A 288358-nucleotide genomic window follows, 5' to 3' on the forward strand; every position below is an offset into this window, starting at 1 on the left:
CCGGCTTACCTCGGAGAGCTTCGTGCAGGGGGCGCAGGAGCTGGGCGATACGGGGCAGGAACCGATGGTAAAAGTTCACCATGCCCAGGAACTCCTGCAGCCCTCTGATCGTGCGGGGGTGCGGAAACCCCTTCACCGCCTCCACCTTGGCCGGCAGGGGGACGGCTCCGTGCCTGGTGACACGGTGCCCCAGAAAATCGATTACGGCGACGCCGAACCCGCACTTTGCGGGGTTCACAATCAGGCCATGCTGGCCCAGGCGTTGGAAGAGTGTGCGGAGGTGGCGTAGGTGCTCTTCACCGGACGCGCTGGCGACGAGGATATCGTCCAGGTAGACGTATACAAAATCCAAGTCGCGCAGGACGCTGTCCATCAGTCGCTGGAACACCTGAGCCGCATTCTTCAGACCGAAGGGCATCCGCAGGAACTCGAAGAGTCCGAATGGCGTGATGACCGCCATCTTCGGGACGTCCTCCGGCCTGACGGGGACCTGATGGTAGCCGCGTTTGAGGTCCACCTTTGAGAAGAAGGACATGCCCGCCAAACGGGCGGAAAAGTCCTGAATGTGGGGGACGGGTAGCGGTCGGGAGTGGTGGCGTCATTGAGACGGCGATAGTCCCCGCACGGTCGCCATCCCCCGCCGGGCTTCGGCACGATGTGCAGCGGCGACGCCCAAGCACTCTCCGAGCGCCGAACGATGCCGAGTCGCTCCAGGGTAGCGAACCCCGCTTTTGCCACCGCCAGCTTCGTCGGCTCGAGGCGGCGTGCCCGGGCGTAGACCGGTGGCCCGACGGTGGGGATGTGATGGGCCACCCCATGCTTGACGGCCCCCGCCGAGAAGGTGGGCCGCGTGAGGGCCGGGAAGCCGGCGAGGAGGCGGGTGAATGCGTCCGCCGCCGGAAGCGTACAGATCAACGTGGCCGGAACCGAACCGTTCGGCAAGCCGCTTGGCAAGCCGCTCGGCGAGCCGCTCGTTGAGCTGCTCGACGAGCTGGGCAGCGCACAAGCGAGCGAGCTGAACGTCTCGGCCTGGACAAGACATCTGCGCTTTACGTCAACCAGGAGCCCATTAGCGCACAGGAAGTCCGCGCCAAGCAGTGCCATGGGCACGTCGGCGGTGACGAACGTCCATCGGAAAACCTGCCCTCCGAACCGCAGAGAGAGGCAGCGTTTTCCATACGTACGGATGGGCGTCCCGTTCGCGGCAAGCAGCGCGGGGCCCCCGCCCGCGGCGTGCTTATCTGACGTACCGGCGGGAACGACACTCACCTGCCGTCCCGTGTCGCACAGGTAACAGCGCCCGGATAAGGTGTCCGTTATGAACAGCAGGCTGCTCGAACGGCCGGCGCTCATCGCCACTATTGAGCGCCGGCCCAGGCGTTTCCCGACCTGTTGAAGGAGCATGGCGGATGACATTGCCGAGCCTCGTGGCCGAACTTGGCATGGAACCAGCACCCGGTGGTGGAGCTGGAGGAGTGCGGCTGGCTCCGCCAGGCCGGTGGAGTTGGCGGTTTTCACCGCGGCGGTGGGCGGGGCGTGGCGGCGGTCATGAGGGGCGTATCAGCATGCTGCGTATGCTGTGTAAGCTGATGCTGTGGATCAGCATCATCAGCAGCATCAGCCTCGAGGTCCGTGACGGCCGCACCGACTCTCGCCCGCGTGTCCGAAGCCGCAAAGTACCTGTCCGCCATGGCGGCCAATGCTCGGGGATCCGTTAGCACGGTCCCGGCCAACGCGAGGCGAACCTGCGCTGGTAGTTGGCGACGGAAAAGCGCCCGGAATAGAGAACCGGGGGCTTCTTCGCCCAACAGTGACAGCATATGGTCCATTCGGACCGACCGGCGCGTGTCGCCGAGCTCGGGGAGATCCAGGAGGCGGTCGGCCCGTGCGTCGTCCGTGAGGCCGAACGTGGCTAGGAGTAGCCGCTTGAGTGCCTCGTACTTGTGGCCGTCCGGTGGGTGGCGAAGGACGGACACCACTCGAGCGGCCGTGCCGGGCCCGAGGGAGGCGACGACGTGGCAGTAGCGCGTGTCGTCGCCGGTGAGGCGCCGAAGCTGAAATTGGGCTTCAGCTTGGACGAACCAGACTTCGGCCTGGGCCTCCCAAAATTCGGGAAGTTTAATCGACATTGCGTTGTCGGCCATGGCAATGGCGTCGTGTGTGGAAGGATCGCTCCGGCAGATCCAACGTCGAGGGTCACCAGTAAAGCGCGGCGTTACGCGCGCTGCTTGCGAGCAAGGAGGAAGCGGACAAGCGGTAACTTATAAGCGTCTTTATTTCAGGAGCTCACTGTAACACTAGCGCGCTCCGGGCTGCGCGCCCCGTGTATATCCTCAGGCCACGCCTACCCCTCGGGCGTGGCCGCCGCCCACTTGGTGCGCGGAATGATGTCACCACGCCAGTGGGCTTTCGTGTCCGCCACAGTATATATATTTCTGCTACAATGCAGGCTTCTATAAACTTCCATCAAAATATATATATTTAAGCAACCCATAATTTGTTTTATTACATTTCACTTTGATGTTTCCCACTCAGACCTGCTGGATGAAAAGGTTACAAATCTCGTGCAGGAGAACGATAAACCGTGCTGGCATTTTGTGGAGCGTAGAGTGCTCCCAGACCAAGCGAACAATACGAATCAATCCAGAAATCAGCTGATGAAGTGATTCAAATTCCGCTCTCTCCATCAACTCCAGCCATCTCCGGAGAGGCTTCAAATGGAGGTGAATGTCTCTTGCTTCAATCAGGGCTGTAGTGAAACAGAACCACCATTTTAGAAAATGATTTGTATACATACTAACATATCATCATCATGGCCTGGTGGTATGCACATTCGCCTCTTCGCTGTCTAGCCTGGGTTTGATCCCGGTGTTTCATCAATGTGAAACTTTATTTCGTTTAACGTCCATCCGTCCGTTTAACGTCAATGACGTTTAACGTCCATCCGTCCGTTTAACGTCAATGACGTTTAACGTCCATCCGTCCCTCGGACGGACGTTAAACGGATGTCCTGTCTGCCGGCATTGGTTGGTGGACATTAAAGATCCCACGGTGCCCTTCGCAAACAGTCGGCACCATTTTTCAGGCACCCTGATGAAATTACAAATTCCTGCCAGAACCAGCAGGGGCCACTGCATCAGCGGTGCTGCCACACCCCCCAGCCAGTGGTGCCACCCCGCAGCATTGTGCTGCACACGATACACAGAGAGACCCATTATTCTTGATAACATCACCAACAACGCACAATCATGCCAAGAGGAACGGAAAAACGGGGAAAAAGAGGAATGAAAGAGAGGAGGTGAGCAGGGATTCTTATATCTCATTCGCTTACTATTTTATCCTTCCACGAATAATCTCTATTTTTTTATCAGTTCGAAATTCCCTTCTTCTTTCTGGTCCACCAATGGAATGAGTGTCCATTATTCAGCCACCTGGGATGGTGATTGGAATGTGCAGCATTTTTAGCTTATCTGGAATTTGAATTTCCAGATGAGGGGTAGTCATGGTGCACGGTCAGTCCGTCCGTCACCTATTTCGACTTTTCTGGCCAAATCGCTGGGCCGATCTGGCTGAAATTTGGCAGCAAGGTTCTGCTCCTGAATGGTAACGGGGCTTGCAAAGCTCGTTCCGGTCACGTGACCGGAAGTGTTTCAAAATGGCAGATTTAGTAAATTTGCCTTCAAAAATCTTTTTCTCCAGACCCACCAGTCAGAATGCCACCAGGTTTGGGTTACAACATTAGGACAGGGTAGGGATGTTAAATTACGTAGGTCATGCCAATCATGTGACCGGAAATGTGTCAAAATGGCAGACTTAATTTTTGGGAAAATCTTCTCCCAGACCCACCAGTCAGAATGCCACCAAGTTTGGGTTACAACATTAGGACAGGGTAGGGATGTTAAATTGCGTAGGTCATGCCAATCATGTGACCGGAAATGTGTCAAAATGGCAGACTTAATTTTTGGGAAAATCGTGTAAATTCTTTCAAAAAAATCCTCTTCTCCCAGACCCACCTGTCAGAATGCTACCAAGTTTGGGTTACAACATTAGGACAGGGTCCTGATATTAAATTGTGGAGGCCATGCTGATCACGTGACCAGAAGTGTGTCCAAATGGCGGATTTAATTTCTGGGAAAATCACGTAAATTCCTACAAAAAATCTTCTTATCCAGACCCACGAGTGAGAATGCTACCAAATTTGAGTTACAACATTAGGCCAGGACCCAGATAAGCTCCAGGTCCAGTGGTCCTATTTTTTTTATTTATCAATATTAGCTTAAATGTGGGGACTTTGTTTAAAGCTTACAAAACTATGTACAATATAGTATCATGCATAAACGAACCCAAGTTTTTACCGATATTGAAATCATTTTTCAACATTTGTCAAAAAAAAAAAAAATTACGTTCCCACTGTTGGATTCCTTTCCACACAATCTTTTTTCTGCATAAAAAGCCTTCATTCTTCCGACCCACCTGCAGAAACATCTTCACCCATTGCCTTGAATGCCATCAGGTATGAGCTGCCAGTTTTCTCTAAAAGCTCTTGCATGTGCTGCACACATGGTGCACTCAGCTGGCTGCAGACACCCTCAAAATCTTCACATCTGTCTGGGAAGAATATGTTCGTGAGACAAAAGAAATGTACTGAGCAGAGCAAGATGACAACTGCAACAACAATTTTGTGAACTTGTACAGAGGATATTCAAATATTTTGGTGGTTTGAGTTTAATGGGAAGTCAAAAAAATATTGCTTCACTAATAAACAATGGTTCGGCATGTTTTTTTTGTTTTTTTTATAAACAACGAAATTAGTTCCATATGCCTCTGATCATTGAATCCTAGTTCCTCAAATAACACTCCGGCAGTGAATTCAATACACCAAAATACTAAATACATTACTGTATAGTATCTATATCTCGTATATATATACTATACAGTGCATTCAGAAAGTATTCAGACCCCTTCACTTTTTTCACATTTTGTTATGTTGCAGCCTTATGCTGAAATCGTTTAAATTCATTTTTTCCCTCATCAATCTGCACTCAATACCCCATAATGACAGAGAGAAAACAGGATTTTAGAAAGTTTTGCAAATTTATTAAAAATAAAAAACTGAAATATCACATTGACATAAGTATTCATACCCTTTGCTATGACACTTGAAATTTAGCTCAGGTGCCTCCCATTTCTCTTGATCAGCTTTGAGATGTTTCTACACCTTGATTGGCGTCCACCTGTGGTAAATTATATTGATTGGACACGATTTGGAAAGGCACACACCTGTCTATATAAGGTCTCCCAGCTGACGATGCATATCAGAGCAAAAACCAAGCCATGACGTCGAAGGAACTGCCCGCGGAGCTCAGAGACAGGAATGTGTCGAGGCGCAGATCTGGGGAAGCCTACAAAAAAATCTCTGCTGCATTGAAGGTTCCCAAGAGCACAGTGGCCTCCATAATTCTTAAATGGAAGAAGTTTGGAACAACCAGGACTCTTCCTAGAGCTGGCCGCCCGGCCAAACTGAGCAATCGGGGGAGAAGGGCCTTGGTAAGAGAGGTGACCAAGAACCTGATGGTCACTCTGGGTGAGCTCCAGCGATCCTGTGTGGAGATGGGAGAAACTTCCAGAAGGACAACCATCACTGCAACACTCCACCGATCTGGGCTTTATGGCAGAGTGGCCAGACGGAAGCCAAACAGTTCAATCTTGGTTCCATCAGACCACAGAACCTTGTTTCTCACAGTCTGAGAGTCCTTTAGGTGCTTTTTTGCAAACTCCAAGCGGGCTTTCATGTGTCTTTCACTGAGGAGAGGCTTCCGTCTTCCTTCTGAATACTTTCTCAATGCACTGTATATGGTGTATATATATTGCAGACAGCATCTCAGGGTCAGTCTCTCAAAGACACAGAACAACCTACTGTATGAAGCAGTGTCAGCTGCTAATCTGTAAACCACAGCATCAGTCAGCGTACCTCTGCTATAGAAGGCTTTTATTGATAAATCACCAGTCTAACACTTGGAGAAAGTAATCATTCCATGGATGGGTTTCTGGTTCCCCATCAGTCATCAGCAGCAGTATATTCCCCCCAGGAGAGGAGCTGCTAGGGCATCATTGAAGTACATACTGATATATAATATTGCAGGGACGAGAATAGGGGTTAACGGGTGTAATATAGACCAGTTATGAGATTAGTACTCGTTTAGTGTAAGTGTTTTGTATCTGTTTGAAAATGATAGGTTGCATGTTGAGGATTTTGGTGGTCGATAAGTGACCTCTCCCTTCCATTTTGGCCTCAACTTGTTATTCCACCCACTTCTTAAACTCCCAAGTCATTGCCTTGTCATCTGTCTACGTGCTTCTGTTGAAAAACAAGCATTCTGAGTATTACGCTGCAATACATGTCCCCTACCAGCAGTCTGTCGTCCGGAAAACTGTTGGGGAAATTATCAAGGGTTATTTACCCACAGATTCTGAATCGTTCCCAATCGCTAATTACCTCAGGACGGGATCACCTGTGATTCCCACTCGGGACTTCGATTTATACACCTTGCAGACAGGTCAGCAGAAGCACGAGAAAATAAGTTGTTGATAAAGAACCTTCCGAGTCGCTAAATATCAGTAATTTATTATATTTTCCGGTTCACGATCAATGATCGATGTGTATATATATGTTGCTCGGCTTGGCTCCGCCCCTCCCGAAAGCGCGCGCTGTTGACGTTCGCGAGACGTGGTTGAGGACGCGCAGTGCGGCTTGAGGAGAACTAGAATAAACAAGAGATATCCATTTAAAAATAAAAAAAATTCGTTTAATTAACGACATCTGCCAAACCACGTGCCCTATCGCAAATTCCAAAAGGACATTTTAGTAGATTGACATGCTGAACAGATCTGTAAAGTTTCCCCTCGATTGGATCAGAAATGAGGGAGTGGCTCGGTTTTAAAGGTTCATGCTTAAAAACGTCATAACTCTGAAACCATGTGACGCATGACGTCATGCTCCATGACTTTTTTGTTCGTCATGGGTATGCGATGTTGCCTGCAAAGTTTGGCCTCGATCTGTAGAGCCGTTGCAGAGAAAAAGGGGTTTTTGTGTTTTCACGAAAAACAATATGGCGGCCGAACCACGTGACCTGTGACGTCATAATTACGATTAAAATATTCTACAGACCGAGTCCCCCCTACGGTGAAAATTTCATCTCAATCGGTCCAATTATTGCAGAGAAATTGTTTTTAAAGGAAATTAAAACTTAAAATGGCACTGAGTTAAGGATCAGAATTATCAGAATTACCAAAGTTCAAAGTGCCATAACTTTGTTAAAAATGATCGAAACGTGGTGAAGTTCGAACTTGATCTGTAACTTATCATGAGGAAACCATGTGCCAAGTTTGAAATCATTAGCTTTAAGCGTTTAGAAAAAAAGTCCGGAAAACTGTTCTTTGCGTGATGGACTGACGGACTGACGGACGGACGGACTGACGGACTGACGGACGGAGGGACGGCGTGCAAACCTATAGTCCCCTCCGGTGTACACCGGTAGGGGACGAATAACTGTATGTAGCCAGTTTCGAGTACCGAGGTGATCCCTTCCGAAGATGTGCACGATGCGCCTCATGACGGTCAACCGAGTACTGCCACAAAGGGATACCAGCCCCAATTTGGCTCTGTCAGATTTTTATCTCTTCCCCAAACCTAAGGTACATATTCGTGGAGAACATTTTAATTCTGACGATGATGTCATGACTGCTGTGACAAAAATAAATGATGAGAAATAAATATGTACCACAGTAGAATAAAGATTGATGTTCATATCTCTCTTTGTTTCATTTGAATATCTTTACCTGTTTCAGAGAAAAATTATAATAGGAGGCATTACTTTTCAGCATGCATTTGTATATCGTGTCGATGTATAACGCCACTCCTGGTGTGAGTGGGTATTACAAGTCAAACTAAAATACGCCAATTCTGGGAGAACTAACCCATCTGTAATTCAGGGGGAATTAACTCATCTGTAAGGACAGGTTCTTCGCTGGTGTATATAATTGACAATCTGAAAATATGATTACAGACTATTCCCTAGCATCGCCAACAACAAGTTTTTTTTCTTTAACCAATCTCACACTGTCCAATTGCTAGCATATATTCCCCTTCGCCATCTTCGAGCACCTGTCTTGCCAGAACTGCAGCTCTGCAAAAGGTGTTCGGTTGCATCCTTGTTTTAAATGCGGCGAAGAGTCCTTCTTGAGTATGGCGTGCACCTGGTGGCTCCAGTTCACGATTGTTGACTCAATAGTGTGAAGTACTGTTTGATCCACTTCAACATTCCTGCAACCAAGCAAAGTTACTGAAAGATTGTGCACTTAATTGTATCTCTACATCTTTGTCAATCTTTTTCACAGTACCTGGTTCTATTTATAAACTTAAAAAACAACAAAAATGTAATTAAACTTATCAAGCACATGCTGCATCCCTGCCCCAGCATTAGTGGTGGATGCAGGCACGCATTTGTATCAGAAGACTTTGTAGTTCCTCGGTTTCTGCCTCTACTTCTACCTCTATCATTACCTATTTCTCACTGTTTTCTTTTTTTTTTAATACAAGGTTCTTGGCTCATGGAGGTGCTAAACGACAAAGGGCAGAAAGTTTACAACCTACAAAAGGAGGAAAGATAGGACCGCGGGTCCTGAAGCTCACCTGGATCAGGAGCAACAGTCACTCGAACCCCACACAGACCACCTTAGACCTTGATATTTTTAATGCCCTGAACAGACTTTGGTACATCATGGGTGATGAAGGTTGTGGGCAAGTTTCATCAAAACGTGTTTGCAGTTTCAAAGTGAGCACATTTGGGGGTGGGGAGGGGGGGGGGGGAAAAAACACCCCCGTAGTTCCGCTTTAGTGAGCGCAGATTTTGATGCGGTCAATACATCATCATTATGCATCAGATATGAAGCTTGTGGCCAAGTCTAATCAACATTGCGTGTGTAGTTTCGGAGAAGAGAGCAAATACTTATTTTGGGGGGTAAAACCCAATGTGGTTTTTCAAGGAAAGATCATGGCAGATAGTGAGACCCAAAAGCTTGAGTGACAGAACTTCGAGAGGGTTGTTGAGAAAGTAGATGGAAGGGCTTCCCTGACAGTCTCTCTGGAGAGACATAGTGAATGAATGAATGAATTATCGTTTTAAGGCCATTTTCCCCCGCTAGAGCGGGGGTTAGCCTTGCGGGCCCCAGGACAATCATGGTTCCCTGTTTTGAGGCAATGTTTTTATGGCCGGATGCCCTTCCTGACGCCAACCGTTAGTCGCCTCTTACGATGCACAGGGATACGGTGTACCTATTCTAAATCGGGGAACACACCGGGATCATTCATCCCAGCAAGCTGGTACTCAATTTTCCGACCTTGGAAGGATGACAGGCTGAGTCAACCCCCCTGGCGTTAATTCAGCGATCGTCCGGGATTCAAACTCAGGATCCGAGGATCCCAAGCCAGCACCCTAACCGCTAGGCCAATACCAGGCTTCTGCAGAGACATAGTGAGAGTGTGAAAAGAATGAAATGAGGAGGATGAGTTAATGGACACAAGAGACTATTCCACTATTGGGAGAATAATTGGCTGAATAAATGCAAGTGGGTAACCTGTCTGGATTTTTGATTGGTGAGCAGATGAGGTTATCTTGAGGAATGTGTGTGACCTGGGGTGGCTTGGGGAGGGTCGAGGTCGGAGAGGGCAGGAGCAGGAAGGCCAGATGTAAGCTTGTGTAATGTAGAGAACCCACCAACTTAAAGCTGGTCTGAGTGAAAGTCTTTGGGAAACTGCCTCCAGTCTTGAAATTCCAATGGTGAGGAAGTCTGTTTTTGACTGCCTCAAGAGGAGCCATGTTGGAAGCAGGAGCAACAGGCCAAAATAGGCACTGGAGAGCCTTAGCTCTATGGAGATGGTGACTAGATGTTGATGCTCATTTGGTGACATGATCTTCCCATGAAAGGTTATGGTAGTTTCAGGGGGCTGCACCTCATCCAGTGGATGTTCAGATAAGGATAGGGTAATTGCCAATCCTTGTGGAGAGACAGTGTGAAACCGTGTGATTTGTCGGCCTTGAATGTTACATTCCAAGTAGCTGACCAGCTGCTCGTAACTTGTTCAAGTATCTGACCACTCTGCTAGAAATTCACCCTCATCTATGAACTACTAAATTTATGTATGATTGATTCACATCTCTCCTCACTTGGAACTTGAGGCTTTCCTATTTATTGATGAAGGCCACTAAGTTGTCAAAATGCTAGCAATTGTCCTTCTAAAAAATAAACCCCCAATTTGTGTAATACGGATTTTTTAATTATACACTCCTTTTTTTCCAGTAATAAATCTCAACCATACACTATTACATTGTATATTTATCGGTGTACACAGAATTACTACTTACTGCTGAAGTTTTCATTATTGATGTATTTCTCCCAAGTACATGGATTATTTAAAATGCACTTCGTTTTTTTGGTCAAGCGGAGATTGTTTAACATAAAAAGTTAAGTTTGCCATCACGCATTGTCTTGCATAATATCTACTTTTTGTCACAGATGGAAAAGTTTTTGCAGCCACTGTTGATGAATCCCTGCAGCTGCAACACCACTGTACTTGAGGATGATGTCTTCCACACAATAAGTATACGGATTTACATTGTATCGATTTGGCAATTGACTGTTTTACCCTCTTTCTGGAGTTTGTTTCGACACCTCGTGTGCCTACATTGGCTTGTGGTTTTAACACTTTTGCGGTTCATTAAAAAAAACATTTTAAAATATTTTCAAAGTAAAGGGCTGTGATCGGAGCTTGCTGATGTTCTGGTTTAGCCAGCTCTTACTATTAGCCAATTGGTAGCACTTGTAATTCTGCATTATAATGAAAATAAACGGTTTTTCTTTTTCAAAAACCGGGACACTACGACTAAAAACTCGTAATGCCTCCGTCAGTGAACTATAATAATTAAAAAGTTAAATAACGCAAAAATGAAATACGGGTAGTTAAAGAAATAAATAATGGAAAAATCAAAGTACAGTATTTGAAAACTGAAAAAATATTTTTAAAAAAACTACAAATTGGGAAAAATAAAAAAAGAAAAGAAAACTAAATATTTGAAAATTGGAAAATAAATAAATATTTCAAAATTGAAGAAATTGAAAAATAAAAAATAGAAAAAATAAATAAAAATATGAAAAAAAAAATCAAATTACACAAAATACCTCCCATATAATTAATAATTAATATTAATATTAAATAAATAATAAATTAAAAAATGTAAAAGAAATTCTTGAAAAGGTGCGACAGCGACACCAAGACAAAACACTTACTGCCTCCCTCCCGGAGCCATAACAGCACACATTTAGTAAAAGAAAGAGAGAAAGGAAAAAGTAAATAAAAGTTCAGAGAATAGAGACTGCATAAATATAACATTTAGTCAGGTTCACTATGTTAACAAATATAATTTCGTTCAAAATTTTGGGAGATTATCAAACCTGTACATTTTTGGAATCTTCAGAGCATGGAGAATCCGAAAATCAATGTTGGCATTTGCACAGACACCTGCATGGCCGCCATTTTGGATTTTCAAAATGGCTGCCATAAAATACATATTTTGCGCGATCTCGGCTTCGAGTCAACCTAGAAACTTAATTAAATATGCTAATCCTATGTTTTCTGGGTCAAGGAATCCAATAAAGGCCTCAAAATAGTGCTCAGGACTATAGAAAAGCAACAAACAAAGGTAATTGAAAACCATTGTCTTTATATTTGTGATATAACTGTATTACATAATACATGATATTGCAAGTCCTTTGAAGTTATAGGTTGTTATAGGAAGTTATAGGTAGTATCAGATTGAACTATAAGTCCTATACACAGGATCTACGAGGTCTATACTGTTCAGGAATATATGCTTTTACAGATCTTCATCACTGTCCTGAGTGTCATTTTCGCAAAGGTGTCTACGCAAATGTAAACATTAATTTTTTGATTCCTCATGCTCTGAATATTCCAAAAATGTATAGTTTTGCTAATCTCCAAAAATTTTGAACGAAAAAACATAGTGAACCTGACTAATTATGAAAGAAAAAGACTAGAAAGATGACAAGATATATTGAGACATAAAGTCCTTTCTTACCCATGCAGATAAGTCTCAAGATCATTAGGCAGTAATGGCACAGGGAGCAAAGTGCGCCCCTGAACCAAACCTGTAAGCATAAGAACACTTTCCCTCAGTGCAGAAACGTGCTTCAGGAGGTCTTTTGCCAAAGTGAGGGGCCAGCTTGATTCGTTCACGGTGTTTCTGAAAATGGGTACTAGGACCTAGAGGAAAAAAAAAAACAAATGAAAGGACGATCATGGCTGAATCACAGATCCACAGAAATATTCAGGCTAAACATACATTTTGAGACAATATACTGTATTCCTGTTGTGAAATGAAAGTAGGGGTGAGGGGGAGGGAAGAGGGTTTGGGAAAAAAACAAATTAGAAGGTCACTTGGTAGAGCGCATACCTCCACCAGGCTGAACAGTTTATGTTTTGTATCCCGCTGATAGGCCGGATCTGGATTCGGACCTGAACCAAAATCGAATCGGCTTGTTCTGGTCACTTAACCAACTCATCCACTGAGTTTTGTCACAAGTTAGCCACAACATTTAGAAATATCATGCTATATATCGTTTTTGGGCCTATCACTCAATGGTGAAGAATCACTTAAAAATTCTCTGATCCGGATTCGAATCTTCACCAAAATCTAATCTCTTCGTCCTTGTCAGACACCCAACCTCTCCACCAAATTTCGTCTGAATCCGTCCACAACCTTTTGAGATATCCTGTTCAGAAATAGACAGACAGACAGAGACAGACAGGTGTGAAAACATAACCTCCGCCCACCTCCGCGGATGCAATGAATAGAAAATGTGTCGGTGACTTGAAATTACACAACATATAAATAGATAATGTTAAGATATAATTACCCCATCCCTACACCGTTTAGAATCCCGTGCGGGCACGAGCAAAGCAACTTTCTAGTTGGACCATTATACACTGGTTTACGGTTTAGTGTTTTTCTAAATAAAAGCTTCTTAATTAATGGTACCAGCAAGGTAACTCCACATTACCATACCTGGTCTTGAGTGGTCTTGTCTGAGTTTGATTACTGAGGGAACAGGAGGTAAATGCAAACTCTGCTGGCTTCTGGTTCATTGGATTTGGTATCATAAAGTACGAATCATTTTTGTGTAACTGCCCCTGTCCCAACTGTAATTCATTCTCACTTGTTCATGTTGAAGTTCCAAAAAATGGATCTTGGTCAATTTGTCTTCTTGTGCCTCCTTTCTGATATTGCACCATCTCTGCTCTTTCTATGTTTGGTCGACCCCCCCCCCCCCCCCCCCCTCCTGGGTATCTGCAGGCACATGTGGTCCACCAGCAACCCCTGTCTAGTGAAACTCCCAAAATAAAATCCAGGATTACTGCTCACCTCCACTCATTCATTCCTCTTTTTTCCTGCCTGTTGAACAAACTTCCACACCCCATCGAAGACCATGATCTTTTCAACCCCCATTAACCTTCCCAAAGCACACCTCTTTCCAAGTTTCCAGTTTTTTCTTCCTGAGAGTTTGCTTCTGTATCCATCTTGTCCACACCGTTTGTCCTCCGTTACCCCCTCAATCTTCCCCAATTTGTTTATTTCTCCAAGTCTCTCTCTCTTTTGCCCCTCAACTCTGCTGTGAGTGAGTTTCCCCCGCTCTCTTTCTTTTTCCTCTGCTACGTCCTCATCCGTTCTATGTTCCAGCGCCTCCACGAGCCTCAACTTTGTAGACAAAAAAAAAAACAAGCTCCCAACAAGCCTCGTTTTTGTATTTGTATAAAATGGTTTTGCACAATTTTTCTTTATAAATGACGCTGAAAAAAATATTAACTCAAGTTTAAAAAGAGAATACACTACAATTCATAGTGAAATGTAACTTCTCATTACCGTCGTTTTAATCTCTTTTTCAGAAAAAGGTTTCCAGCTGATGTGCAAATGCTTTTGTTTTGCGGAAAATGTGAGAAAAAAGAAAATGTAGCTTATCTTGTCTTATTAAATAATTTGAGGTGGACTATGAAAAAGTGAAATTGTAAGTTCAAGCATCTACCATATAAAACACAATGTGTGTGTGTATTTGTGTGTGTCTGTCCCCTTCATAAAGGTAGGTTTTAAAGGCTTTGAGTAGTGCTTTAGGAGGGATTTGAGTGGGGGGCGGGGGAGGAGGGGGGAGTTTATTGGGCAATCTTTGAACAGGGTGGTGTGTCCACCGGATGAAAGACCTAAAAGATTCCAAGGACCCAAAATACCCCAAGGACCCAGGAGACCAAAACACCCAAAAGCCCCTGAAGACCCAGATGACCCCGATGACCCAAATACCCAGAAGACCCTTGAAGATCCAAAATACCCCAAATACCTTTAACGACCCCAAAAACCAAGAAGACCGAAAGGATCCCAAATACCCAAAATACCCCAAATATCGAAAAGACCACAAGACCCAAAATTCCACAAAGACTCTTAAAGACCCCGAATACAAAAAACGACCAAAAAGACCCCGAAGACCTAAAAGACCCCAAAAGACTGAAAAGACACAGAAGACGATTAAAGACCGTGAAGACCCGAAATATCCCAAAGACACCAAAGACACAAAATACCCCTAAGACCGTTAAAGACCCAAAAGACCTAAAATAGCCCGAAGACCCAATGGACCAAAAACACCCAAAAGACCACAAAAACCCAAAAGACCCCAAAGATCCAATATACCCCAAAGACCCTTAAGGACCCAAAAGACCTGGAGACCCTAAAAGACCTGAAAGATTAAAAATACCACAAAGATCCTTAAAGATACTAACACCCAAAATAATGAAAAGACCCCAAGATCTTTAAAGACAAAAAGTTCCGAAGACTGAAAAGACCCCAAGACCCAAAAGACCCAGAAGCCCCAAAATATCCAAAAGACCCCAAAGCCCGAAAAGACCCAAAATACACCAAACACTCAAAATACACCAAAGACGCAAAGACCAAAAACACCCAAAAACACCCGAAAACCAAAAAAACCCAGAAGAACCAAAGGACCCAGAGGACCCAAAAGACCCTGAAGACCCCAAAAAAACCCAAAGACCCTTAAAGACCCAAAAGATGCAAACAATTCAAAAGACCAAAAAGACACTGACGACACAAAAGACCCCAAGGACGCAAAAGACCCTAAGGATGCAAAAGATCCAAAAGAAGATTAATTACATCTCTTCAAATTGGAACTGTAGATGGTGGCTTGCAAATCGAGCCTCAAGGGCGGTGTAGTTAAGCGTTTTTTTTAAACTAGGGCATGCCCGTACTATATATATATCTAAAATTATATCCCCCCCCCCTCTATTTACATGAAATGGTTTGGTTCATGAAATGTTTTGGTCCATTCGCAACGCCAAAGCGAACGGCGAACGCTTTACATGAAATGGTTTGGTCCATGAAATGTTTTGGTCCATTCGCAACGCCAAAGCGAACGGCGAACGGCTTGCGAGTACAGTGACAATCCCCCCCCCCCCCCCCCTCTATTTACATGAAATGGTTTTAATTAGTTTTAAAACATAGTTTAACGCCAACATAGCGGCAACATAGTTTGCCAACGTGAAATAAATGAATACGCTCTCAAATGTGCCGTCCGAGGCAGAGTGTGTTCGCCACGTTCGGCACACGCGATAGCTCGCTGCTCTCTGATTGGTTGAATCGTTTTTTGGACATAGCTCGGTAAGTAATTGTCCGATTAATATGAAACCTTGAAAAGGCACATCCTCGGGTCCCCAGCAATATACCTGGCAAGTTTCAAGTATATCGGACCGGTAGTTGTCGAGAAACAGCGGTCGCATACACACACACAGACAGAGATTAGTGGAATTATAGATAGATAACAATAAATACATGGCACAGGGAGGGAAAATTTGCTGCACGTGATGTGCAACACGCGTAGAGTAAAACTAGTGTTCATTTATGTCCATACGATGTCGAATAAATAAAGAAGTTATAAGCACAGCTGACACTTGGCCGAGGTTTCAGACTTTGACATGCTCACGAGGCTGTACCATCAAATAAACTGTTACAACCCATCATTTTTGACGGGCTTTTTACTCGTAGATGCATAATTACACAGTACTGTCCCTCAGATAGAGGTTAAACTAGGCATCCAACGGTGGCGGACATTAAAGATCACACAGTATCCTTCACGAAGAGTAGGCGAGCTATCACCAGCATCATGAACAAATTCCAAATTCCTGCTCTAACCTACAGAGGGCTTTGCATCAGCATTACAGCCAATGATATCAGCCAACAGTCTTGTGCTGCATCCAAAATAATAATAATAATAATAATAATAATAATAATAATAATAATAATAATAATAATAATATCATTACCCAAGAAACGGATCATTAACATTTCTACTGAAACATAAAAATACAAGTTTCTACCTCATCTACGAGGATGGTGAATTGCTCCAAGGGTGAAGAGGAGATGTCCCCGCAGATAAGCGAGTTCTTCGAGACGTCTGCGGCTAAGGCCCCAGGAGACATTTTTGAAAACACCACGGTCTTGCCCCTAAACGAGGTGTTTGAGAAACCTAGAGAAGGAATGAGATGTCCACCCGGGCCAAGTTTGAAAACGAGAATGGATTCTCTTTCGCCTTCTTTTGACGCAAACTCCTTAAAGATCTCCCTGTTATTCGGAGCTTCCACGCAGCGTTGCCACGTGTCCGGGTTCAGCCCCAGAGAGTGGAGTGTCCTTTTTCGCAAGAAAGATAAGAGTTGCTCATCCAGCATCTCCTCGGACTCGCTCTTGTTTTCTTCTTCAATGTCTCGTGGGATATCCATCTTTCTCTCTATATCCCCGGGGTCTGTCTGTCAAACTGACGAGGTCCCTCGTTCTCATACGGATTAATCACTCTTTCGTCCCAGAATCTTTCTCTATAGCAACGATTACCTTGGTAACCTGTCGACATTTTAGCCTGGACGTGGATGTCGAGCTTGAATTAAGCCAACGTCCGTCCTGAAACAGACTTCGCAATCTTTAAGGTTAAACACAATTTCCTTTAAAAGGAGGTATAATGTTTAAATAGACAAAAAGTTTAATATTTGCGAATTAACTCAATAATTTTATAAGAAGTAAATTGCAACTTGTTGATGTGACTGCACGCACGCGCACACACACACACACACACACACACACACACACACACACACACACACACACACACACACACACACACACACACACACACACACACACACACACACACACACACACACACACACACACACACACCTTGTTTGCTTTCAATATACCAACAATGTATATATAGTTAACAGGCTCACAGAATGGCCAAGCGGTACGCATACTCACCTCTAAGCTGTGTAACCTGGATTTACATCCCGACTAAATGGGCGTCTGCCGGTCGGTTAGTCGGTGTATGTTAAACATCCCACGGTGTCCTTCCCGAAGAGTAGGCAAAAATTCCACCAAACTACTGCTGGGAGAGAAATGGCAAACCACCCAGTATAACCTTTGCCAATAAAATGCTTCAGCAGAACCGACATTTTTCAACACAGAGACACCTTTTCATGGTACATCAGCCTTTCCACTTTCTGAACCTGGCATCCAACGACACTCACACATACAAACACACATACAAACACACTTCTCAAATTATATAAATACTGGAGGCCCACCTGGCAGCTACCTGTCTGTGCAAAGCTGAATGGCATCATCTCTGATGATGATTCATTTGCTATACTCATGAATTGTCTGCTGTTCTCTCAAATACTATAATATTTAAACATTGAAACAGTACTTTTAAGCCAAATGAAAAACATACTGAACTAGAGATGAGATATATGTCGATGAAGGTAAAATTATCTCTAATCTACCATAATAATTAGAGCTTGCGTGGCTGAAGCTATGACGCCAATATTCAATCACCGATTGGTCACGGCACTGACCAATTGGGTGTGCCCACTTTTCCCTTCACTCATCGATTGGTTACAGCACTGACCAATTCTGTGTACCCGTTTTCCCCTTCACCCATTTCCCAGCATTGTTCTTCGCGTCTTTGGAGGTGGGCTTCGATGGGCACTCCGGCCTGGAGACAAACCATTAAAAATGAAAATAATTAAACATGATATATGATGAAATGCTTGATTAACATGATTTTGTTGCCATTGGTGCCGTTTGTGTCAACAGAAAACATCATCACAATGGACGTCACAAGAGTTTGTTGCAAGCATCAAATGCGATAATCGAATGGAGTATGATATGTTGTGATCAATAAAATTTGTTTCAAAAATGACAAAAAATAAAAAGCGCATTTCCAAGAATGCCCCGCAGCACATTGCCCACCGGAAGTGGGCCGAGAATGGGTGGGAATGCCTACTAGACGATATAATAATTTGTTTGTTCGTCCGTTCATGTGAAACGTTCCGTTCCACCGAATGGTTTGAGCTGGGAGGGGAGGTTGATGATTTGTGGGTATGTGCAGGGGGAGGGACGGCGTTTTAAAGGCTTGGAGTGGGTAGAGGATTGAAACCTTAAGGTTGGGAAGGGGAGGTTGAGGACTTGGGGTTTATGTCTGAAGCTCTTCTCATTTTCTCCCATTTTCTGCCACTCTTCTGATTCCTCTACTTTTTAGGTCATATCTCGATTCTCGAAGAGATGAACTCATAAAATGGGTCGTGATGTCTGTCTGTCCGGCTGTCCGTCCGTCCATTAACTTTTTGCTATTTTTGCTGCTCCTCCATTATCACCTCGCAGATTGTTCTAAAACTTGTCACAGGAATACAAGATCCAGACAGGGGTCCCCCAAAATTAGTACCGTAGTGGTCTGAACTACAACCTTAAGAGATTATAGTCAGCCAACTCGGGGCTATTTATTCAATATACGATATAGGCCTACTGGATTTGCAACAAGGTGAGGCCGAACGCAAATGAAACCTGAATTACTTTCGAATTAACCACATCATGGAGCATCACATGTTGCTAATCAATGTTAACTGCAAGTCAGTACTTAGACCAACTAGAATGAATGAATAAATAAATTAATAAATAAGTAAGTAAATAAATAAACAAACAAATAAACAAACAAACAAACTTCCGTGAAACAGACATACGTTATACTTATCGGCCTATGTAACGTTGCCAGGATGGTATTGATATGTCATAAATGATCTATACGTTTCCATGATTTATGTCTTTGTACGAGTTATGTCACCTACTACGAACTAGTTATGTCACCTACTAACTAGCTTACAATATGATTAAAGCTTAACACCTAAATGTACACACACGGTGACACGGGACGCCAAACTATACTTACCTGCCACAAAACCACCCGAAGTCGGTCGGTTTCCATCTCAGACGACGAATTTTATTTTCTCAAATTTATTTTCTTCCGGCATCTGAAAAGAATCGATACATTTTGAAACCCTTCTCTGATTGATTGGTGCATTCAATGATACAGCATTCTGTTATTTTTAAAAGAAAAATGAACGATCCAGTGTTCATTCAGTGAACCGTTGATGGAAACTGTAAAGTATCTCGACAAACTGCGATCAATTGTCGTACGCGTTTATTCACTGTGCCGATCAAGGCCCGATTCGCAGCAGCGCCATCCGAGCTCTGGCGTAGGGATACAACCCGGTCCCGGTGTAGGGATACAATGGTGAACATTTGCACTGCATACATGACATCCTCCCCTTTAAGTCCAAAATTACCAAGAGCAATACGTGCTAGATTTCCAGAATTGACATTTCAAAAGCAACATTTCCAAACCATGTGAAAATATGTGTGCAAACGGTTATGAGAATAATGAAAATACGTGAAAATAGAACATGTGTCAACGTGAAAAAAAACATCTTCAAAGATTCAACCGGTCGGGTGCTTTTCTCTCACGCATTGAGCGTCGCGGTGTACCAGTGGATACAGAGTCCGAGGTGATTCCTTTGGGTCGCAGTGTACCAGTGGATACAGAGTCCGAGGTGATTCCTTTGGTCTCCACGAAGGGTGTAGCGTTTGCAGAGGTTTTCGGGGCATCCGAGCCGGCTGGAGCGGCCACGACGATCTCCGACAGTGGCGGGTCGAACTGTTGTCCTGACTGTGACGATGCTACAGGCTCCATCGACTCACAGTGACGGTAGGTTATGTGGTCCTGATGTCGACGAATTTCGCGGCCGTCCTGCAGGCGAATCACACTGGACAGTGGACCTGGCTTCTCGATGATGTCTCCCGGTAGCCACGTCGCACCTGCACCAAAATTTCGGGCAAACACTGGATCTCCAATGTTGATACATCGACTGTTGGACGTCTTATCGTGCACCAACTTTTGATTAAGCTGGCTCTGATAAACATTTGATGATATGTCTGGTTTGAGATTGTCAAGTGTCGATCTCAAGTGTCGTTTCATCAATAACTCAGACGGAGCTGCACCGGTTGTTGATTGTGGCGTGATGCGGTATTTGAACAGGAGACGAGACAGCTTTGTTTCCAGGGTTCCCTCCTGAAGTTTCTGCAATCCGGATTTGATGATTCCCACGGATCGTTCGGCCAAGCCATTTGAAGCCTGGTGATGTGGGCTGACAAACTTATGTTTGATGCCGTTCCGACGTGTGAACTTGGCAAACTCGGTACTGGAAAAACACGAACCGTTATCACTCACGATCATCCTGGGCAGACCATGAGTGGCGAAACAGCGTCTGAGTCTTTCGATGACAATGGCTGACGTAGTACCACGCGTCACATAGGCATCAATCCATTTTGTGTGCGCGTCCGTAATTATTAGAATCATGCTGCCGTTAATAGGCCCGGCATAATCGAGATGTAGGCGATGCCACGGTTCGCTGGGCCATTCCCAGGGATGCAGTGGCGCTTTCGCAGGTGTATTCCGGGTGCTCTGGCAGGGGTAACAATGTCGAACATGATGTTCGATATCAGCATCAAGATTCGGCCACCACACATAGTTTCTGGCGAGTGACTTCATCTTCACAATCCCGGGGTGACAGTCATGGATTTCATCCATGACCCTGGAACGCAGATTTTTCGGGATCACGACACGACATCCCCAGAGTAGGCAACCATTTTCCACGCTGAGTTCGTTTTTACGTGCTTTAAAAGCCGCAAAATCTGGGTCACCCTCAGGTAGCAAATGCCATCCAAGCTGTACAGCCTGGACAGTTCTGGACAGAACGGGGTCTCGTCGAGTATGAGTGCGGATCTGGCCGGAATCGACAGCACAATCTTCCAGATGATCCATCAGTGCGATAATGGATCCTGGTGTAGGCGAATCATCAACGGATTCTGGAAGGGGTAACCGACTCATGGCATCTGCATTTGTGATAGACGAACCGGGCTTATAACATATGGTGTAGTCATAAGCAGCGAGAAACAGGGACCAGCGGGTGATCCTGGGCGGTAGTGTGTCAGATGTCGCCTTAGTTGGACCAAACAGACTGATCAGCGGCTTGTGATCAGTGCGAATCGTGAAATGATGTCCAAGAAGGTACTGGCGAAATTTGCCGACTCCGAAAACGATTCCCAATCCTTCCTTGTCAAGTTGGGAATAGTTTTTCTCTGCCGGGGACAACGTTCTGGATGCAAATGCAACCGGTCTTTCCGTACCATCAGGCATCACGTGCGATAATACACTCCCCACTCCATACCGACAGGCATCGCATGTCAGCACAAGATCCTTCTCTGGATCAAAATGAACGAGAACATTGGACGATTTGAGCAGATCCTTAGAGGTCTGGAATGCTGATTGTTCAGTAGACCCCCAGCTCCAGGAGACTCCTTTCCTCAAAAGCCGATAAAGGGGGCCCAAAACGTCGGTCACATTCGGGATGTAACGACCATAGAACTGAAGCAAACCGAGGTATGACTTCAATTCGGTCACATCTCGTGGAGAAGGAGCATCCTTGATAGCTCGGACTTTCTCATCTGTCGGGTGTAGACCCTCGGCATCAATCGTATGACCCAGGTACGTGACTGATGGCACCATAAACTTGCACTTGTCTCGACGCAAACGTAGGCCGGAGTCCGAAATCTTCTTCAGAACTCTCTCCAGGTTCTGTAGATGTTCCGCGTCCGTACGACCAGTAACCAGAATATCATCCTGGTAACAAACGACGTTGCGTTCGGCGGCAAACAAACTGTCCATGACACGCTGATAAATTCCAGGTGCAGATTTCACTCCAAAACTAAGTCGGTGGTACCTATACAACCCACGATGCGTGTTGATGGTAAGATACTGTTTCGAATTCTCGTCCAAGCAGAGCTGTAGATAGGCGGATTTGAGATCGAGTTTCGTAAAAGTCTTGCCTCCCGTGAGACGAGCATAGAGGTCTTCGATCCTCGGGATTGGATATTTATCCAATGAAGAACACCTGTTCAAGGTCATTTTATAATCTCCACATATGCGGATGGACTGGTCCGATTTAATGACCGGAACGATGGGCGCCGCCCATTCGGCATACTGGATTTGCTCGATGATCCCCAGATTTTCAAGATGATCCAGTTCCTTGTCAATCCGCTCACGCAGGGCGAAAGGGACTGGGTGAGCCCTGCAAAATATAGGATTGGCATCCCGGTCAACCCTGAGTTTAGCCGTATGTCCTTTCAAGGTTCCAAGCTCATCCTTGAAGACATCCGGGTACGTATCCAGCACATTTTTGAGTGTGTATGCTGCGGTAGGAGAAACGTTGGCTGCCCGGAGTTGATGAATGCTTTCCCACTTCAGTCGAATTATGCTCAACCAGTTCCTGCCGAGTAAGGAAGGGCCCTTTCCAGGAATGACGATCAGGGGTAGGTGAAACTCACGGTTATCGTAGCCCACCGTGACATCACATGTACCGCAGGGAACAATCTTCTCACCTGTATAGGTGGAGAGTCCATAGGTAGTAGGTTTCAGATGGGGTCGGTCAGCATCACTCCACAGGTTTGTGAAAACAGCATGGCTGATGAGCGAGACGGCCGCACCAGTGTCGACCTCCATTTGCAATGATCGATTGTTGACGACAACATTGGCAAGAAGAGGGTCCCACCTATGGTGAGAATCAATATGAAGCAGGTCATACGATTCTGAGTTGTCGGAAACAGAGTCAAGGTCAAGAATGCGACCTGGTCAAGCTCGGGTTCCTCCGAACCGATAAACTGATGAATCTTGTCAGCAGCTTTTCCTTTTCCCGATTTGCGAGTGATGCAAGCTGGAGCAATATGGCCAGTTTTCGAACAGAAATGGCAGGTGGCATCTTTGAACCGACACGTCTCCGGAGGGTGCTTTCCGTTGCACCGAAAACAGTTGTTGTGGGTTTGAGACTGCACTGGCTTCTGACGAGGAGCCTTGTTCCAACGTTGTGGCTGAACATGATCCAACCGATTCACAGCAGGGCTGGTACCAGACGAGCGAGTGGCACCGATGCTTGTAGCGTTGCGTTCAGCACTTTCCATGGAAATGGCGGTGTCTCTGGCATTTTGGAACGTCAGTCTTCTCTCAGCAAGCAGGCGTCTACGAGTGCGGTCATCGGACATGCCAACCACCAGCAAATCACGAAGCATGTCATCGATCGTGTCCCCAAACTCACACAGATGTGACAGTTTTTTGAGGTGTGCAATGAAGTCTGCGATCGACTGACCTTGCTGCTGTCTGTACATGTAAAAATTAAACCGACACAGGATGACTGAAGGAGATGGGTTGCAATGTTCCTTCAAAGCGGCCTTGAGCTCTGCATACGTGAGCTCCTGGATTGTCCGAGGCCGAATCAGGTTTTTAACGAGTGTGAACGTCTCACCTCCGCAAACGGACAGGAAGACGGCCTTCATCCGGCCTTCGGTCGCGATGCCGTTCGCCTCGAAGTAGAAAGACAACCGCTCAGAATACGTGTCAAAATCCCCCTCATGAGGGTCGAATTCATCGATATGGCCGAAAGATGTCATGGTCTAGATGTTTACCTTCGTCGCCATGTAAAGTATCTCGACAAACTGCGATCAATTGTCGTACGCGTTTATTCACTCTGCCGATCAAGGCCCGATTCGCAGCAGAGCCATCAGCCATCCCCATCCGGTCCCGGTGTAGGGATACAATGGTGAACATTTGCACTGCATACATGACAGAAACAAAATGGCGCCCGTGGCCCACGTGACCAGAAAGGTTTGGGCCGGGTCGTGTTGCTGCTCCTCGTGTACAGCTGCAGTATACTGTTGGAGGGTGACAGTGGAGATTTCATTTTATCGGTGGGTAGTATTGCCGCCTTCCTCCGGCAGGGGACAGTAAACAGCTATATACGTGCACAGGCGAAAATTGCAAATCGTCAACCCAACCACGCCAGGTGGAGGGGAGGGGGGAATAATTTTGTCCTGACCCAGCACGTATGCAAAATATAGCGATCAACCAAGCCGCTTTCGAATTGTCTATACAGCGAACAGACACTAAAAACACACACGCTGTATTTTCACCTTTTACCTTTATATTTTTCGCCCATGTTTTGTATTGTACGCTGAAGTTTAGAGTTTATGGTCCATAGAGTTTAAGAGCGGTGTATAAGTAAGAAGTGAATTATTGCAACTACTACATACAATTTAAGAAACGAACATAATATTTACTTTCACATATTTATAAGGACATGTCGGGTATTACTATTAGGATTTTAAAAATCGGTTTCATCCTGTCTGATGGAGATTTGTTGTGTTCGGCGGAAATTTGTATTTTACGTTGAATTTTAGGATTTATTGTCCATAGATCTAAGGAGCGGTGTATAGGTAAAGCATGCTTTATTGCAACGAATACATACAATTTAAGGAATGAGCATAATATTAATTTTTATTTATTTATATAGACTTACACTGTATTAAATTTAAACAAAATGGGTTTCATCCTGTCTGATAGAGGTTTCTTATGATTGGCGGAAATTTGTATTTTCCGTTGCAGTTTGGGGTTTATTGTCCATAGAGGTTCGGAGCGGTGTATAGTTAGGAAATTTTTTTTTGCAATTACTATACACAATTTAGGGTACTAACATAATATTTATTTTTATATATTTATATAGACTGACACGGTATTAAATCTAAACAAAATCAGTTTCATCCTGTCTGAATTCTGATGGAGGTTTGTTGTGATCGGTGGAAAGATGGCGGGTCTTTTGGATTACGAGACTCAGATATTCTTAGACCTGTTTCACAATGATGGGTTACTGCTCACGGCCAGAGGATTGGGCATTGATCGTATTCTCCTGGCCTTCCTGCGCCTGTACTCGGACCCAGCGAATCTTGTCCTTGTTCTCAACACCTCACAAGCGGAAGAGGTGAAACGCTTCCCTTGCCTTGCGTAGCGAGAACCTCCTTTTCCTTTCTTCTTCCTCTTTGAAACCTTCTCGAATCGCAAAATACGTTCACATTTAAAAGTCAATACAAAGTTGGACCAAAATACTTTTGTGCATATTTTCTATATGTGTGATGTAATTAACACTACACTAGTACCCGACTGCAAAGCCGCAATGAGCCGGCGACGCCAAAGCCTCTTGCCACTATTTTACCCATCACTGTGGCATCAGTAGGTTAGGTAGTTGGTAGTAGGTAGGTGTAGTAGGTAGGTGTAGTAGGTACCGTAGGTGTAGTAGGTGTAGTAGGTGTAGTAGGTGTAGTAGGTGTAATAGGTACCATTTGCATTCTGGATGAGATTAAAATTGATAAAATTTACTTCTTGATTAATTCGGTGAATTCCGTCTCAACTTCGGATATTTCCGGCCGTTAAAAACCATCCCCGACGGCCGCGAGCTTTCTAAAAAATAATTATTCGTCAATTTTAGAATATTTGACGCCGTTTTCACCCTCCGAAACGCGTAATAAGCTTTTTTGAAATATTTTTCAAATGCTCGAATCTCATTGGTTCCAGTGTTTGGTGACGATTTTCGTTGAAGATAACGAGGTTGGTCTTAACGTATTTTAATTACAAATTAGGCCAAGTAAAAAAGAAAAAAATGTTTCTCGTCCCCGCCTGCTTCCTTTTTGGTCGCCGCCTACTTTTATTTACTATTTAATACTATTTTTTTTTAATATATACTTGTTTTTTTAAAATCGTTTTGCGAAGAAACTCAGTCTAAAACTTGCCGTTTCCGGGCGTTTACTGATCGTATCTTGTGCATTGATGATCTGAACTATTATGGATCCCGCCCTCTGACGGAACTTCCTGGTTAATACATGCTACATGCATGCTACATGCATGCTACATGCTACATGCTGTTAATACATGTATGGTTAATACATGCTAGGCTTAACGCAGACACTTTGTGCCAAACACGGTCAATTCTCGCAGCGGTTGTGCACTGGGCAAGTGCAATTTACGTGTAAAAATCTTGCATTTCATACTTTTAATGGTACAAATTTGAGTAGGGAATATGACGATATTCGTGTGTGTAAGCATACGTTCGTCGACAAAAGTTTTGAAGTCTTGGTTCGCAAGATCAGTTGTAGATGACAAGCGAACGTTGAACGATCTCTTCGCTAAATTTGCCAGTGGAGAATTTGACGATGGAGATGACATTGGTGATGGATACCAAACAACGAAAGTAAGTTGGTTAGAATGTTTAAAATGGTTCTCACTTTATGGATGACATGTACAAGATTGACATAAGTCTCACTGGGATTTCTTACTTTAATATTTATGGAACAGACCATAAGATAGACCGAGTCCTATAGTCATTAGTTTCACTATGTGGGGGGGAGGGCAAACTGTTGATTAAACATATATTATTTCGTCCCACTTCTGGTTTTGTAAGAGGGAAGGATCAGCCTTCCAATGAAACTACAGTAGTTGTTTTTTAGGATTTCATCAATATTTTGGTCTGTTCTCTGAGTCGTCCCCAATATGAACAATTCTTGTACTATTAGTGTATTATTGTGTATTTATATTAAACAAGGACACATACCAAATTTAAACATTGTCATTGTTTCTTTTTTGTTTTATTCAAATATAGTTTGTCCGGTGTAACACATGACATGTTCCATTGATTGATTCTATTCATATGCCATTTCAGTTAAAACATATATTTATTTGCTAATTTGGAAATGAAATTGCAGGCCTTTCGGTAACAATCAACACTGGCATGTTTCACATTACATTGGACAAACTACAGAGTCTTTAAGTCAGCCACAGTGGTCATTCAATTCATGGCAGCCATCTTGGAAAAAAATAGCAAAAAAAATGAAAATAGTAAATAGTAAGGGCCTCCCTCCTCCTTTTTTCAAAAAAGTACGGACGAGAAACTTTTTTCTTTTTTTTTACTTGGCCTTAGACTTAGAGGTTCATTAGATTGTGAATCAAAGAAAGACGGGTGAAACAAACTCCTATTGAACTTTTTCGCAATTGTTTTATGCAAACTTCTGCATCGGTCGATGGCGGCCTCCATTGCGTGATTTGGTTTTGGAAATATTTTTTCAAATGCTCGAATCTCATTGGTTCCGGTGTTTGGTGACGCTTTTCGTTGAAGATAACCAGGCCTGTGCGGGCCGAGGTTGGTCTTAAAGTATTTTAATAAAAAATTGGAGGTGCATAAGATTGTGAATCAAACAATGACGGGTGAAAGAAACTCCTATTGAACGTTTTCAATTTGTTATGCATACTTCCGCATCCGCAAGATGGCGGCCTCCAATGCGCTTCGGAATTCTCAAGCCAAGGCATAATCTGGTTTTTGACAAAATACGTACGTGTTTATTGACAACACCGGCTTCGCCGGCTACTAGTACCGACTGCAAAGCCGCAATGAGCCGGCGAAGCCAAAGCCTCTTGCCACTATTTTACCCATCACCATGGCATCAGTAGGTTAGGTAGTTGGTAGTAGGTAGGTAGGTAGTTAGGTAGTTGGTAGTAGGTAGGTGTAGTAGGTACCGTACCTGGTAAGACTTGGTAAAAGAGAAGAGCAGACAGTCCTCCCAAATACCTGCATACAATAAATGTCACAAGAAGCTTAAGGAAGTAACTATACGATGTGCTAGCTTAAGGCCTATTTTAAGAAATTTTAACTGGGCTTGACATACGTTTTCACAGTATGTGTGTAGTCTTCTAACTTCAGTCGCTGTCAGGACTGGTTCTCTCCGGGCACTGCGGCTTCCTCCACCAGAAGAAGTTAGCTTGCAGTGATTAATTCGGTGAATTCCGTCTCAACTACGGATATTTCTGGCCGTGAAAAACTATCCGTATTTCTAAACTAAATATGTAAACCGCTTATACCGTATTTCTGGCCGTGAAAAACTATCCCCGACGGCCACGAGATTTCTAAAAAATAATTGTTCGTCAATTTTAGAATATTTGACGCCGTTTTCACCGTCCGAAACGCGTAATAAGCTTTAAAAATATATTTTTTCAAATGCTCGAATCTCATTGGTTCTGGTGTTTTTTTTTGTTTTTTTTTGTTGTTTTTTTGTATACAAGATCGAGGCTTGTGAAAGAGCGAACATTAATCACACAGAAAGACAAACCGACACATAAAACATATAACATCAGGAGCGGTAGACAAGATGGGGAGAGAGGGGGAAGGACACAAACACAACATTTGAGAGCAGGGACCGAGAGACATGGAGACATCGAGAGATCTGAGAGAGGGCGAGGGCTTTGGGGGGGGGGGGGCATGGGAAGGGGGCGGTGGGAGAGGTATAAAACATATGGACACTGCCAGGACTTCCAGGAAAGAAGTTGGAATTTCAAACAAGGTGGATCTGGGGTGAATTAGCGGGGGTAGAAAAGATCAAGGTTTTGGATGGGGGAAGATAAGAGATGGTGGTGAACAGCTGTTTTGAAGACCTGGAGGGAGGAGTGGGATTGAAGGGAGTGAGGGAGTTTGTTCCAGAGGCGGGAGAAAAGAGGAATGAAAGAGTGAAGGTGAGCAGAGAGCCGAGATTTCGGCAGTTTAACCATCAGAGGGTTGCTGGCAGATCTTGTGCGACCTGTCGGAATATTTGGGGGACAGAGCACAGAGAGAGCTGGGGGTGCAAGGCCGGAGAGGCTTGGTAGAAGACAGAAAGACCACCTACCTGCCTGCGGTGAGTGAGTGAAAGGCCCTCAGAGATAGCTTCATCGCGGGAGATTCCAATAATTCTGAAAGCTTTGGTTTCGACAGCGTGAAGCCGAGCTAGGTGTGAGGCAGGAGCACCGGCCCATAGGGGAGAACAGTATTCCATTGAGCTGCGGATGAAAGCCTTGTATGTGGTGAGGAGCTCAGGTGTGCCGAGGAAGGACTTCGCATGACGGAGGATGCCCAGTCGGCGACTGGCTTTGGAGGCCAGCTTGGAAATGTGGTTTTCCCAAGAAAGATCATGGCAGATAGTGAGACCCAAAATCTTGAGCGACAGAACTTCTTGGAGAGGATTGTTGAGAAAGTAGATGGGAGGGTTGTCCAGTCGATCTTTTCGGAGAGACATAGTAAGAGTGTGAGATTTGTCAGGATTGAAAGACATGTTCCACTTGTTTGACCAGTCTGTGATTTTGTCCAGGTCTTCAGAGAGTGAGGAGGCAGCAGACTGCCGATCTGAGGGAAGAGGAATGGAGCGGCAGAGAGTGGAGTCATCAGCAAAGAGATAGAGAGGATTTTCGAGAGAGTCAGAGAGATCATTGATGAAGACCAGAAAAAGCACGGGGCCCAGAACACTGCCTTGGGGAACTCCAGCCTGAACAGGAAGAGAAGATGAGAGAAACCCATTCAGGGCCACACGTTGACGATGACTAGAGAGGAAGTCCGCCAGCCATGCGTGGAGATTTCCATGGATACCAAAGGAGGAGAGTTTGGTGAGCAGAGCGGGGTGCCAGACCGTGTCGAAGGCACGTGATATGTCGAGGGAGACAGCTCTAATTTCCTGTTTGGCATTGAGGACCTCCATCCATTGTTGAGACAGCAGAAGCAGCATGTCCAGAGTAGAGTGACCTGGTCTGAAACCAAATTGATGATCAGAGATCAAGCCATTGGAGAAGAGGAAAGATTTCATATCCGAAGTAATGATGGATTCCATGACTTTGCTGATAATTGGGAGAAGGCTGATTGGTCTGTAGTTGCTAGGATCTGTTTTTGCACCTTTTTTGTGCAAAGCGGTGATGTTGGCTGATTTCCAAGCAGATGGCAGTTGACCTTGAGCAAAAGAGAGGGTGAAGAGAACAGAGAGAGGGTGAGATAGAGCAGCAGAGCAGGATTTTAGGACCCGTGGGCTGATGCCGTCGGGTTCAGTTGCAGAATCAGAGTCGAGGGTTGACAGAAACTTTTCCACCTTGTCAGGAGGAAAGGACACGGAGTCCAGGAGCAGCAGGGTACGACTGGGTATGGTGGATACAGAGAGGGATGGGTTTGGGACACAAGATTTAGAGGCAAACACAGAGTTGAGGCATTCAGCTTTTTCACGTGCGGAGTCAGCTGTGTAGCCGTTTGAGGTAAGGGAGGGGATGGAGGGGGAACAAACACCAGAAACGGATTTGACCAGACGCCACCAGGATTTGGAAGAGGGAGACAGATAAGAGAGTTCGATCTTGAGAACGGAGAGATATTGTTTCCTGGCTCTCCTGAGGGTGGACACACACTTGTTTCGGGCTTTGTGAAAGGAAATGAGATTTCCTTCCGTTGGATTTGCTTTCCAGGAGACGAAGGCAAGTTGTTTCTGGGCAACAGCCTCACCACAAGATTCCGTGTACCATGGACGGGAGGAAGGGTATGACAACTGAAGACGAGATGGGATAAATCTGTGCATGAGAGAGAGCAATTTACTTTGGAAGAATTCCCAGGATGAGTTGATGTCAGAGGTGGTAGAGATGGGAGACCAGTCCAGATGATTGATGGCTGCTTGAAGACCGTGCCAGTTGGCCTGAGTGAAATGCCAGACTCGTCGACGCTGAGCAGGCTCCCTGAGGATGGTCAGAGAGATGTCCACTTTAACAAGGACATGATCAGATGATCCGATCGGAGCAGAAGAAGAGCAGCAGACATTTTCAGGGAAGTTAGTCATAACCAAGTCCAGAAGAGAAGATGTTCCGTTGACTGAGATCCGGGTCGGGAAATTGACAGATTGTGTCAGTCCCAGTGAGTCGCAGAAGTCCTTTGCTGAGGAGCCATGGCTGGTGAGAGAGGTACCCACACCCAGCCAACTGGCATGATGACAGTTGAAATCACCACATATGAGGAAGAGAGAGTTGGGATGAGTAGATAGAAGTTGGTCCATATCATCAGACAGCGAGATGTGGATGGAGTCATCACTGTTTGGTGGACGGTACAACACACATATGAACAAGAGGTGGGAGCGAAGGGGAAGCCGTAGCCATAGGTATTCCTGGGGGTGAGGTGGAGAGAGTGCAGTGCAGGGCGAGTGAGGAAGAGAGTTTTTGATAAAGATAGCAACCCCGCCTCCAGGACGAGGCTCAGGTCTATCATACCGGAGGAGGGAGTAGCCCGGGAGAGATACTATGGAATCAGAGACATCATAAAGGAGGAAAGTTTCTGTTAAGCAGATCACGTCTGGTTTGACAGAAGCAACCTGTATGGAGAGATCAGTTAAGTTTGAACGAAGGCCCCGGATGTTTGAGGTCCATACCGTTAATGAAGAGGAAGGGGGAGCATCAGATACGGAACAGGGGGGAGGAGGGGTAGGGTAAGATGTGGAAGAGGTGGAAGAGGTAGGGAGAGCTGTTGAAGGTGTGTCAGAGATTTCAGAATAGCTCGGAGAAAGGGAAGGATGGGGCGGACAAAAGGTTTGATGGTGATTGGGTGAGCCACAATGAGGTGTTATTTGAGGAGGGGGAAGAGCGAGGCAGAAGGTTGGGGGAGATGGAGGTGAGAGTTTGAAGTGGGAAGAAGCGGGGAGGACGCTTTGAGGAGGGGGAGTGAGAGGGGGGAAATTGAGAAGCAATGAGGGTGGGGAGATTTGAAGGGGAGGGGTGAGGGGGGAGTTTGGGAGGGAAGGGACAAGGGGAGGGATTTGAAAGGGATGGGATATGGGGGAGATTTGGAGGGGAGGGGTGAGGCAGGAGTCTAGGAGGGGAGGGGCGAGGGGGCGTCTTGGCGGGGAGGGGTGAGGGGGTAGTTTAGGAGGGAGGGGGCAAGGGGGGAGATTTGAAAGGGATGGGTGATGGGGAAGATTTGGAGGGGAGGGGTGATGGGGAAGATTTGGAGGGGAGGGGTTATGGGGAAGATTTGGAGGGGAGGGGTGAGATTGGATTTTTGAAAGTGTACGATTTATGGGAAACGAACATTTATTGCAAAATGAGTTTCTTGTGACCTTCGAGTTAAAAATACGTTTAAGGACGCTGGATGGAGGATGGAGTGCAGGAGAGTTTAGGGAATGTAGAAAAAAGGCACTATAGGAGATGGATTTTTTTTGGGGATGAATTGATTTGGTGAGCAAGTCGAAAGCAGCCTTTTAAAGAAGAAGAAGAAAAAGGGGTTATAAAATATGACGGAATACATAACTTGAGGGGAAAGTGTAAACATTGAAGGTTAATGAGTGAAAAAACTATCTGGGGAAATGGGGGAGAAACACGTGGTCGAAGAACGAACGAACGAATAAGAATGAATAAACGAATGATTACAGAGAAGGAAATGTTTAGTTTTTTTTTTTTTTTTTTTTTTTTTTCGAGTTGAGATTTACACAAGGAAGTAGGCTATGGGTGAAAAGACTGGGAATACAGAGAACGAAAGTTATTGGATCACAAAACGACGGACCGCTGAGAGAAAAACAAAGCCTCAAGGTTGTACAGTGCACACTGTACAAGGCCTCAAGACACGACACGAATTAACACGATTTTCAATACAGGTATGAAAGATTTGCACCGAAAAATCTTCGTCGGGACACAATATACGTACAACACCATAAATAAATACAGTTTTAACGAAAATACAAATGGGAACAATCACTTAACTTCGATTTCAAATCGTTCGCGACGCGGCAAAGGCCTTGCTTGCGACACGGCAAACAGACGATCAATTTATGAAAGATAAACACCGAGAAACAACCAAAGTTGCACACAATAACTTCACACACCGAAAGATAAATACAGTTTCGACAAAATACAATTGTGAACAGACTTAACTTCGAAAAACGTGGAGACCGTGTGGAGCTTCGAAAATCCCTCCCACCGTCCGATGACGATTTTCGTTGAAGATAACGAGGTTGGTCTTAACGTATTTTAATTACAAATTAGAGGTTCATTAGATTGTGAATCAAAGAACGACGGGTGAAACAAACTCCTATTGAACTCTTTCACAATTGTTTTATGCAAACTTCCGCATCCGGTCGATGGCGGCCACCATTGAGTGATTTCATTCTAGAAATATTTTTGCAAATGCTCGACTCTCATTGGGTCCGGTGTTTGGTGACGCGTTTCGTTGAAGATAACCAGGCCCGTGCGGGCCGATGTTGGTCTTAAAGTATTTTTTGCCACTATTTTACCCATCACGATGGCATCAGTAGGTTAGGTAGTTGATAGTAGGTCGGTGTAGGTACCGTACCTGGTAAGACTTGGTAAAAGAGAAGAGCAGACAGTCCTCCCCAATACCTGCATACAATAAATGTCACAAGAAGCTTAAGGAAGTAACTATATGATGTGCTAGCTTAAGGCCTATTTTAAGAAATTTTAACTGGGCTCCGGGCACGGCGGCTTCCTCCACCAGAAGAAGTTAGCTTGCAGTAAGATCAATGCCGACAGATCAGCCGATAGCGCCGTTTCAACGGCAATGTGTGACTGTCGTTAATCAAACCGAGCTTTCTTTTTTTATGTAAACCGCTTATACCGTATTTCTGGCCGTGAAAAACTATCCCCTGCGGCCGCGATATTTCTAAAAAATAATTCTTCGTTAATTTTAGAATATTTGACGCCGTTTTCACCCTCCGAAACGCGTAATAAGTTTTTTTGAAATAATTTTTGAAATGCTCGAATCTCATTGGTTCTGGTGTTTGGTGACGATTTTCGTTGAAGATAACGAGGTTGGTCTTAACGTATTTTAATTACAAATTAAAGGTTCATTAGATTGTGAATCAAAGAAGGACAGGTGAAACAAACTCCTATTGAACTTTTTCGCAATTGTTTTATGCAAACTTCCGCATCCGGTCGATGGCGGCCTCCATTGCGTGATTTGGTTTTAGAAATATTTTTTCAAATGCTCGAATCTCATTGGTTCCGGTGTTTGGTGACGCTTTTCGTTGAAGATAACCAGGCCCGTGCGAGCCGAGGTTGGTCTTAAAGTATTTTAATAATACATTAGAGGTGCATAAGAATGTGAATCAAACAAAGACGGGTGAAAGAAACTCCTATTGAACGTTTTCAATTTGTTATGCATACTTCCGCATCCACAATATGGCGGCCTCCATTGCGCTTCGGAATTCTCAAGCCAAGTGTTACGTGGTCCCCTCGGTGAATACCTGGTCTCGGTGACCCCCGGACCGTGAGAGGAACTCCGCCAGCAAGCTGTATTATATATGCGCTTTCGCCACGCAATCCATATGAATTTCACCCAGGAGACAACTGAAGTTCAAGGATATATTTCCAATGGTAATGATACCATACAATTTCAATGACACAACCACGGAGATTTTCCCCGAGCAATCAACAATACACAATCATCACCAATTCCCAATTCACAATCAATTCCCTAGGATTAAGATGGCCATCTTATACATGTGTGTCCCGGTGAGTACTCACGACACCCTTTTGGTCTCGGTCCCGCACAATGTCTCTGGGCCCCTCCTGACCAAGATGATGGTCGCCGTCGCCGCACTCGGGCGGTTGAACGAACCCCGGGTGGACGTGTTTCCACCGGGCAGGTATCGTACCAGGCACCGTGGCTGCAGCCCCTCGTGGCCACGCGAAGCGGATACGGTAGAGCAAGCCAAACCCCACGCCGCTTGCAAGGCGCGTTAGGCCCCAACGTGCGACCCGCACGCGTCTGTTTGGACGGTGCCGCGAACGATGCCAGACGCGGGGTCGATGCACGGCCCCACGTCAACTTGACGTCTCCACCGGGCAGGTACACGTCCCGGTACTTCCTCTCGCCAGACAGGCTTCGGAACGCCGCTTTTTCACGCAGCGCAAGGTCGATCCCACCTTTTGTCGGAGCGGGGCGAGGAAGAATAATACTCGTCCTTTTTTCCTCGTGTCTTTTTCTCTTCCGTTTCCGGTCACTTCCGTTTCCGGCCACTTGTTCAGAAGGGCTCCTGACCCTCCAATCACAACAACCCTTAATATACTACACACGGATAAGCAAAGACCTGAATGGTAATTCACATACATTCACATAAATATGTAACACTCCCCCCCTTCAAGAAAGAAAGTTTGAACCCAGCGAAAACTTTCTTTGCCGGCCAATTTGGAGAAACAAACCAGATAACTCAACCCTCCCCCCCCCCCCCCCCCCCCCAGATTAACTCAATCTGGACAAAGCGTCCGCCACGACATTGTCCCGGCCCCGTACATGTTCAATTTCCAAGTTGAACCCCTGCAAAGCCAAACTCCATCTCATCAACCTCTGATTTTTATTTTTCATTCTTTGAATGAAGGTTAAGGGGTTGTGATCCGTAAAGACCTTTATGGGAAAGGACGTGATTCCTAAATACACCTCATAATGTTGAAGCCCTAGCAGGAGAGCCAGGGTCTCTTTCTCCACGGTGGCATAATTTGCTTGATGTTTATTGAACTTTTTGGAGTAGTAGCACACGGGGTGGTCCACCCCATCCTCATCTTCCTGTAACAAGACCGCTCCAGCCCCCACATCACTTGCATCTACGGCCAACTTGAAAGGTGCCTGAAAGTCCGGAGCGGTTAGGACCGGAGAGCTCATTAGTATCGCTTTGACATGGGCAAAGGCCGCCTGACATTTGCCATCCCAAACGAATGGGGTCTCCTTTCTCAACAAACTCGTTAAAGGGGCTACCACATCCGAAAAATTCTTACAGAACCGCCGGTACCACCCCGCCATACCTAAGAATCTCATCAGCTCTTTCTTCCCCTTTGGGACTTGGAAGCGATCGATAGCTTCTACCTTGGCGGTCACTGGTTGTACTTGACCCTGCCCTACTACATGGCCGAGGAACACTACCTGTGCTCTTACAAATTCACTCTTGGCTAAGTTGATGGTCAGACCTGCCTCGGACATCGTCTGAAAAAATGCATGGATTTGCTTAATGTGGTCTTCCATGGTCATGGTGTGGATGATTACATCATCCAGATATGCCTCCACCCCCTCCAGGTCTGCAATGAGCCTATTAATCAGTCGTTGAAATGTAGCCGGCCCGTTCTTCAACCCAAAAGGGAGGACCTTGTACTGATATAACCCATTCGGAGTGACCAAAGCTGAGATTTCTTTGGCTCTATCGGTAAGAGGGATCTGCCAATACCCTTTCAGCAAGTCAAATTTGGTAACAAATTTAGCTGGGCCTATTCGATCAATACAGTCGTCAATCCTCGGGAGCGGATAGGAGTCGGTCTTGGTCACTGCATTCACCCGTTTTAAATCTGTACAACACCGGAAGCTGCCATCGGGTTTCGGAACCAACACACATGGGGAGCTCCATTCACTGTTGCTTGGTTCGATGATGTCATTGTCCAACATATATTGCATCTCCTTCCGAAGGTACTCCATCTTCACCGGGTTCATCCGATAGGGGTGTTGTTTCACTGGAGTGGCCTCCCCCACCTCGATATCATGATATACTAAGTCCGTACGACCAGGTACATCTGTGAACAAATGTTTAAATTCGAACATTAGGCTGGACAGTTGTCCTTGCTGTTCCCTTGTTAAATGACCTAACTTCTCATCCAAATGATTCAACACTTCGGTGTTCGTCAATTTGGGGCAGGCCTGGTCATCCAAGTTATCAAACTTCACACCGGCGTTTCCGTCCATTGTCACCGGTACGACCGGTGAGACAGGAACTACGTCTTCCACCGGTTCCCTCTCATGATATTTCTTCAGTCGGTTGACATGACACAACTGTCGCTTTTTTCGTCGGTCGGGAGTGGTCACCACGTAGTCTGTCTCATTCACCCTCTCCTCCACTGCATAAGGACCGAAATATCTAGCCTGGAGGGGCTGACCTGGAACGGGCAGCAATACTAGCACCCGGTCCTGAGGACTGAAATTCCTTATCTGCGAGGTCTTGTCATGTCTCTCCTTCATTTTCCCCTGGGCCCTTCTCAAGTTCCGTCGTGCCACCTCACACGCCTTTGCCAATCGGTTTTTTACTGTGGACACATACTCCACCATCGGTGTCCGGGACTCCTGTAGTAACCACTGTTCTTTCACCAATTTCAACGGTCCCCGCACTGCGTGTCCAAACACCAGTTCAAACGGACTGAATCCCAAGGAATCCTGCACGGACTCCCTCGCCGCAAACAACAATAGGGGTATCCCTTCATCCCAATCCTTGGCACATTCAAAACAATACGTTCGGATCATATTCTTTAAAGTCTGGTGAAACCTTTCCAGGGCCCCTTGGCTCTCGGGATGGTAGGCGCTGGATCTTACTTGTTCCACCCCCAACAGGTGTACCACTTGCTGGAACAGTGTGGACATGAAATTGGACCCCTGATCCGATTGAATGATCTTAGGTAGACCAACTCAAGTGAAAAATTTAATCAAGGCCTTTGCAATAACTGCCGCCGTTATTTTCCTCAGAGGCACTGCCTCGGGGAACCTGGTGGACGCGCACATGATGGGCAGTAAGTATAGATGTCCGGCTTTGGTTTTGGGTAAAGGGCCCACACAGTCCACAATGACTCGGCTGAATGGCTCTTCAAAAGCTGGAATTGGCTTTAACGGGGCGGGTGGGATTTTTTGATTCGGCTTTCCCACCAGCTGACAAGAATGGCAGGACTTGCAGAACTCCGCCACATCCCGTCGCAGTCCCGGCCAGAAAAAATGTACTAATATCCTGTCACAGGTCTTGTTCACTCCCAGGTGCCCGGCCCAAGGGGTCTCATGTGCCAAACTCAAGATCTCCTTCCGGTACAGCGGTGGCACCACAATCTGATAGTGAACTTTCCACTCATCGTCTGCGGGCACCTCCGGGGGCCTCCATTTCCTCATTAGGGTTTCCCCCTTCATGAAATACCCCACAGGTATCTTCGTAGCCTCTTCTTCCGTAACGGCTTTCTCAATTAACCTCTGGATCTCCGAGTCTTCGTGTTGTTCTTCCACTAGTCTCCTTCGGACCAGCGCGGTTTGCTCCACTTCGTTCTCCGCGGTCTCCGACGGACACTCCACGTCCCCTTGCGTTCCAGACGCTACCATTTCTCGAAATTCCTGGGAATCCCTCCCCTGGTTATTTCCCTTTTCCGAGTTGTCTTCCCGTACCTCTAAGGGTTCCAACTCCCCCTCTCTTTCTTCCTCCTTCTCTTCCGCGTGCTTTCTACCCATAGCCCGAGTCACTGCACAGGATGGAAAGATACCCGGAATCTCCATCTCTAACCGAGTGGTGTTATTTTCCTTACTGGGCTTGTCCACCATTATTGGATTACCCGAAACTCGCCCCCCGGCCAAATCATTCCCGATAATAAAAGAGATTCCCTCCACAGGAAGGGTGGCTTGTAAGCCTACGGTGACCGGCCCGGATACCAACTCAGAACTCAACTGGATGACATGAAGCGGAGCTTTAACATAGCCCCCGACCCCCTGTAAAAGCACACTAACCCCAGTTGCCGTCTTCTCCGACAATGGCAAAATGCCCCCCAGCATCAACGATTGGTGGGCTCCTGTGTCCCTCAATACCCTAACTGGCTTCTGGTTACTCGGGTCGCCATCCAGCGACACGAACCCCTCTGAAATGAAATGTTTGTAGCCCTCCTGAACAAGGTTCTCCCGGGACGCCGTACCTTTGACAGGGGAATCTTCCCCCAGCTCTGCTCTCCAAGAATGATTTCTCACACTTGCCAGTGCATTCGGAGTCGCACTAGACTGATTCCGTTCCGGGTTCTCCCTTTTTCGGAGGTAACATTGGGACATCAAGTGTCCAGTTTTATGGCAAAAAGCACAAGTAGGCCCGGGGGAGAACCTCGGGGTCGGCCTGGAGCCCCCCGAAAAATAAGTTTGTCTTGGGCCCGTAGCCCTCGGATTTCTAACCGTTGGGGTATCATAGTTGTCCCCATAATCATCTCGAGGCCGCCGCCATGTAAGGTCGTTCTCCGCACCGGGTGTTCCATAACTCCCCTGCTGAAGTCTAGGCGAGGAGTTAGGTTTGTGGACGCCTATTCGGTGGGTTAAGGCATAATCATCTGCCATGGTGGCTGCGTCCCACAACTTTGGTACTTTCTTTTCCTGCAGGTACACTTTGATGTCCTCGTGGACACACTGCTGGAATTCCTCCACCAGGATCAAGTCCCGCAATGTTTCGAAGTCTTTCCCGACTCCTTTTGACTCACACCACCGATCAAACATGTTTTCTTTCACTCTGGCAAACTCCACATGGGTCTCACTCTCCCTCTTCCTGGCATTCCTGAATTTTTGCCTGTAAGCTTCCGGAACCAACTCATAGGCCTTGAGGATGTGCTTCTTCAGTACCTCATAATCTGCACATTGGTCCATTGGTAGCGCCGAATAAATTTCCTGAGCTTTCCCCACCAGCACACTTTGCACGAGTATGGTCCAGGCCTCCTCCGGCCAGTTTAATTGTCGAGCCACTTTCTCAAAGTGTGGGAAAAATTTCGCGACTTCCTTTTCACTGAACGGTGGAACCAGCCTCACATGTCTGCCCACATCCCAGGTTTTCTGGTTAGGTGTCGACCCCGTCAGCAAGGGTGGTGCCTCTCCCCGTTCTCTCATTAACTCCAGCTCCTTGAATTTGATTTCTTGCTGAAGCTCCATGTCACGTTCCTTTAATTCCCTTTCCGCTTTTCTCTCCTCTGCTTCGAGGTCCCTTGCAGCTCTCCTTTCCTCTGCTTGTTCCTTTTCTCTTCTTTCCTGGAGTTCTCTTTCCACTCTCCTTTCCTCGGTTCTTTCTTGTGCTGTTTTCTCTTCCAACCTTTCCTGGAGTTCTCGTTCCACTCTCCTTTCCTCTGCTTGTTTCTCTTCCCTCCTCTCTTCTGCTTTCCTTTCTTCTTCTGCTCTTTCCTTTTCTGCTTTCCTTTCTTCTTCTGCTCTTTCCTTTTCTGCTTTCCTTTCTTCTTCTGCTCTTTCCTTTTCTGCTTTCCTTTCTTCTTCTTTAATCCGTTCCTGGCTCCGTAATTGCAACTCCAGTTTCCGGAGCTCAACGTCTTCTGGTTCTTCGGGTAGCCACTCCCAGGCTAACTCGTCCCATGTTCCTAATCCCACCATAGATTGTATCACCGTGGCCTGCAACTCTGCCTTCCTCAAATTAGTTCGGACCTCCAAGTTAAAATGTTTGGCCAATTTCAAGAGGTCCGACTTTAGCAACGCTCGGAACTGTGCCTCACTCGGGGTTACCCCAAAGTTCTGTGCCACAAACGCCATGGTGCCTATCGTTAACACCTGTTAACCTTCACCCAAGACTTTACCCCAATTTCTCAAAAAAAAAATTACCAATTAATAATTAATTAATAAATTTTAATTAATAAAAAAATTATTATTTTATTATTTTATACAATTTTAAATCCCGGACGTAGACCCAATTGCGAAACCGCAAATCGTAATTTGGACGAGCCCCCAATTCTGTTACGTGGTCCCCTCGGTGAATACCTGGTCTCGGTGACCCCCGGACCGTGAGAGGAACTCCGCCAGCAAGCTGTATTATATATGCGCTTTCGCCACGCAATCCATATGAATTTCACCCAGGAGACAACTGAAGTTCAAGGATATATTTCCAATGGTAATGATACCATACAATTTCAATGACACAACCACGGAGATTTTCCCCGAGCAATCAACAATACACAATCATCACCAATTCCCAATTCACAATCAATTCCCTAGGATTAAGATGGCCATCTTATACATGTGTGTCCCGGTGAGTACTCACGACACCCTTTTGGTCTCGGTCCCGCACAATGTCTCTGGGCCCCTCCTGACCAAGATGATGGTCGCCGTCGCCGCACTCGGGCGGTTGAACGAACCCCGGGTGGACGTGTTTCCACCGGGCAGGTATCGTACCAGGCACCGTGGCTGCAGCCCCTCGTGGCCACGCGAAGCGGATACGGTAGAGCAAGCCAAACCCCACGCCGCTTGCAAGGCGCGTTAGGCCCCAACGTGCGACCCGCACGCGTCTGTTTGGACGGTGCCGCGAACGATGCCAGACGCGGGGTCGATGCACGGCCCCACGTCAACTTGACGTCTCCACCGGGCAGGTACACGTCCCGGTACTTCCTCTCGCCAGACAGGCTTCGGAACGCCGCTTTTTCACGCAGCGCAAGGTCGATCCCACCTTTTGTCGGAGCGGGGCGAGGAAGAATAATACTCGTCCTTTTTTCCTCGTGTCTTTTTCTCTTCCATTTCCGGTCACTTCCGTTTCCGGCCACTTGTTCAGAAGGGCTCCTGACCCTCCAATCACAACAACCGTTAATATACTACACACGGATAAGCAAAGACCTGAATGGTAATTCACATACATTCACATAAATATGTAACACAAGGCATAATCTGGTTTTCGACATAATACGTACGCGTTTATTGACAACACCGGCTTCGCCGGCTACTAGTACTGACTGCAAAGCCGCAATGAGCCGGCGAAGCCAAAGCCTCTTGCCACTATTTTACCCATCACTATGGCATCAGTAGGTTAGGTAGTTGGTAGTAGGTAGGTGTAGCAGGTACCGTACCTGGTAAGACTTGGTAAAAGAGAAGAGCAGACAGTCCTCCCCAATGGCAATACCTGCATACAATAAATGTCACAAGAAGCTTAAGGAAGTAACTATACGATGTGCTAGCTTAAGGCCTATTTTTAGAAATTTTAACTGGGCTGAACATACTTTTTCACAGTATGTGTGTAGTCTTCTAACTTCAGGTGCCAGGGCTGGTTCTCTGACTCTCCCTCCAGGCACTGCGGCTTCCTCCACCAGAAGAAGTTAGCTTGCAGTGATTAATTAGGTGAATTCCATCTCAACTTCGGATATTTCCGGTCGTGAAAAACTATCCGTATTTCTAAACTAAATATGTAAACCGCTTATACCATATTTCTGGCCGTGAAAAACTATCCCATACGGCCGCGAGATTTCTAAAAAATAATTCTTCGTCATGTTAGAATATTTGATGCCGTTTTCACCCTCCGAAATGCGTAATAATATTTTTTCAAATGCTCGAATCTCATTGGTTCTGGTGTTTGATGACGATTTTCGTTGAAGATAACGAGGTTGGTCTTAACGTATTTTAATTACTAATTAGAGGTTTCATTAGATTGTGAATCAAAGAACGACGGGTGAAACAAACTCCTACTGAACTTTTTCGCAATTGTTTTATGCAAACTTCCGCATCCGGTCGATGGCGGCCACCATTGAGTGATTTCATTTTAGAAATATTTTTGCAAATGCTCGACTCTCATTGGGTCCGGTGTTTGGTGACGCGTTTTGTTGAAGATAACCAGGCCCGTGCGACCCGAGGTTGGTCTTAAATTATTTTATTAATACATTGGAGGTGCATAAGATTGTGAATCAAACGATGACGGGTGAAAGAAACTCCTAATGAACGTTTTAAATTTGTTATGCATACTTCCGCATCCGCAAGATGGCTGCCTCCACTGCGCTTCGGATTCTCGAGCCAAGGCATAATCAGGTTTTCAACATAATACATACTCGTTCATTGACAACACCGGCTTCGCCGGCTATAAACTACTAGTACCCGACTGCAAAGCCGCAATGAGCCGGCAAAGCCAAAGCCTCTTGCCACTATTTTACCCATCACTATGGCATCAGTAGGTTAGGTAGTTGGTAGTAGGTAGGTGTAGTAGGTACCGTCGGTGTATTAGGTGTAGTAGGTGTTAAACTATAACGGGACTCGGTAGAGCGCACACCTCCACCAGGTTGAACGGTTTACGTTTTGTATCTCACTGGTGGGTCGGATCTGGATCCGGACCTGAACCAAAATCTAAACTACACGGTGTCCACAAAGTCGCGTGTATCGTCGTTTCCACGGCAAATAGGTCGCCCATGTTTGCCCTCCTCCCCTTAAGGTGGATGGAGGTTTTTTTCACCCCTGTGTGTTTACTTGGCAATTATTATTTTTTATTTATTTATTTATTTTTGCAAATATGTTTCTCACTTCGGTTTGTTTGTGTTGTGTTGTGACTTGTGTTGTGTTGTGACTTGTGTTGTGTTGTGACTTGTGTTGTGTTGTGACTTGTGTTGTGACTTGTGTTTTGTTTTGTATTGTTTTGTTTGTCTGTCCGCTCACTTATACTTGCCTCCAGGACAGAATATTAAACCGATCTTCGTGAAACTTTACCAAATGGTAAAGTTCGTGGTCCGAAAAAATCCTATATATTTTGGGGTCAAAAGGTCAAAAGGTCAACATATTACATAGGCCAGATGTCAATCACTTTTTTCAAATTTCTAAAATCCTCAATTTTCATCCGATTGACTTGAAATTTGAATAGGATTTGCATATTGGCTAACTGAATTCAACCACCAACTATTTTTGAGATTAGCTTAGGCCAAAAGGTAAACATAGGCCAAAGGTCAACCAATTTTTTCAAATTTCTAAAATCCTCAATTTTCATCCGATTGACTTGAAATTTGAAAAGGATTTTCATATCACCTTACTGAAAGCAATCACCATAGGCCAAAAGAGCAACATAGGGAAAAAGTCAACAACAATTTCAAATTCCTAAAATCCTCAATTTTCATACGATTCACTTGAAATTTGAATGGGATATACACAACAGTTAACTGAATTCAACCACCAACTATTTTTGAGATCAGCATAGGCCAAAAGGTCAACAACAATTTCAAATTCCTAAAATCCTCAATTTTCATCCGATTCACTTGAAATTTGAATGGGATTTTCCTATCAGCTAACTGAATTCAACCACCAACTATTTTTGAGATCAGCATCGGCCAAGAGGTCAATGTAGGCCAAAGGTCAACCACTTTTCTTTGAATTTCTAAAATCCTCAATTTTCATCCAATTGACTTGAAATTTGAAGACGATTTACATATCGGCGAACTGAATTCAACCAACTATTGATGAGATCAACATAGGCCAAAAGGTCCACATAGACCAAAGGTCAACAACAATTTCAAATTTATAAAATCCTCAATTTTCATCCGATTCACTTGAAATTTGAATGGGATTTACATATCAGCAAACTAAATTCAACCACCAACTATTTTTGGGATCACCATAGGTCAAAAGTCAACAACAATTTCAAATTTCTAAAATCCTCAATTTTCATTCGATTCACTTGAAATTTGATTGGGATTTACACATCAGTTAACTGAATTAAACCAACAACTATTTTTGAGATCAGCATAGGCCAAAAGGTCATAATAGGCGAAAGGTCAACCACTTTTTTCAAATTTCTAAATGCCTCAATTTTCATCCGATTGACTTGAAATTTGAATTGGATTTTCATGTCAGCTAACTGAATTCAACCACCAATTATATAAGAGGTCAAAAGGATGCTCTACTGAGTGCCATTCTGCTTTGTTCTCTTTTGCCAAGTGTCGCTCTATGAGTGATTTTTCATCTGTCTGTCTCTTTTTGTCTGTCTCTGTCTGTGAACAAGATAAATCAAAAAGTTGTGGACGGTTTCGGACGAAATTTGGCACAGACCTGCGGATTTCACGGAAACGATCGTTACCGGTAGCGTGTCGGTAGCGTGATAGCAAAAACACGGAACCGAAAGTACGTTTCCCATCGCAGAAAGGCAGTGTAAGGCAAAAAGTATTTACCTTCACATGTGATTTTCAGCTAACTATTTTAGAAGTTGAGTTTTATTTCCAACAAAATTAGGCCGGCAAAGCAGATTTTTTTTTTTTTTTTTTTTTTTGTATACAAGATCGAGGCTCGTGAAAGAGCTAACATTAATCACACAAAAGTCAAACCGACACAAAACACGAAAAACAAGGGGAGCGGCAGACAAGATGGGAAGAGAGGGGGAAGGACACAAACACAACATTTGAGAGCAGGGACATCGGGAGGACTTGGGGGGAGGTGGGAGAGGTATAAAACATATGAACACTGCAAGGACTCTGGGGTGAACTACCCACAGCATGTAGTTTCCCACATTCAGGTTCGCGATATGACTTCCGCTTTGACGGACATGCACATCGGTCTAAATCACAGACTTCGTTTTCAAAATGACATCCGTTGCTAAGCGAAAAAACCCCGAAAATGTCGCCTTAAAAACATTACGAAAATGGCCATTCAGCGACGATTTTGAAGCGGAATGAGATGGGGAAGGCTTGGTCACATTGTTTCGCTGCAAAGTATGTGCTACTCATTACACAGACATACGGAAGGAGGCATCGCACCGGGGCATAAGCGGTCCACCACTGACGGCGATTGTAAACTACGTGAACGGCGTGACCTATGTTCACAAGGTAAAGGGAGACACTGACAACCGAACCTACTGCAGTACATTTGTTCCAATCCAGAATTTATTTAACAAATACTTAGGCCTATATCAGTACTGGGTAGGCCTATATTACTTTGCTAAACGCAAATAATTTCAATATTAAAACATAAAGATTGATAACAGTTTACAACAACAATAGTCCATAAATAATAAATAAATCCAATATCATTGACATTTAAAAAATGAACGAAAATTTAATAACATTAATTTATTAATTTTAAAACAGGATAAGCCCATCAAATTGACAGAATTTGCTCTTCTCTGATAATAAACATCAACCTCGATAATGAACATGCGTTAATTACATTGCATACATGTAAATGACAGGATTTATTATTGGAGACTACATTTTTAATTTTGTATTACAAATGTTTTGCTTTACAAATTCTAAAGGGGAAAAAAAAATCGTTTCCCATTAGGTTTGGGCACGGAACCGGAATTTTGTTTCCCATCGGTTTCCATAAACTTAAATCACGGAACCGAAAAACGGTTACAGATGAGATCTGAAATCCCCAGGCCTGTGGCAGAGATGTAGCGCATGTAACAAGGACGAAATTATTAGATCTTTGTGAAGATTCGGATTCGGATCCGGCTACTAGAATATTTTAAGTGATTCTTCACCATTGGGAGATGGGGCCAAAAACGATACATAGCAGGATATCTCAAAAAGTTATGGATGGATTTGGCGAAACTTGTTGGACGGGTTGTGCATGTGACGAGGAAGAATCGATTCAATTTTGGTGAAGATCCGGAGCCGGATCCGGCTAGTAGAATTTTAAAGTGATTTTTCACCATTGAGTGATATGATCAACCAGGCGGAGGTATGCTTTCTACTGAGTGCCGTTCTAGTCTATTTGTCTATTTGTTTGTTTGTCTGTCTGTTTGTTTGTGAACAGGATATCTCAAAAAGTTGTGGATGGATTCGGACTCTGGTAGAAAAGACCATGGTTTAGGATTGTGGACCATCTGAGATGGTGGTGAACAGCAGCTGTCTTGAAGACCTGGAGGGAAGAATGATATTGAAGAGAATGTGGAAGTTGATTCCACAGGTTGGAAAAAGAGGAGGAAAATGAGTGGAGGTGAGCAGTGATCCTGGATTTGGGTAGTTTCACAGAAAGGAAGTTGATGGTGGACCATGTTTGCCCTATATACACCTGGAGAGATGTCGGAGAGACAAAGCACTAAAAGAGCAGAGGGTGCAAGACCAGAAAGGAGGCGGTAGAAGACAGAGACCACCGACATCTGCGATGGCAAAGTGATCGGTCTCAGCTTCATTGCAGGGGATTCCAATAATGTTAAAGCTCTTGTTTACACGCTGTCAAGCTGAGCATGATGTGAGGCAGGGTTGCCAGCTCAGAGGGGAGAGCAGTACTTCATCAAGCTGCAGATGAAGGCTTTGTGGGTGGATAGGAGCTCCGGTGTGCCAAGGAAGGTCTCTGTACGATGGAGGATGCCCAGTCAGCGGTTGGTATCAGATGAGACACCCAGTTTTAACGTCCGTCCGAAAGACTTTGCATTCTGTGATGCAACACACTACCTGTGAAGGGCCAATCCGACAGTTTATAGATTATAGTCCGGGTGGGAATTGAACTCAGATCACACATCTCACAGGCAAGTCACAATCTCTGCCTCTCCCTATCAGACATATTCATCTCATCCTTGCTACCTCAAGTCCCCACCCCTTGGGGCATGAACCGCGGTAAAATCTAAAAAGGATTGTCGCATATTTCATGCGCCCCCCAATGTTGATTGCATATACCATACAACGTTTCATTAAAATGATCCCACAATTGCATTTTTTCGGTATTTGACCACTCCCAGGGGGGCGGGGCCAAAATGGCACTGCTGCTGCAACTTCGTGCCATGTGGTGATCATAACTACCAAGCTTGGTGAATTTCCACACATCCGTTTCGGAGGACATAGCGTGATAGATGGACAGGCAGACAGATGGAGCTGATTACGTTTTTGTTTTTTTCAAAAACGTGGAGATAATTACTTATGTATCTGAAATGGAGAAAACGATGGAGAATTGATGACTGTGGATAATACTGATGCAGATGAATTTGCACAAACACGTACTTTCACTTCTGCACTGCAGGCACACTTTGTTGAGGAGCTCAGTCGTACTGGAGTTGAGTACCTCCCGAAGATCGTGACTACCGAGATCCCGGGCAGCGAACGGATGGATTTGTACAAGGAGGGCGGTGTTTTATTTGTCACCAGTCGTATACTGGTAGTGGATTTCCTCACTGACCGTGTTCCTGCCAATCTTGTCACCGGTATGCGTCATTGATACGAGATGAGGCGTCGGATGCAGTGGTTGCACAAATAATTCAGATTTATACTTCCACAACCGTAGAGCCAATTTCCTTAACACCTACATCGTGCATCACATTGACTATCGAGCGATGGTACCAACTTCTATCAAACTGGTAAATAAGAATGCAAGTCCAGCAAGGTAATGTTAGGTACGTAATAATATTTATCTGAGGTTGAGGTTTCTTATGTTATTTCTTTTGACCAGACTCTGGCGTAATGCTTAGATCGTCCGCTCTGAGTCTGGGAGGTCAGTGCTTCGAACACCGGCTGAGTCATACCACAGACTAAAAATGGGATTTGCTTCTTCTTTGCTTGATACTCAGCATTTACAGAGGATAGAACACGGACCAACAACCACAGTGCACAACCATTGCACAAGCTCTATAGGACTCCTGCATTTAAGTTCCTTCTGAAGGAAGTCGTATTTAAATCTCCACATCCATTACGAATCGCACATCAGTTCCTGCCTTTGACTGTGGCTTATTGCATTTAATATACTAGGGCATGCCCGTACTATATATATATCTAAAATTATATCCCCCCCCTCTATTTACATGAAATGGTTTGGTCCAAAGCGAACGGCTTGCGAGTACGGTGACAATCCCCCCCCTCTATTTACATGAAATGGTTTGGTCCAAAGCGAACGGCTTGCGAGTACGGTGACAATCCCCCCCCTCTATTTACATGAAATGGTTTGGTCCAAAGCGAACGGCTTGCGAGTACGGTGACAATCCCCCCCCTCTATTTACATGAAATGGTTTGGTCCAAAGCGAACGGCTTGCGGAGTTTGGTAAAGAAATCGCCATAGCTCGGTAACTACTTGTCCGATTAATATGAAACCTTGAAAAGGCACATCCTCAGGTCCCCAGCAATATACCTGGCAAGTTTCAAGTATATCGGACCCGTGGTTGTCGAGAAACAGCGGTCACAGACAAACATACAAACATACAAACATACAAACATACACACAGAGATTACTGGAATTATAGATAGATTACATTGAATGTAGAATGTTGTGGTATAGAGCTGGGGTCTAGTGATGTAATAGTGTGCAGGCCGCAAGCAGTAGCATATAGCCAGTGTCGCTTTCCATCATATGGCCTCACGATTATATTTTTAAACTTTTACGAGGGGGTTGCGTGACATGTTGCTTGTAAAATGTGCCCGATAAAGTTGGGGATAGGTGCGTTGTGGGGCTGCTGTAACACCCACTGGTCTAAAAGAGAGTTAAACACATCGCAGGCCTAAAGTAACATCCACCGATGGAGGTTGGTGCTCAGAATGCCTTTTCTACTTTTCAGGCATCCTGGTGTACAAGGCACACAAGATAATGGATTCCTGCCTGGAGGCATTCGTTTTGCGGCTTTATCGTCAGAAGAATAAGCAGGGCTTCATTAAGGCCTTCACAGATCAGCCAACTGCATTCACTGTGGGTTTCTGCAAAGTCGAGAGGGTCATGCGATGCTTGTTTGTGCGGAAACTGTACCTGTGGCCGAGGTACGTATGCATGCATTGAGGGCAAAGGCTCTATGCTTCAGACTGGGCCGCCTTTGTGGTCTATCATTCAATTTATCTAACATCAGTACATGTTAAAGTCCTTTAACCCTCCTTCCTTTGCCCCCTCCCTCTCAGTGTGGTTTTGTTCTTTTGGCTGGAATAATTTTTTGTTTTATCTGTTGTCTGAAATCCTAGATTCCACGCAACAGTTCAAGCATGTCTAGAGCAGCGGCAGGTGGATGTTGTAGAGATCGCTGTCGGTCTAAGCCCAGCAGCACAAGCCATTCAGAGTTGTATCCTCGAAGTTCTGGGTGCTTGTCTCCGTGAGCTTCATCGGCACAATCCCAGCCTTGACCTCGACTCGCTATCTCTTGAGAATGCCATTGGAAATGCATTTGATAAGGTGTGGCAGAAGATGAGAGGCATGACTCAAACTGTTGGTTGAGCAAACTTCCTTGGTATTTTCTGAAGTTAAAAGTTCTCAAATTAAGTATCAAACTCAATTACAGACTATGAAATGATTTGTACTTTGAAGAAAAATGGAGCATAAATGAAGAGTCAGAGGACATCTGAAGCTGGAAGCAATTACCGCTAATTACTTTTCCGGCCTTGCTCCCCCTGCTCTGTCCGTGCTCTGTCCCCCAAATATTCCTGCAGGACGCACAAGATCTGCCAGCAACCCTCTTCTGGTGAAACTGTCAAAATAAAGACTCTCTGCTCACCTTTCACTCTTTCATTCCTCTTTTTTTTCTGCCTCTGGAACAAACTCCCTCACTCTCTTCAATCCCACTCTTCCCTCCAGGTCTTTAAAACAGCTGTTCACCACCATCCCCCATCCAAAACCTTTATCTTTTCTACCCCCATTAAAACACCCCAAATCCACCTCTTTCAATCTCCAACTTCTTTGCTGAAATTCCTAGTAGTGTCCATTTGTTTTATACCTTGTACCCCCCCCAGCCCTCTCCCTTCCACAGATCTACCGACGTCCTTGTTCTCTAGTATTGTTGTGCTTGTGTGCTTTCCCCTCTCTCCCCTTCTTGTTTTCCGCTCCCTTCATTGGATATTTTATGTGTCCGTGCATGTTTTCGTGTTTAATGTGTTAGCTCTTGTACGAGCCTCGACTCTGTATACCAAAAAAAAAAAAACCTCTGCCACAGGAGGTAGACGGAGCTGATGTTTTCACTCCTGTTTGTCTGTGAGCAGGATATCTCAAAATTTTTATGCACGGATTTGGACTAAACGTGGTGGACATGTTGGGTATGTGACAAGGACTAATTTCTTCGATTTTGGTGAAGATTCGGATCTATCTGGAGTTTTTAAAGTGATTCTTCACCATTGAGAGATAGGGCCGAATAGGATATATAACATGATATTTCAAAACATTATGGACGAGTTGGTTTGGTGACAAGAACAAGCCGATTAGATTTCGGTTCAGGTCCGGATCCAGATCCGGCCCATCAGTGGGATACAAAACATAAACCGTTCAGCCTCGTAGAGGTATGTGAACCAAGTGCCGTTCAATTTTTTTTTTTTTTTTTTTTTGTGATTATTTCATTTGATCGACATAATTGAAATCCATATATCCAATTTATAATGTATTTCAGACAATAAGACTACAACTTGACCCAGTGTGGCACACATTGGGTGCGAAGAGCCGCTCATTGGTACAGGATCTGAGAGTCTTGCGGACTTTGCTCCTCTGCCTTACCCAGTACGATGCCGTCACTTTCCTGCAGTTGCTCGAGTCTCTGTGGTCCAGTCACAAGGCGTTTGGTCAAAACTCTGGTGTGGGTCATAATATAACACCGACATTTTAACAGTATTCTCTCTCTCTCTCTTGTGTGAACTATGCAAACATCTTACTGCATTATTAATTCAATTAGTTGTTGTTGTGGTAAATGTGCCTTGAGTAATTGAGTTTCTATCCTGTTCACTAATTGCAGGCTGGTTGTTCATGGATGCTGCAAACTCGATGTTTGTGCACACGCGTGCTCGTGTGTATGGATATTCGGTTAACAATGATTCAGGGAAGAAGACAGAGGGTAATTCAAACGTTTCATGTTGTTGGAAGATGGATTACCTGAAGTTGTAATGAGACTGCAGTTTAGTATTTTAAATACGGACCATCTATGTATTACATATGCAAAAGGGTGGAATTTTAATCACTGCTTCATTTTTTTCCTTCCGTCCCCTTTTTTCTGTCTTGCCTTGACCTCCTTTCCCTTCCATTCCCACTTCATCCGCATACACTCTCAAACCCTTTTCTCTTTTTATATTTTCAATTTAACCTGTCTTTCCCGTTTTCAGTGTGTACATAATAAATAGATTGCCCCATGCACATTGTGGGTAGAATCCATGACCCAGTTTCCTGAGCAAATTCTCTCTTGTTGCTCAAGTTACATGTTGTTCCTGATTTTGCCTATTATTGTTCACCGCTCCTTTTCTATGCCAGCTACACGCGCTGCATAACGTCATTGCCGGGCACCGAAGGGGGTTCGGCAATGACGCACGCTGAAAGGGAGTATTCAATTTTCACTCCGGTTGTTTGTTTGTTTTCTTGTTTTCTTGTTTCATTATTAATTTTCATTATTAATCATTTATTTATTTTCTTTCTCATCTGGGCAATATCACAGGCACCTTTTGAGCTAGGAAGCTAATGTTTGTACATGACAGTGACCAAGTGATGTGGCTACAAAGGATATTTTTGATTTATTGATTAATCAATTAATCGATTAATTATTTATTGGTTAATCAATTAAATTTTTTTTTTTTGATTAATGGCTTTTTAAATTAAATTTCAAAAAGTTACAGCTTCGGATTAGGTATGCTATTAGCCAATTGATTGAGATAATATTTTATGATCATTGTTTATTAATTTTAATTATGTAATTAATCAATTATTGTACAACTCTCCCTCCCAATACAGTCTCAATGAGCTGCACTGCGGTATTGTTGGGCGCCTAAGGCATTGCCGCAATGGATGATATTTATTTATTTGACATGGGGGCGGTGTACTTTGTATCTGTACTTGTTTCTCTTTCTGTTTGTTTACTTTAATAAATGTATAGAACCAACCTCACCTTGAGCAAACCATGATTTGTATTGATACTCATAATATTTTGTTTGGTGGTCATTACAAATCCACCATGCGACACAGCTTCGAGTCCTGTCTAATCTGCATTACTTGTCTTGCTTGTCACGTTATTTCTCTCCAATTTATGTCCCATATTTAAGGAGAAAAGCAAGAGTTACCCCTGGAGAAGAACCCGAAATGGGAGGCCCTGCTGGAGGTAATACAGGAAATTGAAAGAGAAAACATAAACAGCAAGGATCTTGGAGGGCCAGGTGAGCTTTTTCATTTGTTTATTTTACATTACGTGCTTTTTCTTTGTTGTTGTTACCTCCGCCGCCAAAGGTGGATGGAGGTTATGTTTTCACGCCTGTCTGTCTGGCTGTTTGTCTGTCCGTTTGTCCGTTTGTGAACAAGATATCTCAAAACGTTGCGGACGGATTCGGACGAAATTTGGCAGAGAGGTAGCATGTTGTTGTATTTGATAATCATGTTGTTGTTGTATTTGATAATCTCGCGAGATCTTGGAGACGGCGGCAGGGATTTTCGAAGCTCCACACGGTCTCCACGTTTTCAAAGTTAAGTCTGTTCACAATCGTATTTTGTCGAAACTGTATTTATCTTTCGGTGTGTGAAGTTATAGTGTGCACCTTGGAAGTTTCTCGGTGTTTATCTTTCATAAATTAATCGTCTGTTTGCCGCGTCGCGAGCAAGGCCTTTGCCGCGTCGCGAGCGATTTGAAATCGAAGTTAAGTAATTGTTCCCATTTGTATTTTCGTTATAACTGTATTTATTTTATGGTGTGTGTACATATATTGTGTCCCGAGGAAGATTTTCGGTGCAAATCTTTCATACCTGTATTGAAAATCGTGTTAATTCGTCTCGTGTCTTGAGGCCTTGTACAGTGTACAACCTTGAGGCTTTGTTTTTCTCTCAGCGGTCCGTCGTTTTGTGCTCCAATAACTTTCGTTCTCTGTTTTCCCAGTCTTTTCACCCCATAGCCTACTTCCTTGTGTAAATCTCAACTACAAAAAAACAAAAAAAAAACATTTCCTTCTCTGTTCTCATTCGTTTATTCATTCTTATTCGTTTGTTCGTTCTTCGACCACGTGTTTCTCCCCCATTTCCCCAGATAGTTTTCACTGTTATTAACCTTCAATGTTTACACTTTCCCCTCAAGTTATGTATTCCGTCATATATTATAACACCTTTTTCTTCTTCTTCTTTAAAAGGCTGCTTTCGACTTGCTCACCAAATCTATTCATCCCAAAAAAAAATTCCATCTCCTATAGTGCCTTTTTTCTACGTTCCCTAAACTCTCCTGCACTCCATCCTCCATCCAGCGTCCTTAAACGTATTTTTAACTCGAAGGTCACAAGAAACTCATTTTGCAATAAATGTTCGTTTCCCATTAATCGTACACTTTCTAAAATCAAATCTCACCCCTCCCCTCCAAATCTTCCCCATAACCCCTCCCCTCCAAATCTTCCCCATCACCCCTTCCCTCCAAATCCTCCCCATCACCCATCCCTTTCAAATCTCCCCCCTTGCCCCCTCCCTCCTAAACTACCCCCTCACCCCTCCCCTCCAAGACTCCCCCTTGCCCCTCCCCTCCTAGACTCCTCCCTCACCCCTCCCCTCAAAATCTCCCCCATATCCCATCCCTTTCAAATCCCTCCCCTTGTCCCTTCCCTCCCAAACTCCCCCCTCGCTCCTCCCCTTCAAATCTCCCCACCCTCATTTCTTCTCAATTTCCCCCCTCTCATTCCCCCTCCTCAAAGCGTCCTCCTCGCTTCTTCCCCCTTCCAACTCTCACCTCCATCTCCCCCAACCTGCCTCGCTCTTCCCCCTCCTCAAATCCTCCTCAAAACCTCATTGTTCCTCACCCAATCACCATTTTGTCCGCCCCATCCTTCCCTTTCTCCGAGCTATTCTGAAATCTCTGACAAACCTTCAACAGCTCCCCCTACCTCTTCCACCTCTTCCACATCTTACCCGACCCCTCCTCCCCCCTGTTCTGTATCCGATGCTCCCCCTTCCTCTTCATTAACGGTATGGACCTCAAACATCCGGGGCCTTCGTTCAAACTTAACTGATCTCTCCATACAGGTTGCTTCTGACAAACCAGACGTGATCTGCTTCACAGAAACTTTCCTCCTTCATGATGTGTCTGATTCCTTGGTATCTCTCCCAGGTTACTCCCTCCTCCGGTATGATAGACCTGAGCCTCGTCCTGGAGGTGGGGTTGCTATCTTTATCAAAAACTCTCTTCCTCACTCGCCCTGCACTGCCCTCTCTCCACCTCACCCCCAGGAATACCTCTAGCTACGGCTTCCCCTTCGCTCCCACCTCTTGTTCATATGAGTGTTGTACCGTCCACCAAACAGTGATGACTCCATCTACATCTCGCTGTCTGATAATATGGACCAACTTCTATCTACTCATCCCAACTCTCTCTTCCTCATATGTGGTGATTTCAACTGTCATCATGCCAGTTGGCTGGGTGTGGGTACCTCTCTCACCAGCCATGGCTCCTCAGCAAAGGACTTCTGCGACTCACTGGGACTGACACAATCTGTCAATTTCCCGACCCGGATCTCAGTCAACGGAGCATCTTCTCTTCTGGACTTGGTTATGACTAACTTCCCTGAAAATGTCTGCTGCTCTTCTTCTGCTCCAATCGGATCATCTGATCATGTCCTTGTTAAAGTGGACATCTCTCTGACCATTCTCAGGGAGCCTGCTCAGCGTCAACGAGTCTGGCATTTCACTCAGGCCAACTGGCACGGTCTTCAAGCAGCCATCAATCATCTGGACTGGTCTCCCATCTCTACCACCTCTGACATCAACTCATCCTGGGAATTCTTCCAAAGTAAATTGCTCTCTCTCATGCACAGATTTATCCCATCTCGTCTTCAGTTGTCATACCCTTCCTCCCGTCCATGGTACACGGAATCTTGTGGTGAGGCTGTTGCCCAGAAACAACTTGCCTTCGTCTCCTGGAAAGCAAATCCAACGGAAGGAAATCTCATTTCCTTTCACAAAGCCCGAAACAAGTGTGTGTCCACCCTCAGGAGAGCCAGGAAACAATATCTCTCCGTTCTCAAGGCCGAACTCTCTTATCTGTCTCCCTCTTCCAAATCCTGGTGGCGTCTGGTCAAATCCGTTTCTGGTGTTCGTTCCCCCTCCATCCCCTCCCTTACCTCAAACGGCTACACAGCTGACTCCGCACGTGAAAAAGCTGAATGCCTCAACTCTGTGTTTGCCTCTAAATCTTGTGTCCCAAACCCATCCCTCTCTGTACCCACCATACCCAGTCGTACCCAGCTGCTCCTGGACTCCGTGTCCTTTCCTCCTGACAAGGTGGAAAAGTTTCTGTCAACCCTCGACTCTGATTCTGCAACTGGACCCGACGGCATCAGCCCACGGGTCCTAAAATCCTGCTCTGCCGCTCTATCTCACCCTCTCTCTGTTCTCTTCACCCTCTCTTTTGCTCAAGGTCAACTGCCATCTGCTTGGAAATCAGCCAACATCACCGCTTTGCACAAAAAAGGTGCAAAAACAGATCCTAGCAACTACAGGCCAATCCGCCTTCTCCCAATTATCAGCAAAGTCATGGAATCCATCATTGCTTCGGATATGAAATCTTTCCTCTTCTCCAATGGCTTGATCTCTGATCATCAATTTGGTTTCAGACCAGGTCACTCTACTCTGGACATGCTGCTTCTGCTGTCTCAACAATGGATGGAGGTCCTCAATGCCAAACAGGAAATTAGAGCTGTCTCCCTCGACATATCACGTGCCTTCGATACGGTCTAGCACCCCGCTCTGCTCACCAAACTCTCCTCCTTTGGTATCCATGGAAATCTCCACGCATGGCTGGCGGACTTCCTCTCTAGTCGTCGTCAACGTGTGGCCCTGAATGGGTTTCTCTCATCTCCTCTTCCTGTTCAGGCTGGAGTTCCCCAAGGCAGTGTTCTGGGCCCTGTGCTTTTTCTGGTCTTCACCAATGATCTCTCTGACTCTCTTGAAAATCCTCTCTATCTCTTTGCTGATGACCACTCTCTGCCGCTCCATTCCTCATCCCTCAGATCGGCAGTCTGCAGCCTCCTCACTCTCTGAAGACTTGGACAAAATCACAGTCTGGTCAAACAAGTGGAACATGTCTTTCAATCCTGACAAATCTCACACTCTTACTATGTCTCTCCGAAAAGATCGACTGGACAACCCTCCCATCTACTTTCTCAACAATCCTCTCCAAGAAGTTCTGTCGCTCAAGCTTTTGGGTCTCACTATCTGCCATGATCTTTCTTGGGAAAACCACATTTCCAAGCTGGCCTCCAAAGCCAGTCGCCGACTGGGCATCCTCCTTCGTGCGAAGTCCTTCCTCGGCACACCTGAGCTCCTCACCACATACAAGGCTTTCATCCGCAGCTCAATGGAATACTGTTCTCCCCTATGGGCCGGTGCTCCTGCCTCACACCTAGCTCGGCTTCACGCTGTTGAAACCAAAGCTTTCAGAATTATTGGAATCTCCCACGATGAAGCTATCTCTGAGGGCCTTTCACTCACTCACCGCAGGCAGGTAGGTGGTCTTTCTGTCTTCTACCGACTCCTCTCCGGCCTTGCACCCCCAGCTCTCTCTGTGCTCTGTCCCCCAAATATTCCTACAGGTCGCACAAGATCTTCCAGCAACCCTCTGATGGTTAAACTGCCGAAATGTCGGCTCTCTGCTCACGTTCACTCTTTCATTCCTCTTTTCTCCCGCCTCTGGAACAAACTCCCTCACTCCCTTCAATCCCCTCCTCCCTCCAGGTCTTTAAAACAGCTGTTCACCACCATCTCTTATCTTCCCCCATCCAAAACCTTGATCTTTTCTACCCCCGCTAATTTACCCCAGATCCACCTTGTTTGAAATTCCAACTTCTTTCCTGGAAGTCCTGGCAGTGTCCACATGTTTTATACCTCTCCCACCCCCCGCCCCCTTCCCATGCCCCCCCCAAAGCCCTCGCCCTCTCTCAGATCTCTTGATGTCTCCATGTCTCTTGGTCCCTGCTCTCAAATGTTGTGTTTGTGTCCTTCCCCCTCTCTCCCCATCTTGTCTACCGCTCCCGATGTTATATGTTTTATGTGTTGGTTTGTCTTTCTGTGTGATTAATGTTCGCTCTTTCACGAGCCTCGATCTTGTATACAAAAAAAAAAGAAAAGAAAAAAAGTGTGACAAGGACAAAATGATTAGATTTTGGTGAAGATCCGGATTCGGATCTGGATACTGGAATTTTTTAAATTGATTCTTCACCATTGGGTGATCGGGCTAAAACTGATACATAGCAGGATATCTCATAAAGTTGTGGACGGATTTGGACGAAACTTGGTGGACAGGTTCCGAATCCAGATCTGGCTTATCAGTGGGATACAAAACGTAAACTGTTCACTAGGCGGAGTTATGCTCTTTACTGAGTGCCGTTCTAGTTGTTGTTGTTGTTGTTGTTGTTGTGTGCTGCAATGGTGACAGTAGAGTACACAAACAATTCGTGAAGATGGAGTGGTGCCAATAAACCTTCCCCTGCCCTCGTTAAGTTAATTTAAAAGGTCATAACGTGATACTGTGTGCTTCTTGGTGTTCCCAGGACAAACTATATAACAGAGGTTTATCTCCATTTTCTGCTTATACAGGGCTTGCGTGCACTTTCTGTTGCCACGAGCTTGTTATCCTCACATTTTTGAAAAAGAAACGTGGAAGGGGTGGGGTGGAGGGAGTTTTCACTGACGTCACAAATTACCCATCTCGCATTGCGCGGCGGCCATTTTGATACCCAAGCTAATCTGTCCGTGTGCGCTGATATTGATTTGTTGTGTTGGTTTATGGTGAATGCGGATCGCAAAAAGTCTGTTTTATAAAGTAATTTTGTTTGTTTTGTCACGTTCATGTGGAGTGTGGTGCCATCTAGTTTATATTACGTATTGTTGCCCAACAAACACAGAACATTCGGTTTAAGTTTGCCGTGGACCAGTGAACTGGTGAACACCTAGGCAGTGGGTCAACCTGCAACCAACTACCTATAGAACAGACTTGGAGTGTACGTAAGGATACGGTAGATCCAGGCTTGAGTATGGCTAGCAGTGCGAGTGCCAACCTTGGCTACCAAGAGACGCTCCCCCCGGACGTTCTTGTTCGTTACAAAGAGAAGATTTCTGTCATTGGGTGTGAACCTTATGGTCTATCAAATGATCAATTTGAGAAGAATGTGAGCAAGTGGCCTCAGGTGACCCACATCGACATGATCAACTACCTGTTGTTCAGCAAATCGGCCTATACCAAAGATGAGTTGAAGAAGTATAAATCCCTCGAGGCATACAGGTTGTACCAAGATGGATGGGTGCGACAAATCCTACACAAAGAACTGAATGACGTCCACTTGATTCGATCCAAGGTATTAATATATTAAACAAACATGTATTTTTTAAAGCTGCTTGTGTTAATGTTATGGACCTGATTGATTAAGTGCCCTCCATTTGTTCAAATGTATGTATTGTATTCAATATCATTAATGATTATAGTAATTGTATGGTTATACAATGAAACATGTTCTTACTTACTGTTAACAAAATGCTCGGAACAGACAGGTGTGCGATCCCACTGTGATTCTGTTTGGATGTCACTGCGATTGATGGCAGCCTTCCACAAACGCCGCCTCTCTTCACTTAAATTTCTTGTTTCCTCACCCTGATTCAGTAGAAGTTTGGGCGTTTTGTAAAACTTGACACCTGGCCTAACGCCTGGCCTGTTTGAACAACGAAATACGCCGCAAATTGGCATGACTGGTCGTGAACAAAAACTATTTAATGTGAATCCGCTGACGACGTTGTTCGAGAGGGTATCAAAATGGCCGAGGTGTCCCAGGGTGCCCTGCGCGCGTGCTCCGATGACGTCACAAGAAAACAAGCATTGCCTTTGTCTCTCTGGCTGTCTGTCTGCCTGTCGCACCATCTCCTCCTTAACCGTTTCACCAAACTTGATAGTTGTGATCACCACATGGCACGAAAGTGCAAGAGCAGTACCCAGTGGTGCGGTCAAAAGGTCAAATAAAAAAATATGCAATTACAAGAACATTTATAACATTTTTTCATGGAACTTTGTATTTGTAATCACATAGTATTTATTACAGGAGTTATAAAGGGGGAAAAATAACTCAAAATTTGATATTGGGCCATTCCTGGTCCAACCTTTTGCCATCTTTCAACTTTGCTTTCCGTGGGAGGCCTGTGGATATGCAGTGGTGCCCCAACGACCTCACTCTAGTCATTGATTTGCATATGCTGCTGTATTTGACAACGTGCACAACAATTTGGACAACAAGGTGAGGAAAGACGAGTTTATTTCTGTGCTTGTGTTGCAGGCCAGGTGTTGGTGTGTGCAAGTGATGACAAAACCTGTGCCCAGCTCCGCCAATTACTTTGCCGAGGCCCAGATTACCTCCTGCAAAGTATGTTTAAGCAATCGCATTTTGGGAGTGCTGGTGGCAGCGGCAGTGCTAATAGTGCAAGAGGCCTTGATGGAAAGATTGATGCCACCGATGCATTAGATATGCCAAAGATATCTACAGAATGGCTCCAACCTGCAGGTTGCATCAGAAATCCTTCAGTCGTCAGAGGTCAAAAGAGACCTCTGACGTCAAAGAAAAGAGAGAGAGAAAGAAAAGAGACCAGCAGAGGCTCTGAGGGTCAAAGGTCTGAGAAAGGGAAGAAGAAGAAAAGAGAAGAGAAGGAAAGTGGATTAGGTAAGAATCCTCAAGATTTAACACTGACGCAGATGTTGCAACATCACAAAAAGAATGAATCTGATCAGGAGGAAGAAGATGAGAATGATGAAGGGAATGAACTTTGCTATCAAGATGAGGAGAATGCAGGGGTAGTGGAGGAGGAGGAGCAGGAGGAGGAAATGAAATCTGACTCAGAAGAAAAGAATCAAGAGGAAGAAAGACATCAGGACCAGAAGAAGGAAGATGAAGTGATAAAACAGGAGTGTGGTGATGTTAAAGGCGTACATGAAAACAAAGCAGGTGGAGAATGTGAGCCCTCCGTGCAAATGTCAGAGCGGCTTGGATTGCGGGATGACTCCGTGGCGGTGCTGCACCCACTGCGGGGCTCTGCGGACCCATACGGCTTAACACGTGTCCTGCGTGAACTGCAGCCACGCTATGTCATACTTTATGATGCGGACCTGGGTCCTGTGCGGCAGCTCGAGGTGTTTCGGGCTAGCCGACCCGGCCTACCACTAAGGCAAGCAATGTTCAACTTGTAATCGATTGTAATTCTGCAAGTGTTATTAAGAATCACTGTACAATTCCTGTAAAGGAATAAATTTGTGTAATTTATCAGTTATGTCACTCCTAGGGCTTCATTGCTGAGGAGTTGCTTCCTCTTTTTGCAGAGTCTACTTTCTAATGTTTGAAGGTTCCACAGAGGAGCAGAGATATCTCACCACGTTGCGGAAGGAAAAGGAAGCCTTTGAAATGCTTATACGGTGCGTGCTTTAGTTTCTCCTTCACTTGTCACATATCGTTGCTCGTCTCACCATCTTGCATGTTTGCATAACTAATGTTTTAATGTACTTTGTTACTTGCTGTGTTCGAGGTGTTCGAAGAATCGAAGATTTTTCAAGTGTATTGGTCGGTTGCGTTTGTGGTTCTGTCTGTTTGTTTGTCTGTTTGTTTGTCACCGGCCTACAGGTCACAATTCTAAACCGATCGTCACGAAACTTCACCAAGCTGTATAGGTCATTCCAATTGAGAAGCCTATTGTTTTTGGAGTCAAAAGGTCGAAAAGTCAACATAGGCCAAAGGTCACCAACTTTGCCAAATTTCTAAAATCCTAAATTTTCATCCGATTGACTTGAAATTTGAAGAGAACTTGCATATCTGGTCAATGCATTCAACCACAAATTATATTTTAGGTGAACATAGGCCAAAAGGTCAACATAGGCCGAATTTCTAAAATGACCAATTTTCATTTGATTGACTTGAAATTCTAAGAGGATTTACATATATGGGCACTGAATTCAACCACCAACTATTTTTGAGGTCAACATAGGCCAAAAGGTCAGCATAGGCCAAGTTTTTTAAATCCTCAATTTTCATCTGATTGACTTGAAAATTAACAGCATTTGCACATTGAGTCACTAAATAGGCAAACTAACTATTTTTGAGGTCAAAAGGTCAAAGGTCAACTCAAGGTCAACCTTACAAAATCATCATTTTTCATCTGAAAAATCGTCACTTTTCTTCCTGTTGGCTCGAGCTTTGATCAAGATTGTCAATTTTAATTTTGATGAAATGGACAATTTGCTGTATCAATGGAATTTTTTTTCTTGGGGGCGGGGGGCGGATTTTGCAAGTATCGTGCTCCGCATGACGTCTTCTTGTTATTCCATTTATTGGCAATGCACATTTCATCCGTCGAGCATATTATTTTATTACTTAATAATAATTTTAATTCTGGATGTACAGGCCATACTTTTATATTATTCGAATATGAAATGTAGGCTTACGGAAGAGCAGGCACGCTTTTGGATTTCAAATGCTAGTAAATGCGTGTACAACTTTAAAAGGACCAAATGGTTAACAGACACAAAATATGAGAAACAATACAACAAGAACATACTGATGCTTCACTGTAAAAGAGGAGAAATTGAGTGAAGGATGGAGACAGGGTCTCACAGATGTAACCAGAGTGAAGTCAAATGCGTGCCATCACAAATCCCCACGTTTTCCACCTCAAGCAAAGTTTAAAAATAAAATAAAAAACAGACTTGAACCCAATCGCACATCTCTGGAGAGACCTGAAAATGGCTGTCCACCGACGATCCCCATCCAACCTGACAGAGCTTGAGAGGATCTGCCGAGAAGAATGGCAGAAAATCCCCAAATCTAGGTGTGCAAAGCTTGTCGCGTCATACCCAAGAAAACTCGAGGCTGTAATCGCTGCCAAAGGTGCTTCAACTAAGTACTGAGTTAAGGGTCAGAATACTTATGTCAATGTGATATTTCAGTTTTTTCTTTTTAATAAATGTGCAAAACTTTCTAAAATCCTGTTTTCTCTTTGTCGTTATGGGGTATTGAGTGTATGTTGATGAGGGGAAAAATGAATTTAAACGATTTCAGCATAAGGCTGCAACATACCAAAATGTGAAAAAAGTGAAGGGGTCTGAATACTGTTGCGAATATGGAATTTGGCCTCCATATCCGCTTGTAAATATTCCCCTATTTTCTCCAATACTCCCCAACTTTCCCCAATCCCCCATTCCCTAGTCCCATTGCATGTAAATAACAATCAGTAGAGCCGACCTTCCCCTTATTCCCCCATTAAATGTCGTGCCCAGGTCCACCGCACCACACGTAGACAACTTTCGGACATCTTCCTAGTTATTCTTAATCTATGTCAGTTAAGGCCTCGTTTCCATTAATTATGACTCTTCGTTGCACCAGAATGTGATTATATGGCATCAGTAGTGAGTTTAGGACCTTTCCCATACCTCCTCCCATCTTCTTCCCCAAACAACAACTACAACAACAATTACAACTACAACTACGACTACAACAACAGAGGGGCGGGGAGTGTGCGTCCTCACACCGGCTCGGTTACCCGCCATGACCATGCGCTCCACGGCGTTACCCCGAAGGGGCTGGCTGTCAGCTCCTCGTCAGGGGCGGAGCCAGTAACCCCCCCACGCACCCAATGAGAAGCAACGTGCCGATTCCATCTGGGGCGGAGCTAACGAGCCGAGGGCGTGTCACTCCCCGCCGGATATACGCGGCCCCGCGCCGGACGTGACGACAGATGCGCCTCAGCTTGGAGAGAGAAGCCACCGCCACCCCCAGCGCGACGATACCTCCCCGCATCTTTGGACCGGACCGGACCGTACTGTACCCTGCCCCGAGCCCAGGAGGACCTGGAGCCATCGATACCCGCTTTCCTGTCATCAACCCCCGTGTGAGTCAGCCGTTGTCCCGTTTGTCTGTCGTCTGTCCGGGGTTAATATAAGAGTGTGTCTAAGTGCCTGTCTTTCTGTGATTATACCTCTAGCCCCTGTAATCTGACCTTTCCGTACGAATATAATCTCCTCCGGAGGCCTTGAGAATTGAAACATTGGTGTCGTATTGTGTTATTGTAATCCAGCCGGGTGTCTTCTTTTTCTTATTGAGCCAGCATCGCGCGACTAGTCAACGTTCGGGCACAATCGGGTAACTTGTGCAGACGTGGTCATACCATAAAACCGCTCGGTAAATAACATCCAAGCCACGTCTGTAACAATTGGTGTCTGGGAGTGGGATTCGAGGCCCGACCAAATTTTGAAAAAGAAAAAAAAAGGAATAGAGGAAAAAAAAAAAATTTGGTCAAAATTTGGAGCGGCCGAAATTCGTTTTGTTTTACAAAACCCGAATTTTGAAAGTCGCGCTATGGCGGATCAAGACGGCTGGGGTCCGGTAGGGGAGAGTGAAGCAGGGTCGGTCCAGGACCAAATTGAGACACGTGAGGAGAGCGAAACAGCGGGGGTAGCAAACGCACAAAATGGCGCCTCGCTGGTCACCGCGCCCGCGACCGTAGCAGCGCCGCCGATGGATTGGGGCCTATTTATGGAACAAATAAAGGCGCTCATGGTCCAGACAAGTGAAGACCTGAGGAATGACTTGGGAAACCAAATGGGGGTAATGGGGAACCGGATGGATGCTCAGAGTGAGCAATTGGGGGTAATGGGAAACCAAATGGGGGTAATGAGGGACGAAGCGAGGGGTACCGGTGAGGGGTTAGACAATAATTTTAAGGAGTTAGACAAGAAATTTGGGAAGTTAGACAATAATTTTGAGGGGTTAGACAACGGGATAAAAGAGGTGAAACATGGGTTAACGGGGGTAGAAAATAGAATGGCTGCCCAGGAGAATCAGATAGAGGGAGTGAAAAATGGGTTAGAGGGGTTAGAAAACAGTATGGAAGGCAAATTGAGGGACATGAGGGACCAAGCGGAAAGGGAAGTTAAACAAATGGAGCAGCAGATAGAGGGGGTCAGAATGGGGGTAGAAACCAAACTGGATGCTCACAGGGAGGAAATGGAGCAGATGAGGGTGGCATCTGGGCAGGAGATGCAAGTGATGGGAGAGGAGATCAGAAGAGGAGTGAGTGAGGAGGTCGGAGGAGTGCGCGAGGAGGTGAGGCACTGTAAGGAGCACATGGAGAAGGAGGTGAGAAAGGGGACTGTAAAGTTACAGGGGGGCATAGAGGTCCTGACGCAGGAGGTGGAGCAGCTGACGGTGGGACAGACGGAGTTAGTGGAGCAGGTTCAAAGGAACACTGCGGTATTAGGAGGTTTAAAGGCGACACAGAAAGAACTAAAAGATGACTTGGTAGCGACGAAGAGGGAATGTCAGATGGTACGTGAGGGACTGACGGCGAGGTTGGACGAGGTGGTAGAGGTAATGGAGACGAAGGACCGGCAGGTGAGGACGCACATGGAAACGGTCAAGGTAGCCTTGGAGGACGAGCTTGAGGAGACGTACCGGGGAATAAAAGAGGTGAGGCACAAATTAGAAGAAGTGGAAGAAGGGGTGAGCGAAATTAAGAAGCGACGGAGAGAGGATAAGAAAGAGATAAAAGAGGAGATAAAAGAATTGGTCCAAAGTCTGTGTTTGGATCGTGATGATGTGCTCATTAACCGGATGAGGGATTCGCAGGTGATGGAGGAGAAGCGAAGAGGAAGAGGACCCGGTGTAAGTGGTGACCAATATGGTCGTGCGTATGATGCGCCAGGGGATTTAAAAAGCTTGGGGATTGGTTTGGATCCGGGTGTTCGTGAAAGGCCGTTGGTGAAGTGTGTGACAGGTCTGGTGTGCGAAAGAGGAGGTGTGCGAGAAAGTCCGACTCTGGGGTGTGTGAGGAAAAAGTGCATGCCAAGGAGTGAGGGTGTTGGTGAGAGTGAGTCGGTCGTAGCGTGTGTGCGAGGAAGCACGTGGAAGCGCGGTGTGGTGAGTGTTACAGAGGGTGTGACGGGAGAGTGTGCGCAAGAGTGTGCGCGAGAAAGGTGTGTGACGGACAGGTGCATGAGGAAAGAGTGCGCTGTCAGAAGTAAGGAAGAGTGTCCACCTGTGGTGAGTGTTACAGAGGGTGTAACGGGAGAGTGTGCGCGAGAAAGGTGTGTGACGGACAGGTGCCTGAGGAAAGAGTGCGCTGTCAAGAGTAAGGGTGAGTGCGCTGTCAAGAATGGAGGTGAGAGTAGTGAGAGTGACAAGGAGAGTGGGTTGGTTGTGACAGGTGAGCGAGGATGTACACCTGGGATGGAAGGATGCACACCTGGAATGGTAGAGCGTGAGTGGGAATGCACGCTGGAGTTGGTGGTGAGGCACGTGGTTGGGTGTGCGAATGAGGGCACACCTGTGATTGTCACAGAGGAGGTGACTGAGGAGGGGGCGCGAAGCGGTGTATTGGTGAGGTGTGCGAGCAACGAATGTGTGCCAAAGTGTTCGGTGGTCAGGTGTGTGACCAAGTCTGTGAGTGGAATGAGAGTACCTGGGTGTGTAAGGAAAGGTACGACGAGGAGCATGGAGACGGCTGGATGTGTGAGCAAGGAACGGGCTGCGGGGTGTAAGCGTCCAGGTGAAGCATCGACGTTAGACGGGGTAGAGTGTAGAACGACTTATAGCCGAATCGGGCCCTCGGTGCGTGCCGGGCCTCGCTTTGAACGGCCGCGTCCGTGCTCCACTAGGCGGAGCTGGCAGCCCGATAGAAAGGGTCGTCATGGCGACCACTTTTTGGTGAGACGTGCCGGCAGGTCGAGAGCGGGACATTGGATGGCTCCGTGCCGAGATGGTGCGTGGGATCTCGGCACGGGTAAGCCCCCGTCCCTGCCCCGAATGCCGGACGCATCCAGCCGCCGGCACAAAACAACCAGCATCCATTGCTTGGCTTTACGAAGCCGGGCTTTGGACAGGAATTGGCGCACCGAGAGGCATTAGTGAGTCGACTGGGTGATGAGGTTAGTGTTTTGGACCCAAAATTAGAGAAAAACAAAATTAGATGATTGGCAAGGGATTGGCAGTAGTGATTGGCAGATGATGGGCAGTGATTGGCAAATTTTTAATTTGTGGAAATTTGATGTGCAAAATTTATAGTGAGAGACCCCCGATGTGGTGGGATGGCAAATCCACCATCCTTCCCATATGGTGGGGCAAATGCGCTATAGATTATGGGGTGTATGGCAGTGAAAACTAGCCCGGGTGGGTTAGGATATTGTGTGTAGGGATCTAGAAGATGACATTAGGTAACGTTAAGATTAGTTAGTGACTGATACCTGTAGTGGGGACGCAGGTAGATTAGTATGGATGATAATGACGAGGGAGCGCAATAGTTTAAAGGGACGACTGGGAAGCGCAAGTTTCAGAAGGGAGTAGTTAGCTGAGATGATGCCGTGTTTGTGAGAATTGAACAGGTGTGATTGCACAGGTGTGCAACTGGACAGGTGTGTGGAGCAGTGTATGAGTAGTGAGTGTGTGGATCAGCGCGAATGCGCTTGGGGAGAGAAGGGTGCAGGTGGCACCAGGTGTGAGAGCACAGGTGTGCAGGTACAGGTGTGTGGAGAGAGTTGGAGTGAGTGGTACGGAGTGGTGTGCATGGTGCGAAGGTGTGGATGGGGGAAGAGTGGACCCCTTTCACGAGCACCCGGGGCGGGTAGTGTAAGTGTTAGGTAGAGGGTGCAGGTAAATTGTGGTTGGATATTGGCATTTGTGGTGCGGTTGCAGAATGGTGTTGTGAATGGGTGCATTAGTGTTGTGGAAATGGCTGGGCGTGTAGCCTGTTAGTGTGTGTAGTTGGTTGGGCACTCCACCACTGTGAGGATGTCGGCCAGGTGAGGCCGCAGGTGGGCTCTGGGAGCCGGTAGTTGTGAGTGGGTGCCTGAGGATCCCGGGTGTGGATCGGGTAGCCCAGTGCCAGAGAGGGCACCGAGTGGGGAGAGCGCCAGAGGGCCTGCCCCAGTTAGTTAGGTTAGGGTAAGGAGCAGGTAAGCTCGGAGGCAACTGCAGTGGTGGAGGTGTGCAGGTGGGTAGACCCGCTGGGAGAGGTACACGTCGCAGCCCAGAAATTGTACGAGGGCACCGGGAGATGAATCGGCGGAGTGAGACCCCAAATTGAAGAGCACCACAGTTTGGCCAATGGGAATTGGTTTTTAGAACCCATAGTGTAAGAGGGCCAATGGTTTGGCCGGAGAAAGACCCCGGGTAGTGTAAAGTTGTTAAAGTCATTTAGGAGATAGTTAGGATTGATGAACCTGTCGCACCATACGCAGCCACTTACCTGTGGTGATGATGATGACTCCACACCTGTGTTTTCTTTGTTTTGTGCAGGAAATGAGATTGCTGTGAGGATTTGTGAGACGCATCACGACGTGGATGAGACATTGGGGTGATTCCATCTCTCCCTCCCTAGGAGGGACTGATGATGAATTGGTAATGGCAAATTTTGATGAGAGTTGAACATGGCAAATTTGATTGGTTAGGAGGGAGAGAAGACGAATTTGGTTTATGGGAGGAACGGGGAAGACAGTAGGGATGTTTGTTGATTTGTAAAGTAGATGTTTATGGGTAGTGTTGTGTTGTGTGGATACAGTAAGGGGTAAGGGAGGGGCCATGTAGGTTACCTGGTGGGGGGGGGGCGTACGATAGGAACGTACCTGTCTCACCTGGTTCCCATGTGCCCCCAGTGTGCATTACCTTATATTGCGTGCACTTTTGCGCCCTTACCACCTTACTCACTTGTTTCTTCTTTTGTCTCCCACCTCCGAGGATCTGGCTTTGGGGTAGAGAGAGAGGAGAGAGAGGTGCTGGCTGCGCAGTTGTGGGCCTGCACTTTCGCTGTTTGCTGCCGGGATCGATACACCATATGGACCGCAATGTTTGTGGCCACCCACAATGGACCGCAGTTCGTTTGCGGCCAAGCACCACCCGGGGATGGACCTATGGGTCAACGTGGCACCTATGCCATAAAGGTGAACCACTGTTAATTAACACCACTGAAGGCCACACGAAGAGCAAGAGACACCTGCAGGGTTAGGGGTTGTCGAATTTATTTTTATTCCAATGAACAATGGTGACTGCACCGATTGGTGGTGGGGTGGTGCTTTTGATGCTGGGAAAGGGTGCTCTGCACGTTATTAAAGGCCGTCGGCCACAGAGCACTCGTGGGTTGGTGTATCGATGTTGGCAAGCGCGCTCTCGCTATGCATAACATCTGCATGTGTTCCTCCAAAAACAGGTCCTGGATCGTAGTGTAAATAGCAGCGTAATCTTGTAAATAATGCTCCCTACCGGCTGTATGTTTAGTTTGAGAATTCTTTCCGGATTCGGTTATCCTGTGGGTGTGTTTCTGTGAGGAGAAGGGTGCAACGTCGCAGGGGGACATATTTACTCATTTGTGAATATCTGTAAAACTGTCGCACTCAGGGTAGAGTTAATAGTAGAGGGAACTACATTGCGTGCCACACTAAAGTAGGTAAAAATTTATCGGGTCGGGACGCCCCGAGGGTAGAGAAGGGTGCAATGTTGCGAATATGGAATTTGGCCTCCATATCCGCTTGTAAATATTCCCCTATTTTCTCCAATACTCCCCAACTTTCCCCAATCCCCCATTCCCTAGTCCCATTGCATGTAAATAACAATCAGTAGAGCCGACCTTCCCCTTATTCCCCCATTAAATGTCGTGCCCAGGTCCACCGCACCACACGTAGACAACTTTCGGACATCTTCCTAGTTATTCTTAATCTATGTCAGTTAAGGCCTCGTTTCCATTAATTATGACTCTTCGTTGCACCAGAATGTGATTATATGGCATCAGTAGTGAGTTTAGGACCTTTCCCATACCTCCTCCCATCTTCTTCCCCAAACAACAACTACAACAACAATTACAACTACAACTACGACTACAACAACAGAGGGGCGGGGAGTGTGCGTCCTCACACCGGCTCGGTTACCCGCCATGACCATGCGCTCCACGGCGTTACCCCGAAGGGGCTGGCTGTCAGCTCCTCGTCAGGGGCGGAGCCAGTAACCCCCCCACGCACCCAATGAGAAGCAACGTGCCGATTCCATCTGGGGCGGAGCTAACGAGCCGAGGGCGTGTCACTCCCCGCCGGATATACGCGGCCCCGCGCCGGACGTGACGACAGATGCGCCTCAGCTTGGAGAGAGAAGCCACCGCCACCCCCAGCGCGACGATACCTCCCCGCATCTTTGGACCGGACCGGACCGTACTGTACCCTGCCCCGAGCCCAGGAGGACCTGGAGCCATCGATACCCGCTTTCCTGTCATCAACCCCCGTGTGAGTCAGCCGTTGTCCCGTTTGTCTGTCGTCTGTCCGGGGTTAATATAAGAGTGTGTCTAAGTGCCTGTCTTTCTGTGATTATACCTCTAGCCCCTGTAATCTGACCTTTCCGTACGAATATAATCTCCTCCGGAGGCCTTGAGAATTGAAACATTGGTGTCGTATTGTGTTATTGTAATCCAGCCGGGTGTCTTCTTTTTCTTATTGAGCCAGCATCGCGCGACTAGTCAACGTTCGGGCACAATCGGGTAACTTGTGCAGACGTGGTCATACCATAAAACCGCTCGGTAAATAACATCCAAGCCACGTCTGTAACAATGGGGTATTGAGTGTATGTTGATGAGGGGAAAAATGAATTTAAACGATTTCAGCATAAGGCTGCAACATACCAAAATGTGAAAAAAGTGAAGGGGTCTGAATACTTTCTGAATGCACTGTGTACTTGAGCAATGCATGGAGTAGCATGTTCTATGAACTTTCTAGTTGATCACTGTGCTCAGATTTGGTGATTTATTTTGTTTTTGTGCTAATGTATTCAGGGTGCTGAACTGGGAACATACTGGCATTCTGGAGATAGTTGGGGCTTATTGACTGAAACTCATTCCAAAATATTGTGATCTTCTCAGGGAGAAGGCCAGCATGGTTGTGCCGATTGAGAGGGAGGGAAGGGATGATACAAACCTTGACCTGATATGTGACATGAGAAAATCACATGCTACAGTGGATTCTTGGAAAGCAGGTATGTGTGACGGAGACATGAAATAGCCTAAGTTTCAACTGCGAGGTGCAAGTTGGGTAACCTATTTTTATAAGTTCCAACGTAATTATAGTATGATGTAAACACAAAGAATTAAGTTAAGCACCCCTACACAACGAATTAAGGTAAGCACCCCCTAATATATATTCTTTGTGTATATGTATACATTGGCATATATTCTAAGGTATGTGAGATCAAATAATGATTGGTATGACATTAGCAATTATCCATTGATGAAATTGAGTGATCAAAGTGAAAAAAAGTGATTGGTTGAGTCAGTGATCCGATCACGTGGGTCCTACACACGTTATTGACGCAAAGATCGCTAGAGGTCTTCTCAGAACAATGACTGTACGTTAGAAAACATAAACGTCATCCACACTGTCCGTGATGGACCTATAGCTCCATACTTAAATTGAGGTGAAAATATGCCTAAAATTCCCAAAAAATTTCACCTTAAATTATTCAGAATAAAATATTGAAAACGGCATGATTGTTATGTTTTTATGTGACCATAATATCACTTCTCCAGAAAATATAGCAATATCATGGGTATATTACACTGTTTTGACGACAACAAACTTGTAATGTGCGAGGTTGTAAAAAAACGGGGGGGGGGTGCTTAACTTAATTCTTTGTGTATATTTTAAACTGAAACCTCGTGGCACCTTGTCAAGTTTATGCATCTCTGAAGTATGCTCCCCTCCGTCCCTTCCCTCACTTTAAATGGCACCACAGCCGAGTCTGCTTGTGAGAAGGCCAAATGTCTCAAATCTGTGTTTGCTTTCAGAATATTGTGCATCAAACCCCTCGATCCCTGCAGCTCCCACACCATCCCGTACCCCACCGCACCTTAACACTGTGTCTTTCTTACCCGAGAAGCTGGAGAAAGTTTCTGGCAGCAATTGACTGATTCTTAAAACCTGCTGGTACACGTTCTTCAAACCTGCTGTGCCGATCTTGCACATCCTCTTTCTGCTCTGTTCACCCTATAATTTGCCCTCGGTCACCTTCTGTCTACTTGGATGTCAACTAACATCACTACAATACCCAAACATGTCACAAACACAGATTTTCTTCACTACAGGCCTCTGAGATTGCTTCTAATTGTAATAAAAGTCATGGAATCATTCATCGCAGTTGACATCAAATCCATCCTTTTCTCCAATGGCCTGATCTCAGACCATCAGTTTGTATGCAGACCCACTCACTCTACCCGATACATGCTGCTTTTGCTCTCGCAACAATGGTTAAAAGACCTAAATCTCAGATGACATCAGGGCTGCCTCTCTCGACATATCTCAATAATTTGACAGTCTGGCATCCTGCCCACCTCTCCAGACTCTTTACCGATGGCATCCGACGTCACCTCCTCTCATGGCTTATGACTTCCTCGACTCACGTAGTCAATACATGGCTCTCAATGGGATGCTCTCATCTTGTCTCCCTGTCAAGACTGGAGTGCTCCAAACTATCGTCTTGGGCCCATCCTGACCCTCATCGTAATCAATAATCTTTCTGATTCTCTGGATAACTCTGCTTATCTCTTTGCTGATGACTCCACCCTCTGGCCTAGCATCCCTCATCCTTCAGATAGGCAGGCGGCAGCCTCTACCCTCTCTGCAGACCTTGATATAATCACGAGCTGGTTCTACACATGGAATATGTCTTTCAATCCTGATACATCTCTCACTCTGTTGCTCTGAAAGGCCCATCTGGCAAACCCCTCCCATCGACTTCCTTAACAAACCTCTTGAAGAGGGTCATTTACTCAAACTGTTCAGCCTCATCATCAGCCATGATTTTCTTGGGCAAACGACATATCTAAGTTGGCCTTCAAAGCCAATTTGGATTCCTGACTGCATCTTGAGTTGTAGGGTCAAATGTGAACAGCAAGTAGGTTTGGAGCTTCTTGGGGTTGTTATCTCCATAAGTGGATTTCACAAGGTTGATTGATGTTCATCCAAGGCCTAAAGTATGATAGAGTCTCATAACTTCCATGTAACACTTCCATGGTGCAACCCTCCTCCTTCTTAAATGTATACATTTCACTTTTTATGGTCCAACCTGGATTTCCGATTTGGCATTAGTTGTGTTTTTTAACTGGTGTTAATGGGGAGTTACGTTTGATTCCTCCAGCTTGGCTCAACAGTCTTTGATATTCCCCATGGTATGCTTTTGAGTATTTTCAGGTGATATTTTTCATAGCGTATTTGTTCGGAGGGCTCTTTTTAAGATTGCCACTGAGTGTCGAGCAGTTTTGAATTATAGTTTGTTTGTTGTGATAAATTCCCTTTCCCCCCCCCCCCCCCCCTTTGTGAGTGTGCAGGTGGTCAGGTGCAAGGTGAGATCCCAAGGGTGGTTGTGGATATGCGTGAGTTTCGCAGTGAACTCCCTGCTTTGCTTCATCGCCGTGGCTTTCAGATTGAGCCAGTTACTCTGGAGGTGACCTTCAGGAGATCTGATGTGTGCATTATTGAGGATATGGACGTATTCAAATGATGCTTTTTAAAATATGGCTTTATTTTTTCCTTTTTCATCGATGTTTGTGCACATCTTGGTGATGGTCATAGTACATGTTGCCCGGGAGTTTTTACCCGCACACATGAAGTGAAGAGCGAGGTTAAGCAATTGCTTCACTTGTCTGTCTGTTCATCGACAAACATCTGTTTATGATCGAGGAACAACTTGATTTCAGTTGAATGTTATATTTTGAACATGAATCGGAACATGAATCAGAAAACACACCTGTCGTTTAAAAGCAGTATTTTGGCTCTGAATTTGTCGTGATCACGCATGTGCAGAGAGGAGTGAGAATGTTTTTTTTTTTTTTTTTTTTTACTGTCTGTCTACCTGTCTGGCAGTCAAACGAAATTGAAAACCATTCCAAACAGGAAACTTACTGTTTTATGGATAAAGGATAGACACAACAGGCACGAATAACAAATTTAATGTGTTAAATAAGGTGGTGTGATAGTCGCTGCATCAACGGCGGTAAACTACCAACGTTTTTTTTTTTTGCTACAACCTTTAAATTCTTTATTTTATTTCAGTTCAATTATGCACTTGAACATTGTAGAGCACAAATCGCCCTTTTGCCGCTTCCAAAACCCTTCCTTTTAACAGTACTTGAACAACATATTACAGCATTTTACGTCATCATGACCAATCACATTTGCTTCTCATAGACTTGTCCGTTTCCCTTGTCCTTGTTTCTCAAGACAGCATGGGGTAAGGTGTTCTGTGAACGCTCTTAATTATGTTTTTACTTGCAGAGTACCCGTACTATGGGCGATCTTGTTCCATGCATGCAACATGGTGTTCTGGCACATTCAGTCAACCCTCGTTAATCCGACCCTTTTTATTCCGGAGATCTCGCTATCCGACCAAAACATCCAGGAACAGATTTCCGCCATTCATTTTATCCCTATAATCTGCAAAATCGTTTATCGGACAATCTTGCTAATCCAACATTGGGTGCTGGGAACAAAGTAGTCCGGATTAACAAGGGGTTGACTGTACCTTTATTTGGGCGGTGTATAGGGAACTGACAGCTGCCTCAATCACTCCCGAAAATAAAAATAACCTGGGTTACGTGTATGAAGTAAAAACATGCTTACTACTTATAATTCAAAACACATCACTGCCCTGGAAAACGTGGGGACAGGAATACTGTACTGTAAAGAGTAAGGTCTTGTAATAACCTCTTCCACCTGGAGGCGGTGCTACACGGTACACATTTACATAGAGAATATACCCCACCCTACCCCCACCCCAAGACCACCGTCAAAGATAAAAACACCCCTATACACTAATTGGGCTCCTGCTGATCCTGTGTAGCAAGTCTGGATGTAATCGGCCCAGAACTGTGGCAGTAGCGAGACAAACACGCACTCACACCAGTCCATGAATTGTCATAAGGATGCACAATTTATGGAATTTTAACTATTTTTGGCATTGAAATTTCGGATACCATTTGGGAACTTAGGGAAAGAGTGGGGAAAATAAGCACACTTCTGCTTTGGTAAAACTTTTTTTTATATCTGCAAATTCATAAACGTGGTGTTCAGGTTTGTGTTAGGGTTGTCTTGCAGTCCTGGAAAAGTATGAATGAACAAATATTTACTCTCTAATTGTTTTGCATTATTTTCTTTTGTTTTGTGTTGCCATTATGGTTGTTCTTATTAGTCCCCTGCCGGTGTACACCGGAGGGGACTATAGGGTTGCACTCCGCCCCTCCATCTGTTAGTCTGTCCATCCGTCACGCAAAGAACAGTTTTCCGGACTTTTTTTTTCCTGAACTCTTAATGCTAATGATTTCAAACTTGGTACATGGTTTCCTTATGATAAGTTACAGATGAAGTTCGAACTTCACGACGTTTCGATCATTTTTGACAAAGTTATGGCACTTTGAACTTTGGTAATTTCCCCAACAGTTTTCCGGACGACAGACTGCCGGTAGGGGACATGTATTGCAGCGAAATACTCAGAATGCTTGTTCTCTTTAGATGTCCAAACAAAATTACTTTAAACCTGAATTGTGCATTCTACCTTTTTAATGATACATAGAAAGATTCAGCCAAATATAATTAAATGTAGCATAAGGGTCGGAGCAACTGCTCCGAGATTCTGACTGTGGCCGAGTCATACCAAAGACTTTCAAATGTTATGTGCTGCTTACTTGCCTGATGTCCAGCATTTGAAGGATCGACCACAGATAAACCCCATAAGTTGAAATTAATGGGAAGGGGGAAATTCGTTAATTTTCTCACTGGGTGCAGAGAGAAAAGTGATGTCATAAAGATGGTGTTCGGCTGGTGCCTAGAGTGCTCTGGCAAGTGATGCCACTTCCTCCAAGCTCAGCAGCTATGTTTTCCTGAAATCAAGGCCAGTTTTGTCTCGTGTATTTGTCTGCCTGTATATACTCCTCCATGAGACTCATGTATTTGTCTGCTCCTCCATGAGCCTCTGACCATGTAGAGAAAAAATGTTTGGTATTGTGCTGACACAGTCAGCTAGCCTTTGCAAACATTGGAATGTCTAACACTATCCTGAAGTGTTTTTTTTTTATCCCAAAGCAAACCCCAGATTCTAATCTTCTCGAAACCAAGATGGTCTCAAAATATTTGGATTGTTGATTAAAACAAACAAAAAACACCGTAGCTGGATCACAAATGATCTTAAAAACACTGAACTGCCTGCCCTGCATTGTTTTTGTACACTTGATGCCAATCTACACATTGTTGACTCTTAGTTTCCACATGGCAACTTGGAAGGGACACCCCAATACTAATTTGTTTTGATACGAACATGTTGCTCTGCAGGTCGGGGACTACGTGTTAACTCCTCAGCTGTGCGTTGAACGGAAGAGCATCAGTGACCTTGTATCTTCCCTCAACAATGGGCGGCTGTTTTCACAGTGCACGGCAATGTCACGACGCTATCCGAGGCCTGCTTTGCTCATCGAGTTTGACGCTGGGCAGCCATTTTCCCTGCAGGATTGTGCAGGAGGGGCAGCATTTCAGGTATCATTTGTTCTGCAGCTCAACAGTTCATTAGTGAAACACAGAGGTTGAGATTGATAAAGATTGGTCATGTCTAACACATTTTGAGATATGAATTTTAAAGCGGTACCCAGTGTACAAATAGTATGGAAGCATATTACCCGAGCATGTTCTGACAGTGTGGTTGTTAAGACAATGTGGTTTGAACAATAATTTGTCTTGATGAGTCATGTTTCCTTCCTCCTCCTGTAGGAAATCTCCTCACATGGTATCACTTCAAAGCTTGCACTGCTTACACTACATTTCCCAAAACTTCGGTTGTTCTGGTGCCCCTCTCCACATGCTGCCGCAGAGCTTTTTGAAGAGCTCAAGCAAAACAAACCAGAGCCCGACCCGCAGGCTGCGGCCACGATCTCAGAGGAGGAATGTGGCTTTGCCTTCCCGGGTTCACGATTTAACACGGCGCCTTATGATTTCCTCCTTCGAATGCCTGGTGTTTCAGAAAAGACAGTGCGCTCACTGGCACGTGAAGCCAGAAGCCTGACTGGGTTAGCAGATATGGAGGAGTCACAGTTGGCAGAGGTGCTCGGGAGCACAGTCAATGCTCAGCGCCTCTGGACCTTTTTGCACACACCAGGCGCAAAAGCACTTAGCAGTAGGAACCGGTTAACCGGGTCAAGGGGAGGTGGCGGAGCCATGAAGGGGTTGGGCAAGGCTGGTAGACCTGGCAGAGTTAGAAGATAAAGTCAAAGTTGAATGCAGTCATCGTTGTTTCCCTCAGGGATGTTTCTGATCATTGTAAAAGGTTTAGCATCAAACTTACAACTCTGTGTAATGGACTGTATCTGGACACAGTTCCGATTTGAGTAATTTATTACATTTTACTATGATTGTGGATTAAGACTAATGATCACAGTGTGAAACACTTAACTGCAGAATAATGTGCATCTCATTATTACATTTGCAGAAAAGGAGGGTTTATGGAATTGAGAATAGGAAAGAGAAGAGAGCGTGGAGGACTGTGGGTAGAGAAACTGAAAAAGGTGTAAGGCGAGGGACACGAAGTTGTTTTGAGGATATAGGTGTTTGGGGGGAAGAGGAAAGGGACATTTATGTGGTACATAGGAGGTTATGGGGTGGCAGTGGAGTTGGGTTAAAATGCCTCGGTCTTTGCACACGTAATTATATATAGATGGTCTATGTTTAGCTCGGCCACAGCGACTGTTGCTGTGATGTTATATGTCTCTGCTTTGTGTGATAGCAGTCCCTATAAGCTGAAAGTTAATATGACGTGTCACGGAATAATCCCGCTCGCCCGTGATGTAAATTCTTTTTTTATTTATTAAAGAAACACGAAATTTCACTTTTGTGTTGATGTTTTAATGTCTACCTGATCGTCCACCTTTGGTGGCAGAGGTGACAGATTATGTTTTCACCCCTGTTTTTGTCTGTGAGCAGAATATCTCAAAACATTACTTATGGACGGATTCGGGTGAAATTTGGTGGACAGGTTGCGTGTGTGACGATGATGAATTTATTCTATTTAATCCAACGGTTTATCAACTTAAATTAATTTTGGGAGGAAGTGTGAGGGATGGTAGAGTGGGGATGAACATGCACAACCATCACCAGATGCATATAATATGACAAAATAAATGTATTATTATTATTTGAAATTCTATTTTTTTGTAAGGTTTTTTGTTTGTTAGTTTTTGGATTAGTAAGTCTGCCTTTTGGGAGTTGAAACAGGTGCGGGTTAATGCGAGAAAGTGTGCATCCTGGAGGAGCTGGTGAGGGTTGGAGGACTGATAGAACAGAGGGAGCTAGACCAGAGGAGAGACGGTGAAAATAAGAGGCCACTAACTTCTCTGAGATGTGAGAGCAACAGACCTCGTGTTTCTGCCTTGTCATGGGAGATGTCAATAATATTGAGAGTTGGCACTGCAGTTACAGCAGAAGAAGAGTGGTGGCATTCTTCTTTCGTATGCCACACAAGCTGCAGGGTAACATCAATGGCTGAGGGCACGACCTGGTAAGGACAACAACAACAACAACAACAACAACATGCATTTTAAGGCCATTTTCCCTGCTAGAGCGGGGGTTAGCCTTGCGGTCCCCATGACAATCTTCTCCATTTTGCTCTATTTTCTGCATCTCTCCTTGTTAACCCCTTGCCCGCATTTCTTCTTCCACCATCTTTAGCCAAGTCTTCCTCGGTCTTCCCCGTCCTCTACTTCCTTCTACATTCATTTCCATTACTCTTCTCAACCAGTCAATTTCATCCTTCCTCAACACATGACCAAACCATCTCAACCTGTTCCTCTTCACAGCATCAATCACAGGCTCTATTCCCATCATCTGTCGCATTTCATCATTTGTCTTCCTCTCTCTCAACGATACTCCGCACATCCACCGAACCATTCGCATTTTCACCCTTTCCAGCCTTCGTTGCTCTACGTTCATTACCCATGTCTTGCTCCCATAAATCATAACACTTCTCACACATGCAGCATACACCTTTCCCTTCAGCTTCAACGACACTCCCCTCCTCGTCAGCACGCCACTCACTTCCCGAACCTTCTTCCATGCACATCTCACTCCAGCAACCGTTGCCGAGTCTGATCTACCTTCTCCATTCAGCATGTCTCCGAAGTAGCAAAATGTTTTCACACCTTCCAGCTTCACGCCGTCTCCAAGATCCAACTCAACATTTCCTCCATCTGCAGCTCCCTCTGTGCACACCTTACATTTCAATGTAGCTGCCACACTGGTTAATGACCCTCTCAGACCACTACATTTTTGATGAACCCACTCAGCGCACATTGTACATTGAATGGAGTTCACTCCGACGCCCTTCCTGCACACAGCACATGGCGACTTCCCAGTTCTTTCCACCTCACCACATGCTTTACCACTTGCCATCACCTTCGTCTTTCCTATATTCACCTTCAGACCTTTTGTCTCCATACATTCCTTCCACTTGTTCATCTTTTCCTTCAGTCCATCCATACTTTCCGCAATCAACACCAGATCATCTGCATAAAACAACTCCCACGGTAAACCCTCCTTTACGTTCTGAGCCAGCACCTCCATCACAGCTACAAATAGTAGTGGACTTAGTACTTAGACTTTTTAGTACCGACCCCTGATGCTCTCCCACCTTCACCTCAAACTCACCACTGTTCCCGTCCTTCGTCCTTACAGCTGTGCGCGCTCTTTTGTACATTACCATCACTACTCTGATCAACCATTCCTCCACTCCTAACTTCCTCAATGCCCATGTCTATACTTCGCGTGGAACCCTATCGAATGCTTTCTCCAGATCAACAAACCCAAGAAACAACTTCTTCCTCTTCTCCATGTACTTCTGCAACTGCCTCACAATAAAGAGTGCGTCTGTCGTTCCTCTTCCTGGCATAAATCCAAACTGCATTTTGTCGATCTTCACCCTCTTCCTTATCCTACTCTCCAGCACCTTTTCCAATACCTTCATTCCATGCTCCAATAACTTTATCACTCGGTACGAGCCACACTCCAGAGGGTCACCTTTCCCCTTGTATAGAGGGACGAGGGTACTCGGTTCCCAATCCACTGGAATGCGGCCTTCCTTCACCACCAGATTACAGATCTCTGTCATTCTCTTCACACCCCAACTTCCTGCTGCCTTCAACATATCTCCCACAACTCCCGTCGGCCCTCCCGCTTTTCTACTCTTCATTGCTTTTATCGCTTCCTCAACTTCCTTCTCAGTTATCTTCTCTGCCGGTCCCAAAACTGGGTTACTCTCTATGTTGCCATCCCATTCATTCTCTGTATTCAACAGCATTTCCATATATCTTTTCCATCTTCCTTTAATTCCATCTGGGTCCACAACGATTTGTCCCACTTCATCCTTCAAGCAACTCACCCCCATCACATCACACCTCTCTTTCGCTATCTGCTTTGCAATCCTGAATACCGCTCTGACCCTCTCGCGAATCCAAGCTTTCTCCGAACATTTTCCTACATGCCTCCTGCGCCTTTGCTACCTCTTTCTTTGCAGCCTTCTTGGCTGCCTTATAACTTTCATGCTCTGCTTTTTCTGCTCCCGTACCCTTCGCTTTCTGCCACTCCTTGAACTTCTTCCTCTTCTCGTCAATCCTCTTTCCAACTTCCTCATCCCACCACCATGTTTCCGAGTGCCTCGGTGGTCCTTTTGTCCATCCTCATACCTCACCAATGGCTCCCAACAGACGATCTTTCATTGACATCCAACCACTTTCAAGCTCAACTACATCAGCCTCTACCATACTCAGCCTCTCTTTTAATGCCTCCCTTCCTGTCACCTCTTTCAACCTCCACACCTTCATTCTCGGTTGGTACTTCACCCGCCGAGCTCTCCTCGCACCTTTCACCCTTATGTCGCAGACAACCAAGTGGTGCTGTGAAACAGCCTCCTCCCCCGGGATCACCTTTGTGTCCTGGAGGTGCCCTCTATCTCGCCTATGCACCATCAGGTAGTCAACGGTTGTCGTCGACCCACCTGATGTGTATGTAACAAGCTTATTGTCCTCTTTCTGGAACTGAGTATTACAAATCAGCAAACTCCAAAATCCTTTCACCTTCTCCATTTCTCACACCTTATCCGTAACCCCCATGAACTCCCTCAAAACCATGGTAAGGACAGGAATTTGTAATTTGTTTGGGGTGCCAGCTTAGAGTCCTTGTAATGGCAATGAAGGACCCTCTTGTTGGTGGACATGTGGCAATGAATGGCAATGAATGGCAATGAAGGACATGACCTACAGTCGTGGCCAAAAATATTGGCACCCTTGCACTTTTTTCAAATAACTCACAATTTTCTCGAAAAATAAGTTGAAATTGACAAAAGTATTTGGTCTCCAAAATTCTTTATTTCATTGTTAATATTACAGAACCTTTGTTTTTGATTCAGAACTTAATATATCCTTTTAAATCAGAAAATAAAAAGAAATGGCATTGACAAAATTATTGACACCCTGGACTTAACATTTGGTAGCACAGACTTTGGACAAAATAACTGCAGATAAGTGCTTCCTGAAGCCATGAATGAGCTTCCTACACCTCTCTACTGGCAGTTTGGCCCACTCTTCTTGTGCAAACTCCTCCAGTTCTCCCAGATGTGAAGGGTGTCTCCCAGATGTGAAGGGTGCCTTCTCCCAACTGCTGTTTTCAGATCTTCCCACAGGTGTTCAATGGGATTTAGATCTGGACTCAGTGCTGGCCACTTCAGAACAGTCTAGAATTTTGTCTTGAACCATTCCTGGGTACTTTTTGAAGTGTGTTTGGGGTCATTATCCTGCTGCAAGACCCATGACCTTCGACGGAGATCCAGCTTTCTGACACTGGGTTGAAAAGTTCGCTCCAAAATGCCTTGGTAATCTCCTGATTTCATGATGCCATGCACACATTCATGGTACCCAGTGCCAGAGGCAGCACAGTAACCCCAAAACATCACTGAACCTCCTCAATGTTTGACTGTAGGGAAGGTGTTCTTTTATTTGAAGGCTTCATTTTGTATTCTGTAAACATAGAGAGATTATGTGCTTCACCAAAAAGCTCTAATTTGGTCTCATCTGTCCACAGGACATTCCCCCAGAAGGATTTTGTCTTGTTCAGGTGTGTTTTGGCAAACTCCAGTCAGGCTTTCTCAGCAGTGGGGTCCTCCTGGGTCTCGAACCATAGAACCCCCTTTCATTGAGTTGGTGACGGATGGTGTGAGTTGAAACTGTCGTACCTTGAATCTGTTTGGCAGTTGATCGAGGTGCTTTCTCCACCATTCCAACAATCCTTCGCTGCAATCTTCGATCAAGTTTTCTCTTGCTGCCATGTCCACTCGTCCAGGGAGGTTGGCTGCAGTGCCATGGGCCTTAAACTTCCTGATAACATTGCGTATGGTGGACACAGGAACATCAAGGTCTCTGGAGATTGTCCATGCTTGGCTACAATCTTGTGTCTGACCTCCTCAGACAATTTTCTGGTTTTCTTTCTTTTCTCCATGCTCATTGTGGTACACACAGAGACACAAAACAGCAGAATGATTCCTTTTCTCCATTCAAACTGGTTGAATGAGTGATTTTAAAATTTATATTGCAGGCACCTGCAACTCACCACAGGTGAGTTCAATTCTTCCAAAGTAAAGGAGAATCACCTGCTTGAAATCTAATTATTTCTAACAACTTCTAAAAGGTGCCAATAATATTGTCCGGACCATTTTAGGATTTCTGTGTGGAATAAGCGAAGATTTAGTAATTTTTTCAGCTTTTTTTGTTTTGTTCCACTAAAAACCAAAGAAATACAAATGTGGACATGAAAATATTTTTTAATTTAAACAATTTTCTGGAAGAAATGGTGCATTATTTGAAAAAGTGCAAGGGTGCCAATAGTTTTGGCCACGACTGTATTTTGCCTGCAGTGGTTTATATCTTCTTTTTTTTTTAAACGAAATTAGGGCTTTGCAACATATATATATATATATATATATATATATATATATATATATATATATATATATATATATATATATCGTTTGTGTTATACAATAGAGGACAAGGAGCAGTCGGGAGACAAAACTGGTGGGATGTGGGTGAGTGTCATAATTACACCATGTTTGCGTATACAGTATATGAAATTGATGCCCTCTTCGTCTTAACTCTACCATAAGACTAATTATTTACAATTGAGAAACTTAACGTTCAACAAGGTTTTTGTCTCAGACTTTTAAGAACCTTGCCAAGTATAACAAGAAGAAAAAGACATAAAATGTCATAGCCCCCGTGGATTTTATAATTTCCTGTACGGAGTTAAAGGCCAGCCCCGTCAGTCGGCCATCTTTGGTCGGATAACAAAACGAAATATTCTGCTTATGTGTACTCTCATCTATTGTCTTTGTGCCAAATTTGAACAAAATCAGATCATGCATGTTGAGAAATGATTGGAGACACTTTTGTCACAAAATGGCCTCCAGGCGGCCATCTTGGATCTGACCTCGAAAGAAAATAACGCGCTTATGTAACCCATCATTCATTTTCTGTGTGCCAAGTTTGAACAAGATGGGTAAATGCAAGTCTGAGAAATGGTTGAGGAAGTGTTCAACATCAGGTTTTTTTACAACTACAATGGCCGCCCGTCGGCCATCTTTGACCTCATCGTGAAACCAAATAATGTGCATATGTATACCACCATGTCTTTATGTTGAAGGCTCCAGTCATGGACTCTATAATATTGTTGCTGTGATGAAAATTAAAGGTAACCCCCCTTTTTAGTTAGTTGCACCACAACATGTAGCCTCGCTTAGTTTAGTTATTTCCTCTTAAATGTAAGCATAGTCCTTTCCTGTGTTAGTATGCGTTGAGCAGGCCAGTAAGTTTAGGTGTTGTTTGAGCTGGAATACCATGTGCTCTGGCCTGGAACAAGTCTAGAAGGCCCAAGGGAGGAGCTGCAGGGGAGTGGCCGTAGACGGCAAGCAGCCAATGAACGCTCAGGGGAGTGGCGAACAACGGCAGCCAGGGGAAGGGCTTAGAATATTCCGGTAAGACTGGGGAGGGTCTATAGAAAACCCTGCCCCTGGCCCGCAGAGAGAGCGTTGTGAGAGAGTGGTTCGTTGAAAGAGAGAGAGAGTTGCTGTCGTTCGTTGAGCGAGAGAGAGTCGTTGCGAGGAGATCAAGGCTGTGTGTGCACGAACTCTCCCTGCCCTGCGCCCTGCTGCCTGTGAATAACGCTTTGCGAGGACCATCCCTCCCGGGGCCACCTACTCCAACGACCTTCCTACCTGGGCTCCCTGCACGTGCTGCGAACATCCCAAGGGACACGCCCAGCGAGCTGACCGGGGCGAATGGCGCCAACGACCGCGCCTGGAGCGCGTACTTTTCCTTCCTTCTTTTCCCCACGTGAGTGAGTGGGCCCTTGTCTGGGAAAGTTAAGTTACGACTCATTAAATATCTGCTCTGTGTCCCTTAACCCTGATCATTGCAAATTGTATAATAAACCTGTGTTCTTCCTTCCATTTGGTCGTTCACGTCATTTCTAACCATTGGCTTCACACTGTACGAATCAAACCGCTCAATCGGGTTCAATCATAATTAACGGCACGAGTCACGTGACACGCAAACCACTCGGCGTCTCAGATCAGCGTGATTCGTGCGAAGTCCAGCACCCGTCTTCGTGGCAGCGTGGCAGCGTGCCCAGCGAGCTGACCGGGGCGAATGGCGCCAACGACCGCGCCTGGAGCGCGTACCATGTGCTCTGGCCTGGAACAAGTCTAGAAGAAGGTACGTGGGGATTCGACCCGATACCCTTCCCCACGCTCGCGACGGGGGTGGCGGCTGGAATTGCTCTGCAATCCGCCCGAGTATAACGTGGGTCGCGGCCTCGTGGACTTGAAGGCCCGAGGGGGAAAAGGGTTTAACCCCCCCCCCCCCCCCCCCTCTGTATGTCGACGGGCTCGAGATCCGCAACAATATTTTATAGATGTATTGTCTTTGTGTAAAGTGTGAATAAAATCGGTCCATAAATCTCCGATTATGGTTGTGGAGGGATGGACGAGACCCAACCCATAAGCCCCCATTTTGTCCAAGTCCAATAGGGGTTAATAAGGGACTAAGACGACCTTATTTCTCCAAGTGTAGTGCTGTATTGGCCATAGGGCATAGTATTATCTCAGGTTTTTTTTGCTGCTTGCTTGATTCAAAGCGCTCAAGCAAGAATTCCAAGGGAACGGAGGGCTCGGCACCGCTTAACAACATGGCGGTCTCCATTGAAACGGTGCTTTCGTGGTACTGTACTCTAACAAATCTGATCATTTTCAGTTTTACTCTCTCCTCTTGTGACAACTTCCCCAAACGAATATATTGTGTTAGAAGCGGCTACAGAGTTGGAGGAATAGGGAAAGAAAGATAGAAAAAATGGGGATTCAGAAGGTGGAACCTCGTGCAGAGCTTATAATTATATATGGACCGTACCACTGTGCATTTTGGAGAGAGGGGGAGGACCTCGTGCAAAGCTTATAATTATATATGGACCGTACCACTGTGCCTTTTGGTTTTGGAGAGAGGGGGGTGGTTCCATGTTCCTAGATTTGAAAATGTGGTGCGTGCCACTGCATCGATTCAAGATCATTTGGGTCCCTCTGCGGCGTTCCCTACCTGTAATAATTGACCGATTTATTAAGTATTTTAGAGTTGAGACTAATTTTTATTTTGAGATTTGATGACTAAATGCATATATTCGGGGAATCATATTTTTTAAATCACAACCGCTTCAGTTTCATGATGTATTGAAAAGACGATAAGCTACGTTGGTCCTCACAGTCACAGAAGGAGTTATTACAGCATTATCATATGTGAAAAATGTAGATTTCCAGGAAATTAAAAAAGTGTTCATGCCAAAGGAAAGACAGCGATGAATACATTATCGGGATATTACATCAGCACATGAAGTCTGCATTGCGCATGCGCATTGCTCAGTCGGCGACTCGGCGGCGAGACGTGGCGGCAGACTGCGTGGATTGGAAAGCTTCTCCACAAGCGAATACATCCAGGCAGTGACCTTTCCAGATCCAACAGAGAGGAAAAGAAGGGAAGCGATACTGAGACGCCATGCAGCTTAAACTTGTCGTCAGTAGTTCCTCTCCGCCTCTGGGTAAGTACTTACTTAGTACCTGATAAAACATCATTAGACATTAGTCATTACCTCATTAAAATCGTACTACCTGTATACAAAACCTACCTGCATGGAAATGACAGGTTAATGTGAATTAGTGATGGTTAGTCAGGTTAATGAAAACACACTAGTGATGGTAGTCAGGTTAATGAAAACACACTGTGGCGATGGTGAGACAGGTTAATGAAAACACACTGTAGCGATGGTTATACAGGTTAATGAAAACACACTGTAGCGATGGTTATACACTACACTATACAGGTTAATGAAAACACACTGTAGCGATGGTTATACAGGTTAATGAAAACACACTGTAGCGATGGTTATACAGGTTAATGAAAACACACTGTAGCGATAGTAGTCAGGTTAATGAAAACACACTGTAGCGATGGTTATACAGGTTAATGAAAACACACTGTAGCGATGGTTATACAGGTTAATGAAAACACACTAGCGATGGTTATACAGGTTAATGAAAACACACTGTAGCGATGGTTATACAGGTTAATGAAAACACACTGTAGCGATGGTTATACAGGTTAATGAAAACACACTGTAGCGATGGTTATACAGGTTAATGAAAACACACTGTAGCGATGGTTATACAGGTTAATGAAAACACACTGTAGCGATGGTTATACAGGTTAATGAAAACACACTGTAGCGATGGTTATACAGGTTAATGAAAACACACTGTAGTGATGGTTATACAGGTTAATGAAAACACACTGTAGCGATGGTTATACAGGTTAATGAAAACACACTGTAGCGATGGTTATACAGGTTAATGAAAACACACTGTAGTGATGGTTATACAGGTTAATGAAAACACACTGTAGCGATGGTTATACAGGTTAATGAAAACACACTGTAGTGATGGTTATACAGGTTAATGAAAACACACTGTAGCGATGGTTATACAGGTTAATGAAAACACACTGTGGCGATGGTTATACAGGTTAATGAAAACACACTGTAGCGATGGTTATACAGGTTAATGAAAACACACTGTGGTGATGGTTATACAGGTTAATGAAAACACACTGTAGCGATGGTGAGACAGGTTAATGAAAACACACTGTAGCGATGGTTATACAGGTTAATGAAAACACACTGTGGCGATGGTTATACAGGTTAATGAAAACACACTGTAGTGATGGTTATACAGGTTAATGAAAACACACTGTAGCGATGGTTATACAGGTTAATGAAAACACACTGTAGCGATGGTTATACAGGTTAATGAAAACACACTGTAGTGATGGTTATACAGGTTAATGAAAACACACTGTAGTGATGGTTATACAGGTTAATGAAAACACACTGTAGCGATGGTTATACAGGTTAATGAAAACACACTGTAGCGATGGTTATACAGGTTAATGAAAACACACTGTAGCGATGGTTATACAGGTTAATGAAAACACACTGTAGCGATGGTTATACAGGTTAATGAAAACACACTGTAGCGATGGTTATACAGGTTAATGAAAACACACTGTAGCGATGGTTATACAGGTTAATGAAAACACACTGTGGCGATGGTTATACAGGTTAATGAAAACACACTGTAGCGATGGTTATACAGGTTAATGAAAACACACTGTAGCGATGGTTATACAGGTTAATGAAAACACACTGTAGCGATGGTTATACAGGTTAATGAAAACACACTGTAGCGATGGTTATACAGGTTAATGAAAACACACTGTAGCGATGGTTATACAGGTTAATGAAAACACACTGTAGCGATGGTTATACAGGTTAATGAAAACACACTGTAGCGATGGTTATACAGGTTAATGAAAACACACTGTAGCGATGGTTATACAGGTTAATGAAAACACACTGTAGCGATGGTTATACAGGTTAATGAAAACACACTGTAGCGATGGTTATACAGGTTAATGAAAACACACTGTAGCGATGGTTATACAGGTTAATGAAAACACACTGTAGCGATGGTTATACAGGTTAATGAAAACACACTGTGGCGATGGTTATACAGGTTAATGAAAACACACTGTAGCGATGGTTATACAGGTTAATGAAAACACACTGTGGCGATGGTTATACAGGTTAATGAAAACACACTGTAGTGATGGTTATACAGGTTAATGAAAACACACTGTAGTGATGGTTATACAGGTTAATGAAAACACACTGTAGTGATGGTTATACAGGTTAATGAAAACACACTGTAGCGATGGTTATACAGGTTAATGAAAACACACTGTAGCGATGGTTATACAGGTTAATGAAAACACACTGTAGCGATGGTTATACAGGTTAATGAAAACACACTGTAGCGATGGTTATACAGGTTAATGAAAACACACTGTAGTGATGGTTATACAGGTTAATGAAAACACACTGTAGCGATGGTTATACAGGTTAATGAAAACACACTGTAGCGATGGTTATACAGGTTAATGAAAACATACTAGTGATGGTTATACAGGTTAATGAAAACACACTGTAGCGATGGTTATACAGGTTAATGAAAACACACTGTAGCGATGGTTATACAGGTTAATGAAAACACACTGTAGCGATGGTTATACAGGTTAATGAAAACACACTGTAGCGATGGTTATACAGGTTAATGAAAACACACTGTAGCGATGGTTATACAGGTTAATGAAAACACACTGTAGCGATGGTTATACAGGTTAATGAAAACACACTGTAGCGATGGTTATACAGGTTAATGAAAACACACTGTAGCGATGGTTATACAGGTTAATGAAAACACACTGTAGCGATGGTTATACAGGTTAATGAAAACACACTGTAGCGATGGTTATACAGGTTAATGAAAACACACTGTAGTGATGGTTATACAGGTTAATGAAAACACACTGTAGCGATGGTTATACAGGTTAATGAAAACACACTGCAGCGATGGTTATACAGGTTAATGAAAACACACTGTAGCGATGGTTATACAGGTTAATGAAAACACACTGTGGCGATGGTTATACAGGTTAATGAAAACACACTGTAGCGATGGTTATACAGGTTAATGAAAACACACTGTTGCGATGGTTATACAGGTTAATGAAAACACACTGTAGCGATGGTTATACAGGTTAATGAAAACACACTGTTGCGATGGTTATACAGGTTAATGAAAACACACTGTAGCGATGGTTATACAGGTTAATGAAAACACACTGTTGCGATGGTTATACAGGTTAATGAAAACACACTGTAGTGATGGTTATACAGGTTAATGAAAACACACTGTTGCGATGGTTATACAGGTTAATGAAAACACACTGTAGCGATGGTAGTCAGGTTAATGAAAACACACTGTAGCGATGGTTATACCGGTTAATGAAAACACACTGTAGCGATGGTTATACAGGTTAATGAAAACACACTGTAGCGATGGTTATACAGGTTAATGAAAACACACTGTAGTGATGGTTATACAGGTTAATGAAAACACACTGTGGCGATGGTTATACAGGTTAATGAAAACACACTGTAGCGATGGTTATACAGGTTAATGAAAACACACTGTAGCGATGGTTATACAGGTTAATGAAAACACACTGTAGTGATGGTAGTCAGGTTAATGAAAACACACTGTAGCGATGGTTATACCGGTTAATGAAAACACACTGTAGCGATGGTTATACAGGTTAATGAAAACACACTGTGGCGATGGTTATACAGGTTAATGAAAACACACTGTAGCGATGGTTATACAGGTTAATGAAAACACACTGTTGCGATGGTTATACAGGTTAATGAAAACACACTGTAGCGATGGTTATACAGGTTAATGAAAACACACTGTAGCGATGGTTATACAGGTTAATGAAAACACACTGTAGTGATGGTAGTCAGGTTAATGAAAACACACTGTAGCGATGGTGAGAGAGGTTAATGAAAACACACTGTAGCGATGGTTATACAGGTTAATGAAAACACACTGTAGCGATGGTTATACAGGTTAATGAAAACACACTGTAGTGATGGTAGTCAGGTTAATGAAAACACACTGTAGCGATGGTGAGAGAGGTTAATGAAAACACACTGTAGCGATGGTTATACAGGTTAATGAAAACACACTGTAGTGATGGTAGTAGATTAATGAAAACACACTGTAGTGATGGTTATACAGGTAAATGGAAACACTGGTGATGGTTATACAGGTTAATGAAAACACTGTAGTGATGCTGGTCAGGTTAATAAAAACATACTGGTGATGGCAGACAGATTTATGAAAACATACTGTAGTGATGGTTATACAGGTTAATGAAAACACTGTAGTGATGCTGGTCAGGTTAATGAAAACACTGTAGTGATGCTGGTCAGGTTAATAAAAACATACTGGTGATGGTACTGGTAGACAGATTTATGAAAACACACTGTAGTGATGGTAGTCAGGTTAATAAAAACATACTGGTGGTGGTACTGGTAGACAGATTTATGAAAACATACTGTAGTGATGGTTATACAGGTTAATGAAAACATACTGGTGATGGTAGACAGATTTATGAAAACACACTGGTGATGGTAGACAGGTTAATGAAAACATACCAGTGATGGTAGACAGATTTATGAAAACACACTTGTGATGGTAGACAGGTTAATGAAAACATACTAGTGATTGTAGACAGATATATGAAAACACTTGTGATGGGAGACAGGTTCATGAAAACATACTAGTGATGGTGGACAGATTTATGAAAACACACTTGTGATGGTAGACAGGTTAATGAAAACATACTAGTGATGGTGGACAGATTTATGAAAACACACTTGTGTTGGTAGACAGGTTAATGAAAACATACTAGTGATGGTAGACAGGTTAATGAAAACATACTAGTGATGGTAGACAGATATATGAAAACACACTTGTGATGGTAGACAGGTTAATGAAAACACACTTGTGATGGTAGACAGGTTAATGAAAACATACTAGTGATGGTGGACAGATTTATGAAAACACACTTGTGATGGTAGACAGGTTAATGAAAACATACTAGTGATGGTAGACAGGTTAATGAAAACATACTAGTGATGGTAGACAGATATATGAAAACACACTTGTGATGGTAGACAGGTTAATGAAAACACACTTGTGATGGTAGACAGATATATGAAAACATACTAGTGATGGTAGACAGATATATGAAAACACACTTGTGATGGGAGACAGATTCATGAAAACACACTTGTGATGGTAGACAGGTTAATGAAAACATACTAGTGATGGTAGACAGATATATGAAAACACACTAGTGATGGTAGACAGATATATGAAAACATACTAGTGATGGTGGACAGATTTATGAAAACACACTTGTGATGGTAGACAGGTTAATGAAAACATACTGGTGATGGTAGACAGATTTATGAAAACACACTTGTGATGGTAGACAGGTTAATGAAAACATACTGGTGATGGTAGACAGATTTATGAAAACACACTTGTGATGGTAGACAGGTTAATGAAAACATACTGGTGATGGTAGACAGATTTATGAAAACACACTTGTGATGGTAGACAGATATATGAAAACACACTGTAGTGATGGTTATACAGGTTAATAAAAACATACTGGTGATGATAGACAGATTTATGAAAACATACTGTAGTGATGGCTATACAGGTTAATGAAAACACTGTAGTGATGCTGGTCAGGTTAATAAAAACATACTGGTGATGGTACTGGTAGACAGATTTATGAAAACACACTGTAGTGATGGTAGTCAGGTTAATAAAAACATACTGGTGATGGTAGACAGATTTATGAAAACATACTGTAGTGATGGTTATACAGGTTAATGAAAACATACTGGTGATGGTAGACAGATTTATGAAAACACACTGGTGATGGTAGACAGATATATGAAAACATACTAGAGATGGTAGACAGGTTAATGAAAACATACTAGTGATGGTAGACAGATTTATGAAAACACACTTGTGATGGTAGACAGGTTAATGAAAACATACTAGTGATTGTAGACAGATATATGAAAACACTTGTGATGGGAGACAGGTTCATGAAAACATACTAGTGATGGTGGACAGATTTATGAAAACACACTTGTGATGGTAGACAGGTTAATGAAAACATACTAGTGATGGTAGACAGGTTAATGAAAACATACTAGTGATGGTAGACAGATATATGAAAACACACTTGTGATGGTAGACAGATTAATGAAAACATACTGGTGATGGTAGACAGGTTAATGAAAACATACTAGTGATGGTAGACAGATATATGAAAACACACTTGTGATGGGAGACAGATTCATGAAAACACACTTGTGATGGTAGACAGGTTAATGAAAACATACTTGTGATGGTAGACAGATATATGAAAACGTACTAGTGATGGTAGACAGATATATGAAAACATACTAGTGATGGTGGACAGATTTATGAAAACATACTTGTGATGGTAGACAGGTGAATGAAAACATACTTGTGATGGTAGACAGGTTAATGAAAACATACTAGTGATGGTAGACAGATTTATGAAAACACACTTGTGATGGTAGACAGATATATGAAAACACTTGTGATGGTTATACAGGTTAATGAAAACATACTGGTGATGGTAGACAGATATATGAAAACATACTAGTGATGGTAGACAGATATATGAAAACATACTAGTGATGGTGGACAGATTTATGAAAACACACTTGTGATGGTAGACAGGTTAATTAAAACATACTGGTGATGGTAGACAGATTTATGAAAACACACTTGTGATGGTAGACAGATATATGAAAACACACTGTAGTGATGGTTATACAGGTTAATGAAAACACACTGTAGCGATGGTTATACAGGTTAATGAAAACACACTGTTGCGATGGTTATACAGGTTAATGAAAACACACTGTAGCGATGGTTATACAGGTTAATGAAAACACACTGTAGCGATGGTTATACAGGTTAATGAAAACACACTGTTGCGATGGTTATACAGGTTAATGAAAACACACTGTGGTGATGGTTATACAGGTTAATGAAAACACACTGTAGCGATGGTTATACAGGTTAATGAAAACACACTGTAGCGATGGTTATACAGGTTAATGAAAACACACTGTAGCGATGGTTATACAGGTTAATGAAAACACACTGTAGTGATGGTTATACAGGTTAATGAAAACACACTGTTGCGATGGTTATACAGGTTAATGAAAACACACTGTAGCGATGATTATACAGGTTAATGAAAACACACTGTAGCGATGGTAGTCAGGTTAATGAAAACACACTGTAGCGATGGTTATACCGGTTAATGAAAACACACTGTTGCGATGGTTATACAGGTTAATGAAAACACACTGTAGCGATGGTTATACAGGTTAATGAAAACACACTGTAGCGATGGTTATACAGGTTAATGAAAACACACTGTAGTGATGGTTATACAGGTTAATGAAAACACACTGTAGCGATGGTTATACCGGTTAATGAAAACACACTGTGGTGATGGTTATACAGGTTAATGAAAACACACTGTAGCGATGGTTATACAGGTTAATGAAAACACACTGTAGCGATGGTTATACAGGTTAATGAAAACACACTGTAGCGATGGTTATACAGGTTAATGAAAACACACTGTAGTGATGGTTATACAGGTTAATGAAAACACACTGTTGCGATGGTTATACAGGTTAATGAAAACACACTGTAGCGATGATTATACAGGTTAATGAAAACACACTGTAGCGATGGTAGTCAGGTTAATGAAAACACACTGTAGCGATGGTTATACCGGTTAATGAAAACACACTGTAGCGATGGTTATACAGGTTAATGAAAACACACTGTTGCGATGGTTATACAGGTTAATGAAAACACACTGTAGTGATGGTTATACAGGTTAATGAAAACACACTGTTGCGATGGTTATACAGGTTAATGAAAACACACTGTAGCGATGATTATACAGGTTAATGAAAACACACTGTAGCGATGGTAGTCAGGTTAATGAAAACACACTGTAGCGATGGTTATACCGGTTAATGAAAACACACTGTAGCGATGGTTATACAGGTTAATGAAAACACACTGTGGCGATGGTTATACAGGTTAATGAAAACACACTGTAGCGATGGTGAAACAGGTTAATGAAAACACACTGTAGCGATGGTTATACAGGTTAATGAAAACACACTGTAGTGATGGTAGTCAGGTTAATGAAAACACACTGTAGCGATGGTTATACAGGTTAATGAAAACACACTGTTGCGATGGTTATACAGGTTAATGAAAACACACTGTAGCGATGGTTATACAGGTTAATGAAAACACACTGTTGCGATGGTTATACAGGTTAATGAAAACACACTGTAGCGATGGTTATACAGGTTAATGAAAACACACTGTAGCGATGGTTATACAGGTTAATGAAAACACACTGTAGCGATGGTTATACAGGTTAATGAAAACACACTGTAGCGATGGTTATACAGGTTAATGAAAACACACTGTAGCGATGGTTATACAGGTTAATGAAAACACACTGTAGCGATGGTTATACAGGTTAATGAAAACACACTGTTGCGATGGTTATACAGGTTAATGAAAACACACTGTAGCGATGGTTATACAGGTTAATGAAAACACACTGTAGCGATGGTAGTCAGGTTAATGAAAACACACTGTAGCGATGGTAGTCAGGTTAATGAAAACACACTGTAGCGATGGTTATACAGGTTAATGAAAACACACTGTAGCGATGGTTATACAGGTTAATGAAAACACACTGTAGTGATGGTAGTCAGGTTAATGAAAACACACTGTAGCGATGGTGAGAGAGGTTAATGAAAACACACTGTAGCGATGGTTATACAGGTTAATGAAAACACACTGTAGCGATGGTTATACAGGTTAATGAAAACACACTGTAGCGATGGTTATACAGGTTAATGAAAACACACTGTAGCGATGGTTATACAGGTTAATGAAAACACACTGTAGTGATGGTAGTAGATTAATGAAAACACACTGTAGTGATGGTTATACAGGTAAATGGAAACACTGGTGATGGTTATACAGGTTAATGAAAACACACTGTAGCGATGCTGGTCAGGTTAATAAAAACATACTGGTGATGGTAGACAGATTTATGAAAACATACTGTAGTGATGGTTATACAGGTTAATGAAAACACTGTAGTGATGCTGGTCAGGTTAATGAAAACACTGTAGTGATGCTGGTCAGGTTAATAAAAACATACTGGTGATGGTACTGGTAGACAGATTTATGAAAACACACTGTAGTGATGGTAGTCAGGTTAATAAAAACATACTGGTGGTGGTACTGGTAGACAGATTTATGAAAATACTGTAGTGATGGTTATACAGGTTAATGAAAACATACTGGTGATGGTAGACAGATTTATGAAAACACACTGGTGATGGTAGACAGGTTAATGAAAACATACCAGTGATGGTAGACAGATTTATGAAAACACACTTGTGATGGTAGACAGGTTAATGAAAACATACTAGTGATTGTAGACAGATATATGAAAACACTTGTGATGGGAGACAGGTTCATGAAAACATACTAGTGATGGTGGACAGATTTATGAAAACACACTTGTGATGGTAGACAGGTTAATGAAAACATACTAGTGATGGTGGACAGATTTATGAAAACACACTTGTGATGGTAGACAGGTTAATGAAAACATACTAGTGATGGTAGACAGGTTAATGAAAACATACTAGTGATGGTAGACAGATATATGAAAACACACTTGTGATGGTAGACAGGTTAATGAAAACACACTTGTGATGGTAGACAGGTTAATGAAAACATACTAGTGATGGTGGACAGATTTATGAAAACACACTTGTGATGGTAGACAGGTTAATGAAAACATACTAGTGATGGTAGACAGGTTAATGAAAACATACTAGTGATGGTAGACAGATATATGAAAACACACTTGTGATGGTAGACAGGTTAATGAAAACACACTTGTGATGGTAGACAGATATATGAAAACATACTAGTGATGGTAGACAGATATATGAAAACACACTTGTGATGGGAGACAGATTCATGAAAACACACTTGTGATGGTAGACAGGTTAATGAAAACATACTAGTGATGGTAGACAGATATATGAAAACACACTAGTGATGGTAGACAGATATATGAAAACATACTAGTGATGGTGGACAGATTTTTGAAAACACACTTGTGATGGTAGACAGGTTAATGAAAACATACTGGTGATGGTAGACAGATTTATGAAAACACACTTGTGATGGTAGACAGGTTAATGAAAACATACTGGTGATGGTAGACAGATTTATGAAAACACACTTGTGATGGTAGACAGGTTAATGAAAACATACTGGTGATGGTAGACAGATTTATGAAAACACACTTGTGATGGTAGACAGATATATGAAAACACACTGTAGTGATGGTTATACAGGTTAATAAAAACATACTGGTGATGATAGACAGATTTATGAAAACATACTGTAGTGATGGCTATACAGGTTAATGAAAACACTGTGGTGATGCTGGTCAGGTTAATAAAAACATACTGGTGATGGTACTGGTAGACAGATTTATGAAAACACACTGTAGTGATGGTAGTCAGGTTAATAAAAACATACTGGTGGTGGTAGACAGATTTATGAAAACATACTGTAGTGATGGTTATACAGGTTAATGAAAACATACTGGTGATGGTAGACAGATTTATGAAAACACACTGGTGATGGTAGACAGATATATGAAAACATACTAGAGATGGTAGACAGGTTAATGAAAACATACTAGTGATGGTAGACAGATTTATGAAAACACACTTGTGATGGTAGACAGGTTAATGAAAACATACTAGTGATTGTAGACAGATATATGAAAACACTTGTGATGGGAGACAGGTTCATGAAAACATACTAGTGATGGTGGACAGATTTATGAAAACACACTTGTGATGGTAGACAGGTTAATGAAAACATACTAGTGATGGTAGACAGGTTAATGAAAACATACTAGTGATGGTAGACAGATATATGAAAACACACTTGTGATGGTAGACAGATTAATGAAAACATACTGGTGATGGTAGACAGGTTAATGAAAACATACTAGTGATGGTAGACAGATATATGAAAACACACTTGTGATGGGAGACAGATTCATGAAAACACACTTGTGATGGTAGACAGGTTAATGAAAACATACTTGTGATGGTAGACAGATATATGAAAACGTACTAGTGATGGTAGACAGATATATGAAAACATACTAGTGATGGTGGACAGATTTATGAAAACACACTTGTGATGGTAGACAGGTTAATGAAAACATACTAGTGATGGTAGACAGATATATGAAAACACTTGTGATGGTTATACAGGTTAATGAAAACATACTGGTGATGGTAGACAGATATATGAAAACATACTAGTGATGGTGGACAGATTTATGAAAACACACTTGTGATGGTAGACAGGTTAATGAAAACATACTGGTGATGGTAGACAGATTTATGAAAACACACTAGTGATGGTAGACAGATATATGAAAACATACTGGTGATGGTAGACAGATATATGAAAACATACTAGTGATGGTGGACAGATTTATGAAAACACACTTGTGATGGTAGACAGGTTAATGAAAACATACTGGTGATGGTAGACAGATTTATGAAAACACACTAGTGATGGTGGACAGATTTATGAAAACACACTTGTGATGGTAGACAGGTTAATTAAAACATACTGGTGATGGTAGACAGATTTATGAAAACACACTTGTGATGGTAGACAGATATATGAAAACATACTGTAGTGATGGTTATACAGGTTAATGAAAACATACTGGTGATGGTAGACAGATTTATGAAAACATACTGTAGTGATGGTTATACAGGTTAATGAAAACACTGTAGTGATGCTGGTCAGGTTAATAAAAACAAACTGGTGATGGTACTGGTAGACAGATTTATGAAAACACACTGTAGTGATGGTAGTCAGGTTAATAAAAACATACTGGTGGTGGTAGACAGATTTATGAAAACATACTGTAGTGATGGTTATACAGGTTAATGAAAACATACTGGTGATGGTAGACAGATTTATGAAAACACACTGGTGATGGTAGACAGATATATGAAAACATACTAGAGATGGTAGACAGGTTAATGAAAACATACTAGTGATGGTAGACAGATTTATGAAAACATACTGTAGTGATGGTTATACAGGTTAATGAAAACATACTGGTGATGGTAGACAGATTTATGAAAACACACTGGTGATGGTAGACAGATATATGAAAACATACTAGAGATGGTAGACAGGTTAATGAAAACATACCAGTGATGGTAGACAGATTTATGAAAACACACTTGTGATGGTAGACAGGTTAATGAAAACATACTAGTGATTGTAGACAGATATATGAAAACACTTGTGATGGGAGACAGGTTCATGAAAACACACTAGTGATGGTGGACAGATTTATGAAAACACACTTGTGATGGTAGACAGGTTAATGAAAACATACTAGTGATGGTAGACAGGTTAATGAAAACATACTAGTGATGGTAGACAGATATATGAAAACACACTTGTGATGGTAGACAGATTAATGAAAACATACTAGTGATGGTAGACAGGTTAATGAAAACATACTAGTGATTGTAGACAGATATATGAAAACACTTGTGATGGGAGACAGGTTCATGAAAACATACTAGTGATGGTGGACAGATTTATGAAAACACACTTGTGATGGTAGACATGTTAATGAAAACATACTAGTGATGGTAGACAGGTTAATGAAAACATACTAGTGATGGTAGACAGATATATGAAAACACACTTGTGATGGTAGACAGGTTAATGAAAACACACTTGTGATGGTAGACAGGTTAATGAAAACATACTTGTGATGGTAGACAGATATATGAAAACATACTAGTGATGGTAGACAGATATATGAAAACATACTAGTGATGGTGGACAGATTTATGAAAACACACTTGTGATGGTAGACAGGTTAATGAAAACATAATTGTGATGGTAGACAGGTTAATGAAAACATACTAGTGATGGTAGACAGATATATGAAAACACACTAGTGATGGGAGACAGATTCATGAAAACACACTTGTGATGGTAGACAGGTTAATGAAAACATACTAGTGATGGTAGACAGATATATGAAAACACACTAGTGATGGTAGACAGATATATGAAAACATACTAGTGATGGTGGACAGATTTATGAAAACACACTTGTGATGGTAGACAGATATATGAAAACACACTGTAGTGATGGTTATACAGGTTAATGAAAACATACTAGTGATGGTAGACAGGTTAATGAAACATACTAGTGAGGGTAGCCAGATTTATGAAAACACACTTGTGATGGTAGATAGATATATGAAAACACACTGTCGTGATTGTAGAATAGGTTCGTGAAAACATATAGTCAGGTTCACTATGTTTTTTCGTTCAAAATCATGGTAGATTAGCAAACCTATACAAACCTATACATTTATTATTACATGGAAAATCTGAAAATCAATGTTTACATTTGCCAATTCTGACCAATTCGATTCGACCAATTCGACCAATCGACCAATTCCATTCGACCAATTCGACCATTCGACCAATCGTTTCGATCGACCATTCGACCAATTCGATCGATTCGATTCGATTCATCGAATTCGATTCGATGCGATTCATCGAATTCGATTCGATCGACCATTCGACCAATTCGATTTGCCAATCAATTTGACCGACCTTTGCTTGTGTGGAACGGACTGTGAAAACGATGCGGACTATATTGTCGGATACGACACACAGGACAGTGATGACGAACTCTAAATGGCATATTCTGTAATCGTGTATGTTTGATGCCATTGACTGCCTGTGTATATTTTGTCATTGACTGCCTGTGTAGATGTGAAGTTATACTGACTGCATGTGTATATATGATTTTGCTGACTGCCTGTGTATGTTTGGTGATATGAATTATTGTGACACATTTTGATGTTATTAACTGCCTGTACAAAATGATAACATGTATTTGATTATGCAACTTATCGTGAATATGAAGACAGTATTTTGCAATTCAAAACCTTTGATTCTTGCCTTACCATTCCCCATAGCACTAATTTGATACTTTCATTGGATTCCTTGTCCCTGAAAATATAGGTTTAGTATATTTTAAAAAGTTTTTAGAGTAGTTAGAGGCAGAAATAGAACAAAATATGTATTTTACAGTGGCCATTTTGAAAATCCAAAATGGCCGCCATACAGGTATCTCTCCAAATGTAAACATTGATTTTTAGTTTCCTTTTGCTATAACCTTTCCAAAAATGTATAGGTTTGCTAATCTACCATGATTTTGAACGAAATATAATTTATTGACATAGTGAACCTGACTAATACTAGTGATGGTTATACATGTTTCTGATTAATGAACTCTTGGTGTCATGTGTTTGTAACTCCGTTAGGAATGAGGTGAAGTTCTGTTTGTTTCACAAGGTGTGAAATGCCACTCGTTATATCTATATCAACAACGTGTCTCTGCAATTATTGATGGTATTGATGGTGTCTCTGCAAATTGATGGGATAAAAAATGACAAATGCTGTTTTTTTCCAATTTTAACGTTTGTTTGTTTTTTAATTCAAGTTCCCTTCTTCCTCCCTTCTTTGTTTTTCTTCTTGACAGCTGCTTTGCTGGCAGTTGAGTGTGTACGTGATTCATTGGTCATTGCAGTGGAGACTGGGCAGGAAACCAGCTTGAAAGTTTCCGAGTGAGTGAAGTTTTACTTGTTTGCTTCAAATCAATTGGGATTGTTCCGGAGTTGGTTGGGCTTATTTATGAAGGAACGTCAGAGGAGACAAAGAAAATAGAAGGGCGATATGTGCAGCGCATACCTCCGGCAGGTTGAACAGTTTACGTTTTGTGTCCCACTGATTGGCTGGACTTGCATCCAGACTATTTGTCCTTGTCACCCACCAAAATCTCATCGGCTTGTTACTGTCACCTACCCAACTCATCCACCAAGGTTTGTCATTATCTGTCCACAACCTTTTGAAATATCATGCTGCACATGTTTCATTTTGGACCCATCTCTTCATGGTGAAACATCACTAAAAATTTAAAAAGTGATTGTATCCAGATCCGAATCCAGATATTCACCAAAATATAATCGATTTGTCCTTGTCACACACCCAACATATCCACCAAGTTTCGTCTGAATCCGTCCTCAACTTTTTGAGATGTCCTGATCACAGACTGCCAACCTCCATCCACCTTTGGTGGAGGAGGTAATTATCACTTGAGGGTTTCATTGGCATACTGTATTTGATATTAAAGGAGGTTGACAAAATAGGTACAAGTCCAGTGTTTGAGGTTGTGGTAGGAATAGGATTATGGAGTCATTTTCTGAATGTAACGAAAATGAGAGCTAGAAGTTATTATTACTTGGTATATTTCACCTGAAAAACATCCTGGTTTTGGGCCCTGGTGTTGGGCTAGCGGCTAGGGTGCCGGCTTAGGATCCTAGGATCCTGGGTTCGAATCCCGGTCGATCGCTGAATTAACGCCAGGGGGGTTGACTCAGCCTGTCATCTTTCCGAGGTCGGCAAATTGAGTACCAGTTCACTGGTAATTCCCTGCTTGTCGTTAAAGGCGGCAAAAAGGGTTGGCGTCAGGAAGGGCATCCGGCCGTAAAACATTGCTTCAAAAAGGGGACCAAAAAACAACAACAACCACGGTTCCCGAAAAAGGCCAACCCCCGCTTGCGGGGAAAAATGGCCTCTAAAGGTGGTTTGTTAAAGGTGGTTTATATTTCACCTGAAAAACATCGCCCGTCTCCGTCCATCCCTCTCCTCCACGGCTGCAGAAACCCTCATCCACGCCTTCATCACCTCCCGTCTGGACTACTGCAACAGCCTCCTCTATGGTTCACCCTCAATAATCATCAATACACTCCAATACATTCAGAACTCCGCTGCCCGTCTACTCACCCATTCCCGGACCCGTGACCACATCACCCCCGTCCTTTATAAGCTTCACTGGCTCCTCATCCCCCAGAGAATCCAGTACAAATCCTCCTCTTGACCTACAAAGCCCTCCATAACCTGGCCCCATCCTACCTGACTGACCTCTCCAGACACACTCCAACCCGCAACCTCCGCTCTGCTGGCGCCAACCTCCTGTCCCCCCCCCCCCCCCCCCCCCCCCCCATCCAGACCAAATTCAGATCCTGGGGGGACAGGGCCTTCTCCATCGCTGCTCCCACCCTCTGGAACTCACTACCTCACACCATCAGAGACTCCTCCTCACTCACCACATTCAAAACATCACTCAAGACCCACCTGTTCAACACTGCATTCAACATTTAACCCACAGCATTTAACCCCTGACTATCTCTTCTCCTTCTCCTTCCTTTTGCTTTGATTATTTACCTATTTATTTTTGTCTTTTTGCACTTGTTTTTTGTACTCTGTCAAAGCGTCTTTGGGCTTCTTGAAAAGCGCTATATAAAATAAATGTATTATTATTATTATTATTATTATTAATTATTATATTGAAGAGTTTGCTCCGATGGGCGGCCAATCAGTTTCAACGGTTACAGAACTATCCAAAGGCCGATAACTGGGATAGCTAGGTAGGTGGTATTGTGCATGTGCATCCTCTCCTCTGCCCACTTGTGACTATTGCAGGGAAATAATAATAAAAATAAATCGTTGTGAAACGGTGTCGGCTATATCGGTACAGACGTTTGCCTTTAACTGCATATGCTTTTAGTTTTGTGTATCATGTTAGGCTTGGTTGGTTTCAAGTTATTTATTTCCCCTTCCTTCACTGTAGGAGAACGACATTCAACACCTCCAATTCCATCTGCCGCTACATTGCTCGTCTGAACCAAAAGCATGGACTCTATGGAGGAAACCTGTTGGAGCAAGTAGAGGTTTGCAGAGGGTAGCGAGAGTGAATGGACGGATTTGATAAAGAGCAGATGTACGTAGTGGGAAAGGTTTATAGTAGAGGGTGGAGAGAACAGGTTACATATCGACATAGGGACTGTAAAAAAAAATGGCCACCTGTTTTTGCATGATCCCATCGATGTGTTTGCAGGTTGATCACTGGTTAGATTTTGCCGATAGGTTGGCTGACCCTACAGAGTTTCCTCGTGCTCTAGCTGCTCTCCAGCACAACCTCAGTCTCCGTTCATACCTTGTGGGCCATGCACTAACCTTAGCAGACTTTGCTGTTTGGGCCGCTCTTACAGGTGGGGACACTAAAGAGTTTCGCAAGAGCAATCTGTTGGTTGTATCTATATGCAGTATTTGTACAAATGCAAATTGCGCGATTGTGTCTGAACGGGGTAAATACCTTAACCACAGCACATATACTTCTGAATTATACCTCGTTTAAAGCTCTTGGGACAGTGCATGCAGAGATCCTATGAATATCGATATTCATGCATTTTTGTGGCTCGGCTGCGCACATGGGCAATGTATAAGCTCGGAGACACTGGTTCCCACACTTAATAGAACTAAAAAAAAACTATTTGGTCATTTTTATCCAACGTATTCATCAACCTTTTCGTCCATTTACTTCACCAAGAAACCTTAACAGTCGTAACAGTGACTATTATGCTGTCAAAGGACATTCATAGCAAACTCCCTAAATATTCCACATTCCATTGGGAACTCATTCCCTTACAACAGCCCAGTGGAACGGGGTTATCTGCTGGTTACCTGTCACCGAAGGTGGATGGAGGATACATTTTCACCCTCGACCATGGTGCATTGAGTGAATATGTGCTTGTTTTTCGATTTTAATGCAACAAGGTTGGGGATTATCTAAAAAAAATACCACAGATGAGTTACAAATATGTATCTGAGCAAGAATCGCAATGTCCCCAAACAAGGGGGTGCTCACAATTTTTTAACGTGCAGTTGATGAAAACGCATGCAAACTAGAACGGCAATCAGAGAGCATACCTCCGCCTGGTTGGCCATATCACTCAATGGTGAAGAATCACTTAAAAAATTAAATAACTCTCATATCCGAATCCATATTCAGATCTTCACCAAAATCGAATCTATTTGTCCTTGTCAGACACCCAACCGGTTCACCAAGTTTCGTCAAAATCCGTCCACAACTTTTTGAGATATCCTGCTATGTATAGGTTTTGGCTGTTATCTCCCAATGGTGAAGAATCACTTAAAAAATTCACAGATCCATATGCGAAGCCGGATCTTCACCAAAATCTAATCATTTCGTCCTTGTCACATACGCTACCTCTCTGCCAAATTTCGTCTGAATCCGTCCACAACTATTTGAGATATTTTGTTCACAAACAAACAAACAGACAGGGGTGAAAACATAACCTCCATCCACCTTTGGTGGCGGAAGTAATGAATGGTGCATCAAGTATACGTTGATGCAATTTTGATCTTTTCAGGGTATTTTTATGCCACCGCCCCCGAAGGTGGCCGGAGGCATTATGTTTTCGGGTTGTCCATCCGGCCAGGCTAAACCTTGTTTTTATCAGCAACCACCTGTCCGATTGAGACGAAACTTTCAGGGTAGGAGTGACACCCATGTAGAATGTTTTTATGATAATCGTGATGTCATAGGTCACGTGGTATGGCAGCCATCTAGGATTAAACACAAATAATTAAAAAAATATTTCTTGGAAACCGCTGAATGGAAAAAATTGAAACTTGGCACATTGTCAAGTATTCCCAATTGGTAACAAAAGCATGATAATGATGACATCATCATTGAAGCCACACATGTTTTAATTGAATGCCTATCCTAAAAATCTGAAATTGCATGCACATGAACTATGACCCATTTGTATTGAGATATTAAACTTATGACATAGGTCACATGGTTTGGATAATGCGATGAAAATATCTTCATTTTAATTATTTTTGTGCAAATCTGTGTCTCTGAATGCAACTACCGTGGTGGATCTGCCAGGAAGATGGCTCAGTGAAGCCTTTTGGCAATCCTTGTTGAGGCGCGTAAGGCATGTCAGTAAATCTGCCCATCTTAAGGGTTAATAATCCAATCCTCCAAGCACTATGGTTCCCGTTCCCAAAGATTACTCAAGCTCATTAAAATGGGAACTTGCTACAGGGATAAAAGAGGAGAAAGAAGAACCCAGTCCCACAGAGGTGATCACAGACAATAACGATGAATGAAGAATAAATTGCACCCATCCAACTCAAAACTAAGATGGCTTAACAAATACACCTTAATGTTCATTCGGGAAACAGGAGACAGAAAAGGTAAATGACGATACAAAGAGAAAACCCTGTTTCATGCAGTAATGCTCTCACACCTTGTGTGGGTCCTCATTCGAGTGTGCAGCGATCTGGTGCAGGGCTTGTGCTTGTTGCATCTTGTGGACCGGTGTCACCTACATTCCCATCACACTAACTCTTCAACGAACCACGACCTGTACCACGAACCTGAACCACCAGAATCTCTCTAACAATGAACAGTGGTGAGCTACCAGCCAACCATGGTCCCAAGACAGAAGAAGAACAACGCACGCAGCGTGTGTACTTTTATAACGTCCTGCAGGGGCCGTCAAACCGTACTAGCCCATTCGATTGCCATGTGGTAATCTCGCTCATGGAGCGTGCTGATTGGCTGTTGGCTAAGGAAAATTCCACACAAGGACAAATGTATGTCGGGGAAGGTTTAAGAATGTGGGCAAGGGGGAGGTGTGGTTTAGGCAGCGGTACTGTCGGGTGTAAGGGGACGGGGATGAAATGTTTCCAAACGCGTGCTCGACATCTATCTATAATTCCAGTTATCTCTGTGTGTATGTTTGTATGTTTGTATGTCTGTGACCGCTGTTTCTCGACAACCACGGGTCCGATATACTTTAAACTTGCCAGGTATATTGCTGGGGACCCGAGGATGTGCCTTTTCAAGGTTTCATATTAATCGGAGAAGTAGTTACCGAGCTATGTCCAAAAAACGATTCAACCAATCAGAGAGCAGCGAGCTATCACGTGTGCCGAACGTGGCGAACAGACTCTGCCTCGGACGGCACATTTGAGAGCGTATTCATTTATTTCACGTTGGCAAACTATGTTGCCGCTATGTTGGCGTTAAACGATGTTTTAAAACTAATTAAAACTAATTTGCGATTCTTTCGCTTTCCTGCGCGTTTGTGCATGCTATGGCGATTTCTTTACCAAACTCCGCAAGCCGTTCGCTTTGGACCAAACCATTTCATGTAAATAGAGGGGGGGGATTGTCACCGTACTCGCAAGCTGTTCGCTTTGGACCAAACCATTTCATGTAAATAGAGGGGGGGGGATATAATTTTAGATATAGATATAGTACGGGCATGCCCTAGTACTCTATATATACCGGAACTTCATCACACTTGCACTACCACTTACTTTGAAATAACTATTCTAATATATTCCCCATTTTACCTCGTAGACTAGATCAGTAACAATACATAAATGCTTGGTCATAGCTCTTTCTGTAAATCAGATTTCTGTAAATTGCTTATGATATTGCGACCAAATTTAGCACAAATGATATGTGTTGTGCTGTGATTAAAGTTTGTTCACGGCATTAAAAAAAATCGATGTCTAAGGGGGTCTATCAGGGGTTAAAGTGGGTCCGGGATTGACCCCCCACAAAGTGGGAGGAGGAGTGGGGGGGGGGGGTTGCCCCCCAAAATAGGTATTTTTTTGTTTGTTAAAAGTCTTATGATTTTGTTAGTATGATTCTCCATGCTGCCCTGTCTTCTAGAAACCATTGAAATTGATTTAAAATACCTTTATTCAGTGCAGTATACTGTTCATTCTACCAGGTAAGCGCCAGGGGTATTGCCCCCATGATTTTGGTTGGCGTTATAGGTACCATATAATGGTGTGAAACTAGGAAGTGCGTGCACATTAATGTTGTAACGTTTTGGAACACGGTTATGTTAGTTGCCTTATATGAATGGTCTATGAATATTATGGTATTATATACGGTATTATATGAATGCATTGTTGCCTGTTCTAGGTAACAACATGTGGCAGTCAGCACAGGAGAATGGCCAAGCACCACAACATGTCCGGCGGTGGTTCATTTTCCTTTCGTCACTACCACCTTTCAATGCCGTGTCCTCTCAATGGGGAAACAGGGTTGCCTCCAGCCTCCCTGTGGGGCAAGGTAGTCATACTAAGGTAATATTGCACTTATTGCTACAAACCTCATTCTTCATTATATTGTTACGGATCTCGGGGGTCGGTGCTCCCCTTATCAAGGGGGGGTTAATCCCCTTGTCTGTGACTGACCGACCCGAGTCCTTAGAAGTTATAACGCTCCTTCCGGTCGGTATTAGCTAGGGTCATTGGTCAATGTAGTCCCAAATACCTACTTACTAACCCGACCGTAAAGCAGGGAAATAACTCCTGCTCGAACCACGGACATGATGGTAAATGCCGAGCGGTTAGCAATCCGCGGTCCGAGCCGTTAACAATGACTACACCCGATTATAGCGGTTCCGAAATCGTGCCACAGGTACTCAATGGAAAGAAAGGACGGAGGCGATCGGATTAGGGAAAAACCAAGAAAGAACAAGGTAAATTTATTTACAACCAAAAAGAAGAGGAAAGGAAAGAATGTACAGGAAGAAGAAGAAGAAGCAAGACACAGGGCAGGCTTAACCACACAGTCTTAACTTACGACCCCAGACAAACATACACAATCACGGGATTGTAGCTGGTAGGGTCGAAGGTCCAGGCAGATGGTCCAGGCGATGGGGTCCGGCTCCAGGTGTCTCCAGTCCAGCGGCCGAAAACCCGGCAGGCAGCTTCGCGCATATCGTTCGACGCAAGCGGCCCTTACATATAGCGGGGGGGGGGGGGGTGGGCTCATGTCCTTCAATAAGGCGCCTTTTGTAATCAAGCTCGTATACAAAGAAGTCCGTGACAGTCAAGTCAAGTCCTTCACGCAAGAAGTCCCTGAAAGAAGTCTGTCGGAGGCCTTTTGCGCTCGCGCTTATATATCGCGCTTCAAGATCACTCTGCGTTTCATCAAGCCACGCCCGCCAGTGATATTTCATCAGCCCTAGTTGGCTGTTGGGGGCTTACCGGCCACGCCTTTGATGACTAGTTGACAGGCCACACTTTGTCCTTGGCGTTCCGCCCCCTTCTCCCTCGAGCTGACCGCATGGTCAATGGCGGCGCCTGTGCGAACGTTAACCAAGGCGCGTAACAGAATTTGGAGAGAGGTCGCAAAATGAACGAAAGGGCCTACTCCTGATTTGATTGATGCAACGCAGATTCAACTATTGGAAACTGCCTTATCTAAACACATAATAAGGAAATAACTGAGTTCCTATGGTGGCCTACGTGTTGCTTGTGGACTAACTAAGGGTGCTACCTTTAACCTTTAATGTCATATTTACAAGAGTTATTTATTTACAAAAGTGTGGGTTCTAAAACCGCAACAATATCTTTTGGTCACGAGTTTGGAATATATTTGGTCCTTTCTTTCATCATGTATAAGTAATGACATTGAATAATGTATAATGAAATTTAATAATATATATTATTACCTCTGCCACCGCAGGTGAACCGAGGTTATGATTTTACCCGTGTCTGCTGTCAGTTTGTCTGTTTGTCTGTGAGCAGAATATCTCAGAAAGTTGTGGACGGATTCAGACAAAACTTGGTGAACAGGTTGCGTATGTGACGAGGAAGAATTTATTTGATTTTGGTGAAGTTCTGGATCTGGATCTGAATCTGGATATGATAATTGTTTAATATATAAAGTGATTCTTCACTGTTGAGATATGGGGCCAAAAACGATACATAGCATAATATCTCAAAAAGTTGTGAACGAGTTATAACAAAGCTCGGTGGATGAGTAGGTTATGTGACAATAACAACACTATTTGATTTTGGGCAGATCTGGATCCACATCCGGTTTATCAGTGAGATACAAAACATAAACTATTCACCCTGGTGGAGGTATGTGCTCTACCGAGTGCCGTTCTAGATGTTTGGTGTGTAAATATATATATAATTATACAGTCACGTGAAAAAGTAAGTACATGGGGTGAAAAGTTTTGACTTTTTCAACAACATATTTCAACATACAGCTATTTGATCTTCATTTCACTGATATTGATAGATAAAGGTGATATAATATAACAAATATCATGAAACATTTACATTTTGTAGTCCATTGTATAATTTAAATAAACATAAATGCAAATTTCACATGTGGAAAAAGTAAGTACACCCTTGGCTCTAATAAGTGGTATTGCCCCCTTTGGCAGAAACAACCTCAAGTAGGCATTTCTTATAACTGTCTACCAGTCTCTGACATCGACTGGGAGAAGTTTTTGCCCACTCCATGCAGAATTATTTCAGCTGTGCGATGTTTGAGGGGTTTCTTGCATGCACAGCTCGTTTCAAATCCCCCCACAACATCTCAATGGGATTTAGTTTCGGGCTTTGACTTGGCCATTCCAGAACCCTCCATTTCTTTGTTTTCAGCCATTCCTTGGTGGATTTACTGATATGCTTAGGGTCATTGTCATGTTGCAAGATCCACCTTCGGTTGAGCTTCAACTTTCCGACAGATGGCCTCACATTATCCTCAATTACCTTCTGGTACAATGAAGAATTAATAGTGGATTCTATGATGGTGAGCTGCCCAGGCCCTGATGCAGCAAAGTTGCCCCAAACCATAATATTTCCAACACCATGCTCTACAGTTGGTATCAGGTTATTGTGGTCAAATGCTGTCTTTGGTTTTCGCCAAACATGTCTTTGGTACTGTGGCCAAATAGCTCTACCTTTGACTCATCTGTCCAGGGCACATTGTTCCAGAGTGCTAGTCTTTGCCTAGGTGTTCATTGGCAAACTTTAGTCTTGCCCTGATGTTCTTTCTGGACAGCAAAGGTTTCCACCTGGCACACCTCCCATGTAGATCAAATTTGTGCAGCCTTTTTCTAATGGTAGACTCGTGCACTTTGACATTAACAGTGGCAAGAGCTACCTGTAGGTCCCGTGATGACATTCTGGGGTTCTTCGAGACTTCTTTCAGCATCTTGCGGTCTGCTCTCAGGCTGAACTTGCTGGGGCGGCCTGGCCTGAACAAGTTGGCAGTTGCTTGGAATCTTCTCCACTTGTAGATGATCTTCCGGACAGTCGAATGATTGATTTCAAATTGTATGGAGATCTTTTTAAATCCCTTTCCAGACTCGTAGGCATCTATAACCTTCTTTCTGAAGGCTTCAGAGAGCTCTTTTGATCTCGGCATGGTGACGCCGCACACTTCAACAACAAAGAGCAAACCAAACTAAATGTCTGAGGTTTAAATAAGACAGGTTCCTCCAAGATCCTCTCTAACGATGTTCTAATCATTTGCACCTGAGCTGGTGCACCTGATTCTAATTTTAGGTATTTGAAGTAGTGATAAATGTAGGGGTGTACTTACTTTTTCCACATGCGAAATTTGCATTTATGTTTATTTAAATTATACAATGGACATCAAAATGTAAATGTTTCATGATATTTGTTATATTATATCACCTTTGTCTATCAATACTGTTGAAATGAAGATCAAATAGCTGTATGTTGAAATATATTGAAAAAATCAAAACTTTACATGGGGTGTACTTACTTTTTCACGTGACTGTATATACATACATACATACATACATACATATATATTGTACTTTAGATTCTTGAAAGCATATGTTTGTTTGAGGATGGATCTTTTCCATCATGGAAGACCATCCCAAGTAATCATGCTCCTTTAATTGATTGTTTATTCCCATCTTCCATCTTGTAGAGTAAAGAGAAGCAAGAAGATCGTGCAAAGTTTGTTGAACTACCTGGAGCTGAGATGGGCAAAGTGGTTGTTCGATTCCCACCTGAGGCCAGCGGGTGAGACCATTTTTGGGGGAAGGGATTGGGAGACAGAAGGATTTTCGGGCAAGTCTATCGTGAGGGGTAAAATGTGGTGTTGAAGGTGACAAATATCGGCCATGAGTGACCTGTCTTAATAGTGCTCGGGCAAAGGAAAAAACAAACGTAGGGGCAATAAATACCCATGGTGCTCGCTCACCTGGTAGAATAAACAGTATACTGTACTGACGAATGGTATTTTAAACCAATTTCAATGCTTGCTATTAGATGGGGCAGCATGTAGAATCATACTAAGACAATCGTAAGACTTTAAAGTTTAAACAAACAAAAAAATGCCTATTTTGGGAGTCAACCCCTCCCACCCCATGTACTTCCTCAGACCCCAATCTTTTCAATGCCTTGAACAAACATTGGTACAATGGTACATCATGGATGATGAAAGTTGTGGTGAAATTTCATCAAAATTATGTGTAGGTTCTGAGAAAAATGCAAATACCTATTTTGGTGGACAAGCACCCCCCCCCCCCCCCCCATAGACAACCGTAGTCACTTATTATTATTATTATTATTTTTTTTTAGTGCCAAGAACAAACTTTAGTACAACAAGGGTGATTATGGTTGTGGTCAAGTTTCATCAGAATTGCATGTGTAGTTTCTGAGAAGAAAGCAAACACCGATTCTGGGGGTTCAAACCTGCACCGTAGACCCCCAAAGTGACAAAAAAAAAATTAAACTTTGGTGACAACACAACAAATATCATTTATGCCTAATTTGGTCGCAATCCCATCAGCGGTTTCATAGAAGAAGTTTCAAGTGTTGATGGACGGACTAACTAACTGACTGACGGACGGACGACGCGCCATCGCATAGGCTCCCCTAAACTTCCTTCCAGGTGCGCTAAAAAAGAAGTTAAAATTCATGATTACTCCAAATTGTAGTTTTGTGTTTATTTTCTTGTGGTAATACAGTTAATTGCAATGAGATGAAACTCCTTGTGTTAAACAATTGACCATAAAGCACAACTAATGGAGTTAGAGAACCTAATTTTGCATCTTTGATTAAATTCCTGCAAATTCTCTCAGTTCCTGTTTCCCCCCTTCTTTGTCACAGAGCATCATACAAGAGGAAGGTGTTTCTTTGGGAACATCTAATTATTGCGTACACAAAGTAACGTGGGTAATTTTTATAAACCCCCATCCCCTTTATGCCCCACTTCTCTTTAGTCTCCAATACTTCTAGCTGTTTTCTCCATTCCTTTGACACTCCCTTATCCTCCCTTCAACTCTTCCTCTTCACAATTAGGTTTCTCCATTTATAGCAAGCCCCCCAATAGCCTTTGCTTGTATAAATTTGTATATGGCCTCTTATTTAAATGGTGTGCATGTGCATGTTGCTCATGATGGTGGAAATGCTAAGTCTCCACTATCCTGACGATTGTGCTGACACTGCTGTAGGTTTCTGCACATTGGACATGCAAAGGCAGCCCTCTTGAATCAGCATTACCAGCAGATGTTCAAGGGTAAATTCATCATGCGCTTCGATGATACAAACCCGGCCAAGGAGAAGGAAGACTTTGAAAAAGTAAGAAAAGTACTTTCTGCTCTCGCAACACCACCATGCTTTGTTCTCAAGCGCATCCTTTTCACTTCTCTCATGTTGCGTGCCTCCATTTTATGACACAGGTGATCCTGGAGGATGTTGAGAGGCTAAATATAAAGCCTGATGTCTTCAGCTACACATCTGACTATTTCTCTGTAATGTTGGAGATGGCTGAAAAGATGATCATTAGTGGGAAGGCGTATGTGGACGACACACCAGCCGAGAAGATGAAACAGGAACGAGAGCAGCGGCAGGAATCGAAGCACAGGAACAACAGTAAGAAAAAACGCATTTGGGATGATCGGATATTGATGGGTGGAAGTTCTTGTACAGTTTTTATACTAATGTTTACTTGATGTGATCTGGACAAGGGGATATGGTCTTGCTTTGATAGGTTCATCTGCAGTATGAGTCTTTGGTGCCATGGTTTTTATAAAATATTTTGAAATGTCTTCAAGATGTGTTTTTCCTTAAACTCTGTGTGGTGACTGTCAGGTGTAGAGCGTAACTTGGAGATGTGGAAAGAAATGAAGGCCGGCACAGAATATGGACAAGCTTGCTGTCTGCGTTCAAAGATCGACATGTCATCCAACAATGGCTGCCTCCGAGATCCTACGCTGTATCGTTGCAAGAACGAGCCACACCCACGCACCAGCACACACTACAGGTGACAGTTGACCGAGTGGGATGAAAAATATTTTTAAATGTATTTCTTAGAAAGATCAGGATACATTTCTGTACGTCATGGCAATATGAACACATTCCTGCTCTCAAGTTATGCGTCTAATTTGTATTAATAGGAATGAAAAAGTTTTTCCTTTACAAAATATGTTGGGGCCAAAAACACGACTTCCATTTCGATGGACTCAGGAATCTTTCCCACGAGTGAAGTGTATGTGTGACACTGATTGTAACCTACATAGAAAGGAATAGCATCTCAGGAGCTAAGTGTTTCTGGTGTAGGATTTCATGGTTGAGGTGGTGGATGTTTGATCACCATCATATATATTATTACAGTCGTTGGACGTATCCCAGTCACCTGGTTAGAATCTGGCACGTCGCATCAAAGCGACAATAGAGGTCAGGTGATTTGACGGCTTTGGATTGGATCACGACCTTTGACCTCTGCTACCAAATCGGTTAAACCGCCATGCCAGCCAAACCCTATGCCGATAGGTGATCACATGACTGATCTGATCTGGGCCAAGGGAGCCTTAGTCACGTGATGCGATCTTGTCCAGCGGTATGAAGATCATAACCAATCAACCCTGAGCAGATCTCGTTGTAGCCAAATGAAGCCACCAGAAGAATCAGAATTCACCTGAGACAAAGTATATTTAAAGGGGAATGCAAACGCTCAGAGCACCTTGACACTAATCTATCCCTTGATACCGTACAAAATATATATATGATGTCTTTTTCTGATTTAATAACTGTGTAATTTTGTGATAAAGCTGGAATTCTCTTCTTCGTCACAATTAGCCATGATGTCACACTATGAAGCTTAGCGCCGCTTCCGTATTGTTTATGGGTTACATCACGGTACGATTTCACTCGGACAGCAAATAATTTTCGAATTTCTACAAATACGCCGGGTCGATGCATCCTTGGTGGTTGTAGTAATACAAACCGAGATGGATTCATGCTACACCAATGGCCAAAAGATCCGAGGGTTGCCAGGAATTGGACGAGGTTTGTCTGAAATACTCGAGTCCGGTTTGGGCCTACAAATTATTCGTTTTTGTGTTCGGAACATGTTACAGAGAACTGTTATGAAACAACAGAGATGGCTAGATCTTGTGGGTATCCACCGCGATTGAGAGAGAGGATGCCACCTTCACGATTGGGCAGAATAAACAAACATCACTCGAAACTGTAACACCAACCAGCACCACTCCGCCCCCCACCCCCCCCCCCCCCCGCAATCCTCTATCAACCATAACCCTAGCTAACAATACCCACGACCATCCCACACCCCTCTTCATCATCCCCCACAATACTCACCATCAGCCCACACCCCCTCTCCACAATGCCTCATCAACTGTCACCCTAGATAGCTAACAATACCCACGACCACCCCACACCTGCCTTCCACCATCCCCCAACAACCTCCCATCAACCCCTACAATATCCACTCCCTCCACTTCCTCAACCCCCATCAACCGCAACCCTAGCTAACAATATCCACGACCACCACACACATCCCATCCCCCTCCCCTCCACAATCCCCCATCAACCGCCAATCTAGCTAACAACACCCACACCACCCCCCTCCACAATCCCCAATCAACTGTTAGTTATACAACAACAACAACAGACATTTTAAGGCCATTTTCCTTGCAAGAGTGGGGATTGGCCTTGCGGTCCCCATGACAATCTTCTCCATTTTGCCCTATTTTCTGCATCTCCCCTTGTTAACCCCCTTGCCCGCATTTCTTCTTCGACCATCTTCAGCCAAGTCTTTCTCGGTCTTCCCCGTCCTCTACTTCCTTCTACATTCATTTCCATCACTCTTCTCAACCAGTCACTTTCATCCTTCCTCAACACATGACCAAACCATCTCAAACTGTTTCTCTTCACAGCATCCATCACAGGCTCTATTCCCATCATCTTTCACAATTCATCATTTGTCTTCCTCTCTCTCAACGATACTCCACACATCCACCGAACCATTCGCCTTTCCAGCCTTCGTTGCTGTTATTTATATTGCTTACAATACCCACAACCATCCCACACCTCTCCTTCACCATACCCCCACAATACCCACTCCCCTGGGGTGCGGACATCAACATGACACGAGACAGCATGCACACAGACACAAATGACGTTCCAGATAAGTATGAAACTGGACGATCGTGTAACATGCGGGACATCGGGTCAGTCTGTGAAGGTGGGGCAAAGCATTCGTCGCCCATTTTGTCGGCGGTGTTCGAGTTTGCGCCTGTGTGTGTGCTGATTCGCGCCGGTGTGTGTGCCGATTCACGCCGGAGTGTGTGCCGATTCGCGCCGGTGTGTGCCGATTCGCGCTAGTGTGTGTGCTGATTCGCGAATATACTCACGATACTCGCGAACTCGCGAAAGTGTGCTGATACACTCGTGTGTGTGCTGATTCACGCCGGTGTGTGTGCTGATTCACGCCGGTGTGTGCCGATTCGTACTGGTGTGTGCTTATTTGTGCCGTGTACGTGCTCGTTTGTGCCGTGTACGTGCTCATTTGTGCCGTGTACGTGCTCGTTTGTGCCATGTACGTGCTTGTTCGTGCCATGTACATGCTGAGTCCGTTCTGTAACGTGTCATGCCATATTTCTCTGCAGTCATTAACTGATTTATCAATAATAATTGATACAAAACGCCTGATAAACTGTCAATTGAAAGGAAAAACAAAATTTACCAATCTGTATTAAACATGGACTGGTGTTTTCATCTGCACTACGAGCATAACATCGCCATCTTCCTCTTCACTTACAACACGTTCGTCTGAATCACTCGCACAAAGCTCAAAAATATACGGATCTACAATTCCTCCAAAAGTGTTTCCATCACTCATTTTACTTTCAATAGCTTCTTCCCAATCTCACTGATCAGTTTCAACATACTGAGAACCTTGAGAGTTGCTAATGACAGAAGAATCCGAGCTCGAAATACAATGTTTCTCTATTATATGTAAATCCACCATTTGGATCAAGGTGGGTTCATGGTGTATTGGTGTAACGTCACTGGCGAAATGAAAAATTGACTCGGGCTTTTTCAACACTTTCTGATTGGCCAAAAAAAACCAAAAAAACTACCCTTCAAATTAGATCGTGATTAATGACTTGTAATGGTTTTCAGAAAAAAGCTGCGTTTGGGTTCCCCTTTGAAATAAATGATGGTACTGGCAGGGAATTTACAAGAAGCAATCGATAACAATAATTATAATGCAATAAAAACCCTCTTAACTGTACAGATCATACATGCTCATGGACCAAATGATGAATGGGACGCCTTAATTATCTATGCCTTATCTGGGCCCATCAGACATGCCAGAGGAGGTAGACAGAGAGAATCGTAAGACAGAAAAACCATGAGGTGACAGGCAAGGCACCACATGGTATTTCTGTCTTGTGTTACCCTGGGCTGGTAAAAGGTCTATCGCTTGTGCATTGGATGGCACCGCAGGATGAGCGAAGTACCGGCTGCTCTAGCAGGGAAACAGTCCGTTTCTGGCCGGAGTAGAGTAGAGGAGAGTTAATGTCTCTGGCGTGGGTCGGCTGCGACAGGAGTAAGCGAAGCGCACAGCTCTCCTCAAGAGCCCCACTTTGCTTCTGCCCTCGCTCCGCCCTTTACCTCCTAGAGTCCCCACCCGCACTGATGACGTGCTTAACCCTTCCTTTCCCAGCTGCCATTGGTCTGCATCCTGGCCGGTGGGTGGGCGAAACCCTTCCCCGACCCTTCAGCCACTGATGACCCGGTTGGCTCGGTTGAGTTGACAACATTCATTTTTAGCTCACCTGGAACGAAGTGCAGGGGAGCTTATGCGATGGTGCGTCGTTCGTCCGTCTGTCCATCAGTCTGTCCGTAAACAATGATATTTGTTGTGTTGTGACTTAAGTTTGTTCACGGCATTTAAATAATCGGGGCCTAATGGGGTTTACCGGGGGTCGAAGTGGGTTTAGGTTTGACCCCACTCCCCCAAATAAGTATTTGCATTCTTCTCTGAAACTACACACACTATTTCGATGAAAATTTACCACAACCTTCACCACCCGTGCTGTGCCAAAGTTTGTTCATGGCACTAAAAATAATCTGCCCTTTTGGGGGTTTATGGTGGGTTGGTGGGGGGTTGTTGCCCCCCAAAATAGGTATGGGGTTTACCGGGGGTCAAAGTGGGTCTAGGTTTGACCCCACCCCCCCCCAAATAGGTATTTGCATTCTCCTCTGAAACTACACACACTATTTCGATGAAAATTTACCACAACCTTCACCACCTGTGCTGTGCCAAAGTTTGTTCACGGCACTAAAAATAATCTGCCCCTTTGGGGGTTTACGGTGGGTGGGTGGGGGGTTGTTGCCCCCCAAAATAGGTATTTGCTTTCTTCTCAGAAACTACACACACAATTTCGATGAATCTTCACGACAACCTTTATCACTCGTGATGTACCAATGTTTGTTCAAGGCATTATAAAAATTGTGGTTTGAGGAGGTATACGGGGTTCGGGTGTGGGTGGGGGGAGGGGAGGGCTGTATCGGATGCTTCGCCCCCAATTTTTAAAATATTTGTTTTTAATTTTTTAAAATTGTTTGTTTGTTGAAAGTCTTATGATTATGTTATGATTCTACATGCTGCCCTGTCTTCTCGAAACCATTGAAATTGGTTTAAAATACCTTTAAGCAGTGCAGTATACTGTTTATTCTACCAGGTGAGCGTCATGGGTATTGCCCCTATATTTCCAACCTATGATAGTGCTTGCGGCCTGCGGGTAAACGTCAAATAAAGGGTCAATAGGGTTGAGAATTTTAGACACATACAATAGTGGAGGGTAGACTTCTCTGTCCAGACATTATAGAGACGCATATCCAAGATCACATTTAATTACTTTTACGTTTATTCTAATAAGAATTAAGGAGATACACGTAGACGAAGGTGTTTGATTGTAAAAACCTAAAAGGGAGTGTGCTTTGAGATCTGGTGGCCATTTTGTTCCTCTACTGCTGAGAGCAATGGATGTGTTGTATCCACTTGGTGCAACCAAATTGAAGCTCAAGTTTATGTCGAGGTACTGCAGCAAGTTTAACAAAGGATTATTGATAGGTTGTTGTTGAGAAGTGCAACAGGAACCGTACTTTGCTCATAACTTGTAATCTACTTGATAAAATGTACTTCCATCGCATCCTCATCAAATTCTTAGTTTTCTTTATATTATTTTAATGTGTTTAACTGTGTTTCTTCTCAGGGTTTACCCAACATACGACTTTGCATGCCCCATAGTAGACAGTTTGGAGGGAGTAACCCATGCACTACGTACCACGGAATACCACGACCGGGACGAGCAATACTATTGGCTCATTGAGCAACTGGGCATCAGGAAACCATTCATTTACGAATACAGCCGGCTCAACCTCATGAACACTTTGCTTTCCAAGCGCAAGCTCACGTGGTTTGTTGAGCAAGGTCTTGTGGAAGGCTGGTGAGTAATACTTGTGGGGCTGTATAAATGAGTGCTTACTTCTGTAGCTAAGAGGAAATATGAAGGTGATATTGGTTGGTATTAGTTCATTGGACATAGACATGTACTGTACAGGATGTGTATGGATTATTTCTCGTGATGCATTGTTTATGTTGTTGTTCAGGGAAGATCCACGATTCCCCACAGTGCGTGGTATTATGCGGCGAGGCATGACCGTTGAAGGACTGAAACAATTCATCGCAGCCCAGGTAGAGAGTCTGTGGTGCTATAAGGAAATGAAATGCATTTTCGGGAGGCATTTGTTCCGACAGACTTGTTTTCCCAGTTTTCTTTGTATACGGTGCACTTTGCTCCAGGTGAAATACTTGTAGTGATATCTACAGGTGGCCTTTTTAATCTCGTGCTTTTGTGTACTTTTGTCAAAACATTAATTGTTCTGACGTGCACTTTTGCGCATCAGCCTTGATGTTGGACTTGAAATACAAGAGCTGTACCAAAATTCATGAGCATCAGTGGATTTCCACACATTTGTGTCAAATATAGTAGAGCACGAGTTATTAGCGACATCTATCCACTCCAATATAAACACAGTCTCGGGGCATCCACACCACTGGTGTTTCCACAATCCATTGTGACAAAATGGCTGTAAACAACATATCGTTCCACCAATGTGCAGTTATTGAATTCCTCATGAAGGAGAACAACTCGGCTGCAGATATCCATGGCCGATTGAGTCAGATGTATGGAGAGGCCTGCATGGGCGCTAGCAGTGTCAGAAGATGGAATTATGTTTTCGGGTTGTTCGTCCGTCTGTCCGTTCGTGATAGGTTTTTGTTACCGCGATAACTTGAGAATGGCTGAAGAGATCTCGGTCAAACTTGGTACAGGTATGTATAATGAGGTAAAGATGAACTGATTAGATTGTGGGGGCACTAGGTCAAAGGACAAAGGTAAGAGGTCATGCTCGGTAAAAATCATGTTTCAGCGATAGTTTGTGAACTAGTCCATGGGATTCTGACCAAAGTTGGTAAAATATGTATTATGATGCAAAGATGAACTGATTTGATTATGGGGTCAAGAGGTCAAAGGTCAAAGTCTGTAATGGGTTGATAACCTGAACGGCTGAAGGGATATAATTCAAACTTGGTACAGGTATGTATAATGATGAAAGGAGGAACAAACAGATTTTGAGGTCAAAGGTCAGAGGTCATGCTAAGTAAAAGATTGTTGCCACACCACCTTGTGAACCAGTGATGTGATTTTGACCAATCTTGGTATAAGTATATATTATGATGCAAAGATGAACTGATAATTATATTTTGGTTTCAAAGGTGAGGAGTGAGATGATTTTGGTGAGGCCAGAGGTCATGTGAGGTAAAAATGTGAGACTTGAGGACAGCTGAATGTATTTAAATCAAACTTGGTACAAGTATGTATAATGATGTAACAATGTGTGCGGAGGCATATTGGTCAACATCGTGACGTCGAAGAGTGTCGTTCTAGTTTTACCCAAGTGATTCACGAACCATGCCTGAAGTCAAAAAAAAAGTAATACTTCCATGATATGCTGACTGCTATCCCCACCCAGGTCATACTTATCCTCTTCAACTGAAAAGTAGCAAACAAGCCCAGCTACGCCATTGTTAGACTTTCAGTCCAGTTTTTCTGCAATACACAATTAAAACAAAATAATAATCCCAATCAATGATGGAAGTAGCGCTTTATTAATTATTTTTTATTTCTTGACAAGTAAAATACTTCGAGCTATGTGAAAATGCGAAAATAAAAATTTAAGTTTCGTGAACAAGAGAGAGTTGGTGACTCGGAGAGGGGGAGAGATAAAAAAAAAGTTTTCCAAAATGCTGGCATCCGCAGGAAAAGAAACTCGCAACCTGTCATACATTTATAATGACTTTTGTCTTTTGCACTGTATGATCATTAAAATTTGGCACTTGTATGGTAAATCACATGCAGGACAAACAAGTTGGTAGACAATTGTACTTTGACATGAATTACATCGACATTTCATAGACTATGAACAAATATCTGTCGTGTGTTCGATTTGAAAGTGGGATACAAACATCAATAGCCAAGTGCTCAGATGGGATTGCCAGTGGACACATCAGATCTTATTGTCTGCTTTTTTCCTTGTACAGTTCATATTTACTGTTTCTACAGGGATCATCCAAGGCTATAGTGAACATGGAGTGGGACAAGATATGGGCCTTTAACAAGAAAGTGAGTTTTGCCAATGTTTGTTTGGGGCTGATCGTGTATTATGTACAATTGATGTTTTATATTACTATTTCAATGAGAAATATCATTGCTAACGCTTCTTTTCACAACATAAAGATGTTTAACTGATCTGTGGTTCATGAAGCAACATGTATCGCATGCTGTGAACAATTAAACACTTGTATGCTTGGGCACATCAGGGGCATTAAGATATATTGATGTACTTTTGCAAAATTATAAGGATATTAGGCAACAAACAAATCAACACAGTATGTGGAGCTTGAACCTGGGATCCCAGCATCATGACTGAGATATTAATTATTTTTATTTTCAAAGTAATTTGAGGTGAGTACAAATGAGTTGGTGAGATGTCACTTCTCTAATTGGTTTGTTGAGTTGCAGGTGATATTTCTTCTTCTTTTTTTCACCCCATCCATGTGTTAGGTGATAGACCCAATCGCACCCCGCTTTACTGCCATTTTACGTCACAAAGTGGTACCTGTGAAGGTGCATGGTGTTCAAGAAGAGAAGAAAGATGTGCCCAAGCACCCAAAGGTGAGTTTCTGCCTCATGTCTGATGAGAGGTAGTATAATATTGTTGTGTCAACGGCTCAACTAACGTCGAGCATGTTGCGGCAGGAGGTTAAAATCCCGCGATGTGCCGAACGGTTTTAATTCCTGTGGAGACATTCCGGATGATGGTGATTTTATGCTAGTGCGCGCTGGACTGAGAATAACGAGAACCTTAAAGCTTTTATAAAAACCAAACGGGTTTATTCCCGAACAACAAAAGCAAGAGGAAATTAATTCAATAATAACTATATGCAATTAGGTAAACAATGAGGTAAAATAAATCCTGTAAAAACTAAGGCACCTCACTCCAGTCACAAGCACAGATGGAGAGAGGGACACAACTAGGTGACTTAACGATGGTGGTCACAGGGCAGGATGGTGACAGTCATGAAGAAGAGCAGGCGATAAATAGGGATGAAGAGTTGATGATGAGACAAGCAGGATGATGAACAGGCAATGGGGGAAGACGAGAACAGCACCAGGGCCAAGGAAGGTAGGACGACCTCCTTCAAGCTCCCCTCACTCCCATAACTCCTCAGAACTATCCCAGTTTTCATCACAAACAGCGAGCTCCTCAGTGCACTGAACCCAACCGGATCCAGGCTCTTTCCCCTACTCCTCTGACCTCCACGAACATTCGCATGTCATAAGCTCCTCTCCCTTCTCAGAACTCTCGCAATCCTCCAAGAACTGTTCCAGCTTCTCTCTATTCGTCCCTTGTTTACCAACCGATTGCTCTGTAACCCAATACAGCCTTCAACTCGATGGCCCAGACAATCGCTCAGGCTTCGATATTCCGATTTTTGGATCATGGAGAATCCCAGGGGGCGTTACCCCCTGACCCAAAACAGCCCTCCTACTCGATGGTCTGCAGGGACGATTGCTCTGTCTTAGGTATTTTCAATTTCGGATCATGGGGTTCCCCCAAATCAGCAAAGGTCTGACCTACAACCTCAAGAGATGACCGTCAGCCCACTCGGGGCTATTTACTACGACAAGATAATGATCCAAAACACACTTCCAACATAGTTAAACAGTATTTGGAGAACAAGGTTGCAGCTGGTGTGCTCCAAGGGCTAGAATGGCCATCCCAGTGTCCGGACATGAGTATCGAGGTCATATGGGATTACCTGAAAGCTGACAATTACAAGAGGTACCAAACTAACCTTACAGAACTGTGGAATGTATTTCAGGATATTTGGCACAATATTCCTGGAAGAGTGCTTCAGTCGTATATGGGAAGTCGCTCAAGAAAGCAAAGATATTGGCCGAAACTAGAAAATGACACTTCTTTTATTTACTTTTAAAGTAGTTTGTTTCACATGCATTTACAAAGGCTGTTAATTTACAATAAACATATGACTTATCACTACTGATAGTTTAATGAATTTACCCTAAAGTATGAATATCATTGGAATAACCCAAACGTTTTGCACAGTCCTATATATGTTGGATAGATGTGCGTGTGTGTATGCATGTGCGTGCGTGTCGTCGTGATTTTTTGCGAACTCCTCCATTTCCTATGCTCCCAGAATCCGGACGTGGGGATGAAACTTGTTTCATATGGACCAGATATCCTAATTGACGGAGCTGATGCAGAGACCTTAAAGGAGAATGAAAAAGTTACCTTCATCAACTGGGGCAACATGATTATCAAAAAGATCAACAAGTTTGTTTCCCATGTGACACCGAGCTGCATACTCGAAACGTTTACGTTGTATAGTCATTGCGAGGCAGATAAAATTGATCATCCTCATCTGTGTGAATGCATCCCCAAAGTATTTTATTTTTACCTCCATCACCTGAAAACGTCACCAAGTTATGTTTTCACCCCTGTCTGTTTGTCTGTTTGTTTGTTTGTTTGTTTGTGAACAAGATATCTCAAAAAGTTGTGGACAGATTCAGACGAAATTTGGCGGAGAGGTTGGGTATGTGACAAGGACAAAATAATTAGATTTTGGTGAAGATCCAGATCCAGCTACTGGTTTTTGTTAAAGTGATTCTTCACCATTGAGTGATGGAGCTAAAACCGATATATAGCATGATATCTCAAAAAGTTATGGACGGATTTGGACGATACTTGATGGACAGGTTGGGTGTGTGACAAGGACGAATTGATTCGATTTTGGTGAACATCTGAATATGGATTCGGATACGAGAATTATTTGATATTGCAAGTGGTTCTTCACCATTGAGAGATCGGGCAAAAAGCATATTTAACACAGTTAAAAATTTTGTGGATGAGTTGTGACTAAACTTGGTGGATGAGTTGGTTAGGTGACAAGAACAAGCCGCTTCGATTTTGGTTCAGGTCCGAATCCAGATCCGGCCTATCAGTGGGATACAAACAGTAAACTTGTTCAGCTGGGCGGAGGTATGCGCTCTACCGAGTGCCGTTCTAGTTTTTTAATTGTTATTATTCTAGAGTTTGTGGGTAGCAAGAAATGAATCTTTGACCCTTTTCACAAATTCACAACTGCTTGGTTTATAGTCACCCAAGCATTACTCAGAGCTGATAATGTACCAGGTGCCCTGTAGTTTGCATCAATGCCAGGCCAAAACATTGAGTGTACCTCGTTTGTTTCTGAGCAAACATCCAGCCGTCCTATTCCTTCTCATGGCAGACACTCGGAGGGAAATATTTCCTCTTTGGAGGCTGAGCCACAATTTGAAGACACGGATTACAAAGGAACAGCTAAGCTGACTTGGCTGGCACAAACTCCAACGTCTCGACCATTGCCTGCCATATGTGTGTACTTTGACCACATCGTCACCAAGCCGGTCTTAGGCAAAGATGACGACTTCAAGGACTTCGTCAACAAGGAAAGCAAGGTGACTATATATGTGACTTTCTAACTGTTACATCTGCAATGTAATTTTTTTTTTTAAGCTTGTGATATTTACCCGATTGACCTTTACTCATTGTTTTTGATAATCGAAGGTGTTTCGTTTTTAATTCACCATATTTTGTGTCTCTTTTGGATGTCACCAACATCACCTCTGTAGCGAGAAGAAGAGATGATTGGAGACCCTTGCATGATTGATCTGAAGAAAGGGGACAGAATACAGCTGCAGCGGAGGGGCTTCTTTATCTGTGATCAACCCTGGGAAGCCATCAGGTGACTCCAGCTGAGATTGACTTCATTACCTCTGCCACCGAAGTTGGATGGAGGTTATGTTTTCACCTCCATATTTGTCTGTCTCTCTGTGAGCCAGATATCTCAAAAGGTTGTGGATGGATTAGGACTAAATTTGGTGGGCAGGTTGGATGTGTGACAAGGACGAATTTATTTGATCCGGATCCAGATACGAGAATTTTTTTAATTTTCAAGTGATTCATCACCATTGAGAGATGAGGCCAAAACGATATACAGCATGGTATATATACGTATATCCCATGCTATACAGCACGGGGGATAAGTTCATGGAAAATGCCGCGAATGTTGTATCCACAAATATGAAGGCATTGTTTCAATGGGAGAAAGGGGGGGGGGGGGGGGGGGATAGGTTTCTGGCAGTTAGTGATTCATAAGGGAAAATCAAAACTCCCGTGAAAACCACGAATACGCGAAGTACAGGGCCGTAAATGTTGAAGCAGGTCAAAAACCTGTGAATACAGCTGAGAAAAACTGCAAATACACCTTGCGAAAAGAATGTCGAATCGTGTGGGTAGCGGAGTTCACGTGATGTGTGGAAGATGTTTTTAGAACTGTAATGTGCACAACTTGTGGGAAATGGTTTATGGGTGGCTGGAAATGGTTTGGTGTGTGTGTGTGACACGTGCAAGGTGCTTTTAGTTTATAGTTAGACAGGGGTGAATGCTAAACATGACCAAGCAGATGAAAGATGCCTGAGGGCAGATGATAGGGTGAAAAGAGCAGAGAGAGGATGTGCGCAAGAGCAGCAGAGCAGGTTTCTCGGACACGTGAGCTGATGTCTTTCGGTCCAGGTGCGGAGTCAGAGTCAAGGGTTGAAAGAACCTTCTACACATTCTCAGGTACAAACGACACGGTCCAGGAACAGGTGGGTACAATAGGGAAGGGTGTGTACCAAGAGAGGGGTTGAGGACACGAGATTTGGAAGCAAACAGAATTGAGGCATTCAGCCTTCTCTCGAGCAGGGTCGGTTGTGGCACCATTTGAAAAGGTAAGGGATGGAGGAGGAGCATACATCAGAGACGGACTAAACAAGGTGCCACCAGATTTTAGATGAGGGAGATAGTTTGAAAGTTCATTCTTAAGGCTGGACAAATGTTATTTTCTGGCTCTCTTGAGAGTGGACACACACTTGTTGCAGACTTTTTGGAATACACTGACACTGCCTTTGGTTGGATTTGCCTTCCAGGAAGAGAAGGGAAGTTCTTTCAGAGCTACTGCCTCACCACAGGATTCAGTGTACCATAGGCAGGAAGAAGGGTAGGATGTGGTACTGTGGCAGAATTCTAAATCCATGCCAAATTAAGAGCTTCTTTGACAACACTCATAAAATAGTGCCATTTTCTCATGAAATGAAACGGTGAATACTGAAATAGTGTAGCGATTCTCAGATATGAAATATTCAGGACTTGTCATGGGTGACATGATGTCTCACCTGGGGTATGTGATAAATAGATGAAGCAGATAAGTGACTTTTTTTCAAACAGCATGTCTGAACTAATTTTAACACAAGCTCAGATGCTGATAGCCTCACCATCCCAATTGCCATCAACAGCGGATATCCAGGTTTAAGGGAAGTGCAAAGGAAATTCTCACACCAATGTGGAGGGCATATTGGGGAAAATGAACTGTAAAAGTACTTCCTACATCAAAGATGACTTAACTTTTTTCATGGCTCATCGATCAATCTTTGCAGTTCTAATTATGGCCCAATTCCTGTCTGAACTTGCTGTTGCTGCCTGATACCTGTTCTGTTATTTTTCTTACCTCCGCCAATAAAGGTGGACAGAGGTTATGTATCGACGCACGTTTGTCTGTCTCTCCGTCTGTGAGCAGGATATGTCAAAAAGTTATGGATGGATTCAGCTGAAACCTGGTGATTAGGTTGGGTGTGTGACAGGGATGAATTGATTAGATTTTGGTTCAGGTCCGAATCCAGATCTGACCTGTCGGTGAGATACAAAACGTAAACTGTTCAGCCTGGCGGAGGTATGCTCTCTACCGAATGTCTTCGTCATGTTTAGCATCGGACAAAAAAGTCTGAATACAAAGTGGACGCGGACGGGCTTTACATTTTCAGATGCTTTGTGGCTTCCTCTTGATTTGTTTTTCATCAAGATACTAATGTAAAGTTAGTATTTGTTGAGTATTGTTGAGTTGTGTTGAGGTTTCTCAAAATGTGTTGTTGTTTTGTGTTTAAGTATTTATTTAAATTGTGTGTTGTTGAGGTTGTGATTGTTTGACCAACTGAGTGTTTCCATTCTTTTGGTCTCTGGGGTTAAGCTTTAGGAAAGGTTTGTTGTGGAGAGCTCCCACAATATCTCCCACAACTCCCGTCGGCCCTCCCGCTTTTCTACTCTTCAATGCTTTTAAGTTGAGGAAGCGATAAAAGCATTGAAGAGTAGAAAAGCAGGAGGGCCGACGGGAGTTGTGGGAGATATGTTGAAGGCAGCGGGAAATTGGGGTGTGAAGAGAATGACAGAGATCTGTAATCCGGTGGTGAAAGAAGGCCGCATTCCAGTGAATTGGGAACTGAGTACCCTCGTCCCTCAATACAAGGGGAAAGGTGACCCTCTGGATTGTGGCTCGTACCGAGCGATAAAGTTATTGGAGCATGGAATGAAGGTATTGGAAAGGGTGTTGGAGAGGAGGATAAGGAAGAAAGTGAAGATCGACGAAATGCAGTTTGGATTTATGCCAGGAAGAGGAACGACAGACGCGCTTTTTATTGTGAGGCAGTTGCAGGAGAAGTACATGGAGAAGAGGAAGAAGTTGTTTCTTGGGTTTGTTGATCTGGAGAAAGCATTCGATAGGGTTCCACGTGAAGTAGTGACATGGGCATTGAGGAAGTTAGGAGTAGAGGAATGGTTGATCAGAGTCGTGATGGCAATGTACAAAAGAGCGCGCACAGCTGTAAGGAGGAAGGACGGGAACAGTGGTGAGTTTGAGGTGAAGGTGGGAGTGCATCAGGGTCGGTACTAAGTCCACTACTATTTGGAGCTGTGATGGAGGTGCTGGCTCAGAACGTAAAGGAGGGTTTACCGTGGGAGTTGTTGTATGCAGATGATCTGGTGTTGATTGCAGAAAGTATGGATGGACTGAAGGAGAAGATGAACAAGTGGAAGGAATGTATGGAGACAAAGGGTCTGAAGGTGAATATCGGAAAAACTAAGGTGATGGCAAGTGGTAAAGCATGTGGTGAGGTGGAAAGAACTGGGAAGTGGCCGTGTGCTGTGTGCAGGAAGGGTCTCGGAGTGATTTCCATTCAATGTACAATGCGCTGAGTGGGTTCATAAAAAATGTAGTGGTTGGAGAGGGTCATTAACCAGTGTGGCAGCTACATTCAAGTGTAAGGTGTGCACAGAGGGAGATGCAGATGGAGGAAATGTTGAGTTGGATCTTGGAGACGGCATGAAGCTGGAAGGTGTGAAAACATTTTGTTACCTAGGAGACATGCTGAATGGAGAAGGTGGATCAGACTCAGCAACGGTTGCTAGAGTGAGAGGTGCATGGAAGAAGTTTCAGGAACTGAGTGGCGTGCTGACAAGGAGGGGAGTGTCGTTCAAGCTGAAGGGAAAGGTGTATGCTGCATGTGTGAGAAGTGCTGTGATTTATGGGAGCGAGAAATGGGTAATGAACGTAGAGCAGCAACGAAGGCTGGAAAGGGTGGAAATGTGAATGGTTCGGTGGATGTGTGGAGTATCGTTGAGAAAGAGGAAGACAAATGATGAATTGTGAAAGATGATGTGAATAGAGCCTGTGATGGATGCTGTGAAGAGAAACAGGTTGAGATGGTTTGGTCATGTGTTGAGGAAGGATGAAAGTGACTGGTCGAGAAGAGTGATGGAAATGAATGTAGAAGGAAGTAAAGGACGGGGAAGACCGAGAAAGACTTGGCTAAAGATGATCGAAGAAGAAATGCGGGCAAGCGGGTTAACAAGTGGAGATGCAGAAAATAGGGCAAAATGGAGAAGATTGTCATGGGGACCGCAAGGCTAACCCCCGCTCTTGCATCGAAAGTGGCCCTAAAATGCCTGTTGTTGTTGTTGTTGTTGTTCTGGAGAGCAATGGGAATCATCATGTTCCCCATCCTTTTCAGCCCTTACTGCTGTAAGGAGTCACCGTGTATCCTCTTTCACATCCCCGATGGTCATACCAAGGAGATGCCAACAGCTGGTACCCGCGATAAGGGGAAGAAGGAGGAGGTGAGCAAGTGACGGGGTAAAGATGTAAGCAGATTGATTATGTGATGTGTGGTGTGTTGAGTCGATGTTTCCCCGTGCCTCCAGAATGCCGCTCAAACCTCGATACAAAGTGCAGGAAATTCTCCCAATGAGCTATACGATCGTGTGGTGAAGCAGGGAGATGTGGTGAGGACTCTTAAGAGCAAGAAGGCAACCAAGGCAAGATTATCCACTGTACACATAAAGGAGGGGGTGTTGTTGGAGGAGGGTTATGACTGTGTGAATGTTTAATCGCCTAACTTTATTCTGTGTTATGATATAAACTGGTGTGCAAGGTATTCACGTATTCCCAAAATGTTTAATTCCCCTTTATTTATTTATTTTTTAGGAAGAAATTGATTCTGCGGTTAAAGTACTCCTTGGCCTAAAAGCTGAGTACAAGGCTCAGACTGGTCAGGACTATCAGCCTGGTCAAATCCCTACCGATACCACCATCAAAATCCAAATGTCAACCCCTGTTGCACCCCACATCCAGGCCTCTCCTACAGATGCTCTCTCTTTGTACAAAAATGTGGCTTCTCAAGGGGAGACAGTACGTCAGCTGAAGGCCAAGAAAGCTAACAAGGTGAGGTTCATGGACATTGCCTGCATAAACGAGAGCACTGCACCCATGGTTCGGATTCGGGTGTATTGGTATTGGATGGGAATTGGAAACTATTTTGATGATCATGCGATTATTTGAAATTTCTGAACTGAATTTGGTTTGATAGTTGATTTGCTGTAATATCAAACTTAAAACATTACCAGTAGGTCCGTTTAAATAGACAACAAACTTTATTTTAACCAAATGTTGAGGTATATGCCAACCAACATTGGATAGAAGGTGAAGCAATGTTTTGGGTGTGAGTCATCGTTAAAAGCAAGAAAAGAAAGCCTCATTTTCTCCACACTTTATTTTATCACTTTGACACTGCCAAAACAATTTATAAACCGTTTATCTGAGCAACTATCAACTATGCCAGCCCAAGTTGGGCTCACCATATCCAAATCAAACATGCTAAAACATCAACAAAGTCAAAACAAAGCACTCGGGATCATCAAAGGATACACCCGACTCTCTGACACAAACCACCTTCATGCAGAAACAATAAAACTTACCGTCCAACACAATTTCGAGGGACACACTTCATTGATGCCACCCAGACACCAGAACACCAATGTCACCACTTGTTCAACTAGATGGTATTCATAGAATACTTACCCTGCGCAGTCAACTTGGTACGAGCCAACTCTTCTCTTTTTGAACGTTTTTTCTTTGATCCAATATGGCTGCCTAAATTTATATTCTCTCATATAATTGTGTAGATCACACTCAATAAATTTCAAACTAATTAGACCAAGCATTGTCCCTGTCAAATTATGACGTCATAATTAAGGCACCAATGGCGTCATTGTTAACAATATTTATTCTGCATGCGGGGTTCTTTACAATGAGCCACGTTTCAATTTTTCCATGGAGCGGTTTTGGAGATATAGAGGTGCAAAGTTATTCGTTTTTTTCCAAGATGGCGCCTGTACCACATGACCTATGACGTCATAATTATCATCAAAATATTCTACAGGAGGAGGTGCTCCTATGGTGACAATTTTGTGTCCATCAGACCAATAGTTGCAGAGAAAAAAAAAATCGTACTGATCGGATGAAGCGTTATACTTGTGGAGTTATAACGTCATAATGAAGGCACTGATGACATCATCATTAACATATCTTATTCCCCATGGGGAGTACTTCACAATGAGCCATGTTTCAATTTTTTCCATGGAGCGGGTCGGAGATATAGAGGGGCAAAGTTTTTCGGTTTTTGCAAGATGGCGCCTTTACCGCTGAACTATGACGTCATAATTATCATTAAAATGTTCTACAGGAGGAGGTGCTCCTATGGTGAAAATTTCGTGTCAATCGCACCAACTGTTGCCAAGAAAATGAATTTTAAAAATACAGACACACACATACGCACTTACGCAACCAAATGCCTAACCTTGCTTTTTGCTTCGCAAGCACAGGGTAATTACTTACCTCCTCCCAGACACAAAAAGGCCTCACCAGCAACTTGCAACAACAAGGTATTCTCAAATGTCACTTCCACCCTCAAGTACAAAATCTCTGAAAAGCATTCACAATGGCATCAGCACCACAGCTTTGCAACAACGGAACAACAACACTATCCGCAGTGAACCACGCCTTATGATCGATTAATCCGAAAAAAAAACTGTTCCGCCCTCCTCCAGAATAACACTAGTCAGATTCCATTCTGGTTTTCACCCCTCGTTCAAAATGTATCAACGCAAACTCGATCCAATGCAGTACCCGCTCTGCCCACACTGTCACTTTAAAGCTGACACCGTACACCACCTCATCACAACCTGCCCTCAACTCACACAATATGGAGACAACTCCTCAATATCCATTCTCTTTGTGGTTGGTCAGCTTCTTTGGTGCCACAGGCTTCCAGTGGGGATTCCAGGGATTATGGCACGGCTATTACCTGGAATTTCGCTTTTCTACACTAGGCAAATTCATAAAATCCTTGCAAATGAAGCTGTTGTGTTTCTTATTGTTTCCTTTATCGTGTGCCATTTTGATAATTACCAAGTCTGCACAATTTAATCCATAACAATATAATGAATGGCTGGTGCAATTTCTAAAACTCGGTGAAAAGGAAATGAGGAGAGAAAAACTTGCAATTGTAACATGACGAAACCTTTAATTCTCAGTTTGTGGTCATAATCAAGAGTTGTGTTATATTTGGAGAGTAGTGTTCCCCCTTCATCATGTACTCTCTCTCTTTCCTGAAGGATGAGGTTGATGAAGCTGTGAAAGATCTGTTGGCTCTTAAAGCCAAGTACAAGGCACAAACGGGTCACGACTACCAACCTGGCAAGGCTCCACCTCAGGCCCAGGTGGTGGCTCCAACTCAGGTCCAGGCTAAGTCCTGTTCTGCAGTTCCCCTTGCCCTGTTGAACAAGGTGGCAGCCCAAGGCGAGATGGTACGAGAGCTGAAGGCCAAGAAAGCTGGAAAGGTACACGTTTAAGAGCGATGAACACTGATTTTGGTGCCTTTGAAAAGGAAGATCATTGAAGCATTCATTGTTGTTATTCGCTGAACTAGTATTTTTGTTATGGGTGATCATAATTGTTTTACCTCCGTCACCAAAGGCGGTTATGTTTTCACCCATATCTGTCTGTGAGCAGGGTACCTCAGAAAGTTATGGACAAATTCGGACGAAACTTGGTGGACAATCTGGGTGTGACAAGGCCAAATTAGATTTTGGTGAAGATCCAGATTTGGATCCGAATTTTTTTTAGTTTTTGAAGTGATTCTTCACCATTGAGAGATGCATGATATTTTGAAAGGTTATGGACAGGATATGACAAAAGTTTGTGGATGAGTTGGGTAGGTGACAAGAACAAGCTCATTCGATTTTGGTTCATGTCCGAATGCAGATCCGGCCTATCAGTGGGATAAAAAACGTAAACTGTTCAGCCTGGCAGAGGTATGCGGTCTACCGAGTGCCGTTCTCGTAGCTAATGCATAACTTCCTGTCATGCTGGTCTACATTTTGACCACGTAGTTCCCACGATTTGTGGACCATGATGAGGTGAATCGTGGAGTAAAACTCTTGTGGCTCTTCAAAACAGAGTTCTTGGAGAGGCTCTTGCACACTTTTCTGACTAGACAACCTCCACCAGACTCAGGCCCTCATCATTGTGCCCCCTTGCCCACAGGATAAGATTGATGATGCCGTGAAGGTTCTTTTGACTCTTAAAGCTGAGTACAAGGCACAGACTGGGCAGGACTACCAACCTTGCAAAGCTCAACCACAGACCAAGATGATGGTTCCAGCTGAGGCCCATGCAATGTCCAGTTCTGCAGATCTCCTTCCACTCCACAATAAGGTGGCAGCCCAAGGAGAGGTAGTACGTGAACTGAAGGTCAAGAAAGCTGGCAAGGTGCGCTTTTAAAAACGATCGATTACAATTTTAAATGCATTTTATCAGGAACATTGTTAAATGTTCATTGGCATGAATTATCTGCTGAACTCTTCTTTTTTTTTTTCTTTTCGTTTTTACCTCAGGATTGCAACTTTCTAATGCAATGCTTCTTGTCATGCTGGCTTACCTTTTATTGAACTTAAATTTCCCACTATGTTTGGAACGGGGTGAGATAAATGGTGGAGCAATGGTTGTATGGTTCTCAAAGCAAAGTTCTTGAAGAAGCCCCTTGCATGATTGTGCCAGGACAACCTCCACTAGACTCAGGATGTCATAATTTGTTGTCCTCCCCCTTCTTACCCATAGGATGAGATTGAAGCTGCCGTGAAGGTTCTTTTGACTCTTAAAGCTGAGTACAAGGCACAGACTGGGCAGGACTACCAACCTGGCAAAGCTCAACCACAAGCCAAAATGGTGGTTCCAGCTGAGGCCCATGCTAAGTCCAGTTCTGCAGATCTCCTTCCACTCCACAATAAGGTGGCAGCCCAAGGAGAGGTAGTACGTGAACTGAAGGTCAAGAAAGCTGGCAAGGTGCACTTTTAAGAACAATCGATTACAATTTTTCAATGCGTTTTATCAGGAACATTGTTAAATGTTCATTGGCATGAATTATCTGCTGAACTTGTTTTTTTTTATTCCTCGAGATTGCAACTTTCTAATGCAATGCTTCTTGTCATGCTGGCTTACCCTTTATTGAGCATAAATTTCCCACTATATTTGGAACGGGGTGAGATAAATGGTGAAACAATGGTTGTATGGTTCTCAAAGCAAAGTTCTTGAAGAAGCCCTTGCATGATTGCGCCAAGACAACCTCCATGAGACTCAGGATCTCGTAATTTGTTGTCCTCCCCCTCCCTGCCCATAGGATGAGATTGATGCTGCCGTGAAGGTTCTTTTGATTCTGAAAGCTGAGTACAAGGCACAGACTGGGCAGGACTACCAACCTGGCAAAGCTCAACCACAAGCCAAGATGGTGGTTCCAGCTGAGGCCCATGCTAAGTGCAGTTCTGCAGATCTCCTTCCACTCCACAATAAGGTGGCAGCCCAAGGAGAGGTAGTACGTGAACTGAAGGTCAAGAAAGCTGGCAAGGTGCACTTTTAAGAACAATCGATTACAATTTTTATGCCTTTGATCCGTAAGAAGGTTGGATGTTCATTGGTGTGAATTATCTGCTGAAGTTGTTTTATTTTTATTCCTGGGGATTGTAAGTTTCCAATACAATGCTTCCTGTCACGTTTGTCTACTTTTTATTGAGCATAAATGTCCCACTATTCTTGGACCAGGATGAGGTGAATGGTGGAGTAATTTGTCAGGAAGCCATTTTGAGAACATTTCTTTGGATATATCACATGAAAGTAAGGTGAACAAGTACAGATACATTCAAAGTACCCCACCCCCATGCCAAATAAATAACATATCATCCAGCACGTGGCACATAGAGACAGTATTGGGAGGGAGAGATGCATAATAATTGGTTGATTAATTGTGTAATTAAAATAAATAAATAATAATCGTAAAATAAATAAATTATTAATCAATTGGCTAATAGAATACCTAAACCACCACTGTTTCATCTGAATCTGTAACTTAAAAAAATTAATTAATTCATTTATTAATCAAACAATGAAATAATTTATCGATTAATTGATTAATCAATAAATCAAAAATACCCTTTACAGTAAAATCACTTGGTCATTGTTGTGTTCAAATATCAGCTTTCTAGTTCAAAAGGTGTCTGAGATAATGCCCAGAAGAGAAATAAGTACTTAATTAATCAATAATTGAGTAATTAATCGATTAATCAAAAAATACTGTTTTTGCCAAAGCACTTGCTCACTATTGTGCTGACATTTCAGCTTCCTAGCTCAAAGGATGGATGAGATATTGCCCGGACAAACAAACAAGGAAGAAACCGGAGTGAAAACTGAGTACTCCCTTTCGGCACGCGTCATCGCTGGGCCCCTAAGGTGCCCGGTGATGATGTCATGCAGCGCTTGGAGATGGAATAGGAAAGGAGCGGTGTACAATATCTCAGGGTCAATGTTAGCCTGGGTGTCATCTTCCAAGTACATTTTTTAGGGAGATGTGTGCCTTTCTGAACCCATACCTCCAGATGACTCCAGCAGTTTCAAAAAATCGTACTTTGTAATGAATCATAAATAACCTAATGAGAAAATGCTGAAAACCTTTGATTAATTATTTGTTTATAAAAGCCAACATACTTGGGTCAGTTTAAGCCAAAAAATGTATTTCTTGAACTATTTTTGTGAAAGCCATACCTTGATTTTTACCTCTGTGCCCCCTTGCGCAAAAGGCACTTATGACTAAATGGCCATCTATCTATAATTCCAGTAATCTCTGTGTGTCTGTGTGTCTGTGTGTCTGTGTGTTTGTCTGTGACCGCTGTTTCTCGACAACCACGGGTCCGATATACTTTAAACTTGCCAGGTATATTGCTGGGGACCCGAGGATGTGCCTTTTCAAGGTTTCATATTAATCGGACAAGTACTTACCGAGCTATGTCCAAAAAACGCTTCAACCAATCAGAGAGCAGCGAGCTATCACGTGTGCCGAACGTGGCGATCAGACTCTGCCTCGGACGGCACATTTGACAGCGTATTCATTTATTTCACGTTGGAAAACTATGTTGCCGTTAAACTATGTTTTAAAACGAATTCAAACTGCGATTAAATTAAAACGATTCATCGTAACTGCGATTTGCGAACTTCCGGACAGTGAAGACTTCACTTCCGGCAGCCAATCACAGAACGCTTTGTTGCGTAGGCGTGGCCGATGTGAGACGAGCGGAGCTGAGCGCGTTACGAGCTGACCGCCATTACGGTACGTAATTCGATTTCTTATGCGCATTATTTCTCCCAATTCAGTCAGAGCGAAGGGCGGAAGCGAAGAGCGTTGTTTTTTTTGTTTACGGGCGTACGGGCGGGGTAGAGCGTACGGGTAGCGTTTTTTTTTTTTTTTGGCAAGGAACGGGCACCCACGTACGGGCAATGCCCTAGTAACTTTAAACCTGGGGAAATATAAAACATTACTTCTTCAGACATGTTTATGTATAATTTTAAAAATAAATTCCTCCGATCCTGAAATTTAAAAAAACAAACCAAAACACATACAGGAATATGTATTATCCTTCATTTGAAGCATATATGAAAGATCATGTGTAAAATCGTTTTTATAACAAACTTACAGTGAAACAAACAATCATGCCAGGCAATGGGATGGGGTAAAAATTAAAGAAATTAATTCCCCCGATCCTGAAAGAAAAAGAAAAAACACACGCATACAGGAGTATGGATTACCCTTTCTTTGAAGCATATATGAAAGATCTTGGGTAAAAACATTTTTATAACAAAGTTATAGAGACACAAAAATCAGCATAGCCTGAGGCCATAAAAGACCCCCCGATTGCATTATAGGGGTTACATTTTAAAAATAAATCCCCTCCCCCCTATCCTGAACAAAAAAAAACAATACACACACACACACACACACACACAAGCATTGCCATTGGTCTTTATTTGGAGGGAATCTGAAAGATCATGGGTAAAAACGTTTTTGTAACAAAGTTGTTACAAAACAAAATCATGCCAGACAAAAAAGACCCACGAATGCATCGAAGGGTTTTTGTTTTATCCTTTATAAGCTCAATGTGCATGGTGAGTATTCAGTCTTTTTCATTGCCTATTTTAAGGGTCTTCACCAATTCTGTACCCCTTACCCCACAAAGCATTATATGTGGAATATAGAAATGGAATAGGGATCACAATATCTACATTAAGTTCACTGAATGTCACCAAATGACTGCAGTTGGTGTAAATAGTTTGTCAACGTAATAATATGATGGGCTTACTAAGTCTGGATTTGGTGAACTTTCACTTGGCGGCTTCCATGTGGCCCTGACTTTTCTGTCTTGTATTGGAAAGATGGATGAGAAAAGTGGCATTGAGGATATTCTGATCGAATCAAGCACTTGCAGAAACAACACAGTGGCCCAAGTGGCAAAAGGGCCGGAAGAACTACAATCGCTGCATCCATGCCTAAAACCTTCTGCAAGAATCACTTCAGTGTCTCGGATGGTAGAATGGCGCAGTAAATGTGATGAAAACGCCTTTCTTGATGAAGATGATGTGGTTGACCACATCAGGACATGGGTTCCACATGCTGTCTGCTCTGCTGAGATTCCAGCGATACTGCAACTACCAGACTAGTTCACGAAGCGGGAATGTTAGAAATTTGAGACGTTTGCCTTTTGGAACCACTACATGGAAATGGCCATGTAGTTCCCACGTACATCTGGATAACTGAACATCATCTTCACGTACATCTTATACATCTTATGCATGTACATCTTCCATGATAGCTCAGAACAGAACATTATGATCTCCAGAGGTAGCGCCATGTGTTCATCTGGAATTCATGGATCAAAATCATCTGATCAAGAGGTCACTCCACAACCTCAACTAAGTGTGGGGTGACATGGTCCTTGAGCGAAGTGTTGAAATTTAATCTATGTCATACACTCACTTGCACACACACATGGGACACTGTGCAAAAGCATCAAAAGTACCCTCCTGGCAGAACTAGAAAAGGACTTGGTCGCTGTACACGTACTGCCAGACCCAGTGTTCAGCCTGGATCATAGATGGAATGGCTAAACTTCAAATGGTATGGAGATGTGGTCAAAAAACATTTGGTGATGTCACCACATCCATTTTGAAAGTAATCAAGCCACCTCCACAAGGCTCAGCACCTCTTCATTGTGCCCACCTCCCCATAGGATGACATTGATGCTGCCGTGAAGGTTCTTTTGGCTCTTAAAGCGGAGTACAAGACACAGACTGGAAAGGACTACCAGCCTGGCAAAGCTCAACCTCAGTCCCAAGTGGTAGTTCCAGCTGAGGCCCAGGCTAAGTCATGTTCTGCAGATGCCCTTGACATATACAACAAGGTGGCAGCCCAAGGAGAGGTGGTTCGTGAACTGAAGGTCAAGAAAGCTGGCAAGGTGCGCTTTTAAGAACAATGGATTATAAATGATTTCTAATTCAATGCTTACCTGTTTATGCTAACCACTGTACATTTTATGTGTATGGTTCCCACTGTGCTTTCACCTCTATGAAGTGAATCGTGTCGTAAAGATCTTAAGGCTCTAAAAGCAGAGTACTTGGAGAGGCTATGCCACTATCATCAGCCTGGGCAACCTCCACCAGGCTCAGCCTCAGGCCCTCTTGATGGTGTGCCCCACCGTTTGCCCTTAGGAGGAGATTGGTTCCACTGTGAAGGTTAATTTTGCACTTAAATCTTGAGCATACGGTACAGACAGGTCAGGACTACCAACGTGGCAAAGATCCAGCTCAGTTTCAGGTTGTGGTGAAGGATTGGGGTGCTTGTATGCGATTGGAGATGAGTAACTGCAACACGGCAGCTCTTTATGAGCGAGTAAAGGAGCAGAGTGACATGGTGCAGATAATACCTGCAAAGTGGGCTGGGGTAAGGCATGATGAGCCTTTTGTGTTTACATAGATCGTCATGATGTTGTCTTGCAGTGTTAGCTTTGTACGTGGTCACATGTTCCACTTAAAATAAAATAAAAACTCGTCATGCATTCACATTAACCTTTCCTTTTGGTATCGGCATTGGGTAGAGTCCCCGCAGAGTGGATGGATGGCCTAATTATCTGCTTATACAAAGGGAGGGGATCCTGCAATCAATGTAGCAGATATCGACCCATTACACTATTGTCGGTCCCTGGAAAGGTATTTAGTCATGTTTTACCAACTCGCCTGGAACCATTACTCACCCATCGACGCTGCCCACAGAAGTCTGGCTTCACAAAGGGCTTTTGTTCGGAAATCCACCGCGAGTTTGCAAGACCGCGTTGCCAATATTGACATCAAGGCCGACTTTGACTCAGTGGATCGGAGTGCTCTGTGTTAGGTCCTGGAAATAGGCAGAACACCTTCATTTTTTTCTCCATTTCATCCGGGACATGCATGAGGGCACCACATCAGCAGTACGCTTTGAAAACGACGTCTCCGGATCTTTCCTCATCACCTCGAGTGTCCGTCAAGGTTGCATCCTCACTCTGCCTCCTCGCTCCAGCTCTATTCTGTTGTGCCTTTGTATCCTGAGCCGGTGTCAACGAGACCTTGGAATAACTGTTGGCGGTGCACTCTTTATGGATCTGGATCATGTTGATGCGTGGCCATGTTCCTAGAAAGGCCAGACAAATGGCCAACATCGCTACAGAGGTTCGAGGAAGAGGCCGGGAAAATGGGAATGCACATTTCTTGGGCAAAAACCAAGGTTCAGAACATCGGCCCCAGCCCACCTCAGACGCCAGTCGTTGTTGTGGGCTAGACCATTGCAGCAATGGAGAAGTTCAGGTACCTTGAATGTGATATAGGCTCTACGGGCTACTCCTCACCTGACATTCACCGACGTATGGGCCTTGCCTCGTCTACCTTTGGCCAGATAAACCGTGTGTGGCGCAATAAACACCTTACGTATATCAACAAAACTGTATATACCACCTGTATATTGCCAGTGCTCCTGTACGGGTCTAAAACCTGGACGTTGCTTGTAGAGGATGGGCGAAAGTTTCAGGCCTTCCCTATGAGGTGCCAGCGTCACATTCTTGGAATCCAATGGTTTTGACTTTGTCACTGATGAGACAATATCACAAAGCACCTGTCTCGATGACATTCACAACATAATTTCGCATAGGCGCCACTCCCTTTTTGGGCATGGTCAGTGGTTGCCAGACAACACCCACATAAATTGCCCTCAAATTAAGCGTCAGCATTCGCGGAGGAATTAAACTCTCCGTCCTGGAAACGGGCCCAAGGATGCTCCCGCAGCACCTAGGTACATCAGTTTGAGGTAGACCACGAGACACAGGCACAACAGTTGTGGCAGTCTGCATTTGACAGGAAGGAATGGGTGGCCCAACATCCCTGTGCTGGATTTGGAAAAATGTGATGTGATGCCATTCACATCACAAGGTCTTTCCTGCATGCCACCTCATGTTAACAGGAAATAATTTAAAATGCTCTTGATTTTTGATGGAAGGTATTTTAATGAAATTGCTTCCAGGTAATGTTTTTTCTTTTATTTACCATTGTAATTTCAAATGGTTCTTGCTGTGCATCAGGATACTGTTGACGCAGCGGTGCACATGCTTCTGGAGCTGAAGGCCGAGTACAAGCAGAAGACTGGCAAGGATTACCAGCCAGCCACTGGGACGACGAGCCGATCCTCCAGCAGCAAGCCAGAAACGAAGGCGGTGAAGGAGCCAGCTGGGCATAAAGATTCCTCGAAAGACTCTCTGGCAGGAAGTATGGAAAGTCAGGGGTCCAAGAAACAAACTAGGTGAGTGCACGATATGCTTTATCAAACGATTCATTTTGATTCTGATTATGTTTTATCAAACGGAAGTTGCTAAAGGTAACTGCTAACTGCGACAGCAAGCAAAGTCAACCTGACGTTTTAAGGTGTTAGCCCTTCCTTTAAGCAAAACATGTGTTGTCAAACAAAGAAGTCATCGTCCCATGGTGGTTAGCGTACTTTTCTCAACTTTTATTGAAGAAAAGCTATTGGTCGAGCAGTCCTGCAGACCAGCACGAGGTTTGCTAAAGACGAGTGTTCCTCTCTCTGATTTCACCTGGATTAAATACAAAAACAACAGACATTTAAAGGTTACTCAGTTGTGTTTCCATTTCTGTTAAAATGATTGGAATATGTTTTTTTTGTTCATGAGATGGAAGATTTTGTTGTATAAATGTAAACTTTCATTCTTTGTCGTCAATTTATTACCTTCTTTCTGTTTTCTTTGTTTTTAACTGGAAAGGCTTTTACTCCCTTGAGTAAACGTCACTGTCACGCGCCTCATATTTACAGGAAATAGTACACCAGTTCCACATTGTATAATAATCTTATGAGTTGCCAATGCATTATACAGAGACCTCTTCACTTTTTTCACATTTTGTTATGTTGCAGCCTTATGCTGAAATCGTTTAAATTCATTATTTCCCTCATCAATCTACACTCAATACCCCATAATGACAAAGAGAAAACAGGATTTTAGAAAGTTTTGCAAATTTATTAAAAAGAAAAAACTGAAATATCACATTTACATAAGTATTCCTACCCTTTGCTATGACACTTGAAATTTAGCTCAGGTGCCTCCCATTTCTCTTGATCATCTTTGAGATGTTTCTACACCTTGATTGGAGTCCACCTGTGGTAAATTCAATAGATTGGACATGATTTGCAAAGGCACACACCTGTATATATAAGGTCTCACAGCTGACAATGCATATCAGAGCAAAAACCAAGCCATGAGGTCGAAGGAACTGCCTGCAGAGCTCAGATACAGGATTGTGTCGAGGCACAGATCTGGGGAAGCCTACAAAAAAATTCTGCTGCATTGAAGGTTCCCAAGAGCACAGTGGCCTCCATAATTCTTAAATGGAAGAAGTTTGGAACAACAAATACTCTTCCTAGAGCTGGCTGCCTGGCCAAACTGAGCAATCGGGGGAGAAGGGCCTTGGTAAGAGAGGTGACCAAGAACCCGATGGTCACTCTGGCTGAGCTCCAGAGATCCTGTGTGGAGATGGGAGAAACTTCCAGAAGGACAACCATCACTGCAACACTCCACCGATCTGGGCTTTATGGCAGAGTGGCCAGACGGAAGCCTCTCCTCAGTGAAAGACACATGAAAGCCCGCTTGGAGTTTGCAAAAAAGCACCTAAAGTACTCTCAGACTGTGAAAAACAAGATTCTGTGGTCTGATGAAACCAAGATTGAACTGTTTGGCCTCAATTCTAAGCGTTATGTCTGGAGGAAACCAGGCACCGCTCATCACCTGCCCAATACCATCCCAACGGTGAAGCGTGGTGGTGGCAGCATCATGCTGTGGGGTGTGGGGGTGTTTTTCAGCAGCAGGGACTGGGGGACTTGTCAGGGTTGAGGGAACAATGAACGGAGCAAAGTACAGAAATATCCTTAATGAAAACCTGAAACAGAGCGCTCAGGACCTCAGACTGGGCCGAAGGTTCACCTTCCAACAGGACAATGACCCTAAGCACACAGCCAAGACAACGCATGAGTGGCTAAGGGACAACTCTGTGAAGGTCCTTGAGTGGCCCAGCCAGAGCCCTGACTTGAACCCAATCGAAGGCCCAGCCAGAGCCCTGACTTGAACCCAATCGAACATCTCTGGAGAGACCTGAAAATGGCTGTCCACCAACGGTCCCCATCCAACCTGAAAGCTCGAGATGATCTGCAGAGAAGAATGGCAGAAAATCCCCAAATCCAGGTGTGCAAAGCTTGTCATGTCATACCAAAGAAGACTCGAGGCTGTAATTACTGCCAAAGGTGTTTCAACTAAGTGCTGAGTTAAGGGTCTGAATACTTTTGTCAATGTGATATTTCAGTTTTTTCTTTTTAATAAATTTGCAAAACTTTCTAAAATCCTGTTTTCTCTTTTGTCATTATGGGGTATTGAGTGTAGATTGATGAGGGAAAAAATGAATTTGAACGATTTCAGCATAAGGCTGCAACATAACAAAATGTGAAAAAAGTGAAGGGGTCTGAATACTTTCTGAATGCACTGTATATATTGTTACGGATCTCAGAGACGGCACTCCCCTTAGCAAGGGGGGGGGGGGGGGTTAATCCCCTTGGCCTGTTAAGCTGGCCGTCTCTGGTCCTGGTACTTGTAATGCTCTTTTGCGGGGTGGAGTTGATCAGGGTTATTGGTCAAGGTGTTCTCCCGAATACCTTTACCAATCCCTCCGCAAAACAGGGAGACAAGTACCGCTCGAACCACGGACAAGATGGTATTTGCCGAGCGGTTTAGCACTCCGCGATTCGAGCCGTTAAAAAAGGACTAACCCGACTATTGCGGTTGACCGAATCGTGCCACAGGTACTCAATCGAAAGAAGGGACTAAAGCAATCGGGGGAAAGAAGAAACCAAAGTAAGGAATACCAGACATTTATTAATTATGTACAAAACCAAAGAACCAAAGAAGAAACGAAAGTAATATACAGAAGAAGAAGAAGACACAGGGCAGCCTTAAGCAGTCTTATATTACCCCAGGACAAACAAACAGGACAGACAAACAGACTTACACGAAAGGGAATAGCAGGCAGGAATGACTGGAAGAAGGGATGAGAAGGCCCAGGCAGACGGTAGGCGTCAAGGTCCGGCTCCAGCAGTCGACTCGCGTCGTGGCGGGAAAACCCTGGCAGGCAGCGAGCGTGTATCGTTCACCGCGAGCGGACGTTGCATATAGCGATGGGATTGGGATGCTCCGTCTATAACAAATGGCTCGTGTCAACGCTCTCTCCCTTGAACAAGATGCCAGTTCGTCGCGCACTCCAAGTCCTTCCCCTCTCGTCGGTATCTTCTCACGCGTCTCTCTCTCGCAACTCTGGAACCCTCTCACACAACTGGTACCTTCTCACCCGACTCCCTCTGCCTTCTCTGTAAAAAGGCTTCGCGCTCGTCCTTATATTACGCGTGTTGCAATCAATGCGCGCTTCATGGAGCCACGCCCGCGATGGTCTTTCGTCAGCCCTGGTTGGCTGGTGGGGGCTCGCTGGCCACGCCTTGGGTGGTGCGTCGGCGTGCCACGCCCGTGATCTGGCGGCTCCGCCCCCTTCTTCCTCGGCTTGACCGCATGGCTAATGGCGGCTTGGGCAATCAAACGAACCAAGACAAGGGGCAGCGAACGCTGCTCGACCGTTACTTTGCGGAGACGTGGGTGAGGCGATTGGGGAAATTGAAAGGGGCCTATCTTATTTGATTAATGCAACGCAGATTCAACTATTGGGAACAGGTCCTTAACTGAAACACATAATAATGAAATAACTACGGAGAGGTCCTATGTTTCGCTACGTGTTGTACATGGACTAACTAGGGTGCGATCTTTAACAAGCCAATTAATGGGGATATTTACAGGGGAACATTTATAAGGGATGCATTTACTAAAATTTACTAGTGAAGGTTCTAAAAACCGTAACAATATATATAATATATATACATTTTTATTTTTTTATTTTTTTTAATTCCTTATCTTCTCCATCCCTGTCCTGTTTCTAAGGTTGGGCATCGAAGTGAAGAAAGAAGACAATCTTTCTGAGTGGTATTCTCAGGTACTTTGACCCACTGGGAAAGAATGTGTGTGTGGGGGGGGGGGGGGGGGGGGGGGGGGGGGGGGTGGGGGGGGGTTGGGGGGGGGGGGGGGGGGGGGGGGGGGGGGGGGGGGGGGTGGGGGGGGGGAGGGGTGGGGGGGGGGGGGGGTGGGGGGGGGGGGGGGGGGGGGGGGGGGGGGTGGGGGGGGGGGGGGGGGGGGGGGGGGGGTGGGCGTGTGGAGGTGGGGGAAGGGAGGGTGGAGGTGGGTTGGGAAGAGTGAGGGAAAGGGTGGGGGTGGGGTGGGAAGAGGGAGGGAAAGGTTGGAGGTGGGGTGGAAAGAGGGAGAGAAAGGTTGGAAGTGGGGTGGGAAGAGGGAGGGAAAGGGTGGAGGTGGGTGGGGAGAGTGGGGGTGGGGTGGGAAGAGGGAGAGAAAGGTTGGAGGTGGGGTGGAAAGAGGGAGGGAAAGGTTTGAAGTGGGGTGGGAAGAGGGAGGGAAAGGGTGGAGGTGGGGTGGGAAGAGGGAGAGATAGGGTGGCAGTGGGAGAAGGGAGGGGGGTAATAAGTAACCGCATGATGACGAGTAGTTTGGAAACTGCATGCAGCATCAATTGGCAAGTTATGCAACTCCATGTCCATAAGACAACATGCTGACAATAATGCATGACATCATCCACACCGATCTGCTTAAACATTCAAATTACGATTCCCTAGCAGAGGTACGATCACATAAAACCACCTGACAATGTCAACAGGTGTTATTTTGCAACACCTTCCTGTAACTGATCTGAAGTGTCTGAATATCAAATGTAACAATAATGTTGCATACAAAGGCTGTATCCAAATTTGTATCACATTTCCAGTTGTATGATGTCACCACAATATTGTGATACTTCAATATTTCAGAAGAACATTGCACCCTGAAGTAGTGTTCAAATATGTGGCTTTTTCTGACAAAACGGAATGATTGAAAATAAGGAGATGTAGGCAGTTTGTTTCTTGAAATTTTAACTTTAACAAGTCAGGAGACGACGATGGTTCACGAGCGAGCGGTATTCAATGACAAAGGACTGACTATCAAGTCGATCGTCACGTTCATCGACGATTGATGCATCAAATCGGGACCATAATCAGTTATGAGGTAAGTTAGCTACACAATACCGAAAATTCGGTTCGATTCCAACAACTTTGAAAATTTGACCTTTGTGACCTTCAAAGGTCGAAGGTCGAAGATTCTGAAATTTGTTGGAAAACTTGTATTTCATGATGTATGTGATAATATAAGATCATGTACGACATTTCACCCTATCAGGAAACGAACAATGTAATAAAACCAGCAAAAATCGACTTTTCTAAATTTCGTGACCTTGTGACCTTGACCTTGGGGCGAAAATGAAAAATCGAGCTCCGTGGGGCTAGACACATGACATTGGCCGAACCAAATATCGAAACCCCTGTGAGATTCCACCAACTCCTTCGGAGAAGATGTAGCTTGAACTCGATTACCCCCTAAAAAGACATCTTTTTCGGGCGTGGCTCCGCCCACAATGGGCGCAATACGCCCACTCTAGGCAGGACGCAACTAGATCATGATATCAACCTCCCACCCAAGTTTCATCAAGATCGGATGATATCATCGGGTAGTTATGCTGCGGACAGACAGACAGACAGACAGACGCACACCCATGACGAATATAGTGGTCACTTGCTAACTCGTGAACCAATTATTACACAAGTTCGAAGCTTATGAGCTTAAAGACAAGGTAGAAGGTCAATGCTGTATACTGGTAACTAGGCAGATGAGAAACAGACAAGCAACATTCATGCAGGTGGAGAAAGAGGCAGGTGGACATTGGAGAGCAGGTTTCATGAGACTTGAAGAGCCACGGGTTGGTATGATCAACATGTGGTGATGCCAGTATGCTGCTGTCCTGTGGCTGGAGGGAATGTGATGCCACAGCCAGAAAATGAAGGTGAGCAGAAAGTCTAGGCTTGTGGATGGATACAAAGGAATTGATGGATGTGTTGGTGGCTTAGTGGTGCGGACACTGGACTAGCCTCCCAGAGGTTATGGGTTCATATCCGAAGGAAGCAGTATTAAACATTTGGATTCTTCTTCTGCTTCTCCGCCTCCCGATATAAGGGGTGAGGTCCAATGGCACCAAGCTTCTGCCCTGCCTTGACCAGGATACTGCTCCACTTCCCTCTGTCTTCAGTGAACTCTCTCCATTCTCCAACTTCCCCCACCTTACTGATATCTTCACACAATCCTCCCATCTAAACTGTGGTCTAACTTTGTTCCTCCTACCTTGCTCCGTCAACCTATCCGCTCTCTTTGCCAATCTCTCTCCCCGCATCAGCACCAAATGTTTAGCCCATCTCAGCCGGAATTTCACCATTCTCACCGTCAAACTCATCTGCACACCACTCTCCTCCCTCAGTTCGTCCATCCTCCTTCTATCCACCTTCTTCACTCCCGCAATCCTCCTGACCCATTTGTTCTCGCAAATCCTCCTGACCCGTATTCTACGCATCTGGAAACCGAGCTCATCTCAGAATAATTACCTTGTTACTCTTGGTTTGTTGATTTGAAACTTTCATATTTTCTGTTCCATAACATTTAACCCTTTTTAATCTCTTTTGCCCATTCTCTTGAAGGTCATCACGAAGTCTGAGATGATAGAATACTACGACGTTAGTGGCTGCTATGTGCTGCGTCCATGGGCATATTCTATATGGGAGGTAATCCAACAGTTCTTCGATGTGGAAATAAAGAAGCTTGGAGTGGAGAACTGCTACTTCCCCATGTTCGTGTCCCAAAGTGCACTTGAGAAGGAGGCCTCGCATATAGAAGATTTTGCGCCAGAGGTGGGTGACCTACGTTAATTGTATTTTGGCATTTAGACTTTATTGAAATGTTCATGCTTTGTGCAGTAATTGAATACTTGATACTAGCTCATTGTTGATCTACCTGTAAATAATTTTAATTGGCATGCTCATCAATATTTGCAGAACTTTCCAACTTCACATCCCCCCCTGCCCCTTCCATTCATATTAGGGAGCATTGTACATATAAAATGGAGGCACAGTAGATATATATATATATATATATATATATATATATATATATATATATATATATATATATATATATATATATACAGTATATATATATATATATATTCCATGGCTATTAAAAGGTTCTCGTGATCTAGCATCAACGGGGATACTAAAGAACTGTCAATGTTGCTGGGTGTATACCTGTGTCTCCTCCCTTAAATTGATGCCATTGACATCTTGCTAAGTTGGAGCTTTGCGAAGTTGGAGGTAACCAGATAAAGTTTTGGAATAACAATTGAATGCAAGATTAAGTGTTCAGCTGCATCTTGTTGGACAGAATCGTGTCCTCCCTCTTACAAAGATATATAAATTTTAGTCAATGGTGGTAGACATGAAGCATATGGGTTTCTCAATTTTGTCTGGAATTCTGGATACAACAACAACACAACATGCATTTTAAAGGCCATTTTCCCTACTAGAGCGGGGGTTAGCCTTGCGGTCCCCATGACAATCTTCTCCTTTTTGCCTATTTCATTCCTATCACAAGCAAGTGGTCATTTGTACCTTCAATTGGAACCCGGCGGCCTGTACTGACAGGGAACACGCAAAATGTGAAAATAATCAGCCATAGTGTCAGAATGGGAAACATCTTCACCTTGAGGAGAACCTGCTTCAGAGTGCAAAAGACACTGCGGCAAAGTTTTACATTCCAACAGGCCAATGACCCCAAGCATACAACCAAAGCAACACTGGAATGGCTTCAGAACAAGAACGTGAAATTCCTGGAGTGGCTTTGGAGTGGAGTGGAGTGATTTTCATCTACTGTGCCTCCATTCTTCATAAAGAGAGCTAGGTGCAGAAATTTAGACATGATGGAGTAGTGCACATCACCTTGGGGAGAATGTCCCCCCGCCCCCATCATAAATGAGAGTGGCTGCCCAGCCCATGTTGTGTTAAACTTTTCATCGTAAATGTGCTCGGTACAAATGCTTTTTGCAGGCCTTGAACTTGCCTGACAATTGTGTATTTGTCAGGTGGCGTGGGTGACTCATTCAGGGAAGACCGAGTTGGCAGAACCCATCGCAATCAGACCAACCAGCGAGACAGGTAAGATCACAGTCGCAAGAAATCTTGTTGAATAATTTTTAATAAAGTGGATTTTAATGAAGTATAAAATGTCTCCACAAAAGACCTATTCCTCGTTTTTTGTTTTGATTGTTTGTTATTATTATTATTATTATTATTTTTTGGTGTATACTTGGTCGAGGCTTATATAAGAGCTAACACATAAAACATACAATAATGGGGAGTGGGTGACAAGAGGGGGAGAGAGGGAGGGAAGCACAACAACAGCAGGGAACAGGGACATCGGTAGATCTGTGGAAGAGAGAGGGCTGGTGTGGGATACACCGCATAAACAAGATGGACACCACAAGCGGATTTCAGGAAAGAAAGCGAAATTTGAAGGACGTGGGTTTGAGGTGGAGTAACAGGTGTGGAAAAGATCAAGGTTTTGGATGGAGGAAGATACACTACATGACCAAAAGTATGCGGACACCCCTTCTAATTCGTGGATTCTGCTATTTCAGCCACACCCATTGCTGACAGGTATATGTAATCAAGCACACAGCCATGCAATCTCCATAGACAAACATTGGCAGTGGAATGGGCCGTACTGAAGAGCTCAGTGACTTTCAATGTGGCACCTTCATAGGATGCCACCTTTCCAACAAGTCTGTTCGTCAAATTTCTGCCCTGATAGAGCTGCCCCGGTCAACTGTAAGTGCTGTTATTGTGAAGTGCAAACGTCTTGGAGCAACAACAGCTCAGCCGCGATGTGGTAGGCCACACAAGATCACAGAATGGGACTGCCGAGTGCTGAAGTGGGTCGTGCATAAAAATCGTCTCTCCTCGGTTGCAACACTCACTACCGAGTTCCAAACTGCCTCTGGAAGCAACGTCAGCACAACAACTGTTCGTCGGGAGCTTCATGAAATGGGTTTCCATGGCTGAGCAGCTGCACACAAGCCGAGGATCACCATGCACAATGCTAAGCTTCGGCTAGAGTGGTGTAAAGCTTGTCGCCATTGGACCCTGGAGCAGTGGAAATGCGTTCTCTGGAGTGATGAATCACGCTTCATCTGGCAGTCCGACGGACTAATCTGGGTTTGGCGGATGCCAGGAGAACACTACCTGCCCGAATGCATAGTGCCAACTGTAAAGTTTGGTGGAGGAGGAATAATGGTCTGGGGCTGTTTTTCATGGTTCGGGCTCGGCCCCTTGGTTCCAGTGAAGGGAAATCTTAACGCTACAGAATACAATGACATTCTGGACGATTGTGTTTTTCCAACTTTGTGGCAACAGTTTGGGGAAGGCCCTTTCCTGTTTCAGCATGACAATGCCCCCATGCACAAAGCAAGGTCCATAAAGAAATGGTTTGTTGAGATCGGTGTGGAAGAACTTGACTGGCCTGCACAGAGCCCTGACTTCAACCCCATCGAACACCTTTGGGATGAATTGAAACGCTGACTGCGAGCCAGGCCTAATCGCCCAACATCAGTGCCCGTCCTCACTAATACTCTTGTGGCTGAATGGAAGCAAATCCCCGCAGCTATGTTCCAACATCTAGTGGAAAGCCTTCCCAGAAGAGTGGAGGATGTTATAGCAGCTAAGGTGGGACCAACTCCATATTAATCCCCATGATTTTGGAATGAGATGTGTGATGTTCGGGTGTCCACATACGTTTAGTCATGTAGTGTATGAGATGGTGGTGAACAGCTGTACTGAAGACTTGGAGGGAAGAGTGGGATTGAAGAGAGTGTGGGAGTTTGTTTCAGAGGTGAGAAACAAGAGGAATGAAAGAGTGAAGGTGAGCAAGAGTGTCTTGATTTGTCAGTTTCACCAGAAGAGGGTTGCTGGCATATCTTGTGCTTCCTGCAGGAATATTTGGGGGGCGCAGAGCACATGCAGAGCAAGGGGAGCTTGGCCAGAGAGGAGTCTGCAGAAGACAGAAAGACCACCAAAGAGTGAAAGGCCCTCAGAATCGGCTTCATCGCGGGAGATATTAATGATTCAAAAGCCTTGGTTTCTACAGCGTGAAGCCGAGCTAGGTGTGAGGCAGGATCACCAGCCCAGAGGGGAGAGCAGCATTCCATTGAGCTGCAGATGGAAGCCTCGTATGTGGTGAGGGGCTCAGTCGTGCCGAGGAAGGACTTCTAACGACGGAAGATGCCCAGTCGTCGATTGGCTTTGGAGTCCAGCTTGGAAATGTGGTTTTCCCAGGAAAGATCATGGCAGATAGTGAGAACCAAAAGCTTGAGTGACAGAACCTCCTTGAGGGGATTGTTGAGAAAGTCGATGGGACGGTTTTCCAGGCGGTCTTTCGGAGAGAGAGTGTGAGATTTGTCAGGATTGAAAGACAAGTTCCATGATTTTGACCAGTCTGTGATTTTATCCAGGTCTGCAGAGAGTGAAAAGGCTGCTGCTTGTCGATCTAAGGGATGAGGGATGGTACTGCAGAGGGTGGGCTCTTCAGCAAAAAGATAAAGAGGGTTTTCCAGAGAGTCAGAGAGATCATTAATGAAGACCAGAAAAAGTACAGGGCGCAGAATACTGCCTTGAGGTACTCCAGCCTGGACAGGAAGACACGAAAGAATTCCATTGAGAGCCACATGTTTCCTATGACAGGAGAGGACGTCCGTGAGCCATATGTGGAGATTTGCATGGTTACCATAAGAGGAGAGTTTGGTGAGCAGAGCGGGGGTGCCAGACCGTATCGAAGGCACGAGATATGTCAAGGAAGACAGCTTTGATTTCCTGTTTGGCGTTGAGGACTTCCATCCGTTGTTGAGACTGCAGAAGCAGCATGTCCAGAGTAGAGTGGCCTGGTCTGAATCAAAATTGATGATCTGAGATAAAGATAGTGATGAACATCAGCTTGTGATGGGTTTGGGGACGAAGCTTTACTTGTACTGTGTATTTATATTTTTGTTGTATTTTCACCCTATTTCAACATTCTTCATGGGAATGTCCATTTAATGTTCATTGTTGTTTTTTGGTATGTCATAGTTGTCATGTCTATGCCGATGTACATCATTTCTACTGCTGATGCAGTTACCCCCTGTGGGAGGGGCTGAAATTCAGAATTTGGCCATGGCACTGGCACACATTGGCGTACTCTTTGTGAAAGGTACTATTGGGATATTTAATATCCATCAACATTATAATCAAAATGGGACAGCTGGTTCAACTTTCCCTCCAAAAAATGGCAAAATCATTGATGCAGTGACCTGCCTGTGAAGCATCAGGAGGGTAGTTTATGGTTGGGCCAGGGAACAAAATCAGACGAGAGCTCCAAGGCGATGACGCTGCGTCCGAGTTGGCCTGTCAGCCACGTCTCGAGCAATGAAAACGCTCTTCCAGCTCAAACCTAACAATGAACAATTATTGCTCGTGTCGAACTGAAGACACGTTTTTTTTGGTCGGGTTTATTCTTTCAATCGCAGCAGAGTTCACAGGATGTCCCACATCCCACTAGGGGTGACCTCGTGTGATGCTTTTGTTTATAAAAAATACTTGAATTTTGGGATAATTGTTGGTGTGAGGTACAAGCTCTATATTTGTACAGATACAAGCTCCATGTATGAAAATCAATCGTTATATCCTATTACCATCCACAGTTATGTACCCAGCCTTTGCCAAATGGGTTCAATCCCACAGAGACCTCCCCATCAAAGTGAATCAGTGGTGCAATGTGGTGGTGAGTTTGATACGATATATAATTCGTGGTGTGTGTGTGTGTGTGTGTGTGTGTGTGTGTGTGTGTGTGTGTGTGTGTGTGTGTGTGTGTGTGTGTGTGTGTGTGTGTGTGTGTGTGTGTGTGTGTGTGTGTGTGTGTGTGTGTGTGTTTTTGCGGGTTTGTTTATGTTTGCCTGTTTGTGGGTCTGTTTAAGTTCGCCTGTTTGTGGGTTTGTTTATGTTTGTCTGTTTGTGGGTTTGTTTATGTTTGCCTGTTTGTAGGTTTGTTTATGTTTGTCTGTTTGTGGGTTTGTTTATGTTTGTGGCTTTGTTTATGTTTGCCTGTTTGTGGGTTTGTTTATGTTTGTTTGTTTGTGGGTTTGTTTATTTGAGTGTGGGTGTGTTTGTAGATTTATTTGTTTGTTTGTGGGTTTGTTTGTTTGTGGGTTTGTCTGACTTGCATTTGCATTTTCATCTCTGAACCACTGGATGGAATGAGTCTACTGAGGGGTGTGCATGAGAAGCTTTTATATTTTTTTAATTTTATCGCTCCTGGGGTTTCAGGGTGGGAGGGAGGAGGGTCATGAATTCTCTATGTGTGGTATTGCGCTGCTCCCGTGTATTACAATTCATATAAAATACCCCATGTTTCTGCATGAAAAACATAGACATCATAGAATTGGGGAAATATCAGACTGTTTATGTTGTGTTTGATTGCTATGCAATTGTGAACCACTGAAAGGAATGAGTTGAAAAATGATTGTTGAACTCGATATACAGGATAGAGTTTTGGACGGTGAGAGAGATTCATTCTCCCATAAGTGGACACATTACGAGAACTGAACCGTTTCACAGAGTAATTGAACTGGTAGTTGTACTTACAGGTGTCTGGTAATGTTGTGTTATGGGGTGGGAGGGGTGGTAAAAAAAAATCAGTCCTGGGAGTGCAAGATTGGGGGAGGGCCCAGATTCTCTACTTAAATGTATCGTATAGCATCACCTGGTGGATTCCGGTATTACAAGTCATAAATCACAAAATTGGGGAATATTAATCCGTCTATAACGACGGGTTATTTGCTCGTGCTGTACACCATGCTTGTTCTGCCTGTTTGGTACTTTCATTTTATCATTTGAGTGTTGAATGTATTTGTGTTGCTTTCTTTTTCTTTCTTTTCACTGGTGGTCAAAAGTTTTTAATTTGTTGTTGTTTTTTTGGGGGTTTTTTAGCGTTGGGAATTTAAGCACCCACAGCCATTCCTGCGCACACGTGAGTTTCTCTGGCAAGAAGGACACACGGCACATGCAACGCTGGAGGATGCTGCGGAGGAGGTACGGGGTAGCATTAGATGGAGTGTAAGGAATTGCCGGATTGAATGAGATGAAAAGCAATTGTTGTACTTATAATGTACTGTTCAGGATAAAGTGCTGGATGGTAAAAAAAAAAAAAAAAATCTTGTTCGTAGTAGGTTGTGGTATTGTGTTAAGATTTAAGCTCGGTCATGCATCGTGTTTCATAAATGCCTTATTTGTTTTTGCATCTTGCGGTTCATCCTCATATTCTCCTTTCCGTGTCCCCGGTTTATTGCTTTATTCGTATCTTTGTAGGTGCTGCAAATTCTTGAGATCTATGCAAGAGTCTACGAGGAACTTCTGGCGGTGCCAGTGGTAAAAGGCAAGAAGACCGAGAAAGAAAAATTTGCTGGTGGAGACTATACCACCACAGTGGAGGCATTTGTTTCTGCGAGTGGACGTGCCATTCAGGTGATGCTCCTGGTGTTGTGACCACATTGAGTAGAGGATTAGAAATATAAACAAGGTTTTGAATGGAATGTCTTGAAAAAGACATCAAGACCTCTTCGAAGGCCAGATTTGATGGTTCCTATTGGTGTGTTCAATCAAAATCTTCCAATTTATTTTCCCACAGGCTGCCACGTCACACCATTTGGGCAACAACTTCGCAAAAATGTTCGACATCATGTTTGAGGATCCACTCTGCCCCAAACAGAAGCTCTATGCCTTCCAAAATTCATGGGGTTTGACCACCCGCTCAATTGGTGTGCTCACAATGATACACGGAGACAACCAGGGCTTGGTTCTCCCACCTCGTGTTGCGAAGATACAGGTCTTGCTATAAAACAAGTTCCACAATTCAAATGATGTACAATTATTTGAGAGAAAACAAAATGTGTCCATAACTTTCTCTTTATCATCTCGATCGCTCAATCTCTCTCTCTCTCTCTCTCTCTCTCTCTCTCTCTCCCTCTCCCTGTCCCTCTCATGTGTCCAGGTGGTCATCATTCCCTGTGGTGTTACTGCAAGTTTGCCAGAGAATGAACGCGTGGCTCTGCTCGCTAAATGTCAAGAATATCAGAAACGTCTAGTCTGCCTTGATGTGCGTGTGAGGGATGACTTTCGGGATAACTATTCTCCTGGATGGAAGTTCAACCACTGGGAACTCAAGGTATAAAGTTGGAGAAGAGTAATTGTGGAAATGTGTCTTCAGTAAAGTATCATAATGATTTAAAATGAACGACTGATACTGCCAGGGAGTGCCAATACGTGTCGAGGTTGGTCCACGAGATGTACGGCGCCAGGAATTTGTAGCTGTGAGGAGGGACACTGGAGAAAAGGTCGTCTGCAGAGAGGATGAAATGGAAGGACTTATTGTGGATCTACTTGCTAATATCCAGGACAACCTTTACACCAGGTACAAGACCAAATTAGATGAAGTCAATAAAGTTGAAAGCATGGGGAAGAATAAACTTTGAAGTAGGTAGCGTTCAAGATAAAAATGGGATTCGGCTCCAAGATTCCATAAAAGTAGAATTTTGGAAACAAGAGAGTGATCGATTGATCTTTGAATAAATGGATGAGGTTCAGCTTGAATCTTCCGGATGTTCTGCAGGGCAAAGAAGGACCTTCAGGATCACATGGTTGTTGCAGACACTATGGAGATGTTCCAGAAGGAGCTTGACTCTGGAAAGGTGGGATAATCACTGAGTTTGTTTCACTGTTTTTTGGAATATTTGTTGTAAGAAAGTATTGTTGGAAAGGCCATAATTACTTCCGCCACCAAAGGAGGTTATGTTTTCACTCATGTATGTTTGTCTGTTTGTGAGCGTGATGTCTCAAAAGGGTTATGGACAGATTTGGACGAACCTTGGTGGACAGGTTGGGTGTGTGACAAGAACGAATTAATTCGATTTTGGTGAAGATCCGGTGAAATTGAAAAATGAAAGATTGATCCATTGAAAGATGGTGCCAAAACGACATATATATACTACTCAAAAGAAGTTAAGGGTCAAAAATATTTGTGCATATAAATATAAGCTAATGAGCTAAAATGGTGACGACTAATGACAAAATAATTATTTGATGGCTCAAGAACAGAAAACACAAAACAAAAACTTTTGATTGGACACTAGTTTATTACCCTGATGAAAAAAAGTCATGCACCCCCCAAAATGATGTTCACACAAGTCGCAGAAGCTTCAGTAACTGGTGTAGCTACCGTCAGAATTCACACATTCTTGACAACTTTGGCGCATGCTGTTCATCAGGCGTTGGAAATAACGTTGAGGGATCGCTTGCCATTCTGCGACTAATCGCTGAGAGCCAGTTGCCGGAGGTTGACGGCAGGGACGTGATGTGATCGAACTCGCCGCCCTAGTTCATCCCACGCATGCTCAATGGGTGACAAGTCGGGTGAATATGCAGGCCAATCCATGTGCTGAACGTTCTGCTGCTGCAGGAAGTCGGTCACCACCCTGGCACGATGAGGTCTTGCGTTGTCGTCCTGGAACCAAGCTCCTGGTCCAATCCGTTGCAGAAGTGGAATTACCAGAGGTTGAACAATCTCGTTGAGATAACGCTGACCAGTCAAATTTCCGTTGACGACGTACAGAGGGGTTCTGTGGTTCATGGATATCCCCGCCCACACCATCACACTTCCTTCTCCAAATGGTAGACGTTGAGCAACGTTGAGGTGAGCAAATCTCTCTCCTTGACGACGATAAACACGAGCCCGGACATCATTGAACTGGAGCGAGAAGCGTGACTCATCTGTGAACATTGTCTCTGCCCACTGACCACGGTTCCACCAGATATGACGTCTGCACCAATCTCAGCGAGCCCTTCTGTGACGGTCAAGTAGCGGTGGTCGAACTGCAGGACACCGGCATCGCAAACCTCGGTCTGGCAGACGATTCCTAATGGTCTGGTCAGACACGTTGGTACCTCTGGCAGCTCGGAGTTGATCCCGAAGATGCCGTGCGGTCACAAAGCGCTGTCGCAACGCCGTTATCATCAGGAAGCGGTCTTCTCGTGCTGTTGTTGATCGGGGTCTTCCAGAACGAGGGCGATTCTGAACAGCATTAGTTGTCCTGAACCTCTGCCAGAGTCTGCCGACAACGCCTTGGCTTACATTTAGACGTTGAGCCACAGTTCTCTGGGTTTGTCCATCTTGTAGCAAGCCAATCGCCCTTCCCCTGTCTTGGATGCTGAGTTGTCGTCGAACCATCTTCAAATTTCAAGTGATGATGAATGGAAAATGCTCAGCCATTTTTCGCTAAAATTGGCATGCATGGAATGACACTCATGCAAAACACGTGCAAATGGTGCATGAGGTGTCACAATGGGTGTTTCGAGGCAGTTTGTCAGTTTAGTCTGACTAAGTTTGTGCTTCAAATCCATGAAAAGGAAATCTGGGTTAACTTAAAAAGTTTCTAAAGATAAGTGCAATGATTGCATGTCCCATAATAACGTGACGTCTATAGTCCAAATGACAACCCAAAGGGGGATATTCTAACCCTATCTGTCTTAAAAAGACATACTGACAAAAATGATGAAAAAAAATCCTTTGACCCTTAAATTCTTTTGAGTAGTATATATATATACAGTCACGTGAAAAAGTAAGTACACCCCATGTAAAGTTTTGACTTTTTCAACTTATTTCAACATACAGCTATTTGATCTTCATTTCAACAATATTGATAGATAAAGGTAATATTGTGGCGGACACGAAAGCACTGACGTGGTGACATCACCCCGCACACCAAGTGGGGGTGGGCCACGCCTGGGAGAGAGGCGTGGCCTCACGATATACACGGGGCGCGCAGCCCTGAGCAGCTCAGTGTTACAGTGAGCTCTTGAATAAAGACTCTTACAAATTACCGCGTTGTCCGCTTCCTCCTTGCTTACAAGCAGCGCGCGTAACACCACGCTTTACTGGTGACCTCGACGTTGGATCTGCCATAGCGATCCTTCCAAACACGACGCCATTGCCATGGCCAACAACGCGATGTCGGTTAAACTTCCCGAATTTTGGGAGGCCCAGGCCGAAGTTTGGTTCGTCCAAGCCGAAGCCCAGTTTCAGCTTCGGCGCCTCACCGGCGACGACACGCGCTACTGCCACGTCGTCGCCTCCCTCGGGCCCGGCACGACCACTCGAGTTGTGTCCGTCCTTCGCCACCCACCGGACGGCCACAAGTACGAGGCACTCAAGCGGCTGCTCCTAGCCACGTTCGGCCTCACGGAGGACGTACGGGCCGACCGCCTCCTGGATCTCCCCAAGCTCGGCGACACGCGCCCGTCGGTCCGAATGGACCATATGCTGTCGCTGTTGGGCGACGAAGCCCCTGGTTCTCTATTCCGGGCGCTTTTCCGTCGCCAACTTCCAGCACAGGTACGCCTCGCGTTGGCTGGGACCGTGCTAACAGAACCCCGAGCATTGGCCGCCGAGGCGGACAGGTACTTCGCGGCTTCGGACACGCGGGCGAGAGTCGGTGCGGCCGTCGCGGACCTCGAGGCTGATGCTGCTGCCCACCTCGTGGATCCCGAGGCTGATGCTGATTCACAGCATCAGCTTACACAGCATACGCAGCATGCTGATACGCACCTCGTGGCCGCCGCCACGCCCCGCCCACCGCCGCGGCGAAAACCGCCACCGCAGGGAAAACCGCCGGCTCCACCAGCCTGGCGGAGCCAGCCGCACTCCTCCAGCTCCACCACCTGGTGCTGGTTCCACGCCAAGTTCGGCCACGAGGCTCGACAGTGTCATCCGCCATGCTCCTTCAACAGGTCGGGAAACGCCCGGGCCGGCGCTCGATAGTGGCAATGAGTGCCGGCCGTTCGAGCAGCCTGCTGTTCATAACGGACACCTTATCCGGGCGCCGTTACCTGTGCGACACAGGAGCGCAGGTGAGTGTCGTTCCTGCCGGTACGTCGGACAAGCGGGCGGGGGCCCCGCGCTGCTTGCCGCGAATGGGACGCCCATCCGTACGTACGGAAAACGCTGCCTCTCTCTGCGGTTCGGAGGGCAGGTTTTCCGATGGTCGTTCGTCACCGCCGACGTGCCCATGGCATTGCTTGGCGCGGACTTCCTGTGCGCCAATGGGCTCCTGGTCGACGGAAAGCACAGACATCTTATCCAGGCCGAGACGTTCAGCTCGCTCGCTTGTGCGCTGCCCAGCTCGTCGAGCAGCTCACTGAGCAGCTCACCGAGCGGCTTGCCAAGCGGCTTGCCGAACGGTTCGGTTCCGGCCACGTTGATCTGTACGCTTCCGGCAGTGGACGAATTCACCCGCCTCCTCGCCGGCTTCCCGGCCCTCACGCGGCCCACCTTCTCGGCGGGGGCCGTCAAGTACGGGGTGGCCCATCACATCCCCACTGTCGGGCCACCGGTCTACGCCCGGGCACGCCGCCTCGAGCCGACGAAGCTGGCGGTAGCAAAAGCGGCGTTCACTACCCTGGAGCGACTCGGCATCGTTCGGCGCTCGGAGAGTGCTTGGGCGTCGCCGCTGCACATCGTGCCGAAGCCCGGCGGGGGATGGCGACCGTGCGGGGACTATCGCCGTCTCAATGACGCCACCACCCCCGACCGATACCCCGTCCCCCACATTCAGGACTTTCCGCCCGTTTGGCGGGCATGTCCTTCTTCTCGAAGGTGGACCTCATACGCGGCTACCATCAGGTCCCCGTCAGGCCGGAGGACGTCCCGAAGACGGCGGTCATCACGCCGTTCGGACTCTTCGAATTCCTGCGGATGCCCTTCGGTCTGAAGAATGTGGCTCAGGCGTTCCAGCGGCTGATGGACAGCGTCCTGCGCGACTTGGATTTTGTATACGTCTACCTGGACGATATCCTCGTCGCCAGCGCGTCCCACGAAGAGCACCTACACCACCTCCGCACGCTCTTCGAACGCCTGGGCCAGCATGGCCTGATTGTGAACCCTGCAAAGTGCCGGTTCGGCGTCGCCGAAATCGATTTTCTGGGGCACCGCGTCACCAGGCACGGAGCCGTCCCCCTGCCGGCCAAGGTGGAGGCGGTGAAGGGGTTTCCGCGCCCCCGCACGATCAGGGGGATGCAGGAGTTCCTGGGCATGGTGAACTTTTACCATCGGTTCCTGCCCCGTATCGCCCAGCTCCTGCGCCCCCTGCACGAAGCGCTCCGAGGTAAGCCGGGCAAAGGCGACGTTACCTGGACCGAGCAGATGGACGCGGCGTTCACGGGCGCGAAGCTCGCCTTGGCTAACGCCACCATGCTCGCGCACCCGGTGCCAGATGCACCGATCGCCCTCACCACCCTCACCACCGACGCCTCGGACTACGCGGTGGGCGCGGTGCACGAGCAATGGGTGCGTGGGGCTTGGCAACCGCTGGCATTCTTTAGCCGGCAGCTTTGCCCGCCCGAACGCCGTTACAGTACCTTCGACCGCGAGTTGCTCGGGCTTCACTTGGCGGTCAGGCACTTCCGCCATCTGCTCGAGGGCCGTGCGTTCACGGCCTTCGTCGACCACAAGCCGCTGATCTTCGCGATGGGCAAGGTCACTGAGCCGTGGTCGGCCCGGCAGCAGTGTCACCTCTCGGCCGTGTCCGAGTACACGACGGACATCCGGCACGTCGTGGGGAAGGACAACCCGGTGGCGGATTGCCTTTCCCGGGCCGTCGCCCACGCAGTCCACCTCGGCATCGACTATGCCCGGATGGCAGCGGACCAGGCCGCTGACCCCGATGTCCAGGCCTTGCGGACCGCCGTCACGGGCCTCCGCGTCACTGAGGTGCCGTTCGACGGCGCGGGCGCGGCCCTCTTGTGCGACGTCTCCCTCGGGCGGCCTCGCCCCATCGTGCCCGCGGGCTGGCAGCGCCAGGTGTTTGACGCCATCCACGGCCTGTCCCACCCGGGCGCAAGGGCCTCCCAAAGGTTGATCGCCGACAAATTCGTCTGGCATGGCCTCCGGAAGGCCGTCCGCGGCTGGGCCAGGACGTGCCTCGCATGCCAGCGCGCCAAGGTGCACCGGCACACCCAGGCCCCGTTGGCCCCGTTTACGGTGCCGGAACGCCGGTTTGACCACGTCCACGTGGACCTGGTGGGACCTCTGCCCCCCTCGCGGGGTTTCACCCACGTCCTCACCATGGTGGACCGCACCACCCGGTGGCCGGAGGCCGTGCCCTTGGCGTCGACGACGGCGGCGGACGTCGCGCAGGCTTTCATCGCCACCTGGGTCGCCCAGTTTGGCGCCCCCTCAGACATCTCGTCCGACCGCAGCCCCCAGTTCACCTCGGAGCTGGGGGGCGGTCGCGCAGGGGCTCGGGGTCCGGCTGCACCGAACCACGGCCTACCACCCCCAGGCTAACGGCCTGTGTGAGCGATTTCACCGCTCATTGAAGGCCGCGCTCCGGGCCACCCTCCGCGACGGCGGCTGGGTCGACAGGCTCCCCTGGGTCCTGCTGGGCCTCCGGATGGCGCCCAAGGAGGACCTGCGCGCATCCGCGGCGGAGTTGGTCTTCGGGCAACCGCTGCGGGTGCCGGGCGAGTTCCTTCCCCGACTCCACGGCACCATGGTCCGCGGCACAGCAGCGCTCCGCTCTGCAGGAGACCGCCCAGAGGTTCGTCCCGGTGCCAACGGCACGCCACGGGCACCCACCGACGCACGTCGCCCCGGAGCTTCGCACGGCGGAGTACGTCTTCGTCCGCCACGATGCCCACCAGACACCACTGCGGCCCCCGTACGACGGGCCTTTCCACGTGCTGGAGACCGAGGTGAAGCACTTCACCCTGGACATCGGCGGTACTCCTGACCGCGTTTCTGTGGACCGCCTCAAGCCGGCCCACCTCGACGTGGACCATCCACCGCCAGTGGCCCGACCCCCGCGTCGGGGCCGCCCCCCTGCGGGCGGACCCCCGGCACCGCCCAGCCACGCCGCCCCCCGGTCCTGCACCCATCCCAAGGGCAGCCGGAGGCATCCCAGATGGCATCCCTGCATCCCAGACGCCGCCAGTCGCCAGGTCGCGCTTCGGCCAGGTCATCCGTTTGCCCCGCAAACTGACCCTTCAGGTGCGCGGGGATTCTGGGGGGGCGCGTGTGGCGGACACGAAAGCACTGACGTGGTGACATCACCCCGCACACCAAGTGGGGGTGGGCCACGCCCGGGAGAGAGGCGTGGCCTCACGATATACACGGGGCGCGCAGCCCTGAGCAGCTCAGTGTTACAGTGAGCTCTTGAATAAAGACTCTTACAAATTACCGCGTTGTCCGCTTCCTCCTTGCTTACAAGCAGCGTGCGTAACACCGCGCTTTAATATAATATAACAAATATCATGAAACATTTACATTTTGTAGTCCATTGTATAATTTAAATAAACATAAATGCAAATTTCCCATGTGGAAAAAGTAAGTACACCCTTGGCTCTAATCGGTGGTATTGCCCCCTTTGGCAGAAACAACCTCAAGTAGGTGTTTCTTCTAACTGTCCACCAGTCTCTGACATCGACTGGGAGAAATTTTTGCCCACTCCTCCATGCAGAATTCTTTCAGCTGTGCGATGTTAGAGGGGTTTCTTGCATGCAGAGCTCGTTTCAAATCCCCCCACAACATCTCGATGGGATTTAGACCCGGGCTTTGACTTTTTTTTTTCTTTTTTTTTTTGTATACTGAATCGAGGCTCGTGAAAGAGCTAACATTTATTTCACAAACAAATCAACCAGACAAACAAAATATATAAAAAGAGGGAGCGGAAGACAAGAGGGGGACAGAAGGGGAAGCACACAAACATAACATTTGAGAGCAGGGAGATGTGTGGGAGGGAGAGGGCTTGAGGGCAGGAGGTGTGGGAAGGGGGGGGGACTTGGCCATTCCAGAACCCTCCATTTCTTTCTTTTCAGCCATTCCTTGGTGGATTTACTGGTATGTTTAGGGTCATTGTCATGTTGCAAGGTCCACCTTCGGTTGAGCTTCAACTTTCCGACAGATGGCCTCACATTATCCTCAAGCACCCTCTGGTACAATGAAGAATTCACAGTGGATTCTATGATGGTGAGCTGCCCAGGCCCTGATGCAGCAAAGCTGCCCCAAACCATAATATTTCCACCACCATGCTTTACAGTTGGTATCAGGTTCTTGTGGTCAAATGCTGTCTTTGGTTTTTGCCAAACATGTCTTCTGGTACTGTGGCCAAATAGCTCTACCTTTGACTCATCTGTCCAGAGCACATTGTTCCAGAAGTGCTGGTCTTTGCCTCGGTGTTCATTGGCAAACTTTAGTCTTGCCCTGATGTTCTTTCTGGAAAGCAAAGGTTTCCTCCTGGCACACCTCCCATGTAGATCAAATTTGTGCAGCCTCTTTCTAATGGTAGACTCGTGCACTTTGACATCAACAGTGGCAAGAGCTACCTGTAAGTCCCGTGATGACATTCTGGGGTTCTGAGAGACTTCTTTCAGCATCTTGCGGTCTGCTCTCGGGCTGAACTTGCTGGGGCGGCCTGGCCTGAACAAGTTGGCAGTTGTTTGGAATTTTCTCCACTTGTAGATGATCTTCCGGACAGTCGAATGATTGATTTCAAATTGTTTGGAGATCTTTTTAAATCCCTTCCCAGACTCGTTGGCATCTATAACCTTCTTTCTGAAGGCCTCAGAGAGCTCTTTTGATTTCGGCATGGTGACGCCGCACACTTCAACAACAAAGAGCAAACCAAACTAAATGTCTGAGGTTTAAATAAGACAGGTTCCTCCAAGATCCTCGCTAACGATGTTCTAATCATTTGCACCTGAGCTGGTGCACTTGATTCTAATTTTAGGTGTTTGAAGTAGTGATAAATGTAGGGGTGTACTTACTTTTTCCACATGCGAAATTTGCATTTGTTTATTTAAATTATACAATGGACTACAAAATGTAAATGTTTCATGATATTTGTTATATTATATCACCTTTATCTATCGATGTTGTTGAAATGAAGATCAAATAGCTGTATGTTGAAATATGTTGAAAAAGTCAAAACTTTACATGGGGTGTACTTACTTTTTCACGTGACTGTATATATTGTTGCGGATGTCAACGTCGGCCTTTCCCCTTACCATGGGGGGATTAGTCCCCTTGTCTTTTACGAGCCGACGTGATCCGGGGCTGTGACGTTCCTTCCGGGCGGCGTTGAATAGGGTGGTAGGCCGAATTATTCCTTTTACCTAATTACCAACGCCTCCCAGGAAGCAAGGAAATAACCCCGCCGGAATCACGGTTGGAGTGAAAACGCCGAGCGATAGCGAGCCGTGATCCGAGCTGTTAACAAGAACTAACCCGATCTGAGCGGTTCCGAATCGTGCCACGCTTACCCAATGGAGGGAAGGACTGATACGGTCGAATTAGGAAGAAACAAGGAATACCAATTGGTTTATTACAATTTCTACAGGAAGGAGGAGAAGAACACACAGTGAAGCTTATACAGTCTTATACTTATCCCTGGACAAACGGGCCCATCACACACAGACACACTCATACGGGGATGTAGAAGGTCAGGGTGATGGTCCAGGGATGATGGCGTCCAGGCAGTCGCTCCGGTCCCCGACTCGGACCGCGAAGCAGATGGTCAGGGCAGCAAAAGCTCCCCGCGGGTTGTTTACGCGGAGCGGACAGTTACAGGGCGAAAGGCACGGCTGGCTGGCGGTTACTGGCGACCATGGTCGCGTACGTCTTAAATGCACTTGCGCTATATGCGCTCCCAATGCCGCTCAATAGGCGCTCCCCAATGCGCTTTCCTCACGAGGCCTCTTTGCACAATCATGTCGCATAAGCTCTTTGGTAGCAAGCGCGATTCCTTCAGTCCTCGTATACAGTTCTCTCATAAGGGCAGTCCTTTTCACCGAGTGCAGTTGCGTAAGTCCTCTTACAAAGCCCCTCGCTCATCAGTCCTTCTGGTAAAGCGCAATTCCTTCAAGTCCTCTCGCATAAGTCCTTCTGGTAAAGCGCAATTCTTTCAAGTCCTTTTATACAGTTCTCTCATAAGGGCCGTCCTTTTCAACGAGTGCAGTTGCATCAGTCCTGTTACAAAGCCCCTCGCTCATCACTGCTGTACAAGGGCTTTGTGCGTGCGTTTATATAGCGCCGCCCAGCGAACCCTCTGGAACTTGCCAGCCGCGCACTTACCACGCCTCTCACGCCCTTTCACCCGAGCCCTGGTTGGTTGTTGGTTCTTACCGTCTCACTGCCGCTCCCCGACCTCAACGCCGGCTCCACCCTCTCTCAGGCCTACCTCGTGGTATTTGGCTGGTTTCGAGCGAAAATCGCTGCTGGCAAAGGAGATGGATTAGCCGAATCAGGGCGCGGGATGGATGCTGCCCAACGAGGTCGATTTGGAGGGTGGAGGCAAAATGAACGGGGCTTACTCTTATTTATTTTACACAACGCAGGTATCACTAATGGAAATGACCTTATTCTCACACATACTGTGACATAACTAATGTTCTAAGGTGGCCTACGTGTTGCTTGTGGACTAACTATGGGGGCAAACCTTTAACCTTTAATGATGGTATATGTACACTTCTCAGAACCGCAACAATATATATATATCACGATATTTCAAGAAGTTGTGGACGGATTATGACAAAACTCGGTGGACAGATTGGGTCAGTGACAAGAACAAGCCGATTATATTTTGGTTCAGGTCTGGATCCAGATCCGGCCTATCAGTGGGATACAAAGCATAAACTGGTCAGCCTGGTGTAGGTATGCGCTCTACTGAGTGCTGTTATAGTTTCCTCCGTGAGGCACATGTAAAGATCTTGCGACCTTCGAATTTGAATGCTGCAATTTTTTTATTTTTTTATTTTTTATTTTTTTTGTATACAAGATCGAGGCTCGTGAAAGAGCTAACATTAATCACACAAAAAGACAAACCGACACACAAAACACAAAAAACAAGGGGAGCGGTAGACAAGATGGGGAGAGAGGGGGAAGGACACAAAAGAGAGGGGGAAGGACACAAACACAACATTTGAGAGCAGGGACATCGGGAGGACTTGGGGGGAGGTGGGAGAGGATTAAAACATATGAACACTGCAAGGACTCTGGGGTGAATTACCGGGGGTAGAAAAGATCAAGGTTTTCGATGGGGGAAGATAAGAGATGGTGGTGAACAGCTGTTTTAAAGACCTGGAGGGAGGAGTGGGATTGAAGGGAGTGGGGGAGTTTGTTCCAGAGGCGGGAGAAAAGGGGAATGAAAGAGTGAAGGTGAGCAGAGAGCCTAGACTTTGGCAGTTTAACCAGAAGAGGGTTGCAGGCAGATCTTGTGCGACCTGAAGGAATATTGGGGGGACAGAGCACAGAGAGAGCTGGGGGAGCAAGGCCGGAGAGGAGTCGGTAGAAGACAGAAAGACCACCAACCTGCCTGCGGTGAGTGAGTGAAAGGCCCTCGGCGTTGACTACATCGCAGGAGATTCCAATGATTCTGAAAGCTTTGGCCTCAACAGCGTGAAGCCGAGCAAGGTGTGAGGCAGGAGCACCAGCCCAGAGGGGGGAACAGTATTCCATTGAGCTGCGGATGAAAGCCTTGTATGTGGTGAGGAGCTCAGGTGTGCCAAGGAAGGACTTCGCACGACGGAGGATGCCCAGTCGGCGACTGGCTTTGGAGGCCAGCTTGGAAATGTGGTTTTCCCAAGAAAGATCATGGCAGATAGTGAGACCCAAAAGCTTGAGCGACAGAACTTCTTGGAGAGGATTGTTGAGAAAGTAGATGGGAGGGTTGTCCAGTCGGTCCTTTCGGAGAGACATTGTAAGAGTGTGAGATTTGTCAGGATTGAAAGACATGTTCCACTTGTTTGACCAGTCTGTGATTTTGTCCAGGTCTGCAGAGAGTGAGGAGGCTGCAGACTGCCGATCTGAGGGATGAGGAATGGAGCGACAGAGAGTAGAGTCGTCAGCAAAGAGATAGAGAGGATTTTCAAGAGAGTCAGAGAGATCATTGATGAAGACCAGAAAAAGCACAGGGCCCAGAACAGTACCTTGGGGAACTCCAGCCTGAACAGGAAGAGGAGATGAGAGAAACCCATTCAGGGCCACACGTTGACTACGACCAGAGAGGAAGTCCGCCAGCCATGCGTGGAGATTTCCATGGATACCAAAGGAGGAGAGTTTGGAGAGCAGAGCAGGGTGCCAGACCGTATCGAAGGCACGTGAAATGTCAAGGGAGACAGCTCTAATTTCCTGTTTGGCGTTGAGGACCTCCATCCATTGTTGAGAAAGCAGAAGCAGCATGTCCAGAGTAGAGTGACCAGGTCTGAAACCAAATTGATGATCAGAGATCAAGCCATTGGAGAAGAGGAAAGATTTAATATCTGAAGCAATGATGGATTCCATGACTTTGCTGATAATTGGGAGAAGGCTGATTGGTCTGTAGTTGCTGGGATCTGTTTTTGCACCTTTTTTGTGCAAAGCGGTGATGTTGGCTGATTTCCAAGCAGATGGCAGATGACCTTGAGCAAAAGAGAGGGTGAAGAGAACAGAAAGAGGGAGTGAAAGTGCAGAAGAACATGATTTTAGGACCCGTGGGCTGATGCCGTCAGGACCAGTTGCAGAATCAGAGTCGAGGGTTGCCAGAAACTTTTCCACCTTGTCAGGAGGAAAGGACACAGAGTCCAGGAGCAGCTGGGTACGACTGGGTACGGTGGGTACAGAGAGGGATGGGTTTGGGACACAAGATTTAGAGGCAAACACAGAGTTGAGGCATTCAGCTTTTTCACGTGCGGAGTCAGCCGTTAAGCCGTTTGAGGTGAGGGAGGGGATGGAGGGGGAACAAACACCAGAAACAGATTTGACCAGACGCCACCAGGATTTGGAAGAGGGAGACAGATAAGAGAGTTCGGTCTTGAGAATGGTGAGATATTGTTTCCTGGCTCTCCTGAGGGTGGACACACACTTGTTTCGGGCTTTGTGAAAGGAAATGAGATTTCCTTCCGTTGGATTTGCTTTCCAGGAGACGAAAGCAAGTTGTTTCAGGGCAACAGCCTCACCACAAGATTCCGTGTACCATGGATGGGAGGAAGGGTATGACAACTGAAGACGAGATGGTATAAATCTGTGCATGAGAGAGAGCAATTTACTTTGAAAGAATTCCCAGGATGAGTTGATGTCAGAGGCAGTAGAGATGGGAGACCAGTCCAGATGATTGATGGCTGCTTGAAGACCGTGCCAGTTGGCCTGAGTGAAATGCCAGACTCGTCGACGCTGAGGAGGCTCTCTGAGAATGGTCAGAGAGATGTCCACTTTGACAAGCACATGATCAGATGAGCCGATTGGAGCAGAAGAAGAGCAGCAGACATTTTCAGGGAAGTTCGTCATAACCAAATCCAGAAGAGAAGATGCTCCGTTGACTGAGATCCGGGTCGGGAAATTGACAGATTGCGTCAGTCCCAGTGAGTCGCAGAAGTCCTTTGCTGAAGAGCAAATTATGTTTGTGTCGTCTTTATTTGCTTATAGTACTGAATGTTTTTGCCTTACTACATTTTTTTTTAACTTTTAATGAAATGGTCATTCTAATGAAGTGCAATGAAGTATTGCCCACTTGTGGACTTTAGTTGTTGAATCACTCTTCCCGAGATAATTGTTCTCGGCATCTTGTACATATATGTTCCGTTCGAATGTGGTGATCATTATGCCTTCCAGATCGTTCAGGTTCCCTTTTGTGGGGAGATAAGTTGTGAAGACTGGATAAAGAAGACCACTGCCAGGTAAAAGTTGCAAAGTAAAGGTCCAGTCTCTTGTGCAAACTTAAAAAGAACAAGGTACAAACAAACAAAAATTAATCTGTTGCTGTGCTCCATCACCATATCAGGGATGAAGATGTTGACACAGGAGCTCCTTCCATGGGAGCCAAAGGTCTCTGCATCCCATTTGAGCCGCTCCGGCAATTGGCACCTGGCGCGTTCTGCATAAGTGGCAAGGAGCCTGCGAAGTTTTACACGCTTTTTGGGCGCAGCTACTAGTGGATGTTTTTTAAACACCGTACCATTTCTTGCTGGAAGTTTTATTCACCAACTAAAAAGCTGCTAACTCGGGGTTATTGGTTACCACATACAGTTGCCTACGTCTCACCAACTTTGTTGGTTTTTGTTAGAAAAGAGACTTTTTGCTGCTCGTCCTTTTTTGTAAGCTCTTCTTTTGCCTCTTTGGAAGCAAAATGGTGGGATGGGTTTCAATGGGAATGAAAAGTTGTGCACTGATGGTGGGTGACCTAATAAACTCCATTCTCTCATGTTCTCAATCTATTCACATTGTGTATACCATAGAATATAGATGACTAGTAAAAATACACATCTCGAGTGACGAGAAAAGCAAGCAAGTCCACCAAGTACCTGTTCCCTGTGACGGGAAAAGTTTCAGTTAATCTGTCAATTTAAATTATTTCATTGACTTTAAAAAAGGTTAATTGTGTTCCACTCTTGGTTTCACTCAGAACCAAAGCTCTGAGCTACATATGCCGCCCACCGCAAAATGGTGGTGCAACATCGAGTGGCGGAGGTTGGATTTGTCTAAAAAGAGGACGAACTGTCCTGCTTGCGAAATAAAATTTGGCATCAACATTGTTCATGCTTGTTCTCCCATCATTTCAAAAGTGAATGTTCAGCTTTTCAAATGCAGCGTGGGAAGTGGTCGTTGTAAACGGGTGACAGATGAACACACGGACAGACACCACGGTTCACAATATATAATGGACGACTTCCCTTACAAGGAACTTCAACACAGAAAGAGACTATTCGGCCAATCGAGCCTGCACAATGGTTGCCAACCAATGACAGTTTTTTGTATACACAGTCAAAGCTTTTGTGGAAGAGCCAGAACACTGAACGGATCTGGATGCAATGGAATGCAAGAGACAGTAGAGAGGGGAGCGATGCTAACAGTGGAGTTTAAGGACTTTTCTCCTGCCTCTGGAACAAACTCCCTCACTCTCTTCAATCCCACTCCTCCCTCCAGGTCTTTAAAACAGCTGTTCACCACCGTCTCTTATCTTCCCCAAACCAAAATCTTGATCTTTTCTACCCCCGCTAATTTCACCCCAGATCCACTTTTTTGACCCCCGCTTTTCAGGCTAACCCCCGCTCTAGCAGGGAAAATGGCCTTAAAATGCATGTTGTTGTTGTTGAGTGTTGTAAAGTAATCAGATCTACAACAGGTCTCAGAAGGTGAGTTTAATCTGAATCGAACACCAGCAATATCTGAAAGAGAATTAGCAATCATAGGATCAATATATGTCAAGCATATAGGCAATAAGAGTATCATAGTCAAGCAAGCAAGCTACATGAAAAGCGGTTCCCTTACCATTCTAAGCATACACGTGGAGAAAGCATGATAAATGTCTCAGGACTGCGCTTCCCGACTCGGGGCTAAGTTCTTATAATAGCCACGTAGTGGAGAGAAGCGGTAATGGCGCCTGGGTCGCAACTTGGATACATTTTCATCAAATTTCTCCCCGGGTTTAAAACTTCGCTCGGAAGCCGGTGAGCATGATGCATATAACTACAGTTAGCAGCTGAGTACATGAGAGTTGCATCACGACCAGCCAAAACGATCAGGGCGGCGAATCTCTCGTCCCGTGCGCGTGCGGTACACGTCGGGGCCCTCGGTAACAGCATCTTGATGGGCTCCATCAGGAGTGCTCTCCGTCGTCGGTGACGGGGGTGGTGCAATTATCTCTGGCGGCTCAGGCGAGGAAAGGGGTAGACGCGAGGGCGAGTTCCCCAACACCGGGTTCTCCGAGCAGAGCTCGGTCCCAACGGGATCCCCACAGGGCGCGAGTTGACGGACCGACGCAGTGGACTCGCGTCCATCGGCCAGTTGGACTCGAGTATGATCAGGATTAGTTTGAAGGATCTGAACCATGTCAACAAGTGGGTCATATTTGCTCGTGCGCACCGCCCGTTTAAGAAAGGCCGGAACGGGCTGAGCGAGCCACCCAGGCAGAGGGAGGACAGATCCCGTGCGACGCTGGTAACAAAATAAACGATCGTGCGGAATTTCATTTGTAGCCGTGCAGAGGAGCGAGCGGATTGAATGAAGGGCTCGATGCACCAAACCAGTCCATTGGTCCAGTCGCAGGCCATGAGACTTGAGGCCCAAAGAGATGGCCCTCCATATAGTGCCATTAAAGCGCTCCACGCAACCATTAGCGTGGGGGCTGTACGGTGTGATGCAGCTGGAAGCAATATTACGCTGCAACAGAAAGGCCCGCACATCCTGTGACAAGAACACCCCTCCTCGGTCGGTATGCACATACCCCGGATTCCCAAACATCGAAAACAGGTATTGCATACATCAGATAACCGTAGCCGCGGACATATCGCTGCATGGGAAGGCAAAAGGGAATCTAGAGTATTCGTCCACAATGGTGAGGAGGTAACGAGATGCTCCGGAGGCAGGTAGCGGCCCTTTGAAGTCCATCGCCATTTGGTCCCAGGGCTTAGTAGCCTGAATCAGCGTCCCTATGTCGGGTTTATAGAAGCGGGGTTTGAGTTCGGCGCAAACAGGACAAGAGCGACAAATGACGAACGTCCTCGACAGAGTAGGGCAAATTGCGGCTTCGCACAAAATGAACCAGACGAGTCACCCCAGGGTGACACAAGGTATCATGGAGAATGCGTAAATCATCGGAAGAGTTTAAACTCGCACAAACACCTGGTCTGGATAAAGCGTCTGCTGCGTGATTCTCCTGCCCAGGGCGATACTTGATACCAAAGCTATAATCGGCAAGCTCAATGCGCCAGCGAGTGATTTTCTCGTTTTTAATGCGCTGGGCATGTCTTGTGTCATACATGAAAGCTACACTTTGCTGATCGGTAATGACATCGAAGCGTTTACCCAGCAAATAGGGTCTCCAACGAGGTATCGACTCAATTATCGCATATGCTTCCTTTTCCGCAGAAGAATGACGTTTCTCAGCAGAGGATAACGTCCTTGAGAAGAACGCCACAGGCTTCCCCCCTTGAGAGAGAGTAGCAGCAATGGCGTGATCCGACGCGTCACTCTCGAGGACAAAGGGAACGTTATCTTCGATAGAAGACACAGCAGCGCCCGCTATGTCCGACTTCAGAGCCTGGAATGCTATTCACACGCGGTACCAGCTCGCCTCCAGGAAGCAGGACGCTTCGGAGTCCCTCACTCATTTTGCCCAAGAATTGCGGTGTCTTGGCAAAGAATGTGCTCATGAGACCCGAACCCACGAGCAAATGTGTGATGATTTAATGCGAGATGCTTTCATTTCTGGCCTTTACTCGACGACGAGCATCCGGCGACGTCTGCTGGAAGAACCTAACCTGACGCTGAAACAGGCCCTCGATCAAGCTATTGTGCTTTTCGAAGCTCAGGCACAATCTGAGGTGTATGGACGGCGTTACATTACAGCGGGGCTCACTGAAGAGCGGCGCTCGGAGACCGAAGCTGCTACGGAGTTCGCTGCTCCCGACACACAGCCCGAGGCGGCTGAGGCACTCGGAGCCGAAGGTACGAGCCTCGCCGCGACTATCTTGGCCGGGAGCAACGCTAAGTGCTTCTTCTGCGGAAATAGAAATCATCTCCATGCGTGAAGTTTCTTGTCATTCTTGTGGCCGGAAGGGTCACTTTGCCAAAGTATGCCGATCGGGGAACGCGCGGCGCTCCCGACCAACATTGGCTGGCATCAACTCGACGCGCATGGCACGTGCATCACCCCAGGGTAGGCATCCATCATCATCACACATTTGCTCGTGGGTTCGGGTCTCATGAGCACATTCTTTGCCAAGACGCCGCAATTCTTGGGCAAAAAGAGTGAGGGACTCCGAAGCGTCCTGCTTCCTGGAGGCGAGCTGGTACCACGTGTGAATAACATTCCGCGGATGGCGCGCAGTTCAGTCACGGCATCGTCAAATGTCGCACCATGAGATATGTAGTCGTGGACGACGTGGGTCACATGGGAGTTCAGCACTGCACGCTTCACTTCGTCGGTGATGTCGGGATGCCCTTGCAGGTAGCTGGTCAGCAGACTGAGCCAGTGCTTGAGCTGGCTCGGAGCTTCCGCAGTTTGTGGGTCCGCTCCAAACGTGGGCAACTGTAAAAGCTTGTGGGTCATGTTTATCTTGGATGATGGCAAGAGCTCGATTCAGATTAAGTGTTGTAAAATAATCAGATCTACAACAGGTCTCAGAAGGTGAGCTTAATCTGAATCGAACACCAGCAATATCTGAAAGAGAATTAGCAATCATAGGATCAATATATGTCAAGCATATAGGCAATACGAGTATCATAGTCAAGCACGCAAGCAAGCTCTATGAAAAGTGGTTCCCTTACCATTCTAAGCATACACGTGGATAAAGCATGATAAATGTCTCAGGACTGCGCTTCGCGACTCGGGACTAAGTTCTTATAAGAGCCACGTAGTGGAGATGAGCGGTAATAGCGCCTGGGTCGCAAATTGGATACATTTTCATCACATTGTGTATCCACTTTTTTGAAATACCAACTTCTTTCCTGGAAGTCGTTATGGTGTCCTTGTGTTTTATACTTCTCACCCCACCCCTTCTTCCCACGCCTCCTCCCCCCAAGCCCTCTTCCTCCCACAGATCTCCCGTGGTCCCTGCTCTCAAATTTTGTGTTTGTGTGCTTCCCCTTCTCTCCCCATCTTGTCTACAACTCCCCTTATTGTATAGCTCCCTTTATATACTTTGTGTCGGTTTGACTTTTTGTGTGATAAATGTTAGCTCTTTCACGAGCCTCGATCCTGTATACAATAATAATAATACTAATATCAAGATTCTCTGCTCACCTTCACTCTTTCATTCCTCTTTTTTCTGCCTCTGGAACAAACTCCCTCACTCTCTTCAATCCGTCTCCTCCCTCCAAGTCTTTAAACCAGCTGTTCACCACCATCTCTTATCTTCCCACATCCAAAACCTTGATATTTTCTACCCCCGTTAAAACCCCAAATCCGCCTCTTCAAATCTCCAACTTCTTTCCTAAAATTCCGAGAAGTGTTAATTTGCTTTATACCGTGTAATGCTCCCCCAGCCCTCCTTCCACCGATCTACCAACGTCCTTGTTTTCTACTGTTGTTGGGCCTGTGTGCTTCCCTCTCTCTCCCCCTCTTGTCTCCCGCTCCCTTCATTGTATGTTTTGTGTCTGTGCATGTTTTCATGTTCAATGTGTTTGCTCGAAAACGAGCTTCGATTCTTTTTCAAAAAATAAATGATCAACGCTTTTCGCAGCTCAGGAAGGAGAATGAGACAATGAGTGCAACACACTTTGGGTGGTGTATAAACGAGAACGATCGCAACACACTTTGGGTGGTGTATAAACGAGAATGAGCGGGGATTGAGCGCGACACACTTTGGGTGGTGTATAAATTAGAATGAGTGAAACACTTTTGGTGGTGTATAAACGAGAACGAGCGAAGCACACTTTGGGTGGTGTATAAACGAGAAGGAACGAAACATACTTTGGGTGGTGTATAAACGAGACCGAGCAAAGGCAAAACACACTTTGGGTGGTGTATAAACGAGAACGACAAAACACACTTTGGGTGGTGTATAAACGATAACGAGCAAAAGCAAAACACACTTTGGGTGGTGTATAAACGAGAACGAGCAAAACACACTTTGGGTGGTGTATAAACGAGAACGAGCAAAACACACTTTGGGTGGTGTATAAACGAGAACGAGCAAAACACACTTTGGGTGGTGTATAAACGAGAACGAGCAAAACACACTTTGGGTGGTGTATAAACGAGAACGAGCAAAACACACTTTGGGTGGTGTATAAACGATAACGAGCAAAACACACTTTGGGTGGTGTATAAACGAGAACGAGCAAAACACACTTTGGGTGGTGTATAAACGAGAACGAGCAAAACACACTTTGGGTGGTGTATAAACGAAAACGAGCAAAACACACTTTGGGTGGTGTATAAACGAGAACGAGCAAAACACACTTTGGGTGGTGTATAAACGAGGACGAGCAAAACACACTTTGGGTGGTGTATAAACGAGAACGAGCAAAACACACTTTGGGTGGTGTATGAACGAAACACACTTTGGGTGGTGTATAAACGAGAACGAGCAAAACACACTTTGGGTGGTGTATAAACGAGAAGGAATGAAACACACTTTGGGTGGTGTATAAACGAGAAGGAACGAAACACACTTTGGGTGGTGTATAAACGAGAACGAGCAAAACACACTTTGGGTGGTGTATAAACGTGAACGAGCAAAACACACTTTGGTTGGTGTATAAACGAGAACGAGCGAAACACACTTTGGGTGGTGTATAAACGAGAACGAGCAAAACACACTTTTGGTGGTGTATAAACGAGAAGGAATGAAACACACTTTGGGTGGTGTATAAACGAGAACGAGCAAAACACACTTTGGGCGGTGTATAAACGAGAACGAGCAAACCACACTTTGGGTGGTGTATAAACGAGAAGGAATGAAACACACTTTGGGTGGTGTATAAACGAGAACGAGCAAAACACACTTTGAGTGGTGTATAAACGAGAACGAGCAAAACACACTTTGGGTGGTGTATAAACGAGAACGAGCAAAACACACTTTGGTTGGTGTAGAAATTAGAACGAGCGAAACACACGACCAATGTTGAAGAGCAAATCCATAACTTTAACGAATGAGCAACTTGTTCTATTTTTGTAAAACCCCAAAATTATGTGTTTTTAAATGTTTGAAGGTCTTGCGAGTGGTGGAATCTGACGAGAGTGTAGATAAAGCGCAATCTGAGAGCTTTAGAGGATAATTGACATCGTGGCGGGCGGCGTATGTTTGATCGCGGTCCTGAGGAGACGTGTGTCACGTGTTCCTTGTTCCTACCTTTGTCCTCTGCCTGTTTCCTCGGCGCCTGTGTAATATAATCCTCGTTCTTGCTTGATGGAAGACTCATGGACAACTTGTTCGGCTTCACATACACGGATTTCACCTACATGATATACTACACTTTGGCCTGTGGCAAAACCTCTGATATCCCAACATCTGCTTCCCTCTGCCGAGCCGTTTCATCCATCTTTCTTTCTCAGAAGTCTTCTGTTTCTCCTGTACCTCGCACTGTAACTGTAAATGACAACCTCGTATAATTATATTTGCAGTTAGTGGTTGTTAAATATAGCCTCATTATATGATGTATTTTCATTTTTGTTGTACTGAAACTGGTAATGTTAAATTTAATCAACTGGTATCTTTATTTATTTCTGACGCATTTCCGGTCATACAGTACGGCGTTCTTTGCGCGGACCGCATCGCGACATCGCAACTTTGTGTACATACGTAAGCAGGAAATAGTGCTGTATATTACCCCTTGATTTGTATCAATATACTTTAGGTTGAACACTTTGTTACCACAATATGTGTTTGTCAAGCCCAGAGTTATGCATTGGATTACTTTGTAATGTACGTGTGTGATTATTTATACCATGTTCGAAAATAGTGCGAACGGCTTTTATTCATTCGCCACACGTCTTTGAATGGCCGAAGGCTTTGTTAATCCAAGCACGGCAACTCGTCTTTTCAGCCCAGCATAAAGAGGCAACAAGGTATGTCTTCATTATAATTCGGTGCATAAATATGTCGGGCATCTATGGAACAAAATATTATGTGGTTTCAAGGGTTTTAATATCGAGCTTTAGTATTATTTAATTTCGGTTCTCTCCTCGGCCCTCATCTCATGTTTCTGGGCCCAAACCACGTGCCAAGTTCATGTATCATGCTATATTTCCTCGGCGTTTCCGGTCTTGCTGGCGAGGGTTCGTTTATTCGCAGCTCTACACGCTATCCATCGAAATCGAAGTTAAGTAATTGTTCCCATTTGTATTTTCGTTATAACTGTATTTATTTTATGGTGTATGTACGTATATTGTCCCGACGAAGATTTTCGGTGCAAATCTTTCATACCTGTATTGAAAATCGTGTTAATTCGTGTCGTGTCTTGAGGCCTTGTACAGTGTACACTGTACAACCTTGAGGCTTTGTTTTTCTCTCAGCGGTCCGTCGTTTGTGATCCAATAACTTTCGTTCTCTGTTTTCCCAGTCTTTCCACCCCGTAGCCTACTTCCTTATGTAAATCTCAACTCAAAAAAACAAAAAAAAAAAGACATTACCTTCTCTGTGCTCATTCGTTTATTCATTCTTATTCGTTCGTTCGTTCTTCGACCACGTGTTTCTCCCCCATTTCCCCAGATAGATTGTCAAATTTCAACTCGTTATTTTATTGTCCATGCGATATAGTTTGATTATAGTTAGTTTTGGTTTGAATTTCCTGTAACTCGTAATTAATTAATCGTGTTCTGCTCCTCGTGTGTGGCCTTGTAGTTGTACCCCTGTCGGTGTTTTGTTAACTTAAGCGTGTTTTGCTTGGCTCTTAGTTTTTTCCCTTCTACCCCGAACATAATACTCTGTCTAACGTTCTAAATCCCCACCCCCCCCCCCCCCCCCCAAAAAAAAACAAACAAACAAACAAACAAAAAAAAAACCAAAAACATTTATTTTCCTTTCTCCACGTGTACTGTTGTCTCATCCTGTATTTTCTGTCCAGGTGTGCTGTTCGCCCCGCCCCCATTATCTCCTTGCCATCCACCGTTTGCCCTGTTCACGTGACTCGTGGTGGTCCCTCTCGGCTCTCCCCCCGTTGGTATTTTGTGCATAGAAGATTGTTCACAGTTCTGTTTAAATATTATTTTAATATGTTTAACCTTTGCCCTTCTGTGTTTTATTCAGTGGTATATTACAACATGCTGTTTTTCTTCCTATTTAAAAGGCTTTTCTCAATTTCCTCTCCAACTCATTCCACTTCAAAAAAAAGAAATTCAATATCTTATACGTCTCCCTCACTACATGGTCTAAATTCACATTCATTCCATCCCTCCTCCATCGTTCTGAATCGGATTGCTAACTTGAAAATCACAACAAACCCAATTTGTTATCAATGTTCGTCTTTCATTAATCATCCACTTTCTAAACTCCCATCTTGCCCCTCCCATCCAAATCCCCCCCCTTGCACCTACACTCCTAAACTCCCCCCTTGCCCCTCCACTCCTGAACTCCCCCCTTGCCCTTCCCCTCCTAAACTCCCCCCTTGCCCCTCCACTTCTAAACTTCCCCCTTGCCCCTTCCCTCCAAAACTCCCCCCTTGCCCCTCCCCTCCTAAACTCCCCCCTCACTCCTCCCCTTCAAAACTCCCCCCCAACCCCTCCCATTCAATTCTCCCCCCATACCATTCCTGTCCAATTCTCCCTCCTCCCCACTTCGTCTCCCTTCTATCTCATACCTCCACCCCCCCAAACCTTCTACTTTCCTCTGCCCCCCCTCAAACAACCCCTCACTGTGCCTCATCCCTTCACCATCAAACCTTTCATCCTCCTCCTCCTTCCCTTTCTTGGAACTCTTCTGCAATATCTGACACACTATCAACTGCTCTCCCTACCTCCCCCTCTCATCCTTCATCTTACCCTACTCCTCCCCTCCCCTGTCCTGTACCTGATGCTCCCCCTCTCTCTTCATTAACGGTATGGACCTCAAACATCCGGGGCCTTCGCTCAAACCTGACTGATCTCTCCATACAGGTTGCTTCTGACAATCCAGACTTGATCTGCTTAACAGAGACTTTCCTCCCTCAAGATGTCTCTGATTCCTTAATATCTCTTCCTGGTTACTCCCTCCTCCGGTATGATAGACCTGAGCCTCGGCCTGGTGGTGGGGTGGCTATCTTTATCAAAAACTCTCTTCCTCACTCTCCTTGCCCTGCCCTCTTTCCTCCTCACCCCCAGGAGTACCTCTGGCTACGGCTTCCTCTCCGCTCCCACCTTTTGTTCATATGTGTTCTGTACCATCCCCCAAACAGTGATGACTCCTTCTACATTTCACTGTCTGACAACATGGACCAACTTCTATCCACTCATCCCAACTCTCTCTTCCTCATATGTGGTGACTTCAACTGTCATCATGCCACCTGGTTGGGTGTGGGTTCCTCTCTCACCAGTCATGGCACCTCAGCAAAGGACTTCTGTGACTCACTGGGATTGACACAATCTGTCAATTTCCCGACCCGGATCTCAGCCAATGGAGTATCTTCTCTTCTAGACTTGGTTATGACAAACTTCCCTGCTAATGTCTGCTGCTCTTCTTCTGCTCCAATCGGTTCTTCTGATCATGTGCTTGTCAAAGTGGACATCTCTCTGGCCATTCTCAGAGAGCCTCCTCAGCGTCGACGAGTCTGGCATTTCACTCAGGCCGACTGGGACGGTCTTCAAGCAGCCATCAATCGTCTGGATTGGTCTCCCATCTCCACTGCCTCTGACATCAATTCTTCCTGGGAATTCTTCCAAAGCAAACTGATCTCTCTCATGCACAGATTTATCCCATCTCGCCTTCAGTTGTCTTACCCTTCCTCCCGTCCATGGTACACTGAATCTTGTGGTGAGGCAGTTGCCCTGAAACAACTTGCCTTTGCCTCTTGGAAGGATAATCCAACTGAAGGCAATCTCAGTTCCTTCCTCCAAGCTCGGAACAAGTGTGTGTCTACCCTCAGGAGTGCCAGGAAGCACGATCTCTCCTCACTCAAGAATGAACTCTCAAACCTGTCTCCTTCCTCCAAATCCTGGTGGCGTCTGGTCAAATCCGTTTCTGGTGTTTGTTCCCCCTCCATCCCCTCCCTTACCTCAAATGGCCACACAGTTGACATCGCACGTGACAAAGCCGAATGCCTCAACTCTGTGTTTGCCTCAAAATCCTTAATCCCAAACCCATCTCTCTCTGTTCCCACCTTTCCCAGTCGAACCCAACTGCTCCTGAACTCTGTGTCCTTCTCTCCTGACAAGGTGGAGGAGTTTTTGTCAAACCTCGACTCTGATTCTGCAACTGGACCAGACGGCATCAGCCCACGGGTCCTAAAATCCTGCTCTGCCGCTCTATCTCACCCTCTCTCTGTTCTTTTCACCCTATCTTTTGCTCAAGGTCATCTGCCAGCATCCTGGAAATCAGCTAACATTACCGCTTTGCACAAAAAAGGTGCAAAAACAGATCCTTGCAACTACAGACCAATCAGCCTGCTCCCAATTATCAGCAAAGTCATGGAATCCATCATTGCTTCGGATATGAAATCTTTCCTCTTCTCCAATGGCTTGATCTCTGATCATCAATTTGGTTTCAGACCAGGTCACTCTACTCTGGACATGCTGCTTCTGCTGTCTCAATAATGGATGGAGGTCCTCAATGCCAAACAGGAAATCAGAGCTGTCTCCCTTGACATATCACGTGCCTTCGATACGGTCTGGCACCCAGCTCTGCTCACCAAACTCTCCTCCTATGGTATCCATGGAAATCTCCATGCATGGCTTGCGGACTTCCTCTCTGGTCGTAGTCAACGTGTGGCCCTGAATGGATTTCTCTCATCTCCCCTTCCTGTTCAGGCTGGAGTTCCCCAAGGCAGTGTGCTGGGCCCTGTGCTTTTTCTGGTCTTTATCAATGATCTCTCCGACTCTCTGGAAAATCCTCTCTATCTCTTTGCTGATGACTCCACTCTCTGCCGCTCCATTCCTCTTCCCTCAGATCGGCAGTCTGCAGCCTCCTCACTCTCTGAAGACCTGGACAAAATCACAGACTGGTCAAACAAGTGGAACATGTCTTTCAATCCTGACAAATCTCACTCTCTTACTATGTCTCTCCGAAAAGATCGACTGGACAACCCTCCCATCTACTTTCTCAACAATCCTCTCCAAGAAGTTCTGTCGCTCAAGCTTTTGGGTCTCACTATCTGCCATGATCTTTCTTGGGAAAACCACATTTCCAAGCTGGCCTCCAAAGCCAGTCGCCGACTGGGCATCCTCCGTCGTGCGAAGTCCTTCCTCGGCACACCTGAGCTCCTCACCACATACAAGGCTTTCATCCGCAGCTCAATGGAATACTGTTCTCCCCTATGGGCTGGTGCTCCTGTCTCACACCTGGCTCGGCTTCACGCTGTTGAATCCAAAGCTTTCAAAATCATTGGAATCTCCCGCGATGAAGCTATCTCTGAGGGCCTTTCACTCACTCACCGCAGGCAGGTAGGTGGTCTTTCTGTCTTCTACCGACTCCTCTCCGGCCTTGCTCCCCCAGCTCTCTCTGTGTTCTGTCCCCCAAATATTCCTACAGGTCGCACAAGATCTGCCAGCAACCCTCTGATGGTTAAACTGCGGAAATCTCGGCTCTCTGCTCACCTTCACTCTTTCATTCATCTTTTCTCCCGCCTCTGGAACAAACTCCCACACTCCCTTCAATCCCACTCCTCCCTCCAGGTCTTTAAAACAGCTGTTCACCACCATCTCTTATCTTCCCCCATCCAAAACCTTGATCTTTTCTACCCCCACTAATTCACCCCAGATCCACCTTGTTTGAAATTCCAACTTCTTTCCTGGAAGTCCTGGCAGTGTCCATATGTTTATACCTCTCCCACCCCCCACCCCCCCCCCCCTTCACATGCCTCCCCCCAAAGCCCTCTCCCTCCCACAGATCTCTCGATGTCTCCATGTCTCTCGGTCCCTGCTCTCAAATGTTGTGTTTGTGTCCTTCCCCCTCTCTCCCCATCTTGTCTACCGCTCCCGATGTTATTTGTTTTATATGTCTGTTTGTCTTTCTGTGTGATTGATGTTCGCTCTTTCACGAGCCTCGATCTTGTATACAAAAAAAAAAAAAAAAAATGTCTCTGTCATTTGGAAAGTTGAACTATTGAGGTATATATGAGATAATGTAACATTGTTCTAACTATTTGTATTTTGTTTGCAGCGTAATAGTTTCGACGGTGTCATGAGGAGTTCGAAACTTCCTCATGGTGGTGTGCAAGCGCTGTTTTGTGAGAAGAATCAAGTTCAAGACACCCGTATTGAGATCTTTGCTCGTGATTATGCTGAGGCTTCCACACGCACCCTCCTCGGTCATCACTTCATATGATCGTGGTTGTGAGAATTGCCCAGTTACTACTGCTTTCTGCCATGTCTGATGTCTATCTGACGTTGGCCTCACCCTCACTGTGTCTCCAACTCTCAGTGGTGGAAGGTCTTTGGCACCTCTGTTATAGTCGTATGTCTGCTTTTAATTCATCTAAGTTGACCTCCCATGCCTTTCTGCACCTCTTGTTTTAGGAGCTTTTCAGAATTGGAAGTAAGGTCCTGGTTCGTCTGTTCATCAGTCTTTGCACAAGACTGCTCCACATTTCTTTTGTCGGTGTGTTGCGGAAGGCAAGCATGCTCAAGTAGGGATCTGAATTTGCTGCCTTTGCCTTCCTCAGCAGTGACTTTGCAATCTTCACTGCATTCTTGGCCTTTCCATTGCTTTGAGTGAAATGAGGTGACGATGTACGGTGATCAAACTGCCATTTCTTTGAGAACCTCACAAATTCCTCGGCTGTGAACTGTGGCCCATTATCTGTGATCAGGATGTCTGGGATTCCATATCTCGCAAATTGTCCTTTAAGTTTGCGAATGATGGTTGATGAAAGACTTTCTGGAAAACACCCTATCTCCCAGAAACTTGAGAATTGGTCCACTGTCACCAAGTACATTTTCTCTTGTAATTGAAAGAGGTCTGCTCCCACTTTTGCCCATGGCCGCTCTGGAATGTCATGGGGTTGAAGTGTTTCCGTTGGCTGATCTCCCTCCAAAGACCTGCAGGTCTCGCACTTCTGAACAAAGTCTTTAAATTCAGCATTCATTCTGGGCCAGTAAATGCATTATATGGCTCTTTGTACACATCCATTCACACCCAGATGAGATGAGTGAACTCGTTACACCATGTTCTTCCTTTTTGATGTGGGAATCGCAACTCTTTCTCCCTTGAAGGTCAGGTCACCCTGAGTGTTCAGTTCATCTCTTGCATGGAAGTATGGTCTCAGCTCTAAGGACTGGCTCAACCTCATGTTGTGTCTCTTTCCATCCTGTCTGTATCATTTGTTTGTTGTTGTTGCATGATACCACCTCGTCTGGTGTGATCTTCAATCTCCCTCATTAATGATTAAGAGATTGGGACACGTCTTGCCATGTTTACCATCTCAAACTCGGTTTCTTTGTCGACTCTTGGGTCCTTGAGGTAGGCTCTACGAAGCGTATCAGCCAGTTGCATGTCTTTGCCTGGCCGATAGTGAATCTCAGCATTGTATGTTTGCATCCTCACAAGCATTCTCTGCAGCCTCTTTGGTGCTCTGTGGAGAGGCTTTGTTGCAATGATTTCCAGCGGTTTTTGATCCGATTGCACCTTCACCTGTCTCCCATACATGTACAGATGAAACTTTTCCAAACCAAACACAACTGCAAGGAGCTCCTTCTCCATCTGTGCATCCCTGGATTCTGTATCCGACAGAGCCCTGCTGGCATATGCCATGGGATGTCCTTCTTGGATCAGTGTAGCCCCAAGTCCAGTGTCCAAAGGATCCACCTGCAGTGTCAGCTCCTTCGATGGGTCATAGTACTTGAGAACTGGTTCCGCAGTAATCGGCCTCTTGATCTCCTGCACAACTTTCTCATGTGCTTCTGACCACCACCAGGTGACATCCTTCTGTGTCGGTCTGCGTCGGGGCTCACACTTGTCACTGAGGCCTGGAAGGAATTTGCAGAGATAGTTGACAAACCCAATGAATCGCTGTACCCCTTGCACATCAGTTGGGTTTGGCATTTGCACAACGACTTTCACCTTTTCTGGGTCTGGTTTCAGACCCTCTGAAGTGATGACATGACCAATGAAGGTCACTTCTTTGAGTTTGAATTTTCACCTTTTCCTGTTCAGCTTCAGGTCTCGCTCTCTACATCTCTCCATCAATGCTCTCACCTTCCTGTCATGGTCTCGCTCTGCCTCTGCCTGTGTTTTTCCTTTCCCAAACACCAGGATGTCATCTGCTACTGACCTCACTCCCTGCAAACCCTCTATTGCTTGGTTTTGTCTCCTCTGAAATTCTTCCGGGGCCGTCGAGAGCCCAAATGGCATCCTCAGCCATCTATATCTACCATATGCATATGGGGTGTTGAACGTGGTCAAGTATGAACTCTCCTCATCTCGTTCAATGTGCCAGAAACCATTCTTGGCATCAAATACGCTGAACCCCTTTGCGGGTACTTGCTCTCCAAAAAAAGGCTTTTACCCCCAATTAACGAGAGGGGTAAAACCCATCCCCCAAAGAGAAACGTCTACTGGAACACGAGTACCTCAGAACAAGGCCGGAGAAGCTTCTCACCCTTTTGTTTGTTATCCACAGTTGACGCCACTCTAAATGATTGCTCCCACCACTTCTGATACCATGTAATATTCCTCGTCTTGCTTGATAGACTCCTGGACAACTTGTTCGGGTTCACAGACACGGAGCAACCTTTATTCCTCGGTTCGCGTCCCTCGACAAGATGGAGCTCCTTCCGTCCCGACACCTGCACTTGCTCTCTAGCGCCACCTGGGGCTAACCCTCTTACAGCCTGCATCATCGTCCTGCCTCTCCGTCCACTCGCCTGCTTTCGTGGATGATCAGCACCACCACCTCCTCCGTTACCACAGCAGAGCTAAGCCCACCTAGTTCCCTGCCCGCCTCCCTGTCTGTGATCAAATCTGGTGTGTGGCGCCATATTTACGTAGTTCTTTGGTATATAGTTATTGAATTTCTCTTCCCTCGTTGGATTTAGTCTGAAACGGGGGCTTATGGATTGCGCCTCGTCCGTACGTGCGTCTGCAAACATATCTCGGAGGTTGATTGACTTTGTTCGCACTTGGCATGATGGTATAAATTTTCGCGATGCGATCCAAGATGGCCGACTGGTGGCCATTTTACTATTCTTAGTTGTTAAAAACCCGATATTGAACACGTCCTCATCATTTCCTGGACATGCATTCACCGAAGTTGTTCAAACTTTGCACACAGATAAAGAATGATGGCTTACATATGCACGTCATTGTCTTTTGAGATCAAATCCAAGATGGCCGACTGGCGGCCATTTTGTTCCTCAAACGTGTCCTCAACCATTTATTGAACATGCGTGGTCCGATTTTGTTCAAACTTGGCCCAAGCACATGATGTCATATATACACCTCACTTTATTTTGCGATCTGATCCAAGATGGCCGACTGCCGCCCTTTAACTCTGTACAGCAAAATTACGAAAACCACGGGGGATATGGCTTTTTACGTAATTTGAACGCAGGCCAGGGAATAAAAGCAATTTTGTCCATTCGTCCAGCATCGGTGTTAATCGGTATGGGTGTGACAATATAGACGTGGACACACCCATGCATTGCAATAGTCTTGCATCCACTAGCTTCGTGACGAGACTAACTAGAATGCTACTGGGTAGAGCATGTACCTCCGCCAGCCTGCACAGTTTGTTTTGTATCCCACTGATAGGCCGGATCTAGATCCACATCTGCACTAAAATGGAATAAGCTCGTCTTTGTCACCGACCCAACTCATCCACCAAGTTTTGTCTGAATCCGTCCATAATTTTTGAGATATCGTGCTTCATAATTTTTGCCCCCATTCTCTCAATGGTGAAGAAGCACGTAAACTAGAATGCCACTCTGATGTTGTGACATCGACCGATATGCCTCTGCCCACATTATTACATAATTATACATACATGTACCAAGTTTGATTTAAATCTCTTTAGCTGTTCTCAAGTATCACATTTTTACCAGACATGACCTCTGACCTTTGATGCCAAAATCTAATTGGTTCATCTTTTCATCATATTATACACTTGTACCAAGTTTGGTCAAAATCCCATCACTGGGTCACAAGTTAGCTCTGTAATATTGTTTTTATCGGGATGTGACCTTTGACCTCTTGACCCTGAAATATAATCGGTTTATCTTTACATCATTATACATGTACCATGTTTGACTTGAATTCCTTCAGCCGTTGTCAAGTTATAAACCTATAACAGAATCTGACCTTTGTCCTTGACCCCAAAATCAAATCGTTTCATCTTTGCTCTCTGCATCATAATACATACTTTGGTCAAATTCCATCATTAGTTAAGAATTTATTGTGGTAATAAGATTTTTACCGAACATGACCTCTGACCTTTGACCTCATGATGAAAACATATAATCGGTTAGTTCATCTTTATCTCATTGCACATTCCTGCACAAGTTTGATTTGGATCCCTTCAACACGTTCTCAAGTTATCGCGGTAATGAAAACCTATCGTGGGCGGACAGATGGACAACCCAAAAACATTATGCATCCGGTGAATGCGTTGGTGGAGGCATAAAGATTCAAGGAACTGGATCTTCACCAAAATAAAATGCTTTCGTCTTTGTCACACACCCAATCTGTCCACCTCGTTTCGTCCCAATCCGTCCATAACGTTTTGACATATCCAGTATACAGATAGAGAGCAGTGAAAACTACTTCAGTCAGGTGGAGGTAAGGATGTCACAAGGAAACTTGCAGTCAGGTGTTCTGAACATCCCTTGTACTAAAAGGTCATTTTGAATGAACTGCAACAATCCTTCAACAACTATTACCACTTGTACATGTTTGTGTTGTGATAAGAACAACTACATGTTTCATCTGCTTTGGGTTTAGATATCGGGGGATAGCGCGAACGCAGTCCCCCACTACCACAAATTGTACAGTCGAGTTTCCCACATTTGGGGAAATCGCAAGGGTCAACCCACCCGGAGTGCAATGGGTCGGCCTCGCCTTGAGAACACCATATTGTTTTATTTTTAAAATCGATAGTACAGGTCAACAATAATCAAAAAAATAAAACCATAAACAATCGTCACTAAAGAAACAAGTTTCCAATGTCCAATCATTTAGCAAATCCATTGCTTCACAATACCTTCCATGCTTTCATGTAGTATTTAACAAAATAGCAATCTACCCTGGCTTGGGAAACCTCTCCTTCCACAAAGCCTTCTCCCTGGTGGAGGCTCTTCCCAAAAGTCTCGAGCAATAAGCTATCTCACTCAGGAAAGTAGCCACAAAAAGGCCAGGGTCCCACTTGTCCCTTCCAAAGATGACCAAGCATCTGCATTTCCACAGCGCCATCTTCGTTGCACACGTGATCCTCCAATATGTTGACTTCTGCAACAGAGGAACTCGCCCAGTTAGTCCGTTCGTAACAACCTCGTATTTTAAATACTGTTACGGTCATCGAGGATGAGGACCTGAGTCCCAAATGTCACTCCCGACTAAGTGTGTTATCGGGTGACTAATGTCAGTGACCCCAAGTTCTCTCCCCAAACCGCCGGGCCGAGGCCCGCAAGCTGGCCGAGTGGTTTTTGGAAGGTTGAACTTTTGGCTTCGTGCAAGGAGTTTAAACTGCCACACTGTCAGCTCAGGGGAGTTTGCAAACCGATCCGAAAAAGGTCAATCAAACAAAATGAAATACAATCAATTGACTTCAAATAATGCAAAACTATACAATAATCAAATCATATAAGTACAAGTATGACAGACTTAATTAATTAACGTCCGCAATCCCCCTCTCCTTTCATCAACCTCCATAGTAGGGTGGCTTAGCAAAATTACCGTTACACGGTGGACAAAATCACCAAATTTGGCATGAACACTCCTAATGACCTATTAATCAATATTAGCCGAGGAGCCCTCGCGAATTTTTACGCGTATTCGTGTAAAACCAAAAAATCCAAAATGGCCGCCATCCAGTAATTAAAAACACATTTCCCGGGTTATATACACAAAGAATTAAGTTAAGCACCCCTACACAACGAATTAAGGTAAGCACCCCCTAATATATATTCTTTGTGTATATGTATACATTGGCATATATTCTAAGGTATGTGAGATCAAATAATGATTGGTATGACATTAGCAATTATCCATTGATGAAATTGAGTGATCAAAGTGAAAAAAAGTGATTGGTTGAGTCAGTGATCCGATCACGTGGGTCCTACACACGTTATTGACGCAAAGATCGCTAGAGGTCTTCTCAGAACAATGACTGTACGTTAGAAAACATAAACGTCATCCACACTGTCCGTGATGGACCTATAGCTCCATACTTAAATTGAGGTGAAAATATGCCTAAAATTCCCAAAAAATTTCACCTGAAATTATTCAGAATAAAATATTGAAAACGGCATGATTGTTATGTTTTTATGTGACCATAATATCACTTCTCCAGAAAATATAGCAATATCATGGGTATATTACACTGTTTTGACGACAACAAACTTGTAATGTGCGAGGTTGTAAAAAAACGGGGGGGGTGCTTAACTTAATTCTTTGTGTATATAAGTCATGGATAGCAAAAATTGGTATCAAAATATAAATTTTTAGGACACTGAATGTGTATTTTGATATTACAATATCACCAGTAAATTTAAAGGGACATTCAGTGATTTCATGTGAAGGGCGCCCTCAATGTTAGGGGGGGGGGAAAGCTTTTGGCTTGAATACATTGCTTATAACTCCAGGTCATCAATTATTGCGAATGATAAGCTGTAAACATTGTACCCTGGAAATACAACATTATCATTAGGAGTGCAAAATATCGAGCCCAAGAATTGGGCGTGTCGCTTATTGGATGTCACGCCTACCATTACAATCAGTATCCACTATAAACCAATGAGAGGTTTAGATTAAGACTTAATCTAAACCTCTCATTGGTTTATAGTGGATACTGATTGTAATGGTAGGCGTGACATCCAATAAGCGACACGCCCAATTCTTGGGCTCGATATTTTGCACTCCTAATGGTTATCCTTTCTGGTCGGATCCAGCTTGGACTAGACTATTAAGTACATATGTACACCTGATATAGGCTGCACATTAATCAAAACAAAACACTGAAACAAAAAAAAGCCGACTTGGAGGTACATGTAAGCAAAGTATGTCATTTGTTTTTGAAAAAATGAGGATGCCCCCAAAAGTCTCTGGTACTGCATATTGATATAGCTTTATATATTACAATACTCCTGGTCTAAAAAAAACCTCCTAGTCCCACTTGGGATGAGGGGAATTTGTAGCCACACAATCATGAAACTTATAACCACTACATGATATAATTGACCTCAGTCATCAACTTTTAAAGAAAATAATTTTAAAAAATTGAGTGTACAAGTACTTTGGTCATTCAGTAGTGAGCATGGGGGATTTCTGTTGAACAAAAGTATATTATAATGTTCAGTGTGCAATGTGCAAATCCTTACTTTCTCAGTAATCTAGACATCTGCAATGTTCTTATTTACTTGTCTATTTAATACATGGGCAAACACAACGTTTTGAGCAGACAAGATTGGCATTGCCACATTTGCATGTGGTACAGTCTCCTTTGCAACCACATTTGATTAGTTCTCTGCATGCTCTGGAAACCTCTGGCATTGATATCCAAACTGGTACCCATACATCTGACACCTTGGTCCATGCAAATGTCTGTGGAGAAGGAACCACTTGCTGTGTCTGTGTGCTGGTTGTCCAGATTCCGGCTTGGTACAATGCCCGCCGGGCATGTTGAAGAAGAGCATCCTGTGTGGGTGGTATTCTGTCCATTGATCGATTCTTCTGGCAGAAGAGTTCCTGTCTTGCTTCATTGACGGAGCTCAAGGGACTTGTTCTATCATACAAGATGATGATTAGTCTCTCGATCTTCTGGAAGTGATCAGCGTCTGTATAAAGAAGCGCAAAGGGGTGACGAGCCAGATACACAAATGTTTCTGTGATGTCTTCATAGGCTTGCCAAGCCTGCCAGGCTGACTTCTTGCCCTTACCTTGGAAGGCTGATGTGGTATCACATCCAGAAAGGGCATGAAATACTGGTAGAGCTTGTGATCTTGTTTCCCCAAGTCTGTCACATATGGCATTGATACTGTAAAATCTGTAATTCTTACCCATTCCAAAGGCAACCCAGATGTCTACCAATGGCTGAGTGACCATGAGATCATAAAATGTACCAATAAGTATGACTATGTCTGTGTCAACAGTGCGCACTTTAATAGTCTTCATATCTTGCTCTAGTGCATGCACGATGTGCACTATGACCCTCGTATCTGCTTCCTCATGGTTGCAGTTCAGCATGGCGTTGATGGTGCCTGTGGATACTACAGATTCACCTGATGTGATGTACACGGATTTGCCTGATGGAAAGGTAAACTCGGCAACCTTGGACGTCAGAAAGGCAAATAGCCCCTGTTTGTTTTTTGGATCACGGAGGAAGTCCATCCAATTGCCTGGAAGCTTGGTTTGGCAGACACTTTTCTGCGCACACCCTTTCCTCTCTTTTCCCGGGTTGATTCCTTCAAACTGTCTGGAATGTATGTGTCCCACACAACATCCAACCTTGTGGCATTCTGTAGCTGCTTCACCAGGTAGGGGATGAACACCTTGTCTGCATACTCAATGAACGTGCTGACTGCAGTAGTCGGCAGACAGTGCACAATGACAGCATCATCCAGTACAATGCAGTCATAGGTTGAAGGTGGCTCAGGCTGCTCGGGCTGCTCAATACATTTCAGTAGATCGGACTTTGTGTTTGGTAAATGCAGCTTACCAAAGTCTGAGAGAGAAGGTGGAAAGGGTTGTATCTCATGGGCAAAGAATTCCTTCAGGTCACCCTCGCGACTTTGCATGGCAATGTACAACTGGCCAAAAAGTGCCACATTGTTCTGGAGCACTTTGATCTTCTTCCCCTGCTTTGTCGGGGCCTTGGGTTTAGGTCTCTTGAAGAGAGCCAGTGAGTTCTTCTTGATTGGGTCATGTATAGAGCAGCTGCGATCTTCAAGTACACTCTTGACATACTCCTGATACTGCTTTATGCCTGTGTCTTCCAATGTGCGTAGTGCGGATACAATGCGGATACAACCCATCTGATACAATTGCTGGATGAGTTTCTTGCTTCTTGTCAGTCCATGAATATTGAGACCAATGTAAATGGGGAGAGGTGGCTCACGCTCCAGAGTATGTCTTGTTTCAACAGCTGATTCAGATGGAGTTTTCTTCTTTGTGTTGTAGAGAATGGTCTGTCCTATAGTGAGGCAAGCCTGTGATTCACATCTGTCTTGATCTTTCAAGTTAAGGCCATTAAGTATAAAGGAGACAAGTGATTTGAGGCTTGGGGGCATTGAATTTTCTTGACATTGTGTTGGGAAACAGCCAGTGAATTTGAAGCATTGATGGTTGAAAATGTCTTTGCGGATTATCGTTGCAGCATTTGCTAGAATCTCAGCGTCTTCTGAGAAATCCCGTTTTTTCAAAGCTTCCTTCAACATATTTCGCATTCCTTCTTTGAAAACAATAACCGTGTTTCTACCATCGTTCTGTTCCTGTGCCTCTGGGAAGTGTTCCAGCAGTTGACGCTTCAGCCTAGTCTTGTTGACTTCTTTGTGGATACCCATGTCCTGAAGACGATTCACATAGAGTGAATGAATCTCTGAAAGCTTAAAGAGGAAAGTCCCAGAGTCTACAGCTATCTCAATGTAGCTTGTCAGCTCTACAAACACTCTAGACTCATTCACTTTTTCATTTACATTTGGTGATTCCCGACTCAACTTTCTGACGAGACTGCGGTAACGATTTCGCAGATGGGTCAGGCATTTTAAATGATACTTTGCTTCCATCGCAATCAAATCTCCTCCAACAATTCGAGCAAGAAGCTGTGTGTCATGTAGCTCTGTGATCATACGTCGTATATTGGTATCAGCATCATATGTTAAAACTTGAGAGAGCTCACCGTCCTCATGTCCTTTGTCACAGAAGATGCACTTTGCTGTGTTTATCGTTTGGCGCTTACTTGATCTCCTTTGAGACTCGACAGTGTTGGGGACACCCTTTTTCTTTGCTTGCGTCCTTGTCAACTTGGAATTGTTATATTTCAAATGGCAAGATTTATGCCAAGATGCATGGTGGGTTACAAAATCTGCAGCAGTAACATCACTGCCAAAGTAGATGTTAGTTGGAAGTGCATCAATGTCTCTGAACTGTTCTACATTTGTCAAAAATGATGTATAAGCATCTGTCATGTCACGACTTGCTATAGGATTCTGCAAAGGGCATTTCAAAGGTTCAGATGTGTGTTGCTGACAAATGATACAACAATTCCAATCTAGATCCATCTTGTATACGGGCTCGTCTCTCTTGGCACGATGTCTGAATCCAATCCGTACCAGCAGTTTCCTTGGCTTTCAATCGGTGCTCTGAAATTGAGAAAAAAGTATATATTATTCACATTAAAATAATATCAATATAAATAACAAGTTGAGTTTGGCAAAAATATAAATTTTACTCACAAGTAATATTAATCCAGCTTTAATTTAGCATTCACAATGGATGTCCTATAATACTTTCCATATGGAAAATTTATTGTGATAACAAAGAGAAAAAAAACACATAATCAATCACATTTATTTTCAAGTCAAGATAGGACATCTGATTTTTTGTTTTCACTAATGATGTCCTATAATGTCTTCCGTAGTTTTAAAAATGGCCTGGGCAACAGCATTGTTTAACAGTTGCTTTTTATTATATTTGATTTATACGTATTAATCATTATCATGGGTAAAGTTAATAAGTGCTATATAATGCAGTATAAAAATATCTAATTAGCCAGAATTTTCTAAATTCCTGATATAGTGCACATTGTGTTGATTATTTTGCATAGGCCATTATTTATAGGAGTGTTTAAGCTTGTCTAATTATGCTGATTGTTACCAAATGTACATAAACACATACTTCTGTTTAGCTAAAAAAAACCTGACTTGATCACTGAAGTTCTGTAATTAAAGATAATAACTTGAAAAGTTGCTTACTTACCATAAAATATGTAGATTGTTAACAAAGGAGGCCAGAAAACTTTCCACCAATACATGTGCTTAGCAGTATAGTAAAGACAGCCTGTAGTCACAATGTCGCCCTCTAAATTAGGTATATAACTACGGATACCCACAAGGGTCACATTAAGGTTAGGATAAAAGCATAATTAAAACATTCACATTATTTCCATGTTCAAACCCTTGTCTCAAGAACGCACTATCTTGAGAAAAAATAGTTTAGATCACTTTTAAATTCAATTAGTTTGGATGTTGCAGTCAATATTATGTAGTTTGATTTCTTTAATCTTTAGACCTACGGGAAATAAACAACCATGTTGTCCATATGTGGTAGGTTATTTGTGTATCTTTTTAAAAAATAGGGCTTCAATAAAAATATTCTGGTATAATATAATCATACTTTGGTACAATTTAGCCATCGTATGACCGCTAAAAACCAAGGAAATTGCTATTTCAGCATAAATGGCGGCCATTTTGGATTTTTATGTTTTACTTTAATATTTCAGGAGGGTGACCGAACATGTTGAGGACATGGTTCTGATATTTAAGTAATATTTTGATACAATTTGGCTTTCCTCTAACAACTACAACCCAAGAAAATTGGTATTTTATCATGAACGGCAGCCATCTTGGATTTGTTTGTGTTACCATGGTTACGTACATATTTCGAGAGGGCTCCTCGGCTAAAATCAACTGATATACCCTAAGGAAGCCTCACACCAAAAATGGCGCTTTTGTCCGCCCGGTAACGGTAATCTTGAAAATTGACCCCAAGCCACCCCGCTACCACGAGCAAGGATCACGTTTTCACCACCCTACCAAGAGCTGCTCTTCTTCCCTCTGTCCTTCTCCCCCACTTTCTTGCTTCTGGAACAGCTTTTGGTTTCTGAGGAACTTCGACTTCTTCAGGCACACTACTTTTCCTAGATTCTTGTAAATCTGCTTCACAAAGTCCAGGAAACGGTAAATCAGCAAGGCCTCCATGCCGGCTGGGTTTCTTCTTCCTCTCCCTTTTTCTGCCCTATTTTTGCTTCTCAGAAAAAGGGTTTAATCCTTCCCAAAGCTGTTTTTGTGCAACACCACCAACAGTCAAAATCACGTGGCGTAAAGGGAGTCGGTATGGGGTAAACTTCAAGAAAAAGGGAAAATAAATGCAAAAAGGTCCTATTTGGGGAACCACAACCGAACTGACACCCCTATGCAACACACTCCAAACAACACACCACCAAAATGACCAACATCTATCTATAATTCCACTAATCTCTGTGTGTATGTTTGTTTGTACGTTTGTTTGTTTGTTTGTATGTCTGTGACCGCTGTTTCTCGACAACTACCGGTCCGATATACTTGAAACTTGCCAGGTATATTGCTGGGGACCCGAGGATGTGCCTTTTCAAGGTTTCATATTAATCGGACAATTACTTACCGAGCTATGTCCAAAAAACGATTCAACCAATCAGAGAGCAGCGAGCTATCGCGTGTGCCGAACGTGGCGGACACACTCTGCCTCGGATGGCACATTTGAGAGCGTATTCATTTATTTCACGTTTGCAAACTATGTTGCCGTTAAACTATGTTTTAAAACTAATAAAAACTAATTTGCGATTCATCGTAACTGCGATATACGACGTTCCGGACAGTGAGGACTGCACTTCCGGCATCCAATCACAGAACGCGTTATTGCGTAGGCGTGGCCGATGTGAGAGCGAGCTGATGCTGAGCCCAGCGCGTGCGCCATTACGGTACGTAATTCGATTTCTTCCGGAGAAAATAATAATTTCTCGATTTCTTATGCGCATTATTTCTCCCAATTCAGTCAGAGCGAAGGGTGGAAGCGAAGAGCGTTGTTTTTTTTGTTTACGGGCGTACGGGCGGGGTAGAGCGTACGGGTAGCGTTTTTTTTTTTTTTTGGCACATTTGAGAGCGTATTCATTTATTTCACGTTGGCAAACTATGTTGCCGCTATGTTGGCGTTAAACTATGTTTTACAACTAATTAAAACTAATTTGCGATTCTTTCGCTTTCCTGCGCATTTGTGCACGCTATGGCGATTTCTTTACCAAACTCCGCTAGCCGTTAGCTTTGGACCAAACCATTTCATGTAAATAGAGGGGGGGGATTGTCACCGTACTCGCAAGCCGTTAGCTTTGGACCAAACCATTGCATGTAAATAGAGGGGGGGGGGGGGGGGGGATATACTTTTAGATATATATATAGTACGGGCATGCCCTAGTTCCCACAAACGCAACAATACCTATTTGGGAGCAACGTGGAGAGCCAACGCACATTGATGATGCCCCAATACCTTTGGGCAAATACACATGACCACATGCAATGCGACGCAGATTCAGCCTGATTACACCCGGAATACGGACATTCTACTGTTCGGGCAAGACCACGCGTGATACCTACCAGCCGTGAGGGAAGTAAACCTTTTACATGTTGCCACACCAGGTCACTATGACGGCCGGGCATCGACAATGCCGAGATGGATAACCAAAACGAAGAACTCCATCCCACAGAAGTTCCCCTAATAATACTCATGTCTTCATCCGAGAAGACATGAAGTTTCAAAGTTAGAAAACGCACCTCATTCAACCTCTTAAAGTCAAACTCTATTATCCCCCGCTTCAAAAGGTCGTACGGGTATGTGGGAAACCAATTGTTGGGACCCGATCATCTGACGTCAAACACTTCCCACCCGTGCACAATGGGCCCCATATTGTAGTGGATGAGCCCTCGCAACCCCCACAGCTCTCCCTTCAATGCTCTCAGGTGACATGCCACTGATGCCACACATAGCAGCAAGGGAAGGTCAGGGCAGCCTCTGTCCTCGGACACCTCTCTTTTACACAAATCGGTCCAACTCGGTTTAAAGATCCATGATGCACAGAAGAACCCATACACAATACCCTTTAATTGATGGACGACACCAGGTAATGGAAGCAGCACCTCAGCTAGAGTCCTCAACGCAGGGAAAAAATTGCCCCTTGACGATTAATGCTTTTTCATGACAGGCAAGCGTCCGTCCTTTCCATTCGTGGCTAAGCTTTCTAATCTGGGCCAGCTTCTTATCCCAGTTATCCACTGGGTTTGCTACCTTCCCCAGAAACACTCCCAAAACCTTCAGGGCAATTCCATGGTTAGTAACGTTACATTTTTAGCAGATTTTCATATCTTATTCTCCTGCAACATTACCATCTATTCATTTCAAGTCACAATCATGTTACAACATGTTCACGCACCCTAGGTCTATAATACAGAAAAGAATGAAAACAATTCAAAAAATATTAGAGTTGCAATGGTAACTTTTAATGTTGGTTAGTAACGTTACAAAAAAAGGACATGGGAAAAAAATCAATGTTTGAGATACCTCAAAAACAAAGTGCCATATTCGTTTTACTTCGAGTTTGATGACGAATGTTTCAGCCAATCATTTTAGCAGCTTGACTTCATTTTTGAATTAGACCCAAAAATCACGGTTAGTAACGTTACAGTTTGTCCATGCAAAGGTACGAGTTACAAAACATCGTGTTTGACCCTCCCCCTTCATTAAAATCACAAGATACACTTAGGAATTACATGTAAATTAACATAGTTATCCATATAACTCTTATTTAAGCTCTTAACTCACAACTTGCAACATTCCAAACATATTTCCAACATATTTTTATCCACTACATTCCGAAGTTCACCCTTTCCCAATGGGTAACTTTATAATGCATGTCAACATAGATGACAATGTATTTCCACCAAGTAACTATTTAATTGAAAGCATTTAAATGGAATTCATTATATTATAACAGACAAATATTGAGTAGAGATTAATTCCATAATACAAAACAATGTTTGTTGACTTGTACATACTTGTACATCCAATACATGTTACAATTTAAAACTTTATGAAAATTTAAAAAGTATTTCGGTCTTCGTTTCAATTTCCCTTTTTTTTTTAATCAAAGAATATCCTCTTTTTTTTTTTTTACTACGAAACTCTTCAGAGAGATCTAAAAAGAAATCTGAATCCTTCTTCTTTCTTGTCAGAAATACAGTAATGATAATTTGTACACATATGATACAAATTAATGTTCTTAAAGTCATGTTGTATCCTGAATGATGCAGTCTAATTACATAGTCATAAAAATGTCATTGCAGTTCTTTTGCATTCTTTTAAGGGAAATGTCTTTTTTCCCAGTGATAAAGAAAAAAAGAAAAACTTGAACAGTCAGTTGCAGTCTAATGCATTGATCCTTGATAAAGTTCAAATCTGAACAGAAAATTTGAATTGTCCACGGTTATTGACAAATTCTTGAGCATCCAATTTAGAAATCATCTTGTTCTCCATGTAGAAAATGGCATCCTTTTGTGTCGGCCATTTCCAGTACTTTCCCACTCGCTCCATTACTGACACCTGAAACTCACCCTCGCACACGGCAACAACTTCTCCGGGAAATTGCTTGCCTTCGTATTCTACTCTGTACCAGTCTCCCACTACAATAGACTCATCACTGCTTTGGGTTACAACATCATCCTCGTCAGCCCTGTTAGTGGTGTCTTTTGTCAGAACGTGAGACACCACTTCATCATTCACCACCTTCAGGAAATGCATCTTTGCGATGGCAGTGATGGGCTTGGCCTGACTGAAAACACCCTTCAAGTTCAGCCTTTCATTCCTCCTCATAATCTCCGTTGAGTTTCTCCTCATAACCTCAGTGACACACACATTCTCCATGGTGCTTGCCGCGGCAATGAAGCTGCCTGCGTTTGTGACGATGTTTTGGCAGTTAAGAACTTTCTGCATGACAAAGCGCTTGGCTGACCCACCAATCCCATCAACTGGGCCTTTTCCGTGGGAAGTCGAAAAAAAGTTCCACTCTATGTGGATATTGTGAGCCTCTTGAAGAGTACCAAGTGCTGCTGCCACAAACCGGTTCTTAAATTGTGACGCTGGGCCATCTGACCAGATAGAAACGGATGTTACCTTGTCTGGTAGATAACCTAGCAGCATGTCCAGGTAGGCTATGATGGTATCCTTGGAGTGTGAGGTCATCTGATGCCAGGATATGAGAATGTAGCGATCCAGAGTGCCAGAGCGCTGCAGTGAAGAGGGAGACTTGGCGCTGATTCCAGTGCGCGCTTTGGACTTCGTCTTGAGCAACGCACGTGAAATTTTCAGAGAAATCCACCTGGAGGAGCGCACTGTGGATGTCATGTGATTCAGAACCAGCCGTTTCCCTCTGAGCATTGTATGCTGTTGCTTGTTCACGTTTTACATAGCAGTGCTGCAGGAACTGAGGTAAGATGGCAGTGATGTGCTCTACTCGCTCCCCTACAGTTCCCTCCTCCAGAATCTTCATCATCCTTCCATCATTATCCGTCTCCCACTGAAGCCATGAGCAAGGGGTGTTGAGGGATCCCTCAAAAGAGTAGGATTTGTTGAATCCTGCTGCATCTTGGCATTCTGCACATTCATTCATGTAGCACTTTCCTGATGGTTGCTTGCAGAGGAAGGAAGCTGGGAGATCATGGGTATAATCATCGAATTCTGGACTAGCCTTGTGTCGTGCATTAAAAGCATTGATGGCATTCTCGTGGTACCTGCCGAGACAGACATTATGCGGTAATTTTTGACTGAGCAGAACATGCTTGGGGCGACACTCTACAAACTTGGACTTTCCCACTTGTAAATCAGGGTGTTCTTAACAAAAGAAGGCATATGTCTCTTGTATTGAAGCAGTGAGGTGTCTAGCTTGCATTTTCTTCTTTCCATCTGCATTCCAAATAGTGACTACATCCCTTCTTCCTGGGGCCTGACAACTAACATCATCTCTCTCATAGAACTCTTGGATGATTTTCACTGTATCTTCACTGAGTTTAGGAGGACCCCGTCTTCCTTTTATCTGCTGAAGCTGATGGTAGTTCAGGTCCTTGCTTGATTTCTGTCTCATATAACTTGCGAGAGACAGCACTTCGTCGTCTAGGAGTGGTGGGGAGTGCTTGATTCATCATCCAATGGGGTCTGGCAGTGGCTTTTGCGAATGCCATCGCACTTTTGAAGGGCCCAGCACTTGCTTCTGATTTGGATTTTTCTGCCCTTTCTTTCTTCAATTTCCTGTGCCTTGCTACTCGTTTCTTTGTAGCTTCATTCTTCTTGCTTTCAAGTTGTTTTCTCACACATTTTGGTAAGGCACTTTCTTGCTCCTTTTGCTTCTCCCGGCACCTCTTCATGGCGACTGCTTTCTTATTCTTGTATTCCTCATACTTGCCAGTCCTCTTCAAGTTCTCCATGAAACGTTTTTGCTTCTCTTTGTTTGTCAACTTAGGCATGATGACATATGGAAAAAAAGGAAAAAAATCATTTTAAAATATTATGTATGAGCTTAAAAAAATGGGCAAGTAGTAATAAATTAAGCTGAAGAAAGATTTCCTGCATCATATTAGGTAGTAGAATGCATTTGTGAGTGTGGAACTGGATGAGTGTGGGGCAGCTTCCATTCGTGACAAAAAAAACAAAAAAACAATAAATTTAAGAAAAAAATATACAGGAAGTATTAGTTATTAAAATTCATGGTTACCAGATTCTTTTTGTATCCCTTCGAAGTTTGAATAAAGTTTTTTTTTTTTTTTTTTTTTTTTTTTTTCTGGTGCTACAACACTACATACATGTTGATTACTAGTAAAGATGAAAGCTTCCATGGCAACTAATTGGCCAATGCACATCAAAACAAACAAAAAAATACATAGATCACCTGTTCATCAAGGCCCCCAAACATCACTTGTATCCTGGGCCTATCAAATCTTTCCCCAAACACAAACACCCTACTTTTCTCAAAGTTAATATAGAGCCCCGATGCTTGAGCAAATGCCACACAGCATCCCACCGCTTCCCAAAAAGAGTAGTCATTTCTGGCAAATACAACAATATCATCCATATATGCTATGGAGGCTATGCCATCCCTGGGATCCTAAACCCATCCACCTTATTCTCCAAGGCTGACTAGGGGGAAGAGTTGCCAAAACAAAAAGCAAGGGGGATAAGGGACAGCCTTTTCTGACCCCTTTCTCCACTTTAAATCAATTTAACACTCTGTTGTTTATCACTACCTTTGCAGTCGAATTCTCATGAAGACACTGCATTGCCCGAACCAACCTTGCGTCAAAGGACAACACCCTTAATAAGTCCCATAAATAATCCTGGGAGACGTTGTCAAATGCTTTTACCAAGTCCAAGCTTAAAACTGCAATGTCTAACTTTCTGTTCCCTACCAAGGCCAGTACGTCTCGAACGAGGAGCACCACGTTCGACGTCCTCCTACCTTTTATACCACACCTCTGGTGCACGTGTCGGACCCCACTGACCACGTGCTGCATGCGACTTTTTGCATTGACGCAAAAATCTTGCCGTCCGAATTCAGTAATGAAATTGGCCTCCAATTCTTAATATCTTTGAGATCCCCTTCTTTTGGGAGTGGAATCAGCAGCGATTCTGACCAAGACTTCGGTACCGTATTTTCTTGCCATACCACATTGCAGACTTCCAAAAGCGGCCCTTTAATTTCTTGCAAGAATACTCGAAAAAAATTCATTTGGAATTCCAAGGGGTTTTACCTTTATTCAACACTCCAACCACCCGCTCCAGCTCCACTGATGTAAATGGATGGCTACTTCCTGTACCGTTTGCCTGAACGTTGCAATACGAGAAGAGATGGCCCTTGTCTACTGCCGAGACCTCCTCCCTTTTATACAAGTTTGAGTAAAAATCCCTAATCAGTTGATCGACCACCTGTGGGTCTGACTGAACTGTTCCATTATTATCCATTATGTATACCTGTCAGCCTTTTTTGAAAGAAAAGCGGTAGGCTGCGTCGCTAGGGGGTTCCGGGGGCATGCCCCCCCCCCCCCCGGGAAATTTTCAAAAAAATGAAGCAAAATGGTGCAATCTCCTGCATTTTGAGACCACAGTTAGCTGAAATATATCAACATATTTTTAGAGTGAAAAAGAGAAAACTTAACTTGGTTGATCTACTCACCAATCTTTATTTTTCTAAGACGTCATGATCATCAGTCACGTTTCCATAAATTACTCACTGTCCAAGCTCTTACATGTATGTGCCCATACATGTACACAAGAGTTTACATAAACTCACTGATACATCTTTATGAATGAAATGACTGGCCACTTTGATTTCATAACATATTTACAGTTTCACACATATTTACAGTTTTCAGGTTTGAACAGTTAAGATGCACATTTAGCTATTCAGAGCCTGGTAGGTGGCAGATTTGGCCTTAAGAAGGTCGGCATCGGGCTTCGACGAGAAGCAGCTGACTCCATCCGGCTTGAAGATGTTAATCTTCCCTGCCAGCAAACCACACAGTGTTTCTGACGCCATGGCTGTCCTCGTACACGCTTGACTTGGCGTGACCTTCCTTGCCGCGTCCAACGTGCTCCTCTGATCAGTTGTCATTTTCTTGACCATGCTGAAAAGGGACTCACAGTAGGCGTTACTGTGAGGGATCAGCAGGACGTGTTTGGCCAGTCTACAGAGCGATGGGTAAATGGGCTGGCTGGTGGCAGGGTCCGTCATCTTCTCCATGGCTGCCCAAAACACATCCACCCTCTCATCTGGGTCATATGCTGGCAGGGTGACATCTGACTGATATGTGCAGAACTCTCTGCACAGCGCATCTCTGTTCTCTTCTGGGGCAACAGATGCAGGGAGCTGTTCAACCAGTGTAAGTCGGCTCTGCATGGAAGCTGTCTTGGAGGAGGCTGGGTCCACGATGACCGCATTCCTGATCAAAGGGTCCTGGAATGGGAATTTGTCCCTCATGTAGGTCAGGGAACCAACGTAGAACATTCGGACCTCTGCTCTGAATTTCGTCACTCCACTGGTCCCCTCTAGGGCGTTCTTCACAATGAGCTGCATTGCCTGGAAACCGACAAATAGCTCCCTGTTCGACCTCTGGTTGTCCTGTTCAGTGAAGTCCACATTCAAAACGTCCTCCTCACCCTGGATGACAGAGGGCAGGACCAGACAGGACAGGATGCTCTGTAAGCAAGAAGAACAAATAATGTGAAAATAGTAACTATTTTTTTTTGTTCTGAAAACAAAATCTGTGCACAATTACAAAACAAAATGTATGTCATTTTATGTTGAAATATGTATAATAATGCAGTTGAATAGGTTTTGATACAATACACGTATAATACATGTATTATCAATAAAATGTACTGCACCTGTACCGTAAACTGCTTTGATTATTTGTGCCAATGACAAGTAGAACAGACATATCTCATTTCATATTGAATTTCTGTTTCTGGATGACATATGTAATTGTTAATTTTCAAATCACAATCAACATCCTATAATACAGAATTTCCAATACTTAGAATTTATGTATTTAACATGTTATACATACTCTGTAGAGCTTCACCATTGAGGGGTACAGGCGGTGGATCATAGGATCCTCGGTCTGCAGAAGCATGTTAAAGCCATCGAAGTTGGGCAGGACAGCATGCAGGAAGTGGATGTAAAGCTGTGCAGTTGGATCTTTGAAGAGTCTGACCAGCCTCTGCTCTCTAGGCGCACCTCTAGTCTTGGATGACCTGAAAACATAAAACAATCATGAATGACTTCATGATCATATAAACCAAATGTTAAAAAAATCACTTTTCAGATAAATGTATAATAATGTTTAATGATTCAAACTCTTAAATATTAAGAACATACCTACATTTGAGACAATTATGTTACCCTTTTTGTATTTTAAATAATTGTGTCAAAATTCAAATAACCGACTTAGCTTTCACTGATTGAAATATAGAACTTATCACAGGCATACAGACATCCGACTTCCTGAAAGTATTATTTCAAGTCATATTAAACTAGCATTTATTCTTTAGGTCGTCATGACAATGTTTATATACCTTTTCCGCTTCTGTGGTTCCTTCCCTCGTAGAGGTGTATCATCAGTCATCATCATCGTCGTCAAAGTACATACATACATACATACATACATACATACATACATACATACATACATACATACATACATCCCAGAGATTCAGGCTTCTTTCCAGGCACTTGTGGAGACTCAGCCACCGAGTTGACGTGTTTTAGCACTTTCCGCACGGTCACATCACAGAATACTGGCATGTCTCGGAGCAGATGTTTCTTTTTCGCACTGAAAAACAGACATTCATTCGATACTGAGCACACATTATAACATGTAACAAACAAAAACAAATTTATAATTTCATTTATTCACAACAAAGTTTAATCATCAATTTTATATTTTCATTACCTGAAAAACAATATAAAACAATATACTACTCGTAATAATTTATTACGTTAGTTATAATCGTAATTATAATATATATATATATATATATATATATATATATATATATATATATATATATACATACATACATACATACATATATATATATATATATATATATATATATATATATATATACATACATACATACATACATACATACATACATACACACATACACACATACATACATACATATATATATATATATATATATACATACACACATACATACATATATATATATATATATATATATATATATATATATATATATATATATATATATATATATGATTATCGTATTATGTCAATACATACCTCTTGTCAAAGTGGTAGTACAAATTTATGACAAAGTCCTCAGGATCAAAACCCTTCAGAGCCTTGGCTGCCAGGGCGCTTAAGTGACACGGACAGCCCATCAGGTAGATGTCTGTGTTTGTGTCTTTTTGGAGGTACCCCATGACGCCACGATGTCGACCAGTCATTACTGAGGCATTGTCCGACGAGAAAGCAATGCATTGTTTCAGGCTTAAGTCACACTTTCGTAGAGAGTCCTTTAATGCCGTGGCAATATTCTCACCAGTCGCGGAATTGACTACTGGCATGTCGAGAAATGATGTTGTGATTAGGCCCGTTATCTGATCTTCATGGGTGATCAAGACTGGGAAAAACTTGTCCTCATCATCACTGCTTCCATCCGTTGCTAGGGTAAACATCAGAGCGTTCCGGCCGACATTTTGCTTGATGCGATCAACTGACTGACCCGCGATGGTGCACGTAATATGAGTCGCCTTGGTACGACCACACGCGATCTCGCTGTCGGGGAACATCCGCGGGACCAGCTTGGAGAAATGGTCATTTAGGGCCAGAGGCAAATTGTGCTCCATCAACAGTCCTTGAAATAAAACCTCGGCGTTGATTGACGTCGGCATCTGTCGCACTGGCTGGAAGGCTATTTTTGATGTGGTTGCCACCGCGCGGGAGTTGCTCATGTGTTTCCCCGTGCTGATGTGGCGACTCGTCGTTGTATCCCCCATGACTGATGGAGAAGTCTGATCGACACATATCACAGAATGCATGTCTGTCTCCCTTACGCGAAGCCTTGATACACTTGAACTCTGTTGTCCAACTTGGCTTAAACTTGTTGACCCAGCGTGGGGGTGGTTTTTTCTTTTCTGGTGTTTGCATTGTTGTCGTGCACTGAAGCGATGAGTACTCTCTGTTAACTGCAGTCTTTGATCATGAATGGAAAATGGCGCGTTGTCTTGAAATGAATGCCCGCTGTTTCCTGTCGTCCCATTGGTCATGCTTGGTTTGGAAGCAATAACCAATCGCTGACGAGATAAGAAATCAAGGTCAGGCACGAGTTTTGTAGAATGTAGAAGCAGCCGCGTGTAATACGATCTTGGCAGTGAGAAACGAACGCAAAACTGAAAAAACACAACTATTAATTTTTTTCCAATAACAATTTCCAAATGCGGTATGTCTGACTAATAAAATCGGTATGCGTTGGGAGCTATAGAAAATCGGTAGGCTACCGCGCGAATCGGTAGGGTTGGTTGGTGCGCATTATGCATGACGGTTGCACCCGATGTTTTATCAGCCTCCGGAAAAAGGGGGGAGAGCACTGTTCTCGCTGCCCCACTGCCCTCAAGGGACTCCGGAAAACAATCCGGTCTTCTTGACTCCGGAAATATGCGGCAATGCTACTTTTAGCCAATGACATTTCCCGCCCAACTTCCAAACCATTCAATTGAAGTGCAAACAGACGCTGCAATCGAAGCGACAAGCAAGCAAACTTTGTTTTCCTGTCGCCTCATTGTTCTCCCTAAACAAAGCAACAACTTCTTTAATCTACTTTTAAAATCTTCCCACCAGTCACAAATATGTCCAAATTCTGGGATTAAAGTAACCCATAGGGAAATCTTTTCCTAATAATATTACAAGACCAAGGCACCTCAAATAACGTAATGTTACATTTCCAGTGACCCTCGACCACCGGGATTGGTGGCTATCTTCTCAGTCACCTTGCCGCCGCGATCCCCCCCCCCCCCCCCCCCCCCCCCCTCTTTAACACCTCCCACTCGGTCTCCTTTCTACCAGGTGCTACCGGCACTGAAGAATGACTTTCTTCACCTTGAACCACTTCCACCCTGTTGCCCCTGACCTCTGAGCCTTCATTCTCCACTCCCCTTTCACGCGCAGCTTCTTTATCTCCCTGCTCTTCTTCACCCTCTGGCCGGATGCAGGCATTCTGGAGGTTTGGGGAAGACAACTCAACCTCCGCTATACCAACCTTTGAAACTGCCGGTAACATTACACTGGGGGGCTCAAGCGACACCACTGGCTGCGTGGCTGGCTGACGTGCTCCAGTTACCTCATTTCCGTCATGCAAGGGGTCAGAATTATGACGGGCACTTCTACTTGGCTTACCCAACAGAAACTCGCGAGTGCTTTTGACTCTGATGGCAAACGATTCTGGGAACAGATGGTCCGACCTACCACACAAGCTACATTTCAGTTGTTTAGAACACGCTTGCCCCAGGGGCTCAAAAGAACCACACCTGTAGCACTTTGGTGTGTTACATGCCCATGCCATGTGATCCTTGCTCCCACATCTGTTACACATCTTAACTTGCCCAGGATAGTACAAGAATCCCCGAAATGGGCCAATAGTCACTTTTTCAGGAAGGTGCCGAAGACCTCCAGGCGATGTGGGATCAGATTCCAACTTGACTTTTATGGTCCTCGCTCCAGTCCTAACGCCATCCACGTCTCTGGCGTTCATTACTGGGCCCAGCACCTTGCAAGATTTAGTTAGCCACATAATAATATCTTCGTTTTTCAATGTTGCACTATATATTTGCAGTGCAACATTTACAACACCCTTCTCTGACAAAGCTTCGGCCAAAAGTGACAGTGGTTTGGTATACTTCAGCTTTTCCCAACGCTCCCAAAACTGAAGGAATGAAGGGAAATTTGCAAAGACTATTTCATCTATTTTTCCCCCAGGTAAAGCAAAGATCGAGTCCAACTGCGACACACCAAACCCCAAAGCGCACTGCACCACCAGCCTGCTGAACAAAAGTGGATTCATAGTGAAATCGTCCCAAACCGCCATGCGCACAGCATTTCGACATTGGACCCGAGAAGCGCCCACGATAATTGCTGCTGCTGCGGCATTTCTTACCGGAGCACTCGCTCTCAACACCGTGGGCGGGTCCGAGGGATGAGCGGTACCTTGTGACTTTGACTCGTAGACCCTTGTCGCCCTACTGGAACACTGGAGGAGCCGGAGGATTCCAATATGGATCCGTCCCCATCGTCCTTCGACCTTGCAGCAGCAACAGTAGCAGAGACCGAATCACCATCGTGGAGTTCACTCCACAACACTCCTCCCTCCATAGAAGGCACCGATGTTCCTTCCACCAAATCCAAAAGAGGCACAAGAAGATCCATCACTCGAGCCGCTTGCTCGTCCAGAACACCATCGTCTCCATCCGAATCTTCCGAAAGCATCGACTTCATTGCAGCCCAAGAACCACCTGCAACGTCCGTAATAGCCGTAGTCGTAGCACCCGTAGTCGCACCACCTGAACCCTCCATCTGCTCCTCAACACAGCATTCCGAAGAATCTGAAATGCACACCGTCCGCAGGAATAACATCCATAACAAGAGCCTGCCTTGATCATGGTATTTCTCCTGTCAGGTAAGTATGAGTTCTTCTTCTTCTTTTGGGTTTGATGGCGTTTTCAGAGCCATGAGGCTCTCTATACATGCCATACGCCTGAACATCACTGCGTTGCAAAAAAAAATATACATATTGAAAAGGACGCCTATTGGACATCCATAGAACTATATAGGTCTCCCACGCTTTCAAAAAGTTTATGACCGCCTTGCACAAACGAGGATGCTTCTGGTTTAAATGACCAAAAATGACAGGCAGGTCGGACCCACCGGCCCCCTCCTCTCTAACGATTTTAAATAAGAGCAACCTCGGTCCGTCGTATTGGTGGCATACCATAAATAATTGGGATAAATCTTCGGGTTCCATACAGGCGTCGCAAGTCCCGGAAGGGTGTCACCCTATCACGTGGAGATACGCATCAAGGCGGCAGTGCCCAAGTCTAAGCCTGGAGAGAGCCACCTGGTCTCTGCAGGTCAACTGGGGTAGCCAAAAAGGGGGGGGGGGGGCAAGGGGGGTGGCGTCATGTCTGGATTCATCCTGTAACAAAACCTACCCTTCGTGGTGGTATCCCACTGGGATTGCCATTTTTTGACGGTCATGTCCCTGACCACATTCACAATTTCAGACGGACCCAAAGGGATTTGGGTGACACATTCGGATGTGATCGCACACTTAGCTGCGAGATCGCAGGCTTCGTTCCCTCCGATGCCCACATGAGCGGGGATCCAGGACAGATTGACCACAGATCCTTTCCAACGAGCAATGTTGATCAGGTGCAGCACTTCGAGCACCAGGTCAAATCTGCATCCCTCCTGCAGGGACTCTTGTGCCTGAAATGCAGAGAGGGAATCAGAAAAGATCACGGCACTGAGAGGGTTGAACTTGATTATCCATTCCAGTGCCAATACGATAGCAAAGAGTTCCGCTGTGAAGACGGAGAGATGATCAGATAACCTCTTAGCCTTTGTCACCTTAACATCAAGAATACATATTGCTGCCGCAGTTCTCCCAAGGGAAAGGACTTTGGCACCATCCGTGTGAACGTGGAGAGATTGACTCCAAACCGAATGGATGAACTCGATCGCCTGAATGCATGAAGCAGAGGGGTTATCCTTGTCAACTCTCCCCCATAGATCCAGGTGGATTTGAGGCATAGTGAGAGTCCAGGGTGGCCAGATTGGAACTTTATTGACGGACTCAATGGGCAAGGAGTCCAGACACATTTCACCCGCTACCCGCCTGCAGGCCATCCCAAAGGGAGCAGAATTTAGATTTTTGCCCCATGCCTCATACTCCCAACAGTCTGCAAAAACCGCTCGGACTGGGTGATTGGTCCCAGAGGATATAGATTTGGCCCAGAATTTTAACCGGGACACCTCCCAGTGGAGGGATAGAGGCATCTCCTCGGCCTCAACCAAAAGGGCAGAGATAGGTGAACTCACAAAAGCACCCAAACAGATATGCAGGGCTTTAGCCTGAATGGCGTAAAGTTTGCTGCGGTTGGTCTTTGACATGTCTGAAAAAACCTGGCTACCATAATCCAGATGAGGGTGGATAAGGAGTTTGTACAGGAGAAAAAGACTTCCCTGGTGGGCTCCCCAGGAAGTGCCAGTGAGGCATCAAATTAGATTTAGGTCCTTGGCGCATTTAACTACGACCTTCTTAATGTGGGATCTCCATGTAAGCCCCTTGTCGAAAACAACCCCCCAGGAACGACAATTCAGAAGATGCCTTGAGGATGGTTCCACCAACTGATATTGATGTGTCCTGGACCATCCTTTTGCGGGAAAAGATTACAAACTTGGATTTGGGCCCAGAGAACTGGAACCCCCACTTTTGGGCCCACAGCTCCACCAAGCCGATATCCGCCTGAACTTTCCTTAACGCAAAAGCTACGTTTTTACTCTGGACCCACAGGGCTATGTCATCTGCAAACAGCAGCATCTTGCCGTGGATCCCTGAGAGGGAGGCTAAATCATTGATCATAATGTTGAAAAGTGTCGGGCTTAAACAGCTGCCCTGGGGGACTCCTTCTTTCAGATGAAAGTAGGAAGAGAGGGTTTGCCCCACTTTCACTTGAAAAGATCTCGTGGCCAGAAATTCCCGGATCCACCAAAACATTTTGCCTCTGATGCCGAGATGGTGCAGTTTGAAGAGCAGGCCTTCCTGCCAGACTGTATCGTAGGCTTTGTGGATGTCCAGGAAAACACAAAGAAGCACCCCCTGACTATTGAGGGATTTTCTCACCTCGTTAGCCAATAACACAATGTTTTCGATTAGTCCGGCAGCTAAGCTAAATACAGCATAACAATTGTGCATTTTGTGAGGAAAGCACCAAATTTGGCACACTAGTAGACTATCATATTATGAAAAGATCTGGATATTGGGCCATCTCAGATTCAGAGATTTGATTTTTGCAAGATTTGCCGATTTTGCAGATTTGCAAGCTGAGATTGCAACGCCAGGGACGGCCGACTCCTTCCTGCGAGCTGCCCACGTCACCCGCACAAGAAGAGCTCATCAAATCACTGCAGCGGCACTGCACATCCTGCAACACAGTGCGTATGAACGCCACTGTATAACATATGCTGATGATGCAGAAGACCTGCCTGAGTTCGAAGACCGGTGTCACCAGAGAGGAGAAGACATTCCCACCTTTCAGTACTGGGCAACTGTGCTGGAACTAGAGATGTTGGTGCTGGTCTACGTGCGTTCTCTGCGGCAGGCTTCATTCACGATGTACCTTGATGCCCTGACGGAACTGGTCCCATGGTTCCATGCCTTAGACCACACACACTATGCCAGGTGGGTCCCTGTTCACCTGAGGGACATGGTTGCACTCCCAATGAAGCACCCAGATGTAGCCAGAGAATTCAGGGCTGGCAACTTCACTGTACAGAAGACAAAGAAGGTGTTCTCTTCGATCCCAATCGAATCGAAATCTTGCAAAAATCAAATCTCTGAATCTGAGATGGCCCAATATCCAGATCTTTTCATGATATGATAGTCTACTAGTGTGCCAAATTTGGTGCTTTCCTCACAAAATGCACAATTGTTATGCTAAGTTGCCCCACTAGATAGCTGAACGCCCCCTTCGGAATTCGCTCTGGGATTCATTCAACAGGTTGTTCCGTTCGTGGAAGAAAACCAGGCGACTGTTCACCATATTCTCCATTAACTTGCTTACCACCGAGATGAGGGAGATAGGGTGGTATGACGACAGGTTTTGAGGATTTTCCCCCATTTTAAGGATCGGGACGACTATTGAGTGTTTCCACTCTTGGGGAAGTTCTCCTAAACACTTAACTCTATTAAATAGGCCGAGAAACACACACAACACCTTGTCTTCCATATTCTTGAACATATGAAATGTCAATTTGTCTGGGCCAGGGGCGGGGCACCGTTTCTAGATTTATGGACCGCTTGCCTAAGTTCCCAGAGGGAGAAGTCCAGATTTCGAGGGGAATTTTCGGGACACCAGTCATTGAGGATTTCTCTGTGCTGGGTCTGGAACTGGAACCTGGACACCTTGGACTCCCTGTCGGTGTTGTTTTCTCCAATCAAGTCGGAGAAATGTTTGCCCAAGGCCTCGGCCTTGTCCTTATTCGTGGAGGAGGTTCCATCACGGGAAATGAGTCCCGGGATATAACCCTTTCCCCGTCTTTAATACCGATCATGGATTTCACCTTCCTCCAAACGGGTTGTCGAGAGGAGTCCGGGCTAATGGCTGAACAGAAGCACCGCCAAGAAGCAGTCTTGGCCCGTTTTATGACCCGCTCGGCCTGGGCTCTTTTCCTCTTGTACTCTATTACGTCATCCATCCTTAAGGATTTTCTCACTTTCTTCAGAACCTCCCTCCTTTCCCAAATGGCCTTCCCGCACTCGACATTCCACCAAGGCACTTTGATTTTCCTGCCTGATGAGCTTCTGCAGGTCGGGATTGTTCCCTGGGCGATGGCCTTCACAGTCTGAACTAAAGAGCTGTTGAAGTCCACAATGTTCCCACTCGCGAGATCTTCCCGCACTCCCTCGGAGCACTGATGAGAAAAGGAAGCCCAGTCGGCCTTGGAGAAATTCCAGGAGGGAGGGCCCCAGGCAGCCTCGATGTCCCTTTCAAATAAAAGATTTGTAAACACCGGAAAGTGGTCGCTCCCCAGATTATCCCTGTGCACCCACCACTTGCATCTTGCTGCTGCAGATGAAGAGATAAAGGTGAGATCAAGGGGGGAGGTTTTCCCCGAGGATGGATTTAAGCAGGTCCCACTGTCATCATTTAACGGCACCAAGTCAAACTCCTCAATGATACTTTTGATGCACTCACCATTTTTATCTGTGATATTGGAGCCCCAAAGAGAATTATGACTATTGAAGTCTTCACACCAGATTACGACTCCTTCACACTTCCTGAGCACCTGGAGTAGTCCAAGATTCAATGTTTTGCAGGGGTTGTATAGGTTTATGATCGATAGACCTTCCCTCGAGCCGGAAACCCTGATTACAATCCAGTTCAGCATCGCAATCCATTTCCTCGAAGGAAATACCGAGCTTCACAAAAACCCCACAACCTCCTACACTCCCCCTCACTCTATCCTTGCGGACGAAGGTGTAACCAGGGATCCGGAATTGCTTAGGACTTTTGAGCCAGGTTTTTTGAATACATATGATGTCAGGTCCGGGGTGTAAGGTCAACAACAAACTTTTTAAATTCGTCACCATGGGCTGCTAAACTTCTTGCGTTCCACTGAATTATTCTCATTACTCCATGGATGAATCCTGCGACTGCCCAGAGTTGCTTCTTGTATCGCCGGACTTGAATAACTTATTGATCCCCTTGGAGGAAATCCCCATCCAACCCAGATGCTTCTGGGCTGCGGCAGAGATTATGCCTGTTTTCTCTGTTCTTCTTTTGGCTTGGGCTGCACAATTAACAACTTCCGTTATGAAGCCAATAAACCCCATTCTTGAAAAGTTCATGCCCTACTGGTTCTTCACCCCTCGGTTTGGCATCCTTGATTCCTCGTCTCGGTCTGGACTCCCACCGATCTTGTTAGAGTTAGGGCATTGGCTGCAATTTTGGGGGCCGGGAGGATTACTTCTGCAGGGGCCTTGGCCTTGGGGACCTTGTGGACGGCCTCCGCATAGGATAGCTTCCTTGATGTTTTTATTTGTTGGATCTGGATGGCCATCTGGAATTCAGGGCACCCTCTATAGACTGCGCTACGCTCCCCGCCACAGTTGGCGCAGAACATCTTCGAAACGGTACAATCCCCGCGCTCGTGGTCTCCATAGCACCTGCTGCAATGCTGCTTACCCCTACAAGCCAGAGCAGTGTGGCCAAACTTCTGACACTTGCAGCATCTTAGTGGAGGGGGGACATATTCCTGGACGGAAAAAGCCTCATACCCCAGGAACACTGGGGGGAAGAGCCGGGCTGATGAAGGATAAAACCACTGATGATGTTTCCACCTTCACCCCTTCCCTTATTGTAGTGAGCCGGCGGGCATACACAACTCCCATGTCAGCTAAGTGGGTCTTAATGTCATCTATCTCGACCGATGGAGCAATACCATAAATCACACCACGACTTTCCCGCAGCGATCTCGGGATGAGGCAGGAGACTCAACTGCCACTGAAAAGCGACGCTCTCAAGGCCTTGTCATGCTGGGAAGCGGATGTACAAAGAATTAGCATATCCCAGATCTGAGGTTTTTTTTTAGCACTGATGACGTCGCCCAATTCACTCTTGATCAGGGAAGCCATTTGGATTGGATTCTCGGAGCACTCGGCTTTAGATCCTTCTAAAGTCGAAATTATAATGGGAAATCCCCCATTTGGATCGTCCTGACTAACTACAGCCTTGCCCGCAGCAGGAACGTTGGACTCATCACTACGATCCTGCCGGGACCTTTTCCTCTTCACGCCAGAACCACTTGAGGCCCTGTTCGCTGACGGCTGAGCCTCATCCTCCTCATCCCCAGGCCTACTACCCATTAACGTGTGGCGGACTCAATGTCAATTGTGTTTGCGTGGTATTATAGTATGAGTGGGGTCACTCGTGGGCATCCCACGGTCATGGACGTGTGTGACATTTGTACATCTTCATTTCGATGCTGCACATTCAGTTTTACAAAATGGTTACTGGCAATTTATCAGATCTTCAAATGAGGTAATCTACACAATGTATTTACTTCTGATAACATGTGAATGCATGTGCGTGCACATGGGAAATGCAGTTTCAAATGTGTGATTACATCTCATGTAAAATGTAACTTCAAGAGCTCAAATCCTCTCCCTCCCTGCCCCCATCCCTCCCACATCACACACACTGCAGCAAGGAGTCGATCACCCACGGGGGAGTGGGTCACGAAAACACACGGGGGAGTGGGTCACATAAACACACGGCAGAGTGGGTCACACACACCTGGGGGAGTGGGTCACACACATCTCGTTTTTTCATTTCTGTTCCTCACAATTCTATCCCTCTTTCATTCACACACACACACACACACACACACACACACACACACACACACACACACACACACACTTCATTGTACAGTATCGGTTGTTTCTAAACTTAAATAATTTAAAGGATTGCTGTAAATGATGTTAATTTTACAACGTCCCATATTCAACTTTATTTAAATTGTAAACCTCAAACATAGTTTCTCCACCTAAAGCAAGAACCTTAACCCGGAAGCAATTGACTCATTTCCCGACTGCATGGATCATCAGCTGGGCACCGTTCTTCCTCGAGGTTTCAATCCTTTCAGCCCAGGACCTCTCCAAACGGTGGATCCACAACCTCGATCATGGATCCACATCAATTGATGGTAAATCAGTGGATCCACAACCTCAGTTGCGTCCAGGCAGTCAGTCAACCCATCAATGCAACATCACTTATTCCAACTTTACTTGCAATAGGATTTAATGTGTTATCATATATTTATAACTTTCCTTACACACTCTATAATATGATAATATCATTAAATCATTCACATCTTACCCTTAAACACATCAATCGACCAAACAGCATGACCACACCACCTACCTTTCTATCAAACTCTATTTCGAATGTTCAAACTGTCATTTATAATGGTTTTTGGCATGCTGCCGTATCCGAGCAACCACTGATTCCTAGCAACATTAATTTGTAGTATATTTAATTATTATATTGTGTTGTATTTACATAAAGTTCTCATGAATAATATTATATTGTACTGTACTTGTATTATATTGTACTGTAATATAATATTATATTGTACACTTCGAATGTTCAAACTGTCATTTATAACGGTTTTTGGCATGCTGTCGTATCCTAGCAACCACTGATTCCGAGCAACATTGATTTGTAGTATATTTAATTATTATATTCTACTGTATTTACATAAAGATCTCATGAATAATATTTTTACTATTCGTATTGTATTTCACTAATTCGATTTGGTGTCGTTTTGTGATTTTAAAGAAAACTTGTTTTAATCTACCAACTGCAGCCCGCTGTGCTAACATATGTCTGACTAGTTGTTGTAATTTATTGACCAGTTCAGAGCTGTGTGTGGTTGCTCTCACAGTCCTAATTATTTCACCTGCAACCGTACCATAAAATAGCTTTTTGGGAATGTTGCTGTCTAAGAAAGGCATTCGGACAATGTGGAATGGAAATGCATCTCGTTTATCAAATAATTTGGTGTGAAATTTATTATTATGGATGTCAATTTGTAATTCTAAAAAGGAAACTGAAGTGGAAGTTTGGTTTTCCTTATTTAATTCAATTTCTTTTGGATGTATATCATCATGAAGCTGCTCAAATATAAATCCATTAATTGCCAACAAATAATCAATGAACCTGAAGATGTTTCCGCATCTTCGTGCAGTTGTTAATTTATTCCTGCACATGTTCTGGACCCAATCAAACTCGTACATGTGCAGAAACAAATTTGCAAAGAAAGGGGCCGGATCTGAACCCATGGGTAATGCCCACTGTCTGCTGGAGTATCTTGTTGCCAAATGTAAAGAAACTGTTGTTTAGCAGAAATCGAATACTTTCTTTGAGTTTACTTTTTGAAAAACTGCATGAATATTGATTATCCTTTACAGACCAGTGTGCTCTGTTTTGATATACATTAATGTATACTCTATTACCTCCTGCAAATGCTTTATCTATTGCTCTGTCCAATGCGGTTACCAGCTTGTCATGTGGAATGTTTGTGTACAATGTGGAAAAATCAACGGTTGAAAGCCATTTTGCTTTACCCTTGTTATTAATGTTGTGGACACTGTCGATTACCGGTTTGGAATTGTCAATGATCCAGAATTTCTTAATACCAGAATAAAACTTCACTTTTTCATGGTAGTTTTTTAAGCATTTATAGATTAGTTTCATTGCCGCTGTAATACTGCCCGACAAAGGTTTCAAACTACATTATCTACTTGCGATGATGAACCTCATCTTACAAGGGTGTTTGTGCATTTTTGGGATCCGGTAAATGAATGGTAATTTATGGTGTTTATCCAGAACTAGCAGTCTTCTCACCGTTGAGTGATTTGTATGGTGTTGTATCAAGTCTGTTTTGTTCTCGTTACTTATTTTGTAGGTCTTTGAAATTCCCGTGTCTAAGCCCAATTCTTCCAAAAGTGTTTGAATGTAGAATGTTTTACATACAAATGCAATATTATTATTTGCTTTGTCAATTGGAACAATAACATATTGTGTTTGAAGCTGCCTTCAGCAATCACGTGTCTCTGGATTGTTTAAAATTGCCTTCGGATTATTGATTCGAACTTTTCTTTTCAAATCAACAACTCTCCTTTTCACATGTTTCTCTACCTCCTCCAACCATAAAGCCATTTGTGTGTTTGGTACTTTATGTTTATCAATTTGTTCTTTCATCCATTCACCCAGTCCCATCATTGTAAGTTCCATTGCTTTATTCCAGTTTATTCTTTTATTTTCTCTATAATTTGGTCCTTTTGTAAGTAATGCACGTAATCTTTTATCTTTCACTATTCTGAGATCACCTGTGATGACGTGTTTATGATGTGGATCTTTGAATACGGAATGTTCACAATTACAATGATGTGTGTTATTTAACCATTCCTCTACATCTATAGATTGTACAGTGTCTTTGTAGTTGAACATCTTTCCCCGAATTGAATTTCCCAAAGTGTACACAACTCTTGGTCGCTCTCTCGGTTGTATTGTCTCTGGAAGTTTACTCACGGGGGGGGGGGGGGGTGGGGGGGGGGAGGAATGGGTCGCGCACACACGTATCTTATACATACATACATACATACACACACGCACACATCGATATACACACATGTCCACCGATGCTCTTATGTCCGACGATGCTCATGTCCAATTACACACACACATACGGGGGATGACAAACGCGAGTGGCGACACGTAAAGGATGCTCTGCCCTTCTCCCCATGCGCAGAGTACCTAGTTGCAACTTTTTATTGTGACTACGTCGAAAGAATGAAACATTCCGACTATATAAAGAATACAGCTCAAATGGAAAAGTCCCTGGGAAAAGTCTTTTGGGCGGTGTAGAAGAACATCAGATAACACCTTTTAGTCGAGCAGGAAGACGAGGTCCCTATGCACCTAGCTGATATATTTTTCTAACTTACATTTTTTGAATCCTCAAGGTGTCTCGTAAACGAATTTTCATGTTCCCAAGATGAAATGTTGTCCCATGGGGTCCGTAGGCTGCCATCTTTGTGGCCATCTTGGATTTCCAATGAAAATCAATAATTGGCATAACTTCTGAACTAGACATCATAGAGAGACAAATGCCCCCATTTTTCCGGCTAATTCTGGCCTGAGGAATCGTTTGAGAGGGTTATTTTTATGATTTAAACAAGTTTAACACAATAAAACACAAAGTATGCAAAAAATCAGTAAATTTTACACTCAAAATCTTGCCAAACGTCGAACTTCAAATATACCAAACTATAAGATGCCCATGCATACTGTAAATGATAATAATTGTGAGTAATTAGGGTTAAATAAGACAACATAACACACTATGAATTTAATAAATGAAAATAAGAAGGAAACTATGCCACTAATGTTCTCATCTTGCGTGGCAGGTCAAGCTACAGAAGCGGTAAACAATGTCATTTTTGTCCCCTGTCGCACCGCAGAGCGAAAGGGGGACTATGGTTTTCCCCTCCGTCCGTGCGTGCGGGCGTGCGTGCGTGTGTGTGTAAGTGAAGGACCGCATTTGAATTTGGTATGTGGGTGCAACCCACGTTAAAATCCAAAATGGCCGCCGCCATGTATGTCTGGTGCCATGTATGTCTGAACCTTGTGAGCGGAATATCTTGAAAAATAAGCGAAGTACCAACTTCTAATCTGGTGTGTGGGTGTATCTAGGCACAAGGAAGAACGCTATTGAAAATTGGGTAGCCACGTCAAAATCCAAGATGGCCACCACCATATATATATATGTCTGAACCTTGTGAGCGAAATATCTTGAAAAATAAACGAACTACTAACTTCTAATCTGGTGTGTGGGTGTATCTACGCATAAGGAAGAAGGCTATTGAAAATTGGGTCGCCACGTCAAAAGCCAAAATGGCCACTGCCATGTATGTCTGAACCTTGTGAGCGGAATATCTTGGAAAAATAAGCGAAGTACCAACTTCTAATCTGGTGTGTGGGTGTATCTAGGCATAAGGAAGAACGCTATTGAAAATTGGGTACCATGTCAAAATCCAAGATGGCCGCCACCATGTATGTCTGAACCTTGTGAGTGAAATATCATAGCATGTTTTCTGCGTCTTCCACTTTGTCAACTCACATCACTTCCCCGACGGGGGACCTAGGTGTAACGCTTGTTTTCATGTCGATGTCAATTGGCCATTCCACACCAGGATGAATTACATGGGTATGGTGACTGGTCACAAATGCAGTGGCTCAGGCTACTCTGAACTCCTCATTGAGGCTGGACTTGTCACCAGTGGCTGCCTGAATAGTGTGCTGAGTGGGAAGGCACATGCTAAAGCCCTGTTCTGTCTCAAAACAGTCAGTGAAGCCATGGAACGGTTGTTAATTGAGAGATTCACTGAGGAGGAGAAAGTTGAGGTCACTAACCCTGAGGCCCTGCTCAATCTCATGCAGACCTGTAGTCGCGAGACCCTCGACCTTACTTTGCAGGACCCTTCCACGCTCACCATCCTCGAGAAGTATGTGGCCAATGAAGACGAGATGCGCTCAGCCCACCTCGGCAAGACCGCTACATTCTGGCTCAGCGTGATGGACCATACCCGTCTGATCCTAATGTTGCAGTATTCTGTGAAGACTAACAACTTGGCCCTCTTCCACAAGTGCAATGGGGATATGGCAGACCTATTATTTGCATATGATGGGCCAAACTACTCCAGGTAACTGTCATTTCAGCCTAAAATGTGCATCTTTAAATTAGTATGGTGAGTAAACTAGTAGAAATGATTTCATTATCTGATTTGTAGTCGTGATGAAATAGTTACTTGCATCCTTTCTATCCCTCCACAGGTACTTGGTGTGGCTGGAGGTGTTCTGACAAATATCAATCGGTCTCATCCTGGAGCCAAGGATCTGCTGAAGAAGGGTGGCATCGCGGTGGCACGGTCTCTCATTCCTGGTGCTCTCAGCGCGGTGGACAAGACTATGGAGGAGACCTTCATGAAGTTTACCAAGTCAGCAGGTACTGAAATACTATTGCTACTTTGGTGTTTTAGATGAAAGTTCGTATTAAAATATTTTCTATCACTCCATTATTTATCTCTCCAGGTGGATTCGTAGTGCTCTTCTCCATGTCCGGTGCCTACCAAAGATCGTGCCGTACGACATCAACCTGTGCTTCGTTCTTTGAGAAGATGCTAGAGATGTGTGGCCTAATCGACGACCCGGACTGTGAAGGCTGTAAAACGCTGTGAGCTGAAGAGAGCTGAGATCAAGAAGTCTGAGGAGGCAGTTTGGCGTACCATCTCTGCTATTCGCAACTTCACCAATCCTTTCTTTTTGGTCGACAAGGACCATCTCTACAGCCTGGCGTCTGGTGCTCCTGCTTCCCCGGAGGTGGAGTTGGATGCGCTCAATGCTGAGTCAGCTGGTAAGGAGGCCAAGAAAACATTCATCCGAGATCGTTTCGTGAATGGCTCTTCTGAGGCACTGTTCTTTGAGCCAATCAAGAAGCAGAAGTTGAAGACGATAGAGGCCTCCAACAAGACAGTCAAGCTCACTTCCTCTCAGGGAAAGGTATGTAACCTCATCATCTGAATATACATATAACAATAGTATAACATTGTTGCAATACAATATGCATGTCTAAGTGAGGTCTAAAAAATTGTTCCCATGTTCATCTTTGCAGGTTATCCAGTACCGTGAGCAAAGTGACCTCGCTTTCATGCTGCTCATCAAGTCTCAGCACTTGGACGAGCCCCTGAATCTTGACGAGCTGATGTGATACTCGCTCACTCCTGTCCTTCACAGTCTCGGCACCGCCGACGGGTTCTTCAAAAAGACAAACAAGGCCGCGATGCTTCATTTCTTGATGGAAGATGTTCCTGAGGATGTGCCTTATCCAAAAGATGCCCTCTACATCCAGGATGCCCTGAGGAACCTTCCCCCAACGTTTGTTGATATTTGTCTTCAGACTCTGGAGTCCAGATCAACTGGTGGCAAAGAAGAATTTTGTCTTCTCAACTGATTCATACCATGCTGACTCCATCAAGGCTCAGGAGAGATTGCGCCGTTGCTTCTCCCAGCGGTATATCCTGGAGGGGCCGGCAACAAGTAAGCCGAGTGACTTCAAACTATTCCTGGTGAACAAGCAGAATAAGACACAGCTCTGTAACCTACTACTGCAGGTGTGGCAGAGCAAGGCAGCGACATCTCGGCTCGAGAAAAGTGGGACAACGGTGGCTTGTGGTGGAGGCGTATCAGCTGGACTCATTAGATGGCAACGTGAGTATATTCAATTTCATATGATGCAGCTGTAAGCCTTTTTTACCAAATGCTCAGCACTGTAAGGGCACCATTTTTAATTCTCTGTTTCAATAGGTTCGGACGGACATGAGAAACGGAGAATAATCGCCAGATTGTGAATGTTAGTGAACTTGCGGAATCGAAGGGAGTGGACTACTGCACCACGATACTTGCTCGGCCTGTGCGTGTTCACAGGGGAAGATGTAATAAGTGCCTTCAAGGGCAAGGTCGGACCCCTGAATAAGCTACAGAGCCACCCCAAGTACCATGCTACCTTCAGGTGAGTGTTTTCTTTATTTCAATTTCAGTACTATTTCATGACGATCAAGTAATTGCTGAATATACGTAACACTACATCATGATTTTTGCAATGTACCATTGTATCTTTTTCAGAAAACTCGGTGATGAATGGTCTGTAAAACCAGAGGTGATGGATGACATTGAGGCATTCACGTGTCTGATGTATGGCCAGGCCCGGGAAAAGTCTGTCAATGCCGTACGCAGCAGATAGTGGGGGAGGACTGAAGCAGATAGTGGGGGAGGACGAGCAACTCACGACCAAACCTAAGGTGGACCTCTCTCCGGTACCACCTTGCAGAGCAACCTTGTCCAACACGTTGACCGTGTGAACCACTGCCTTGCCAACTACAAGCGAGCTGACAAGACGATCTTCTGGTGCCCCAAGTCCTATCATCCTGGACAAGGTTGGGAGAAGATGGAGGAGGGTATCTTGCAGCCTTTGTGGTCGTGTGGCCCCATCCTTCCTCCTTCCCTCGTTGACTTGGTAGCGAAAACTGCTGAGGAGGTAGAGGAGGATGGAGGATGAAAGGGAGCAAGAGATCGATTATGAGGAGCTACTCAATGACGATGATTCGATATACAGTAGTGCGATGAAAAAATGACATTGTTTACCGCTTCTGTAGCTTGACCTGTCGCGCAAGATGAGAACATTAGTGGCATAGTTTCCTTCTTATGTTCATTTATTGAATTCATAGTGTGTTATATTGGCTTATTTAACCATAATTACTCACAATTATTATTTCCAGTACGGTATGCATGGGCATCTTTTAGTTTGGTATATTTGAAGTAAGATTTTGAATGTAAGTTTTACTGATTTTTTTGCATACTTTTCGAGTTTTATTGTATTAATCTTGTTTAAATCATGAAAATAACCCTCAAACGATTCCTCAAGCCAGAATTAGCCGGAAAAATGGGGGCATTTGTCTCTGTATGATGTCTAGTTCAAAAGTTATGCCAATTATAGATTTTCATCGGAAATCGATGTTGAAAACTGGTGTGAAAAAAAAAAAAAAAAAAGGATTGATGGAATGAATGGAAGTTTAAACAGGATTACTTTTACTTCCGGATAATAATAATGATGAATGAAATTAGAACGAAGAAATATCTGTCGGCAATTTCCCGTCTGTAGCGATACGTGAACCCCCTCTCCATATTGTTGACTTTTTTGTGACGACTGTCGTCAAACGGAAAAGTAATATATCTTAACGGAAAATAAAAAGCGAATTTTTAATACATGTCTGTATTTTCCCGTTTTCCCTTGAGCTATTTAGGCGGTGTATGATACATTGTCCCCGCGATTTTTTTTATATATCTTGGCATTTTCCCGTGTGTGCGTAAATTTTCTCAATTATTGCTGAAACAAGAGTCTAAAACCATCGATAAAAATTAAATCAGATAGTGAATTCGAGAGAAAATTGTGAGGGTGACTCAATGAATGGGCTTTGTTACAGGCCTTTGAAAATGCATTTCGTTCTATAAACGGAAACCTTCATCGAATTATATTCCCGTTTTTTTTTTTCAACCGAGTCTAAAACCTTGTTCGCAACTGAAAAATAAAATGAGATATCGAATTAGAGTTGAAATAAAACTGTGAGAGAGAGCAAGACACCGCTGGCCTTACAAAAGAGGGCTCAAAACTATGCGAGGAAACAACATAGTGGGTATTTATTTTGGAAGCCTCTCTCAGACCGGGTATAGCCACACCCCCAGACAGACTCGCAGAATCACCTACAGAGAATATAATATAGATGACTTGTAATATCCTCTCCCACCAGGAGAAGCGCTATGTCATCCACAGTTACATGTAGACCTCTTGTGTTCAGACGATTGGGATTGGGTAGAGTCCCTGTATATAGCAATAGATTCCCTACATTGCGTATCCGAAAGATTATGGTTACGTGGTCTGTGTACGCCATATTGTTTCCATTCCTCACGAATCATTCGGTGCCATTCTTTGAGGAAATAATGAATATCACATGATTACATGTTGTTTTGGTGGCAAAATATAATAAAAACATCAACATGGGCGAAAGACCTTTTTTGATGGCAAATAAAATATATATATAGTTTGGGGTTTTTTTTTTTGATTGTTATCCTTTTTCTTGTTATAATTGATTAATTAAATAATTAATTTAATTATTTTAAATCACTCGTTCCTCATGTTCCATAGAAATACAAGTTTGTGTGGCAAGGGTGCCCAGAAGGTGTGAATGGTGTTGGTGTCCTGTTTTCTGAGGAGTTTGTAGACAGTGTGGTGAGTGTGACGAGAGTGAGTGAAAGGTTGATGATGGTGAAAATGATGATTGGAAAGCTCTTGGTGAACGTGATCTCAGAATATGCTCCGCAGGTTGGTCGGAGCGATGAAGAGAAGGACAAGTTCTGGTGTGCAATAGAGAAGCTGATGGAAAACGTGAAGCATAAGGAAGTTGTTGTGGTAGGAGGAGACCTAAATGGACATGTGGGAAGGAGTATGGATGGTTTGAGGGAGTTCATGGGGGTTACGGATATGGTGTGAGAAATGGAGAAGGTGAAAGGATTTTGGAGTTTTCTGATGGAGCTGATTTGTTGATTTGTAATACTCAGTTCCAGAAAGAGGATAATAAGCTTGTTACATACACGTCAGGTGGGTCGATGACAACCGTTGACTACCTGATGGTGCGTAGGCAAGATAGGGGGCACCTCCGGGACCCAAAGGTGATCCCGGGGGAGGAGGCTGTTTCACAGCACCACTTGGTTGTCTGCGACACAAGGTTGAAAGGTGCAAGGAGAGCTCGGCGGGTGAAGTACCAACCGAGAATGAAGGTGTGGAGGTTGAAAGAGGTGACGGTGAGGGAGGCATTAAAAGAGAGGCTGAGTATGATAGAGGATGATGTGGTTGAGCTTGAAAGTGGTTGGATGTCAATGAAAGCTAGTATGTTGGGAGCCGTTGGTGAGGTATGTGGATGGACAAAAGGACCACCGAGGCACCGGGAAACATGGTGGTGGGATGATGAAGTTGGAAAGAAGATTGACGAGAAGAGGAAGAAGTTCAAGGAGTGGCAGAAGGCGAAGGGTACGGGGGCAGAAAAGGAAGAGCATGAAAGTTATAAGGCAGCCAAGAAGGCTGCAAAGAAAGAGGTAGCAAAGGCGCAGATGGCATGTCGGAAAATGTTCGGAGAACGCTTGGATTTGGAAGAGGGTCAGAGAGCGGTATTCAGGATGGCAAAGCAGAGAGCGAAAGAGAGGTGTGATGTGATGTGGGTGAGTTGCTTGAAGGATGAAGTGGGACAAATCGTTGTGGACCCAGATGGAATTAAAGGAAGATAGAAGAGATATATGGAAATACTGTTGAATGCAGAGAATGAATGGGATGGCAACATAGAGAGTAACCCAGTTTTAGGACCGGCAGAGAAGATAACCGAGAAGGAAGTTGAGGAAGCGATTAAAGCAATGAAGAGTGGAAAAGCGGGAGGGCCGACGGGAGTTGTGGGAGATATGTTGAAGGCAGCGGGAAATTGGGGTGTGAAGAGAATGACAGAGATCTGCAATCTGGTGGTGAAAGAAGGCCGCATTCCAGTGGATTGGGAACTGAGTACCCTCGTCCCTCTCTACAAGGGGAAAGGTGATTCTCTGGACTGTGGCTCGTATCGAGCGATAAAGTTATTGGAGCATGGAATGAAGGTATTGGAAAGGGTGTTGGAGAGGAGGATAAGGAAGAAAGTGAAGACTGATGAAATGCAGTTTGGATTTATGCCAGGAAGAGGAACGACAGACGCGCCTTTTATTGTGAGGCAGTTGCAGGAGAAGTACATGGAGAAGAGGAAGAAGTTGTTTTCTTGGGTTTGTTGATCTGGAGAAAGCATTCGATAGGGTTCCACGTGAAGTAGTGACATGGGCATTGAGGAAGTTAGGAGTGGAGGAATGGTTGATCAGAGTAGTGATGGCAATGTACAAAAGAGCGCGCACAGCTGTAAGGACGAAGGACGGGAACAGTGGTGAGTTTGAGGTGAAAGGTGGGAGTGCATCAGGGGTCGGTACTAAGTCCACTACTATTTGTAGCTGTGATGGAGTTGCTGGCTCGGAACGTAAAGGAGGGTTTACCATGGGAGTTGTTGTATGCAGATGATCTGGTGTTGATTGCAGAAAGTATGGATGGACTGAAGGAGAAGATGAACAAGTAGAAGGAATGTATGGAGACGAAAGGTCTGAAGGTGAATATCGGAAAAACAAAGGTGATGGCAAGTGGTAAAGCATGTGGTGAGGTGGAAAGAACTGGGAAGTGGTCCTGTGCTACGTGCAGGAAGGGTGTCGGAGTGAACTCAATTCAATGTACAATGTGCGCTGAGTGGGTTCATCAAAAATGTAGTGGTTTGAAAGGGTCATTAACCAGTATGGCAGCTACATTCAAGTGTAAGGTGTGCACAGAGAGAGCTGCAGATGGAGGAAATGTTGAGTTGGATCTTGGAGATGGTGTGAAGCTGGAAGGTGTGAAAACATTTTGTTACCTAGGAGACATGCTGAATGGAGAAGGTGGATCAGACTCGGCAACGGTTGCTGGAGTGAGATGTGCATGGAAGAAGTTTTGGGAACTGAGTGGCGTGCTGACGAGGAGGGGAGTGTCATTGAAGCTGAAGGGAAAGGTGTATGCTGCATGTGTGAGAAGTGTTATGATTTATGGGAGCGAGACATGGGTAATGAACGGAGAGCAGCAACGAAGGCTGGAAAGGGTGGAAATGCGAATGGTTCGGTGGATGTGCGGAGTATCGTTGAGAGAGAGGAAGACAAATGATGAATTGCGAAAGATGATGGGAATAGAGCCTGTGATGGATGCTGTGAAGAGAAACAGTTTGAGATGGTTTGGTCATGTGTTGAGGAAGGATGAAAGTGACTGGTTGAGAAGAGTGATGGAAATGAATGTGGAAGGAAGTCGATGATGGGGCAGACAGAGAAAGACTTGGCTAAAGATGGTCGAAGAAGAAATGCGGGCCAAGGGGTTAACAAGGGGAGATGCAGAAAATAGGGCAAAATGGAGAACATTGTCATGGGGACCGCTAGGCTAACCCCCGCTCTTGCAGGGAAAATGGCCTTTTAAAATGCCTGTTGTTGTTGTTGTACTCGTTCCTCATGTTCACTTTTGTTTTTTCCTCCACCATGGAAGGTCGGTGGCCCTTCTGGGGCCAAAACACCTCTCCCTCTCTCTCCCCTCCTATCTCTCACCCTCCCTCTCTTTCCACCCACCCCCACCCCTCCTCCCACATCCTCACACCCCTCCCTCCTGGATTGTATAGCAACATGTGGTGAGGCATCACTCAACCCTCCCTCACTCTCTCCCCCTCTTATTTCTCACCCCCCTCTCTTAGTATTCCTGTCAGCAAAGCGACGGGTGGTGTTTGCTCGTATATACAGTATATACAGACTTGGCATTTAATATGGAATATTTTTTTTGTGGGGGTGAACTTACTTTTCAAGATGTCTTTGAACCAAAAGTTCATTGGAATTATGTTGAAATTATTCTAGATTTTGTTAATGTGACCTTTAAAATAAACAAAAACCACATTTGACATTTCGAAACAAATAAATTGATCCTTGAAAGTGATGTAAACTGATATCGAACTCAATTCATGGACAGTACTGTGTTAAACTTCTGTACGTTTTCCAGAAGTATTTCTTTATTTTGCACATTAGCCAAATTTTTTTTTACCAAAAACAAAAGTTAAATTACGACTAGGATTACGGACAGTAAAATTACAGTTCAGTACTTCGTGTAACCCCCACGAGCATTCAGGAGAGCACGTACACGTTGAGTGAGGCATGCTGTTCACGAGATTTGCCAAGGTTTGGACAGGAATCGCTTGCCATGCAGTGACAATAGCCTGCTGCAATTCACGCACAGAGGTCGGCTGCTGGTCCAAGTGGTCGATTTGACGCGTTAATTCTGCCCACAGGTTCTCTATCGGATTCATATCCAGGGACATGGCAGGCCACTCCATATGCTCTACACCACGGTCAGCAAGAAAGTGTTGGATGATGCGAGCACGATGAGGCCGTGCATTGTCATCTTGGAAGACAAAGTTTCCTCGAAAGGCTGCACGAGCAAATGGAAGCAATGTTTCTTCCAGAATGGCCCTGTACTTGAACTGCTTCAGGTTTCCATTCAGAACAACCAGGTCAGTTTTGCCCCCTGCATGAAAAGCATCCCAAACGGTCACCCCACCACCTCCAGCTTGGACTCTTGGCACTATACAATCTTTGTTGTAGGCTTCATGCACTTGTCTGCGCACTCGGACGCGGCCATCTTGACGATAGACCAGAAATCTAGACTCGTCACTGAAGATCACTTGATTCCAGTGTCCTGGCTGCCATTGATGGTGCTCTCTGGCCCACTGCAATCGGCGCTGGTGGTGTTGTCTGGTCAGGCGTGGCTTTCTCAGGGGACGCCTGGCACGATAGCCTGCTTGAACCAGTCGTTGGTTGACTAGCCTTCTGGATACAGGCACATTTGTCAGTTGCTGCCACTCAGCCCTAAGCCGATTAGCTGACTTGGTACGGCTATTGCGGACTAACCGGTGCAGCTGGCGATCATCCCTCCTTGTGGTTCTGTGGGGACGTCCTGGCCTCAGTATTGGAGTAGGGACACCCCTCTGAGCATTTCGTTTCAGGATCTTTGACACCTGACCTTGAGTGATGCCATACTGCTGAGCAATAGCACGCTGTTTCATGCCGTAATTTAGTAAAGCCACCACTCCATGACAAACAGCATTGTCGAGTTGACGGACCATCTCCAGAGGAATCGGCAAGAACATTTGGAGATGTGCAGCAATTGTTTTCCACTAATACAGAACGCAACAACCCTTGTTTTCCCGAATGTGAAGCCAATCATCAAATGCACCTGTCCGTACTTTTGCCACGCCACCTGTGATATAATCCTGTTGTTGACTTCTTGCTGCGACAGACCATCAGTGACATGGTTCTTTTAACAAATAAATCACCAAAGTGTAAAATAAACTCACCAGAATGGTCTACTGAGTTAAGAAAGTAAACCCGTCAAGAAAAAAAAAATATTCCATATTAAATGCCAAGTCTGTATACACTACCGGTCAAAAGTTTTAGAACACCTCACTTTTTCCAGTTTTTATTGAAATTTACGCAATTTAATGTCTCAATGTACTCTGAAATTAAGCATAGAACAAATTTACAATTGGAGATGAAAAAGAAATCATAGAATCATTTTGTTTAACAAAATTCAATTTAAATTTTTGACTCAGCAAAGTAGCCAACTTTTGCATACACAACCGCCGAACACACTCGTGACATTCTTTCTGCAATGGAAATCAAATATTGTTCGGGAAGTTCTTCCCAACACTGTTGCAGAAGTTCCCACAAATGTGTTGCACTTGTCGGTTGCTTTGCTTTCACCCTTCTGTCCAGTTCACCTCAAACCAGCTTGATGGCGTTTAAGTCTGGAGACTGTGCTGGCCATTCCATGATTTGAAGCCTACCGTCTTGTTCTTTCATCGAAGGTAGTTTTGACATAGCCTGGAGGTGTGTTTAGGGTCATTATCTTGCTGGAGGATGAACCCCTGACCAACTAGGCGTATACCAGAGGGTATTGCATGGCCCTTTTCGTTCAGGGTGCCAGTCACTCTGTGCAAGTCGCCGACTGGATCCAGCAAAACAGCCCCAGACCATCACGTATACTTTCGCATACAACAGGCAAGCTGTTGATTCTCAGAAACTTGTCTTCTGATTCTGTTGTGGCTTTGGGTCTGCCAGACCTCTTTCTGTCAGAGTTTCCTCCAGTTTCCAATATACTACTTCCTGCAGTGCAATATTGTCCAAATAATGCTTCAGAGGATGTAATAACTGTCTGTTCCAATACTGCTTTTATACAAACAGGGGGTTTGTAATCAAGTAATCAGCAGAGGTTGGGACACCTGTCGGAATTGTTTGCATCAACTTTCAAGGCTTAATTTACTTACATTGCTGCGGAGCAGCTGTAAGTTGTTAACCCATGACTTGTTCCTTGAAGAAGGCCTTTTTTTACAATATAACTGTGCAATTTACATTATTTTCCCGTTTTTGCTAACCTAAACTTTTTTTTTTAACCTCGAGCAGTTTACTGCTTACCTTTGTGCCATTTCAGGTTATTCACTGGACATTAAACTGCGTAAATTTCAATAAAAACTGGAAAAATTGAGGTGTTCTAAAACTTTTGACCAGTAGTGCAGTTGTGGAAATTACTTGCAGGGCATTCAGAAAGTATTCAGACCCCTTCACTTTTTTCACATTTTGTTATGTTGCAGCTTTGTACTGAAATCGTTTAAATTCATTTTTTCCCCTCATCAATCGACACTCAATACGCCATAATGACAAAGAGAAAACAGGATTTTAGAAAGTTTTGCAAATTTATTAAAAAGAAAAAACTGAAATATCACATAAGTATTGTCACGCAACTCCGATTAACATCAGAGTTGCGGATTGCCGATCACGAAGGCTTTAACTCCCGAGGCGGAAACTCGATGGCGGATTCCAAAACCAAAAGCCCCAAGCCCGCGGAATGGAGGGGAACGGCGAGAGCCCCGCAGCCTTATCTATTAAAATCAACCACCCGGTAAACTGCGTTCAGATATATTGTTACGGGTCGCGGACAAGATGTTACTTTGGGCCGAGCGGATGGTCAACCGCGACCGTTACAGGATCCCCGATTAGCCCGACCCCCAAACGTTGACCAAATCGCGCCACAGGTATTCAATTTGGAAACCTCTAAAGCGACCGAAAGAGAAGGAAGAGAGGAGGAAGACAGAGTACAGAGGAAGAACAGATTTATTATACACACACAAGCAAAAAGGAGCAATCAAGCTATTTACAAGCAATGGACGGAAGAAGCAGGTGACACAGGGAAATCATTAGCTTATACTATGCAGTTTACTTATAAACCCCAGGACAACATTCAAGACAGACGACGTTCACACTTACACGGGGGAAATTGCAGGCAGGTATGGCTTGAGGATGGATGGTTGTTTTGGGAGGCAATGGAGGGTCCAGCGTGGATTGCTGCCTGGCGCGCCCTTTTCGTGGCCTGCGTCCCCTTGGCTGCAGCGGAGCTGGTCGCACGATGGCTCGCAGGCTCGGTCACACCTGCTCGTTCAGGCGTCTTCCTTCTCCCCAGCAACAACGAGCGACAGCAAGCAAGAGGACGGGGTCAGAGCAAGAGGACGGAGTGCGTCCCGCGGCGGTTTATATTGGTTTCTCACCGAACCTTCGCGCACTTTCTCGGGGGTTCCCGCTCCGCCCTCTCTTAGCCAAACCCCTTGTTCTGGGTTGGATGAGCGGGGCCGACTTACTCCTCCCCCCTATGACGAGGGGGGCGACCCGTCTTCTCTAGCCACTCCCCTTGTTCGTAATGGCCGCAAATGTCGAAAACCGGTCAGCAGCTGCAGGTAATGCGCCGTCACGTTGCACAGCAGTTCAGTACTGCAATAAACGGTTGCTGTCAAAGCTCAAGTGGGGGAATCCCTGGCACTTGAGCTGCCATGGATCATCGGAGGGGCCTACGCTTATTTCGTTTGATGCAATGCAGAGTCAATCTAGTGGGAAACACATATTTAGCCTACATAGAATAAGGAAATAAGCTATTTAAAAAGATATATCATGGCCTGTCTGTAGGTTCATGGAATTAACTAGGGGGACGTCTTTCGATCTTATTTACTCTACGAGGGCCAGTTAAAACACAGCAAACCAGTTCTCACATTCTTTACACTTCCCAAATTCGTTACACTGCACCCTCCTTTCTTCAGGTCCGTTCCCAGGCCTACAACTTTAATTTAGTGTGACACGTAGGTGTAGTTCCCTCTACTTTTAACCTGACCCTGAGTGTGACGATTTTAAAACACAAATAAGTATGTCCCGCTATTGCATTGCACCCTGTCTAACAGACTCAAGCCCACAGCTAACCGAATTACGGAATTGTTCTCAAACTATACATTTACGGTGGGGAGCATTATTTAGTGACGTTATTTCTTATTTACAACGCAACCCAGGACCTGTGTTTTTTTTTCTTTTTAGGGAACAAGAAAAAGAAATTCCTGTTGGGAGGGAGGAGACAGCACGCATTGCATCGATGCACCAGTACCAATACCACCAAAGCACCCAAAAGCACCACTCGGTGCACAGTCACCACTGTTCATAATAAACACAACAAAACAACTGGTGGTGGTCTTCTCTTTTTCTGCTGGGCCGATGTTCTTCCCGACGTCTTCTGTCTTCATGCGGCCTACTTGGAAATAATAAAAAAGCACAACTTGTGTTCATTTTTATTTAGGGCCTCAGGGGCCAACTAAGGGTGGTCCACCTGTTTGGCATAGGTGCCACCTTACCGAGGTCCGCAAGCAAGATTCCCTGGCCACCATGGCCGGTCTCCAACAGAGGTGCCCTGCCCCAGAACCTGGGGTCCATCAAGTGGTACTTGGCTGCAGAACAGCGGTCCATAAAGTGGTACATCAACGCAATGCATGCTGGTTCTGAGAATCTCGTGCGCACAATGGCCACCTCACACACGCTCCCCTCGGCGCCCAATGGCGCACAGGTCCTCAAGTGGGAGACAAAAGGGGGGAAGACAAATGAGCGAGGGGTAAGGTCACAAGGGTACACGTCAATAAAGGCAATGCAGGGTGAAGTGCGTACGGAGAGCGAAGTGAGAAAAACTCGTCCCTACCGTACGTCACCCCCCCTGTCACCTACACTACCCTTGCCCTTACCCCATATTTACAACAATTTACACCTTTACAAATTCGTCACTACGTCTTGTCTTCCCCATCTTTCCCTTCTACACCAAATTCGTCTCCAATCCCCCTATCCAAAATTTGCCATCACCAATTCATCATCAATCCTCATAAGGAGGGAGAGATGGAATTACGCACAATGTCACACCCACGTCATGATGCGTCTCACAATCCAAAACATTTGCATTAATGAAAAATAATAAAACATGGCGTGCTGTGGAGTTACCTCATCTCAGGTGAGTGGATGCAGATGGTGCGAGGAGACTTCAATCCTAACTATCCTCTAAATGACATTAACACACTTTACACTACCCTGGGTCTTTCCCTGCCAATCCATTGGCCATCTTACTCTATGTGGTTTTAAGAACCAATCCCCATTGACCAACTGTGGTGCTTCTCAATTTGGGGTCTCACTCCCCCGATTCATCTCCCTGTGCCCTGGCACAATTTCAGGACTGGGGCGTGTAACTCTCCCAGCAGGTCTACCCACCTGCACACCTCCACCACTGTAGTTGCCACCCGAGCTTACCTAGCTCCTCACCCTAACCTATCTAACTGGGGAAGGCCCCTCCTGGCTCTGTCACCCCACTGGTGCCCTCTGGCACTGGGCTACCCGGGTCCGTCCTCCGGATCCTCGGGCCCCATCCACAACAACTACCGGCTCCCAGAGCCCACCTGCGGCCTCACCTGGCCGACATCCTCACAGTGGTGGAGTGCCCAAACCAACTACACACACTAACAGGCGACACGCCCAGCCATTTCCACAACACTAATGCACCCATCCAAAGACCATTCTTTCACCCGCACCACAGATGCCAATATCCAACCACAATTTACCTATACCCTCTACCTAACAATTACACTACCCTTCCCGGGTATCCGTGATGGGGGTCCACTCTTCCCCCATTCACACCTCCGCACCATCCGCTCCACTCCACAATTTCCATCATACTCACTCCACGACCATCCATTCCAATACTCCATACCATTTATTCCATACACCTGTTCTCCATTCACCTGTCGTTGCACACCTGTGCAATCATACCTGGTGCCACCTGCACCCTCCTTTCTTCCTGGACCATTTGGTCATCACAATACACATCACCATCACTCACTCATACACTGCTCCATCCACCTGTTCAGTTGCACACCTGTGCAATCACACTTGTTCCTCACACACAATCATTTACTCATACCATGCTCAATACACTTCTATACACCTCCAACACTCACACGGCATCATCTGAACTACCTGTTACCCTCTAGAACTTGCGCTTCCCCGTCGCCCCTTTAAACTACTGCGCTCCCTCGTCATTATCATCCACTTACCCTCTCTTCGTCCCCAGCTACCTGTCCACTGTAGCTACCTAACCTTAATGTTACCTAATGTCATCTTCGCTAGATCCCTACACATGATATATCCTAACCCTCCCGGGCCAATTTTCACTGCCATCAACCCCATAAACCTAGTGCTCCTTTGCCCCCTGGTGTGAGGGATGGTGGATTGGCCATCCCACCACATCGGGGAGGTCCCACTACCAATTTTGCTTACCAAATTTCAACAAATCAAAAATTTACCAATCACTGTACCATTACCAATCACTCTACCAATCCTATTCATTTTTCTAATTTTGGGTCCAAAACACTAACCTCATCACCCGTCTACTTATTAGATCCTCTCGGTGCGCCAATTCACGTCTACAGCCCGGCTTTGTACAGCCGAGCAATGAACGCGGGTTCTTTGGTGCCGGCGGCTGGATGCGTCCGGCACTCGGTGCAGGGACGGGGGCTTACCCGTGCCGAGATCCCACGCACCACCTCGGCGCGGAGCCATCCAATTGCCCGATCTCGACCTGCCGGAACGTCTCAATAAAAAGTGGTCGCCATGACGACCCTTCCTATCGGGCTGCCCGCTCCGCCTAGTGGAGCACGGACGCGGCCGTTCCAAGCGAGGCCCAGCGTGGATCGCGTACGGCGGCCCTTTCGAACCCGCCGTGGCTCGGATCCCCGCTGGTTCTCGCGGCACGTGAAGCCCGGCACGCACCGAGGGCCCGATTCGGCTATAAGTCGCTCTAACCGCTAACCCGGTTACCGTCGATACCTCACCTGCATGCTCACACGCATACGCTACCCCTTCCTTGCTCATACACCCAGCTGTTCCCATGCTCCTCGTCATTGCACCTTCTCCAACACACCCAGGTACACTCATTCCGCTCACAGACGTGGTCACACACCTGACCACCGAACACCTTGGCACACATTCGTCGCTCGCACACCTCACCAACACACCTCTTCGTGCCCCTTCCTCGGTCACCTCCTCTGTGACAAGCACAGGTGTGCTCTCACTCGCACACCCAACCACGTGCCTCACGACCAACTCAAGTGTGCATTCCCACACACGCTCTACCATTCCAGGTGTGCATCCTTCCATTCCAGGTGAACATCCTCGCTCACCTGCCACAACCAACTCACGCTCCGTGTCACTCTCACTACTTTCACCTCCATTCTTGACAGCGCACTCACCCTTACTCTTGACAGCGCACTCTTTCCTCATGCACCTGTCCGTTACACACCTTTCTCGCGCACACGCTCCCGTTACATCCTCTAACACTCACCACAGGCGTGCATTCTCCCTCACTCTTGACAGCGCACTCTTTCCCCATGCACCTGTCCGTTACACACCTTTCTCGCGCATCCTCTTGCGCACACTCTCCCGTTACTTCCGCCGTAACACTCACCACCGGCGTACATTCTCTCGTTCCATCCTCTGTAACACTCACCACAGGTGTACACTCTCTCGTTACATCCTCTGTAACACTCACCACACCGCGCTTCCATGTGCCCCCTCGCACACGCGCTACGACCGACTCACTCTTGACAGCACCCTCACTCCTTGGCGCGCACTTTTTCCTCACACACCCCATGGTCGGACATTCTTGCACACCTCTTTTTTTGCACACTAGACCTGTCGCACATTTCACCAACGGCCTCTCACGAACACCGGGGTCCACAACAACCCCCAAGCCGACTGAAGCTCCCCTCACATCATGTACATTTCCACGTATATCACCACTCACCTTGGCACCTCTTCGTCGCACCTCTTCTGCCACCTGCAAACTCTTTATTTGGTTAGTGAGCACACCATCATGAGTTGAGCACCGACCTTGTACATATTCCATTACCTCCTCCTGGATTTCTCTTTTAGTTTCTGTCCGTCTCTTCTTAATTTCACTCACCTCTTCTTCCACTTCCTCTAATTTTTGCTTCACCTCTTTTATTTCCCGGTGCGTCTCCTCAAGTTCGTCCTCTAAGGCTACCTTGACCGTTTCTATTTGCGTCCTCACCTCCCGGTCCTTCGTCTCTATTACTTCTGTCACCTCTTCCAACCTCTTCGTCAATCCCTCATGTACCATTTGACATTCCTTCTGTGTCGCTATTAATTCATTTTTAATGTCCTTTTGTGTCGCTTTTAAACCCCCGATGATTGCAGTGTTCTTTTCCACTTGGTCCGCTAGTTCCCTTTGTCCTACTGTCAGCTGCTCTACTCCCTTCGTCAGACCCTCTATGCCCCCCTGTAACCTAGCCGTATTATTCCTCACCTCTTTCTCCATACGCTTCTCACCTCGCTTTACCTCCTCGCGTAGCCCCGAAACCTCCTCACTTACACCTCGTCGTATCCCCTCTTTCATCTCCTCCATCTCTTTTGTAGATGCCACCCTCATCTGTCCCAATTCATCCCTCTGAGCATCCAGTTTACTTTCTAACCCGATTTGCACCTCCTCTATCTGGTTCCCCATTCGTTTGATTTCCCGGGCAGACTGTTCCCCTATTTCCCGCAATTTGTCCTCCATCCTATTTTCTAACCCCATTAGCCCATTTTTCACCTCTTTTATCCCGTTGTCTAACCCCTCAAAATTATTGTCTAACTTCCCAAATTTCTTGTCTAACCCCTCACCGGTACCCCTCGCTTCGTCCCTCATTACCCCCAATTGCTCACTCTGAGCCCTCGCTTCGTCCCTCATTGCCCCCATACTGTTTTTCAAACCTCCAATTTGGTCTCCCATTTGTCCCATAAGGGCCCCCATCATTCTGTTTTCCATTTCTTCATTATTCTTGTCAATAAGGGCCTTCATTTGTATAAAAAAAAGGTTCAAATCCACCGGTGGCGCTGCTACGGTCACGGGCGCGGTCGCCGTGGCCATGTGCGAGGCGCCATTTTGTGCACCTGATACACCCTCAACCACCTCATTGCTCTCCTCCTCCCTTTCCTCCCCTAAGTCCTGGGTTACCCCTAACCCGTCTATCTCCCCCACCGACATCCGATCGCCTTGATTGTCCATGGCGCGATCTCAAAATTCGGGTTTTATAAAACAACAAAATTTCGGCAGCTCGTAATTTTGACCAAATTTTTTTCTACACGTTTTAAAAATTTGGTTCGGGCCTCGTATCCCACTCCTAGACACCAATTGTTACGGGTCGCGGACAAGATGTTACTTTGGGCCGAGCGGATGGTCAACCGCGACCGTTACAGGATCCCCGATTAGCCCGACTCCCCCAAACGTTGACCAAATCGCGCCACAGGTATTCAATTTGGAAACCTCTAAAGCGACCGAAAGAGAAGGAAGAGAGGAGGAAGACAGAGTACAGAGGAAGAACAGATTTATTATACACACACAAGCAAAAAGGAGCAATCAAGTTATTTACAAGCAATGGACGGAAGAAGCAGGTGACACAGGGAAATCATTAGCTTATACTATGCAGTTTACTTATATACCCCAGGACAACATTCAAGACAGACGACGTTCACACTTACATGGGCAAAATTGCAGGCAGGTATGGCTTGAGGATGGATGGTTGTTTTGGGAGGCAATGGAGGGTCCAGCATGGATTGCTGCCTGGCGCGCCCTTTTCGTGGCCTGCGTCCCCTTAGCTGCAGCGCAGCTGGTCGCACGATGGCTCGCAGGCTCGGTCACACCTGCTCGTTCAGGCGTCTTCCTTCTCCCCAGCAACAACGAGCGACAGCAAGCAAGAGGACGGGGTCAGAGCAAGAGGACGGAGTGCGTCCCGCGGCGGTTTATATTGGTTTCTCACCGAACCTTCGCGCACTTTCTCGGGGGTTCCCGCTCCGCCCTCTCTTAGCCAAACCCCTTGTTCTGGGTTGGATGAGCGGGGCCGACTTACTCCTCCCCCCTATGACGAGGGGGGCGACCCGTCTTCTCTAGCCACTCCCCTTGTTTGTAATGGCCGCAAATGTCGAAAACCGGTCAGCAGCTGCAGGTAATGCGCCGTCACGTTGCACAGCAGTTCAGTACTGCAATAAACGGTTGCTGTCAAAGCTCAAGTGGGGGAATCCCTGGCACTTGAGCTGCCATGGATCATCGGAGGGGCCTACGCTTATTTCGTTTGATGCAATGCAGAGTCAATCTAGTGGGAAACACATATTTAGCCTACATAGAATAAGGAAATAAGCTATTTAAAAAGATATATCGTGGCCTGTCTGTAGGTTCATGGAATTAACTAGGGGGACGTCTTTCGATCTTATTTACTCTACGAGGGCCAGTTAAAACACAGCAAACCAGTTCTCACATTCTTTACACTTTCCAAATTCGTTACAATATGTACAAAAATAATATAAGGGTTTATTGAATGAAAAAGCAAGGACAGGAAAAAGCACGCGCCGGTAATAAATATCCTAAATCGGGATCCCACACACCGACTTCAGAAACAAAATGAGGGATTATGAATTAACAAAAAGAACACGTCATGTGTGTAAAATGTACGCGGAGCTCGGGCTTATCTGTCTCGTCGTCCTCCTTGGCTGCTGTCCAACCCCGCTCCGCTCGGCCCGACCGCACACCACGAGGTCCTTCGCTCCAAGTCCCACAAGGCCTTGCTCCACGTGCCAATCACCACGAGGTCGACAGCAGGACAGCGATCTCCACTCGGGCTCTCTCTCTGCACTCGGGATCTGCCAACTCTCCTCGTGCGCACCTCAAACGAACTCTCCCGTTCCGAACTCGAACTTGTGCGCACCTTGTCTCAGGATCTCCGATCTGAACTGCCTGAACTCGGGATCCAACTCACAACTATGAATCCAGCTGCTCTGGACTGCGCCAGGAATGTAGCTAGTCTCAACTGCGCAAAGGCGTTCGGCTCTGTATAGCCTCGGCCGGTGATGTCAGCTCTGGCGTGCTGCCAACCAATCAGTTCTCCACGCGCCTCGCCGGCTCGCTCAGGTCATGCCCACTGCGTCACTCTCACTCCCGTCCCATACTCCGTGGTCGTAGCACGTGCTATGCGAGGTGGATAGGCCTCTCGGAGGTGTAGATGGTGGTGGCCATTATCGGCGGTGTCCTGGCCTGCTTTCTTCCTCTGTCACGTCAGGGGGTAAGGGCGTTATTAGTGTTTTACTAAGGTATCCTAACCAGTTGTCTATGTGGTGTGCAGTGCCAAAATGGACAGAGGTTTGGCTAACCAGGTGAGACATACAAGGGCTCTACTCATTATTCCCTACACTACTTAACACACGAATCTCCTGGTAGATTCACAATCGTACATCTTAGCCGACAAAACGCCTACACATGACTTATTACAGGAAGTTTTCCTTACCGCGACACACGAAGCATGTTACCTATTCAGATCTACTCTGATCTACATATATCACAACCCAAATTCATATTCATTCATTCATACCCTTTGCTATGACACTTGAAATATGGCTCAGGTGCCTCCCATTTCTCTTGATCTTCTTTGAGATGTTTCTACACCTTGATTGGAGTCCACCTGTTGTAAATTCAATTGATTGGGCATGATTTGAAAAGGCACACACCTGTCTATATAAGGTCTCACAGCTGACAATGCACATCAGAGCAAAAACAAGCCATGAGGTCGAAGGAACTGCCTGCAGAGCTCAGAGACAAGATTGTGTCGAGGCACAGATCTGGGGAAGCCTACAAAAAAAAATTCTGCTGCTTTGAAGGTTCCCAAGAGCACAGTGGCCTCCATAATTCTTAAATGGAAGAAGTTTGGAACAACCAGGACTCTTCCTAAAGCTGACCGCCCGGCCAAACTGAGCAATCTGGGGAGAAGGGCCTTGGTAAGGGAGGTGACCAAGAACCCGATGGTCACTCTGGCTGAGCTCCGGAGATCCTGTGTGGAGATGGGAGAAACTTCCAGAAGGACAACCATCACTGCAACACACCACCGATCTGGGCTTTATGGCAGTGTGGCCAGACGGAATACTCTCCTCAGTGAATGACATATGAAAGCCCGCTCGGAGTTTGCAAAAAAGCACCTAAAGGACTCTCAGACTGTGAGAAACAAGATTCTGTGGTCTGATGAAACCAAGATTGAACTGTCTGGTACTGAAACCAAGGTTAATAAATTAACACAACAGCTGCCTGCTCACAGACAGACAGACGGACAATCAGGCAGGTATGAAAACATAAGCTCCGTACACCTTCGGTGGTGGAGGGAAGAAAGTAGAAATCAAACAAAAAAGAAACCCTGACCGACTACCAGTCCCCACTGCATGCCTGCTCGGTTTTTCTGCTGCTCTGCCCAGCCAGCTTCAATTTTTGCCTCCAGCCTGTCGCCATTGGTCTTCGTTTCAGCCCAGCATGCCTTCATACTATAACCATCAGCTGTGCTAGCATGACTATCATGTCCTGGTCACTTTCCTGCCACTGCAGCAATGCCAGCCTGCTGTCCCTGAATACTCATTCTTCTTGGGGCTTCAGGTGTGGGGTCGTCTACCGGGCCATGGGGGCGACGCCACTGCCCCCCCCCCACCCCCTCTAGTGGACCTTCGAGTTCCATTTTTACCAGGGTCGTGGTGTGCCTCCACGATTTGCCTTGATTGCTGCTCATTGCAATTTGTGAAATTTTGGTGCCAAAATCATGCAATCGGCAATTTTGCTTTGAGGCAACGGTTTACGGGCCACAGGTTCAAATAACATTGCTTGACACCAGTGTTGTAGCCGAGATTTGGACCAAGGCCCAGATCCCAACTCCTGACGACCAGTGGTGTCGTGTCGATGGGACATCCCAGGGACCTGATGCGAATTCTAGTTGGCTGTGTCAAAATGTCAAAATGATCGACTGATTCAGTGGCCCTGAACCGGAACACGTTTCTATTGCCACAATACCTTTCTGGTGTGACCAGTGGGAACACTGAGCCAGTGGATACGCCACACTAATCCGTGCCTTGCTTACGATGCCAATTAATGGCCTAGTGGAGCCTGTGAGCACACAGTGCAGTGCCGTGGTGGGTGCTAATCACCAGTGCCAGATTCATTCTTTTCATGGATGTGACAAATTGCAGTTGCAATCACGGCCACCCGTAGACCAAGTTGGTTTAATTGTAAATGCTAGATGGGGGACTGGATTACAAAGAAGAAATAACAACAAGCAAATGTGATACAAACCCCTTAACCCACGACTGAATATCGCTCCCCCGACCAAAGGAACAAATAGGAACTTTAATTACCCAATATTTAGGAGTCAGTCATACCACGGAAGATCGACAACAGATGAAGGCGGACAAGGCACAAATACACCGGCTGTCCCAAGCTGGACACAGAAGGAACCAATGCAAATCAACAACCTAGTTCCAGCTGTGCTTCAGGAAGGGTGAGCTCCATCCCTGGCTCACGGCTCAAAAGGAGAAGGTGTGACTGGCGGGTTAGGGGCATGGTACTACAAGACAGCTTGAGCAGATTTCACGCCTTCTCCAGAGGTTGAGTTCAGGAATTTGCTGCTGCTGCTCCGCTGTGCATGCTTTTATAAGGTCTATGTGCTTGTGCTTTCGCTCGTTCTCGTTTATACACTCTAATTTGGTTTCATCTGTCCACAGGACATTCTCCCAGAAGGATTTTGACTTGTTCAGATGTGTCCTGGCAAACTCCAGTCAGGCTTTCTTTTGTCTCTCTCTCAGCAGTGGGGTCCTCCTGGGTCTCCTACCATAGATCCTCCTTTTATTGAGTTGGTGATGGATGGTGCGAGTTGAAACTGTCGTACCTTGTGTCTGAAGATCACTATGAATCTATTTGGCAGTTGATCGAGGTGCTTTCAAACATTGCCATTCAAGGCATCCTTCGCTGCAATCTTCGATCATGTTTTCTCTTGCAGCCATGTCCTGGGAGGTTGGCTACAGTGCCATGGGCCTTAAACTTCCTGATAACATTGCATACGGTAGACACAGGAACATCTCTGGAGATGGACTTGTACCCTTCAGATTGTCCATGTTTGGCTACAATCCTGTGTATGACTTCTTCAGACAATTCTCTGGTTTTTTTTTTTTTTTTTATGTTCATTGCGATACACACAGTGACACAAAACAGCAGAGTGACTCCTTTTCTCTATTCAAACTGGTTGAATGCGGTTACCACACAGTTAAACAGAACTATGCCGGCGTACTCAAAGAGGACTCCAAACAACATATGGAGCAGGTCTTCTGCAGACTCGGTCTGCTTCTTGTCTTTTATAGTGTTTTGTTGAGACAAAGAAATTCTTCTGGGCTTTGGAGTATCGGTTTGAGTGATGAGGGTTCGATCAAGAGGTCAGGGATTCAGATAAGCAAGCGTTTAAAGCCATCTGGTTTCCATTCCAGCGTAAGCCATAAAGATAAGCATTTCAGACCAAATATTCAGACATTCCATTTGTCTGGAAGGAACATTTTCAGGGTTTAACATCGTTGCACAGATTATCAATGTTGCCTTTATTTATTTTAAGTATATCTAAGCACATCACATAATTTCTATAATTCATAATGCAGATTACTCAAGGAGTTATCACGAAGTAGATGTTTTTCATTACCAAGATTCACCAATAGATACGCCACTTGCTAAGCTGCCTTACTAATAGCTATAGCCACTTGCTAAGCTGCCTTACTAATAGCTACAGCCACTTGCTAAGCTGCCTTACTAATAGCTACAGCCACTTGCTAAGCTGCCTTACTAATAGCTACATCCATTTGCTAAGCTGCCTTACTAATAGCTACATCCATTTGCTAAGCTGCCTTACTAATAGCAACATCCATTTGCTAAGCTGCCTTACTAAGAGCTACATCCATTTGCTAAGCGGCCTTACTAATAGCTACATCCACTTGCTAAGAGCTACATCCACTCGCTAAGCTGCCTTACTAATAGCTACATCCACTTGCTAAGAGCTACATCCACTCGCTAAGCGGCCTTACTAATAGCTACATCCACTCGCTAAGCTGCCTTACTAATAGCTACATCCACTTGATAAGCGGCCTTACCAATAGCTACATCCACTTGCCAAGCTGCCTTACTAAGAGCTACATCCATTTGCTAAGCTGCCTTACTAATAGCTACAGCCACTTGCTAAGCTGCCTTACTAAGAGCTACATCCATTTGCTAAGCGGCCTTACTAATAGCTACATCCACTTGCTAAGCGGCCTTACTAATATCTACAGCCACTTGCTAAGCTGCCTTACTAATAGCTACAGCCACTTGCTAAGCGGCCTTACTAATAGCTACATCCATTTGCTAAGCTGCCTTACTAAGAGCTACATCCACTCGCTAAGCTGCCTTACTAATAGCTACATCCACAATTCATCTGTTTTTAGTTTAACAATCAGGGGATAGCGCGAACGCAGTCCCCCACTACCACAAATTGTACAGTCGAGTTTCCCACATTTGGGGAAATCGCAAGGGTCAACCCACCCGGAGTGCAATGGGTGGACCTCGCCCTGAGAACACCACCTTAATGATCATGGTATTTCTCCTGTCAGGTAAGTATGAGTTGTTTACCCCACGGTCTCCCTTGTCCTAGTGCGAGCACCGCCTTACTTTACCAGGACGTATTCAACACTTTTCCCTGAATATCTATTTAAATGGTGAATTTTGCACGATATTTGTAAACAAATCCTAATTGTAATATTAGGTTCGATATTATGATTTATTTATTTGGATAATTTCTCGCTTTGCTGCTGAGATTGGAGCAGATTAATAAACGATTTAGCGACTGGATGCCTTCCGAGGAAGCCGAAATGTCATGACGCTGGCCTGACGTCATGACGCCACCGTGACGTTGTGACGCTAAGTACTGTATCAACGCATGACGCATGATATTGAGTCGCGATTTTCGCGATCTTGTAACAATAATCTATTTGAAGTTACTCCATCGCACATGGATCCTTGTGTTCATAGTTGATGGATGATTAAGACGAGTCGATGTAGGAAAAGGTTTTGAACTTTCTGGTTGAGTTTGCGGATGCGATTGTGTGGACAGTCCAGACCACTGAGCTGTGTCATCGTGGGAACTCCCAGCCGATGAGAGTACGTTTGCTGGTGGGCGCGAGGCCGCCATATTGGGACTCCCTACGGACCGAAAATTCCACAGTAAACAACGTGGAATAAACATGAATGATTAGCAGGTTGTTTTCGTTTTTATAGCGCTTTTTCATGTTGTCGTGATTACGAAGAGCAGGTTTTAAAATAAACTGAGTTTTGTTTTATCGGGCGTTTTTCCTGTTATGGTGAGTACCAAGATGGCGGCCGGCGACTTCAGTTTTTTCAGCAAACCAGTGATCCGGTTATATTTAGATCAGTGGTCCCAACCACTGATCTCTGTACTAACTGGATAGGAAGGGAAGCTCATTTTTGAAGGCATTTGTCCGCCATCTTTGCTCCCCCACGATTCTCCAAAACGAATGTCATTTGCCGATGTAATGTGATTCCTCTTCTTCATTCAAATCGACCGCTGCGGTTTTTATAACCGTAAGCAGCGCATGATGGCATTTCATCAATCCTGTAATAATGCTTTTTCAACCCTGGAACGGATTAAAATCAATTCGGAATGGAATAAAATAAAGTGGGAAGGTGGAATTTTCGTAGGAAATATGCTGATAATTAAATATTAAATTCTTTAAATTCCCTCTAATTAAATATTAAATATTAAATAAATTAAATATTCCAATAATAAAGGATAATATTAAATATTAAATAATTAAATTCAATATTAAATAATATTAATATTAAATATTAATAGTAATTAAATATTCTTTAAAAATTTAAAGAATAGGAAAATAGGACTGCGTTTACTTTTTCATGACTGATTAATATAACATGGATCTGCAAAATAAATTGGGATGTGAATACTTGTATACGTACCATATTTGTGGTCAAGTGTTCGTTTTGTTTTTTCATTCCACATGGCACAATATTCTTACTGAAGTGAGTACCATTGAAAATAAATTGCATCCATTTATCAAAGAATCAGAATAGTATTGTAACGAATTTGAGAAGTGTAACGGTTTTGAGAAGTGTAACAATTTTGGAGAAAGTGTAACGAATGTGAAAAGTATGGTTTTGTTGTGTGTAACACCCTCGTAATGTAAATAATGGTCGCAGCCGTCCTCCTAGTTAATTCCATGAAACTTACACACAGGCCACGATATATCTTTTTAAATAGTTTATTTCCTTATTCTATGTAGGCTAAATATGTGTTTCCCACTAGATTGACTCTGCATTGCATCAAACGAAATAAAGCGTAGGCCCCTCCGATGATCCATGGCAGCTCAAGTGCCAGGGATTCCCCCACTTGAGCTTTCACAGCAAACGTTTATTGCAGTACTGAACTGCTGTGCAACGTGACGGCGCAGTACCTGCAGCTGCTGACCGGTTTTCGCCATTTGCGGCCATTACGAACAAGGGGAGTGGCTAGAGAAGACGGGTCGCCCCCCTCGTCATAGGGGGGAGGAGTAAGTCGGCCCCGCTCATCCAACCCAGAACAAGGGGTTTGGCTAAGAGAGGGCGGAGCGGGAACCCCCGAGAAAGTGCGCGAAGGTTCGGTGAGAAAACCAATATAAGTCGCCGCGGGACGCACTCCACTGGCTTGCTCTTGCTCCTCTTGCTCTTGCTCTTGCCCCTCCAGCTCTTGCTCTGACCCCGTCCTCTTGCTTGCTGTCGCTCGTTGTTGCTGGGGAGAAGGAAGACGCCTGAACGAGCAGGTGTGTGCGAGCCATCGTGCGACCAGCTGCGCTGCAGCTAAGGGGCCGCAGGCCACGAAAAGGACGCGCCAGGCAGCAATCCACGCTGGACCCTCCATTGCCTCCCAAAACAACCATCCATCCTCAAGCCATACCTGCCTGCAATATCCCCCGTGTAAGTGTGAACGTCGTCTGTCCTAATCGTTGTCCTGGGGTTAAGTAAATTGACTAGTATAAGCTAACGATTCACTGTGTGACTGCTTCTTCCATCCATTGTTTGTAAATAATTTTGATCGCTCCTTCTTTTTGCTTGTGTGTATAATAAATCCTGTTATTCCTCCGTACTCTGTCTTCTTCTCTCTTCCTTCTCTTTCGGTCGCTTTAGAGGTTTCCAAATTGAATATCTGTGGTGCGATCTGGTCAACGTTGGGGGAGTCGGGCCAATCGGGGATCCTGTAACGGTCGCGGTGGACCATCCGCTCGGCCCAAAGTAACATCTAAACCGCGTCTGTAACAGTATAGTGAAAACAAACTTCTGAGTTATACTTCTGGGCAGAGAAACATGATGGTCAATGGTCATAGTAAATATTTTTGTTATTCTCCTCCAAGACACGTCAGGATATTGCGAAATTATGACAAATTATAATTACAGAATATAAAATAGCAACATGTGTGCACTGTATCATGTGTGTTCTATAATCTCACTGGTGCTTGAACAAAATCAGTTTGGACATCTGCTTCCTGACTTTCTCTCCGGTGATGGCTTCCGTCTCCTTTTTCCCAAGATGAAAGAGTTTGATTCGACAATAACAAGAAGCTGCTATCTTCACGAGCTTGTGAATATGATTATCTTCCACTGCAGTTTCAAACTGGTGTGAGTGCAGTTCAGGAAATAAGTCCATATGAACAGCACGGTATTGCTCATAACAGCCATGGATACTGCAGCTGAAATTCCGGATCCTTGAGAAAGATTCCCATTTGTCTTCTTCAGTAGTCGTTGAAAACAATGTTTTGTTTTGTTTTTGAAAACAATTTTTCGAGTGTTTTGTTGAAATTTCGATTAAATTATTTTATAAAATATAGCAGGCATTGTCTTTTGATAAAGACAATGAACGGACGCAGATTTTCTGGGGGAACCAATATGGCGACGAATATACTTGCGGTGACTTCACAGCGAATGGACCGATTGGCGTTGATTTGGCGTCGAGCCTCCAATCCAGTTTGTGTAGAGATCAGTGGGTGAGACGGACACAGAGTCCAGGAGCAAGCTCAAGTTAAAGGAGCAGGCAAGTTCCGACCAAAAATTAAAAGCCAAAGCTATGCGAAGCATGTGGGGGAAAATGTATCACTTTTGTCCAGAACGTCCACATCCATTTGCTAAGCTGCCTTACTAAGAGCTACATCCATTTGCTAAGCTGCCTTACCAATAGCTACAGCCACTTGCTAAGCTGCCTTACTAATAGCTACAGCCATTTGCTAAGCGGCCTTACTAATAGCTACATCCACTTGCTAAGCTGCCTTACTAATAGCTACATCCACATCCATTTGCTAAGCTGCCTTACTAATAGCTACATCCACTTGCTAAGCTGCCTTACCAATAGCTACATCCACTTGCTAAGCTGCCTTACTAAGAGCTACAGCCACTTGCTAAGCTGCCTTACTAATAGCTACAGCCACTTGCCAAGCAGCCTTACTAATAGCTACAGCCACTTGCTAAGCTGCCTTACTAATAGCTACAGCCACTTGCTAAGCTGCCTTACTAATAGCTACATCCATTTGCTAAGCTGCCTTACTAATAGCTACATCCATTTGCTAAGCTGCCTTACTAATAGCTACATCCATTTGCTAAGCTGCCTTACTAATAGCAACATCCATTTGCTAAGCGGCCTTACCAATAGCTACAGCCACTTGCTAAGCTGCCTTACTAATAGCTACAGCCACTTGCTAAGCTGCCTTACTAATAGCTACAGCCACTTGCTAAGCTGCCTTACTAATAGCTACAGCCACTTGCTAAGCTGCCTTACTAATAGCTACAGCCACTTGCTAAGCTGCCTTACTAATAGCTACAGCCACTTGCTAAGCTGCCTTACTAATAGCTACATCCATTTGCTAAGCTGCCTTACTAATAGCTACATCCATTTGCTAAGCTGCCTTACTAATAGCAACATCCATTTGCTAAGCTGCCTTACTAAGAGCTACATCCATTTGCTAAGCGGCCTTACTAATAGCTACATCCACTTGCTAAGCGGCCTTACTAATATCTACAGCCACTTGCTAAGCTGCCTTACTAATATCTACAGGCACTTGCTAAGCTGCCTTACTAATAGCTACAGCCACTTGCTAAGCGGCCTTACTAATAGCTACATCCATTTGCTAAGCTGCCTTACTAACAGCTACATCCATTTGCTAAGCTGCCTTACTAAGAGCTACATCCACTCGCTAAGCTGCCTTACTAATAGCTACATCCACAATTCATCTGTTTTTAGTTTAACAATCAGGGGATAGCGCGAACGCAGTCCCCCACTACCACAAATTGTACAGTCGAGTTTCCCACATTTGGGGAAATCGCAAGGGTCAACCCACCCGGAGTGCAATGGGTGGACCTCGCCCTGAGAACACCATATTGTTTTATTAAAAAATTCGATAGTACAAGTCAACAATTGTCAGCAAATAAAACCATACACAAACCTCACCAAAGAAACAAGTTACCAATGTTCGGAACATTTCGCAATCCCTTGCTTCCCTCATATTGTTCCCAAAAACAAAAAAGAAAAACCCATTGCATTCAAAATTAAAGCCATACACAAAACCTCATATGCCCATGGTGAAAACTCCTTTCCAATGTCCAGATCATTTAACAAATCCATTGCTTCACAGTACTTTCCATACTTTCATGCAGTATTTAACAAATCAAGTGAAGTAACAATCAGGGGGTCGTGCCCCGGCTTGGGACAAAACTACCCCGGCTTGGGAAACATTTTCCTCCACAAAGCCTTCTCTCTGACAGAGGCTCTTCCCAAAAGTCTCGAGCAATTGGCTATCTCGCTCAGAAAAATAGCCACAAAAAGGCCAGGGTCCCACTTGTCCCTTCCAAAGATGGCCAAGCATCTGCATTTCCACAGCGCCATCTTCGTTGCACAAGTGATCCTCCAATACGTTGACTTCTGCAACAGAGGAACTCGCCCTGTTAGCCCATTTTTAACCACCTCATACGTTAAATTCATATTTGGGAGCAGAGTGGAGAGCCAACGCACATTGATGATGCCCCAAGACCTTTGGGCAAATACACATGACCACATGTAATGTGACACCGATTCTGCCTGATTACACCCAGAATACGGACATTCGACTGTTCGGGCAAGCCCACGCGTGGCACCTACCAGCCGTGAGGGAAGTAAACCTTTTACGTGTAACCACGCCAGGTCACTATGACGCCCGGGCATAGACAATGCCGAGATAGAGACCCAAAATGAAGAACTCCATCCCAACGAAGTTCCCCTAATAATACTTATTTCTTCATCCGAGAAGACATGAAGTTTTAAAGTGAGAAAATCCACCTCCTTCAACCTCCTGAAGTCATGCTCTATAATCACCCGCTTCAAAAGGTCGTACGGGTATGTCGGAAACCAATTGTAGGGAGCAGATGATCTAACATCAAACACTTCCCACCCGCGCACAATGGGCCCCATATTGTAGTGGATGAGGCCTCGCAAACCCCACAGCTCTCCCTTCAATGCTCTCAGGTGACATGCCACCGATGCTATACGTAGCAGCACGGGAAGGTCAGGGCAGCCTCTGCCCCCAGACACCTCTCTTTTGCACAAATCGGTCCAACTCGGTTTAAAAATCCATGATGCGCAGAAGAACCCATACACAATACCCTTTAATCGACGGACGATACCGGGTAATGGAGGCAGCACCTCAGCGAGTGTCCTCAACGCAGGAAAAAATTGCCCCCTGACGATTAATGCCTTTTCTCGACAGGCAAGCGTCCGTCCTTTCCATTCATGACTGAGCTTTCTAATCTGGGCCAGCTTCTTATCCCAGTTCCCCAACGGGTTTGCTACCTTCCCCAGAAACACTCCCAAAACCTTCACCTGTTCATTAAGACCCCCAAACATCACTTCTATCCTGGGCCTATCAAATTTTTCCCCAAACACCAACACCCTACTTTTCTCGAAGTTGATATAGAGCCCCGATGCTCTAGCAAATGCCATACAGCATCCCACCGCTTCCCATAACGAGTAGTCATTTCTGGCAAATATGACTATGTCATCCATATATGCTATGGAGGCTATGCCATCCCCCACCATCCCTGGGATCCTAAACCCATCCACCTTATTCTCCAAAGCCGAGACGAGGGGGAGGGTTGCCAAAACAAAAAGCAAGGGGGATAAGGGACAGCCTTGCCTGACCCCTTTCTCCACTTTAAATCCATTTAACACCCTGTTATCGATCACTACCTTTGCAGTCGAATTCTCATAAAGACACTGCATTGCCCGAACCAACTTTGCGTCAAAGGACAACACCCTTAATAGGTCCCATAAATAATCCCGGGAGACGTTATCAAATGCTTTTACCAAATCCAAGCTTAAAACTGCAAGGTCTGACCTTCTGTTCCCCACCAAGGCCAGTACGTCCCGAACGAGGAGCACCACGTCGGAAGCCCTCCTACCTTTTATCCCACACCTCTGGTGCGCGTGTAGGACCCTACCGACCACGTGCTGCATGCGACCCAATAACATTGACGCAAAAATCTTGTAGTCTGAATTCAGTAGAGAAATTGGCCTCCAATTCTTAATGTCTTTAAGATCCCCTTCTTTTGGGAGTAGAATCAGCAGCGATTCTGACCAAGACTTTGGCACCGTATTTTCCTGCCAAATAGCATTGCAGACTTCCAAAAACGGCCCTTTAATTTCTTGAAAAAATACTTGATAAAATTCATTTGGAATTCCATCACTTCCAGGGGTTTTACCTTTCTTTAACACTCCAACCACCCGCTCCAGCTCCACTGACGTAAATGGATGGCTGCTTCCTGTACCGTTCGCCTGAACCTTGCAATGCGAGAAGAGATGGCCCTTGTCGACTGCCGAGACCTCCTCCCTTTTATACAAGTTAGAGTAGAACTCCCTAATTAGATCATCGACCACCTGTGGGTCAGACTGAACTGTTCCGTTATTGTCCCTCACGCACGACGGTTGCACCCGACGTTTGATCAGCCGCCGGAAAAAGGGGGGGGAGCACTGTTCTCGCTGCCCCACTGCCCTCACGGGACTCCGGAAAACAATCCGGTCTTCTTGGCTTCGGAAATATGCGGCAATGCTACATTTCGCCAATGAAATTTCCCGCCCAACTTCAAAACCATTCAATTGGAGGGCAAACAGACGCTGCAATCTAAGCGACAAGCGAGCGAACTTTCTGTTTTCCCATCGCCTCATTGTTCTCCCCAAACAAAGCAACAACTTCTTTACTCTGCTTTTAAAATCTTCCCACCAGTCACAAATGTGTCCGAATTCTGGGATTAAAGTAACCCATTGGGAAATCTTTTCCTTAATAATATTATACGACCAAGGCACCTCAAACAATGTAATATTACATTTCCAGTGACCCTCGACCGTCGGGATCTGAATCGGCAATGAAAGGTCAACTTCAACCCCACAATGATCTGAGAAGGAGTTCCAGATCCTCTGGAAACTCCGAATCCCAAATTGCTTTGAAATAAAAACATAATCAATCCGTGATGGCCCATAAATTCCACTACCCACCCATGTGTGGCCAGGACCCGCCGGATGTAGCTCCCGAAATGCATCCCTCAGGTCAAACGCAAGCAACATGTTTTTCGCAAACAAAGACGATGAATCTCGTTCCGGAATATCCACCGACAAATTAAAGTCTCCACCCAAAACCAAGAGGCGTTGCGTACATAGCCATAATTGAATCTTCTTCAAACAGTCGACACGCTCCCCCGGATTTTGAGGAAGATAAACATTGATAAAACGAAAACGCAAAGCATACAAATCCACATCCAACACGCATATCCTCCCAGGCAACACATCGATCGCACTCCTAATCACCCAAGGAAACCTATGGCCCAAAAGTACAGCGATCCCATCATTCCTGTTGACGTTGCTACCCGAAAAATGCGAAGGACCTGACCAATCCTTAATAAGGGCCGGATAACTTGCACGGGCCGGCAGAAAACATTCCTGCAAAAAAACAACGTCCACAACCGTAGATTTTATCTCCCTCAAAACCACAGCCCTCCGACTTGGCCTTAGAATGCTTCGAACGTTAACTGACAGAATCTTGAGGCGGTCCATCCGAGGAGTAGTTTAGTGGAGAACGATCTCTTCCTCTGGAAGTTCTGCTGTCCCCCGATTTCTTTAAACCCTGCCCCCATCTTGCAGACCTCCGTCTCCCCACTTTAAATTCAGGCTCCTCTGCCCCTTTTTCCTGATGTACCGAGTCCCACTCCACCCCACCCTTGGTGGTTGTCTTCTCAGTCACCTTGCCGCCCCGATCCCCTCCCCCCCTCTTTAACACTTCCCTCTCAGTCTCCTTACTTCCAAGTGCCACTAGCACTGAAGGATGACTGTCTTCACCTTGAACCACTTCCGCCCTATTGCTCCTGACCTCTGAGCCTTCATTCTCCGCTCCCCATTCACTCACAGCTTCTTTATCTCCCCGCTCTTCAACACCCTCTGGCTGGATGGAGGCATCCTGGAGGTTTGGGGAAGACAAGCTAACCTCCGCCATACCGACCTTTGAAACCGCTGGTAACATTTCACTGGGGGGCTCAAGTGTCACCACTGGCTGAGTGGCTGGCTGCCGTGCTCCAGTTACCTCATTTCCATCCTGTACATGGACAAAATTATGACGGTCACTTCTGCTTGAATTACCCGACAGAAACTCACGTGTGCTTTTAACTCTGTTGGCAAACGATTCTGGACACTGACGGAACAAATGGTCCGAACTACCACACAAGCTACACTTCAGGGGTTTTGAACACGCTTGCCCCAGGTGCTCAAAAGAACCACACCTGTAGCACTTTGGTGTGTTACATGCCCATGCCATGTGATCCGTGCTCCCACATCTGTTGCACATCTTGACTTGCCCAGGATAGTACAGGAATCCCCGAAATGGGCCAATAGTCACTTTCCCAGGAAGGTGCCGAAGCCCTCCAGGCGATGTGGGGTCAGATTCCAACTTGACTTTTATAGTCCTCGCTCCAGTCCTAACGCCATCCACGTCTCTGGTGTTCGTCACTGGGCCCAGCACCTTGCAAGATTTACTCAGCCACGTAATGATATCTTCGTTTTTCAAAGTTTCACTGTATATTTGCAGTGTAATATTAACCACACCCTTCTCTGACAAAGCTTCAGCCGAAAAGTGACTCAGTGGTTTGGTATATTTTCGCTCTTCCCAACGCTCCCAAAACTGAAGGAATGAAGGGAAATTCGCAAAGACTACTTCATATATTTTACCTCCAGGTAAAGCAAAGATCGAGTCTAACTGCGACACTCCAAACCCCAAAGCGCCCTGCAGCACGAGCCTGCTGAACAAAAGTCGATTCACAGTGAGATCGTCCCACACCTCCATACGCACGGCATTTCGACGTTGGACCCGAGACGCGCCCGCGATAATTGCTGCAGCTGCGGAGTTTCTTACCGGAGGCCTCGTTCTCCCCGCGGTAATTTCCACCACTGTGGCACTTTTTACAGGAGCATTCGCTCTCAACACCGTCGGCGGGTCCGAGTGATCACGCGGTACCTCCCGGCTTCGACTCATAGACCCTTGTAGCCCTACCGGAACACTGGAGGAGCTGGAGGATTCCAATGAAACTCTGTCCCCATCGTCCTTCGACGTTGCAGCAGCAACAGCAGTAGAGACCGAATCGCCATCCTGGGGTTCACTCCACGACACTCCTCCCTCCATAGAAGGAACGGATGTTCCTTCCGCCGGATCCAAAATAGGTGCAAGAAGATCCATCACTCGGGCCGCTTGCTCGTCCAAAACACTTTCGTCCACCTCCGAGTCTTCTGAAAGAGTCGGCTCCCTTGCAGCCCAAGAACAACCAGCAGCGTCCATAACACCCGAAGTCGTAGCACCCGAAATCGTAGCACCTGAAATCTCCATCTGCTCTTCGACACAGCATCCCGCGGAATCTGAAACGCGCAGCGGCACACCATCCGCAGGTATACTATCCATAACAAGAGACCATGGTATTTCTCCTGTCAGGTAAGTATGAGTTGTTTACCCCACGGTCTCCCTTGTCCTAGTGCGAGCACCGCCTTACTTTACCAGGACGTATTCAACACTTTTCCCTGAATATCTATTTAAATGGTGAATTTTGCACGATATTTGTAAACAAATCCTAATTGTAATATTAGGTTCGATATTATGATTTATTTATTTGGATAATTTCTCGCTTTGCTGCTGAGATTGGAGCAGATTATAAACTATTTAGCGACTGGATGCCTCAGAGGAAGCCGACATGTCATGACGCTATCAAGACGTCATGACGCCGGATATTGAGTCTCGATTTTCCAACTTCCTTCTTTTACCTCGTTATCTTGTAACAAAAATGTCTTTGAAATTCCTCCATCGCACATGGATCCTTGTTAGTTGGTGGAACATTAAATCGAGTCGATTAAGGGGAAAGGTTTTGATCTTTCTGTTCGAGTTTGCGGATGGGACAGGGCCGTCTTCAGAGCATTGTAGGCCCTGGGCAAAGCAATCCAATTGGGCCCCTTCCAACCCACCCAAGGGAATAAAAATGAAAACGGTCAATAAAATTAAACCTATAGATTTATTGGTACTTTCAACAAAATCAATGTTTGAACATAAAAAATCATGCTGCAAAGCGAGGATTAATCAACACAAACTTTTGAACAATATAACATAAGCCTTGAAAAAAACAAAAATTTCAACATATAAATGATAATAATTGGTACACCGCACAGACGGAGATGGTACAGTATGAATTATTTATTATTGTGCAAACGTTTGCGAAATTTATTTGCAGAGAATTGATTTATAATTGGCTTGGAGTCGATGGTCTTCAGGTGTCATTTTCCGTGCACATGAGTGAAAGTCGGTTCAAACGCTGCTGCCGCATTGTGCTGCGAAGCTGATTCTTTGTGAGCTTCAATCTTGCAAATGAACGTTCCCCTGCACAGTTAGTCACCATCATGCACATCATGCTCACTCTTTCGAGAATGTCGTTCCAAAGAATTGTCAGAAAAATCGTTTCCAGGTTCTCCATTTTCTCGCTCAATCCTTCTGCCTCTCGCCTTGTGTTCACTTCCTGGTCAGTGTCAGCTGATACCGAATCCAGTGCATGTTTAATTTTCGCGAAACCTCTATGCAGAGCATGGACAGCATCAAAATGTGACGACCATCTCGTGTTAGACAGACACGTGACCACAATATGATCTTTTCCTAAAGATGATGCCAAAACATTCCATCGATGTGTAGAAGCCGAGAAAAAGGAATACAGACGCTGAACAAAGTCAAATAATTTTACAATCTGGAGACAACACTGTCGCTTTCACTCCCACGAAGTTCAGGCTGTGTCCAGCACAGGGGATACAGATGGCGAACTCATTCAGTTGACGGATCCGTGCCTGCAATCCAGTATAGCATCCAGACATATGTTACGGATTCGTCACTTCCGTTGTGGTGGTTTTCATTCACTGTAAATATTTCTGATTCCATGTACTATTATTGTTTCAAAAGGTTTATTGTTCATGAACTGTTTTCAAAAGGTTAATGTTAAAAGAAACAGGAGGTCGGACCGGACGGGAACAGATCGGACGGGACGGGAACAAACAGATCGGGAACCGGACGACGAAGAGGAAGAAGAGGGAGAAAAAGGGCGGAGCAAGGGAGTCGGACAAGAAAGCGGGGTCGCTCCGAGTGCTGAAGCGAACGTTGGTGAGCAAGAGTCACTAGCGAACTTTCGAGTTTCCGGTAAAGGGATTCCTACGACAGAGTTGTCATCGCTGTGACCGATCAACCTGCGTGTCAGGGTTTTGGCGGTGGAATCCGAGGAGAATTATCGCAGGGCCGTTACGTCTCAAGAGCGGGTCGTCTGCCATTTTGACTCGCGCAGGACTTGTGCTTCGCTCGCGGTTTCGTCTCTTTTTGACCATATTCACCGCATTCAGACGTCGATCTGGGGCGTGTGTGTGACGTGGCTTTTTGAAGGTTAATTCGTCCATACCCGAGGGTGTGATCTCTCAGTCGCCTGTAGGGTGCCTTTGGATTTCCCAGTTGCCTTGAGGGCACCTTTGTATAGCTTCGGCTGTGTGACGGTGCTTGCCACCCGCACGGGATTCTGGTCTCGATTGGACATCGTTCGAGCAATCGCTGGAGCGAATCAACTTCGTCTTGAAGCCAGGAATAAGAGACATTGGGGAATGTTCTTGTTTCACTCACTTGGAGCACAGTGAGTTATACGTAGTGTGTTCAAAAAGTATCCGACCTTTATTTTTCGTGTTTAAAAAAGAAGAAGCTAGGGAGGCGTTGATTGGTGCACGTATGTAGGCGATCCTAATGCGCATGCGTGAATTTTTTCCCACCTGCAGAAGCTGTCATTCGACGGCAGACCGCCGATGAGTGAGGACATGTAAGTGAACGCCGTCGGATTTTCGTTTTTGACAAAATGACGGAAAAACTTGAACAACGCTACTGCATCAAATTTTGTGTAAAGCTTGGCGATTCCCAAGTGGAAACGATCCGCAAGATTCAACACCATTCATTCCATTATGAAGGAGGATTTGGGCTTCAGGAGAATCTCATCGACCGACTCACTCCGTACCACTTACTCCAACTCTCTCCACACACCTGTACTTGCACACCTGTGCTCTCCCACCTGGTGCCACCTGCACCCTTCTCTCCCCAAGCGCATTCGCGCTGATCCACACACTCACTACTCATACACTGCTCCACACACCCGTCCAGTTGCACACCTGTGCAATCACACCTGTTCCATCCTCACACACACGGCATCATCTCAGCTAACTACTCCCTTCTGAAACTTGCGCTTCCCAGTCGTCCCTTTAAACTATTGCGCTCCCATGTCATTATCATCCACACTAATCTACCTGCGTCCCCACTACAGGTATCAGTCACTAACTAAACTTAACGTCACCTAATGTCATCTTCTAGGGCCCTATCAATATAACCTAACCCACCCGGGCTAGTTTTCACTGCCATACACCCCATAAGCTATTGCTCCTTTGCCCCACATGGGAAGGATGGTGGATTTGCCATCCCACCACATCGGGGGTCTCTCACTACCAATTTTGGACATCAAATTTCAATAAATCAAAAATTTGCCAATCACTACCCATCATCTGCCAATCACTACTGCCAATCCCTTGCCAATCATCAAATTTGGTTTTTCTCTAATTTTGGGTCCAAAACACTAACTTCATCACCCAGTCTACTCACTAATACCTCTCGGTGCGCCAATCCCTGTCCAAAGCCCGGCTTCGTAAAGCCAAGCAATGGATGCTGGTTGTTTTGTGCCTGCGGCTGGATGCGTCCGGCATTCGGGGCAGGGACGGGGGCTTACCCGGGCCGAGATCCCACGCACCCCCTCGGCGTGGAGCCATCCAATTGCCTGATCTCGACCTGCCGGCACGTCTCACCAAGAAGTGGTCGCCATGACGACCCTTCCTATCGGGCTGCCAGCTCCGCCTAGTGGAGCACGGACGCGGCCGTTCAAAGCGAGGCCCGGCACGCACCGAGGGCCCGATTTGGCTATAAGTCGTTCTAAACTCTACCCCGTCTAACGTCGATGCTTCACCTGGACGCTTACACCCCGCAGCCCGTTCCTTGCTCACACATCCAGCCGTGCCCATGCTCCTCGTACCTTTCCTTACACACCCAGGTACACCCATTCCACTCACAGCCTTGGTCACACACCTGACCACCGAACATTTTGGCACACATTCGTTCGTAGCACACCTCACCAAAACACCTCTTCGCGCCCCCTCCTCGGTCACCTCCTCTGTGACAATCACAGGTGTGCCCTCATTCGCACACCCAACCACGTGCCTCACCACCAACTCCAGCGTGCATTCCCACTCACGCTCTACCATTCCAGGTGTGCATCCTTCCATCCCAGGTGTACATCCTCGCTCACCTGTCACAACCAACTCACTCTCCTTGTCACTCTCACTACTCTCACCTCCATTCTTGACAGCGCACTCACCCTTACTCTTGACAGCGCACTCTTTCCTCATGCACCTGTCCGTTACACACCTTTCTCGCGCACACTCTCCCGTTACGCCCTCTGTAACACTCACCACAGGTGGACACTCTTCCTTACTTCTGACAGCGCACTCTTTCCTCATGCGCCTGTCCGTCACACACCTTTCTCGCGCACACTCTCCCGTTACACCCTCTGTAACACTCACCACAGGTGGACACTCTCCCTTACTTCTGACAGCGCACTCTTTCCTCATGCACCTGTCCGTCACACACCTTTCTCGCGCACACTCTCCCATCACACCCTCTGTAACACTCACCACACCACGCTTCCATGTGCTCCCTCGCACATGTGCTACGACCGACTCACTCTCGCCAGCACCCTCACTCCTTGGCGTGCACTTTTTCCTCACACACCCCAGAGTCGGACTTTCTCGCACACCTCCTTTTTCGCACACCAGACCTGTCGCACACTTCACCAATGGCCTCTCACGAACACCCGGGTCTATCTCGACCCCCAAGCTTATTAAATCCCCTGGCGCATCATACGCACGACCATATTGGTCACCACTTACACCGGGGCCTCTTCCTCTTCGCTTCTCCTCCATCACCTGCGAATCCCTCATCCGGTTACTGAGCACATCATCACGATCCAAACACAGACTTTGGACCAATTCTTTTATCTCCTCTTTTATCTCTTTGTTATCCTCTCTCCGTCGCTTCTTAATTTCGCTCACCCCTTCTTCCACTTCTTCTAATTTCTGCTTCACCTCTTTTATGTCCCGGTACGTCTCCTCAAGCTCATCCTCTAAGGCTACCTTGACCGTTTCCATGTGCGTCCTCACCTGCCGGTCCGTCGTCTCCATAACCTCTATCACCTCGTCCAGCCTCGTTGTCAGTCCCTCACGTACCATCTGACATTCCCTCTTTGTCGCTATCAAGTCGTTTTTTATGTCGTTTTGTGTCGCTTTTAATCCTCCTAATACCGCAGTGTTCCTTTGAACCTGCTCCTTTACTTCTTTTTGTCCCTCCGTCAGCTGTTCCACCTCCTGCGTCAGGACCTCTATGCCCCCTTGTAACTTTACAGTCCCCTTTCTCACCTCCTTCTCCATGTGCTCCTTACAGTGCCTCACCTCCTCGCGCACTCCTCCGACCTCCTCACTCACTCCTCTTCTGATCTCCTCTCCCATCACTTGCATCTCCTGCCCAGATGCCACCCTCATCTGCTCCATTTCCTCCCTGTGAGCATCCAGTTTGGTTTCTACCCCCATTCTGACCCCCTCTATCTGCTGCTCCATTTGTTTAACTTCCCTTTCCGCTTGGTCCCTCATGTCCCTCAATTTGCCTTCCATACTGTTTTGTAACCCCTCTAACCCATTTTTCACTCCCTCTATCTGATTCTCCTGGGCAGCCATTCTATTTTCTACCCCCGTTAACCCATGTTTCACCTCTTTTATCCCGTTGTCTAACCCCTCAAATTTCTTTTCTAATCCCTCACCGGTACCCCTCATTTGGCCCTCTAATCGCCCACTATCAACCCTCATTTGCTCACTCTGAGCATCCATCCGGTTCCCCATTACCCCCATTTGGCCCTCCAATCGCTCACCCTGAGCATCCATCCGGTTCCCCAACCGCTCACCCAATCGCTCAATTTGGCTCCCCATACGGCATACTCATCTGTACAGCTGCCTGTAGCTGCGCAATGAGGGCCTGTATGTCAATCGGCTGCATGTTAAAGCCCGTTGATACAGCGGGCTCGGCTACCGCGCGCTCTTGCGAGGCGCCATTTTGCGTGCCTGCTACCCTCGCTGTTTCGCTCTCCTCATGTCCCTCATGTCCCTCAATTTGGTCCTGGACCGACCCTGCTTCACTCTCCCCTACCGGACCCCAGCCGTCTTGATCCGCCATAGCGCGACTTGCAAAATTCGAGTTTCGTAAAACAAATCCAAATTTTTTTTTTTTTTTTTCGTTATAATTTCGGCGAGCGCAGTAACCGCGGGACCGCGCTCCGAATCGATTCGGTCGAGCGCCGTACGCGCTCCGAACCGATTTTCCCTCCCAAAATTTGGGCCTAACTAATTTAGTCCCGGGTCCGAATCTCACTCCTCGACACCAATTGTTACCGTACTAACACAATTGGTGTCCAAAATTTGGGCTAAATAAATTTAGTCCCAGGTTCGAATCCAACTCCTGACAACCAATTGTTACAGACACGACTTTGATGTCAAAGTGGGCCGAGCGGAATGGCCGTCGTGTCCGCACAAATTACCCGACTATACTCGACGTTGACGAAGTCGCGTTACGCTGGCTCAATAAGAAAAAGAAGACACCCGGCTGGGTTATAAAATGACGACACCAGGGATTCGGTTCTCAAGACCTCCGGAGGAGATTATATTCGTTACGGAAGGTCAGATTACAGGGACGAGAGGTACAACATAGAAAGACAAGCACTTAGACACAATCTTATATTATCCCCGGACAGACGACAGACAAACGGGACAACGGCTGACTCACACGGGGGTTGATGGCAGGAAAGCGGGTATCGATGGCTCAAGGTGCACTCTTGGCTCAAAGCAGGGTCAACACGGTTCGGTCCAGAGATGCGGGGAGGTCTCGTCGCAGCGCTCAGAGGTGACGTTCTTTCTCAGGCGGGTCTTTCTCCGGCCTCTCCAAACTCAGGCGCATCTGTTTCAGCGCTCGCAGGTCCTTCTTTCTCCAGCTGGGGGCGAATCTGACGTCACGTCCGCTACGTGGCCGCGTATATCCGGCGGGGAGTGACACGCCCTCGGCTCGCTAGCGCCGCCCCAGATGGAATCGGTCCGCCCTTCTGATTGGGTGCGGGGGGGTTACCAGGCTCCGCCCTTGAGGAGGAGCTGACAGCCAGCCCCTCCGTGGTAACCCCGTGGAGCGCGTGGTCAATGGCGCTAATCGAGCCGGTGTGAGGACGCATCCTCCCCCGCTCCGCCGCCATCTCCTCTGTTGTTGTTGTAATTGTTGGGGAAGAAGATGGAAGGAGGTATGGGAAAGGTCCTAAACTCACTACTGATGCCATATAATCACATTCTGGTGCAACGAAGAGTCATAATTAATGGAGATGAGGCCTTAACTGACATAGAATAAGAATAGCTAGGAAGATGTCCGAAAGTTGTCTACGTGTGGTGCGGTGGACCTGGGCACGACATTTAATGGGGGAATAAGGGGAAGGTCGGCTCTACTGATTGTTATTTACATGCAATGGGACTAGGGAATGGGGGATTGGGGAAAGTTGGGGAGTATTGGAGAAAATAGGGGAATATTTACAAGCGGATATGGAGGCCAAATTCCATATTCACAACAATATTATACCATTTGCATATAAAATGAAATGTAATCTGCTACAGTCTTATTTCGTAACTTAATCCCAGGCCTTTCCAGCGAGAGGTCGAGTAATTATCCACTCTGCCAAGAGATCTCTCATGAACAATATGGCAGCATGGTGCCCCTAGAATCGTGGGGCCCCTGGGCAACTGGCCAGTGTGCCCATGCCTTAAGGCGGGATTGTGTTTGTGTGGTATTATAGTACTCGTGGGGTCACCCGTGGGAATCCCATGGGCATGGACTTGTGCAACATTTGTACATCTTCATTTTGTACATCTTCAGTTTTACAAAATGGTTACTGGCAATATATCAGATCCACAAATGATGTAATCTACACAATGTATTTACTTCTGATAACATGTGAATGCATGTGCGTGCACATGGGAAATGCAGATTGAAATGTGTGATTACATCTCATGTAAAATGTGACTTCAAGAGCTCAAATCCTCCACCTCCCAGCCCCCATCCCTCCCACATCACGCTCACTGCACCAGGGAGTGGATCACACACACACACACACACACACACACACACACACACACACACACACACGAGGAGGGGGTGGGTCACACACACACACACGCACACATACACATACTTCCACACATATGCACATATATACACATATATACATACACACACACACACATACACACACACACACACACACACACAAACACACACATACACACACATGTCAGGGGCGGATCTAAGATTTCCAATAAGGACTGATGAATAAGCAACTGATGAGGGCGAAGCCCCAACGCGAGGGCCGAGGGCTCGAAGCCTGTAGTGGGGAGGTGGGGGGGGGGGGGGCGTCTGGGGGTCCTCTCCCGGGAAAAATTGAAAATTATACTGCTCTGCATGCGTTTTCCTGCAATCTGGGGAGAAATATTCATGCCTCAATTTTAGACATTTTAAACTCATATCTTTTGATTCGGGGATTGATTTTGAAAAACGGGATTCGAAATTAGACGGAAAACATACACAGTGAGACAGAAAAAGTACTTGTGTAAGTGATAAAACAGAAAGATTTATTTAGCAGAAGTGCTCAGTCATGAGGGTTTATGAATGATTATCCAGAGCATGACATTATGTAAATAATGAATCCACAGTCACTGAAATCCTCTACCCATGGAACAATACAATGGGACCACTTTTAAAATCACCACTGATTCATCAAATCAAATGCGTCCTTGTCACAACAGTCTAGTTTTATTTGACTTTTCACTGAGTGGATTTACGAAGAGCACCCTCTGTGGATGTCTATTGGTGTATGCGTCAATGATTTTGTTGTCGTCAAGTCGGATATCACGATCGATGTAGAGCAGGACAAGGCGCCAGCGGCAACATCAAAGCTTTGGCAGCTAGGAAAAAACGGCACTTTCTAAAATCGTAATGAGGGGTGGGGGCGCCACCTCTAAATCCGCCTCTGCATGTACACACACACACACACATACATTGCTCGCGTTTTGGAGTATGAAGGTGGAGTTCCGGCCAGGGGGCAGGCGGTGTGTGTACGGGGTCGTCGACATCAACATGATTCCGGGTGCTGCAATAAATGATCGTTCTCTTTGACATCGCCTCGTGATCTATTCTACATCAGAACCTAACATGGTGGCAGCGGTTTTACGACGCATATTCGAGCTCATCGAGGTAAAAAGCCAGTGTTTCCCGTCCCTCTTATAATCGGTTCATTCCTCGTTGACCTCGCACCCCCGTTCACAATGGCGGACCTGGCGGGAACTCCGTGCAATGATTGGACCGCGCCTAACACAGCGGCGGCTTTTAAGATGTTTAGGCAGCGATTGGAGCTGTACTTTCAAGTTCGAGGCATTACAGAGAACAACCAGGTGCCACTGATCCTGCTTCAAGTGGGAGAGGAAGGCCTCAAACGGTACAACACATGGACTTTAACAGACGAACAGCGGCAGCAACCCGCACATCTTTTCAGTTGCTTCCTGGAACAAATGGAACCCTCGGATAACTTCAGGATCTGTCGACTGGAGCTTCGTTACTACAGCCAGAATCTCGGTGAGTTGCTGGATGCCTTTATCAGCCGGTGCAAGCTTCTCTCCCAGAAGTGTGATTTCAGCTCCAAACAAGAAGAGGACGACCGTTTGATAGAACAGATAATTGCAAGAACACAAATGTGTGACTTTCAGAAGGAGCTTCTGACAAGACCTAAGACCTTCACTCTTAACGAGGCATTGAAACTGGGGCGCACATACGAGGCGTCGGCCACATACATCAAACAGCTGCTTACTATGAGTGATTTTGCTAACAAAGCAACAACAACGTAAACATCTCCACTGTTGGGCCGAAACTCAGTAAGTGCAAAAACTGTGGAACCTCACACCCTCCAACACGTAACCAAGGTCCTGCTCACAACGACACATGCAGATTGTGTGTTAAACTAGGCCATTGGGCCAAGTTCTGTCTTACATCCAAGTTTCAACAACTGTGACCCAACCTCTCATCGAAAGCCTACAGACACCGAACATTGAGAAGCATTGCACCCAACAACTATGCTCCTACAGGTAATGCTCGCCAGACTGCTCGCTGGAACCCCCCCCCCCCCCCCCCCCCCCGGACATCACATGCTCGTGTTGATCTTCACAGCATAGACCAAGAAGGTACACCAGACCCTCGAGTTCCAGGACAACCCCCATGCGTAAGGTATTTGTGGTTTCCTAACACAGTGTTCACCATGCCAGTGCACAACATGAAGCAGTGTATGACGCACCTATAATGGAACAGCAACACAGGCGTCAGCACAACACCGATGACCCTGATGACCTTGCATCCTTGCAGTTTGATATATTGACTTTTGATTTGATTGATACACCTGGTAAACGTAATGAGGTTTACACAACACTTCATGTCAGCCCGCACCATCAAAGGTATTCATTATCTTAAGCTGAAGGTGGACACAGGTGCACAAGGAAACACATTGCCCATTAGCACTTTTCGACACATTTTTCCTGAAATGCTGAATTCAAATTATGAACTCTACATTGGCTCTCTTCAGACAGCAGAGAGTGTCTTAACTGCGCACAATCGAACCCACATCAAGTGTTTTGGCACTGTAGACATGGCCTGCAGTTACAAGGAATCACTGTGGACCAGCACACGTTTTTTTGTTGTGGATGTCAGTGGTCCTACAGTTCTGGGCCTTCCATTGTGTGAGAATCTACACGTTGTTACGTTGCATTGTTCAGTGAACAGTAACCAACCACTGGTTTACAACAGTTGTTGTAATCCAGTGGTTGTGAAAGATCTCATGGATGCGTACCCACAACAATTTGACCGCATCGGTGAATTTCATACAATGCACAAGCTTGTTGTGGACCCAAATGTCCCACCACGCAGAACCCCTATTGCTCTCAGGGACAAAATTCAATCAGAACCTGATGAGATGGTTCTACAGGGAGTCATCCGGCGTATCAAGGAACCGACGGAGTGGGTCAGCTCTCTCTCATATTAACCCCAAAAAGATGGCAATATTCGGATTTGTTTGGACTCAAAGCACCTCAATCGAGCCCTGATTTGCCCGTATCACAAAATACCTACAACGGAAGAGCTCAATCACAAATTTGCAGGAGCAAAATACTTCTCCAAACATGATGCCAAGTCATGTTATTGGTTTGTAAGAATCGATGAAGATAGCCAACAACTTCTTACATTTCAGACCCCAGCGGGCCGGTATTGTTTCCAACGGTTGCCATTTGGACTGTGTGTAAGCCAGGATATTTTCCAGATGGAAATGGACCGTATTCTCCAGAATTGTAAAGGTGCAGTTGGCATAGCAGATGACATCACTGTCTATGGCGCCACCGATGAGGAGCATGACTGGCACCTCAAGGAACTGATGAAAACAGCACAATACGAAGGCCTCGTTTTCAATTCAAGCAAATGCTACATCAAAAAGCCCAGCATTACTTTCTTCGGTAACACTTATAGTAGCCAAGGAATACAGCCTGACCAGCAGAAGGTTTAAGACCTGAGAGCTGTTCCAAAACCTGAGAACAAAGCCGAGCTTCGACATTTCATCGGCCTCATGACATATTTGTCATGCTTCATAAAAGACTTCAGTGTGAAATCCGCGACTCTTAGAGACCTTTTTAAAAAAGGATTCTGAATTCCTATGGGAGCCACACCATCAAATCGTATTTGATCATCTGAAGAATGAGGTGTTGAAACATCTCTTCTCCCCTACTATCAGCCAGGGGAGCCAGTCTACGTCCAATGTGATGCCAGTCTTAAAGGCCTTGGTGCAGCATTGCTTCAGGCCCATGGAAACCAGCTAAAGCCAGTGGCGTATGCAAGGAAAACTCTAACAGATACTGAACAACGTTGCGTTTGCATTGAACATGAGTTATTGGCCATCGTGTTTGGCATTGAACGTTTCCATACCTACCTGTATGGTCGGAGTTTCATTGTGCTCATCGATCATAAACCATTGTTGATGATTATTAACAAGCCATTGATTTCTGCCCCACCGAGATTGCAACGAATACTTGTCAGACTCCAAGGGTATAACTTTACAATGGAGTACCACCCTGGGGAAGACAATCAGTGTGCCGATGGCCTATCCCGCCTTCCTAGTCCACTCAATACAATGACAATTGACTTGGATAAGCGTGTTGACTTGGTCCGTTTCTCTTCTGAGAAGTTGTCTCAGCTACAACAGGAAACACTTCGTGATTCTTACCTGAGTCAACTTCGAGACTTCATTATCAGTGGATGGCCTGACCATCTGAAGGACCTCCCAGAGGCTCTAAGGACATACTGGAGTTTTCGGGATGAGCTGTCAATTGAAAATGGTGTAATTCTTGAAGGAGAGAGAGTCGTTATACCGAAGAGTATGACAAACGACATTCTGCAGAAACTCCACTCAGGCCATTTTGGACATGAGAAAACTAAACTGCTGGCGAAGGATACTGTGTACTGGTATAACGTTAACAAGGACATTGATCGGCTGGTGGAATGCTGTCCTACCTACCAACGACACCGGAAATGTCAGCTGCGTGAACCACGACAGCAACATGACATTCCGCTCAGACCATGGAGCAAAGTCGGATGTGACCTGTTCTATTTTGATGCAGCTCAGTAGCTTGTCATCGCAGATTATTATTCCAAATGTCCTATTGTTCGCAAACTGCCCGAGTCTGCTCTCAGTCGCACGATTATTGCGACCTTGGTACAGATTTTTTCTGAGTTCGGAATTCCTGATACGTTCATGAGTGATAATGGTCCTCATTTCTCCAGCGCAGAATTTCGTTCATTTGCTGGGAAATGGAATTTTGACCACGTCACTTCATCCCCAACATACCCAAAATCTAATGGATTCATTGAGCGCCAAGTCGAGACAGTGAAATCCATCCTCCGCAAATCAAAAAGTGCGGGAAACGGTTTTCATCTGGCACTGCTCGCTTGGCGGTCCACCTCGGTGAGCTACAGCTTGGCAAGTCCTACTCAACTGCTAATGGGCAGAAAAATCAAATCGCTTCCACCAACCAGAATCGCCAACGTGCAGGACGATGACAACCTCATCCATGAGGAGCTGGAGAGGCGCCACTACGTACAAAAGTTCTACCACGATAGGCATGCTCGAAATGTCGGGCCTATACCCTGGAGAGCGAGTTCGCGTTCACAACCACAACACCCATTGTTGGTAGCCGGCCACGGTTCTCGGCATGTGTGAAGATCCACGGTCATATTTGCTCGCATCACCAAATGGTCATACACTCTGAAGCAACCAAATTCACATTCAGGAGCTCCCGGCGTGTGATGCGGTGCCCCATCAATCTTTGAGCCAAAACAAGCGTTCTGAAGCCACAGTGAGTGGACATTGAACCATCTGCAAGGTCTGGTAATGAACCTGTGAATCATGACTGTGACGTCACTTGTGCTGCCAGAGCAGAGATGGTTCATCAATCTCCCCAGCGTTTTGCCAGTTTTCGTCACAGGTTGCCTCCGTCACAGAACCTAACACCTGGGCCCTGTGCTTTTTCTGGTCTTCATCAGCTCAGTAGCTTGACCTGATCGGTTAAGGGTTGTCAGAATACAATACACTCTGACTATACAATACACTCTGTGTATTGTATAGTCAGAGTATAGTCAGAATTGTATTGTATAGTCAGAATACAATACACTCTGAATACAATACAATACAATACAATAAGTCAGAATACACTCTGACTCTCTTGAAAATCCTCTCCATCTCTTTGCTGACGACTCTACTCTCTGTCGCTCCATTCTTCATCCCTCAGCTCGGCAGTCTGCAGCCTCCTCACTCTCTGCAGACCTTGACAAAATCACAGACTGGGCAAACAAGTGGAACATGTCTTTCAATCCTGACAAATCTCACACTCTTACGATGTCTCTCCGAAAAGACCGACTGGACAACCCTCCCATCCACTTTCTGAATAATCCTCTCCAAGAAGTTCTGTCACTCAAGCTTTTGGGTCTCACTATCTGCCATGATCTTTCCTGGAAAAACCACATTTCAAATCTGGCCTCCAAAGCCAGTCGCCGACTGGGCATCCTCCGTCGTGCGAAGTCCTTCCTTGGCACACCTGAGCTCCTCACCACATACAAGGCTTTCATCCGCAGCTCAATGGAATACTGCTCTCCCCTCTGGGCTGGTGCTCCTGCCTCACACCTTGCTCGCCTTCGCGCTGTTGAAACCAAAGCATTCAGAATCATTGGAATCTCCCGCGATGAAGCTAACTCCAAAGGCCTCTCACTCACTCACCGCAGGCAGGTTGGTGGTCTTTCCATCTTCTACCGACTCCTCTCTGGCCTTGGCCCCCCAGCTCTCTCTGGGCTCTGTCCCGCAAATATTCCTACAGGTCGCACAAGATCTGCCTGCAACCCTCTTTTGGTTAAACTGCCAAAATCAAGACTCTCTGCTCACCTTCACTCCTTCATTCCTCTTTTCTCCCACCTCTGGAACAAACTCCCTCACTCTCTTCAATCCCACTCCACCCTCCAAGTCTTTAAAACAGCTGTTCACCACCATCTCTTGTCTTCCCCCATCCAAAACCTTGATCCTTTCTACCCCCGCTAATTTCACCCCAATTCCACTTTTTGAAATACCAACTTCTGTCCTGGAAGTCCTTGGTGTCCTTGTGCTTTATACTTCTCCCTCCCCCCCCCCCCCCTTCCCATGCCTCCTCCCCCCGGGCCCTCTCCCTTCCACACATCTCCCTGCTCTCGGATGTTGTGTGTGTGTGCTTGCCCTTTTCTCCCCATCTTGTCTTCCGCTCCCTCTTTTTGTGTATTTTGTTTGTCTGGTCGATTTGTTTGTGAAGTAAATGTTAGCTCTTTCACGAGCCTCGATTCAGTATACAAAAACAAACAAACAAAAAAAAAAAAAAAAAAAAACCTGTCCATATGAGGTGTGATAGCGCCATGCCGTCTTGATCTATAAAACACTTTGCTTATCGGATGTTTGCATTTATACACTTTGGTTATCTCGTGTTAACTGCTCTGTGTTACTGGTGTCGTGTTGTAATGATCTAATGACAGTGCAGACATGTAATGGTAATACAAGGGTTGGCTGTTTTTACTTTATTACTTTTCTTGTGGGAAAGGGAGATGTAATGGTATTGCATCAGTTGTGTGGAACCGGAAGTGCTTGCTCGCGTTTTGGAGTATGAAGGTGGAGTTCCGGCCAAGGGGCAGGTGGTGTGTGGACGGGGTCGTCGACATGAACCGGATTCTGGGTGCTGCAATGAATGATTGTTCTCTTTGATATCGCCTCGTGATCTATTCTACATCAGAACCTGACAACACGCATCCTGTTCAAGTCTGCGTTGACGTTCATCGACCGTGTCGTTCATTTTGGAAATGGGAGTTTCCACGCATCGCATGAATTTTCACGATCCCCAAGAGGAAGTGTCTCATAATCATCAAATGGCAAGTAAATTACATTGTGAAAATTTAAGATTTCAAATAAACTTATTTAAAGTGTACACTACCGGTCAAAAGTTTTAGAACACCTCAATTTTTCCAGTTTTTATTGAAATTTACGCAGCTTAATGTCCAGGGAATAACCTGAAATGGTACAAAGGTAAGCAGTAAACTGCTCGAGGTTAAAAAAAAGTTTAGGTTAGCAAAAACGGGAAAATAATGTAAATTGCACAGTTGTATTGTAAAAAAGGCCTTCTTCAGGGAACAAGTAATGGGTTTTTTTTTTTTTTTGTATACTGAATCGAGGCTCGTGAAAGAGCTAACATTTATTTCACAAACAAATCAACCAGACAAACAAAATATATAAAAAGAGGGAGCGGAAGACAAGATGGGGAGAGAAGGGGAAGCACACAAACACAACATTTGAGAGTAGGGAGAAGTGTGGGAGGGAGAGGGCTTGGGCGGAGGAGGCGTGGGAAGGGGGGGTGGGGGTGGGGGGGAGAGGTATAAAACACAAGGGGACCGAAATTAGCGGGGGTAGAAAAGATCAAGGTTTTGGATGGGGGAAGATAAGAGATGGTGGTGAACAGCTGTTTTAAAGACCTGGAGGGTGGAGTGGGATTGAAGAGAGTGAGGGAGTTTGTTCCAGAGGCGGGAGAAAAGAGGAATGAAGGAGTGAAGGTGAGCAGAAAGTCTTGATTTTGGTAGTTTAACCATAAGAGGGTTGCAGGCAGATCTTGTGCGACCTGTAGGAATATTTGGGGGACAGAGCCCAGAGAGAGCTGGGGGAGGGGGCAAGGCCAGAGAGGAGTCGGTAGAAGACGAAAAGACCACCAACCTGCCTGCGGTGAGTGAGTGAAAGGCCCTTGGAGTTAGCTTCATCGCGGGAGATTCCAATGATTCTGAACGCTTTGGTTTCAACAGCGTGAAGACGAGCTAGGTGTGAGGCAGGAGCACCGGACCAGAGGGGAGAGCAGTATTCCATAGAGCTGCGGATGAAAGCCTTGTAAGTGGTGAGGAGCTCAGGTGTACCAAGGAAGGACCGCACGACGGAGGATGCCCAGTCGGCGACTGGCTTTGGAGGCCAGATTTGAAATGTCGTTTTCCCAGGAAAGATCATGGCAGATAGTGAGACCCAAAAGATTGAGTGACAGAACTTCTTGGAGAGGATTATTCAGAAAGTGGATGGGAGGGTTGTCCAGTCGGTCTTTTCGGAGAGACATCGTAATATAAGAGTGTGAGATTTGTCAGGATTGAAAGACATGTTCCTTTTGTTTGCCCAGTCTGTGATTTTGTCCAGGTCTGCAGAGAGTGAGGAGGCTGCAGATTGCCGATATGAGGGATGAGGAATGGAGCGACAGAGAGTAGAGTCATCAGCAAAGAGATAAAGAGGATTTTCAAGAGCGCCAGAGAGATCATTGATGAAGACCAGAAAAAGCACAGGGCCCAGAACACTGCCTTGGGGAACTCCAGCCTGAACAGGAAGAGGAGATGAGAGAAACCCATTCAGGGCCACACGTTGACTATGACCAGAGAGGAAGTCCGCCAGCCATGTGGAGATTTCCATGGATACTGTAGAAGAATTTTGTGTGATGACTCACAGGACTCCAATGACCGGACACAGGTTTACAAAAGGTCTGGTTTATTAACTGGTTATTCACTTCATTCCATTTACCAAATAATACCGCATAATATAATGGATCAGGTTAACTCTTTTCCAATGTCCTTCTCGTTCGGCTGATGTTCCTCCGCCATTCCCGTCGGGCAGAGGTTCTGATGATGGGCGCTCGTTCGCTCCGTCGAGCAGGAGTTATCGTGGCAAGTCCTCCCCGACTCCACGTTTGCTCTCGTTTATATTGGACAAACTGGAGTTAATCCCCTGTCCGCTGAAGGTTAATCCCCTTTCCGCTAATGCCCCGAGGTCATGCATGTACCAAGTCCTGGTATCAGCTCGCTCCCCTCCTGTTGTGAGTTCCGTTTACCAAACGATAGGGGGGTGCTTCAGCCAGGGGCTGTGACCAGGTGGACAAGAGATTATCATGTTCGGGCGCATTCCTGACTCATTTACAAACTCGTCTTTCACAGAGTTTGCATGTAAAATGTATCTGCTTTGTTACCAGGTTAATTAATAAGTTACCAGTGCCAATTAATAAGTTACACTGAGTTACTTACACTTCCACAATTCCCTCATCTTTTTGTTTTTTGTTTATATTAACCATTAATCTAAACATCAATATAAGTAAACAATCAATCACTACAAGTAAACATCATTACAAGTATAAGTAAATAATCAATCACTACAAGTAAACATCATTACAAGTATAAGTAAATAATCAATCACTTTGGTAATCAAATTCCCTTGGGCATACACCGTCATCCTGCAAGAATCACAAAACATTTCGTTGGTCATTGACTCCTTCCATATCGTTCAATCTATTGCATTTGCATCACAAATATATTTTCAAAACAACATTTCACCATCACCAAGATACAACAATTTCACTTCATTTTCAAGTTTTGTAAAGCATCTGCACCATCTGGTAAAAAACGTTTGCCTCCACACAAATGTTGACTTTGTTTGAAAGGAAGGGCTGATCACTTGTGTTTGAATCCTGGTATGAAACATTTTCTCCTAATGTCTTCATAGCTCCTGCACTACTTCGTGTAGGATTTCGCTGTTGTGGTAACATTGCGGAGTCATAGACTGACCCTGCTCTCCTTGTAGCATTCTTGCCACTTTTTGCTGTAAACCATAGTAATTCCTGAACACGGCCTTCACCCAGTTGTAGTCGACTTGCCTCCTCCCTCATTGTGAGTGGGCAGCAAGTATTGGTGTGACGTTGATTGGCCAGCAAGATGTGGAACAGGGATGCCGGATGCATCCACAATGATGTTGGGACCATGGTGTTCAGGTCATTCATGGTCCTTACCAGGAGCAACCAGCAGAATCGTGCACAGCTGTTGTGACAAGGGCACAGCCGTTTTTTGCAGCTCCATGCTGGTTCCCCGGACGTTGGTGAAGTAATAACATATGTCCCCGCATTTCACAGAGGTTGCAGGTAAAATGTCGTTGTCCTGCAACTTCTGATGTGGTGAATGTTCGAAGCCTTCGAACAAGAGTAAGTGATCGCCTTTCTTTCATATGTTGCAGTGTGATCCAGGCAAATGGTCACATAAATTTCCTTGGTGAAGGTAAGCATTCATCTCCAAGTTACACGGGAGAATGTCTTCATCATTCTTTGAGAAAAAGGGTGTATGCCACGATTAACTTCATTTTTTTAGCCACAAATTTTCTTTCTCGAACTTCTTCCCAATTCCGTTAGCAATCCCTCCAAAATGTGATTTCGTCTTATCCTTATGCTCAGTCACATCTGAATCTGCTTTCCGCACACACTGAATCAGATAGGGTACATCTTACCATGAAATCAGCATAATCATGTATATCTTCCGACAGTTTCACATTCAACAATTTGTTGTTTTTCCTTAACACAAAAAGTTATATTCATTTATATGCGTCACACAAATAATATTCAATCAGGTATGTATTTTATTACTAAACTAAGAATAGCATTGTATATGATTACAATCACAAACGGGAATACCTAATTCCCAACAACAATTTTTTCCAAACCAACAAATTAAACATAATGTATTATTACCATAATTCCTCTCCACTTTTTTCTTTTCCCTCTTTTTCCTAACAGTGTGTCACTCGTGGTGATATGAGTTCACTGATATTGTAATTGACACAACTCATAACATTGTCGTTATGCCATTATCTTAATTCTACTGTTTCATTTGCAACATCACTTGATTTAATCTTTTAATCTCAGTATTTTTTCATATCATCATAACAATCTTTCTATTTTAGGTCCATATTTGTTTATATTCTTATCAACCTCCTACGGTTTATCAATTTGTTCCAAAACACTGCAACCAAAGGTTTTAACCAAAGCTCTACCAAACTATTTCCAATTTGAACTCAAAATGCTAATTAAACAACAATTCAAAGAATTAACTTCAATGGGTCAACAAACTCATTTTATAAACAGATCTAATTTTCACATCCAATAATTTTCCTTGCCAAATGTCATATTGCAACACTTTAATAAACCTTCGAAAAATGTCTCCCAAATCAATAAATTCCCTTTTTACTTCCCAAATACTCATCTGTAAATTACATATTCAATTACAGTTTTTCCCTATTTGTCCGGCCTAAATGGCCACTGAAGTGGCTGCCAACATGCAGTACCGTTTTATCTACCAAGCAAGTATTCGTCCACATAAGATCTCTACCAAAATGTTGTTTGTAAAAACAAATCTGGGATTTCTGATTACATGGATGCACACTCTCAGGACATTTCAGGCTGCTTGTTAACAATCCACTACGATTAATTAATTCCTTTACCCACAATCAAATAATTAGTACAAATTGAGGATATTATCCCTATCACATTCATTTATAGATTCATTATGTTGGATCTAAATTTTCTCCCACTGCTGCAAGGAAGAACAATAGCTCTAATAAGTCTTTGTAATATCTCACTTCATTTACCCAGCATCGAAGAATTTATTTACTATCCATTCCCATCTGTTAACCAGTGACTTTGTTTGAACTCCAAAACTTAATTTGATGAATCCCATGTGTATGGTACCACTTATTGAAACCCCTACTTTTGTAGAAAATATCCAAGCAAGTGTTTTTTTTTACACCCCCTTAACTGTTGCTCATCCATTTCTATGCACCCAGTGAGTACTACTGACACCAGTATGCCAATATAGGTGTGCGAGATTAACAAATATGTTGCAGGTACACGTAACAGCGCGTTCTGAGTATAAATAACGTAACAGCGCGTTCATGGCTGCCCCTTGGTTTAAGATGCACAATGCATTCCGTTTTAAAACTCACAATAGTTCAAATCAGCAAGATTTTCTTTACTATTTTCCCATATCATCTATGCCTAATACACATCCATACATGCAGCACAATTTATATGCTGATAAAATTCAAGTTTATATATATAAAATCCGTGAGCAGAGCACTCTGGGAAGTCAGTGCAAGACCTCTCCCAAATTTGGCCAATTTTGTACTCCCACATTTCCATGAAGCTCATATCCATAAATAGCTTTGATTCTCATATAAATTCTATCAAAATGGAATCTCAAGATTACTCCCAATTTTTACTATCAATGAATTTACTATCAATGAATGGCTGCTCATAACTCAGCAAATCAAATTTTTATATTCCATCTCCCTTGACAAAAAGGATAATGTTCATAATCAAATTATATTTCTATTTTATTTTACTAATTCTCTCGATATGCGATCCCATCCACATGGAACTATCTATTTTCAGACAAGGCACACTGTCGGTGTCAACAATCTTGTAAGATTGATACACAAAAACAAAAACAACAAACACAAACATTGATACACAAAACACACACACACGCATGCATTATGCATATTTGTTTGCGTTGGAACCATTATTTACAGATCAGGTTGGGTGTCAGTTTTATTTCATTTTCATAAAATTTGTCCTTCAATTTTATAAATGCTAATACGCAAATGGACCAAAAAGTTTATTTTTTAGAAAACCCCTATGATGTCACATTGAAATTACCCTTTCAGTTCCCACCATAATTTATCCAAATTTGACTACACACCCATTTGCATGTCAGTCGACCACTGACCTATCAATCATGCGGAACACTAGTCCGAAATTCCCACCTGATCATCATGTGACTCTTGTCACTTGGTTTCAAAAATTTGCAAAGCAATTGTTCCAACTTTGTAAATTTAAAATTGTGTGCCCAACATAAAAGATCCAATTTCGGCATTTGATCAATTAATTACTAATTTGCTTACAAGCAAAAGAAAAATGAATAATTCTTGCTCCGAAAACTTTTCAGACCCAAGAATCATCGACAGTTATTCATGTTTGTCCAGTAATCTAATTTGTTGAGGCCAATCGTCATTTGGGATTTGTCGCAATGAAGGCCTAATCATTGTCTGAGGTATCGGTCAGCACTGGTACCCTTGATCTTGGTTTACCCTATTAACTTGTCTTCCTTTTGGTATACGGACATCCTCTTTTCCAATGTCCCATCCGTCCACACTTGAAACACCGGTTTCTGTCGTTATCTGATCTGTGCACCTGTGCACTTGTATTGCTGGGCTGCATCTCTACCTCCCTGAGTTGCCACTGCAATCTCTCGTTATCTCCTGAAACACGAAAAAATTCTCTGTACCGTCCTTTTTGGGGAGACAACTGGAAATCAGATGGGACAACTGTCACTTTCATTCCTAATTTCGAGGGCAGTTGTGCATTTGTCTCCTCCACTGTATCCTGTATCCTTTTTATTTTAAGTTCTAGATCCGTTATCCGTTCTTGCTGTTCCCGTTGTCTGGATTCACCATCCCAAAGATGGAATGCAAGCCAGTCTACCGTTAGATTCTGTCTCTTCCTGGCTTTCAATCTTTGTTCCAATCTTTCCAATCGACTTCGCTCAAATGTACCATCTCTTGGAAACTCCTCATCATGTCCCTTTGTCCACAAATACCAATTCTCGACCTGCCTTATAGCTTCGGCACCATAATGGTCGTACATATGATGTGTACAAGTACCTTTTTGTGGAATTTCTGGTTGTCCTTGTGTATTCTTGCAGGCTCCATTTCCCATTCTGCCTTTTATCAAAGTAGCGTTGGATGTGTTGTAGCTTGTTCCAGGTTCCTCTAAAGCTTCACTCATACCTCCAGGAAGGATCTCTCCACCTGTTCACACGGTGATTTCCAGAGAATCTCCCTCAGCTGTGGCTTTTGCACAATCCAATCTCACAGATCAGTATTTGCAGATGAGCCGGAGGGTCAGTATGAAATGGGTGAATCCTCAGGTGTCCGCTCTGTTTGACGGGGAAATCACACAATGGTAACCGCACATATATATCTGTATATAAACTCACCACCTTGCTCAATTTTCCCAGGTTGTCTCCACATTGATAATATCTCGCAAAGATATCAAAGCTTCTTTCTTGAGACCGCATTTTCATCAATCAAACAATGAATATATTCAATTCAATTTATTCAGTTCAATTTATTCAGTTAAATTTATTCAATTTCAATTAATTCATCAATATTCATCAATAAATCAAATTAATCATTTTGAACGACTCCTTGCATAAGCCCTTTCCCCAATGATGTCAGGACAGGTCCATCCATTGACTGAGATCGACTCTCATCGGTCGTCACCTCTGGTTCGTACCTCATGTCAATTGATGAATCACCGTCCTGTCCTAGGGTTATATCTGACATATTTCCCCATTTTGCCTGGTCTCCACAAATTTTCTTTGCAGCCACTAAAGGCAACTCATCCTTTATTCGTGAGACAGCCAAAATGGATGGCAGATATTAAAGTTCATTGGAAAAAAATCTCATCATTTTTTCCTTTAATAGTACCCAAAATCTCTTGGCAATTTAAATTTCGTAAAACTCCTGAAATAAGACTTTAAAATTCCTTCAATCATGCTAAATTTTGAAACTCCATCACTTGTAACACCCAATTTATCCCATAGGGCTTGAAAGTTCTTTCCCAAGTTCATGCAATCATTCTGCATTTGAACCCTATGATATCATTCATAATAATCATCATGATTTTATAGTCATGGTCATATCATAATCATCTATTTAAAACGAACATTTCCTTTATCACCACAGCTATGTGGTATAATCAACAATAGAATAAAACTGTACATAGCAACAAGCTACCTCATGGCCACTTAGTATACCTATTGACAATAAGTCATAACAATATCGAATAAATCATTGAACAATTCAAAAAATCGCTTTCACTGCTCCAGCCGCAGCATTCGTCATTTTGTCTGCTCGTCCGCATGACCAAAACGAAATAAAGGGAGCTCAACCATTACACAGCGCTTTTAATGGCGCATGCCATAGGACCTCAACGCAATTTCGACTCGGCCAGAAAACGAGCAAATTTTGCAGGATGTTAACTGGAATTAGTCGTGAAAATATATCCAAAATACACAAAAAATACACACCCACAAAAATAAACAACAAACCCAAACAAACCCAAGGTCGACCATCTTACACAGTAATCACATCATTTCAGCATCGTATTGATTGCTGAAATATTCCAGGGTTTATACACACCTTAAAAGAGGTATGCGTGGTGTTGCCCCCTCCCACGTTTATTCCAGGGTTTATACACACCTTAAAAGAGGTATGCGTGGTGTTGCCCCCTCCCACGTTTATTCCTCATTAAATTCCTCATTAAATTACTCATTAAATTACTTATTAAATTACTTATTAAATTACTCATTAAATTACTCATTAAATTACTTATTAAAATTACTCATTAAATTACTCATTAAATTACTCATTAAATTACTCATTAAATTACTTATTAAATTACTCATTAAATTACTCATTAAATTACTCATTAAATTACTTATTAAATTACTCATTAAATTACTCATTAAATTACTCATTAAATTACTCATTAAATTACTCATTAAATTACTTATTAAATTACTCATTAACTTCACTTACATAGTTTCAGCATTGTATTGATTGCTGAAATATTCCAGGGTTTATACACACCTTAAAAGAGGTATGCGTGGTGTTGCCCCCTCCCACGTTTATTCCAGGGTTTATACACACCTTAAAAGAGGTATGCGTGGTGTTGCCCCCTCCCACTTTTAATTACTCATTACATCGTTTCCATTAAAAAACATCGCTTCTACTGCTCCAGCCGCAGCATTCGTCACTTTGTCTGCTCATCCGCATGACCAAAACGAAATAAAGGGAGCTCAACCATTACACAGCGCTTTTAATGGCGCATGCCATAGGAACTCAACGCAATTTCGACTCGGCCAGCAAACGAGCAAATTTTGCAGGATGTTAACTGGAATTAGTCGTGAAAATATATCCAAAATACACAAGAAATACACACCCACACAAATAAACAACATTTATTCCGTTCAACAGAACAAACATTTCCTCTATCATGACATGCATGTCTTCAAAATTATATGACCAAGAGAAAAAAGTAAAACTAATTAACACTGCGGGCAGTGATGATCCGGGGACCATACCGCTCCATCCTGATTGGACGAGTGCGTGCTAGAGTCGTTAACAACGACAGTCCAGATCCGATTGTTCAAAATTTCAACTCAATCGATCGAAAAATGAACGCAGGGATGCATTTTAAAGGTGCAGTGGCACTAACTGAGTTGCCACGAATATGGCCACGAAATTGCCAATATGGCCATCACAAAATATTTTCCTTAATCAATTGGCTCATAGCATAACCAATCTGCAAGTATCTCATTCGAAGATGTATCTCTGAGGACTTTTAATTAAATAAGTCATTTATAAATCAACGAGTTAATTTATTAAATGATTAATCAATAAATCAAAAGTTTCCTTGACAGCCACATCACTCGGTCAGTGTCATGTCCAAATATCAGCTTCCTTACTCAAAAGGTGCCTGAGTTAATCTATCTATAATTCCAGTAATCTCTGTCTGTACGTCTGTACGTCTGTACGTTTGTTTGTCTGTGACCGCTGTTTCTCGACAACCACGGGTCCGATATACTTTTAACTTGCCAGGTATATTGCTGGGGACCCGAGGATGTGCCTTTTCAAGGTTTCATATTAATCGGACAATTACTTACCGAGCTATGTCCAAAAAACGATTCAACCAATCAGAGAGCAGCGAACGATCGCGTGTGCCGAACGTGGAGGACACACTCTGCCTCGGATGGCACATTTGACAGCGTATTCATTTATTTCACGTTTGCAAACTATGTTGGCGTTAAACTATGTTTTAAAACTAATAAAACCGAATTTGCGATTCATTCGCTTTCCTGCGCGTTTGTGCACGCGATGGCGATTTCTTTACCAAACTCCGGAAGCCGTTCGCTTTGGACCAAACCATTGCATGTAAATAGAGGGGGGGGATTGTCACCACTCGCAAGCCGTTCGCTTTGGACCAAACCATTTCATGTAAATAGAGGGGGGGGATATAATTTTAGATATAGATATAGTACGGGCATGCCCTAGTGTAATGTAATTACTGTAATAAGATTACTGCAATTACTGTAATGATTACTGTAATTACTGTAATTACCGGAACTGTAATTACTGTAATTACCTCAGGTAATTACTGTAATGTAATTACTGTAATTTAATACGAAATGTAATTAATTAAATAAGTACTTCCTTAATCGCTAATAATTAAATAACTGGTGAATTCTTATCCGATTTACTTAACATTTGAGTGTCCCCAAAACGTTGGAGCAAAACGTTGCAACAACGAAAGTGAAACGTTGTAGCGACGTTGTGGAAACGTCAGCAAAACACAACATTTGAATGTTCCCAAAACGTTGGAGCAAAACGTTGCAACAACGAAAGTGAAACGTTGTAGCGACGTTGTGGAAACGTCAGCAAAACACAACATTTGAATGTTCCCAAAACGTTGGAGCAAAACGTTGCAACAACGAAAGTGAAACGTTGTAGCAACGTTGTGGAAACGTCAGCAAAACACAACATTTGAATGTTCCCAAAACGTTGGAGCAAAACGTTGCAACAACGAAAGTGAAACGTTGTAGCGACGTTGTGGAAACGTTAGCACAACCCAACATTTGAATGTTCCCAATTTATCCCATTAAAATCCCATTAAATCTCATTAAAATCCCATTAAAATCCTATTAAAATCCCATTAAAATCCTATTAAAATTCTCATTTAATAGCAATCCCAATAATTCCGACCATAATTGAAATAAACAACGTCAGAACATCAACAAAGATATGCAACATCTTGGTTGGTCAACGTCTTTATACTTATTTTGCTTGTCTGTCTACTTTTATTTCCTGGTAACACCTGAATACTTTCGTTTCCTAGTAACACCTAGTTTCCTTGTTACCTCTACCTATGATTTAATAACACTTTCCACAGTTAGACCCATCAAAATTTTTCTAATAATCCTAAATTATTCACCTTCATCCGTTTTTCCACAAAACTACATGTGAAAAATGGAGGTTTCATCAGTACTTGAAGGTGTAAAAATTTGACTTTGAAATTTTAAATCAACAAGCATTCTGATATGTGCCTAAACTATCAACAACTATTCTGCCATATTTTGCCTAAATTATGTCCGTAAGTCTTCAGATATATTTTTCTAGGTAATTACTGTCACACCAACACCGAAAATATAATTTCATCTCATAGCAATTTTATATTAAAATAAATAGTATGTCCTTTCTCTTGAAGCAATCCAGCCATAAATATTATTTGGAAGTCTTTTGCTGTCAGAACACAATTTCTCTGCTGTCAAAGGTTAAAGTTTGGCCTCTGTGACTCCTCAGCTAATGGTTACTTTTTTCTTGACAAAAACAAATATCTTTTATATTTATCCCATTAAAATCCCATTACAATCCCATTAAAATCCTATTAAAATTCTCATTTAATAGCAATCCCAATAATTCCATCACTCAATTTTACCTTGCATCCTTACATTACATTACAACTCCAATTCATTCTTCAAGTCACAATCCAGAGTGACTTGAGAACTATACCCAGAGTTCTATACTATACCCAGTTTCAAAGAGTAAATAATTATATATATTTTCATTATTTTACCATTTAACTTGGTCAAAGGATATTCATTTCGCAAAATCGAATCAACCACAACCCTCGCCATTAATATCTATTGTAAGCGTGCCAAATCAATAAGTATCAATTTTTCTATGAGCCTCGACCAGAGAGTGGTTGTTACTCACAAACACTCGTCGCTAGCTGTTCCATTGTCTGTTGATTTTCATTCTTCTGCCGATTTCCATTGAGCCATCAGAGTGGAATTTGGAATTATTATTTCTCTGAGCTCATGAAAGTGGTGACATTGGGTGGTCTGCCATTGCTTTCCCACAAAAGCACTTAATTATTGTCTTTCATTCAACCGTGAAACTTCCCTGTTTGTCGTTGAAGGCGGCAAAAAGGGCTGGCGTCAGGAAGGGCATCCGGTCGCAAAACATTGCTTCAAAAAGGGGACCAAAAAACCAACACCTACCACGGTCCCCGAAAAGGCCAACCCTCGCTTTGCGGGGAAAAATGGCCTCTAAACGGTGGTTTTTTATTCAACCGTGAAGCATGTCTCAAAGGCTTAGTGATGGACCTGGACAAAATTTGATGCAATTTTTATCCAATCGCCATCTTTCATCATAATTCTGGACCGGCATGAGGGGGGGTTGTCTGTCATGAATTTATTTGTTGATCGAACGAGGTTTAGGCATGGCGGGAAAACTGAAAAAAATTATTTATTTAAAACGGGTGTACACGATTGTACACGTGTACGGACCTTACCGAACCGACAAACAAATCGCTTCATGGTGCACTTCATGAGCCGACTTGCCTGCAGACCAGAGTAAGGCTTTTAATACCCAGCGTATACTGTACATATACTCGCAAGCCCACGAATAATTAGAATCATTTAAAACGTTCCATCCTGATTTTACCTATGGACAATCACAAGTCCCACACACCAAATCCTTCATGTATATACACATAACTATTCCCAAGTTCGTAAATCATACTGGACCAAAAACAAGACACACTTACCTTTTAAAGACTTGTTTGTGTCCAGTTGATGTCAGCGGTGCCTCCAAATTGTAGAAGAATTTTGTGTGATGACTCACAGGACTCCAATGACCGGACACAGGTTTACAAAAGGTCTGGTTTATTAACTGGTTATTCACTTCATTCCATTTACCAAATAATACCGCATAATATAATGGATCAGGTTAACTCTTTTCCAATGTCCTTCTCGTTCGGCTGATGTTCCTCCGCCATTCCCGTCGGGCAGAGGTTCTGATGATGGGCGCTCGTTCGCTCCGTCGAGCAGGAGTTATCGTGGCAAGTCCTCCCCGACTCCACGTTTGCTCTCGTTTATATTGGACAAACTGGAGTTAATCCCCTGTCCGCTGAAGGTTAATCCCCTTTCCGCTAATGCCCCGAGGTCATGCATGTACCAAGTCCTGGTATCAGCTCGCTCCCCTCCTGTTGTGAGTTCCGTTTACCAAACGATAGGGGGGTGCTTCAGCCAGGGGCTGTGACCAGGTGGACAAGAGATTATCATGTTCGGGCGCATTCCTGACTCATTTACAAACTCGTCTTTCACAGAGTTTGCATGTAAAATGTATCTGCTTTGTTACCAGGTTAATTAATAAGTTACCAGTGCCAATTAATAAGTTACACTGAGTTACACTTCCACAATACCAAAGGAGCAGAGTTTGGTGAGCAGCGCGGGGTGCCAGACCGTATCGAAGGCATGTGAAATGTCAAGGGAGACAGTTCTAATTTCCTGTTTGGTGTTGAGGACCTCCATCCATTGTTGAGAAAGCAGAAGCAGCATGTCCAGAGTAGAGTGACCAGGTCTGAAACCAAATTGATGGTCAGAGATCAAGCCATTGGAGAAGAGGAAAGATTTCATATCTGAAGCAATGATGGATTCCATGACTTTGCTGATAATTGGGAGAAGGCTGATTGGTCTGTAGTTGCTAGGATCTGTTTTTGCACCTTTTTTGTGCAAAGCGGTGATGTTGGCTGATTTCCAAGCAGATGGCAGATGACCTTGAGCAAAAAAGAGGGTGAAGAGAACAGAAAGAGGGAGTGAAAGAGCGGAAGAACATGATTTTAGGACCCGTGGGCTGATGCCGTCAGGACCAGTTGCAGAATCAGAGCCGAGGGTTGACAGAAACTTTTCCACCTTGTCAGGAGGAAAGGACACAGAGTCCAGGAGCAGCTGGGTACGACTGGGTACGGTGGGTACAGAGAGGGATGGGTTTGGGACACAAGATTTAGAGGCAAACACAGAGTTGAGGCATTCAGCTTTTTCATGTGCGGAGTCAGCCGTGTAGCCGTTTGAGGTGAGGGAGGGGATGGAGGGGGAACAAACACCAGAAACAGATTTCACCAGACGCCACCAGGATTTGGAAGAGGGAGACAGATAAGAGAGTTCGGTCTTGAGAACGGTGAGATATTGTTTCTTGGCTCTCCTGAGGGTGGACACACACTTGTTTCGGGCTTTGTGAAAGGAAATGAGATTTCCTTCCGTTGGATTTGCTTTCCAGGAGACGAAAGCAAGTTGTTTCTGGGCAACAGCCTCACCACAAGATTCCGTGTACCATGGACGGGAGGAAGGGTATGACAACTGAAGACGAGATGGGATAAATCTGTGCATGAGAGAGAGAGCAATTTACTTTGAAATAATTCCCAGGATGAGTTGATGTCAGAGGCGGTAGAGATGGGAGACCAGTCCAGATGATTGATGGCTGCTTGAAGACCGTGCCAGTTGGCCTGAGTGAAATGCCAGACTCGTCGACGCTGAGGAGGCTCTCTGAGAATGGTCAGAGAGATGTCCACTTTAACAAGTGTTACGTGGTCCTCCCGGTAACTACCTGGTCTCGGTGACCCCCGGACGGTGGGAGGCACCCCGCCAGAAAGATATATGATTTATACGCTTTCGTAACGCAATCAAGATGAATTCCAGTCCATAAGAAACCCCACACCAAGGATTTCGAGTAATCAATAATATATTCCCCCAAGGAATCAACAATCAACAACCATCAACAATCCACAATCAACAATCAATCCCCGAGATGATTAAGATGGCCATCTTATATATGTGTGTCCCCTTTCCCCACTCCCGACCCCTTGGGTACTCACGACCCCTTTGGTCTCTGTCCCTCACAATGTCTCTGGGCCCCTCCTGAACAAGGTTATGGTCGGCTTCGCCGCACACGGGCGGTTGAACGAACCCCGGGCGGACGTGCTTCCACCGGGCACGTACCGTACCGGGAACCGCGGCTGCAGCGCACACCTCCTGGCCAAGCAAAGCGGGCAAAGCAAGCGCCGCTTGCAACGCGCGCGAGGCCCCAAAGTGCGACCCGTACGCGTCCTTGTAGACGGTGCGGCGAACTGTGCCGGACGCTGGGTCTGTGCACAGCCCCACGGCAACTTGACGTGTCAAAAGGGTAGTTACACGTCCCGGTAACTCCTCTCGCCAGACGGGCTTGGGAACGCAGCTTTTCCACGCTGCTCAATATCGATCCCAACTCTCGTCGGAGCTGGGCGAGGAAGAAGAAGAATCGTCGCTTCTCCCGGACCTCATGTCTTTTCTTCTTCCGTTTCCGGTCTCCTTTTTCCCAGAAGGGCTCCTGACCCTTTAATCACAACAACCCTTAATCGACTACACATTGATAAGCAAAGACCTGAATAGTAATTCACATACATTCACATAAATATGTAACACTCCCCCCCTTCAAGAAAGAAAGTTTGAACCCAGCGAAAACTTTCTTTGCCGGCCAACTTGGATAAACAAACCAGATAACTCACCCCCCCCCCCCCCCAACTCATCAGTTCCCCCCGGGCACAGTCATCACTTAAAAATAAAGCAACAAAATTTCACACAATCCCCTAGATTAATTCCCTCTGGACCAAGCGTCAACCACTTCTAGTTTCTCTTGAATGACGGTTAAGAGGTGGTGACCAAAGCCCCCAAATTTAAACCTCTCTATAGCACTTTTTCGGGAGGCCCAGCGGAGTATTCCCTACATGGACGCCTTAAGGAATGTGGAGTTCACGGTTAGTCCGGGGAGGAAAGTTCATTACATGGACGCCTTTAAGAACGGGGAGTGCACGGTTAGTCCGTGCAGGAAAGTTCACTACCTGGACGCCTTTAAGAACGTGGCGTTCACGGTTAGTCCGTGTAGGAGCCCCGGCTCGGCGGCTCCCCCGTATATATAGTGCTTCAACTTCTCCAGACTCCTAACAGTTACGGTGGGACCACTTGTCCCAGCCGTTACCTGACTGGCGGTCTCCTTCTCGGCCAGTGCTCTGACATTCATTTTTTCGGGAGGTGCCGTAACTCTGGGAGCCTCCATAGTAATATCGGCTGCTGCCAACCCCAAAACTACTGCCAAGTTGTCCTCTTCTGTAGACCTCTCGACGCCTACGAAATGCCTTCCCAACTGTTATGGTCCGACCCTCCAAATCCTTACCATTCCAATTCTTCTCTGCCTCCCTGGTGTCTCTTGTGCTTGCAAACGTGACAAAGCCGAACCCTCTTGACCGTTGCGTTTCCCTGTCTTTTACCACCCGCACTTCCACCAGCGGCCCATATCTGTTGAAGACAGAGGTCAGAACTTCTTCCTCTGTGTTGAAGTTCAGTCCCCCTACAAATAACTTGGAACTTTTGTCGCCATCCCGAGCTGGTGGGGTGTTATTTTCCCTGCTGTGCTCTTTACCAACCCTCGGGTTACCATAAATTTGCCCCCCGGCCAAATCATTCCCAATAATCACAGATACTCCCTCTACAGGAAGCGTGGCTTGTAAACCGACGGTGACCGGTCCTGACACCAAATCGGATTCCAAATGGATGACATGAAGTGGGGCACTAACACAGCCACCGATCCCTTGTAACCGAACACTATCACCCGTTGCGGTACTCTTTGACAATGGCAAAATGCCTTCAAGCATTAAGGATTGATGGGCTCCTGTGTCCCTCAAAACCCTAACCGGTCTTGGGTTAGTCAAGTCTCCCTTGAGTGAGACCAACCCCTCATAAATAAATGGTCGGTAACTCTTCTGTGGGCGATTTCTTACGCTTGCCATCGCATTCGGAGTGGTAATAGTCGGACTCCGCTCTGGGTCTTCCCTTTTCATGCGGTAACAACTGGACATCAAGTGTCCAGGTTTCTTGCAAAAAGCGCAAGTAGGCCTGGAGGAAAAACTCGTGGTATGCCTCGGGCCCCCCGAAATATAAGTTTGTCTTGGGCCCGCAGCCCTCTGATTTCGAACAGGTGGGGTATCCGCGTTGTCCCCATAATCCTCTCGAGGCCGCCGCCATGTATTGTCGTTCTCCGCACCTGCTGTTCCCCACCTCCCCTGCGGAGATCTAGGCGAGGAGTTAGGTTCGTGGACCCCTATCCGGTGTGTTAAGGCATAATCATCTGCCATGGTGGCTGCGTCCCACAACTTCGGTACTTTCTTTTCCTGCAGGTACACTTTGATGTCCTCGTGGACACACTGTTGAAATTCCTCCACCAGGATCAAGTCACGCAATGTTTTGAAGTCTTTCCCGACTCCTTTTGACTCACACCACCGATCAAACATGTTTTCTTTCACTCTGGCAAACTCCACATGGGTCTCACTCTCCCTCTTCCTGGCATTCCTGAATTTTTGCCGGTAAGCTTCCGGAACCAACTCATAGGCTTTGAGGATGTGCTTCTTCAATACCTCATAATCTGCACATTGGTCCATTGGTAGCGCCGAATAAATCTCTTGAGCTTTTCCCACAAGCACACTTTGCACTAGTATGGTCCAGGCCTCCTCCGGCCAGTTTAACTGTCGAGCCACTTTCTCAAAGTGTGGAAAAAATTTAGCGACTTCCTTTTCACTGAAGGGTGGAACCAGCCTCACATGTCTGCCCACATCTCAGGTGTTCTGGCGAGGCGTCGACCCCGTCAGCAAGGGTGGTACCTCTCCCCGTTCTCTCATTAACTCCAGCTCCTTGAATTTAATTTCTTGCTGAAGCTCCATGTCACGTTCCTTTAATTCCCTTTCCGCTTTTCTCTCCTCTGCTTCGAGGTCCCTTGCAGCTCTCCTCTCCTCTGCTTTTCTCCCTTCTAACCTTTCCTGGAGTTCTCGTTCCACTCTCCTTTCCTCTGCTTGTTTCTCTTCTCTCCTCTCTTCTGCTTTCCTTTCTTCTTCTGCTCTTTCCTTTTCTGCTTTCCTTTCTTCTTCTGCTAACCTTTCCTGGAGTTCTCGTTCCACTCTCCTTTCCTCTGCTTGTTTCTCTTCTCTCCTCTCTTCTGCTTTCCTTTCTTCTTCTGCTCTTTCCTTTTCTGCTTTCCTTTCTTCTTCTGCTCTTTCCTTTTCTGCTTTCCTTTCTTCTTCTGCTCTTTCCTTTTCTGCTTTCCTTTCTTCTTCTGCTCTTTCCTTTTCTGCTTTCCTTTCTTCTTCTTTGATCCGTTCCTGGCTCCGTAATTGCAACTCCAGTTTCCGGAGCTCAACGTCTTCTGGTTCTTCGGGTAGCCACTGCCAGGCTAACTCGTCCCATGTTCCTAATCCCACCATAGATTGTATCACCGTGGTCTGCAACTCTGCCTTCCTCACATTAGTTCGGACCTCCAAGTTAAAATGTTTGGCCAATTTCAAGAGGTCCGACTTTAGTAACGCTCGGAACTGTGCCTCACTCGGTGTTACCGCAAAGTTCTGTGCCACAAACGCCATGGTGACTATCGTTAACACCTGTTAACCTTCACCCAAGACTTTACCCCAATTTCCCCAAAAATTTACCAATTAATACTTAATTAATAAATTTTAATTAATAAAAATATTATTTTATTATTTTATACAATTTTAGATCCCGGACGTGGACCCAATTGCAAATCCGCAAATCGTAATCCCGGACGAGCCCCCAATTCTGTTACGTGGTCCTCCCGGTAACTACCTGGTCTCGGTGACCCCCGGACCGTGGGAGGCACCCCGCCAGAAAGATATATGATTTATACGCTTTCGTAACGCAATCAAGATGAATTCCAGTCCATAAGAAACCCCACACCAAGGATTCCGAGTAATCAATAATATATTCCCCCAAGGAATCAACAATCAACAACCATCAACAATCCACAATCAACAATCAATCCCCGAGATGATTAAGATGGCCATCTTATATATGTGTGTCCCCTTTCCCCACTCCCGACCCCTTGGGTACTCACGACCCCTTTGGTCTCTGTCCCTCACAATGTCTCTGGGCCCCTCCTGAACAAGGTTATGGTCGGCTTCGCCGCACACGGGCGGTTGAACGAACCCCGGGCGGACGTGCTTCCACCGGGCACGTACCGTACCGGGAACCACGGCTGCAGCGCACACCTCCTGGCCAAGCAAAGCGGGCAAAGCAAGCGCCGCTTGCAACGCACGCGAGGCCCCAAAGTGCGACCCGTACGCGTCCTTGTAGACGGTGCGGCGAACTGTGCCGGACGCTGGGTCTGTGCATGGCCCCACGGCAACTTGACGTGTCAAAAGGGTAGTTACACGTCCCGGTAACTCCTCTCGCCAGACAGGCTTGGGAACGCAGCTTTTCCACGCTGCTCAATATCGATCCCAACTCTCGTCGGAGCTGGGCGAGGAAGAAGAAGAATCGTCGCTTCTCCCGGACCTCGTGTCTTTTCTTCTTCCGTTTCCGGTCTCCTTTTTCCCAGAAGGGCTCCTGACCCTTTAATCACAACAACCCTTAATCGACTACACATTGATAAGCAAAGACCTGAATAGTAATTCACATACATTCACATAAATATGTAACACAAGCACATGATCAGATGAGCCGATTGGAGCAGAAGAAGAGCAGCAGACATTTTCAGGGAAGTTAGTCATAACCAAGTCCAGAAGGGAAGATGCTCCGTTGACTGAGATCCGGGTCGGGAAATTGACAGATTGTGTCAGTCCCAGTGAGTCGCAGAAGTCCTTTGCTGAAGAGCCATGGCTGGTGAGAGAGGTACCCACACCCAGCCAACTGGCATGGGGACAATTGAAATCACCACATATGAGGAAGAGAGAGTTGGGATGGGTAGATGGGTCAGAATTTTGAACGAGGTACATTTGGGCCTCCCAGGGGTCAAATTTTTTTTTTTTGGAATAGCTAAAAATCACCTTGATATCCTTAAAGCCCTAAGCCTGGGCTATCAAACGCAGCCAAACTGACACCGATCGGCCCAGAGGTTCCGTTTTTATTCATGGTCAAATTTTCCCTTCCTTGTTAGCATAACGTAAGAGACCAAAATAAGGTCTCTTTGTAAACATTCCGTCACAAATGCTTCATTTCTGCATTTAAACATATAAGCAAAGTACCAAACATAGGCAAGACATATATCTACTTGTGTTTTAAGTTTCAAGTTCCTACTCAAAATGCATGCTGGTTTATGTACCGACAAATATTGGCTATTTTTCAGTTGTTTTCACCCAAACCTGTGTTTTTTAAATTGCACTCCTGACAAGTTTCTGTCATTTTGCAAAATTTTGCAGGAAGTACCCGTATGTCGGCATTTCACGCCACAAGTTTTCGGTCTCTTACGTTATGGAGGAACGCTCTGCTTCCCGAAGATGCTGTTTCGGCTAGTTTTGCGTACTTAACGCACCAGGAGCGTCCCGATCTTTTGAAATGGCATAGAATTCAAGCTAATGTGATGGTCTGATGGTATATTTCACTTCGATATGCACTTACCTGGCTTACAGGGAGCATGACCGGTGTGTAACGTAAGAGACCGTTATGGTTTCTAAATTCACACTCAAGCTTGTTGTGTCTCAGAGAAACAAAGGAGGTCAATGATTTTTACAGAGTTAATACACACGTATAAGTGCTGTTTGTTGCGCCCTAAAGAAGAACTGTGGAACACCCTGATATGTGTAAAACAGGGCTTATATAAATATCTCTTACGTTACGGTTCATCTGCTTCATCCTATATGAGGAGGAGTTGTGACTCAGGAACTGACATGAGTAACACAAAAACACATTCAGTAGAGTAGTTATATAGATCTACTTTTATTCCAGCTGTGAAAAGTATCTGAAAAAGGCTTTTATAATGAATGCATGGCTTTGAAGGGTAACGAAATACTAAAAAAATGCCCTTTTTCACCATTTTTTGAGGTTCAGAGGCTTATAACATGTAGATAATTGATATAAAGTATATAAAACTATACATTTTCTGAAAGCCGTGATTGTGTTCTACAAGATGACACCTAAATGTACTAATTCAGAACATTTGGGACAAAGTTATATAGGTTTAAAGCAATCAATGTGTGTTTTTTGGGATTTGTACCTCGTTCAAAATTCTGACACAGATAGAAGTTGGTCATATTATCAGACAGCGAGATGTAGATGGAGTCATCACTGTTTGGTGGACGGTACAACACACATATGAACAAAAGGTGGGAGCGAAGGGGAAGCCGTAGCCAAAGGTATTCCTGGGGGTGAGGTGGAGAGAGGGCAGTGGAGGGCGAGTGAGGAAGAGAGTTTTTTATAAAGATAGCAACCCCACCTCCAGGACGAGGCTCAGGTCTATCATACCGGAGGAGGGAGTAACCTGGGAGAGATACCAAGGCATCAGAGACATCATGAAGGAGGAAAGTTTCTGTTAAGCAGATCACATCTGGTTTGTCAGAAGCAACCTGTATGGAGAGATCATTCAAGTTTGAGCGAAGGCCCCGGATGTTTGAGGTCCATACCGTTAATGAAGAGGAAGGGGGAGCATCGGATACAGAACAGGGGGTGGGGAGGGGTAGGGTAAGATGTGGAAGAGGAGGAAGAGGTAGGGAGAGCTGTTGAGGGTGTGTCAGAGATTTCAGAGATTTCAGAATAGCTTGGAGAAAGGGAAGAATGGGGCGGACAAAAGGTTTGATGGAGATTGGGTGAGGCACAGTGAGGTGTTATTTGAGGAGGGGGAAGAGCAAGGCAGAAGGTTGGGGGAGATGAAGGTGAAAGTTGGAAGGGGGAAGAAGCAGGTTATCAACTTACAGATGTTCTGCAGCAATGTAAGGAAATTAAGCCTTGAAAGTTGATGCAAACAATTCCTACAGGTGTCCCAACCTCTGCTGATTACTTGATTACACACCCCCTGTCTGTATAAAAGCAGCATGGGAACAGACTGTTATTGCACCCTCTGAAGCATTATTTGGACAATATTGCACTGCAGGAAGTAGTATATTGGAAACTGGAGGAAACTCTGACAGGAAGAGGTCTGGCAGACCCAAAGCCACAACAGAATCAGAAGACAAGTTTCTGAGAATCAACAGCCTGCCTGATAGGCGGCTCACAGGACAACAGCTTCAAGCAAAGCTTAACACTGGTCGTAGTAAGCAAGTCTTAGTTTCAACTGTGAAGAGAAGACTTCGAGCTGCAGGTTTGACAGGTCGAGTGGCAGTAAGAAAGCTATTGCTAAGATGGCAAAATAAGAAAAAGAGGCTTGCCTGGGCCATGAAGCACCGCCAGTGGACTACTGAAGACTGGAAGAAGGTCTTATGGACCGATGAATCAAAATTTGAAATCTTTGGTTCATCACGCAGGGTTTTTGTATGCCGTCGAGTAGGCGAAAGGATGGTTCCTCAGTGTGTGACACCAACTGTCAAACATG

The 288358-nt window shown here is 44.9% G+C and overlaps 5 protein-coding genes, 1 non-coding gene and 3 pseudogenes across 8 annotated transcripts in view; 4 read left to right on the top strand and 5 right to left on the bottom strand.

Moving 5' to 3' along the window:
* The window catches only part of DNAH9 (dynein axonemal heavy chain 9), a 241309-nt gene extending 228008 nt beyond the window's left edge, over window positions 1-13301 (bottom strand). The window contains exons 1-6 of the mRNA XM_078785082.1: window positions 13294-13301; window positions 13138-13210; window positions 12156-12340; window positions 8165-8323; window positions 4474-4604; window positions 2538-2749 (exon numbers count right to left, since the gene is read on the bottom strand). Of these exons, the coding sequence (XP_078641208.1) occupies window positions 2538-2749; window positions 4474-4604; window positions 8165-8323; window positions 12156-12340; window positions 13138-13210; window positions 13294-13301 (768 nt within the window). The remainder of the gene's footprint in view (window positions 1-2537; window positions 2750-4473; window positions 4605-8164; window positions 8324-12155; window positions 12341-13137; window positions 13211-13293) is intronic.
* Window positions 13302-25150: 11849 nt separating this feature from the next.
* On the top strand, window positions 25151-77427 carry LOC144893595 (DNA repair endonuclease XPF-like). 2 transcript variants are annotated; one of them, XM_078784179.1, is made up of 13 exons: window positions 25151-25375; window positions 47651-47831; window positions 49173-49368; window positions 49564-49771; window positions 50973-51153; window positions 51312-51410; window positions 52603-52713; window positions 59839-60721; window positions 60873-60965; window positions 70430-70542; window positions 72890-73005; window positions 75885-76085; window positions 76317-77427. In XM_078784179.1, the coding sequence occupies exons 1-13, from the start codon at window positions 25202-25204 to the stop codon at window positions 76806-76808; spliced, it is 3048 nt and encodes a 1015-aa protein (XP_078640305.1). In that variant the 5' UTR covers window positions 25151-25201; the 3' UTR covers window positions 76809-77427. The 2 variants fall into 2 exon arrangements, with proteins under 2 accessions (XP_078640305.1, XP_078640306.1); XM_078784180.1 differs by lacking the exons at window positions 47651-47831; window positions 49173-49368; window positions 49564-49771 and having other exon boundaries at window positions 25172-25375.
* An 8084-nt stretch (window positions 77428-85511) lies between these two features.
* Window positions 85512-168440, top strand: EPRS1 (glutamyl-prolyl-tRNA synthetase 1). Of its 2 annotated transcripts, none has more exons than XM_078784182.1 (37): window positions 85512-85721; window positions 100469-100553; window positions 102620-102719; window positions 102887-103040; window positions 106808-106971; window positions 110597-110691; window positions 112128-112254; window positions 112356-112548; window positions 112768-112939; window positions 118206-118439; window positions 118603-118687; window positions 120618-120677; window positions 121119-121229; window positions 122780-122916; window positions 123872-124079; window positions 124254-124366; window positions 128502-128607; window positions 128692-128805; window positions 128975-129211; window positions 131443-131667; window positions 132374-132598; window positions 132947-133171; window positions 133506-133730; window positions 137437-137661; window positions 139810-140027; window positions 143767-143818; window positions 146454-146663; window positions 147890-147962; window positions 151535-151614; window positions 152820-152921; window positions 153198-153353; window positions 153517-153714; window positions 153880-154053; window positions 154139-154299; window positions 154498-154576; window positions 167521-167585; window positions 167690-168440. In XM_078784182.1, exons 1-37 carry the CDS (start codon window positions 85679-85681, stop codon window positions 167838-167840), a joined length of 5382 nt encoding a protein of 1793 aa, XP_078640308.1. In that variant the 5' UTR covers window positions 85512-85678; the 3' UTR covers window positions 167841-168440. The 2 variants fall into 2 exon arrangements, with proteins under 2 accessions (XP_078640308.1, XP_078640309.1); XM_078784183.1 differs by having other exon boundaries at window positions 85525-85721; window positions 129122-129211.
* LOC144893687 (uncharacterized) lies at window positions 160003-163782 on the top strand (annotated as a pseudogene).
* Window positions 168441-185418: 16978 nt separating the features above from the next.
* Window positions 185419-185553, bottom strand: LOC137435838 (U1 spliceosomal RNA; annotated as a pseudogene).
* A 30844-nt stretch (window positions 185554-216397) lies between these two features.
* On the top strand, window positions 216398-217258 carry LOC144893596 (uncharacterized). The gene is made up of 2 exons (XM_078784181.1): window positions 216398-217055; window positions 217186-217258. Exons 1-2 carry the CDS (start codon window positions 216547-216549, stop codon window positions 217211-217213), a joined length of 537 nt encoding a protein of 178 aa, XP_078640307.1. The 5' UTR covers window positions 216398-216546; the 3' UTR covers window positions 217214-217258.
* A 23042-nt stretch (window positions 217259-240300) lies between these two features.
* Window positions 240301-240464, bottom strand: LOC137435852 (U1 spliceosomal RNA). The gene has a single exon (XR_010986147.1). It is a non-coding gene; the product is annotated as a U1 spliceosomal RNA (small nuclear RNA).
* A 4686-nt stretch (window positions 240465-245150) lies between these two features.
* LOC137435902 (U1 spliceosomal RNA) lies at window positions 245151-245285 on the bottom strand (annotated as a pseudogene).
* Window positions 245286-245565: 280 nt separating this feature from the next.
* Window positions 245566-250877, bottom strand: ZCCHC3 (zinc finger CCHC-type containing 3). Its single transcript, XM_078785083.1, has 2 exons — window positions 249065-250877; window positions 245566-245839 (listed from the first exon to the last, which is right to left on the bottom strand). Exons 1-2 carry the CDS (start codon window positions 250861-250863, stop codon window positions 245566-245568), a joined length of 2073 nt encoding a protein of 690 aa, XP_078641209.1. The 5' UTR covers window positions 250864-250877.
* Window positions 250878-288358: the final 37481 nt, after the last annotated feature.

The sequence above is a fragment of the Myxine glutinosa genome, chromosome 9 (genome assembly GCF_964187855.1).
Source record: "Myxine glutinosa chromosome 9, kmMyxGlut1.1, whole genome shotgun sequence".
NCBI classification, from domain to species: Eukaryota; Metazoa; Chordata; class Myxini; order Myxiniformes; family Myxinidae; genus Myxine; species Myxine glutinosa.

Excerpts from the sequence above, each read along its gene's own strand:
- LOC144893596 (XM_078784181.1), top strand. The coding sequence starts at position 216,547 with ATGAATTACATGGGTATGGTGACTGGTCACAAATGCAGTGGCTCAGGC. Across the intron at positions 217,056-217,185 it reads GATGGGCCAAACTACTCCAG|GTACTTGGTGTGGCTGGAGG; the intron begins GTAACTGTCATT and ends ATCCCTCCACAG.
- ZCCHC3 (XM_078785083.1), bottom strand. The coding sequence starts at position 250,863 with ATGGATAGTATACCTGCGGATGGTGTGCCGCTGCGCGTTTCAGATTCC. Across the intron at positions 245,840-249,064 it reads TTTAAAGTGGGGAGACGGAG|GGCGAGTTCCTCTGTTGCAG; the intron begins GTCTGCAAGATG and ends ATGGGCTAACAG.
- EPRS1 (XM_078784182.1), top strand. The coding sequence starts at position 85,679 with ATGCAGCTTAAACTTGTCGTCAGTAGTTCCTCTCCGCCTCTGG. Across the intron at positions 110,692-112,127 it reads TTCCCACCTGAGGCCAGCGG|GTTTCTGCACATTGGACATG; the intron begins GTGAGACCATTT and ends ACACTGCTGTAG. Across the intron at positions 132,599-132,946 it reads AGGTCAAGAAAGCTGGCAAG|GATGAGATTGAAGCTGCCGT; the intron begins GTGCGCTTTTAA and ends TCTTACCCATAG.
- LOC144893595 (XM_078784179.1), top strand. The coding sequence starts at position 25,202 with ATGGCGGGTCTTTTGGATTACGAGACTCAGATATTCTTAGACCTGTTT. Across the intron at positions 60,722-60,872 it reads CGACCCGGCCTACCACTAAG|AGTCTACTTTCTAATGTTTG; the intron begins GCAAGCAATGTT and ends CTCTTTTTGCAG. Across the intron at positions 60,966-70,429 it reads GCCTTTGAAATGCTTATACG|GGAGAAGGCCAGCATGGTTG; the intron begins GTGCGTGCTTTA and ends TGATCTTCTCAG.